The following is a 288358-nucleotide window of genomic DNA, read 5'->3' on the forward strand; positions in this document are numbered from 1 at the left end:
TACACATCCCCCAAATGTTGGCTCAGGGACTGAATTGCAGTGGAAGGTAAATTAGAAGGCTTGGCACTTCCATACTGAACACAATACACCAATTCTGGATAAGATCCCATTAACTACTTTTTGCAACCTGTTTACATCGTGTTCATGCTCCAGGTAACATAACCCTGTTATGTTCAATTCCTACTCCATTGATTGATACTGACAACAAAATTACCGTATACTTTATTCTGTCTACAAAGACGTAGCATGCCAAACCAAACACTTGCAAGAAGGCCGAAAGAAGTAACTAGTCGTTCTCATCAATTGAATCTTTTTATTAAAAATATTCATTTGAATCGCAAACTGATGATTTGACTTCCAAAATTATAAATCAGAGCTTAATGCATATGAAATGTCCATTTAAACATGAAACGCGAGCGCATTTAGTTAATTTTGTAGGTACCACAGCTGCTTCTAGGCCCCCCACTAAGTGCTAGATACAAAGCGCACGGGATATAACATCAGATATCCATCCTCCCATGCATATAATTGCTGATCTTTAGGGTTGTAGGATAGCATGGAAAGAACGGATGTTGATGACCTAAGATCAAAGCTTGCATCCACCTGCTTCTGTTTCAAGAGATCAAATGCAAAGGTCACCCTCAAATCTTTGGTGTCTGTAACATAAAGAATTCCACATGCAATAAATGCATTGCCTGCTTTTGACTTTGGGTATGTTGTGTTGATGTGCTGGGTGGCCGAGAAGGTTTTGTCATCCAGATGAGCAACCATAATAGTTTTATCTATGTCGGAGGAGTAGATTATCCATAGATCTTTCTCATCAGCTGCCAGTTTGAAGTAAGATTTGGAATTTGAGAAGAGGTAGCTGCGATTGTGATAAGCCGCGTTGTCAATGCTGAGAGTATGGAAGCTTTCAGTGTTAAGTTCATACCTGAAAGATCATGAACAAACATCAGTCATATTATTTCCAAAGCCGGTATAATAATATGTATCATTGCTCAAACCAAGAACATCATCTGCATGGAATTTGTCTGTTCTCTATGTGTTTGTGTATGTTTATTCCCATACTACAAAACATACTGATAGGCTAGTTGACTTCCTACCAAAGTGGCCCTAGTGCAGGAACACAGCTATATGAGTTGTATGGTAAGAGCAGTCCCACCTGTGTCCTGTCATTGGAGAGCGCTCAAAGGCCTCTCTGCACTATAAGGAGACACCACCATTATAAATGGCAAATATTAGGATGGAAGCTCTGCTGTACATTTTCAATTGGGGTCCAGGAGCTTCTTATTACACCTCTTCTTTGGTATGGGGGGGCTGAGGAGAGGGAAACTGGATTCCCAATAGAGTGCTTATAAATTTTGTCTACAACTATGAATGGGCATAGCTATAGGCGGTGCAGAGGTCTTAGTCGCTACCGGGCCCTGAAACCTTAGGGAGCCAAAAGGCTCCTCTATCACATAAGACACCAGTATTATTAATGGCACATGGATGGTTGGGGGGGCATGTTACAGATTTTGCATTGGGGCCCCCTACATTTACCCTCTACCTAATCTTTTAAGATTCTAGTAATGCCCCCGTCTGCTAGTGTTGCACCGATGGGCTTCTTAGGAGACCGAACAATGCAGAGGTAAGTGGTAGGGCGGCCCCCATGCTGAACTTTTGCATCCAGGCCCACACCCTTTAGCTACACCTCTGCATCAATGACATGTTTGATAACAACCACAAGCAAAAGCTGCTATTCTATACACTCTATATCTTCTCCAAAATAGTCTGCTGCAATTTTCTATCAATGCCCGGCTATCTAGTATAATACTAATAAACTTGAATATCACTACTTGTTTTTGACCTCCTAATTGATTAGGGAAAATAAGTACAAGGCTAGTAGAGCAATGCTTGAGACACATCATTGCAATTGTGTGTGAAAGAATCCTTACCTTACAATTTTATTAGATCCTCCCTTGTGGTAATAGAGAGAATTATCATATACTAGGTGACCACATCCATGGTAGAACCAGCGCAGCTTTGTAGTCTTGTAATTATCGCTCAGCAAGGCAGTTATATTTTCATATTCCTTTACTATTAATCCTGCAGGAGGAACACCCAAATAAAAAGTTATAATACGCAGGTAAAAATGCATTATTGACATAACCCTCCCACTGTTGTCCCATACTGAACATGCATGTGTTTTATGGTTTACTTTTCTTTCACTTTGTATTTCCTCCTAGGAGGAGTTTCATTGTGACAGACCTACAGTACAGTTAGGCCCTCTTTCCATACTTAATTTCCACTATGTAAATATTTGTACCTTTGGTGGAAGACTGTGGTATATGCCACTGTTTAAGCGAGGGGCGTAACTAATTGCTCAGGTGCCCTGATGCAAAACGTGAGCTGGGCCCCCCCCCCCCTCTATCTGTATCTGTACCCGTACCCATACCTAAACCATGCTGCACAGAGACATAACTTGAAGCTTCTGGGCCCCAATACAAAACCTGTAACAGGGCCCCCAACTATAATGCTTTATTCATAGTACTGTGCTCCCTATATGGAGAAGAGAGGCCTTATGGGCCCCCTAAACCTCCTGGGCCCGGGTGCAACCGCATCCCCTGCACCCTCTATAATTACGCCCCTGGTTTAGGCATATACCTGCATACATCTTCAATATTCACTTTTTGTAAAAACAAACTGTATACTGATGGGTATTCCTTTTTTTATGCATCCCTCAGCATTGTATAGTAAAGTTTCCAAACTCCATTCTATACAACAAAAAAAGTAAGTTCTGCCAACACATTTCACCGCTGTGTATGCAAAAAGTAAAGCTGTTTGCTATGTGATGGGTGAATGGGAGCTTATGGGTATGTGCACCAAGCAGCAGCTTTGCTGGCAGACATTGGGGAAATGGGGAGGTAGGAGAGCATGAAAATCACAGCCCTGGATCAGACAGGTTCCTTAAATTCAGAGAATTTGCGTTTAATTTATTATTATACCTGAAAAATGTGCCGCAATCCACATTCTTTCATCCTTTGTTCGGTTTGAGAAATCCATCATCCAAGCTCCAAATGTCTCTTTTACTTTTGCAACATGAATTGGATTCTCTATGGACTTTATGGTGCAGTCTAGTGAGGAAACACTTGGTATTAGATATGAGCTGGAGAATAATGCCATTAAAGAAACACTCCCAACGAAATGTCTTATCCTTTTCTCCATTGCTAGTATACAGAGAAATAATAGTGCTGTTAATATAGTTACCAGTGGATTTACTCTTGATTTGGTAGCCCCCTCTTCAGTCCTCTGTTGCTTCTATGACCCACGCTCTGACACAGTGTCTTCTATGTGAACTGGAAGTCAGTTTCTCTCTGCATCCCTATGGGACTCAGACTGAGTATCACACAGAAATACATAGAGAAAATGGCCTTTGGTCCACACAGCAGACAGTGTGTGAATTGGAGAGCCAAATTGCAGGTCTTGTGGGTCAAAAGAGGACTGGCGGACAGCTTATAAGTCAAGACTCATGCCACTGGTAACTATATTACGGCACTACTATTTCTCTGACGTATGTTAGCAACATGGCAAAGAACAATAAACTTAATGGGAGTCCTTCTTTAAATATCAAAAGATGATTATTTACCATCTTTCTTTGGAGGAATGCCGTTTGTCTTCTCAGTAGATTTACCCGCCATGGTATCATCGTTAGGGACGGCACAGGTTTCGCCTACAACAATTCAACATTAAAAGAAGTTAGCACATATCATAAAATGAAGCTTGCTCATATAGCTTATCTTCGGGGGGTGGAGGGGGCGGACATCTTATCATAATTAGGACAGTAGGTACGTCAAAGTAGTAACTTGTTTGTGAGGTGGATAAGATATTACCCTACTATACAAAAAAGTATAGTATCTTACATAGAATAGATTTTCCTGGCATGAGAACATTAATTTTTATTGATAGCAGTTGTCTAATATAGGTATAATATACTATACTATAGTTGCCCTATAGCTCCATGTCCTATACTATAGGGCAATGAGGAGTCCCCTTAGTTTTTACCATTCCCATTTATATTAAACATTGCTTTCACTATGGGTATAAATATGCAATGATAGATTTAGGTCTATGGTACACAATGACACCGGATCACTTGTGGCGATGGCCTGCAGTGCTGCGGTTACTCTGTAATTGTGGCGGACACTTCTGCATAGTTAAATTACACACATGTTGGTTCGGAGTGTCCTGCTAGGACATTACAGTCAAGTTGCAGCTGAATGGAACTTGACCATAGCAGCGGATATAGTCACAGTAAGATACAGACATTCTAAAGTTCTAAAGATTTTTGTATATGTAAAGGTTTCTACTGGTAACTAATAAATGATAACATTTATGAATGTAGTTCTTTGATTGCATGTATAGAGACCATGGGTATCTCTATTACAAATAATGTCCTTTGTCCCCTCAAGAGTAATCAAACTTGGGCCTGTGTGCTTTCAATGCCAGGGCTGAACGTCAGTCCCAGTCCGGCCCTGACTAACGCACACATTAACATTGGAAATAATCAAATATCACTCTCTCAAGATGTTATCTGTCCCAGCAAAAGTGTCAAGGACGATGGCAGCGACATCTAAGGTCATCCGTACGTATTTGGGTTTTGGTGAATACTGTAAATCACAAGTTTTTCAAAATAAACAGTATGTAGTAGTGATGTTAACTCTATGTGTCTGCGGGGAATATTGGAGCAAACAGCCAAATAAATAAGATGGATTTCAAGTATCTCAGTAAATATTTGTGAGAAAACCACATCTGCAGAGATACGTAATATACATGCCCGAGTAAGGAGTTATCTGGGACTAACACACAAAATAGGAAATGAGTGCAGTAAGAAATGGTTTCAATATAGCTGGTTCTCCAAATGCTCCTGTGTTTATCTATAATGCATATGCAGAAGGTTTTGCGCATACTTATCCTCCACGGACTGGTGCCACGTAAGCAAAGAAATGCTTATGGTCCCAGAGATCTACTCTTATTTATGTTCCAAATGAAAACTAGCTATCTAGAAATGTTTTTCTCAATTGCTTGTCAGTTTAAAATGTACAACTGTTCACATAACTATTTAGACATTTCTAGACTGTGCAGGACATTTGATGGGGTCCCAGTTTCCTGCCCCCCCCCCCCCCCCTCCTTTGACCTTCTGATGTGCTTGATGGGGAGAATCCTTGTAATATTTTCTGAAGTTTAATTTATATATTCTTGAATTATTACAAAATAAGCTCATATTAAAAAAGTGAGACATGCTGGTGCAAAGGCATTTATAACAGTTTGCCCTCATCAAGGAACTACAACCAATAGTGTTCTTAAAGGGGTTGTCCAATGTCTGCCAATCAGAGGCCGAAGTGTCACTGTTCCGAACTCCAGGCATCATGGCGCTCAGGATGTGAGTGCTAATGCCAGGAGAACAGGTGGTGAAGCTGTGGCCTCTGATTGGCAGGCGTCAGTCACCTGACTTGCACTATCAACAGAGACCGGCAGATACTTAAAGGGGTTGTCTCGTGCCGAAACGTTTTTTTTTTATTTCCATAGGCCCCCCGTTCGGCGCAGGACAACCACAAGGGATGTGTTAAAAAAAAAAAAAAAACATATTACTTACCCGAATCCCCGCTCTGCGACGTCTTCCTTCTTCTTCCTTCACCAAAATGGCCACCGGGATCCTCACCCACGATGCACCGCGGATCCTTTCCCATGGTGCACCGTGGGCTCTGTGCGGTCCATTGCCGATTCCAGCCTCCTGATTGGCTGGAATCGGCACACGTGATGGGGCGGAGCTACGCGATGATGCGTAGAAGGGGGCGGGGCCAGAACGTCGCTCGTGCCTGGACCGAGCAGAAGGGGAGAAGACCGCACAGCGCAAGCGCATCTAAAAAAGCAAGAAGACATCAGAATTAGATGGATCCATGGAGACGGGGACGCCAGCAACGGAGCAGGTAAGTGAATAACTTCTGTATGGCTCATATTTAATGCACGATGTACATTACAAAGTGCATTAATATGGCCATACAGAAGTGTATAACCCCACTTGCTGCTGCGAGACAACCCCTTTAAGTAGTTCAGGCGTTTTTAGCCCTCTTATGCCGAATGCATACGGCCGGGACAGATTCCATATGCAGGATTCCGTAGCAGAATCCAACCTGCTGCCCCTTGTGTACCTATCCAGATTCTTCTTATCTGTGCTGCGGATGTGCCAGCAGGCATGCCGGAGCACATGCGCAGTATAGATAATGGCGCGTTCTCGCTAGGCAATGACATGGATCCTGCAGCCTCACCACAATGCCATCGCAGAAGGCCTGTGGATCTGACGGGTTCCATTGACTTCAATGGAAGCCGTCTGTGCGGAATTCACTCTGGAATAGAACATGCTGCGATTTTCCCTCTGCAAGTGGAAAATCGCAGTTGATTTCCGCTCATGGACAAGGAAAAGCGATTTTCAATAGGATGTCTATGGGCAGTATTTGCTGCAGAATCCAGAGGCGGATGCCCGCTCTGGATTCCACAATGCAAATACGCCCGTGTGCTTTCAGCCTTAGGTGACTTGAACTGGTGATTGCTTGATTTGTTCTATAATATGGTGCAATACTTCAGTATATTGTAGTTTTATATTTATAGTATCGTAGTATAATGTAGTTTTAACATTATGCTTAGGAAGCCCAGCTACATTAGTAGACTACCATGCATTTAAGCCTGAGGAGCATTCACTAGGCCCAGGGTTGCCACAGCAACTTATGGCACCCCAAGATTCTATCATAGGGGAAGGATAATGGGGGAGAGAGGGACCTCTCCAGTTGATGCTTACATACTGCGATCAGCATTGACTTCGTATGTAAGCTGTCAACTGGTCGATGAATGGAGCTCACCATGATTATGGCCTTTTGCAACGGATGTAATTTGCTTCAAATAGCTGGCACCTGCTGGGTATGCAGCAGATTCGACTCTCAAGCCGCTTTATAACCACTCTATACCTCTGTGACTTATGTGTACATCACAGAAAATGAACAGCTTAATCATAAAGAATGTATCCAAAATGCATGATTAATGAAATCAAGCAGGAAGAGAGGCAAATTACATAAAAACATTTAGCACTAAGCTTGATGACAGTTGATGAGCTGGAGGATCTGAGCAGATTGATATATAAGCCGGAGGAAAACTATTCAGTATATAACTTGTAATTTATTGATCTAAATTTCTGCTCATTCTGGCTTTGTCGGTCCACTGAGTCAGTCCTATTCAGCTATCTCCGCATGCATGCTCATACAGGAAAGGCTGCGACAGGGTATTTAACTACCGTATTTTTCGCTCTATAAGACGCACTTTTTCCGCCTCCAAAGCGAGGGGGAAAAGTTCCTGCGTCTTATAAAGCGAATGTGCCTAATATTCGTTCCGATCGCCATTTTTAGCGCGATCGCGAATTTAACGTGCGGACGCGATTTATTTACCGCGATTGCGCGTTAAATTCGCGATCGCACGAACAAATGTGCGATCAGTTAGATTCTCCTGTCAAAAAAAAACAAAAACGTTACTCACCTCCCCCGGCATTCTGCGGCGCTGCTGCAGGCTGTCGCTCCCTCCTGGTCCGCGGCAGAGCATTGCTTTCTGGACGCGGGGCTTGAAATCCCCGCCTCCAGAAAGCTAATACTGTGTTAGCTAACACACACCGTCAGCCAATCACAGCCATTCAATGACATCATTGAATGGCTGTGATTGGCTAACACACGTGCGCCTTCAGCCAATCGATTGGCTGACGGCGTGTGTTAGCTAACACAGTATTAGGGGAGCGACAGCCTGCAGCAGCGCCGCCGCCACCACCACCACCACCGAACACCGCCGCTGCCGCTGCCGAACGCCGGGAGGGTGAGTAATTATTTTTTTCCCCTATTTTCCTGCTCTAATTGGGGGTGCGTCTTATAGACCAGTGCGTCTTATAAGGCGAAAAATACGGTATATAGAAGGCATAATAGATACCAAAATACCTAGAGAAGCTTCGTTAGTACTACTTCTGGTGGGCACGGAAGAGATACCAAAACCAATCAGACCTCTACTAGTACATGCAATAATGACAGCAAAAACTATTATAGCGAAATACTGGAGGAAAACAGACCCCCCCTGAGATAGAAGAGTTCAAGAACCGCTTGGCAGAACAATATGTGAACGAAAAATGGCTAGCCCTTCGCAGCAATACGTTCAAACAATTTGATGCTCAATGGGAGATGTGGAGATCCAAAAATAAATATTGACAAATGTTATAAACTCATAGATGCCAGGTTAAATTGTTATAAGTTATAGTTAAGTATTTTCAGTACAGCATGAATAGTCAAAAACATTTTACCATGGAGACATTCCGTAAACATAACATTAAGAAATTCGTGTATTATTTTCATGAGTATGTTAAAGCTATTAAATAAAGTTGATAAATGTCGGATATGCAAGAGGTACTCATGTCAAACTACGTTCAACATTTTCATGATGTATTGTAATGTACATTTTGCTTTCCTTTTTCTGTTTATTTTCCATTTTGTAAAACTTTGAAAATTTCAATAAAAACCGATTATTCAAAAAAAAATGCAGGAAAGGCTGCCAATCAGTGATTAGGACCATCCATAGGTCCCTTAAGACCACAATGAGCAGCAGTTAAAATTAATAAATTACAAGTTTGCTATAGATTTGACAGCATTTTTAATGTGACAAGTTCACCTTAAGAGTATCTAAGAGGCTGTTCACATCAGCATTAGAGGTTCTGTTCAGACCTTCCATAGCTAAATTCCATTAACATACAGGATAAAATGGCACTATACACGGCGCTACTTCATTCTGTAAAATTCCGAATGGCCAGACAAAAACCAAACGGACCCCATTATAGTCAATAGGGTCCATTTGGTGCCATTTGGCTAGTTGGTGCCATTTTCCTGCTCTGTGAAAGAGCAGGAAACTACAGAACCCATAAGCACACCTCTCTTATTTGATTTAAATCAAAAATTAAATCAAATTAAATGTGTCAAAATTTTAAGTACAGTAAAACTTCTACTAGCATTGACATCTACTAAGGCCGATTTGGAGTAAAACCAATTTTTTTTAGCCCACATTTTGTCTCTAGTAACATTGGTTGCCTCTTATAACACCGGCGTGTGCCGGCCCACGTGACCTTCCTGCTAAACCCACATGATCTCCTGATCGGCGTCTCCTCCTCCTCCAGCTGCTAATGCAACCCACCCTTCTCCATCATTGGTGATGGGTAATACACTAGTACAGTACTGTATAATTGCACTCCAATGTAACAGCACAGAGAACACAGTGATAACACTAAGGACAGATAATGATTAGAGATGAGCGAACGTACTCGTCCGAGCTTGATATTCGTGCGAATATTACGGTGTTCGGGATGCTCGTTACTCGTAACGAGTACCACGCAGTGTTCCGGTTACTTTCAGTTTCCTCTCTGAGACGTTAGCGCGCTTTTCTGGCCAATTGAAAGACAGGGAAGGCATTACAACTTCCCCCTGTGACGTTCAAGCCCTATACCACCCCCCTGCTGTGAGTGGCTGGGGCGATCAGATGTCACCCGAGTATAAAAGTCGGCCCCTCCCGCGGCTCGGCTCAGATGCCGTGTGAGTTAGTGAGGGAAAGTGCTGTTCTATTGGAGTTGCTGTAGGGAGAGTGTTTGTAGTGAGTGTAGGCTTCAAGAACCCCAACGGTCCTTCTTAGGGCCACATCTACGTGTGTGCAGGCTGCTGTTAGCAGTGGAAAAAATTTTTTTTTTCTTCTCAAAATCGACAGTGCAGAGCATTGCACCCGGTATTAGGGACAGAAGTGGTGCTTAGGCAGGGAGAGTGTTAGGAGTGAGTGTAGCCTTCAAGAACCTCAACGGTCCTTTCTAGGGCCAAATTTAACCGTGTGCAGTACTGTGCTGGCTGCTGTTAGCAGTGTTGCATATTTTTTTTTTTCAAAAAATCGTCTGTGCAGAGCATTGCACCCTCCATTGATACTACAGGGACAGAATTGTGTAGGCAGGGCCACAACACAGTTATTGTTCATTGAATATCCGCAGTGGGGCCCTCCCTTTGCAAAAAAGCGAATTAATTATATTTGGCCTGCCTGTGTCAGTCCTAAGGTCTCCGTGTACGTGTGTGCTGCGTGGAGAACGTACAAAAATCAAACGCAACCAGCTACGGTTTACTGCAGGCTTGCGCCATTGTCTTTCCTGACTGGCAAATACCTGCTCTGCCAGAGTTAATAACTCTGCTACACTAAAGTTGTGTGACACTTTTTCAGGGCCACACCACAGTTATTAAACGTATTGTTCATTGAATATCCGCAGTGGGGCCCTCCCTTTGCAAAAAAGCGAATTAATTATATTTGGCCTGCCTGTGTCAGTCCTAAGGTCTCCGTGTACGTGTGTGCTGCGTGGAGAACGTACAAAAATCAAACGCAACCAGCTACGGTTTACTGCAGGCTTGCGCCATTGTCTTTCCTGACTGGCAAATACCTGCTCTGCCAGAGTTAATAACTCTGCTACACTAAAGTTGTGTGACACTTTTTCAGGGCCACACCACAGTTATTAAACGTATTGTTCATTGAATATCCGCAGTGGGGCCCTCCCTTTGCAAAAAAGCGAATTAATTATATTTGGCCTGCCTGTGTCAGTCCTAAGGGCTCTGGGTACGTGTGTGCTGCGTGGAGAACGTAAAAAAATCAGACGAAACCAGCTACGGTTGAGTGCAGCCTTGCGCCAATTTCTTTCCTGCCTGGGAAATCAAATCACTGGTAATACACCATGCTGAGGGGTAGGGGTAGGCCTAGAGGATGTGGACGCGGCCGAGGACGCGGAGGGCCAAGTGAGGGTGTGGGCACAGGCCGAGCCAGTGCGGTGGCCAGGGGTAGAGGCAGGGCCAGACCGAATAATCCACCAACTGTTTCCCAAAGCGCCCCCTCGCGCCATGCCACCCTGTACAGGTCAAGGTGCTCTACGGTGTGGCAGTTTTTCACAGAGACGCCTGACGACCGACGAACAGTGGTGTGCAACCTTTGTCGCGCCAAGATCAGCTGGGGAGGCACCACCAACAGCATGCGCAGGCATATGATGGCCAAGCACCCCACAAGGTGGGACGATGCCCGTTCACCGCCTCCGGTTTGCACCACTGCCTCTCCCCCTGTGCCCCAACCTGCCACTGAGATCCAACCCCCCTCTGAGGACACAGGCACTACCGTCTCCTGGCCTGCACCCACACCATCACCTCCGCTGTCCTCGGCCCCATCCAGCAATGGCTCTCAGCGCAGCGTCCAGACGTCGCTAGTGCCACAGTTTGAGCGCAAGCGCAAGTACGACGCCACGCACCCGCACGCTCAAGCGTTAAACGTGCACATTGCAAAATTGATCAGCCTACAGATGCTGCCGTATAGGCTTGTGGAAACGGAGGCTTTCAAAAGCATGATGGCGGCGGCTGCCCCGTGCTACTCGGTTCCCAGTCGCCACTACTTTTCCCGATGTGCCGTCCCAGCCCTGCACGACCACGTCTCCCGCAACATTGTACGCGCCCTCACCAACGTGGTTACTGCCAAGGTCCACTTAACAACGGACACGTGGACAAGCACAGGCGGGCAGTGCCACTATATCTCCCTGACGGCACATTGGGTGAATTTAGTGGAGGCTGGGACAGAGTCAGAGCCTGGGACCGCTCACGTCCTACCCACCCCCAGAATTGCGGGCCACAGCTCGGTGGTGGTATCTGCGGCGGTGTATGCTTCCTCCACTAAAGCACCTTCCTCCTCCTCCTCCTCCAACGCAACCTCTGTCTCGCAATCAAGATGTGTCAGCAGCACGTCGCCAGCAGTCGGTGTCACGCGGCGTGGCAGCACAGCGGTGGGCAAGCGTCAGCAGGCCGTGCTGAAACTACTCAGCTTAGGAGAGAAGAGGCACACGGCCCACGAACTGCTGCAGGGTCTGACAGAGCAGACCGACCGCTGGCTTGCGCCGCTGAGCCTCCAACCGGGCATGGTCGTGTGTGACAACGGCCGTAAGCTGGTGGCGGCTCTGCAGCTCGGCAGCCTCACGCACGTGCCATGCCTGGCCCATGTCTTTAATTTGGTGGTTCAGCGCTTTCTGAAAAGCTACCCCCACTTGTCATACCTGCTCGGAAAGGTGCGCCAGCTCTGCGCACATTTCCGCAAATCCCACACGCACGCTGCCACCCTGCGGACACTGCAACATAGGTTTAATCTGCCAGTGCACTGACTGCTGTGCGACGTGCCCACACAGTGGAACTCTACGCTCCACATGTTGGCCAGACTCTATGAGCAGCGTAGAGCTATAGTGGAATACCAACTCCAACTTGCGCGGCGCAGTGGGAGTCAGCCTCCTCAATTATTTACAGAAGAGTGGCCCTGGTTGGCAGCCATCTGCCAGGTCCTTGGAACATTTGAGGAGTCTACCCAGGTGGTGAGCGGCGATGCTGCAATCATTAGTGTCACCATTCCTCTGCTATGCATCTTGAGAAGTTCCCTGCAAAGCATAAAGGCAGACGCTTTGCGCTCGGAAACAGAGCCGGGGGAAGACAGTATGTCGCTGGATAGTCAGAGCACCCGCCTGTCTATATCTCAGCGCGTTGAGGAGGAGGAGGAGGAGCATGAGGAGGATGAGGAGGAGGGGGAAGAGACAGCTTGGCCCACTGCTGAGGGTACAGATGCTGCTGGGCTGTCATCCTTTCAGCGTGTATGGCCTGAGGAGGAAGAAGAGGAGGAGGAGGAGGATCCTGAAAGTGATCTTCCTAGTGAAGACAGCCATGTGTTGCGTACAGGTACCCTGGCACACATGGCTGACTTCATGTTAGGATGCCTTTCGCGTGACCCTCGCGTTGCACGCATTCTGGCCACTACGGATTACTGGGTGTACACACTGCTCGATCCACGATATAAGGAGAGCCTTTGCACTCTCATTCCCGAAGAGGAAAGGGGTTCGAGAATGATGCTATACCACAGGGCGCTGGTGGACAAACTGATGGTAAACTTCCCATCCGACAGCGCTAGTGGCAGAAGGCGCAGTTCCGAGGGCCAGGTAGCAGGGGAGGCGCAGAGATCAGGCAGCATGTACAGCGCAGGCAGGGGAACATTATCCAAGGCCTTTGCCAGCATTATGGCTCCCCAGCAAGACTGTGTCACCGCTCCCCAGTCAAGGCTGAGTCGGCGGGAGCACTGTAAAAGGATGGTGAGGGAGTACGTAGCCGATCGCACGACCGTCCTCCGTGACGCCTCTGCCCCCTACAACTACTGGGTGTCGAAGCTGGACACGTGGCCTGAACTCGCGCTGTATGCCCTGGAGGTGCTTGCTTGTCCTGCGGCTAGCGTCTTGTCAGAGAGTGTGTTTAGTGTGGCTGGGGGAATCATCACGGATAAGCGTACCCACCTGTCAACCGACAGTGCCGACAGGCTTACACTCATCAAGATGAACAAAGCCTGGATTTCCCCAGACTTCTCTTCTCCACCAGCGGACAGCAGCGATACGTAAGCAATACGTAGGCTGCACCTGCGGATGGAAGCTACGTTCTCTCTCACCATCCAAAACGGGGACATTTCTGCTTCATCAATCTGTGTCTAATATTCCTCCTCCTCCTCCTGCTCCTCCTCCTGAAACCTCACGTAATCACGCTGAACGGGCAATTTTTCTTAGGGCCACAAGGCTCACTCATATAATTTTTCTAAACAATTTTTATATGTTTCAATGCTCTTAAAAGCGTTGAAACTTTAACTTGAACCAATTTTTCGTTAAACTGGGCTGCCTCCAGGCCTAGTTACCACTTAAGCCACATTAATCAAAGCGATTAATGGGTTTCACCTGCCCTCTTGGTTGGCCATGGCCAATTTTTTGGATGTACATTAGTACTGTTGATACAGCAATTTTTGTGGGCCCTCGCCTACAGTGTAATCAAATGAATTTTTAGCCCACCTGCATTACAGCTGATGTTACATCCGCTGTGTTGGGCAATGCAATGGGATATTTTTGTGTATCGCCGGTGGGTTCCAGGGAGCCACCCATGCTGTAGGTGCACACGGAGTTTAACCTACATCTGTCCACTTGTAAAGAACCCCAGTCTGACTGGGGCATGCAGTGTGGGCCGAAGCCCACCTGTATTAAGCACGACATTACTACCTCAGCTGTGTTGGGCAATGCAATGGGATATTTCTATGTACCGCCGGTGGCTTCCTGGCACCCACCCATGCTGTGGGTCCACAGGGAATTATAAATGCATCTGTTTCCACTTGTAAAGAACCCCAGTCTGACTGGGGCATGCAGTGTGGGCCGAAGCCCACCTGCATTAAACATGACATTACTACCTCAGCTGTGATGGGCACTGCAATGGGATATTTTTATGTACCGCCGGTGGGTTCCAGGGAGCCACCCATGCTGTCGGTCCACAGGGACTTCACAATAGGGAGTTGTACCTGCCTGTGTCTATGAATTAAAAACCGCGGTCTGACTGGGGCATGCAGACACCTTGACAGAATGAATAGTGTGTGGCACATAGGTTCCCCATTGCTATGCCCACGTGTGCAGCTCCTGATGGCGGTGGCACAGGATTATATTTCTCATTGCTTCTGTACAGCATTGTGGGCTATCGCCCCGCCCCTTTTAAAGAGGGTCGCTGCCTAGCCGTGCCAACCCTCTGCAGTGTGTGCCTGCGGTTCCTCCTCATGGCAGACGCACTTCTAAATAGACATGAGTGTGGCGTGGCATGAGGGCAGCTGAAGGCTGCGCAGGGACACTTTGGTGTGCGCTGTGGGGGGGAGGGGGGGCGGTTGGGCAGCATGTAAGCCAGGAGAAGTGGCAGTGGAGTGTCATGCAGGCAGTGATTGTGCTTTGTTGGAGGTAGTGTGGTGCTTAGCTAAGGTATGCATTGCTAATGAGGGCTTTTCAGAAGTAAAAGTTTTTGGGAGGGGGGGGGCCCACTCTTGCCGCTATTGTGGCTTAATAGTGGGACCTGTGAACTTGAGATGCAGCCCAACATGTAGCCCCTCGCCTGCCCTGTCCATTGCTGTGTCGTTCCCATCACTTTCTTGAATTGCCCAGATTTTCACACATGAAAACCTTAGCGAGCATCGGCGAAATACAAAAATGCTCGGGTCGCCCATTGACTTCAATGGGGTTCGTTACTCGAAACGAACCCTCGAGCATCGCGGTAATTTCGTCCCGAGTAACGAGCACCCGAGCATTTTGGTGCTCGCTCATCTCTAATAATGATGTCACCTGCAGTTCTATGTAACACCACAAAGAACATAGTGATAATGCTGACAGATGATATACTGTAGTACAGCAGATTTCACCTGCAGTCCTATGTAACAGCACAGAGAACACAGTGATAACACTGAGGACAGATGCTGTAGTAGATGTGACCTGCAGTCCTATGTAACACTACAGATAACACACAGTAACATGTTAAATGTTAATTTATTCTTTACAGTAGTCTTTTATATTCATTTATTATTGTTATTGTTTTTGGTATTAAAAAACATATTTATTCTTCATTAAATGTGGTTTGGTGTGTTTTTTTAAATGTCTAGAGCAAATTAATTGGATTTACATTGATTCCTATGAAAATAATATGGTACACTGTGGAAACGCTAAAAACTTTTACTGTTGCCCTCATTCACTCCCGCCTCGATTATTGCAACTCGTTGCTGATTGGCCTCCACTCCTCCAGACTCTACCCTCTCCAATCCATCTTGAATGCGGCAGCCAGGCTCATCTTCCTGCCCAGCCGCTACTCAGACACCTCTGCCCTGTGCCAGTCACTGCACTGGCTGCCCATCAAATACAGAATTCAATTTAAACTCACTACCTTCATCCACAAAGCCCTCCACAGCGCAGCGCCACCCTACATTGCCTCCCTCATCTTAATCCATCACCAGCCCGGGCTCTCCGCTCTGCTAACAAAACTAGACTGCGGCCCCTCTGATTCGAACTTCTCATTCCCGCCTCCAAGACTTCTCCAGAGCAGCACTAGTCCTCTGGAACGCACTACCAAAGGCTATCTGGGCAATCCAAGATTCACAAAATTTCAGGCGTGCTCTAAAAACACACCTCTTCAGGGAGGCATACCGCATTCCCTAAACAAATCCCTCTGTACGCCGCCTGATAACATGCTCCCTGACCTACTGACTGCAATCCCTGCTAGCCATCATAAACCGCCCCTGCAGTCATATTAATTTTGCGGTCACATGGCTAAATGTCTGACCAATGTTCATGTGTATAGCATCCCTTACTGTCCACCCCACCATACCGCGCACATCTCCAGCCTCTTTACCTTCTGTATCACCCCATTACTTGTAGTATGTAAGCTCGTTGGAGAAAGACCCTCACCCCTATTGTTTCCATCAACTGATTACTACATGTAACTTTTGTACTTTTGTCTTTCTGTATCCCCCTGTCTTTGTAAGTGCTGCGAAATATGTTGGCGCTATACAAATAAAGATAATAATTATTAAATAATTACCTCAAGTAGCAACGGTTTCAGGTAAAGCCGATTGCTTTCGGATGGATTACTAACGTTAGTAGAGGTTTTACTGGATATCTATTATTACGGAAAACACCAAAATCTGTAATGTAGTAGCTGTAAAGTATTTACTTACCTGTGCATTTAGTGCTGAACTCTTGTACGGCTTCCTGGGCTTTGACCTTTTTTCTGCCTGGAGGACCCATGGGGCCAGGGGGACCAGGTGGGCCCGGTGGTCCTGGAGGTCCCATTTCTCCTTTTATACCTGCAGTATTGTGTACATATGTTTAGAATAGGGGGATTTATGACTTGGCTTTCCTTGTATTTACCTGTGTTTGTTTGGATTTTACAGATTGAATACTGGAAAACAAATCCTTGTATGTATACATAAGAGTTAACATATTAACTATGATGACAGCTATTATATGGGATGCACAATATTCAGTAGAATGCAGCTCTGCAGCAGGCTCTGATATTAATAAAGCTACAGAGATTGACATTTACCTTCACTAAGGACGTCATTAGATGTGTCACCTTTGTCCCCCTTCTCTCCCTTTTCGCCCCTTTTTCCAGGCATGCCTTCCATTCCTGGGGGACCGATTTCACCAGGATCTCCTTTCTCCCCCTTTTCACTTTGTTCACCTTTCATTCCTTGTTCACCTAAATGTATCAAGAAACATAAAACACTCCATGAAATGTCCCATTGTTATAAGCAACCTCTCATGCACTGTCTCTAATCTGCAGAAGACCTGTAGCTGCCTGTTGCATGATATGAAAGTAGTTTGTTTATTCCGTAGTATTTGAAGCACTCAATGTTCTTGGCATCTTCAGTGCATGTCATATAGAATGTGTCTGTGGCTGAATGTGAAAGCAAACGACGTAGTATGTGTCAGTTCATGGACTGTATGGGTTGATAAGACCTGTTGTAATCATGAGCTTCAATGTATACTGAGACTAAGTAAATTTATTTGGCCTCAACCTACTGGTAGAAAAGTACACGTATCTATCAGGGACCAAGTGAGGTCCTCCTGACCACAACTGATCACTTCTTAGCTACTCTACAGGGGAGGTGACTGCTCGCCTTAGTGACAGAAATATGTTTGGGCTAATATTACTCTTTCCTCAAACATTGCTTTGCATTATGTCTTGAATACAAAGCAAACAAGTAACACATATGAGCTTTACATGGGTCCCATTCAGGGGCGTAGCTAAAAGCTCATGGGCCCGGGTGCAAAGGTTTATCTTGGGGCCCCCCAACTCCTCTTAACCCCTTAACCCCATTTAATAAGAAGAGAATCTTTTTGTAGCCTTATTCACTTCACTACTGTATCAATACCATTAATTTGGTTCATTCTGATTTGTGATATCAATATATTGAAAGGATTATGAAATCTAGCAGTTTTCACTCTGGTCACTGAGCCTCGTGATAGACTGACACTTCCTTTTCTATATGCATCACTTCTTAGGAGTTATCTCATTACCATCACAGGCATAATTCAATGATAGTAGCACTTTTATTATAAAAGTTGGAGATTATACAGGACCACCCCACTGACAATAGGTGATGGTCACATCTCATCTCTTGCCCTCCCTGCACAGGTCATAGAGCATGCCCATAACACTTCCTCATGAAAGTAAATGAGTCATCTTCTGTTCCTAGAACAGAGAAGCAGCTCAGGCAAGACGGCTGCCGCCATAATCATGTACAAAAATATAAACTATACAATCAGAAAATAAACACAGATTAGAAGAAAGGAATATGTTTTAGTATGTGGTTTTAATTAGTATACCATACCAATCTAGATGATAAATTTCCTTTAAATATTGCATTACATACCATTATATATTGTGTTACTTATATTGAAAAAGAAGCATTGCTAGAACTATCTGCTTTATTGGTACACAGCAGTGAAGAGAAGACATTTTACCAATCTTTCCTCTTCTTCCAGGAGCACCTTGTTCCCCTTTTTGTCCTGGAAGACCAGGAACCCCATCAGAACCATTATATCCTGGCATCCCATCCATTCCATCAAGTCCCGGGATTCCTACAGTAAACATGTACAATCAGTTATAAAACCGCCTCACATTAAATATTTGTTACATACTGTATAGTTTAATATGTTTATATCATAACCTACCCTACGGGATTCTGAAGGTCGACCTACTTTAACACAGTACCTTGTGTCATAATACGTGGCACAGGGATTCAAAAAGTAGGCCATTCGGCCTAAACGCCATATTTTTCAATGTATACATTTTAGAAATTTTGGTTTTGGAATTATATGTTCAACGTGCAAAAATTGATGTGATGTTATAAAATAGTTCATGTATGTGCTTTCTACATATTATGTGTGTGTTTTGTGCTCTCAGTATACTCAATTGGCAAATGAAGGCTTTTCCTGCTTCTGTCAATGGCTAACATTCCACAATTCTTTGAAGTTCATATGCAAAAAGAATAAAGCTGCAGGCAACAAACTTTATAATTACTCAAAAGGCGTAATAACAATTACATTACCTACATAAGGGGTGGTTCCAGGCAGAAATGCCAAGATTATACCTTCTTTGAGTCACGTAATTAGCATTATAAAATAAGAATAATTAAGAAGATAGGATATTACTTACCTGGAGGCCCAGGTGGACCTGCAAATAAAACAATTTTCAAATTGTGAACGGTTTAGATCACTTTATGTGCTATACTTAACATGCTCTACACATGCCCTAGATTGTAACAGACACCGACAGAAAATGTATTCAATATTATTGATTGTACATTTTTTAATGAGCTAGTGTAAGACCTCTCCATACAATCTAAAAAAAATTGTATTTGTATAGTGTGCACTTGTAAATGCTACCTTTGCATATAAAAAAATAAAATACAGATAAGGCGTAAATACAACGAGTACAGTAATGTATTTAACACTCATCAATGCTTGATAAAGACATAAGGACTTTCAACCTGTTCTACAGATTAGAAAATTTAAATTTGCTCAATTGCCTTCTGCATAAATTAACTCCAGTAGTTTTAAGAAATAATAGGGTTAAATAGTGCAGATGTGTTAGCGATATGGAAAGACAATAATATTTCCATCTGTGCAAAACCACAGAGTTTCTGGCTGCTACTATTGTGGCTTTTTTTTTGGACCTTTTAAGTCTTTGTCACGTCATTGGTAACTACACACAATTGTCTTAATATTGTAGCACTACAGACTTTGCCTTAAGTTACTGCATTCTGAGAAGTTCATCGCACCTCTGGGAGAGTTTGCATTCAACAAAGTACAAAGGTCTCAGGAAATTATCTTAGGGACCACACGGGATGGGTGACACTTTTTAATTACATAATGCATGCCTGTACAGCCAACTCAGTGGATTCAATACATCCATAGCTCTCTAAAGGCAGCATGTAGCAATACTTCCTCAAGATCAGAACATTTGAGCCCCATAAACTACATTATAAGGCTCAAAGGCAAGGGAACTGGAAGTTCAGGGAGCTGCTTTTCATATCCCTGGGTCCCCCGTTCCAGCACTGTACCTCAAGAAGTCAGGATGTGCATACAGATGCACGCTGAGAGACATTAGGGAAAGTGCCGTCCTGCTGTAGCTGCTATAGGGAGAGTGTTAGGCTGTTATCTTCGTCTTCAAGAACCCCAACGGTCCTTCTTAGGGCCACATCTGACCGTGTGCAGTACTGTTGAGGCTGCTTTTTTTTTTTTTTTTTTATAAATCAAATTTTATTAGTTTTGTAGGAATACACATAGAAATACGTGCCAGTACAAATCATGGTGAGAAATACAGGTATCAACTGTGAGGGACCTACGTCGCCTCTCCAATAACGGTTAGAGCCAAAATACCACATATGTCTTAATGCGCAGTCCAGGAGGGCGAGGGCTTCCTCAAGTAGTTAGGAATTAAATGTATCTCTTCTAATTAGGAGGCTCTGGTTAGGATGGGGTGTCAATGTTTCCACTTAGCCACCTCTTAATTTTCGTACAGGGCATGACAGACAATATGGGGGGGAACAGTTAAGTGGGTACATGAGACGGGGATGAACAGGGGGGAGGAAGGGGAGTGTGGTAGGGGAGATGGGGAGGGGGACACTCTGCACTTCTTCAGACCAACCTCACTCTAAAGAGTCATGTCGTCGTAGATTCACTCAGAAGAATACCATTTATCTTATCACGTAAGACTTTGAGCATCTGAGGGCAATCTAAGGCAGTCTACTGTCACGAAGATCTGGGGGGGCAATCGCTTACAGAAGGCTGGAGCGTGCACCCGTGTCTTAGTGCAGATGATCTAGGTCAGCTTTCCTGTACGCATGCCAGGGTTCCCAAATCTCAAGGAATCTGTCATGTGTTCCGTTTGACCAGCTGGATAGCTCCTCTAAATTTGCTAGCATTTCAACTTTGGACTTCCATAAGGCCGCCGTGGGAGGCTCTTTCTGTTTCCACAGCAGTGGAATAAGAGATTTTGCAGAATCGATCAGCATAGCGACCAATTTGTGTTTGTATGGGTGGAAATCAGGGGTAGGTCTCCACAGGAACACCACATCAGGGGAGAGCACCAAGTCAGGTAGGAATTTTTTTAGCACGACAGCCAGATCTCTCCAGAAAGGGATTATGATTGGGCATTCCCACCAAATATGGAGGTAAGAGCCCGCGGCCTCCTCACATCTCCAACACACGTCCTCCGCCATCAATCTATGATCAAATAACCACTGCGGTGTTCTGTACCACCGCGCCAGGAGTTTGTAGTGTGACTCCTGGGCGGTGACGCAGGGTGAAAGTCCAAATGCTGTCCTCAAGATCGACCTGGTCTCGCTTTCTGAAAGGGTGATGTGAAGATCCATTTCCCAGGAGATGAGGAAGGCAGGTTTTGTATATGAGGGGCGGGATACAAACTTTTTGCGAAGGAGAGATATTCTTCTCAGGGAGGGGTTAAGGCTGCTTTTAGCAGTTTTGCACATTTTTTTTTTGTATATCGGGCGTGCAGACCATAGCGTCCTCAGTCTGCAGTCATTTTACTGAGTATAGGGGCAGTACTGGTGAGGCAAGGACAGTGGTACAGAGAAAGAGGTATACTGGCTATATAGGCAGTGGGCTTTTTCAAAAAAATTTGAAAAAAAATCTTTGGGCTGCCTGTGACCGTCTTCAGTTTACTGCGTGTCTGCTGGGGGTAGTAGTCGCTCATTAATACCCTAGACGGCTACTACTACTGAAATGGAACTAATACTGTGCTCCCCCTATACTGCTGCTTTGGTATTGTTACTGGGGCCTGTCTTGACTGCTACTATTACTGAAATGGGCGGTTGGACAGCATGTTACCCAGGAGAAGTGGCAGCGGAGTGTCATGCAGGCAGTGATTGTGCTTTGTTGGAGGTAGTGTGGTGCTTAGCTAAGGTATGCCTTGCTAATGAGGGTTTTTCAGAAGTAAAAATTGTTGGGAGGGGGGGGCACTCTTGCTGCTTTTGTGGCTTAAAGGGGTTGTCCCGCGAAAGCAAGTGGGGTTATACACTTCTGTATGGCCATATTAATGCACTTTGTAATGTACATTGTGCATTAATTATGAGCCATACAGAAGTTATTCACTTACCTGTTCCGTTGCTAGCGTCCTCGTCTCCATGGTGCCGTCTAATTTCAGCGTCTAATCGCCCGATTAGACGCGCTTGCACAGTCCGGTCTTCTCCCTGGTGAATTGGGCCGCTCTAGCCGGAGAGCTGCTCCTTGTAGCTCCGCCCCGTCACGTGTGCCGATTCCAGCCAATCAGGAGGCTGGAATCGGCAATGGACCGCACAGAGCCCACGGTGCACCATGGGAGAAGACCCGCGGTGCATTGTGGGTGAAGATCCCGGCGGCCATCTTGCTAAGGTAAGGAAGAAGTCGCCGCAGCGCGGGGATTCGGGTAAGTACTAAACATTTTTTTTTTTAAACACATGCATTGGGTTTGTCTCGCGCCGAACGGGGGGCCTATTGAAAAAAAAAAAAACGTTTTGGAGCGGGACAACCCCTTTAATAGTGGGACCTGGGAACTTGGGATGCAGCCCAACATGTAGCCCCTCGCCTGCCCTATCCGTTTCTGTGTCGTTCCCATCACTTTCTTGAATTTCCCAGATTTTCACAAATGAAAACCTTAGCGGAGCATAGGTCCCATACAAAAATGCTCGGGTGGCCCATTGACTTCAATGGGGTTCGTTACTCGAAACAAACCCTCGAGCATCGCGGGAAGTTCGACTCGACTAACGAGCACCCGAGCATCTTGGTGCTCGCTCATCTCTAATTATTATGTACATTTTTCTTCAGATTGCTGCTATACTCCTATATAAGTGCTAATCCCAAAGCTCTTGCAATTTCAAACATGCACAAGTTCATGAAATCCTTGGATTTCAGAAACTCTGGTGTTAATGCTACTAGGGAAGAGCAAGGAAACTAATTAGTATAATATCAGAATGCGGCTTGTAACACTTATCAGACTCACTAGTGTTCAGTTTGGCACAATTTGAAGTAAAATTAGGTAAGCTTATTGTACTTTATAGCCTGTACTATATTTATATATGGCCTATACAGTGCCATTTTCTATTCTGGAATAGGCTTTCTGATGACAGATAAAGTTTGACAGGTCAGCTCCACAAAACTTTTGTGAATTTATCTGTAAATTAACCCTTTCCAATCCACTGTCTGACCTCTAAAGACATTCTGATTGAAGGCTGAACAGCTCCAATGTCAGAAGATGTCCGGCAGGGTATTCTTACTGTATATTACTGGCCGCTCTCTTGTTGGGGGGCCTCTCCAGCATGTCCCATACCACAGTACTGGCTCTAGCCAGCAGATGGTGCTGTTGTATAATGGCAGAAAGAGTAACCCTGAATCCAAAATTGGATTGCAAAGGGTTAAAGTAACAGACAAGTAGGAAAAAGGCAATAAATTGTAATGGAAATGGAACCTGTACTATGCACATGAACGTACAAACATCTACACTGATATAGATTAGCTCAGAGCTTACACTCTATTCCTATCTTGTACTCTAATATTTTTAAAAAGGAAAACATGGACATACCTGTTAGACAGATTCCCTTAGTACTGTTGCATAAACCAAGCATGACACGAACCTATATAACAATGAAAGGGCATCAATGTAGCGTCGTCAATGGTTTCTAACTACACAGAACTTTTAGAGAACAGTGGACAGCAGAAGGCACAGCAGGAGCAAGATTGTAGAAATGATAGAAAAACAAACTCCCAACTTAAATCATCTCCTACAATAAGTACAGCATATTTGGTCCTCGTTATCAAAACTAAGTGGGGCCCCATGAGTGTTGTAACTACAATTCATTGGGCCGTCATTCACATTGTCAGTGTTATGATGCCCATAGACTACAGCTATAGCGTACCTCCAGTTTTATGTTCATGCACACAAAGGGTTTGTAGATATTTTGAACTATTTAGAAAAGCAGCACAATATATACAGTAAGGGTTTGATGAATCTCATACCATAGGGTAGTAACATGTGTCTCTAGGCTGTAAGCTGATATACTGTGACAAATGTTAATGCGCCTTTGTTGCAACATGTTAACTTTAATATGTTAATGAAAGATGAGCAATTTGCACATATTTATTTGATTACTATCAAAAATGAGAAAGGCAGGGGAACAACTGCCCTTGAATAACAAAAAGATGTAGATTCATGTATTGGAATATCAACCAAGTTTCCATGTTTCAAATAGGTCTGGTTACAGAATTACAGTACTCCCCTAATAGGCATTACCTGAATGCCTGTGGCCAGATGCACACAGTGCAGAATACGTACTGTGTCCTTTTTCAGCCCAAACCACAAGTGGATACAAATAAAGCAGACTACAATTTCCTTCTTTTAGATTCCATTTGTGACTTTAGCATAAGGCCTTATGTCCACGGGCAGGCGGATTCCGCATGCGCAAGCCTGCAGCAGAATCCGACCCTGCCCGTGGCCGGTGACCCTGTGCCTTTCTTCTTTTTTAAGGATTGAGGAAGTGTGCGGAAGTGCCAGCTGGGTCACCGGCGCACATTCACAGTACAGTTTTTTTTTTTTTTTTTTTTAACTTTTGCTTTCCTGCGGGTCAGACAGCTTCCTTTGACTTCAATGGAAGCCATCCGCACGGAATCCGCACTAAAATAGAGCATGCTGCGATTTGTTTTCTGCATGCGGAATCCCCAAAACAAATCAGCATGTGTAAACTGGAATGCGTACGCCCATGCTTCCCTATGGGTGGCTTGAACTGCGGATCTTCCGCATAGGTGCCCCTGTGGAATCTGCACATCAAATCTGCCTGTGGACATTGGGCCTTAAAAACAAAGTCAAAATCTGTACCAAACTGCCCCGTGGCAAGAAGGTAATAAAATATAACCCATGTAAATAAATTTAAAGGACCATTCCGGGGTTTCTTTTTATTCATCCATTATGTAGCTACCCCCACAGTATGTATAAGTGAGCTAGTGTTACATTGGCTAGCTATTCCTTTCTTTTTGAAACTCCTGGCCTCAGATAGTCATGTGATCTCAATTCTGACCAACGGAGATCTACTTTGGGTTATGGATTCATTTTCTAGTCAAATTCTTAGTTTGCGTGATGCTATTACATGATCCCTACCACGAAAACTGTGTAGACGGGGGACACAGAATCCCCTATCATAATTTTGGATGATGATCATACAGCTTCTGTCACACTGTTACAGTAGAGGAAATCACAGCTCATCCTCCTAACTCTATACTTATGGTCTGTAGCTTATTTAGAAGAATCTAGAAGGTAATGATAATTAAACTGATACCACAACAGCCTCAGCTAATATGCTATACCTCGAATTGGATTGCATTGCTACAAATGTCATCCAGAAATATAAAGCTTTTTCTGCAAATCCTTGTATTACTTAAATAATGGACAGAATCTTATGCTAATTTGTACAGGTAGAAACTAGAGATGAGTGAGCACGCTCGGATAAGTCAGTTACTCGAGCGAGCCTCGCTCTTCTCAAGTAACTGCATTCTTGTCCAAGCGTGCTCGGGGGTGGGGGGGGGTAGCGGGGGAGAGAGTGAGAGAGATCTCTCTCTCTCTCCCCCCGCTACCCCCCGCCGACCCCCAAGCACGCTTGGGCAAGAATGCAGTTACTTGAGAAGAGCGAGGCTCGCTCGAGTAACTGACTTATCTGAGCGTACTCGCTCATCTCTAGTAGAAACCTAACACCATGACGAGTTAAATTCATTATTATAGGCGTTTTTGTTTTAGGTTATGTTGCACCACAAAAATCACATTACAACATTGCACTCAATAGAATGAATGGAGCTACCTTACAGTACAACTCAATGTAGTGATGGAGTCACAGAAAATCCATGTCACAATCAAAATCATAATCAAGTTTTTGTCAAGTCACATGGCAGAAAAGTGTGAAACCAAAGACAGCACATCTGAAATGAACTAAATATATGTAGGTGCAAGATAATGTGGCTGTAATACATACAGCAAATAGACAAACTGTAACAGCATACTTCAAGTGCTAATATAGATGCCAACATTATTTGGCCATTATTTTCTAACACTGTTGGAGAGAATGTAGAAACAGAACATTGAGCACATGGTCCATCTGATCTGCCCTTCTTTCTTTATTTTTGTCTTAGGATAGATCTATGCTTTTCCCAGGCAGCTTGAATTCACTTACTGTTCATTTTCCAACCTGGTCTGCTAGAAGTTTGTTTCAAGCATCTACTACGCTTTTAGTAAAATAAATATTTCCTAACATTCCTTCTGATCTTCCCCCAAGTAATTTCAGATATCGTCCCCTTATTTTTGTGTTTAGTAGTATATTTTTGCTATTATTTAGTGATGAGCGAACTTTTCAAAAGTTCAGTTCAAGAAGTTCACAGAGTTTTGGGAAAAAAGTTGAGTTTGGTCTGAATTAGCTTGAATGGAACCAGAACTTCATCCATACGCTTATAACGGTTGTACAACACTGTCTAAGAGGCATCAAAGCCCTGTATAGCACTCTTAGGTCACCTAGGAGTGTATCTAAGTATTTTTGAGCTGTTTTAATGCAAACTCAATGAAGAAGAATAAAATGTTTCTCAAAGTTCAACCCAAATCAGGGTTCTGTTGTTTCAGATGAAAAGGCAGAGAGAAATATAATAGGAAGAAAAGGGAATAAAAGGAAAAGGAAGAAGTTAAATGAATAGGGAGAGGAAGAAAGAAAAGCAATTGGAAGAAGGAATAGGAACAGGAAAAATGAAAAAGAAGAGGAAAAAGAAGAAGCCATTTTAGTGGCTTTAGCCGAGACAATAGACCGAGGTTTTGCAAAGTTCAACCCATAACAATTTCAGTTCGCTCAACACTATAGTTAATGGATCGTTCTCTTCTCTCTACTTGCTCGGAGTAGTATACTTTTTACATTAACAGAAACAAGATTATAATATAAAGACAATTAATTTGCAGTTTACTGACCCGTATAAGGCTTGGGACACACAAAGACAATCTTCAGCCAAGTAAACAGAGTGGAATAGAACACTACAAGCGCCAAGAAATATGCCAACACTGAATTGATGAATTTGAACTACATTACTGCTGCATTTACTATGTATATAAAATTGTGACAGCCCATTTGCCAGCAACAGTTTGATCAAAATATGGGCTAAGAGCCTTATATTTATATGAATAGTGATTACAACTGTAATACGGATCAAAATTCATACATTCAATGTTGGCATATTTTTTGAACTTCAAGCATGCTGTTACCCATTGTTTACTTAGCTGAAAATTGTCAGCCGACGCCTTATACTGGTCAACAAACTGCTAAACAATTCTAATGGCCTTTATAATAATCGGTCCCATTAACCCCTTCCAGAGCTCTTCTGTACATGTACGGCAGATGTCAGGTGTCATTGCATAGATTAGGCTGTGGGACAATTGCAAGGATCAGAAGTAATGCCGATTCCAGTAGGGTAACACAATAGATGCCGCTGTCAGTTCTCACAGTGGCATTTAACTGCTCCGACAGAGGGAGGGGGCTCTCTCTGTCACCCAAATGGCCTTATCATGTCAGCCTGTGGCCTTATAAAGTAAACCTGCAGCAGGCTTAATGCCTAAAAAAAGTATGATTTACTGCAATACTGAAGTGTCTATGAGTCCAGCTGAGTCCTATGGCGACAAAAAATAGGATTAAGGCCGCCTGTACATGGGCGGATTTGCATTGCGGAATTTGGAGCGGGTGTCCACCTCCGGATTCCACAGCAATTGCTACCCATAACATGCTATTAAAAAACTCTCTTTCTCCTACAAGACTGGAAATCAATTGTGATTTTCTGCTTGTGGAGGAAAAATCGCAGCATGTTCTATTTTTGCGTGGATGGCTTTCATTAAAGTCAATGAAACCGCCCGACCTGAAGCCCTTCCGCAATGACATCGCTAGGCGATGACGCGGGAAAATCATAGGTTTTAAAAAACAAATCCATGCTGCGCATGTCCGACGGCTTGCCGTGCGGACCATCCGCAGTACAGAGAAGAAAAAGGAAAAGCAGGTATGCGCGGATGCTGGCTGGGCACAGGGTAGGATCCCGCTGCGGGATTCCGCATGCAGAATCCAACCCACCTGTGTGCAGCTGGCCTAATAAAATTTCTCTTAATTATTAGTAGGTGTAAAAAACTAAATATATTAAACATATACTGTATACAACTTATGTTTTATAGCCTGTCTAAAGGTATAAGGCTGGTTTCACATCTGTGTTGGAACCCGCTGTCGGAGGTTCCACTGGAGATCCGGCTCAAAACACCAGGAGCAAAAGCACTTTTTATTCTGTCCAAAACCCAGACACCTGAGCGGAAACCGAACAAACCCCATTATAGTGAATTGGGTCAATCCTGCATGGTTTGGTTTTCATCCTGAGACGGAGCCGTTCGGCCATGGGAATTCTCCTCCTTTCTAGGAAAGTGGAACCAGAGGTGTACCTAAAGGCTTGTGGGCCTGAATGCAAAAGTTTAGCATGGAGGCCCCAAATAACTTTTCTCTGCATCGCTGGGTCTCTTAAGAAGTCCATCGATGCAACACTACCAGGCAGGGACATTGCTAGAATCTTAAAAGATTAGGCAAAGGCTAAATGTAGGGAAACCCAATGCAAAATTTGTAACATGGCCTCCCAACCATCCATGTGCAATTTATAATACTGGTGCTTTCTTATATGATAGCAGGGTCTTTGGGCCCCCTAAAGCTCCAGGGCCCGGTAGCGACTGCTACCTCTGCATCCCCTATAGCTATGCCCCTGAGCGCAACCCGAGGTGCAGGTGTGAAACCACCATCACTTAAACTTTAAAAGACTATCTAAAATGAATATCCTAATAGGGACACAAAACTAAAATAAACACTTTAATGGTTCCCTTTTGTGAACGTATCCTTACATATTGGGGGTTCAGCTTCTGACCACTCTTTCTGATAGCTTGTTCTGTGGCTAGCAGAAATGTGTCCTGAGCAGGGGACTCTACCCTTTGATATAATATGCCCTAGGGCAAATGGAAGTAAGATAGAAGAAAGGCAGGTACGCGCGGATGCCAGCTGGGCACAGGACGGGATTCCGCATGCAGAATCCGACCCGCCCTTGTGCAGTGGGCCTAATAAAATTTCTCTTAATTATTAGTAAATGTAAAAAACATTGCCACTGACAGAAAAAAAGAGTTATTGGGGTGGGGGTCAAAAATGGTGACAAAGTAATTAAAACAAACAAAAAAAAGTATTTAAGTAGTCAATCATAGAAAAAAATAACATTGCTGTAATTATACCAATCCACTAAATAAGTACATCTTGAAGGTCATAAAAATAACCCCACCCTCTCCCCCAATTTTTTTTCCATTTCACCCCAATTCAATATTTTTAACATTTTTCCTATACATTATATGGTACGTTAAATGGTATCATTAAAAGCTACAACTCGTCCTGCAAAGTACAAGCCCTCACGCGGCCGTGTTGCTAGAAAAGAAAGAAAAAAGTTATGATTTTTTGAAAGTGAACATGGAAGAATGAAAACGGAAAAAACAAAAAGGGCTGCAGCAGGAAGGGGTTAATGTAAAAAATATGCTACAGTATTAGAAAATAATGTCAGTAACATAACAGGAAATATTGCATTCACAGTCAATGCCATTAGTTCTGATAGAACAACAAATGAAAAAATACGGCAGTGTAACACGCCGCTCATTCTAAAGCTTTTTGTGTAGAATGTGTTTTGTAAAATTACATATATAATGACAACAACAATGTATCCATACAGTGATGCCGATGGGCTGCATTCACCCTTCGGTTAGGCTGTCAGTTGTAATTCCATCTCTCTGTTCCATTTTCGGAATAGTCTGAGGCGCTATTTTTTCAGTTAAAAAAACTGAAACTAACGGAACGGGCTCAAGCTAAAAGCTTGGCATTAGCCTTCTGTTATTTATAAACCTATTGATATCTAGAAGGATAAAAACGGATCAGTTTAATTTCAATTTTAATTCCATTTATTTGCTCCAAAAACAGAACAGAGAGATGGAATTCTAACTGACAGCCTTACTGAAGTGTGAATGCAGCCTAGTTCCTATCACACTGAAGTGTGTGCCAGAATGTATCAGTTCAGTCATAATCAGTCAGGTTTTTTTTTTATTATTATTGAGGTCGGTAAGTGAATGCATGAAAGAAACTGATGAAAACTGGTGCAAAGTGATAACTGATTTTCTCATCAGTTTGTATCATTTTGGCCCTGTTCACACCATAAACCGAAGTAGCATTTGCACACAAAGTCACAGAGACAACATAATCCCAGACTGCAATGGCAAAGTGTCATTACCCTGAGTCTCCAGGTTGGAATAGGGCTCTTAATTCTATTAATGAACGAGGACCGCTGTGTGTCAGATATAATCAGTGCTGTGATGTCATGCACTCTAACGATTTACTTGACTATTAATGGCTGTTATAGCATCTTACATTATCTACTATAGGATGGTATATGTGACAAAGGTGTAACTGAATAACCTAAGTTAAAGATGCAATTGTAATGAAAGATTAGTAATGGGGTAATAAAAATTAAAAAAGTGAAATTTGGACACACTTTTAATAGTCCACATTATTGCTTAAGCATATGAATAATATGACTAGGAGTAAAAGAAAAATGATTAGAGTCAAATATTTTAAAAAAACCTAATTTTTACCAATAATCGATCAATATAATTATACGCATGGTGATATATATAGGAATAAATGTTTCCAGATTACCGGGACCATTGAATATGTCATCATCATAAGCATGTCTTCATTCTCCGCTCGGATGTAGGATTGTTGTTGCCTGTTATGATGGCTCCTTTTGTTTCTGGAGACCTGTGTCCTTTCTTCCAAATCTTTCTCCTTTATCTCTGATACTAGCTGGTTCAAGTGAGAGGTCAATAAATCCTCCTGGGATGGTCTTTGATAGGATTCCAGTTCCTTGACTCTAGAAGCAAGGTCTTTCCATTGCAGAAGGATGAATAAGGTTCCACCTATATTAAGCACTGTGATAATAGCCAACACAGCTATCACACCTCTGAGGAATACACTATATCTTTTTCTTTCAGAACAAGCCACCAAACTCACAACCCTTTCTGTCCCCATTCCAGTGGCTGTGGATAAGCAAGCACACTCTACTTAGCCTCCTTTCCTTACGAATCTCCACAAGAAGAACAGTGTCTTCTTCTGGATAACAAAAGCACTTTTTATAGGCTGGAGTCTTTATAAATGCCTTGACTTGCCGTGGGCCGTTTAACAAAGATTATACTTTCAGATCCAAATTAATGATGTGGAAGTGATGGCAGAGGCGTGTGTCCGGGAAAGGCAAGGAGGGGCCCTATAAAGGAATGGAGGGTGTCTTGGAAACAGCAGTCACAGTCTCAGCGTTTCTTACACAGAGACAAGTCAATAAGAAGAAAATGCCAGAAAACTTGATAAAGACATTGATGTAATGCAGAGAGAGCATAGACAAACTATTAGACGCAAATATCAGCCCTAGGATAAAGACCTGAGGTTGGTAAAAAAAAAACAAAAAAACATTCACAATTATCATGCTTATTTTTAAAATAACACTTGTCGTTACATTCAAGTAATAAGAAATCCATCATGGTTCAGTACTTAAACTAAATATGCTAAACATATACTGTATACTACTTATGTTATATAACCTGTCTGAAGGTACAGTATAAGGCTGGTTTCACATCTGTGTTGGAACTTGCTATCAGAGGTTCCACTGGAGATCTGGCTCAAAACACCGGAAGAAAAAGCACTTTTTGTTCTGTCCAAAACCCAGACACCTGAGCGGAAACCGAATGGACCCCATTTCTTATATGATAGAGGGGCCTTTGGGACCCCTAAAGCTCCAGGGCCCGGTAGTGACACTACCTCTGCATTCCCATATTGCTACTCCCCTGAGCGGAACCCGAGGCGCAGGTGTGAAACCACCGCCACTTAAATTTTAAAAGACTGTCTAAAATGAATAGCCCAATAAAGACACAAAACTAAAATAAACACTTTAATGGTCCCCTTTTGTGAACGTATCCTTACATATTGGGGGTTCAGCTTCTGACCACTCTTTCTGATAGCTTTTTCTGTGGCTAGCAGAGGACGCTACCCTATGATATTAATATGCCCCAACATAGTAAGGCCGCCTGCACACGAGCGGGTCGGATCCGGCAGCGAGAATTCTCGCCGCGGGACCCGACCCGAGAGCCTGTAGGGACGAGTGCGTACTCTCCCGCGCCTGGCGGCCCCAGCTCTTTCATGTGCCGGCTGCGGCGCAGCCGGCGAATGCGCAGACCGGAGCCGGCGGCCGGGTGAGTGCGTGCCCCGCACAAAAATAGGACATGTTGCGGTTTGTTTGCCACGCGAGATTTCGCGCGGCCAAACCGCGGCCGTCTGCATAGGAGTGCGTATTGTAATACACTCCTATGCAAACTTTCAGTGGCGGAAATCCCGCGGCGGGATTTCCGCCCGTGTGCAGGCGGCCTAACATAGTATATTAGGCTGAATGAAGACAATGTCCACCTAGTTCAGCCTATTTCCACCCCCTAGTTGCTCTAGAGGAAGGTAAAACCCCAAGAGGCAGAAGCCAATTAGCCCATTTGGGGTAAAATTCCTTCCCAGCTCCTTAATGGCAGTCAGAATAATCCCTGAATCAACCTTTGATAGTTTCTACCTAAAGATAAGACCCGAAACTACAAACCCGCTGGTCACCTAATGTCTATATCCTGTAATATCCTTCTGCTCGAGAAAGGCGTCTAGTCCCCTCTTAAACTCCTCTATGGATTTTGCCATCACCACTTCCTCAGGCAGACAGTTCCACAGTCTCACTGCTCTTACAGTAAAGAACCCCCTTCTGTGTTGGTTATGAAACCTACTTTCTTCCCTAGGGCAAATAGAAGGGCTTGTGCTGATAGGAAAAGTTCCTTAAGCATTTGCATTATAAATTCCTCTGTGTTTAGTACTTTTATTACCAGAATTTTCTCTTTGCAAGTAGGAATGCTTTATGCAAGGAAGTACATACCATAGAGGCAATACAAGTGCCTGCTATGGTGTGCACGGAGAAAGAGACCCAATCCCAGTTGGCCATAAGTCTTTTTGTTGTTAGGTGGTGAGAACCTGTGCAGGTGTGGCGCACTTATCTATGGATGACATCTTTGGTATTGGTTCACATGTGCAGACTATTTTGCCTGCAGTCACCCCTCCCCAAATTTGGTTTGAGGTGAGTGGCTGCAATTTTAGTCTGCACTGAACAAATTGCTGACTCTTATTGCAATCTGGCACTCTGGTGATTAATCTAAAAATATGAACTTAAAAATGCTGAGCATGCACTTATTAAGGCTTTCCAGGTTTTCTTTCAATTGGCTGGAAAATATAAGTTGAGAGAACCTAAACGTTTGTAACACATTTCACTTTTCAGGATTCATGTTTCCTGATGTCTGACTGCTGGACATCTTCCATGATAATTAAGTCTTACATAATCTCATTGAACACTCAGCTGGAGATAGGATCATGATGTGACACTGCTATGAGCACGTGAATGGAACTGTAGTGGATGTGCGGATCTCCCCATTCAGTGACGCTGAGCTGTATGTAGCCGTAGATACATGTGAATGTGTTCTGTTTGATAAAGGAGAAAGCTTTCCCCCAAATACTTTGCACAGACACCTGTTTCTGTATCTACAAATAAAGAGGCTCTGCATGTAAAATCTGTTTTTCAAATCCACAGCTAGTGTTGCAGATTTGTTGCAGATTTTGCAGCTGATTATGGCCGAATGCAGACGACCGGGTTGGATCCCGACTGCCCGATCCTCGCAGCGGAATGCGACCCTATACCCCTGCAGTGACCCCCAGCTTACCTGTCCAGCATCTTCTCTCTGCTCTGTGGATGTTCTGGCTGGCGCACATACGCAGTGCAGAGCCGTCGGACCGGCGATGGCGTGAATAGTGCGAGCCTCACAGAGCTCGCACTATAATAACATATGCTGCGATTTCTACCCCACGAGCGGAATATTGCAGTTGATTTCCGCTCGTGGGCATGGAAATGCATTTTTCAATGCATGTCCTATGGGCTGTATTTACTGTGTGATCCGGAGCTCCGGGTCCCGCAGTGCAAATACGCCCGTGTGCATTAGGCCTATTTTTGTATTTTCTGTATAGAAAATCTGCTGTTGCAAATCTGCACCAAATTGACAGCTGATGTTGCAGATTTGGTGTGGATTTACTGCAGATTTCAGCCTCTCCATTGAAGTCTATTGGTAGAAATCCTCAGTGCATCTGGTGCTAAAATTGACATGCTGTGGATTCCAAATCTGCTCCGCAGATCAATTTCTACATGGATTTTATGTAGAGCATGTGGACAAGTTTGTGAAGAGTGCATTCACTTTGCTGCTACTGTAAATGCCATGGATTTTCTGTGCGAAGGGTCCATGAGGAAAATCCACGGCAAATCTGCCCTTTGTCAACACGACCTTCTGCAATTTTTGGCAATATGCATCACAAGTCACAGCTTATTCTGCCACTGTGGATTTCCACTCCATAACCCGGCAAGTCTCCATGTAGATTTTGTTGCACAATTTTCCACGTCTTGAGATGCATAGTGCGGAAACTGCACACATGCAACGGCACACATTTAATTACTGAGTGCTCAGGACCGACTCCGGGTTCATGTGAGATTTTGGGCGATAGGCTTCCAGTGGTCTCTTTGCAATGTGTCACGACAAACGCAGCAGTAAAACTGCAGCTAGATACAGAACTGCACATACAGAACTACATACAAAATATTGTCAAAGATTTCATCCATTTTTTTAATGTCATTTATAGATGTAACAAACACTAACTTGTCATTTAATGCATTATGATAACAACTACAATGCTGTAGATTGATAAGGTGTTAATGTGGTCAATGGGTTATGATCATGGTAATAGCAGGTATGTGGGTATCACTAAAATAATGTTTTGGTATATGTAGTCCGCTGCTGTAGGGCGCTGTCATTACTACCCCTCTTCCTCCAGGAGGTGGCAGTGTGGTGTGGTGACTCGCTATCCTTGTTGCATGCAAGTCACATGACTGATAAGCCAGCGGGATGGGGGGTGCCTGACATATAAGCACTACCCCAAAAATAAGCCCTAGCTACACTACATGAAAAAAAAGCAATACTTACCTAGCAGGCGCCGTCCGTGTCCCTCCCGCTGGTCTCCGCAGTTTCGACAGGCTTCCTTACAGTTTTCAGCGCTGACAGAAGATCGCTTACTGGTAATGGGGTTTATAAACCCCGCCTCCAGCAAGCGATTGCTCTGATTGGTTCTCGAGCACCATTCCTCAGGCAATCATACACATACACTATATTCATACAGACATTACACAGAAAACACCTGCCTTTGTGCAAATAGATCTCTGCTATCAGCATTAAAATCACCATGAAAACAGCAGTAGTGGGTGGGGGAGGTGGAGCAGAACTTCCTCAGGGGTGGGTATATGACAGAAAAAAGCGCTTCCTCTGTTGCTCCACCCTGCTCTAAGCCCAGCAGTGGGATCAGACATCCCTCCTGTCCCGACTACTCAGTTGCTTCTATGTACAGTTAGAGCAACTATACATAAAAGTGATGCTAAACTCTGCTGCAGTGAAGGCAGAAGAGAAGGGGATGCAAGAGAGTGGGGTTCAATCTAAAGTACCCCTTTTTGTGTACCCCCAGACTACACTGAAAAACTACATCAAGCCAATTTGCCCCCCCCCCCTCCCCCAATGCCAAGTCCTAATAAGCTTACTGCTAATGTCCGACCTGCACGGACAGGACCTCCGGCATTGCTCCTGCCTGCTGTGATAATGCCCACAGCAGTAAGTTCTCAGTCAGGAGAGGCTGAGCAGTGGAGGGGTAAGGCATGTGACGTTAAGGAGAGGTGGCCCGGGGAGGGAAGAGATGGGCCTCCCTCGCTGATAGCAGACTGCTATAGGCATGTCACATGCTGCTTTGAGAGGAGAGTTGGGGCAGCCTTTACTGTAGCAAGGTCTACTTCTTGGCTCAGGGCCCACCGAGTAATCCACCGCCTCCCCGGTAGGCCAGTCCAAGCCTGTACATGGAACTCGACGGGGAAGTGTCACTTAAAAATTTACTGTGTCGCCCAGCCTCTTTGTTATATCCCTGCACCGGAAAGCTCCAGAGATCTTGTAGAGCCCATACCTTGTTGGGTCAGAGGCGGTTTGGCTGCATGGGGTGACCTACACAATTTGAGGCATGTGGTTTTAAGGTTATGGTTCATCAGTCTATGTGCAGTATTGTTAGTCCTCAGTAAAGTTGATCACAACCAGAAAGCTAACTTATCCAGTACTACTATAACAAGTTTCTGTCCATCAGCTACTGTATGTGTCTATAGTGACAAAATTCAAGCAACTAGCCTAAAACTGTACTATATGTTTCATATTCCTATCATGTGTGTTCTTCTGCGCATCTCTGTGGGAGATGCTATAGTTAAAGAAATCAATAAAGGTAATAATCAACATGTATTTCAGGAGCAGTTTAATTTGTCACTACATGTCCCTATGTGCAGCATAGCTTTATATGACACTGCCAATGACTGTTTAAAAATAAACACCTTAAAAGATTGCACTTGACAGATGTCTACGAGGAGTGAGCAATTATTGGATTACTGCTAAAGCCCACTCTGCCTTAGGGATCTCACTATCCATACAAGTGACCCAGTTTTTGCATTGTACTGTAAATTAACAATAACAGGCCATGTGTTTCGCCAACCTCTAAATGAATCTGCAACATCGAGCCGTCCTATGTTAAATAACACTCGTACATTTGGTAATTTAATAGTAACATGTAATATACAAAGACATCGTTTGGAATAGCAATGGCAACAGTATTTAGATTTCTTATATAATTTTGTGAGAAATATAGTACAAAATGTCATGTTCAGATGGACCAAGTCATGAAAATGAGATAAAATATAATCTGTGCATGAATGGCACGTGACCACTAATGGCCAGTGAATATAAATAACATATTTCAATTGTCTCCCTCTTCCCTGCTGACCAACTTGTAATATACGAGGAGTTAAAAATTATCCGCACTCCAGTGATTTTTTTATTTTTGGCCTGAGGGTTTATGATGCCGACATTTATCGAAGACTTTGTTCACAGTATGGAGCAAGTGTTTTTTTGCAAAGAAGTGTGAATGAATGCAGATTGAAGGGAGAAGTTCAAGGAAGGTTGCATAAGTTCCAGCTATGTAGAAGGAGTCAGACGCTGGGATTCTTAAGGGCCATTGGAACATTATCAGGAAAAAGGTTCAACAATCAACAGTGCTGTTTTTTTTTTTTCAGGAACGTTTATTGGACATTTTAAACATCACAATTAGAGATGAGCGAACGTACTCGTCCGAGCTTGATATTCGTGCGAATATCAGGGTGTTCGGGATGCTCGTTACTCGTAACGAGTACCACGCGGTGTTCCGGTTACTTTCAGTTTCCTCTCTGAGACGTTAGCGCGCTTTTCTGGCCAATTGAAAGACAGTGAAGGCATTACAACTTCCCCCTGTGACGTTCAAGCCCTATACCACCCCCCTGCTGTGAGTGGCTGGGGCGATCAGATGTCACCCGAGTATAAAAGTCGGCCCCTCCCGCGGCTCGGCTCAGATGCCTTGTGAGTTAGCTGAGGGACAGTGGTATCGTGCTGGAGCTGCTTTAGGGAGAGCGTTAGGAGTTACTGTAGGCTTCAAGAACCCCAACGGTCCTTCTCAGGGCCACATCTAATAGTGTGCAGTACTGTGTTAGCACTGTAATTTTTTTTTTTTTTCAAAATTGGATCTGCAGAGCATTGCGCCCTGCAATAGGGACAGAAGTGGTGGTTAGGCAGGGAGAGTGTTAGCAGTGAGTGTAGGCTTCAAGAACCCCAACGGTCCTTTCTAGGGCCACATCTATCCGTGTGCAGTACTGTCCAGGCTGCTGTTAGCAGTGTTGCATTTTTTTTTTTTTTCTCAAAACCGGCTGTGCAGACCATTGCACCCGGCATTAATACTACAGGGATAGAATTGTGTAGGCAGGGCCAGAAGACATACATTATTCATTGAATAGACGCAGTGTGGCTTGTCCTTTGAAAAACAAGGGAAAAAATTCTATTTCGCCTGCCTCTGACAGTCCTCAGGGCTCTGGGTACATGTGTGCTGCGTGCAGAACGTTAAAAATAATCAGACGCAGCCAGCTACGTTTTACTGCAGGCTTGCGCCAATTTTTTTCCTGCATGGGAAATCCCTGATCTACTGTAGCGAATAACTTTGCATCACTGCAGTTCTCTGACACATTTGCAGGGCCACAACACAGTTATTAAACTTAGTAGTATTCATTGAATACACGTAGTGTGGCTTGTCCTTTTGAAAAACAAGGGAAAAAATTCTATTTTGGCTGCAGGCTTGCGCCAATTTTTTTCCTGCATGGGAAATCCCTGATCTACTGTAGCGAATAACTTTGCATCACTGCAGTTCTCTGACACATTTGCAGGGCCACAACACAGTTATTAAACTTAGTAGTATTCATTGAATACACGCAGTGTGGCTTGTCCTTTTGAAAAACAAGGGAAAAAATTCTATTTTGGCTGCAGGCTTGCGCCAATTTTTTTCCTGCATGGGAAATCCCTGATCTACTGCAGCGAATAACTTTGCATCACTGCAGTTCTCTGACACATTTGCAGGGCCACAACACAGTTATTAAACTTAGTAGTATTCATTGAATACACGCAGTGTGGCTTGTCCTTTTGAAAAACAAGGGAAAAAATTCTATTTTGGCTGCAGGCTTGCGCCAATTTTTTTCCTGCATGGGAAATCCCTGATCTACTGCAGCGAATAACTTTGCATCACTGCAGTTCTCTGACACATTTGCAGGGCCACAACACAGTTATTAAACTTAGTAGTATTCATTGAATACACGCAGTGTGGCTTGTCCTTTTGAAAAACAAGGGAAAAAATTCTATTTTGGCTGCAGGCTTGCGCCAATTTTTTTCCTGCATGGGAAATCCCTGATCTACTGCAGCGAATAACTTTGCATCACTGCAGTTCTCTGACACATTTGCAGGGCCACAACACAGTTATTAAACTTAGTAGTATTCATTGAATACACGCAGTGTGGCTTGTCCTTTTGAAAAACAAGGGAAAAAATTCTATTTTGGCTGCAGGCTTGCGCCAATTTTTTTCCTGCATGGGAAATCCCTGATCTACTGTAGCGAATAACTTTGCATCACTGCAGTTCTCTGACACATTTGCAGGGCCACAACACAGTTATTAAACTTAGTAGTATTCATTGAATACACGCAGTGTGGCTTGTCCTTTTGAAAAACAAGGGAAAAAATTCTATTTTGGCTGCAGGCTTGCGCCAATTTTTTTCCTGCATGGGAAATCCCTGATCTACTGTAGCGAATAACTTTGCATCACTGCAGTTCTCTGACACATTTGCAGGGCCACAACACAGTTATTAAACTTAGTAGTATTCATTGAATACACGCAGTGTGGCTTGTCCTTTTGAAAAACAAGGGAAAAAATTCTATTTTGGCTGCAGGCTTGCGCCAATTTTTTTCCTGCATGGGAAATCCCTGATCTACTGTAGCGAATAACTTTGCATCACTGCAGTTCTCTGACACATTTGCAGGGCCACAACACAGTTATTAAACTTAGTAGTATTCATTGAATACACGCAGTGTGGCTTGTCCTTTTGAAAAACAAGGGAAAAAATTATATTTCGCCTGCCTCTGACAGTCCTCAGGGCTCTGGGTACGTGTGTGCTGCGTGCAGAACGTTAAAAAAAATCAGACGCAGCCAGCTACGTTTTACTGCAGGCTTGCGCCACTTTCTTTCCTGCCTGGGAAATCAAATCACTGGTAATACACCATGCTGAGGGGTAGGGGTAGGCCTATAGGACGTGGACGCGGGCGAGGACGCGGAGGCCCAAGTCAGGCTGTGGGCACAGGCCGAGCCAGTGCGGTGTCCAGGGGTAGAGGCAGGGCCAGACCGAATAATCCACCAACTGTTTCCCAAAGCGCCCCCTCGCGCCATGCCACCCTGCACAGGTCAAGGTGCTCTACGGTGTGGCAGTTTTTCACAGAGACACCTGACGACCGCCGAACAGTGGTGTGCAACCTTTGTCGCGCCAAGATCAGCTGGGGAGGCACCACCAACAGCATGCGCAGGCATATGATGGCCAAGCACCCCACAAGGTGGGACGATGCCCGTTCACCGCCTCCGGTTTGCACCACTGCCTCTCCCCCTGTGCCCCAACCTGCCACTGAGACCCAACCCCCCTCTGAGGACACAGGCACTACCGTCTCCTGGCCTGCACCCACACCCTCACCTCCGCTGTCCTCGGCCCTATCCAGCAATGTCTCTCAGCGTAGCGTCCAGACGTCGCTAGAGCCACAGTTTGAGCGCAAGCGCAAGTACGACGCCACGCACCTGCACGCTCAAGCGTTAAACGTGCACATTGCAAAGTTGATCAGCCTAGAGATGCTGCCGTATAGGCTTGTGGAAACGGAGGCTTTCAAAAGCATGATGGCGGCGGCTGCCCCGCGCTACTCAGTTCCCAGTCGCCACTACTTTTCCCGATGTGCCGTCCCAGGCCTGCACGACTACGTCTCCCGCAACATTGTACGCGCCCTCACCAACGCGGTTACTGTCAAGGTCCACTTAACAACAGACACGTGGACAAGCACAGGCGGGAAGGGCCACTATATCTCCCTGACGGCACATTGGGTGAATTTAGTGGAGGCTGGGACAGAGTCAGAGCCTGGGACCGCTCACGTCCTACCCACCCCCAGAATTGCGGGCCACAGCTCGGTGGTGGTATCTGCGGCGGTGTATGCTTCCTCCACTAAAGCACCTTCCTCCTCCTCCTCCTCCAACGCAACCTCTGTCTCGCAATCAAGATGTGTCAGCAGCACGTCGCCAGCAGTCGGTGTCACGCGGCGTGGCAGCACAGCGGTGGGCAAGCGTCAGCAGGCCGTGCTGAAACTACTCAGCTTAGGAGAGAAGAGGCACACGGCCCACGAACTGCTGCAGGGTCTGACAGAGCAGACCGACCACTGGCTTGCGCCGCTGAGCCTCCAACCGGGCATGGTCGTGTGTGACAACGGCCGTAAGCTGGTGGCGGCTCTGCAGCTCGGCAGCCTCACGCACGTGCCATGCCTGGCCCATGTCTTTAATTTGGTGGTTCAGCGCTTTCTGAAAAGCTACCCCCACTTGTCATACCTGCTCGGAAAGGTGCGCCAGCTCTGCGCACATTTCCGCAAATCCCACACGCACGCTGCCACCCTGCGGACACTGCAACATCGGTTTAATCTGCCAGTGCACCGACTGCTGTGCGACGTGCCCACACAGTGGAACTCTACGCTCCACATGTTGGCCAGACTCTATGAGCAGCGTAGAGCTATAGTGGAATACCAACTCCAACTTGCGCGGTGAGTGGGAGTCAGCCTCCTCAATTATTTACAGAAGAGTGGCCCTGGTTGGCAGCCATCTTCCAGGTCCTTGGAAAATTTGAGGAGTCTACCCAGGTGGTGAGCGGCGATGCTGCAATCATTAGCGTCACCATTCCTCTGCTATGCATCTTGAGAAGTTCCCTGCAAAGCATAAAGGCAGACGCTTTGCGCTCGGAAACAGAGCCGGGGGAAGACAGTATGTCGCTGCATAGTCAGAGCACCCTCCTGTCTATATCTCAGTGCGGTGAGGAGGAGGAGGAGGAAGAAGATGAGGAGGAGGGGGAAGAGACATCTTGGCCCACTGCTGACGGTACCCATGCTGCTTGCCTGTCATCCTTTCAGCGTGTATGGCCTGAGGAGGAGGAAGAGGAGGAGGAGGAGGATCCTGAAAGTGATCTTCCTAGTGAAGACAGCCATGTGTTGCGTACAGGTACCCTGGCACACATGGCTGACTTCATGTTAGGATGCCTTTCTCGTGACCCTCGCGTTACACGCATTCTGGCCACTACGGATTACTGGGTGTACACACTGCTCGACCCACGGTATAAGGAGAGCCTTTGCACTCTCATTCCCGAAGAGGAAAGGGGTTCGAGAATGATGCTATACCACAGGGCGCTGGTGGACAAACTGATGGTAAACTTCCCATCCGACAGCGCTAGTGGCAGAAGGCGCACTTCCGAGGGCCAGGTAGCAGGGGAGGCGCAGAGATCAGGCAGCATGTACAGCGCAGGCAGGGGAACATTCTCCAAGGCCTTTGCCAGCTTTATGGCTCCCCAGCAAGACTGTGTCACCGCTCCCCAGTCAAGGCTGAGTCGGCGGGAGCACTGTAAAAGGATGGTGAGGGAGTACGTAGCCGATCGCACGACCGTCCTCCGTGACGCCTCTGCCACCTACAACTACTGGGTGTCGAAGCTGGACACGTGGCCTGAACTTGCGCTGTATGCCCTGGAGGTGCTTGCTTGTCCTGCGGCTAGCGTCTTGTCAGAGAGTGTGTTTAGTGTGGCTGGGGGAATCATCACGGATAAGCGTACCCACCTGTCAACCGACAGTGCCGACAGGCTTACACTCATCAAGATGAACAAAGCCTGGATTTCCCCAGACTTCTCTTCTCCACCAGCGGACAGCAGCGATACCTAAGCAATACGTAGGCTGCACCCGCGGATGGAAGCATCGTTCTCTCTCACCATCCAAAGCGGGGACATTTCTGCTTCATCAATCTGTGTATAATATTCCTCCTCCTCCTCCTGCTCCTCGTCCTGAAACCTCACGTAATCACGCCGAACGGGCAATTTTTCTTAGGGCCACAAGGCTCACTCATATAATTTTTCTAAACAATTTTTATACGTTTCAATGCTCTTAAAAGCGTTGAAACTTTAACTTGAACCAATTTTTCGTTAAACTGGGCTGCCTCCAGGCCTAGTTACCACTTAAGCCACATTAACCAAAGCGATTAATGGGTTTCACCTGCCCTCTTGGTTGGCCATGGCCAATTTTTCTGATGTACATTAGTACTGTTGATACAGCAATTTTTGTGGGCCCTCGCCTACAGTGTAATCAAATGAATTTTTATCCCACCTGCATTACAGCTGACGTTACATCCGCTGTGTTGGGCAATGCAATGGGATATATTTATGTACCGCCGGTGGCTTCCTGGCACCCACCCATGCTGTGGGTCCGCAGGGAATTATAAATGCATCTGTTTCCACTTCTAAAGAACCCCAGTCTGACTGGGGAATGCAGTGTGGGCCGAAGCCCACCTGCATTAACCCCTTGAGTGGCACGCCCGGAAAATCTCCGTGGCTTGCTGCACGGACCATGCAGTTAAACCCCGGAAGGCTTCCGTGGACAGCTCCAGTGCTGAAATGTACTGAGCACTGAGATGTCCGCTGAATTTCTGGGGTTTTTACTGCATGGGGAGTAAAAGGGACTCCCTGCAGGAAGTAAATAATCCCCTCGCACAGCTGTCACAGTTGTGACAGCTGTGGGATGGGACCGCATAGCACTCCTATTGATTTCAATGGAGCCGCCGCTGCCGACAGCCCCGTTGAAGGCAATAGGAAGCTGGCTGACCCACAGTGATTTTCTGGGAAGGACTTAAAATATAAGCCCTTCCCATAAAATCATTTCTATCAAGTGTAAAGAATAAAATAAAATATATACTTACCGCTCTGTGCTGCCAGGGCTCAGGCGCGTGTCTCCGCTCAGATCCCGGTACTGTCATCATGATCTTTCAGCTGGAGAACATAATCAAACTGCCGGGAGGGGACCGCATAGCACTCCTATTGACTTCAATGCAGCCGCTCTGTGCTGCCGGGGCTCAGGCGCGTGTCTCCGCTCACGTCCCTGTACTGTCATCATGCTCCTTCTTGAATTCTATGAATAGACCGAGCGCTGCGTGTGATTGGCTGAGCGCTACGCGGTCCCATCCCGGCAGTTTGATTATGTTCTTTCAGCAGGCGGGGATTTTAAATCTCCGCCAGCTGAAAGATCATGATGACAGTACCGGGATCTGAGCGGAGACACGCGCCTGAGCCCCGGCAGCACAGAGCGGCTGCATTGAAGTCAATAGGAGACCGCCTGCGGAAAGAACATAATTACAGTGCCTGGACCCAAGCAGAGACACGCGCCTGAGCCCCGGCAGCACAGAGCGGCTGCATTGAGGTCAATAGGAGACCGCCTGCGGAAAGAACATAATTACAGTGCCTGGACCCAAGCAGAGACACGCGCCTGAGCCCCGGCAGCACAGAGCGGTAAGTCTGTATTTTATTTTATTTTCCAAAATTGTTATAATCTATTCTTTTGTTGCAAAAAAATATTGCAAAGCGATTGTTCTGTTCCTAAATAAATACTTGCGTGAGAAAATTGCATTGTTGACTTATTTAAAAAACCTGCCCTCTGAGGCACGACATGGTAACAGTAAACCTGCCACTCAAGGGGTTAAGCACGACATTACTACCTCAGCTGTGTTGGGCAATGCAATGGGATATATTTATGTACCGCTGGTGGGTTCCTGGCACCCACCCATGCTGTGGGTCCACAGGGAATTATAAATGCATCTGTTTCCACTTGTAAAGAACCACAGTCAGACTGGGGCATGCAGTGTGGGCCGAAGCCCACCTGCATTAAGCACGACATTACTACCTCAGCTGTGTTGGGCAATGCAATGGGATATTTTTGTGTATCGCCGGTGGGTTCCAGGGAGCCACCCATGCTGTCGGTCGACAGGGACTTCACAATAGGGAGTTGTACCTGCCTGTGTCTATGAATTAAAAAGCCCGGTCTGACTGGGGCATGCAGAGACACCTTGACAGAATGAATAGTGTGTGGCACATAGGTTCCCCATTGCTATGCCCACATGTGCAGCTCCTGATGGCGGTGGCACAGGATTCTATTTCTCATTGCTTCTGTACAGCATTGTGGGCTATCGCCCCGCCCCTTTTAAAGAGGATCGCTGCCTAGCCGTGCCAACCCTCTGCAGTGTGTGCCTGCGGTTCCTCGTCATGGCAGACGCACTTCTAAATAGACATGAGGGTGGTGTGGCATGAGGGCAGCTGAAGGCTGCGCAGGGACACTTTGGTGTGCGCTGTGGGGGGGAGGGGGGGCGGTTGGGCAGCATGTAACCCAGGAGAAGTGGCAGTGGAGTGTCATGCAGGCAGTGATTGTGCTTTGTTGGAGGTAGTGTGGTGCTTAGCAAAGGTATGCCATGCTAATGAGGCCTTTTCAGAAGTAAAAGTTTTTGAGAGGGGGGGGGGCCCACTCTTGCCGCTATTGTGGCTTAATAGTGGGACCTGTGAACTTGAGATGCAGCCCAACATGTAGCCCCTCGCCTGCCCTATCCGTTGCTGTGTCGTTCCCATCACTTTCTTGAATTGCCCAGATTTTCACACAAGGAAACCTTAGCGAGCATCGGCGAAATACAAAAATGCTCGGGTCGCCCATTGACTTCAATGGGGTTCGTTACTTGAAACGAACCCTCGAGCATTGCGAAAATTTCGTCCCGAGTAACGAGCACCCGAGCATTTTGGTGCTCGTTCATCTCTAATCACAATACAAAAAGAACGTAAAGGAAGGTTCATCTGTAATATTTCACAGTATTAGACCATCATACTTTAATCAATCCCTTAAAATTTATAATACCCTCTTTTTTATTTTTAATTAAAATATAGTACAAAAAAGCATAAAGTACAAACATATTAAACCTCTAACTTTATCCACAGCGCGATCATCAGTACAGCGGACCTTCAGTCTTTATGCAAGCATCAAAAATGAAGGAAAAAAAGGAAGAAATTTAAATTTCCCTAGAGGAATTAATCAGACATGTCTGATGCAGTGGTAGGGCATTCAATCCACCGGCCCCATATCTTATTAAATTTGGCATGGCAACCTCGAGCCATGTATGTCAGCTGATGTAAGGGGGTAACACTAGTTATTTTACACAGCCAGACAGTCTTACTATGTTTTTTGGGGTGCTTCCAGTTGAGTAATATAACTTTTTTAGCGTAGAAAAGCAGTAGTTTGTATAGAATGCGTGTTGTTGCATCAACCAGGAGGTCCTCCACAAGGCCAAAGAGGTTTGCAAATTTGTTTCCATAAACTCAAAGATATCATGCCAGTAAGTCTGTAAGACATGACACTCCAAGAACATATGCATGATTGTGCCTACATCTGTCAGACATCTTGGACAGACCACCCCAGAGAATAAGCCCATAGCATGCAGCCGCAAAGGGGTGTAATATATTCTATGAAGGAACTTAGCTTGTAATAGTCTGTCCCTAGTAGAGATGAGCGAACGCGTTCGTCCGAGCTTGATATTCGTGCGAATATTAGGGTGTTCGGGATGTTCGTTATTCGTAACGAACACCATGCGGTGTTCTGGTAAATTAAACTTTCTTCCCTGAGACGTTAGCGCTTTTTTTTGGCCAATATAAAGACAGGGAAGGCATTACAACTTCCCCCTGCAACGTTTAAGCCCTATACCACCCCCCTGCTGTGAGTGGCTGGGGAGATAAGGTGTCACCCGAACATAAAAGTCGGCCCCTCCCGCGGTTCGCTATGGATGCATTCTATATGCGCTCAATGGGGCCAGCGGCAGCAGCGCTGACCCCATTGAGAACATATAGAAGACAAATCCTTCTTCTCTGGCACAGCTGTAGCAGAGAAGAACGATGTTTGCCCATTGAATTCAATGGAACCGGCAATACAGCCGACTCCACTGAATGCAATGGGCTGCCGGCGATCGCAGGATGAATGGTCGGAAAGGGGTTAAATATATAACCCCTTTCCTGCAATTCATCCAGAAATGTGATACACTAAAAATATATACCGGCGTATAAGGCGACGGGGCGTATAAGACGACCCCCCAACTGTCACCTTATACGCCGGTAATACAGTGGAGCAAAGAATAAAAAGCATTACTTACGTTTTTAGATGATCTGCGGCGCTCCTGCAGGCTGTCACTCCCTCCTGGTCCACGGCAGACAAGCTTTCTCCACGAAAGACTTTAAATCCCTGCCTCCAGAAACACAGCCAATCACAGCCATTCAATGACATCATTGTCATTGGCTGTGATTGGCTGAAGGCACGTGTCTTTCTGGAGGCAGGGATTTAAAGTCTTTCGTGGAGAAAGCTTGTCTGCCGTGGATTAGGAGGGAGTGACAGCCTGCAGGAGCGCCGCAGATCATCTAAAAACGTAAGTAATGCTTTTTATTCTTTGCTCCACTGTATTACCGGCGTATAAGGTGACAGTTGGGGGGTCGTCTTATACGCCCCGTCGCCTTATACGCCGGTATATATTTTTAGTGTATCACATTTCTGGATGAATTGCAGGAAAGGGGTTATATATTTAACCCCTTTCCGACCATTCATCCTGCGATTGCGGGCAGCCCATTGCATTCAGTGGAACATGCTGTATTGCCGCTCCATTGAATTCAATGGGCAAACATCGTTCTTCTCTGCTACAGCTGTTACAGCTGTGCCAGAGGAGGACGATCTTTATGCTGACAGTGGGGGGGGGCACTCTTGCCGCTATTGTGGCTTAATAGTGGGACCTGTGAACTTGAGATGCAGCCCACCATGTAGCCCCTCGCCTGCCCTATCCGTCACTGTGTCATTCCCATCACTTTCTTGAATTGCCCAGATTTTCACACATGAAAACCTTAGCGAGCATCGGCGAAATACAAAAATGTTCTGGTCGCCCATTGACTTCAATGGGGTTCGTTGTTCGAAACGAACCCTCGAGCATCGCGGGAAGTTCGTTCCGAATAACGAACACCCGAACATTTTGGTGTTCGCTCATCTCTAGTCCCTAGCACTAATCAGGAGGTATTCGGAGGTGGCCAAGAGGCCAGTCCGGTCATCTGAGTCCAGGTCCGGTATATCCGAGCCCCTTTTCTCAAGAGTCTTATCCTTCAGCGGAGTAAGGCTACATGTCAGCTGCCTATGAAAACTAAAGAGAGGTTTAAGGAGGTAGGCCATCTGTGCCAGGTCTTCCAGCCTGGTCAAGGCAAGTGGGGTGTTCAGGCCCCTAAATTGGACTCTAAGGGTGTTTGGAGTTGAAAGGGGGAACTATTGGAGAGGCCAAAACATATCTGCAGTTACAAGAATGAGCAGAGATCGCCCCTTTGCACTATATCCGAGAGAGTAGTGATTCCATGGCATCTCCAAAAGATGGTGTCTGGTATGCACAGTAAGTGTGGAAAATTGGGATTGATCCATAGGGGAGTGTGGGGTAACCATTTAGCTGCTTCATGAGGTATCAGATGGGGGGAAATATTCCAGACCTTGAGTCACCCACAGAGGTGTAGGTATAGTAGGTCGGTCCTCTTAGTAGGAAGCCTCCCAGGCTTTTCTCAGAACCTATTAGTCAGCATTTAAGTCCTACCACTGTGTTATAGTCAGTGGATGACAGCCACCACTCCGCGCACACTAACTGGCTAGCTAAGTAATAACAGCAAAAGTGGGGGAGAGTCAGCCCCCCACTCTTCCACAGATAAGTAGAGGATTTCTAGTTTAAAGGGGTTGTCCTGCGAAAGCAAGTGGGGTTCAGTACTTCTGTATGGCCATATTAATGCACTTTGTAATGTACATCGTGCATTAATTATGAGCCATACAGAAGTTATTCACTTACCTGTTCCGTTGCTAGCGTCCTCGTCTCCATGGAGCCGTCTAATTTCAGCGTCTAATCGCCCGATTAGACGCGCTTGCGCAGTCTGGTCTTCTCCCTTCTGAATGGGGCCGCTCGTGCCGGAGAGCTGCTCCTCGTAGCTCCGCCCCGTCACGTGTGCCGATTCCAGCCAATCAGGAGGCTGGAATCGGCAATGGAACGCACAGAGCCCACGGTGCACCATGGGAGAAGACCTGCGGTCCACCATGGGTGAAGATCCCGGCGGCCATCTTTGCAAGGTAAGTAAGAAGTCACCGGAGCGCGGGGATTCGGGTAAGTACTATCTGTTTTTTTTTTTAAACCCCTGCATCGGGTTTGTCTCGCGCCGAACGGGGGGGCTATTGAAAAAAAACAAAAAACGTTTCGGCGCGGGACAACCCCTTTAATTCTCAGAGTGGAGCCTCTCCACAATATACGAAGGAGTATCTTGCGCAGTGTTGTGAAGAATTTTTTAGGTATTAAGACAGGGGTATTCTGGAATATGTATTAGAATTTGGGCAGTAGCTTCATTTTAAAACAGTGCTTGTTATAGTGAGATGCTCACTGAAGAGCTGAAACCTAAAAGACTGAGAGGACTGCTATTCGAGGGTGTTGCATGACAATGCATGTCTGCACACCGCTGCCCACACTGTTAACACTCTCCAAAAACTTTGTTTTAACGTGTTAAAATATCCTCCATATAGTACTGATCTTGCCCCATTGGACTATTACTAGAAATGAGCAAGCGCCAAAATGCTCGGGTGCTCGTTACTCGAGCCGAGCTTTTTGTAATGCTCGAGAGCTCGTTTCGAATAACGAACCCCATTGAAGTCAATGGGAGCCTCAAGCATTCTTTAATGGAGCCGCAGCTGCTGCCGGGGGCTCCATTGAAAGCAATGGTCTGTCGGCAACCCTGAATTGTTTTTCATGGAAGGGCTTTACATATAAGCCCTTCCTAAAAAAACAATAATTTTAGTGTAAAAAAAAAACAAAAAAAAACTTACCTGTCCGTCACTGCCGTGTCCCCCGCAGGGATGCAGAACCCATCTGCCGCATGTGGCAGATGTTTCCTTCATCCCCGCTAGTAAAAAGAATTCCCTGCTGCTGCACCTGCCACATCTTTGACAGATGCGGTAGAGGTATCCTGCTGCCGACGCCCATCATTGAATTTCAGGGAAGGGCTTTAAATATAAGGCCTTCCCTTAAAAACCAGTAAAAAGTAGTGTAAAAAGCTAAAAAAAATACATACTCACCTCCCTTCAGCTACCGGGGCTCAGCTGCGTCTTCTCTCCATTGTCCCCAGCTCTGTAGTGCTGATCTATCAGCAGGCGAGGATTTAAAATACCCACCTGCTGAAAGAGCTGATTGTGATTGGCTGAGGCGCTGCAGTAGGGATAGCTGCGGTAGGGAATTGAAGAATTCCTCTGCTGCATCTGTAACAGATGTGGCAATGCAGCAGCAGGGAATTCTTTTTACTAGTGCAGATGAAGGAAACACAGCAGCGACAAGTCTTTTTTTTTCCCACTAAAATTATTGTTTTTCAGGGAAGGGCTTATAGGGGTGCCAGCAGACCATTGTCTTCAATGGAGCCGCCGGCAGCAGCCGCGGTTCCATTGAAAACAATTTAGTGTGTATCCTGTCCATCTGCACTATATAACAAGACTGTACTAATTTTACACTATTTTGCATACACTTTAGCAAAAAAAAAAGCATGTGGGGAGGAGAGTGTGAAATTTTCTCGAGCACCCGAGCATCGCGTGGTGCTTGCTCGAGTAACGGGTAGTTTTGAGTATGCTAATGCTCGAACGAGCATGCTCGCTCATCTCTAACTATTACCTGTTTGGTCCCCTGAAAGAAGCCCTAAGAATACGAAGATTCACATCTGATGAAGAGGCAAAGATAGCAGTGCATTCGTGGCTCGCAGCTCAGCCTAAAACATATTTAATGAGCAAACACGAAGGCTTGTAGATGGACAAAGTGCATTGAAAAGCAGGGAGATTATGTCGAAAAGTAATATATCTGTCTTGTTTGGAAAGTTGATTCCAAAGTTGAAAGTTGATAATTTGGAAAATTATCTGCACTCTGGCTGTAAACTTTACAGCCAGAGTGCAGATAATTTTTGACTCACTCTTTTATTTACCATTCTGAAATTGTAGAGATCCTCCACCGGAAAGCAATTTTCTTACTTACATTAATTCCAGAGTACTCAGCTTCCAGGCCAAGCCAGAAGTGGTGTGTCATCGGGAAAGGAGGGACAGATGTTTGCTTGATCTTCCATGCATGTGCACTCACTTGCCTCTACTGAGCCTGTATGTGGATTAGATGAAGCACTCAGCGAAGATATCATGCGCTCTGTATGGCCCAATGTCCATGGGCGGGTTTGATTTGCGGAATCAAGCCGCCAATAGGGAAACACAAGACGTCCACAAATGAAATAAAGCATGCGGATTTGATTTGTGGACCTTTTGGTCCAGAAAAAAAAATCGCAGCATGCTTCATTTCAGTGCGGATCTCGCACAGATGTCTTTTTTGAAGTCAATGGAAGCTGTCAAATCAGCGGCCCGTCTGCAATTAAAATGCAGATGGGCCGTGGATTCCATGGGAAAAAAAATAAAAAAACTCCACTGTGCATGTGCGGCAGCGTGCCAGCCAGCACTTCTGCATACATCCGCAGCGAAGGAAATGAAGACCTGGACAGGTAAGTAGAAGACCTGCTGTGTGCTCAGTCGCGGGCAGGATCGGATTCCACTGTGGGGTCCTGCACGCAGAATCCAATTCACCTGTGGAAATGAGGCCTATGGAATGTACACAAACTAGTGGTACTGTGACAGGTGCCAGAGGCCAGAAGTTAACAGGAAAGAGGTTTAAAAGATATTTAGGCATGCCAAATCAGATAAATCCTTTAGCTATGTTAGAAAAATCAGTACTAGAAGTGAAAGAGAATGCCAAAATATCAGTAGAGGATGTATTCTCTTTTTTGATCATAATTTAAATCCGTAGAGCAAGCATTTTTGCTTGAACTTATTCTACCTTGAGGATAAGGTCATCAATAATTGATCGCTGGGGATCTGACACCAGAATCCCCAGCAATCAGCTGCTCGCCCAACCTGCTGTCAGTGCAGCGGGGGACTGACATCATCATTGGGGTCAGTGCAGGAATTCTAATAAGCAACTTCACTCCCATTGAAATGATTTGGGGCAAAACTGCCTATTGGCCCATTTACACCAGCCGATGATCGCTCAAAGATCGCTGAAACAACAGTTTTGAGCAATCATTTGAGCGATCATTTTGCATAAACTATTAAGTAGCTACTTAGCTACTTAATAGCAATTTAGTGTGCAAATGAAGCCTTAGCTGAAGGCAGTTAGTAGCCCGAGGGCTCTTATCTGGAGAACTGCTGATAAGACTGAATTACGTTTTTAGGTTGGACTGAATTTAACCATCAGCTAGCAGTCCCCGATAAGCGCACGATGGGCGCACATTTAGATGCGCTAAAATGATCACCGATTAGCGATTTTAGCGACCATCGGCTGGTGTAAATAGGCCTTATTACACTTCTGGCTCCACACTTTTCAACAAAGTGAGTAAACTATAATCTTCGTATATTTTAAATAGTGCTTATAATCCAAATAATAATTGTAGGTTAGTTTGACACATATAGTGAAAATAGCACTTAATATTCCATCAAAAGAATAAAAAGCATTTTCTCCTTAATGTATAAGTTCCAGGAAATATTTAGAGAGCAAATACTATAGAAAACTACAAGTACAGGCAAAAATGTTTTTATAGTGTCTTGCTTTTTTCAAAAATTGCTGTTTATTTCTATTAAAGTCAATGAGAAAAATCGCTAGAAAAACACCATCATGATGCAAATTTCTCTAAAATTGTACATAAAAATGGAAATTTCAAACACTCTTCTTATCTGCAGATAAAATAGTCCTGTGTATTTTATTTCCATATTTCTCCCTGTTAGATACCTAATCATCAATATGATTAAATATGTGATCATTTGCTGTAAGAATACATTGAAAAACATTAGAGAAAAAATCCTCTAACAAATAATTAAAAATAATTTCAATGCTTTTCTACTGGTAATCAATTTGGTGTTATTTTGTGTTACTTATTTATCTTCACTATGAATATATATTATTGTAAATAGATATTTTTGTTAACTTTTTACTACTTGTTCCAATTTAACACATTTTACAAAAAGTAAAATAGACCAGCTTATTTGAGCTTTATGTCTGTAAGTCAACAAGCCTGAGCGCTTCCTTTTTTTGCCCTAGGGCACCATAAAAACACATTTCTTTCAAAAGCATTGGCTTTATACAGAGCCATTATAGTGTCTGCTCTTTATAATATTACCATTGATGGACGTTTGTGATGTTTTTGTGACAGGGGCAGCTCAGCCTGATCTATGCCAATAAAATATTGTCCAATGACAGCGATGCTTCATTATACAGTTATGAACTTGCCGTCTCCCTTTGTCTGTGACACATGTGATTCCGTCAGCCAAGAGAACAAACTGTGCTCTACTGAAAAACAGAGCCGCACAAACAAACCAGAAAATAGATGCATGACAGACACTTCAACCAGAAAATGATAGGGCAACAGACGATTTTCTCTTTTTAGGGCTTCTAGAAAAGATCTTTTGCACAAACAAACTAATTATTCTAATAACCTTTGCATTGGTACAAGTGTATTAATGAAATTGGGAGGGCTATTTTTAAATATTACCTACTATAACAGTGAGGCTGGGCTCATACAATCGCAGCAATTCAAATACATTGATTTTCACCGTCTCACTCGCACTAGCTTTTGTCATTGCATATAATACGCGAGTAAAAAGTTCTGCAGCATGTTCTATGTTACTGAATATTACATGTGATAGAACTCTATCATTCTCTATGGCTGCATACTAAATGCTGTAGATATGCAATTACATTGCGTATGTGCGACGTTTATACACAACGTTGCTAAGCGACTGATTGGGAAATTTTAAAAAAATGAAACCAGGAAGACTGCGCATGACAGCTTGCATGAGATTCGCTGACTTGTCAAAAATCGCTGCCATGCATGGGAATACGCAGCGTTATATAAACATCATTTTGCCCCATGCCTGTGTGAGCCCTGCCCTAGGCTGGTTTCATATACTGATTTTTTTTTTTTTCTTAAATGTAACAGTTTTTGTGGCAGTTTTTTCTGCACGGTTTTGAGTCAAAGCCGGAAGTGGATTCAAAAGTAAAAGGGAAATCTAAAAGGACGGACAGGCCCCGTTCACAAGGGATTTTTATGTGCATGAAATCCGTGTCCTTTTTGCTTTGGATTAAGTTCAATGGAAATCTATGCCATAATTTATATAGTGCCGATTTTTCTGAATGTGAATTTGACATCCACATCGTAGAAAAAAAAAAAATTTGCTGCGTAAAATTTTATGTGCAATCCGTGTCAGAAAATCAGCATGCATATAGGGCTAATTCACAGGCAGATCCGCAGCATTTTCAAATGCAAATCTATATTTCTATGTGTGTTGCGGATTTAGGGCTTATTCACATGAGCGTATATCAGCTGGTGTCTTCACGGCTGGCCGATATAGGCTTTCATCTGAGCAGTGCCCCCTTCCCTCCCCCTCACGGCTTTATGCCTCTCTCCTCCCCTCCGGCTGCTTGCAATGGGAGTGCAGAGCTAAGCTCCCACCCCTTCTCCATAGCCAGCAACAGGACTGAACTGGACAGTCCCACCCTCTCCCATTGCAAATGCCAGAGTGGAGGAGAGAGGCAGAAAACCGGTGAGGGGGAGGGAAGGGGGGGGAACTGCTCAGATGGAAGTGTATATGCTCGTGTAAATAAGCCCTCAGGGTGTGATATTTTATCATAGACTTCAATGTTTTGTGAAACTTTGCACCGTAATTAGCAACACAATTCAACAATTTTGCTTTTCTTTATACTACAAAAATTTGTGTTGTGGATTTTAAGGGCGTATTTTTACAGGACGTCTGAATCCACCTCTCATACTTCTCCTTCTTGCTAGATCCTCTCCTGACTTGGGCTTAAAAAACAGTATCAAGAACTATAGTCCACAAAACACTCTGTGTGAAAGCACCTTAAAACTCCAAATATTTTGTTCAATATATTTATCAATAACCTGATAGAGGGGCTGCACAGTAAAATATCAATATTTGCAGATGATACAAAATTATACAAGATAATTAATACAAAGGAGGACAATGTACGGCTGCAAATGGACCTGGATAAACTGGGGGCTTGGGCAGAAAAATGGCAAATGAAGTTCAACATCGATGTAAGTTTATGCACATGGGCAGGAGAAACAGATGTCACCAATATACACTTTAGTTCAGGCTGAAATAAATGAACATTTGTTTTTTTTCAGCCTAGCATACTAGGTGACTATCTCAATATATACACCCTTGGACTATATATTGTCAGGTCAGGTGAATTCTTAAGGCCCATTTACACAGAGCAATTATCGCTCAAAAATCGCTAAAAAGCAATCGTTTGAGCAATCATCATTGTGTCTAAATGCGCGGCCATCGTGCACTTTTCGCGTACTGCTAGCTGATCATTAAATTCAGTCCAACCTAAAAATCATCGTTCAGCCTTATCAGCAGTTCTCTACGGGTAGTGCTGATAGCATTGAATGACAGCTGAGAGCTGCCCCTGATTGGTCCCTGTGCTGAGCCAATCAGAGGCAGCACTCACTCACCCATTCATGAATTCATGAATGGATGAGTGAGAGCTGCCTCTGATTGGTGAGAGCTGTGACCAATCAGAGGCGGCCCATTCAGCAGGCGGGGATTTTAAATCCCCGCCTGCTGAATACTACTCAGAGCAGTTCAGGAGAACTGCCAGCCGGCCGCGGCTGAACTCTGGCTGCACGGACAAGGTGAGTATATATTTTTTTATTATTTTTACACATTTTTGGATGATTTTCGGGGAAGGGCTTATATTTTTAAGCCCTTCCCGAAAATTCATCCTGTGCTCGCCGGCAGCCCATTGCTTTCAATAGAGCCGGCTGTATTGCCATTGAATTCAATGGGCAAACATCATTCTACTCTGCCACAGCTGTTACAGCTGTGGCAGAGGAGAATGATTTGTGTAGTATATGTTCTCAATGGGGTCGGCGCTGCTGCCGCCGGCCCCATTGAGCGCATATAGGGAACACAAGGAATCGCAGATAGGCGCGATCTGTGATTTCTTGTCCTATAATTTATCGGACAAGCGCATAACAAGCGCCCATGTGCCCGATACCATTGCAAAGCAATGGTTCTATAAAATCGCCGATCGCATGCGCATGCGCAAATTGCGCGAAAAATCGCCCGTGTGGCCGAGGCCTTATTCACAGTATTTGTACATCAGACAACTTTTGACAAAGTTAACAAACTATGGATGATAAATGAGCAATAAGTATATTTTTAGCCCCATCTGGTTGACCCATCTCTTAAGTTCTGTTTTAATCATGTACTTGGCTATCAATTCAAGAAATCAAACAGCTTCAGTGGCAAACAGCCTTTATTAAAGAGAAACAGCAGCAGACACGTTCAACAGATTTGATGTCCATGTTCTGTCTATATTTCCCGAATCCCGGGCCAACCAAAATCCAGGTCATCTTTCACCTAGCAACAAGATCTATTGCATTCTGCTTCTCTAGTGTCAGAACAAACATTGAAAGTTAACACAAAGTCAAGTAGATGGCCCTATATAAACCTGAAATAGTAGAAAGCTAACAGAGGAGATGGGATGTTGATTGTTCAGAAGTATCGTTAAACTCCTTTTTGTCCACCATATGTATATAAACGTCCTAACTGTTCATGCACCATGAGCTAGGACAATATATATTTATACGTCCTTCGCTTTAGTGGCAAATCTCACTGCATAGTCCTCTGTCAGTAAAGATATTGGGTTTGCACTTTAATAGGGAGCTGAAATGATCAGATCTCGCCATGAAAAGTGATAAATATAACAGCCAAAGTGAGCCAAATTACCAGGAGATACCAAAAAATAAAAATGGGGACCTTTGTTCCTAGGTATTCCAGCGATTACATAGGTTAAAGTTCATATATTTGGTATCATTATACACAGGCATCCAAGATTACTTTTTGTATAAGTTTAATTTTTCAAATTTATCACATCGAAGTCAAAATTAAACAAATGCAGAAAATTTTAATTTTATTCTATTTCTGCCCATTTTTCTGTATTAAGAAAACATAAAAATAAAAGATACTGGCTCTAACCTGGTACCACATGAAAGCCAAAATCTATGCCAAGAAAATCCAAGAAAATTAAGCATCATTTTGAAAAATATTAACCCTTAGAATGTATTGTTTTGTAAATATGGACATTTAGGCATCAAAGACCTTGGTGGCGAAGGCATAAGGAAATCTCAAACTAATCATTATAGGTTTTCCAAATAGTATTTTTGGACAATAGAGATATTTTGGAAGGTTATATTAGTAGGGGTCTTGGCCAATCAGTTATGACTCCTATGTTTCAGTATTTTCAAATTGCTTTGCAATAAAACGCAACATACCGATTTTGTTAAAGTGATAGTTGACCAATAATGCCATTTTGGCACCTTAGTGTTAAAGAAGACTCAAAACCTGAGAAACATCTTTAATGGTAAAGGAACCTTAGATAGAGATGAGAGAGCACCAAAAAAGCTCGGGTCCTCGTTATTCGAGTCTAGCTTTTCATAAATTTATGAGCTCTATTCGAGTAACAAACCCTATTGACGTCAATGGGAGACTCAAGCATTTTTGTATGGGACCCGCCAGTTGCCGAGCTTTTTTTTTCCCCCCTGGGTTCTCTCTCTCTCTCTCTCTCTCTCTCTCTCTCCCTCGCCCTTCTGCCAAGCCAGCCACAAACTACCATTGGCGTGCGCAGCGGGGAGGGGTCAAATCTGGCATGTCAGCAACGGGGAGGGGCGGGGTCGAACACAGCGTGATGCTCGCTCGAGTAGCGAGCACCATCGAGCATGCTAATACTAGAACGAGCATCAAGCTCGAAAGAGTACGTTCGCTCAACTCTAAACTTAGAGCATATTCACATTCAGCAATTTGTTGCAGAAATTTCTGCAACTAAAATTCAGTTCCCTTCATCTGGTTGTTTTACCAGCAAGCAGATACATTTTTGTAGCCACTAATGAGAAGAAATGACCAGTCACAGAAATTTCTGCAACAAATCTGCCAGGTATGACTTCACCCTTCTAATTCAGACCACATTTGTACTTACAAAATTACCAAATTTAGTTTTATGTTTATAACCCCTTACCGATGCCAAGGATATCAGATAATTCTTTGCATTATTGTTTTTCTTTCTTCGATTTTTATGTTCCTTTAAGAACTATTGGATAAGTGATACTTTGCTACTGCATCCCAATTCATGTGGCAAAATGTAAATGAGATTCTTACAGATGGTAGAATATGGGGCGGTAGTTGGAGAAGACCAGACAGATGGTTCCACAGATGTGTGACTTTAATGTAGTATTCCACCAGCTGCTGGGATGAAGCTTTGCTATTCTCTACGAGAAATAAGATAATGGAAGATTGTTCTCTGAAACACTCTTTAAGGCGTCTTTCTGCTGTAGAGGATGGTGTAGGGGCAGACAGTAAAAATGTCAAAATACTTGAATTGTGAAACAATAACCGACACTGTGGTTCTATGAAAGAGGTATATTTTTCTCTTTCACTGTGACGACAATTGGAAATATATCAGTGATTCAGGGAGGACATGACTGAGCGTTTACAGTAACATGTGAGGACTAAGCAGTTTTGATGTGGGTATGATTTTGAGGGATGTTATGCTACCAAGACTTGTAGGTGCCATGACTCAATGGAAGACAACGGTGACTTCTGAAGAAGTTATTTTCTTAAATATGCTTATATTAACTATGAATGCAAAATGTAATTCGGAAGACAATGACTGGGACAGTAGTTTACTAGGTGATGGTATTTGGAAATGTATCAATGAATGTAATGTTTGTTATGTTGTTTGGACTTATTAAAACCAGATACTGACATTCTTTTTTTTTTATCTCTATTTTTTTCTAATTTTAGATTTCATTTTCAGCCTCCTTGTGGCCAATAGGCGTCCATCTTCCTTGAGCTACTAACAGGATTCAAAGATATGCTTTACAGAATAGCAAATTTATCGGGATAAAAGAAGACTGAAGATGTGCATTGATTTTTATGCGAGTGTTTTCGAAATATGCTATGTGGCCTGTGCAAAAGTCACTGTGCAGACAGGGGGAAGAGGTGAGCTGTGACCATCACCTAGTGGCGGATCACTTGTTATTTTTATATGGGTGTTACATTTCATTGTAATCCTGCCTGGTAAGAAGTGATCTCTGCAGAATAGGAATTATCAGCCTATTATGAGTCTCAATGGCCAGAATGAAAATTGTAAGATTTCTGATTTTTTTTGTATAGATAGTGATATGGAAAATGAAGGAAACATTACCAAAGAATCTTACAAATATGTAAGTCGGTTATCACAGGTGGACTCATTGAAGTGAATAGAGGAGAGGTATGCATTTACGTTCTCTGCTGTCCTGCACTTCAGATCACGCCGTCAGGGCAATATTCTAGATATCAGCTGTCGTGAAACAACCCCATTAAAGTATAAAATGAGGGGCAATACTAATACTATGGAAGGACAGTGTGTGTGTGTGTGGGGGGGGGGGGGGGAGAATGTGATAGCATTACACTCATGGGGCATAGCATATGACACCATTGTATTCTGAGGGCAGGGTATGTGGCATTATATTCAGAGAGCATTTTATTCAGGGTGCACAGCATGGCATGCTCCAATGTTTTAAGAAGCATAGTGGTTGTAACAGTATTATAGTCAGAGGTACCATGTATAGCAGTATTTAATTCAGGGGCACAGATGGTGAAACAGTTTGATACTAAGGTGGCACAGTACGCAACACTGTTTTAGTAAGGATTGCAGGGTTTGTCATGATTATATTTATGGGAAACAATGTGTATCAGTTTCAGGGTCCAATGTTTGGGCCAGTTCGGAAAAAAAAGGAAGACAAATGACTACAATCAGAGAAGACATCAAATGTGAGTCTCTCAATGTCATTGTGTATTCTCCCTCTGATCATGTTGTATTAATACTTGATTCACTGCATGGCCTGCAGAGATGATGGTGGTGATCATTTAATTTGTGAAAAATCTGCTATTATACCTTATTATTGTTCAGGCTATACTGGAAGCTGTAGTTTGATTTGTTAGAAACTTGTATAGAAGGATTAACCTAACTTTTCAATTAAGGTTTCTATTGTGCAGGTTTCAAATGCCATATTTATGTATAATGCTTAGTTTTGGTACTGTATTTGTGTAATGATCTTATTTCAGATACTGTATACATGAACTGAATTTACTTTTGATACTGTATTTATGTACTATGTTTTTGGTACCAAACATATGCACTGTGCTTCGTTTCGTGTAATGAGCTTGGTTCTGGCACTATCTATGTGTTAAATTTGGATCTCATACTACATCTGCACATTTAATAGTAAATAAATAAATCTTGGTATTTGTATAGCGCCAACCTATTCCGCAGCGCTTTCAGGTAATTATTACTTATTACCCCCCACCAAGCTGGGCTCTCATTTTACCGACCTCGGAAGGATGGAAGGCTGGGTCAACCTTGAGCCGGCTACCTGAGTCATGCAGAGATTAAACTTGCAACCTTCAGGTCGTAGGCAAGAGCTTACACTCTGCGCCATACAAGGCTCAAGTACACTTTTATATTCAGAGACTGTAAAAAAGCTGAGAGATTTGCTGTAAGGGTTAAAATTTACATACCTGAAATTTTCATTTCCTGTAATCTGTAGGCAGCAAAGTATGACTTAAGGCCCATTTACACTGAACGAATGTTGGGCAAACAATGCCCAACTCTCGTCCCGACACATAATCACTCCCGTGCTGTCATACAGGAGCGAGTATCGCTGGCTTGCTCACAAAGCAGCCAGCTTTGGGCCAGGGAAAGCTGGAGGAGATTTTACTCCTCGCTCTCCCCTGCCCCTCTTCATTCACTTTAACAGCGGCTGTTCAGTACTGAACGGCTGCTATTTACACTAAACGATCATCATTCAGGATTTTATGCAGCTCAAACGATGAATGATGATCTGAACGATGATCGCTCGTCATACTGGAGCGAGTATCGCTGGCTCTCTCACAAAGCAGCCAGCTTTGGGCCAGGGAAAGCTGGAGGGGATTTCACTCCTCACTCTCCCATGCCCCTTTTTATTCACTTTAACAGCGGCCATTCAGTACTGAACGGCTGCTGTTTACACTAAACGATCATCATTCAGGATTTTATGCAGCCTAAGGCCTCCTTCCCACGAACGGATTTCCGCCGCGTAATTCGCGGCGAAAATCCGCTGCGTTGCCCGCAGCTATTAGGTTCTATTGAACCTAATAGCTCCATGCTCACGATGCGTAATTCCACCGCGGAATTACGCACCGCGATTTCTCCCGTCCTCACCCGCAGCATGCTCTATTTTCTGCGGGCGAGGACGGGCTGTACGCACTGACGGCTTCCATTGAAGTCAATGGAAGCCGTCCATTCACGCTATCTCCCGCTGTAACCAGCGGGAGATAGCGTGAAAAAACGCTTTCCCGCCCACCGCCGCGCGTCATATGACGTCATATGACGCGCCCGGCCGCGTCACGTGACACGGCCGGCCGCGGCACGTGACACGGCTGGTGACGTGCGGCGGTGGGCGGTGACGGGCGGTGACGCGCGGTGACGCGGCGGCGGTGGGCGGGGAAGCGATTTCACGCCATCTCCCGCAGGTAAGTATAGGGGCTCTGGGGGGCGCCGTGACGGGCTTCACAGCGTAATATTACGCTGCGGAGCCCGTCACGCTCGTGGGAAGGAGGCCTAAACGATGAATGATGATCTGAACGATGATCGCTCTAGTGTAAACAGCAGCCGTTCACTATTGACCAGCCACTGTGTTAAGTGAATGGAGAGGGGCGGGGAAGAGCCAGGAGTGAAATCTCCTCCAGCCACCCCAGCCTCCCTGCTGAGTAAGCCAGCGATACTCGCTCCTCTGCAGCAGCACGGGAGCAGGTATGTGCGGAGACGAGTGTCGGGCATCGTTTGCCCGACATTTGTCCCGTCTAAATGGGCTTTTAAAGTTCCCTGGTTAGAAACAGAAGGGAAAATGAATTAGCAAGATTTATGATATAATTAGCTTTAATCAATGCACTATATAAACACACTCAATACACCAATGGGATTTTTTGCATCAAAATAATATATACAGTGTATATATATGGTAGGAAATATGTGCTGCCCCCAGACTCCAGGAAATGAAAAATTCAGGTATTATTCTTTTCTGGACGTCCTACAGCATAGGAATTAAAAAGCAATACTATGGAGGGATTTATGGAGGAGTTTACTGAAACACTCTTTTGCCACTCTGTCTTGTGAAGGTAGGAGGATTAAACACAGCAGCTCGGTATTATTCTACCTTGACGCCACCGGAAGCTAGGGGTTTGACAGGAGGAACGCCCCTCTCACACCCCTAGCTCCCGATAGGGTCAAGGCTCACAGGTCCTACTAGGACACTGTGGATAGATGTGTGCATGATGTGCAAAATTGTTCTTAGGCTTACATTATTAGCTGTAAATGATGCCATGCTACCGGTCTAACGTGGCAGTGTTAGCATGTAATAAAGTAAGCCCAAGAAGAAAAATTACCCTCACCCTAAGGTTCCCCGCTTTCAGCAGCCAGACTGCAGCTCCGTGTTGCCCATTCACCCGCTCATAGCTGCTGTGCACCGCTGCCAGGACTGTCATCGCCGTGGATGCCACTCACCTGGTGACACATGGCGCCCTCAATGCTTTCTCTTCGCCGCCACTGGGACTGTTACATCCATGCCCCCGCTCTCCCACTGATTGCTGGCACTCTGCAATTCAGCTTTGCCAACGGGAAATCCGCATCAGCTTGGTGGGGTGGGAGATGTGGAGAGGAGTCCCGCGTTGTGTGCTCCTGCTGTTGCCAGCTGCCAGATAGTGGAAGTTGTGGTTGGGGGCGGCTGTTGGGGAGCGCCACCGGCGGAGCAGGAACATGCGGCCCAGGATGGTTTTTCCTCAAGGCAGGTTGCGCCTTGTGCCTCGATGGCCAGGAACACCGTGGGAGTTCTGGCTCTGCATTTCAAGGAGGCCCCACTGTCTCTATTTTACGCCAACTTGTAGTGCCCTTCCAGGACCTATGTGGCAGGCTGCTGTGCAGCCAATCAGGTACAGGAGGCGTCAATCCCTGTCAATCTTGACTCCACCAGGAATTCCTGCTGGCGTCAAGATACACTAATACCCAGCAGCTCTACCAGTCTCTTGCAGAGCGATGCAACTTGATTCTGCCAAAGAAGCTGAAGTAGAGTTGGGTCAAATACACTATTTGACATTAAAAAGTGGTTAGAGACTTTCTTGATAAAAATAAAAGACAAATCAAAAGACAATCATATTCTTCAGTCAACTGGAGACCGAGCTTTTACTCGCCCTCAGACCCTTAAGGTGGGCTCACACGACTGGATTTGAATTGCGGATTCTGCGATCAATGTCCGCACGGATGATCTGCGGTAAAACATGGGCATTGAAAGGCATGCATTTTTTAAATTTCTCTTTACACCCGTGGATACGAATTGCGTATTCCATTAGAGGAAGAAAAATCGCAGCATGGTCTATTTTTACCATGGAATCCGCGTGGACAGCCCCCATGGATATCAATGCAGGCAATTAAGATTGCGTATGGGCTGCAGATACTTGCATCATTGCTAAGTGATGGCGCGGGAACTACAAACAAACAAAAAAACCTGTACTGCGCATGACTGCCTATAGCAAAGTGCCAAATGTAGGGTTGGCCTTATTCTTCCATTAGAACTGTATAAAAAACTGTTCTGACTTCCTAAAGTCAGCATAATGCCATATGCAGGTAAAAATGCATATTCTGACCTCAATAGCTAAACCCGAAACCTACTTCACACTATTGAGGAGCAATCACCCCAAAACAGCTGTTTGTGTATGGTTATTCTGGCTTTGGCTTTCAATTCCCAGTCAATGTTATTAGGCTCATTTAAAAAGTCAGACATGTACTAGCATGAATGCTGTATTTTAATAGGTGGCACTGCAGAGATATTGTTCCATCTTTCCATTTGCATATTTCCCAGAGGAGCATGGGTGGCCTTATAAGTCTTCTCACACACCTTATAGGTCTCACACAAACAGATTCTAATAGCGGAATCAGCGATTGCCTGTGGCATGGACTTTCTGCGGCAAAGCACAGGCATTAAATGGTATGTAGAGTCGATTCTTTCTTCACACTTGTGGATACAAATTGCGTATTCCGTGAGTGGAAGACAAATCGCAGCATGCACTATTTTGCAGTCAATGGAGTCATACGACCTGCAGCCCATATGCAATTAACATTGGGTATAGGCTGCAGGTACCTGTGTCATCGCTAAGTGACTACACAGGAAATACAGTAAAAAAAAAACCTGTACAGCGCATGACCGCCTGTAAGCTGCCGCAGTCATTCGCAAAAATGTTTATTCAGGTACGCAGGGTCACCGGACAGGCTCACAGCTAGAATCCACTGCGGCCTCCTGCATGCGGAATCTGACCTGTTCGTGTGAGTTCAACCTTAGGAGAAACATTGCCCTTCGAGATCCTCCTTTTAAGTGCAATGTATATGATGTTAAGTGGATGCTGATGTGTAACAGCGCAATGAGGCACATGATATAGAGTATAATGGTAACAAGATTTGAGTAATGTGACATGAGAATTTAATTTTTTGTCTTCAAGGCCGTATCAGCTACTTGCACAGTTACAATCAAGTCATTCAGTGGGTTGTGTGCTTTCTAATCTGCACAGTCTTGTACAATGTATTAGTGGAGTGAGAGAGTATAGCTTTTCCACCAATTTTTTTTTCTCCAAAGCTGTATGAGCTACTTGCACAGTTGCAATTAGATCATGCAGTGTATTGTATGCCTTCTAATCTGTCCGCAGTCTATTCATGCACACTTTATTAGTAGAGTGAAAGAGTGTAGCTTTTTACTATTTTTTTTCTCTTCAAAACTTTGTAAGGTACTTGAGCAGTAACAAGTAGTGCACGGAAAGTGGTGTGTGCCTTCTGATCTGCACATAATCTATTCCAATGCAATTTGTGGAGTGGGCGAGTGTAATTTGTTCAGACATTTTTTCCCAAGTAGCCCACACAGCTGTGGACAGTTACAAGCAGTGCTCGAAGTGGCGGGTCTGTTTTATAAATTAGAAACTAAAATGTCTGGTAAAAAAAAGGGTAGAGGAGAAAACACCCATTACGTCCTCTACCAGAAGGGATGTTGGTGCCACCACCATCGGCACCAGCCATGTGCCCACGCCCAGTACTAGCAGCATCAGCCATGTGCCTAGTAGTAGTAGCAGCGGTAAGCCAGGGTTGTCCATTTCCTCCAATGGCGTATTAGTTTGGTTGGCTCGCTCTCTCAAGAGGAAGACTCTAACATTACTTTTAAACCACAAGTCAGTAGATTCCTACTGCTTTACAGTTTCCTGGCAATCTGATAAAGACATTAGCCTTTCCGTTTCATCATCTCTGTCTTCACTGCTCTCTCCTAGTGGTGTGTGACCTTTTCTTCTAAGAAACATCACCTCGGGTGCTAAGGATAAGAAATATACTCAACAACATATTAGTGATGATGAGCAGCTGTGTGAAGATTATGGAGTGTGTTGTGGAAGTGGAAACCGTGGCCAAGATGCATAGCTGTAGTAGTGGTGGGGGTGACACCGGCAGTTATGACAGATTAAAACAGACTGCCAGATGTGGGGTGGATGATGAGGACTATGATGATGATGTGGCTTTGGATAGGATGTGGGATCCAGGTGATGAGGAGCTGAAGACGTCATTAAAGAAGAAGGGTAGTGGCGGCGTTGGCAGTGATAAAGAGCCGAGTCAAGGAAGGCCCACAACATATGCAAAATATTCCAGGGGTAAGCCTGCTGGTATAATCAGTTCAGGAGCAGGTGTCGGCAACACTGCTGCTTTTGTTGTAGGCTCTAGAAGAAAGCCTGCCAGAGGAGGGGCAAGTTGTGGTGGTGGTAATACAAGTAATACAATACTCTTTCCAGTACTCTGCCATGCGGCAATTCTTCTGTACCTCCCTGGACGACTAAGACATGGCACTCTGCCGGATCTGCAAGCAGAAAGGCTTGGCAAGGGCACACATGTAGGAACTACTGCTCTACGTAACCACAATGTGAAGACCTTGCTGCTCAGAATTTCTGTCATCTCTCTAGTAGCCAAAACCCATCCACAGGCTGAACAATCTTGTTGCCGTCATCAACACAGTCATCTAAGTGCTCTTCCTCCTCTGTTTCATCAGGTTTTTGATAATGGAATCTATAACCAACACCACTATGTGCCCAGTCATCCAGTTGTTGTGTGGCTAAAGGTACACCTGGGCCAAGTTGTTGGTGATGCACGTCAGTGCTGTTCCACATAGTTGAGTGCACAGCAGCAAAAAACAATGTTATGCCGCTAATATTCATTCTGGAGCAAACACTCACAGTGATGACCCAGCAAGGGAATGAGGAAGGATCACATGTGGCTTGCAGCAGCACTATTTTTAAGAAGGTGGATTTGAAGATAGAGTTATCACAAGAAGGAATAGAGGAAAAGACAAACAACTAACACGATGACAACCATGATGATGATGACCAACCATGGCAGTAGGTGGCAGGAACCGGGCCCTCAGAATCGTTAGTGAGGACAGCAAACTGTATGCTTCTTTGCTTGTGCACCGACAGCTGTATTATTAGTATGAAGCAAGGAGATGACTACTCGATAGCCATACTTTTAGACTCTCAGTATAAAACCAAAATATGGGAATTCTTTCTGCCTTCTGAGAGGCAAACTCACTTATTTTTTTAAGACAAGCTATACAGTCAGCTTGCCACAGCTTTCAAACGCCAGACACCTGCTGCAGGCATGTCTAAATGAATAGCCACTCTTCACTCCCTGATGGGTCAACACACCATTGCCTCTGCCAGCGTTAACGCCCCAACACGTAGCAACAGCAGCCCATTCAGTTTGGAGAACATGATCAATTTTTTACTCCTAGTATACCAACCCGACACATATCATCATTACCAAAAGAATATTCACCATCAATATCTGAGCAACTCAGTTCAGTCATATCTGGACTGTGCCCTTTCTCTGGCAGATAACCAGAACCTAGACCCTATGAATTTCTGGGTCAGCCGCTTGGAACACTGGCCAGAACTGTCCCAGTTTTCCATGGGTATACCATCTGGTTCACCTTCCCGTGTAGCATCAGCACAGCAAGTGGCATCATCAGCCTTAAAGGGGTTGTCCCGAGGCAGCAAGTGGGGTTATACACTTCTGTATGGCCATAATAATGCACTTTGTAATGTACATTGTGCATTAATTATGAGCCATACAGAAGTTATAAAAAGTTTTATACTTACCTGCTCCATTGCTGGCGTCCTCGTCTCCATGGTGCCGACTAATTTTTGGCCTCCGATGGCCAAATTAGCCGCGCTTGCGCAGTCCGGGTCTTCAGCAGTCTTCTATGGAGCCGCTCGTGCCAGAGAGCGGCTCCGTGTAGCTCCGCCCCGTCACGTGCCGATTCCAGCCAATCAGGAGGCTGGAATCGGCAGTGGACCGCACAGAAGAGCTGCGGTCCACGAAGACAGAGGATCCCGGCGGCCATCTTCAGCGGTAAGTATTGAAGTCACCGGAGCGCGGGGATTAAGGTAAGCGCTCCGGTAAGCTTCCTTTACTTCCCTGCATCGGGGTTGTCTCGCGCCGAACGGGGGGGGGGGTTGAAAAAAAAAAAAACCAGTTTCGGCGCGGGACAACCCCTTTAAGTGAGCAAGATTGTCAAAAGATTGGAAAAGTTTACGATTGTGAAAATAAATCAGGCATGGATTGCTGAAGATTTTAAAGGGAATCTGTCGTCTACTCTTAGTCCTATAAGCTAAGCTTATGGGCTGAATGTAGGTAACCCACTGCGACTAGGGAATTGTTATACCTACCTCCCCATCAGTCCTAAGAGACAGCGTCTCTTTAAAACTCCTGTGCCTGATGCCAACGATTCGATCGCCCTTTGCTGCTGTCGACTTGCTACTAGTCTACCAGACCTTCTATCACCCCTGCTGCTAGCCTTTCAGGCCTACACAAGCATATATCAACCAGGTTATGCTAAATCTGTGTCCTGTTGTCCATTAAATATTGTGCGACTATTTCTACCACGACACCTGATGCTAGTCTACCAGGCCTACACAAGGACATAGTTAACCAGGTGATGTCAAATTTCTGTCCTGTTGTCCATTGAATACTGTGCTGCTGCCGATGGAGCTACTTCTACCACCAGCCCCCTGCTACAACTACCATCCCTACACAACCACAAATCAACTAGCTGATGTCAAAAAGGGATAATATTTTTCCAGCTCACAAAAATGCACACCAAACAGTGGTAAATAGTACAGACTACGGCAGCAAGGAACACACTGTCCCTAAATAACCTAACCCAGGGAAGGGACCTATACGCAGGTAACCCATCCTGAGAAGGGTGAACCTGGCCACATACCTCGGCCAATACCTAACCCTACGTGAGATAGGAGCAAATCACAGCAAACTAGATGAAAAGATAATAGCCACTGTACTTAGCTTTGAGAAGACTCAGACAAACTGGACATCCAGCTCCAAACTCTGACTTCTTCCAAGGGGAAGACTGAGATAAAACAGCTCTGAGCTAAGCACCAGGCCAGGCTAAAAAGATCTGACCAATTACCCACAGGTGAGGCCAAGCATGTCTCACCTAATACCACTCCCACCTGACCCAGAGGATGAAGAAACATATATAAAACCTCTCCCAAAAAGGGATAATTGTTGAACAGACAAAGAAGCCATTGCTTCATCCGTTAACACTGTGTATGTATAAACACTGGTAGGTATCTGCCAAATAAAATGGATTAATTTTTGATCTTTTTATATTTTTAAAAAGCATAAAAAATGCAACTGAAGTGTGTTTTTAAACAACCTGTTACTTACCACAAGATATTATCCATTTACCCATAGCCATACATATTGCCGTAACTTTTCCTTAAAAACAGCTCAGAAATACTTAGATGCACTCCTAGGTGACCTACGATCGTTATACAGGGCTTTTATGGATCCTAAACAGTGTTATACGTACGTTTTAGGGGGTTTTAGGGACTTCTAATTTGGATTGGACTAATTTGGACTGAATTTAACTTTTTGACAAAATTTGGCAAAACACCCGAACCAAACTTTTGAAAAGTTTGCTGCTCAAGGACAGATATTGTGCCTTTCAAAAGTAGGACCTGAAATTTAAATGTATTTTTGAGGGGTTTATACTATTTTATTTTGACAATATGCCAATCAGTATGAAAGTGAAAGATATTTTACACTGCAACCCAAAAAAATTGTTAAGACACAGAAACTGAAAACGTAAATGTAGATGATTGCACTACCATTGTATACAGAGATTATGGGTAATATCCCATCTGACTGGAGTCATTTATTTTTCCTCTTTCTCCATCTGGCCCAGACAGTTATGATGACTTTTCCCAGTTACAATCTTTCTCTGCAGAATTTGACAGACATCTTTGACTTCTCAAGTTTCCAAGGACCTGGTTTTGTTTTCCAAACTTCTACATAATCTCCTCATCCATAGTGCTCCAGGTAGTAGCAATACCATCTGTGGTGACCCACACAGTAATAATATCCCCTCTTTTGTGCTCCCTGTAGAATCTACATAGCAAGTGCCACTTTTTGTGCCCCATGCACAGTAAAAGTGCCCCCACTGAGTAATAATTTCCCACCCAGTAATAATTTTCCATATAGGCTTTCACTTGGTAGTAATACCCCTAACAGGCCCCCACCCAGTAATAGTATCCCATATAGGATCCCCCTCAGCAATAATGCCCCTGACATGCCCCCATTAAATAATAATGCTCCATATAGGCTCTCAGTCTGTGATAATGCCTCTCACAAGTCCACACATTCAGTAGTAATGCTCCATAGGGCTTTTCACCAGAAACTTGAAAAATGTCCTCCCCTCTACCAGCCCCAGGACTCAACCAACTCACAACAAATTTTCCTGGTGGGTTGAATGGTCAGTCCACCCCTGGATAGGCTACATTGATGCACAGCAATCTTCAAGTCAAGCCATACATTTTTATTTGAACTGAGGTTTGGGCTTTGATTGAACTATTCCAAAACATTTCCATGTTTCTCATTAGATCCCTCCACTGTAGAATAGTGTTCTTGGGGTGATGAGCAGTGCTGGGCTTGCACCACTCATTATGTTTCCAATGATGGCCAAAAAGTTTACTTTAGTGTTATCTGACCAGAAAACCTATGCTGGCTGTTTGGGAGTCTCCCACATGTTTGTGTTTTCTTATGTTTTGCTTTAAAAACGTTGGATTTTTTTTTCTGGCAACTTAAATTAAACCCTAATCTATGAAATGTACAACATATAGTGGTCCTACAGACAGATATTTCCATCTCTGCTGTGGATGTTTGGCGCTCCTTCAGAGTTAGTGTTGGTGTCTTTGTTGAATCTCCAATTAAAGGGGTTGTCTCGCGAAAGCAAGTGGGGTTAAGTACTTCTGTATGGCCATATTAATGCACTTTGTAATATACATCGTGCATTAAATATGAGCCATACAGAAGTTATTCACTTACCTGCTCCGTTGCTGGCGTCCCCGTCTCCATGGCTCCGTCTAATTTCGGTGTCTTCTTGCTTTTTTAGACGCGCTTGCGCAGATGGGTCTTCTCCCTTCGGCTTGGCACGGCAGCAGCGGCGTTTTGGCCCCGCCCCTTGAACGCGTCATCGCATAGCTCCGTCCCGTCACATGTGCCGATTCCAGCCAATCAGGAGGCTGGAATCGGCACATGTGACGGGGGCGGAGCTACGCGATGACACGTACAAGGGGGCGGAGCCAAAACGCCGCTGCTTCCGAGCCGAAGGGAGAAGACCCATCTGCGCAAGCGCGTCTAAAAAAGCGAGAAGACACCGAAATTAGACGGAGCCATGGAGATGGGGACGCCAGCAACGGAGCAGGTAAGTGAATAACTTCTGTATGGCTCATATTTAATGCACGATGTATATTACAAAGTGCATTAATATGGCCATACAGAAGTACTTAACCCCACTTGCTTTCACGAGACAACCCCTTTAAGGCTCTCGTTGTTTTGGTGGGTGCCTTCTCCTGTCAGATTTGTAGTTGTGCCACATTCTTTCCTTTATGCTATAATGGATTTAATGGGACGTTCAAAGTTTGGCAGTCTATATACAGCACTGTGCAAAAGTTTTAGGCTGCAAAGAAAGAACGCTTTCAAAATTAATATTTTCTTTTTGTCAATTAAAATACAAAGTTAATGAACAAAAGATGAATCCAAATTAAATCAATTTGCCAAGAGGCATTTTCCAGAAGGATAATGCTCAACCACACACACAACACAGTGTCACAGGAATTCCTCCACAACATTGCCAGACCATCTGGGACTCCAACTTTGACAGCCTACTAGTTTGCACGATCGAGAGACTCAGTTACAGCAAATGTGGACTGATATGCCGCAGGATACCAAACGGAATCTGAATGCCTCCATGCCTGCCCATATCGCATCTTTCATCCAAGTTATGGTAAAAGCAGTCCAACACGGTACTAGAACCTCCATACCCACCTATATCGCATCTTGCATCCAAGCTAGATGCAGTACAACAGGGTACTAGAGCCTTCATGCCCACCTATATCACATCTTGCATCCAAGCTAGATGCGGTACAACAGGGTACTAGAGCCTCCTTGCCCACCCATATCACATCTTGTATCTAAGATAGATGCGGTACAACAGGGTATTAGAGCCTCTCTTCAAGTGTTCAGTTTTCTGAAATAAATTATCCTTTTGCTGATATTGTAATCACTTATATCAATGTTACAACAACACATCGTTATATTTCATTCAATTCCAACAACTCCTTCTAGGTGCTTGATTGTTTTTTTTTTGATAGAGTGTATTTTGGATCAGTATTTGTAAACCAAACCCAGAAGTGGAAAATATAGAGAAATATTTAAAGGGTCATTAGAAAAAAGTCTATACTTACCTATTTCTCCCCAGGCAGTCTTCTTACCACATCATCTCCTCACCAATCTTCTCCTGGTTCCTCCAGTTGCCCAGGTCACCTCACCACAAGCCGACCGAATCCTCTTCTTCCTGTGATATAGTGTCCATTCACTACATTCTCCTTCCTGCAGGTCAGTGTACGCTACACTAGTGACGTAATGTTCACTGCCTAGCAGGGAATGCCGAATCCTCGGCAGCCTGTTTTAGCGTGCAGTCATGGTATATCGCTGCGAGTGTTCATAAGTGATTGGATGCTACATCACAGCAAAAGGAAAATTCGGCTGGCTGGCAGGGAGATGATCCATGGGACCGGAGGAGGCAGGAGAAGAGCGGTGAGGAAAAGATTTGGGAAGAAGACTGCCTGGATAGGAATAGGTAATTATAGATTTTGTTTTAATGATAAAACCCTTTTAATGTAAAGATTTCTACATCCACAAATTCTGATGCAAAAAAAAAAATAGACCAAAGTACTGCCATGTGAAAGTGGTCATACAGTTTGAACAATTCTAATACAATATGTGTATGATCTTTTGTAAATAAATGCACTGTAAAACATAATACAATGATATTCTACCCTGCAGCTGTTTGGTTTGCAAAGGGCCCACATAATTCTTGGGTGCCATATGAATGTAACTATTTTAGAGTTTTTGATAGGGGAGAATGTTTCATACACTGAAGTAGATGAAATTCCACCTCCATCTTATCAGAAATGAAAGCATTCAATTTGTGAAGAAAGAAAACTGTTTTCTCGGCTGCTCCCTCTAAATATTCAAAGTGCAAAATGTCACTCTTTTCCCAGGCTAGCATTGCCCTCAACACAAACATAAAAATGTCTGTGGCGAAGCAGAATAATGTTGGTGTTATTGTCTGCTGACTCTACTTGCCTATCTGAAATACATTATTCTAATTATGAGGGAGCTGGACAAGACCTCCATTCACTTGTGGCTTTTGTGCCAGCAAGAAATGAGTTAATTATTGACAACACTTCGGTTTTAATAACATTAGGTTTGAGTCAGAAGCTTTGTGTGTGGGAAACCTCTGCTAATCAAATACTGTCAGAAGATGCCAGAGCCGCTGTACTCCAGCCTCCTTATGCAAAGAATTTTTTGGAACTTTATATAAGACAATAACAACAATTGTCATTGTTGGTTACTTGAAAAATGTAATCTGAAAAATGTTTAACGCCCAAGTGGCAGCTTAGTAGTTCAACAAAGTTCTTCTTTATCCCCGAAAATCAAATAATTCATGGTTGACGTACATGAATACTTGTTCTACGATTGACAGCTATCCCATTGCAGACCAAAAATGTCTGTAAATTGAGTTGAACACATCACAGCTATATAATACTCTGATAAGTCATTACTTGTGATAATATATATGCCAAACATTATTTTTCAACAAACATACACATATGGCCATGCTATCATTTCATAATGGCTAAAAAAAGTGTAAGGGCGCTTCCCATCTGAATGAAGTTTACTCCTCTTTGGATATGGTCAAATTGAATCCCAATGTTCCCTTCATTTTGGGGTTGCTGCCCTATTCTTCCGTTAGGGGAAGGTTCCTTTTAAATAGAACTATGAAACATATTGAAGATTTCAGGAACCACCTAAATACAAGGCTGGTGGTGTAAGGCCTCCCTCACACAGATGTTTTTGTACAGCATTTAGCGTTTTGCCTTTTCAGCGCTGTGATAAACACTGTACAACGCTACCATTCCTTTTCAATGGCGCTGTTCACAAAAGCGCCAAAACAGTGATGCATGTTTTATCTTTGGCTATTTTCAGCCATATTTCACCTATTGAAATGAACCACTGGCTCTATGCACCAATCACAGCCATTCATTGACTGGCTCAGCCAATCAAAGCTTGCTGGCTCCGATTGGCTGAAGCCAGTGCCAAGAACCAATCACAGCAATGTCTTGTGGAGGCAAGGTTCTCAAACCTCGCTACCAGCAATAGATGATCAGTCAGTGCATGGGAAGCCTGGAGCAGCGCCAGAGACCAGCAGCAGGAACCTGGTCACTCCCACCTCAATACATGTGCATTCTGTTAGTTGACATTTTGATCAAAATATGGAAGCTAGCGAACAATGTCATGGCTCCTGACTATACCACTAGTCTCTACACTAACCAGGAGTCCAGCGACATAACAAAACAAAACACAAATCCTTCTTGCAGCCACCACACATAGAACCTACTCACACCATAGAGAGAGAATGAGACAGATGACCACACCCACACCTGGGAAGACAGCTTTTAAGTGTACTGACCTATAGTGATTGGCTGACTGGAAACACATACACTCAGCCAGCCCAACCCTAACATAACCTCTACTATAACTTGGTAACCTTATTTTTTTTGTGACATAAATGGCAGAAGACTTCACTTTGTTCTCTTTCAATTTTTGTTGCTCTTAAAACAGATTCTTTACAATTGTACTAAAAAAACAAACCTGTCTGTCTGTAATGTTCATCGCCATACCAGGGTAGGCAACATTTACTTCAGCAGAACAAACAATGTGTCATATACTGCAGCAAATCATCTGGCTGTTCGCTGCTAACCTTTTTGGCACAGTCCATCTGCATCTCTGTGGAGGTTGCGCCATGTCACTAGGCTCCCCAAAATAGCTGTCTGTGTATCATATTCTGGCTTGGTTTTCAATTCCCGGTCATTGTTATAAGGCTTGTCTAAAGTGCCTGATATTAACTTGCAGGAATGCTGTCTTCCAATTGGTGGCGATGCAGAGGCATTGTTCCAACGTCCCCATTTGCATATTTCCCAGAGGAGCATGAATGGTCTTATAAAGCCCCATTTAGACGGGACGACTGTCGGGCAAAAGATGCCCAACACTTGTCCCCGCATGTACTAGCTCACGTGCTTTTTCACAGGAGCGAGTGTGTTGATTCCCAGCAGGGCGGCTGGAGATTCTCTCCTCACTCTCCCCCGCCCCTCTCCATTTACTTAACATAGCTATTTACACTGAACGATCATCATTCAGAATTTTAAGCTGTATAAAATCCTGAATGATGATCGTTCAATGTAAATAGCAGCTGTTCAGTACTGAACAGCCGCTGTGTTAAGTGAATAGAGAGGTGTGTGGGAGAGAGAGGAGAGAAATCTCCTCCAGCCGCCCTGCTGTAAAGCAACGATCCTTTCTCCTGTGCAAAAGCTCGTGAGCTAGTACATGCAAGGACAAGTGGCGGGGATCATTTGCCCGACAGTTGTCCAGTCTAAATGGGGCTTAAGTCTCCTCACACACCTTCTAGGTGCTCTCCTTAAGGAGAAACGATACCAATAGAGATGAGCGAGCACACTCGTCCGAGCTTGATGCTCGTTCGAGTATTGGGGTACTCGAGATGCTCGTTACTCGAGACGAACACCACGCGGTACTCGAGTCAATTCCATTTCCTTCCCCGCATGTTTAGCGCCATTTCTAGCCAATAGACATGCGGGGAAGGCATTACCACTTCCGGCTGTGATGTGCCAGCCCTCTCCCCCCCCACAGTAGTGAGTGGCTGGGCCGATCAAGTGACCGCAGAGTACTTAAACTGGTCCCACCCGCGGCTCGCCTCAGACACATGCTGGCAGAGGTTAGGGATAGTGCTGATACAGGGACAGTGTTAGAGTAGGATCCCGTCGTCAAGAACCCCAATGGTCCTTCTTAGGGCTACTCTTCATAGTGTGCATTACTGTTGTGGCTGGCTGGGAGCAGTAGTGCCCCAATTTTTTTTAAAGCATCTTGGGCTGTGCAGGCCATTTTAACTATAGCGTTCTCAGTCTGCAGTGCATAACGCAGAGTTTAGGGACAGAGATGCTTCTATAGGGAAAGTTATACAGTCCTGATGCTCTGTGCAAGAACCCCAACGATCCTTCTTAGGGCTACATCTGACCGTGTGCTTTACAGCTGTGGCTGGCTGGGAGCAGTAGTGCATCAATTTTTGTATTCTGCATCTAGACCTGTTCCCAGCCTTTCAGTAATGGCGTTCTCAGCCAGCTGTGCTGTACAACCATCTTTCACAGGGAAACTGCACTTTAACATTTCCTAGCCTACTGCGAACGACTTCATATATACCGTTCTGTGTCTGCAGTGAATTAGACACAGAGTTTATGGACACAGCCAGTTCTATAGGGAAAGTTCTACAGTCCTGCTGCTCCATGCAAGAACCCCAACGGTCCTTCTTAGGGCTACATCTGACCGTGTGCTTTACAATTGTGGCTAGCTGGGAGCAGTAGTGCATCCATTTTTGTATTACGCATCTAGGCCTGTTCCCATCCTTTCAGTAATAGCGTTCTCAGCCTGCAGTGCCAAACAACCAGCTCTCACCGTGAAACTGCACTCTAACATTTCCTAGCCTACTGCAAACTAATTTAGTTATACCGTTCTGTGTGTGCAGTGCATAATGCAGAGTTTAGGGACACAGCCACTTCTATAGGGAAAGTTATGCAGTCCTGATCCTCTGTGCAAGAACTACCATGGTCCTTCTTAGGGCTACATCTCACTGTGTGCTTTACAGTTTGTGGCTGGCTGGGAGCAGTAGTGCACCAATGTTTGTATTACGCATCTAGGCCTGTTCCCAGCCTTTCAGTAATAGCGTTCTCAGCCTGCAGTGCCGTACAACGAACTCTCACCGTGAAACTGCACTCTAACATTTCCTAGCCCACTGCAAACTAGTTCAGTTATACCGTTCTGTGTCTGCAGTGCATTAGACAGAGGTCTCACCGCTAAACAGTACTGTAATATTTCCTGGGCCACTGCAAACTATTTCAGTTATATCGTTCTATGTCTGCAGTGCATTAGAAAGAGGTCTCACCGCTAAACAGTACTGTAATATTTCCTGGGCCACTGCAAAGTATTTCAGCTCTGCCACTGTGCAGAGGGTCTCACAATACCCTTTCCTTGGTTGGGTTGAGATAGCCGCAGTTACCAGCACTATCCACTGGCCTTAGAGTCTTCTCCCACTCCATACAGTGTCTCTTATCTACAAGTCTCTGCGAGCGGTAAATTACCCCTAGATATCAGCACAAGACAGTGGGTTAATTTTTTCAAGTCACAGCATAGAGTCTCCGCTATCTACAAGTCTCTGTGTGCGGTGAATTAAGCCACAGTTGTCAGTGCTGTACAGTGGGGTAATTTATTTGGGCCCTGCTCTATTCTTAATCCGCCATGATGAGGAGTAGGGGTAAGGGTCGAGGACGCGGACGTCCAAGTGAGGGTGTGAGCACAGGCCGAGTTCCTGGGCGTAGTGAATCACAGCCGGCTGCTGCGGGATTAGGAGAGAGGCAAGTTTCTCGGCTCCCCAGCTTCATATCACAATTTACGGGTCCACGTAGTAGACCTTTATTACAAACAGAGCAGTGTGACAGGTCCTGTCGTGGATGGCAGAAAATGCATCCAGCAATCTATTGACCACCGAGTCTTCTACGCAGTCCATTACTCCCGGCCTAGGAACTGCAACTCTAAATCCTCTGGCTACTGCTCTTTCCTCCCAGCCTCCGTACTCTATGAAAATGACATATTCTGAGCAGGCAGACTCCCAGGAACTGTTCTCGGGTCCCTGCCATGAGTGGGAAAAAACGGTTCCTCTCTCACCTGAGGAGTTTGTCGTGACTGATGCCCAACTTTTGGAAAGTTCCCGGAGTCCGGGTGATGAGGCTGGGGACTTCCGGCAACTGTCTCAAGAGCTTTTTGTGGATGGGGATGATGAGACACAGTTGTCTTTCAGTGAGGTAGTAGTAAGGGCAGTAAGTCCGAGGGAGGGCCAGAGTGAAGAATCCCCCAACTGCTTCCCAAAGCACCCCCTCGCGGCAAGCCTCTGTGCAAAGGGCTAGGTGTTGAAAGGTGTGGATGTTTTTTAGTGAGAGCGTGGACGACCGACGAACAGTGGTGTACAACCTGTGTCGCACCAAGATCAGCCGGGGAGCCACCACTACCAGCCTCACCAGCACATGCAGGCATATGATGGCCAAGCACCCCACAAGGTGGGACGAAGGCCATTCACCGCCTCCGTGTCATATCACTGCCTCTTCCCCTGTGCCCCAACCTGCCACACAGATCCAATCCTCCTCCCAGGACACAGGCATGAGCACCTCCCTGCCTGCACCCACACCCTCACCTCCACCATCCTCCACTCCATCAAGCAATGTCTCTCAGTGCAGCGTTCAGCTGTCGCTAACACAAGCGTTGGAGCGAAAGCAGAAATACGCCGCAACCCACCCGCATGCACAAGCTTTAAACGTGCACATTGCCAAATTAATCAGCCTGGAGATGCTGCCGTACAGGCTTGCGGAAATGGAGGCTTTCAAAAACATGATGGCGGGGGCAGTCCTGCGCTACTCGTTCCCCAGTCGCCACTATTTTTCCCGGTGTGCCGTCCTTGCCCTACACCAGCACGTCTCCCGCAACATAAATCGTGCCCTCACCAACGCGGTTACTGGGAAGGTCCACTTAACCACGGACATGTGGAAAAGTACTGGCGGGCAGAGCCACTATATCTCCCTGACGGCACATTGGGTGAACTTGGTGGAGGCTGGGGCCAAGTCAGAGCCTGGGACCGCTCACGTCCTACCCACACCCAGAATAGCGGGTCCTACCTCGGTGTTAGTATCTGCGGCGTTTTATGCCACCTCCTCCAAACCCTCCCCCCCCTCCTCTGCCACCTCTACCTCTCAATTAAGATGTGTGAGCACGTCGCCAGAAGTCGGTAGCGCACGGCGCGGCAGCACAGCGGTAGGCAAGCGTCAGCAAGCCGTGCTGAAACTAATCAGCTTAGGTGACAAGAGGCACATGGCCCCTGAGCTGTTGCAGGGTCTGACAGAGCAGAACGACCTCTGGCTTTCGCCGCTGAGCCTCCAACCGGGAATTGTCATGTGTGACAACGGCCATAACCTGGTGGCGGCTCTGCAGCTCGGCAGCCTCACACACGTGCCACGCCTGGCCCACGTCTTCAATCTGGTGGTTCAGCAGTTTCTGAAAAACTACCCCCACTTGTCTCACCTGTTCGGCAAGGTGCACCGCGTTTGCGCACATTTCTGCAAGTCCACCACGGACGCTGCCACCCTGAGGACCCTGTAATGTTTCAGCTGCCAGAGCACCGACTGCTGTGCATCGTGCCCACATGCTGGAATTCTATGCTGTACACGTTGGCCACGCTGTACGAGCAGCGTAAAGCAATAGTGGAATACCAGCTGCAACATGGGCGGTGGAGTGGTAGTCAGCCTCCACAATTCTTTACTGAGGAGTGGGCATGGATGGCAGATATCTGCCAGGTCCTCAGAAACTTTGATGAGTCTACCCAGATGGCGAGCGGCGATGCGGCCATCCTGCTGCTTTGCCAGCTGAGAAGTTCGCTGCTAAGCATAAAGGCCGACGCCTTGCGGTTGGAACAGGAGATGGGGGATGACAGTATGTCGCTTGATAGCCAGACCACCCTAATGTCTATATCTCAGCGCGTTTTGGAGGAGGAGGGGGGGGGGAGGGAGAGGAGGAGGAGGAGGAGGAGGAGGAGGAGGAGGAGGAGGAGGAGGAGGAGGAGGAAGAGACAGTTGGCCACACTGCAGAGGGTACCCATGCTGTTTGCCTGTCATCTGTTCAGCATGGGCTGTAGAGGAGGAGGAAGAGGATCCTGAAAGTCATCTTTCTAGTGAGGACAGCGATGTGTTGCATACTGGGACCCTGGCACACATGGCTGACTTCATGTTAGGCTGCCTTTCCCGTGAACCTCGCATTAGACGCATTCTGGCCAACACAGATTACTGGGTGTACACCCTTCTCGACCCATGGTATAAGGAGAACATTTTCACTCTCATTCCTGAAGAGGAAAGTGGTACGAGAGTATGCAATACCACAGGGCCCTGGTGGAAAAAGTGATGCTAAAGTTCCCATCTGACAGCGCTAGTGGCAGAAGACGCAGTTAAGAGGGCCAACTAGCAGTGGAGGCGCGGGGATCAGGCAGCATGTCCAGCGCAGGCAGGGGAACACTCTCCAAGGCCTTTGCCAGCTTTATGGCTCCCCAGCAAGGCTGTGTCACCACTTCCCAGTCAAGGCTGAGTCGGAGGAAGCACTGTAAAAAGATGGTGAGGGAGTACGTAGCCAATCGTACCACCGTCCTCTGTGATGCCTCTGCTCTATACCACTATTGGGTGTCAAAGCTGGACACGTGGCACGAACTTGCACTGTATGCCCTGGAGGTGCTGGCCTGCCCTGCCGCTAGCGTCTTGTCAGAGAGGGTGTTTAGTGCAGCTGGGGGAATCATCACGTATAAGTGTACCTGCCTGTCAACTGACAGCGCCGATATGCTTACCCTCATAAAGATGAAAAAAGGCTGGATTTCCCCAGACTACTCTTCTCCACCGGTGGAAAGCAGTGGAGCCTAAAGAATCTTTTCGCTGCAACAGGAGAAAAATGCATATCACCCTAAAAAAGGGGAGAATTAGCTTTGTGTATCCCTCTCGGATATTATTCCTCCTCTTCCTAAAACAGCATGTCATCACGCTGAACTGCCAATTTCTATGCGGCCCAAAATGCTCTGTTTAAAACTTTTAAAAGTTTTATAAATTTTTAAAGTTTTAAAAGTTAAACTTAAACCAATTTTTGTGGAGGGCTGCCTCCAGGCTCTGTCACAAATTAACCAATAACAAGCTGTATCTTTAAAAAATGTTTGTGGATTTCACCTGCCCTCGCGGTTGAGCAATTTTTCAGGGGTACACTTGTACTCTTGGTACACCAATTTTTCAGGCCATTGCCAAACCAATTTTTCCAGGCTTCGCCTATACTCTTGGTAAACAAAATTTTACAGGTGTTCGCCTATACTCCTGGTACACCAATGTTCCTGGGGTTCGCCTATACTTTGGCTACAGAAATGTTACTGAGGTCCGCCTATACTTTGGCTACAGAAATGTTACTGGGGTCTGCCTATACGTTTTCTACTGAATGGTTTGAGGGATTCGCCTATACTCTTGCTACAGAAATGTTACAGGGGTCTGCCTATACTTTTGCTACAGAAATGTTACTGGGGTCCGCCTATACTCTAGCTACAGAAATTTTACAGGGGTTCACCTATACTTTTGCTACAGAAATGTTACTGAGGTCCGCCTATACTCTAGCTACAGAAATTTTACAGGGGTTCACCTATACTTTTGCTACAGAAATGTTACTGAGGTCCGCCTATACTTTGGCTACAGAAATGTTACTGGGGTCTGCCTATACCTTTTCTACTGAATGGTTTGAGGGGTTCGCCTATACTCTTGCTACAGAAATGTTACAGGGGTCTGCCTATAATTTTGCTACAGAAAGGTTACTGAGGTCCGCCTATACTCTTGCTACAGAAATGTTACTGGGGTTCGCCTATACTCTTGCTACAGAAATGTCACTGGGGTCTGCCTATACTTTTGCTACAGAAATGTTACTTGGTTCCGCCTATACTTTTGCTACAGAAATGTTACTGGGCCCCGCCTATACTCTTGCTACAGAAATGTTACAGGGGTCTGGCTATGCTGTGGGTGCACAAAGACTTCCCATCGTGGTGTTTTACCTATCTGGCACAAATACACTGACTGACTAGGGCAGAAATGTGGGCCAAGGTCCTTGGTGGGGTGAAACTGCCATGAATGGGCACTCTGATTTCTTCCTGTGTAATACCATCTTTGTGCACTGACAGCATAGGCGAGCCCAAGGAACTCAAAGACTTCCCATTGTGGTGTTGAGCTATCTGACACCTACACAGAATGAATTGTGCGGGGACACATGGATTTTCCATTGCTGTGTAACTCGCGGCACCTTGGGTCACACAAGGTGGAGGCTGGGACCGAGCCTGACCCTGGGCCCGCTCATGTACTTCCCACACAGAGTATTGCAGGTCCTACCTCAGTCATGGTTTCCCGGCCCTATGCCACTTTCTCCTCCTGTTTGGGGTCTGGGGATCAGCGCTGGGCAACATGTATTTACTCTCGTGTTACCACAGTCATCTGACACTGGTTTGGGCCAAACAAAAAGAGCGTTACTGCATTAATGAACCGTTCACAGCTGCACTAGCATCCGAGTCCACTTTATGCCCACGATTACTGAGGGTGTGAGCCGAGGTTGAGATCCTTGGCAGGGTGAAACTGTCTTGTTTGGGCGCTCTGATTTCTTTATGTGTAGTACTTTCCTTGCGTCCAGAGGCTCGCCTATGCTGTGGCTGCACAAAGACTTCCCATTGCATTGTTTTACTTGTCTGGCACAAATACACTGACCGCCTAGGGCAGAAATGTGGGCCGAGGCCGAGGTCCTTGGCGGGGTGAAACTCTGCCATGTTTGGGCACTCCGATTTCTTCCTGTGTAATACCATCTTTGTGCACTGACAGCATAGGCGAGCCCAAGGAACTCAAAGACTTCCCATTGCGGTGTTGAGCTGACACCTACACAGAATGAATTGTGTGGGGACACATGGATTTCCCATTGCTATGTAACTCACAGCACCTTGTGTCACACAAGGTGGAGGCTGGGACTGAGCCTGACCCTGGGCCCGCTCACGTGCTTCCCACATAGAGTATTGCTGCATTGTTGAGATGTGTAGAAGTGCTGGCACCCGAGTCCCCTTTATACTCACATTTGCGGCTCCTGATAATTTTTTGACGGAGGTGGCACGGGATTGGAATGATGATCATACGTCAATTTATCATCAATTTTCAACAGCATTGTGGGCTAACGCACACACTTTTAACCCCTTCACGACCAAGGACGTACAGGTACGTCCTGTGGCCGCAGGGTATGTATGAAAAGAGGTTGCGATGCAACCTCTCTTCATACAGTGCGGGCGTCAGCTGTTTATAACAGCTGACACCCGCGGGCAATAGCCGCGAGCGGCCGATCGTGGCTATTAACCATTTAAATGCTGCTGTCAATTCTGAACATCGTTCGGGGTCCCGCACGGCCCCCCCGCGGTGAGATCGGGGGAGCCGTGCAGGTGTCATGGCAGCCGGGGGCCTAATGAAAGGCCCCAGGGCTGCCTTAACAGACTGCCTATCAAGCCATCCACACAGGGTGGCTTGATAGACTGCCTGTCAAAAAGCAGTACGTCATACTGCAGGAGCGATCAAAGCATCGCATCTTAAAGTCCCCCAGGGGGACTTCAAAGTAATGTAAAAAAAAAACAAATCAATAAAGTTTTTTTTAATTAAAAAAAAAAAAGTTGTAAAAGTTTAAATCACCCCCTTTTGTCATATCTATTATTAAAAAATCTAAATAATAAATTAAAAATATGTATTTGGTATCGCCGCGTCCGTAAAAGTCCGAACTATCAAAGTAGCGCATTATTTTTCCCGTACGGTGAACGTCGTCCAAGAAAAAAATAAAGAACGCCAGAAATGCACTTTTTTAGTTACCCTGTCTCCCAGAAAAAACGCAATAAAAAGCAATCAAAAAGTCATATGTATTCCAAAATTCAGAAACTACAGAACATCCTGCAAAAAATGAGCCCTTGCTCAACTACGTCGACGAAAAAAATAAAAAAGTTATCGCGCGCACAAAATGACGGCAGAAAATAAATGAAAAAAATGTAATGTCTTTGGAAAAAAAAGAGCAGTATAGTAAAAAAAAAAAAAAAACTATACAAGTTTGGTATTGTAGTAATCGTACCGACCCATAGAATAAAGTTATCATGTCGTTTTTGTTGCCGTTTGTGCGCCGTAGAAGCAAGCCGCACTAAAAGATGGCGAAATGTCGTTTTTTTTCATTTTACTCCACCTAGAATTTTTTAAAAGTTTTTCAGTACATTATATGGTACTTTAAATAGCACCATTGAAAAATACAACTCGTCCCGCAAAAAGCAAGCCCTCATACAGCGATGTCGATGGATAAATAAAGGAGTTACGATTTTTTTAAAGGGGGGGAGGAAAAAACGAAAATGGAAAAAGAAAAATGGCCGCGTCATTAAGGGGTTAAAGAGGGTCTCTGCCTAGCCCTGCCAACCCTCTGCATTGTGTGCCTCCGGTTCCTCATCAATTACGCACCTATAAATAGACATGAGGGTGGTGTGGCTATGAAGTGAGCGTGTGGCATGAGGCCAGCTGAGCGCTGCGCAGGGAAAATTTTGGGTACGCTGTGGACGAAAGATCGTGCGGGGCGGTTGGACAGCAATGCCAGCATGTAACCCAGGAGAATAGGCAGCGGTGTCACCCGCAGGCAGTGACTGTCCTTGGTTGCAGGTAGTGTGGTGCTTAGCTAAGATGTGCCAGCGCGTGTGCCTTGCTAATGAGGGTTTGTCCAAAGTAAATTGTTAGGGGGGTGACGCCAGACTTTCCCCCCATTTTGGCTTAATAGTGGGACCTGGGAGCCTCAGATGCAGCCATGCATGCTGCCCCTGCCCTGCCCTTCCCTATCCGTTTCTGTGGTGTTTCCATGACATTCTGATGTTTTCTGGTGTTTGACAAGTCATCACCTATGCGGAGCATCTGTCCCATACAAAAATGCTCGAGTCGCCCATTGACTTCAATGGGGTTCGTTACTCGAAACGAGCTCTCGAGCATTACGAAAGGTTCGACTCAAGCAACGGGCACCTAAGCATTTTGGTGCTCGCTCATCTCTATATACCAACCCAAGGCTAGGCCCTCCACATACACACTGCTGGGCTCTTGAACAGAACAAGCATGTTTTGCGAGTATGGTCCACTGCGGATTTGCAGTGGTTAACTTTCCCTGGGCTTTGATCTCTGTTGCTACATTGTTTCCTAATGAACTCATTAACTACTTTATTTGTATCTTGGAACTCCAGTTATGCCTTGCCTGAGTATTAATGCACTTGTTCTTCAGATTGGTCCTGTAAATTGCTAAACCAAGTCGCTGTTACCTGCACAACTCAGCTACTTCCTCATGCTTCTACCTGCACCGCTCACCTACAGCCGCTTGTTAACCGCATGGCTCAGCTGCATCGTCTACTACTTGTCCCGCTCTGCAACATAACAATCAAGTCTTGTCTCAAAGTCTATGTTGCTAACCACACATTGATCGCCCATCTGATCACCGTTACAAAGATCCACAAAACAACTGCACCTGAGCTAGAAGTCGTTACAGTATACTCAAACAGGCCATAGATCCAGGCTCTGCAGTATAGGCAAAGCCCATGGTCATTTAGGAACGCATTAATGTGGTCTTACAATGTCAGTGAAAACTTTCCCAATTACTATTCTCGTATGGAAGCACTTCACAATCGGAAGCTGACAAACATTCATTAAAAATATTCTGGATTCAGGCTACCCCTTCCTACCGCTCAGCAATATAAAGGTAACCTTAAGACCTGTCTGAGAATTTTGAATGCGTGCCATATCCAGTTTTGAATTCTGTATTCCTTTGTTTCCATCTGACAGGGTATAGATTGCTTATTTCATTTCACTGCCCACTGGTGAGGCCCTGGCCTAAGCATCGTCCCTAAAGGAACGCAGTGATCTTAGTTGCGACTTGTCAGCAACATTTTTTAGCTATTTTCCAGAAGATTTTTGATGTACCAGGCCATATTCCCTCCACTGCTGCCCAACTGCGCATGAGACAGGGTGCTTCCACAGTAGGACAAAAGGTTATTAAATTCCATACCTAGCATCAGATTTATAGTACCTTGGAATAACAAAACCTTACACAGTCAATCTTTCGGTCTAGTTTGGCCCCTCATAATAAAGATATGAGCGAACCTACTCGTTTCGAGTAATTACTCGATCGAGCACCGCGATTTTCGAGTACTTCCATACTCGGGTGAAAAGATCCGGGGGGCAGGGGGAGGCGTGGCGGAGCGGGGGGTAGCAGCGGGGAACAGGGGGGAGCCCTCTCTGTCCCCCCCCCCACTCCCCGCTGCAACCCCCTACTCACCCACGCGCCCCCTGAATCTTTTCGCCCGAGTATGGTAGTACTCGAAAATCGCGGCGCTCGGGCGAAAAAGGGGCGTGGCCGAGTAGGTTCGCTCATCTCTAAAGATTAACTGTCTGGGAAAGATATTCCTTTCTCTCTAGATTACTTAATTTTGCTTGCTACCCAAGTGGATCTGCACTTCAGAGAGAGATCAAAATAAGAGGCAAGACACCAGTTCCTGCCAATATTGGTTGTATTTCCTCAGTCCCTAAATCATCCAATTAAACTTCTGAGCCTGGTTTACTGGAGCCAGAGCACAGTAGTGGTGATCCCTAACTCTGTCAGGTCCCAGTCTGTCTAGAGAAGACTTGCAAAGTGAAGCGAATACTTTTTCTTCAGAGAAGAGTGGCAGCAGTTCTCACCAAATCTGCACCAACAAGTTTCAAAGTGTCTCCTGCTGTGCCCAGTCCATTGCCAGTGTCTATGGAGTCAAAAAAGAAGAAATATGGGCTCACCTCACCAGCAGTTTCTTTCAGCGCGAACCTGTGAGCTGTATGCTTTTTTTTATTCAATAAAGAATGGAATTTTTTTAACGGTAGCAGCTCCCCTCCATCTCTACTTTTTTTTCTATGGAGTCCCCTGCTGTTCCTAGTCCACTGCCAGTGTCATGCAAAGTCTCTTGCTGTGCCCAGTCCGCTGCCAATGCCCGCTGAGGCAACTCTGCAGTAACGCATCGAGAGGGCCCTAAGAAGGGGGTACTGGCACATACTGTGCCAATCATATGCCTGTTCACTGCTCAACTTTTTGGGGTCATCCATCTGCATCTCTGTGGTGGTTGCACCATGTTGCTAAACCCTCCGTCTTGGCCAGGACAAGCATGTTTTGACAGTATGGTTCACTGTGGCAATGCAGTGGTTGACTCTCCTCGGCTTTGGTCTCTGCTGCCAGTGTTTGCTAATGAACTAATTTAACTACTTTATTTGTATCTTGGGACTCCAGTCATGCCACGCCTGAGAATCAATTCAGTTGTTTCCAGGTCTGGTCCTATAAATGGCTAAATTGGTTCGCCGTCTGTTACCAGAATAATGTTAATAGATATTATGGGGAATTTACTTATACTGGTGGTTTATATTGCTATGTTAAAGAACAAAAAAATGATTAAATTGAAAATATAGAATTTTGAAATTTCACCTCCACTTTGCTTCAAATTCTTGTGAACTAGATAAAAGGTTGCAGAAACTAAATGTTGTTTTAAATACTTTTAGAGGTGTGTTTTTTTTTAAACCTAGGACACGTGTGTGTGTTGGGGGAGGAGGTTTTAATATACAGATCTAAATAAAGACCCTTTAGAACTGAATTGGTCCCTAAAGAAACAAGTTTTGAATTTTTGAAATTTTAAAAATTGTTACTCAACATATAAGCCTTCTGACATACTTAAAAAATGTCAACATAAAATAGACAAAAAGGGTAAATTTATTAAATTTTGTGTGGTATGCCTATCTTACAAGCAGAAAAATTACTGTGTTTTCCAACTTTTAAGTAAATTTCCCATTTTTAAATGACAAATAAATACAAATCATATCAACTAAAACTTACCACTAACACAGTACAATGTGTCATGAAAAAACAATTTCAGAATCACTTAGACAAATAGGAGCATTCCAAAGTTATCATCATTCTATGAGGTGAGATGCCAGATTTGAAAAATAGGACTAAGTCAATAAGGCTGAAACTGGCTACGACCAAAGTGGGGGGAATGGGGGAAAGGGAGGGGGGGGGGGGGGGGGGGAGTCACAGGTAAATATTAATCGTTTGTTCCCTGCAAATGAAGGACACTTCACATTTTATAATGGGAGACTTTACCAGAGCAGCTGGATGTAGACGAGATTACAACAACTGATTTGTATTATGGCTTGTTCAATACTGCTAATATTTTATCCCCAAATCACAGGCATTGTTTCTGTAAGGCTAATTTCACACGGGTGAGTGCGATATCAGGCAGTGAAACTCAGCCTCATATTGTGCTTGTCATCATGTGATTTCCTTGTGAATGTGAGGCCTTTTTGTATCAAAAACACCTTGCATCACTTCGAGGAAGTAGCGATCTTCCGGCACGGCTGATCGAAGAGCGTTTCCCATTGTTTTCAATGGGAAACCTCGTATCGCACTCATGTGCACTTACCACGCGGTGCGATGGTTTGCTGGCCCCATTGAAAACAATGGGCGATACAAGGGCATGTCCAAATATAGGTCACGCAGCGGGGGTTCATATTTGTGTGCCTCAACGCACAAATCTTGCGCAAGATTCTTGGCTGTGTGAAACCGGCCTAAATGTGTACAATTATTTCCATTACTTTTAACGAAAGCAATAAATCACTGACCACATTTCCATGAAATAAAAGAGGTTTAATTGAACTTACAAAGGTAGACTAACAATGACTCCTTTTCTATACATACTTTATACCTTTAAGTATTCTTCAAGGAATGCAAAGTAAGAGAAAGGTGCATGAAATGCCATTATATTTTACAGTACAACACACACAAAACTCTGCATTAAAAATAATAAGACAACTTGGAGGATGACAAGTAAATACATAGACAGTAAGTAGTCCTGGGAAGCCTATTAACAATGTGTTTACAACAGAGAAAGTACATCAAAATAAGACAACACTGCTTTGTATTTTACAAGCTAACAATATTCAACTCTGCATAGTTATACATATGCTGTGTAATAATTTAGTTTATATCGCTTTCCACTATTCACTATCTGGCCACAGGAAGCCTGACATTCATTTTAAAATATGTTGCTGTGAAATCTATTAGAGCAGCGATCACAACATCCAGTTGGGTCCTGCTCATTGCCAGACAGATGGGCATCCAGCAGAGTGTAATCATTGAGGTGCATAAAACCCCCAAAATGCATAAAAAATAAAAAACTAAGCATGAATGCAAAGAACTCTGGGCACATTCACTACAACAAACACATAGGTTTCAATGAATAAAAAAACAAAACTTAAAGCCAAAGTTTCAGACGGACAAGTGGTAATGTGCAAAGTAACGTATATGGTAAACACAGCAGTTAAATTATGTGCAAATTTCAGTGTTTAAAAACGAAACATAAATAAAAGCAATACAAAATAATAAAAAGATACCCAACCAAAGATAATAATGACCACCCACTCAATGAAGATTGAGACGAGGGTCTTCTGGCCCTAAAAAGCTATGAATGAGCTTTAGGGAAATTTCATTCTTGGTTTGTCTTGGTTGTTGTATCTCAAAGAGTCGGTAAACACATACTCGTACAATACCTTCATTTAAAACGGAAATCGGAGGAAAACATAGACATGCTTTTTGAAAAGTATAACTGTCTGGAAGCAAATGTCTGGAATATGTGTAAACAGTTTAAAAAGTTAAAAAACGGAAAGAATTAAAAACTTTTACTTCTTAAAGTGACCACAGGGACATAGTGAATGACTTCCTTTGTGGTGACCTTTGTTCCATATACGGTTTGTGTATATGTACGTGGCTCTGGTAATTCTCCTGCGGTGTAGAGTAGCTACATGCTTGCAGGCGTTTATGACTAAAACCATGTCAACGCTAACGACCATGACATCCCTTTTGGTCCTCTGTCCATCCCTCTTATAATCAACCTAAAACCCAGAAAGATTACAGCAATTTATTGTGTTCTGATCTACCTCAAAATTAAATAATAGCATCTCAACAAGAAGTGTGAACGATGCTGAGAAGTTCGGCAATGCTTGCACGCGTGCTCTAGGCTCACCAGGAAAACCTTCATGTACTCAGTTTTACAGATCTATATGGCAGACATGCATATCCATTGTTCAGCAGCAAAAACCTGGCTCTAATATAAATAACTCTTTAGGTCTCATCCTTAAGCAGCTTCTAACCTCTTGGTTTCTATACCTTCCTACATGTTGTGCATCAGTGGATCAACATCTGAAGGTGGAGACAGGCCTAAAAGTTAAAGTGTTTAGAGAATATCGAAAATGCCGGACTGGGTCCTCAAGGCAGTAGGCAACATCCTCATTTTCAGAGTGCCATCTGCTCCACAGGAGAAGATTCGCTTTTTCTCTCCTACTTCAATTTGCATGACACCTGCACCAATATTCCGAAATATGGACTGCTTTGCATGCTCGTTCTTAAAAGAATGAAGTAGACCATGGCCTGTTAACTTCCATACCTACAAGACAAATATAGCCATTTAGCTTAGCAGCATTTCACTTATGAAACAGATTTTAGTGAAGCTGTAAATAACTTGAAATAATCGGATGTATATGGGTCCAATTCTATGATTTACCTTCATATTTCCCTCCGCTGAGCCAGTGACAAAACATTCTTCAGACGTATCCAAGGCAAGTGCTTTTACAGCCGAGTCATGGGCCTGGAAAGTATGAAGCATTTGCCTTTGTCGAATGTCGAAGATGCAGATGTATCCTTTCCTGCCACCAGTAATCAGGAGCTGTTGTTTTGGTGCATACTGCAGAACGGTGGCACCATTTTCATGACAGTTGAAAGCTAAAAGGAAGAAAAAAAAAGGGGGGTATTGACATACTGTAAAATGTAATCTAATTACCCAAATTAAACTTTTTTTCCCAGCTTCCTCTTTCAACCAATAAGTGTGTAAAAGCGGTTAAACTGATTAATTATGTAGGTGACAAGTATACTATTTGCAAGCATGTCTAAATGTTGAAATATTGCCTATATTTTATTTACTAATTAACCCTTTCCAATCCATTTATTTTTTTCTCACCCATTCTCCCCAGCTCCAAATAAATTGGAACTGGGGAAAATGGGTGAGAAAAAATACATTTTCCCTGCACCCTCCTGAACTGACAGAGTTTAGGAGGGGGCAGGTGCTCACTGCACCGTGGAGGGACCTGCTTACCTGTCAGGCGTCTTCCACATTCTCCTCCTGCCTCCCGGCTCGGCAATCATGTGACCGCTGGGGTCAGGTGGCACATGGCGGTCACATGATCGCCAGGCCGGGAGACAGAAGGAGAACGCACAAGACGCCGGTCAGGTAAGCAGGTCCCACAGTGCAGGCTCCCGGCTCGGAGTTCATGTGACCGTCGGGGGTCAGGTAACACCGGCGGTCACATGATCGCCGGCCGGCCGGAATCTCTATGCATTACATAGCGCTAATTGAGCGCTATGTAATGTGTAAAGGAGAAGGCAGAAAGGGTTAAAAACCCTTTCTGCCTTCTCCTAGGGGGTCCTCGATGGGGACCAGTGCACAAGTGTATCTGCACCCGATGTGTCTGCCGATCGGGTGCAGATGCACTCCTGCACTGCAGTGTCGGGCCTGCCCCGACATTGGAGCTGTGGAGGAAAATGATGATGTCGGGGCAGGCCCGACATTGGATTGGAAAGGGTTAAAACCAGATCTGTGTGAAATATTTTGTTTCCGACTGTAAAATTTTAAATTCTGCTTTTGTACATGATTCTGGGGGTGGCCAGCTTGCCTGAGCTACCGTTAACATTTGTAGATATGCTTTACAGCAACCTTATGGATCATAGAGCCTCTAGTCTGGATATAACTCACACAAGCATATCATATTTCGGTCGAGTAGTACAAATTCTCTGTGCATTTTGTTTTTTTGCTTGTATATTTACACTATATATTTACATGCTTAAAAAAGCCAGAAAGAAACCACACACAGAGTTACGGGAGATTTCACCTTTCTTCTAGATAAATATGTATCATGCATATCCAAAGCGTATTTTTACAGCTCCCATTAAACGTTTAGGAGTATTTTGGTCCGTAATACAGACAAAGAAAAGACCTGCTTAGTTTCAGCACTGCGTGTTAAATGCTTAAAAAATGTGTATGTAATGCATAGACAAAATAAGCTCATGCGACTGAGACATTATATAGATGGAAGAGTGTTCCCCACATGCTGTACTATCAGTGCAGAGGTAGCTTATTTTGATGCAGGTCAGCTGAGTCACTTATCCAGCAGGCTCGGTCCAGGTCTTTTCCACTGCTCCCAAGAGCCCTGGCACGGCTCCTGCAGTCCTCGGCCGCCCACACAGGATCACTTGCTGGTTACAGGATTCATAAATCCTGCTTCCATGAAGCAATGGCTGTGATTGGCTGAGCAGTGATTGAAGAACCAATCACAGCCATTACTTTGTGGAGGAGGGATTTATGAATTGGCTGAGCAGTAGCTGTAATTGGTTCTTCTAGTGCTGCTCAGCCAATCAATGCAGCACTTGGAAGTACCAAATCACAACCATCACTTCATTGAGGCGGGAACCCCACCTGGACTCTGGAGAGCAGCGGGAAGGACCTGGACAGAACCTGCTGGGTAAGTAACTTGGTTGACTTGTGCGAAAAGCGCTGTAAAAATGCAGCCATTGCATTTTTACGGTCCTTTTCCACGCACCCAATGCATTTCTATTGACTTAGAAATGGCATCTAAGGCTTATTTTTGGAGTAGGGCTTATATTTCAAGTCTCCCTAAAAATCCTTAAAAAAACATGCTAGGGCTTATTTTCAGGGGAAACATGGTAGCGGTTACTTTTCATTGTAACTTTGCCTGTGATGATAATGAGATGACTGCTGAGAAGTGATATCTAGAGAACATGAAGTGTCACTGACTAGATGGCCAGACACCTGTATAAACACAGGTATAAATACAGCGATGAAAACTTATGGCAAGACAGAGACTCTTGCTGGTAAACAGACTGTCCATAATTTTACTGCCATAATCACAGAGTAGTCTAACTCCAGGCTGCAATGCCTATACACAGTTGCTCCATAAAACAGAGGGCCAATATGGTAGAGCCAGCCACATGAGTGTCCTTATAGAAACCGTAATTACTTATGAGCCGCCACTTTAGAGAGTGTAATGACATGAAAGTACCTCTAATCTATGTAAGCATAATTAAACCTACTTTGCATTGCCAACTACATAATAGCATCTTAAATGATAGCTAAACATAGTAAACCTAAATTAGCAGCGCTGTACCCATACAGTGCAGCCGGTAAGTTCCCATACAGTAGTTATAGCCATAGTGTTGCACTCATGTGGAATTGCTATCCACATAGCAGTACCCAGAACAAAAAAAAAATGGATTGGCCATGTCTCCCATCCTCCTCCTTATGGCTCTAATGAAACTGCGTGCAGAGGGAGCCCTACTCCACAGCAATATGAGAAAACAAACACCAAGTCCCTCCCATGAGCTGATTGCCAGCCAAAACCAGAAAGAATGAAGACGACGTTAACTACTTTCTCTGCAAGGTTTCCACATGATTGTCGGTTTCAGGAACATGTAGCAAATCAGACTAAATAGTGAAACAGTTTTCTTATTTCTAGGTTTAGTGTTCATTTAACTCATCCCTCTCGACCCTCTCAAGCTGGCAGTAGACTTACAGGTAACAAGTCTGTAATATACGCATTCCAATACCCTTTCTTGAAGCATTGGTATAAACCCTGTAGTGCCCTTATTTTCTTACCATGAACAAGACTGTTACTTGAGGATATTAGTGTATCCCACAGACAAACATTTCTAAAATTAAAAAGACAAAAAACAAGAGTTAACTAAGTAAGCAGGATTTCAATAGTAAAAATCAATCTTAACAAGACACATAGTACAGGAATAACAGGGATTTGTTTCAGGTTGATGCCTTTGCCTTTTTTATGGGAGTAATGTTGCTATTTCCCAAGGAAGAAATTTGCAAGTTCATTCCTTCAGCATTTTGGCTGATTTATTTTACAGGTATTTAATGCCAGGAACTCACACATGTAGTAGGGTGATTAGTTATCATTCTACTCATTCACTTTAATGCAGATTTAAAAACTACATTTTTTTAAACTATTCTAAACTGAATGCATGCATTTATAGCAACCGCCATTTACTGCAGGACACAGGCTGGAGGGTTAGAGGTAGGGAGCTTTCACATCTGCACTGGGAATTCTGCTTTCCTGCTCCATTTGGGGAGCAGGAAAGGGGAATCCCTGTGTCCAAAAAGTTCAGTCTCTGGATGGAACTGAACAGTACTGGGCGGACCCCATGGTCTATAATGGGTTCTGCTTGCTTTCCACCCAGCTTCTGTACGAAAGAAAAAGCGCTGCATGCAGCATTTTTTCGTTCAACATTTTCAGCTGGATCTGCAATGGGGGATTCTCAAATATGAAGCTTATTCCAACAAGGCAAAAGACTTAAAGATTGACATCACAATCTTTTATTATTTAAATCAGCATTATGATGCTGGTGGGAACGACTAGCTGTAGGTATATGAAAGCTCCCATCGACTTTTTTTTCTACTGTGTTTTACAAAACAAAACCATAAAACAAACAGCCTAAAGAATCTGATGTGGATTTTTGCATGCCGATTTCGCTTCTCGAGTATTTGCACTGCAGCTTATGCGCATGTATACCGGCAGAGATCTACACACAGATTTAGCCTTTTGCAATGGGTAAACCTGCACGTGCAATTACTGACTCGGAATTCATGTCAAGAAGTGACATGTCACCTCTTGTTTGAAACTTGCACTATATAGACTACGGCGTGGATTCCCATTGAAAGTAATGGAATACGGATCTTCTGTAGAATAGGCGCAAGTTCCATACCAAATCTGCTGCAACATTCCGCCACGTGAGCATACCCTTAGGCGTCATTTTATTACAAAAATTAAAACTCATGTATGACCTTACATTCTCATAAGTTAAACAAAAGGACGAATATATTTATCATCCTTATTTTTTTGTGTGAATGTTACGACAATGTAAGGTCATATATGTTTTTTTTTTTATAATTTAGGCAATAAAATGATGTTGTAAAAGGATTTTTATCTTGAGGTAAGCTACATTAACATTCTCACCAAATGTGCTACTCTGTCCTCCTGTTATTTATCCACAGAAACACTTGCAAACACTGAGCTAGCTGGAACTAAGACAGCAGCCAGGACCCCATACAAGAATGCTTAGCTACCAAGAAGAGAATTCTAAAGGTTGGCGCCCTTCAAATTTACCCATGAACTCAATCTGAAGATGGTCACAAAATGTTACTTTTAAAGAGTGTTTAGAAGTTGGAGTGAATAGATTATCTCCTTGGGAACATAAGAATAGTGTGTAAATGCAGCTACTACATGAACAATACAGATAACATGTACTGAAGAACGTAGAAATCCTCTATGGATTAAAAGTCATATAATGGAAACTGGGCAGTTTATACTCAGTTTCTGTAACCCATTTAACTACTAGGCAGAAGGGAAAATATTCACATATCTTTATCTCGAATGTGTTAGAATCTGCCATTAAATACAAACATACTTGGTCTATTCCATACAACATACCTATTATCATTGGATTGTCCTGTAGTAGCAACCAAGCTTGATGAGGTAATAAATGCAAAGTCACTTGTGGTTTTAGTATGACATTGCCAACTCTGGGGAAAAAAAAAAGAAATTATATATAGTTAAGCTGTTTTTGTGATTGACTGGTAATCTATGATAAAAACTTTAAACAATTACACATTCTAGTCCACACAGATAATATAAGGATCAAATGGTCTAAAAATCAATTTTTCTCTGTGCAGCAATTTACAAATGCTAATGTAGGGATAGTGAAGTCTTCTACGAATTGTTGAATATGAATCGTTTTACATGGAATGATCATCGTTCAAATAATTGTTGAATCGCGTGAAAATGCATGGTAATTGTCCAGTGTAAACATTGCCGATGATTGAAGAATGATAATTAGCTCGCTTATCCTAAGGCCTCATGTCCACGGGCACGCGCGGATTTCAAGTGCAGAAATCTACACTGTGGATGCACTCAGTGCGCCGAGCGCATATGCAGAGCATTTTTGTTCCCTTTAAATGTCCTGCTTTCCCGCGGCACATCCGCAGGGTCAGCAATCATTTTGCATAACTCTAAGTAGCTAATTAGCTACTTAAGAGGTTATGCAGGCAGAACGGGAGACAGCTGTGATAGCTCCGAGAACAAAGCAGCTGTTTTGTATATGCAAACAGCTGCTTTGTTCTCGGTGCCTTCAGCTGGTGTCCTGCTAAGAACTGCTGCGGGATACCAGCTGAAAGAATGTTATCAGCACAACCCGCTGAGAAAATCAGCGTGTGGCACTGATAAGGCTTATTGCTAATTTCTAGCTTGCTAGAAATCACTGATGAAAAGTACACAATGGCAGGCGGCTTTTGAGCGATAATCGTTGTGTCTAAATGGGCCTTTAGTCATTCATTTTAGATGGGCAACAAAAGACACATGGGACACTTAATTCCATAACGGATACATGCTGCCTTGTTTTATTTGTATATGTACTTTTAGTTTAACAGAGTATAATTTACATAGTTATTCAATCTCAGGAGATTAAAGGGGTGTCTGGTTAGATTTAGTTTCTTAAAATCAAAGCCAAAAGGGGTTAAAACAATAAAACAAATGGTACTTACCGGTCCTTAACCTCAGCGATCCAGAGGCTGCAGCATCACTGTTGTGAACGCCTGGCATCATGGTGCCCAAGATGTGAGCACTGGTGCCAGGAGAATGGGTGGGGACCCTGCGGCCTCTGCTTCCACTATCAACAAAGACCGGAGAAATCATGTGGCCGAGGACAGGCAAGTAGCCTTTGTTTTAGTGTTCTAACCCTTTTGCTCCGATTTTAGAATGTTTATTCTAACCATAAAACCGCTTTAATTCCGATATGTTCTAATTAGAGATGAGCGAACGTACTCGTCCGAGCTTGATGCTCGGGCGAATATTAGGGTGTTCGGGATGTTCGTTATTCGTAACGAACACCACACGATGTTCGGATGTTCGGGTTACTTTAACTTTCTTCCCTGAGAAATCTTTTCTATATGCGCTCAATGGGGCCGGCGGCAGCAGCGCCAACCCCATTGAGAACATATAGAAGACAAATCCTTCTTCTCTGCCACAGCTGTAACAGCTGTGACAGAGAAGAACGATGTTTGCCCATTGAATTCAATGGAACCGGCAATACAGCCGACTCCACTGAATGCAATGGGCTGCCGGCGATCGCGGGATGAATTGTCGGAAAGGGGTTAAATATATAAGCCCTTCCCTGCAATTCATCCAGAAATGTGTAAAAATAAAAAATATATATATACTCACGTGGTGCCGGCAGACGGAGTTCAGCGCGGCAGGCTGCAGTTCTCCTGAACTGCTCTGAACAGCTGTGAGTAGTATTCAGCAGCCGGGGATTTAAAATCCCGCCTGCTGAATAAGATGCCTCTGAATGGTCACAGCCTGACCAATCAGAGGCCAGCCCTCACTCACACCCATTCATGAATTCATGAATGGGTGAGTGAGGGCTGCCTCTGATTGGCTCAATGGGGTTCGTTATTCGAAACGAACACCCGAACATCGCGGGAAGTTCGTTTCGAATAACGCGAACCCGAACATTTTGGTGTTCGCTCATCTTTAGTTCTAATCCATGATTCTCGTATATGATTTAATGATTTTATGTTGTCGCCCTTATTTTGTGGGACACGGTAAGATGTGAGAAACATTTCCTTTTTTCTGTTCTGTCACATAAAATACAAACCCAATGTGCTGAATCCATCAAATGACTGAGACCAGCGGCACATGACAGAACCCATTGGCTGTAATGCGCTCTGTTCTATTCTTGTGATGGCGTCTGTTATTTCACAGTGAAAAATAAATAGCGTGACATGCTGCGCTAATTTTTCAGGTATTTCTTATGAACACCATAATGGAAACCTTGTAATGGAGATGTGAACAGAGCCGTACATAGTTAATAGTAAAAAGGGAATTACACGTTCATTATAAGTTGTTACGTGATGCAAAGTTTCCAATATACTTTCTATCCAATTCATCACAGTTTTCAATACACTCGATTGCTGTCATTTAAATGATAGTTCATTGTTTGTGCCCATTGCATGGGCAGGACTGATTTCTTCTTGCCACTGGAAGTACAGATAAATGGCTTATTACACAGTTCTGGTGAGTGTACTGTAACTAACAAGACCTGCACCTCTGTCCATTATATGACAAGGAGAGATCTTGAAAAACCATTATACAGAACTTGGATTTGATCCTCATGCAAAACAGCTGTATTGTTCGCCGAGCGATAGTGGTGGTGTCCCGCTCCGCCAGCATAGCTCTTAAGTAGCTACTTGGCTACTATAAACTATGCAAAGATGATAGCTCAATACTGTCACTCAAACTGTCGTATGGGCGGCTTATGAGCGATCATCTGTCAGTGTAAATGGGGTGTAAGAGATTTATGCTCTAGCCTCTGAATAGGTCACCAATACAGATTAATGGGGGGGGGGGACGCAGCTTGGGATCAGTTGCCTGAAGTGGTTGCAGCGCTCAGGTAAGCTGTGCTGTCACTTCACCGCATACCAGACACAGCGCTGTACATAGCAGCTGTGCCTGTTACTGCCAACAGTCCTATTCACTTGAATGGGACTAAGCTGTTCTCAGGCCATGTGACCAATGAATGGGATGTCACATGTTTGAGAAGAGGTTGTGGCACTCACTGGAGGTGCAACCTCTTCAATCAGCTGATTGGCAGGAGTCTCCAGCAACAGACCCCATCAGAGTGATACTGATGACCTATACTCAGGATAGGCATCAATACCTTAGGCCCAGAAAACCCCTTTAACTTTTGCATCAGTTACCTAAAGCACCTAATTTAAAAAGTACAATTTCTTCCTGAAGCTAAATACAAACTGTTTCACAGCATGATAGAAAGCCAACACATCCCTTTATAATCTACGGGGTCACTTTGGCGCTGTTCATTTCTGTCATAAGCCAGATCCGTTCGGCTAGGGAATTCCATCTTCCTGCTCCCATAACAGGGTGGGAAATAGAAACCCTAATGCTGATATGAACATAGCTTAGGAAGGATATTGGGAATGAACCTCCTTCGGCGCCTCCATCACGGTTTACCAACTGAGGGGATGTGCATAATCTGGGTGGGTTGGGCAGAGTGCCTAAACAGAGCAGTAAGTGAAACCAGCCTACCCAACAAAGCACCTCAAATCTTGAGACTTTTCCAATGTTGTCTCACATGCGCTAGCACGTTCTCCAAGGGAGGAAAAAGTGTATGGCCCAATGATAGTGTGGAGAGTATCTTCACCCCTTGCATTGCAAAACAGGATCAACTATATATTTAACATTCTGAATAAAGCCAGCACTGCACTGAAAACAGTGCAATCACCATGAAGAGCAGCTCAGGAATGCTAACAACATAGTATGTATAGCGATTTTTTATATTTTTTTAAGTGACCCTCCCAGTTTGGGCTGAAGTACTGTCCATGACTATAGGGGGCGGGTGATATATTGCACTTGTTCATCTTTGCCATCTATCCAATCCACTGATTCACAGTCCCACGCACTCTTCAAACTACTTCATCCGCATAGTTTACTCATAGTGGTAGACTGACGATGCACTATACCTTCTCTTAGATTGATCTGTGCTACACATGTGATCAGCACTGGCCAATCAAAAAAGCAGTGCACTAAGTCCATTAGCTAGATAGAAAATTGTGTCGACCATGGACAGGGTTCTTCCCCACCACCCTTTCATAAAGTGTTTTCATGATACTGTAAAATGATGCAACTATATTAGATTACTAAAAATTAATCCTATTCTCTAGCCTAAGGATGTATTTGTACTGTGGCTTCGGTTTTACTGGATGCAAGATTGCTATGATTTTTGTTCTGCTGAATAGATTAGAGCTTCATGCTGTATTATTGTGGATGTGGAAGAGTGATGGAAACCAGATAGGTGAAATAAAAAAATAAATTATGGAAGTGCGAACACTGTCTACAGTATCTTCTATATATGCAGCCTAAACCACAACGAGAAAAAGGTACGGTCTGCGATTCATTTTCTTCTAGACGTTTCTATGCAAACTATGGTTAAAATAGCCTACTAACAAGATTTAACACTCTGCAATCAGGATGCTTTAGAAGAAGAAGAAAAATAATCTGAAATAGTTGATTACTTTGAGTTGTATGGAAAAAGGCAACTTAATTCCATAGAATATACAAATGTAGTCACAAAAATAGAAACACAGTAATTTTAAGGTTTACTGAAAGCACATGATTATAATTGAATTCAACATCTTCAATGTGAATACATATTCGAACTGAGTATAATGAAAAAGTTTAATCCGGTTATCAATCCACCTGCAGCTGTAAACATAAAAATTACCTTCAAGGAAGAAATCTTCCGTTTCTCACTATACTTTAGCAATTTATAGATACAAAGTCATGGACAGAAAAAGCATTTGCTTCTGGATGCAGTTAACGGAGTTCACAGAGGCGTGGAAGGCCACAAATAGAATACAAGACACACGTGTCTACTACTATTACAAACCTCTGCTCAACAAAGTAAAAAAGCCAGCAGTTTTGGCAAAGTGCATTTTCATGGTTAAGTGTAACCTTGACACTGTCCTAATGACAGACTGATGAAAAGATTGAAATTAACATTGTAGAAATACAAGAATGTCCCATTTGTCATACATTTGTACACCACACAGAGTCACTGCCATGAACTATATGACCAGGCGGTACTCTTAAAGGATATACCTAAACTCAAAGAACACTTGCTTTGTATACAGTTACTTGAAACATGCTTTTGATTCCAAACCCATAAGTAAAAAGGGATGTAGGCATTAAAATAGTAAATAGTTTGTGATTATAAAGAATTGTGCCAATTGCTTGTAAACCGTCGTATAAGTCAATTACAAATTAAAATTTTAGTTTTGGCTAACCAGTTAAAATGCAGAATTTAATATAGATTAACAAAATGAGCAAGTACAGTAAACAAACTACAATGATACCAATGACACTATTATCTGCTTTCCACTAGCATGCAAAGTCATCAAGCAGGGAATAACCCCTTAATAACCGCCCATACGCCTTTTTACGCCAGATGTTATGGGGCTTTATTCTGGTGCAATTGTGTTTTTATGGTGCCGCATCAGAAGCCTAGCATGGTTCTTCCTTGCCACGGGGAGTAGATGCTTGGCTCTTGAACAACAGCCTGGCACTTGCTCAAACAGCAGGGACTAGAGAAACTGGCGATCCCCGCTGTTTAACACCTTATATTTGCATTGAAGCTTCTGTTGCAGATTACCTCTGACTTGATGAAAAGAATAGTACTGTATGCAGTGCTATTTTTGGCATCAAAATGATGGACACCACAGCACAACCTAAAAGGACCCCATCATAAGTTAAAGGTGTCCGTCAGGCACTGTTGGTAGCAGTCGTATGATGTATCAGGAATTGTGCTGTGGTTTCCATTAGAAACAGAACCCACAACACATAAGGCAAGAGAGCCTTTTAGCATATGTATACATTTTTGAGGTATGAGTTTAGAAGGTGCAGTATGTGACCTTGGATAAGTGAAGTCATTTGTATGACCATGGAAAGGTTTCATATTAGTGAAATCGCCAATACCGTACCTTTATGTAAAATAGGGAGCAACTAAATCATAGATGGTCTGAAATATTATTTGCATAATCTTTGCACTAGGATCCAAGGGGCATAAACCCAAGCCTCTGAATACATCACAAAAGGGGAAATATAGAAACATAAAAACAATCACAGAAAACGACCATATACTTACTAAGGAATGCATATAGATGCATCCTTCTCACCATGCAGGTAGCAGACCACCAAAACAGGGAGCTAATTGCACCTGTGTGGGACACCGATGAGACAGCCACTCACACTGCCTCTTGATATAGAGGGGGGTAGCTGCTTGGTGTAACCGTGACATGGTTAGTGGGCTGATGTATCTTGGCCAAAACCCAACTAATGCCTTGCATTTATTATCTATCATTCACATGCAGTGTGGCTTTAAGACTCCAGTGGAAGCCCAGGGTAGCAGTCACAATGTGGTTTACTGTTTGAAGTGCAGGGCAACCCGCCGAATTATTATGGCATCATTAATAGGTTGCTGGTCTGCATGGTGAACTACATGTATCAGAAGGTCTGCCACTTAATTTCCACTGTGTGGGAGTATACACCAAGCAGCTACCCCCCTCTATATCAAGAGGCAGTGTGAGTGGCTGTCTCATCGGTGTCCCACACAGGTGCAATTAGCTCCCTCATTTGGTGGTCTGCTACCTGCATGGTGAGAGGATGCATCTATATGCACTCCTTAGTGAGTAAGTATATGGCCATTTTCTGTGATTGTTTTCAAGCCTCTGAATAAATTCAAAAACCTTAATATTGTACTAGAGAGATTTAGTATTTATTAGAAAAAAAAACTGTCCATTCACAAGACAACTATTTGTTTTCTTAGGAACTTACCAAGTAAGGTTTTGGATTGGAGACTGTCTGATTAACTTGCCAAATGCTCAAGAATCCTTCTCCGTCAGCAACACCACACTGCAAACGACAAAGTAGGATGCTGAATAACACAAGACTGGGGTCTTCATATACATGGTACTTGGCTGATCTAGTCATATGTAGCCCCACCATGCACCAGCATCAATGGCCGACTGAAAAGAAACACAAACCTTATTGCCTTGGGAATTAAAGTACAATCTTGTAACCCGGGCATTTCCAGCCTGACGGAAACAAATAAGTTGTTGGGGCCGACTCCACTCAAACATGCGGACGCTGCCATCTTGAGCGCCAGTAAGATCTAGAGTAAATTAATTATATAAAGATTAGAATGGCATACAATGTTTGTTTCGACAAACTAAGATTTTCAAGCTGGGTACTTACAGTACTGATGTACTGGGTGTGAGGTCATTCTTTTAACATTATTTAGATTCCTTTTTATTAGCTTTCAGAAGAGTGAGAAAAGAGAAATTACATGTAAGAAGTCAATGGATTTCAAAAGCCCCTTAAAATACATTCTAAATTACATCATAAAGATTACTACATAATTACTTCATGCATCCATCATATTATGGGTAACTGACATCTGCTTTGTCTGACACTTCTAATGAATTGTGATATGTATAATAGTAAAAAGTACGTGTACACACACACACACACACACACACACTCCTAAAGACCTATAAAGCAGCAGGTTCCAACAGACGCTCTCAGGTGACACAACCCCTTATTCCCCAAATAATCATTTGATTGCTGGCATAATACTTTGCATAAAACACTGGGGCAGACCTGAAGGACTTTGTCCCCGGCTGTGATGGCGTTGATGAGCATAGATGGGTCCCCACCCTTTGTTAAGCTCCTCAGATGTTGCGCTGACCACAGTATTTAAGGGATCAGACAGCCAGGATCAGTGGTTTCTCTGAACCCCTATTGATATTACAGGAGCTCAACTGTCAATAACTGCTGACCTAGGTAAAGGTTCTGCGCCCAAGCCTTGACTTAAATGTATGGCATTGAGTCTTTAGACAGGGACATTTCATGACGTACATGAACAAAAAAATTAAGTAATTCCTCTTATTTTTCTGCAAACAGTCAATAAATCTAACAATTCTAAGCATACATCAGTGAGTGACAGCACCATTATAAAATACTTCAGAATATAAACTGCAATATGTGCATACAATGCCGGCTCCAGTGCTTGTCTGGCCACTCCCCAACCAAGGCATAGATGAAGACGACTGCATCTGTCCCAGGTGAAAGGGAGCCACACCTGTCTGATGAATGGCTGTAGTAGACCCTCTGAAATCAAGGTCATCAGAACTAAGAGGGGAAATAAACAGTGCAATAATTAGCTTTCTACTTGACTCAAAATGAGAGTTTGAGTGAGATACCGAGCGACAGTGAGAGAAAGAGACCTTTTAGATTCTCGGTCATATTCCTCTCCAATCCATATGTAAGGCTGAGCAGCCAAGAGATTCGACACATCCAGTTCTTGCACATCATGTGTAGAAGCTAGGACAATTTCATTGCTGTTAGCCTGCAAAATAAAAAAAAACAAAAAAACTTAATTCTTCCCTAACATACTAATAAATTGATAGTAAATGTACTGATTTGTTATCTACCGGTCTTTTTTCAGATTTAACATGCCTAAACTGTTTAGGTAACAAGTGATAAAGTATAAATAAATAAGATAGTAACATACTATATAGTATGTCCATCCAGTAGAGTCTATTACCTTCCAACATTAATCCAGAGGAAGGCAAAAATAATCCAATGTGGTAGAAGCCAATTTTCCCCATTTGTTAGCCGTTTAGTCGTTCACAACCTCAGCTACCCTAAAGGCTCCCTCCCTCCATGTTTTTTAGTTTTGCACTGCTTCTTTCAGTTGTGTGATATCCGTGACAGTATCAGCCATCGTGTCCTTTGGCAGTCAGATCTTCTTTTGCTACTGATCTGTCCAAGCATTATAGATTTTTCTAGCGACTCTGCTCGCATTGCATGGCCAAAATACACTATTTAAGGCAAAAAAAATAATTCTTCCAACTCCAATCTGGCAATCAGAATATGAAAATTGTGTGGTCAAAAAATGGTGTTCATAACCCTTAAATTTACTGCACAGGCACTCAAAACATTAACTGCAGTCAAGTACTTTCTGCAATACTGAAGGAGTTTTCTTCGCTATATTGCCCATTCTTTGTGAGCCAAATACTTCCAAATGCAAGTTTGAGTTCTTTTCACAAATATTGGTCAGGAGACATACTGTTTATCACCAAGTATGAAAAAGCAGATTTACAGACCATGTAAATTTGGGATGCAAATTGGAAATAGTGTAATGTACCATAACTTTCGGAAGGTAGTCTCACTATACGTCAATGTGCAACCTTCTAACAGGCCCTGCAACATGACTAAGGATATAAGCCAAACCAGAACTTTTTCCATGGGTATATTTTCCCCATATATTTCCCCAAGAGAAAAGCGTGGTTTATCCTATATCGTCATGTTGCAAGGCCTGTTAGAAGGTCAGACATTGACTTGTAGGGAAACTATCTTGTAAAAAGTGGCACTGTAGAAGCATTGTGAGATCTCCCATTTCCACAGATGATGAAAGAGATTTTGATGAGGCCACTTAAAACAATCCAAGGTTTTTTTCTCCTCCATTCTCAGGTACATTTTGCATTCAGTTCTGGCTGAATAACCTTCTGAAGACTCATGATGTGCAATGGCTTCGTAATATCGAGCCGTACACTTCTGACCAGAATGCATTGATTGTCCATTGCATAAATTGCTGGCATTCAGTGTCACAGACAGCAAAACAACCCCAAGACATGAGTGAGTCACCTCCTTGTGTCACAGTTGGGATAGTGCTGTTGTGTTGTCTGTAGAAATCGAATTGTGATGAATCATTTGTCTGTAGGAGGATCTCCTGAAGCAGAGAAATTGTCTGTGTTTCTCAGAATTGGAGTCCCTTGATCTGCTACCCATAGAGCCTGTATTTATTTGGTCAGCAATGAACGAACTTGAAAATGCAGCATATTGAGCTTGAAGGTCAGCTTTGAAGTACCCTTGACGTAATCTTTTGTTCTTTTTCATCAGTCCTCAGTCAGTTTTCTTCTTGAGGAGACACTCAGGGATGTTGGCTTCAGTCCAGAATGCATTAAACATACTGATATTCATGGCAACAGTGATCTTAGGGACACAGGGATGCCTGCATAGCCTCTGTAGTTAACATTTTTGACTATTCCAGGGTTTCTAAGCGCCTCAGAAAACACACTGGTTTTTATTACAACTTATGAACACACTAACAACACCAATTAAAAGATTTCAGTGGATTTCATTTAAAGGATTTTTTTCTTAGATTAAGATATTTATGACCTAGCCTCCGGTCTGCCACTCAGGAACCGCACTGATCAGCTGTCTGAAGCCACGGACTGCTCTCAGGCATGTGATGTTCATCGATTACATGGCCTGAGAACAGCTTATTTCCATTCAAATGAATGGGATTGAGCTGCTATACAATGTATGGCACTGTGCAGGAGCAGACTGGCCACTAAGTACACCAGAAGAAATCCTGGTGGACCATTCGGGTCTTCCTGGTGGTTGCAGGTTGGCCCAGGCTGCTTGTTTTAGTGTATTTAATAAAAAAAAAAAAACAACAAAAACCAGGCTACACTTAACCTGCCTCTGTCGCTCTGTGCCCACTGTAGTCGAGGCAGTTTTGTTCAGCCCCCCACTGACTGGGTTATGTGATCATGTGACAAATTCATATGATTGCAGAAGACATTCCCCAGCCTCACTAAGCCTGAGACGGGATTGTCTGCAGCAATCACATTTGCCACATGTTCGCACAACCCGAAAGACAGTGGAGGAACTGAACAAAAGTATGCCGGCTACTGCAGCTGAGAAGCGAAAGAAGCATCCAAGTTTAGCCTATTTTACATAAGGAAACATGATTTCTAAAGTGAGGGGAAAAAGGGGGCATTATTTCTAAAAGGGGATAAAATGGAGTATTATTACTAAATGGATGCCAAAGGGGATATTATTGCCGAATAAGGGCATAAGGGTAATTGTTACTAACTGGGAGCATAAGGAGCATTATTACTAACTAAAAACAAAAGGGGGTATTAGTGAATTGGGATAAAAGTGGCATTATTACTGAGTGGTGGCAAAAAATGGATATTATTACCTGAGTGGGAGCATAAAGAAGGCATTATTGAAGTTGTGGTGGAAAGAAATCATAATGGTAGATTGTTAAATGCAGAGTGTTAAGGCAGCAGAAATGCTGTCCTAAGCCCTCGCTCACGACCTGAAGGTTGCAAGTTCAATACCCGCATGTTTCAGGTGGCCAGCTCAAGATTGACTCAGCCTTCCATCTTTCCAAGGTTGGTAAAATCAGTACCCAGCTTGGTAAGGGGTAATAAATAAAATTACCTGAAAGTGCTGTGGAATAAGTTGGCGCTATACAAATAACATAATTTAATTTTATTTCTTAAAAATTTTTTATAGCTTTTCTTGCAACAGTATATTCGTATTATATAGTTACAGTCTGGGGGCATTATTTGTCCCTCATAGTTTTCATTGGTAATTTTGTTCTTTGTACTGGTGTTCATTAAGTAAAAGTTTGGTGGCTTAACGGGTTAAAAATAGGTGGCACCTTAATGTATACCTCCAGTTCGAAAAGGTTTTCTGCTTCGTAGAAAATCTGCAGCGTTTAGCTATGCACACCACATAGGCTTCTCCCCTGCTACCACCTACACGGCTGCGGTTGGCGATTTGCTGTCCCCTGCCTACTTGTGTTTGCTCCTCCTAAAACAAAAGGCCACTTTATAATATTTTTTGCAGGGCCACTTTGGGGTCCCAATATGCCACTAGCGCTTTGACTGGTATGCACTAAAGTGGGTGCAGTGCTCACTTGAGCGCCATGGCCACTTCAAATAGCTGATGAGTGAGAGTCCTAATTAGCGGACACCTACTGATCTGATTTTGATGACCTATCCTGAAGAAAGGTCATCAATATCAAGTCTCAGAAAAACTCTCCTTAATGTCTTAAGAATTTCAATATTATTGACTAGACCATTATAAACAAAACTTGAAACAAAATACATGCACATAGTTTTGACACTTAGGGATCAATGGTATACTACTTTGGAAAAAAAAGAGGATCTGTCTTGTCCTCACGTCAGCAGGTCTTTTTCTTTGAAGAGGCTCTTCCAATAATTTTCTTGAACAATCAGAAAGGTTGAAGTAATGCTCCATTAACTTCAATAAAATAGTTTATATACAAAGTGATTTAGCATTTCAAGTTTAAAATGTCTTTACCTTATTAATCGCAAAAGCCATAATTATATCAGACTCCTTGTGAATTATTTTTGCTTTTCCACCTGGATAACCAAGATCAGCTTCAACCTGCGAAGAAACAAAAAATCTCTGCATCACCACAGCAAGTCTTGGAAAAAAACATTTTCTTACAGGCACAAACGAGATTACTTAGTGTGACTGAAGTTCACTTGTTCCAGCATTTTAAAGATATTATATAGTTTTAGCAATTCTTTTTTTACTCGTAAGATGAACATAGAAATGTTCCTAAAAGAATTTTGAAAGAAAGCATCAAAATAGTTATTAGTATGAGAAAATCATTGGTCAGTGAGGGGTTAGCAGAATTTGCTGAGGGTAGGCACACTGCTGCTGTCCGCCATGAGCAGACATCGAACGCTCCTCTTATACGGAATGAGAACTCTACCATTCTCTTTGCACGAGCCAATGGGCTGGTGACGTTGTGCAGTCGCTTTAAACAGGCAGATACATTGTTAGGGATGTGAAGCACAAAACGAGAAGTGAACGATTCTCATGTGAAACACTGAATGATCGCTGTTTAGGCGGAGTGATAAGTGATCGAGCCAACGATGAGTTTTAGTCCTGCAGAAACTGGACGATGAACGAGAATCACGCGATTTTCCTTCATTGTTCAGTCGTTGGCTCGTGTTTTGATAGAATGATTATTCACTTTTGTTTGAATGATTTTTTTGAATGATATCTAAATGCACCTTAACACAAAAGACTATTTGTATACAAAGATAATGCTAAATCTTGCTAATCTCAGAGTACTTGTAAATTACAGCAATGCATACCATCAGCAAGTAATGTGAACATTTAATAAAGTCAAAAAAAGGAAGAAACTAAGAGAAAACCAAACACACAGTAGAATGCTGGTACCAGTGAACAAGTAGGTAAGTGCGAGAGGAGTAGGAGCCTTTGAAGGACATACTACCTGGTTCTTCTGAAGATCTGCTATGGAGTCTACTCTGAAACGCTCCGCACTGTCTTCTACAGACTACATGACACCACACAGTCACAAATACGAAAACACATGCACAAAGAAACACACACAAAAAAAGAAAATGTATGAGACATTCCAGATCACTAATCAGAAACAATCATTTTAGCATGACAAATACTTGCGTGATGCTTTGTCATGCACAGTAAATGCAACCTATGGCGACCTCACAATGATCAGACAACACATGAAACATCAAATACTAAGAATACTAAATTAATACAAAATTAAAAGAAACAGCAAACAAAAAGAAGCTTAAATGGTAAATAATCCAGGGAACACCACGGTGGAAATATCATACTTACACAGACATTTCTCAACCTCTATGCCCCACTAGCAATATTTACCATTTACCTCATTTTGCATTTCTGAAGTGAACATAGTTAGGAACATCAAGTATTTTTTTTCTTAGATGCTTTCTAGTGATATAGGTATTTTTTTCCCCCATGTAATAGCTATATAATATAAACTGTTCAATTTAGCAAGGCGATATAAAAGCAGAAGAATGGGAGGGCAATACAATACCAAGCCATACTGCTCAAAATGCCTCACAATGGGTGTAAGAATACCTCACTCTGTTTTCTTTTCTTGGTAAAGATGTATCTAATAAAAGTTTCCTGGAGAAGTTCTTGCTTGACAAGGTAATGCCAGAGGCGCTTAACAGGAAGTGCGGTGTAATCTCTGGACCTGCATAAAGATAAGCCAAGTAAGATACTCTAGACAAAAAAAATTGTGAACAGATAGGCCGGGTTCTCACAGGGCGGACTCCTGAAGTCTCATGGTTTTGCCGCAGCAAAAAGCTGCAAGATTTCCGCCGGGAAAGCTCAGATTTAAAACTCGCGGCACTTAGCTGCAGGTTTTGGAGCGGCTTGGCTGCATGCTTTTCCGTTGCAGCCGGCACTCCCATAGAGAGCACAGAATTTCTGTGGCAAATCCGCCCTGTGTGAACCCAGCCAGACAGTTAACTTCAGTACATATTGGGTATTAAAACTTTGAACATCCTTTTTTTTAAAGTCCTAAATTCGGTGTCAATTCAATCTAAAGAACGTTATCTAATTACATTTAAAGTAACTTGATGGATTTTTTTTTTTAAATCAAGTTAAGTTTCATACTTAAATGGTGTATTTTCAGGATCCAGCATAGCCTTGTGACGTAGAATAGCAGGCCCAGTCCCTACAGTTAGTTCACTAGGAATGGGATTAATATAATTTGGTGGGGGTCCTTCAAACTGGTCCATTGTTTCATGTAGAATTTGTTCCCAGTTTTCCAGGTTTTTGACAACTCCAATGCCAAGAGGAGATGTTACAGGAAGATCTAGTATTAAGAAAAAAAAAAGTAAGTGATGATATATTGCATCAGAAGTATTAAGGTAGAGTTTTTTTTAATTTAAAGAGGATTGGTTGGTTCCCCTGATATGCCCAGTTTACTAAATAATTTATTCTCCATGAAACATTTCTGGAGAATCTTTTTTTCATGACTAAGTTGTGCTGTTCCTCTGTTACTCCTCCTAGAAATGTACGAATAAGTTGACAACTGCCTGTTACCATTCGCCTGGTCAAAGAGGTGTATCCATGCGCAGTCTAACACTATCAGCCGTGATTGGACAATGACCCCCAACTAGTAACACCCAGTATTTTCAACTTTTTTTAAGTTTCTTTCAGAATCTCTCAATAACCCTTACAAAAAACAATTTACTTACACACACCCATTTCTTGCACCAAATCTGAACCACCTCCCAAATGGTGTTCTGATAAACACTCCCCAGACCTGTCTCCTGTTATACAATTAACATCTGATTGAGTAGCGGCTCTGGGGTGTCAGCAACACAAATGGACCCACCGCCTCCCACATCCTTTTTCTGTTTTAATCACATAAAGAAGTCTGGCTGTTCGTAAGGATGTGTCAGACCCTCATACAGACATTCTGGATGGGGTGCATACCTTTACAGCCATCTCTCTCCTGACTCCATTGCTGCTTTTATTTTACTTCTTAGACCCCCCCTGTTCACCCACAATGGGCTCCATTTCTACTGCTCAGTGTCAATGGCTGACGTCCCGTTTCATTGACACTAGGCAGAGTAGACCACCCCCTTGATATATATCTATATACCTGTTATTTCTTTATTAGTACTAAGCACTGCCCCTTTGTATAGTAAAAAGAAAATTTTAATAGGTTTGCCTTATTGCCTTAAAGAACCCTTAAGAGTATCTTTTAAGGCCGCCTTCACATAGGCCATAAATGCTGTGGAATTTGCTGCGGATATTCTGCAGTATTTACAGGACAAGCCATGACATGAAGAGGAGAGGTCAAACATCGCCTTCATATGGAGTGGAAAATTTCCTCCACGAATCCACAGTATGCCGATTTAGGGCTCATTCACAAGACTGTATCTGTAAAACGCTGCAGGACTCCCACACCTTTTTACCAGCAGAAACTGCGTATGGCAAGGAGTGCGCTGTGCGGGATCGCCTATCTCAAACATACGGTTTTGCGCACTGCGATTTTAATTTTTTTTTTGTAAACTCCCCGCTCTGTATCATTGCGGCATATGAATTGCCGCCCATACACAATGTATTGCGTATGGACAGTGTTGCATACGCTGTCCATAGAAAAGAATAGGGTTCACGCTGTGTGGTACTCGGTGTAGTAGAGCATGCTGCAATCTTTTTTTCACACAGACCCAAAACAGGTAAAACAATGTCCTTGTCCGTGGGCAGGGTGGGATTCCGCTGCGGGCTCCTGCCCACGGAATCCGACCCGCCCGTGGACATGAGGCCATACTCTAAGCTGAGTGCTCTGGAAAAGAGTTTAATACCGCATACCCTACACACAACTAGAGCTGTTATTGGGCTTATTGAACCTCATTAGTACATTGCTTTATCACTTTCCTTTCCAATGTACAATGCTTAGAACTCTGCTAGCGAGTATGTTGCATGTGTGGCGTTGGAACTAAACACCCACACTGGATACGTGGTGACAGCACTAGTGTTCATGAGTGTCTGGACTGTTGGAGGTACGCGTTGTGCTGAATTTGTAGCCTGGGCAAGTGTAAGACTGAGCTGTGGAGTAGCGTTTACCACTTAAAGTCACAGCCATGTCACATCTGCAGAGATGGTCTTCAGTGACACCCCCAATAGAACATGTTATATTATAGTCTTCATAAGTCTAGACTGCAACAAACCTGTTAACTCTAGTCCAGCAATTGGGAAGAAATTCTTAAGATTATGGACTGCAAGTTTCACCATTGCCAAACGGATAAGTGTCCAGCTGAAAGTAAACCAACACAAACATTCATTTATTGATCAGTTATGAAAACATATATAATAAAACAAAACATAAAAGAACGTCATTAAGAGGATGTCTGGTGAACCGGTTTATGAGCAGACCAAGTGATTGATTTTCCATCCAAAAGTAAAGTACGGCCTAGCACTTAATATAAGACGGTTTCTTATTTTTGGGGAAACACAGTAATATGCAAAAGTGTGGCGCAGCCCATCCTTATTCAGGGAGAGTGAACTGTACACCTATCAGTAACCACACACTTCTCTCAGTGATCTGGGAGAGCGCTTGGTGAGTGCTCTGGCACATCATTAGGGAAACAGGTCAGGGGGGTCCTGTGCTGCTGGGCCCCCTTGACCCCAGGCTGTAAGAATTGTTAGTATGATTTTTTTTCTGGCTAAAAAGTGCATCTAATGTTCCAAAAAATATGGTTTACATGCATGTTATATGGAGAAATTTAACTTGTGAACGGTTGTACATACAAAAGATTGGTTTTACACCAAGCATGGCGAACGAGCAAAAAATTAGTGTTATCTGCATTCAATTGTAAATGCAAGAGGACAAGAAATGCAAATAAAAATGCCAAAACTACATTTTTGTGTTAAAAATGAGAATTCTTGTTTCTAGGTCACTGTGCTTGTACTGCTTATTACACTATAGGATTAGCAAAAATGTAAATATCATCACATATGAACACTTTACACATTGATGCATATCTGTCCATTTATGCATGTCAGCTAACAATCTGTTCAGAGGATGCACGGGTTTGTATTACCTGTAAGAGCTAGATTTTATATGTTCCTGTATTTGGGTATCAGAAAGGAAAGCATCATCATCATCCTCCTCCTCATCACTGGGGATACTTTCATCTGAGTCGTAAATGACACCACTGTCAGACAGAGGAAGGAATGGCTGCAAACATAAAGAGAAACAATTCAGAAAATGACTCCGCTATGAATTTAATATCAAGTCATAAAGCGGTTTATTATCCGAGGAAATAAGTATTTCAATTTTACTTATTTTGTGAATATTTTAATCTCCTAAAAGCAATTTCACAGATATTGGTAGAACATTAAACAAATGTGACAAAACAGTCACAAATCTTATAAATTGCAGGCACAATTAGCTTAGCATGTGTCTCTGTATGAAAATCCGTAAACTTTGCCTAAATTCTCTGAGTCTCTATGAAACCCAAGATAAGCAGAAGAGAGGCGAAATCAGAGAGATAGGATCCGGAACAAAACATGATATACAATGTCAAGTTCAAGTGGTTCTAGCAGAGGTAAGAGGTCTGAGAATAGCTGAAGTTGAGTTACACAGTGAGGTATAAGCAGACAGCGGAGCTTAAGTATGATCTTGTAAAAGGGAGCATTCTCGGGGCAGTTATTCATATGAAACATATCAAGATACTAAAGGATGCTCCTTATATAATCAATGTCCTTGTTGCTGATTTACCGTCAGGCTGTCATTCGGCAAAAATAAAGGATGCTGCGCCATTCTGGCCAGTAAAATAGCTAAAAATAGCCTGATGAATCTCATTATAAATCAATGGGATCCATTTTTTAACCCTGTGTTGCCAGTGCCTGAGATCGCTGCCCTGCCATGCCTTATTACAGCGATCATCAGGGCTGTGGTGAAAGTCCCTCATGGGGACACAAATGTGGTAAAAAAAAAAAAAAAAAAACCTTTTAAAATGTTTTTCTCAGATTAGCATAAAAAAAATCAAAACCCCACATATTTGGTATTGCCGCGTCCGCGACGACGCGTACAATAAGTTGCACATGCTTTTGACTGTGCATGGAAAAAAAACGTTAAACAAAAGCTAAAAAAACTGCCTCACTAAAAACGCAATAAAAGTGATCAAAAAAGCCATATGTACCCCAAACAGGTACCAATAAAAACTACAGCTCGTCTCGCAAAAAATAAGCCCTCATAGAGCTCCATACATACAAAAATAAAAAAGTTACAGGACTTTGAATGCAGCGATTTAGAAAGAAAAAAAAAAAAAAAGAATAAAAAAAAGGGGGTTTTTATTGCAGAAAAGTGGAAAAACCTAAAAAAAATTAAGAATTTTGGTATCATTGTAATCATACCGGCTCGCAGAAAAAACGCATTGTCTTATTTATGCTGCATGATTAACGCTGTAAAAAAAAAAATCTATGGCAGAATTTATGCGCTCTCTCCCCCTGCTATCATAAAAAAAAAAATTTTAGTTTTACAATATGTACCCAAAAATGGCGCCAATAAAAACTACAGTTCGCCACGCAAAAAACACGCCCTTATACGGCCGCATCGACAGAAAAATAAAAAAGTTAGGACTTTTGATAAATGGAGAAGAAAATCCACCAAAAATTGTTGCGTCCTTAAGCCAAAAATAGGCCATGTCATGAAGGGGTTAATAGAGTATCCTGGGTAGATTTTGTTGATACCTGTTATTTATATTCATCAGTCCTTCACACAGGGTACACAGGTAATCTATATATATATAAAATTGAATGTATGTGTGTCTGTCTGTCTGCGTGTCTGTCTGTTTGTCCTTTATGCGCTACTACACCACTCATCCGATCGCCATGAAACTTTGGGGAGTTGTTGAGTACACTCCTGGGAAGATTATAGGCATAGTACAACTATCGTATGATAAATGGCGCGCGCGCGAGCGTCGACAGTTATGCCCCCCCCCACGTAGATCGTTTGATTTCCATAATTCCCACCAATTCTCTCACTTCCCAATGTCGTAGAAACATGAAATTTGGCACAAGCATTGATTATGTCATAAATGGGAAAAGTTAATGGGTCCCAACTCGATTTAATTCTAAGCGCCAAAAAATTAGCGTCCAAATTTTACGTACGGAATCTAATTTTCTCACTTCGCGATGTCATAGAAACATGAAATTTGGCATGAGCATTGATTATGTCATAAATAGGAAAAGTTAATGGGTCCCAACTCGATTATTCAATTCTAAGCGCCAAAGAATTAGCGTCCAAATTTTACGTGCGGAATCTAATTCCATCACTTCCCAATGTCATAGAAACTTGAAATTTGGCACGAACATTGATTATGTCATAAATGCGAAAAGTTAATGGGTCCCAACTCGATTATTCAATTCTATGCGCAAAAGAATTAGTGTCCAAATTTTACGTACGGAATCTAATTCCATCACTTTCCAATGTCATAGAAACTTGAAATTTGGCATGAGCATTGATTATGTCATAAATAGGAAAAGCTAATGGGTCCCAACTCGATTATTTAATTCTAAGCGCAAAAGAATTAGCGTCCAAATTTTACGTACGGAATCTAATTCCATCACTTCCCAATGTCATAGAAACTTGAAATTTGGCACGAGCATTGATTATGTCATAATTAGGAAAAGTTCAAGGGTCCCAACTCCATTATTCAATTCTAAGCGCCAAAAAATTTGCGTCCAAATTTTATGTACGGAATTTAATTTTCTCACTTCGCGATGTCATAGAAACATGAAATTTGGCATGAGCATTGATTATGTCATAAATAGGAAAAGTTAATGGGTACCAACTCGATTATTCAATTCTAAGCGCCAAAGAATTAGCGTCCAAATTTTACGTACGGAATCTAATTCCATCACTTCCCAATGTCATAGAAACTTGAAATTTGGCATGAGCATTGATTATGTCATAAATAGGAAAAGTTAATGGGTACCAACTCGATTATTCAATTCTAAGCGCCAAAGAATTAGCGTCCAAATTTTACGTACGGAATCTAATTCCATCACTTCCCAATGTCATAGAAACTTGAAATTTGCCAGGAGCATTGATTATGTCTAGAGATGAGCGAGCGTACTCGGAAATGCACTACTCGCTCGAGTAATTTGCTTTATCCGAGTATCGCTGTGCTCGTCCCTGAACATTCGGGTGCCGCTGCGGCTGACAGGTGAGTCGCAGCGGGGAGCAGGGGAGAGCGGGCGGGAGAGAGGGAGAGAAAGATCTCCCCTCCGTTCCTCCCCGCTCTCCCCTGCAGCTCCCCGCACCCGAATCTTCAGGGACGAGCACAGCGATACTCGGATAAAGCAAATTACTCGAGCGAGTAGTGCTTTTCCGAGTACGCTCGCTCATCTTTAATTATGTCATAAATAGGAAAAGTTAATGGGTCCCAACTCGATTATTCAATTCTAAGCGCAAAAAAATTAGCGTCCAAATTTTACGTACGGAATCTAATTCCATCACTTCCCAATGTCACAGATACTTGAAATATGGCATGAGCATTGAATATGTCATAAATAGGAAAAGTTAATGGGTCCCAACTCGATTATTTAATTCTAAGTGCAAAAGAATTAGCGTCCAAATTTTACGTACGGAATCTAATTCTCTCACTTCCTGATGTCATCTATATATGTCTGTCTGTCTGTCCTTTATGCATTACTATACTATTTATCCAATCGCCATGAAACTTTGGGAAGTTGCTGAGTACACTCCTGGGAAGATTACTGGCATAGTACATCTATCCTACGATAGGTGGCGTGCGTGTGAGCATTATCGACAGTTATGCCCCCCCAGACAAAGATCATTTGATTTCCATCTCAAGCACGAAAGCAAAAGGCATTATGAGCAACGGGATGCGTGTTCAACTACAAAATGATGCATCCACCGAACGTTTCGCTTGACAATTGCTGGATATTGAGAATGCTGAGCTAAAATGACAGCTGTGCTGTGATTGGTTGCTATTTCTTATACTGCTGAGGTAACATGAAAGCTGTGCTGTGATTGGTTGCTATTTCTTATACTGCTGAGGTAACATGAAAGCTGTGCTGTGATTGGTTGCTATATATTATACTGCTGAGGGAACATGAAAGCTGTGCTGTGATTGGTTGCTACTTCTTATACTACTGAGGCTACATGAAAGCTGCGCTGCGATTGGTTGTTATATATTATACCACTGAGGTAACATGAAAGCTGCGCTGTGATTGGTTGTTATATATTATACCGCAGAGGTAACATGAAAGCTGCGCTGTGATTGGTTATCTAGATATATAAAAACGAATGTATGTATGTCTGTCTTCGCAGCAACGCGCGACAGGTAAGCTAGTGCTTAATAAAAGCAAGTATAATTATGGGGATTTTTGGAAAACATAATATACTTTGATTTAAGAGAAATACATTTAATGCATGTATACATAATTGATGTGTGTGGGATGTATTGAACTTGGGTATTACTTCTCGGCTCATGATGTGATTTTAATCCCATTGGCATGAGCGATCGCCTTTTGGCTATGTTTGGTTGAATATGGACTATATCTTATGGCACATGTGTACTCATATACATCAGGCAATCATTAGAGACGATTCATGGTAATATGTTCTATTTGAGTCATGTTAACCTTAATCATTGATGTAGGAATCAATGTTTCGCTTCTGATGCATTTCTAACCCTGTCTACATGGGCGAGCGCCTCTGGTATATGAATCTGAGTATGAAGGAATGCTTTGAGCCAAGCGCAAGTTTACAATATATTGTTGCGAGGTGTCTTCAGTGACTATCTGGCGAATGCACATGGTTATGTCCTAAGTGACTTGAGGTATGACATGTATGATAAAGAGGCGGTCACACCCCTGCAATGACTGGATGTTACTACGGATTTGTTGCTGTGGATAAGCTGGTCTGTGCACACTCAGCGTTATGATGGGGAGGGTGTATGGATGCATCTCCCTCTGATTGGTTGTTATTAAGAACTTGTCAGTAGGGGATTCTTATTGGTTTGAAGTTTTGCCCTTTAGCCTGCAATGTAACTTTGATGGTGTGCTTCTGATACTAAAGCGTACGTTTCTGAGCGTTTTCTTACTGACCACATCATCAGTCTGTTGTTGCCTACACATGCCTGATGAGATCAGTTTAATATGGGGATGACTATTTCATAAGATGAGTACTAATTAATAGGAATATTGCTTCTTTTGTTGCTCTATTCTGTGGCTCCCTGATGAACCTAACGGCTGTTTGTAAGGGGGAAGCGCATAGGGACCTGCAGTTATTAGGAGGCTTTGATAGAGGTTTGTATATTGGTATCACACATTAAGGTGTTCATTTGTGGATTTAGCCCATATTATATGTATTAATGGAGTTACTCTATTAACCCTTTTTTGACCATAAGTTCTATGCATCTGTAAAGGTATTCGTAGGACAATTTGTTTGTAGGGTGATAAAGGGTTTATAGGGTGAGATTCCGGAATTGACCTACTTCTTTCAGGGCGTCAACTTCGTCTAGGCATAGGTGGTAATTAGGGTACTAGTAATTATAGAACCAGTGTTTCTGGTAGTGCAATGGGCCACACGAGCTGTGCTCATCCCATCTACATTGCTCATCCCATACGACAGGGATCAGAAGCAGCAACGCACTGGAGATGAAGGGCTTACATGCTTCACCCTTTATCACCTGAAGGAGACGTCATCTAAGGTCCTTCATTGCATTTAAACAATTGATTTTGGATTTTTCACTCTGGTCATATGTGAAATCTTATATTCAAATTTATATATAGTCTTTTTTTCTTACCCATCTTATCAAGATTGTGAGGCGATTCTATAATTGCAGATCTATGCCAATCATTGATTGAATATGGTAACATTAAGTCATGTTTTGACCCATTTTCTGTATGGCTGTGATAGAAGGAGTAAAATGGTCTCCCAATTACTCTAGGTGGGAACCCTATAAAGCCTTTAAGCCTGACTGGTTTTATGGGGAAAAAAAAAGCAAAATAGCTTCCTCCATAGGGAAACAGCTTCTCTTGTACTGCATATAGACGGCTAACCTGACAGGCGGTAGCTACATTAAAGTGGCAGCAGAGACAGCTTTCTTCTTTTTGAGGAAGAGCTATTTTGATTATATTATTTCTGACTGGAAAGTCTGTTCTGTCAAATATTATATAGCAGAATCACATATAAATGTCTACGTTTTACCTTCTGCATCAAAGTAAACCTAAGAGGAACATTTCCTAAACCTGCTTCATGCACTCAGTAAGAAAAAAACTCTGATGTAGGAACACTTTAATATTGTGTCTGGTGGATAAAAAACAAACGAGGCAAAGGGAACAAAGTAGATCCATAACCTTCAAATATTGTGTCTGCTGAATAGAGGAGAGGATGATGTACAATCCATCTCCGTCATCAGATAGAATTAGTTGCCATGTCTATTCTATTACTTAATAGCTGAAAACTGTGACAATAACAGCTATGCAAACGTAACAAAACAACTCAAGCCCTTATAACATGCTGACATCAAAGACTTGCTTCCAAATACAGCTGTCAAACTAGACTTATTTTAGCCACACACTTGGGGTTTTTTTTTTCCACACCTCTTCTGGTGTGTATTAACCCCTTATGGACTAGGCTGTTTTGTACCTAAAAGAGCAGACACTTTTTAGGGATTTTACCCATGTGGTGGTTTTACTGTCCTATTTTTTTTCCTTCACATACCAAGATTATTTCTGCTGCGTTCACCCCCCCCCCCCCCCATGACACATAGGGATATTATTTCTCTTTTTTCCCCACTTACCCTTTTTTTTTAAAAACTTTTATTGGCGGTATTGTTATTTTATTTTTTTTAACATTTATAGATTAAAAAAAAAAAAAAATTTGTAAATATACACCAAAATAAAGTAAAGGAATGGTTTCCCCATTTTGTTTAACGTTTTGATATATAATTTATATAGTTTTGGATTACAGGGCACATATGGCGCCGGTTTTAGTTGGCGTTGGCAGAAAGTCATTTTCATGCATATATTTTTATTTTATTCTGTTTTTTTTTTTTACTTCTTTTTGTAACTATTTTTGTTACCATCTAGGACTCCCATGACATCATATAAGATCTCTGGGCGTCATTTACATGCTTTTTTAAAAAATTACTATTTGACACTTTTTTACTGTAGCTGGGTCATCCGTAGAAGCAAAACACCCCCTGTAGTGACAACAGTTACTGGCAGAGCTGATGAGGGTCAAGTGATCGCCAGTTCCCATAGTGGAAGAAACCCTCTTCTTCTAAATACATAGTGCTCATTGTTAAAAAAAAAATGTTTCTCCCTTCTCCTCCGGGTTCTCAGCTGTGACTAACAACTGAGAATTCGACCTGCACCTGCTTCATTGCAGCAGCACAGGCTTTAATCCTGCGCTATCAGCCGACATTAAAGCCCAGGACCAAGTGCCTTATAGTTACCGCGCTTGGTCCTTAAGGGGTTAAAGAAGAGTGCAAAATGAACAGAATGAAGTGCCCAACAACTTGCTGACTGATCTGAACATCTACTTTGTTGGTCATTCTTAAGACGCTGCGATCAGCTGTAGATATACATTAGATGAAGAGCAGGTAAAAATTACGTCTAACCTGCATCTTTAGGTTACTTTTCCATCCCTCTAATTACAGTAAATGACTATTTTGGTTGTTTGCTTGCTTTCTGCTGTGGTGTTTGCCCAAAGAGTATGTTCACAAGCTGTGAAACTGCTTTAAATGTGACACAATTAAACTGGCTGTAGAAAAGCTGCAGTACAGGCACCGTGGATGATATTTCAAGAAATCTCTTCCACACGCTGCAGAAAACAAATCTATACTGTAAGTAGACTAATAGAACTATGTTGCGGACTTTAAAGGGGTTGTCCCGCGGCAGCAAGTGGGGTTATACACTTCTGTATGGCCATATTAACGCACTTTGTAATATACATCGTGCATTAAATATGAGCCATACAGAAGTTATTCACTTACCCACTCCGTTGCTGGTGTCCACGTCTCCATGGATCCGTCTAATTTCGGTGTCTTCTTGCTTCTTTAGACGCGCTTGCGCAGTCCGGTCTTCTGCTGTGTGCTCGCGCCGGAGAGCTGGTCTGCGCGTCGTCATCGTAGCTCTGCCCCGTCACGTGGTGCCGATCAGCCAATTAGGTGGCTGTATCGGCAGTGGAACGCAAGGAAGGAGAAGACAATCCATGGTGCACAATGGGAGAAGACCCGCGATGCACCATGGGAGAAAACCGCAGTGCATCATTGGGAAAGGACCGGCGGCCATCTTTAAAAGAAGAAAAGAAGATGCTGCGCGAACGGGGATGCAGGTAAGTGATTTTTTTTTTTAAATAACTAACGGAATTGATTTTAACGGGGCAGAATGCGGGGGTAAGTTAAAAAAAATATTGGGATTTCGCCGCGGGACAACCCCTTTAAATCTGCAGCATGTCAATTCATACTGTGGATTTCCACCACTGATTTCACCTCTTCAAATGAGGCGTGAAATCCATGCCAAAATGTACATGTAAAAACATGTGGATTTTAATGCATATCTGCACTAATTCCGCAATGTGTGGACATACTCTACTTTGGTTTTGCAAATCAGAAACCAGCTCCTCTGTAGTCGCTCCCACACAAGGACTGGCTAAAACCCACAACAGATGCACAGGAAAAGGGAGTAGGTCCAGCATAGGATAAAAGCTCTTTTTCCCTTAATCATAGACTTAAGAGCAATATGCTTGCCTGAAACACGCAAGACGCAAATGCTTCTTGTTGCTCTCAGTCTGTCTGGATTTTTTCATTAAAGGGTTTTTATTCTATGCTGGACCTACTCCATTTTCCTGGGCTACTTTGGTCTTAGTATAGTGCACAGAACCATGTCTTCTATTTACATATTTAACCCTTTCCAATCCAATTTGTATCCTTGTTTTCCCAGGGGGCTTACTCTTTTTCTGCCGTTATACAACGCCACTATATGCTGGCTAAAGCCAGTACTGCATGAGGTGACATGTTGGATAGGCTGGCAATATACAGTAAGAGAACCCTGACGGACGTCTTCCTACATCAGAGCTGTACAACTTTAAATCATAAATGTCTTTAGATGTCAGACAGTGGATTGGAAAGGGTTAATACAGATGGATTTTTTGGGCACGGAGATGGTTTCCGGAGACGTACAAAGAGTCCAGTAAAATGGTGGATGTAAGAAGCTGGAAGGTAAGAAAGATGTCAAAGTTTGCTTTTTTACATACATTACTGAACGTAAATATTAGAACTATACGGAAAACATTACATTAACTAATCAACATACTTTGGCCACAAAATAGTCCCACATGCTTAATTCTGGAGGAATAAACTTCTCTTTGTAGGTTGGTCTCTCCGCAGGGACTGGAGGTGGTGTAGCAACGTCCTTCACGGGTCTTCCAGGCACCAGCATTCTCATATTGAAGCGGCGACGATGTTTGTCTATTTCTTCAGACAAGGCAGGAATCGCTGAAAGAACAGAATATATCAAACCTCTCCAAAATGCAGCATACAGTATTCCTTACTGTGGAGCATGCAGAAATTAGCAGCCAATGGAAGACTTGAAATACGGATATAAAATAAAGATTTTAGCAGTGAGATTTTAACGCCAATGTGTCGTTTGGCCTCATCTTGTTGCATGCAATAACTACAAAGTGCTTTTATGTGGCAGTGGTTGAAGGATAGGAATTCCAAGCACAGCAACAATCACACTGGTTTCTCACCATACACTTGAGACTCCTGCCCTTTATCAAGAACAGAAGCATTGTTTTTAGTATTAAATAAAGCACTTTCTGTTGTAGGCTGCTCGTCATTTGGCAATACAGGAACACATTGTGGTTTATGCACATCAAAGCTCGTGGTTCTACCTGAATGAGATACACCATTTAAGGAAATATCAATAAATCTTCCAGTTATGAACATCCCATGTTTGGCAAGAGACATAGCTTTTTTGTTTGCAAGTAAAATTCAGCTACATGTAGAAAAGTCAGTTAGGATAAATGGTTTGAAGGGGCTTGCCCCACTTCTAGCTGTTTTGCCGCAGGAAGCAGAAAGCTCCATACAATTGCAGTGACCCGGGTTGGTACTGCAGGCTGAGTTCCATTCACTTCAATAGAACTTGACCCGCAGTACCAACCCGAGCCATTGTGCAATGTACGGAGCTGTCCGATTCCTGAAGCAAAACAGCTAGAAGTAGGACAACCCCTTTAAAGATAGGAAAAACTAATTGAACTAAAGCACACCAGTAGTTTAAAAGGGAAAAACATATTTACAAAAATTTCTAAAGCAGAATTTGTACCTGGAATACTCTCTGGCGGCTTTCTTGGTTTTACTACAAGCTTAACTCCACCCCCAAAAACCGCTGCCCACATCCGGTTGTTCAGAGGATGAGCAGAGAGGCGAAACAGTTCAGTGCTAGAGTCAGTAGCAAGGGCATGAATCAGCAGGCTCACGTAGACAGCAACAACTGCTTCACAAAGCAATACATTGAGTTTAGGCTGGTCCTCATCTTGGGCTGTACTTAGCAGATTTATTAGAGAGCTGACGCCTGGAAACAAAAAAGAAAAAGACAGTGAAGAGATTAAAAACTAAATTTCAAATAAAAAAAACTGCAATAAAATCTGTATACACACAAATATCCCAACACATAATGGTCTAGAAGGACAAATCTGGGCACAATTAATAGAAACAACTAGAACACATCTGTGTTTAAAGAGGTTAATCTAAATGTGCCTTATATTTGATATGGGTCCATAAAGGGTTCTATATAAGTGAAGAATGGGAACACACACAGCTCACCAGAATGAATAAGATTTAAAGGTTTTTTTTTGAGATTTAACTGAAAAATAAAAACTTGTAATTATAAACGCCCTCTTTCTTGCCCTACAGCACTCAAGTCTATACCACTGTCTGTGCAAAGTACAAGTCACATGTGTGACCTGACTGCAGTATTGGGAGACCCTCTGTGCAATGAGTGGGACACTTCTACATTGCACAGTCAGTGAGGGAGGTGGGCATCCATGTACAGACTTGTTCAGTGGAGAGCTTAGAGAGCAAAAGCGGGTCATTCTTTGAAAAGCAATCCTATTGCAAAGTCCCCTGACTTTGCTAGTATAAGGCAGCTATATAACAAAAAGAAGCTAAATCCTGGACAACCCCTTAAATTCTTTAAGTACTGGACTATTTTGTACAGTCACCAAAAGAAAACTAAAGCCCTATTTACACGCAACAATTATCGCTCAAAATTCGTTAATGAGCAATAATCGTTTTGTGTAAATGCTGCCATTACTAACTCTTTGGCTGTAGGATGATTTTGAGGTGACCTTAAAATCCATTGTTCTGCCAGAGAGGATAACAGGAACCGCACGCTGTGTTCTGCCACGGGAGCGGCTGATTATATTGTATTCAGCTGATATCCCCTGTGAAAACAAAGGAGCTGATTGCAGAGCTCAGACCACCTGCTGTAAGCTGCAAACAGCTCCTGGAGGCTAATTTACATGCAAATGAAGACTATAAAGTGCTAATAGATATTAGTGTTCATTAGCACTTTATGCAAAATGATCGTTAGAACTGTCAATCTTTTGAAAGATTGTCTTTGCATGTAAATGAGGTGCGGCTTAGCCAAGGGGAGAAAGCCAACATTCTATGTCTTTTATTGAAGGCCAAGCGGAGTGGAAAGTTGTCCTGCTGCAGCTTAAGAGCATATAAAAGATCCACATTTTGCAATCCACTTGGGTAGTCTTCTGCTGAAAGTGTGTTCCCAACCAATAGTCTTACCCGGCCATGAGGCTGGTGGTGAATTTGGAGTAGCATGTTCTTCAATGCTTTCTGTCCGCAGTCGTCTACGGTCACTTAGGAGGAGGCCTTGGTAAACCATTCCTGTGAACTGATTTGCTTCTGTTTGACTGCTGAATAAATTAAATGAGAAAAAAACAAGACCAATAACTCAACAGAAGCCGTTACCCCTTTTTTTCACATGTTTAGAGCTGTCAGGGCTATTCAGTCCATTTTCAGGTCTGACAGAGAATTCAGTGACTAAATATTTAGGCTTGTCAATTAAAGTCAATTTTGTTTATCTACATGTCAACAATATAACTGTAGGCGGCTCTGACATTGAAATAGTGCAGGTAAAGCAAATACATACTGTGGGAAGGAAGTACACAGAATGGCCTGCAGGGCCCTTCAAACAGGCCTTCTGTGTACTGGAAGGTGTGCTAATCAGCAGGGACAGCTGCGTGGGTGTGCCTAGAAGGGCTAAAACCACCAGACACATTCAGTCCAAAGCTGGAAGCTGGGGAAGTTGCCTGCCATCCAGAGTAAGAGGCTTTAGCAGCAGCCATCTGGAACTGGCGGTCTGAGGTCCAGCATGGACCACTCTGGGCCTGTCATAAGGTCTGACAGAGTAGCACGCCCTCTAGACACCCTAGGTGCGGGATAGTGATGGAGACCCTGTGGGTTGTGAACCCTGGAATTGCCGTATGTTCCACAAGTGTTTGCTGTGAATTAAAACAAAAGCTGACAGCCGCCAGAGTTTTGAAGTCATTCAGTGGTCTGTGTGTGGTGCCAAAACCTATTTCTAACTTTTTGCTAAGATATATTTTATACTCTTGTATGGTACCCAGCAGAGTGAGGACAGTTAGTCATACGTTCTAACATGAGAAATTATGGTAATCACAAATTTTAAATGCAGAAGGAACAGCAGCTCTGGAGCACAAACAGCTGACCTAACAGATAAAGTACTAGCTACACTAATGAAACATTCACATGCTTGTATTTATAGTCCATAGTTATTTCTCCATTAATTACATATTGAACCCTTTCATGGCCAAGGTTTTTATGAGCCTTCATGCTCAGAACAAAATTTCACCTTTTTGAATGCTGCAGTTTTTTTCCCACTGCTTTTTGTTTCTTAGTCTACCTCCTTTTTTATACAGGACACATGGGCTTACTTGTTATTTAAAATTGGGTGGACATCAAATAATTTTGCAGTTTTTTTTTTTTAAGGAAAAAATAGTCAGAAAAAAAACTAACTTTATTTTCCCATGCTTTAACGTGGTTAGTTCAATTAAAAATAATTACACCAAAAATTAATAGTTTAATTCTCCCGTGCATAATGATACCAAATGCGCATTGTAATATACATATGATGTCACTATAGCACTGAAAACAAAAATACTATTTTAGCCGCAGCCTCTGTTCATGGATCATAATCATTCAAGTGCAGATTTTTTTTAGCAAAGGTGCAAAAATAAGTCGGGTCAGAGTAGAACAATGCAAAATTGGTGTTCGGTGTAATTATTGTATGTATTAACGCAACATATATTGTGCATGACAGGAACATATTAATGCATGAACACCTGATGCACATGCACAGGATGTCTACAATTTGTGCACAAAGTTTGGTGAGGAGCACTTTTTTCAGATTATTTTTTTCTTCTCTTTTTATTTTTCAACGTTTTACCATATTTATTACTTTTTTTTTTTACCAAGGGGGCACAGATTAGCAGGGAACACATTATCGATGTGTTCCCTGCTGCCCCCACATAAAGAGCATTGATCTACAGTGATCTAATGTGAAGAGCACTTTAGATCATTGTTAGCAGTGATCTGCAGGCAAAGACATGGAGAAGATGCACATCATGTCTTCTCTTCATGCCTTTAAGTCCCCGTCTACAGAGAATATTTGTGATGTCATTACTGACACCATGGAACTCCCTAACAACCCCCCAAATGTAGAAGCAGCACTTCTACATTTAGGAACACAGTGCTCAATAGGAGCTCTATGATCAGGGCTCTTTGTGATGGGGAATGGATTATTTCAGTTCCCTGACACACTACAGGATTGGGCGGTCAGCTTGACAGCCTGATCTTACTGATGGTGCTGTGTCAAGAAGTGCACACTGCCATCAAACTCAGCATGTAAATTAAAATGGATGAGCCCGGCCGTCCATTAATTGACCTGGTGTGGTTCAGAATGGGTTAAAGGGGTTGTTTAACAGAATTTTTTTAACTGTAAAAATGAGTTTCCCGTGCTGGAAAATAACAAACGACCTAATATTCAATCCCCTGGCTCCCCACGTGTCTCCTATCAAGAGCTCCAGGTCTCCGCTTTGCTGTATTTTACAGGCTGCTGCAGCCACTCACATGGCTCAGTGATTGAGGTGGGGTCTGTGATTGGCTGCAGCAGCCTCTTACATCCCAAAACACAGGCTACTGCAGCCTTTAATAATAATAATAATAATAATAATCTTTATTTGTATAGCACCAACTTATTCCGCAGCCTTTAAACAATGTCACAGCGGAGACCCACAGCCGTTGATTAGGGACACGCGGGGAGCCAGTATGAACTCCTTTGTTATTTTCCAGAATGCAGAACCTGTTTTTGGTTCAGAGTGTTAAAGGGGTTGTCCCGCGGAAGCAAGTGGGGTTATACACTTCTGTATGGCCATATTAATGCACTTTGTAATATACATCGTGCATTAAATATGAGCCATACAGAAGTTATACACTTACCTGCTCCGATGCTGGCGTCCTCGTCGACATGGCGCCGTCTAACGCGGTCTTCTCCTTCCTTTAGACACGCTTGCGCTGTGCGGTCTTCTGCTTTGTTCAATGGAGCCGCTCCGGCGTGCTCGCGCCGCCGAGGTCTTCTGCGCATGCGCAGACCATCTCTCCGGCGCGAGCACGCCGGAGCAGCTCCATTGAACAAAGCAGAAGACCGCACAGCGCAAGCGCGTCTAAAGGAAGGAGAAGACCGCGTTAGACGGCGCCATGGCGACGAGGACGCCAGCACCGGAGCAGGTAAGTGTATAACTTCTGTATAGCTCATATTTAATGCACGATGTATATTACAAAGTGCATTAATATGGCCATACAGAAGTGTATAACCACACTTGCTTCTGCGGGACAACCCCTTTAAGGCAACAGAAATACAAACCTAGGCTCTCACTTATGACCTGAAGGTTGCAAGTTTAATCCCCGCACGGTTCAGGTATCTGGCTCAAGCCTGACTCAGCCTTCCATCCTTCCGAGGTTGGTAAAATGAGTACCCAGGTTTGTGGGAAGGGGAGGTAATAAATTAATTACCTGAAAACGCTGCGGAATAAGTTCGCGCTATACAAATAAACAAGATTTATTTTATTTTATTTAAATTGGTAAGAAGGTCAATGTTGGTTAAAAAAGTGAGATGTGTCAAGTATGCAGTCTACACCGATAGTATCAGAAAGCAAAAATGTATTAGTACTGTACGTGTATCACAAATGTATGTTTTAATTTGCAAAATATACAAGTTAATTAAAGCTCCAATCAACCCTGCTGAAATGCAGTGCATATGGAAAAGATGAAAGCTGACCATTCCAGTTTGGAAATCCTTTGATGAAGGTCAACCCTTCAGAGGCCTGAAAGAACCTTCCTTTTAAATGGGAATTCTTTACTTTGTATTGCAATCTGATGGTTTTGTTATGTTCAGGAAAACAAATAACGTGCGAGTTGCTTTGATGTATAGTTGCTGTCCTACAATCATATTAGAGGATCGCAGATAAAAGGTGCTGGCATTTAATTTAGGTAATAAAACACAAAGACTGGTGAGAAACGCCCTATATTTACATTACAGTAACAAATCACTAATGCCCAGATGTGCGTCCAGCTTATAGCAATGAGATAACAAGAACATGGAGACGTATAATAAGTGACACCACAGCTGCTTAGCATCAGGATCCCACACAGCGCAGGTTGACAAGATGTTCACATGTAGATATGGCTGCACCTGACAAAGGCAGGTTTTCATATGCAGTCCCTTTCAGAAGTTGCTGAAATGAATATTAGTCTTGCACATCTAAAGTTCTGTTTACATCTTGCTTCCATTCCATTCAGCACCTATGCTGGGAAAATCTCCAGTTCCCACACAGGTAGGTGTTCTCTACCTCACCGTACACTTCCACTCTACACTGCATGGGATAGGGTTCTTTGTAGGACACATCAGCATAGAAAGCCATAGTCAACTAGACATTTCAACAAAATTAAAACAAAAGTTATACTGACGATCATCACAGCACACAGACATACGCTTTGTCACAAGCGTAATCCCTGGCAAACACAGCTCGCCCAGGACATTTAAACTGACAGGTGAAGTGAATAAGATTGATTATATCTCCTTACGATGGCGTCTCTCAAGAAGCATGATATTTAGCCCGTAGCTCATGAATATCCAGCACTACATGATGTCATCCTCTAACCTTGTGCTGCTAATGATAAAAAGCAAGTTTCTCCAAAACTACTGCACAGATCCACACAGCACTATCACTGCCTCGTGCTGCCTTCAGAGAGGAGTGCAAAACTATGGCGAAAGAGTTTGTTTAAAGGGGTTGTGCCAAGTTTCTACTTGGCAGTAACGTTTCCAAAATCCTCATAACATTGTACATATACTGTAACTATACATTCACTAACTTCCTCTGCCTGTTCCCTTCCATTCTTGGTACCCCCACTGCTCGGGCAGCCGTGGCCTTTTAAAACACTTCTGTGGGCGGTGCTGCAGCCTGGAGCTACACTGTGACCTGTGTGCTGGCTCCTCCCACCAGACTCCTCTTCCTTCATTACTATACAGGTTGCCTACTGCATAGTGTCCAGAGGGATGGAGAAAATTGTACAGAAACTGTTTTTATGTGTTTATGCCACTGCATCTCTCTTCGTATACTAGTGCCCACATATATATGAGCAGGAAGTAGATCTATATGTATAGATGGATGTACAGTACACATACTATTTCTCTATGTATATCTACTTACAGTGGGGAAAAAAGTATTTAGTCAGATACCAATTGTAGAAGTTCTCCCACTTAAAAAGATGAGAGGCCGGTAATTGACATCATAGGTAGACCTCAACTATGAGAGACAACATGAGAAAACATATCCAGAAAATCACATTGTCTGATTTTTAATGAATTTATTTGGGAATTATGGTGGAAAATAAGTATTTGGTCACCTACAAACAAACAAGATTTCTGGGTCTCACAGGGGGGAAGGGGTATTACTGGGGCAAATAAAACACTTTTGAACAGGACATTTAATAGGCAAGTGTCATATTTTTGGCTGCTTTATAATATAAGATGCATTCCAAATCTTGGCCCAACCCTTTTAATTTCTAGTGACTACAGAGACATGTTGGGGTGCTTTCACAAGTATCGGAATATTCTGCAATACTCAGTCAAATTCTGCTGCATGAAGATATTCGCACCGCAGTCCGCATGTCTAATATGCAGGTTTTGTTACAGATTTGCAAATGGATAAATTCTACTACAAATCTGTGTCAAAATCTGCATGTAAGATATGTGGATTTTGGTAAGGGATTTTTTGGCAGAATATTCCACTGCTTTTTGCAGAAAATTTTGGCATGAGTGAAAGTGCCCTTACCAGGACTCTGCCATGTGGCAATAATACAATAATAATGTGCCAGGGACGTCTATTTTCAAATGCAAATAAACGTATTGAAATAACAAATAAATTAAATAATGTGGGTTTTAAATTAAAAAAAAAAAAAAAGTCACAAACTATTAAAAACCACAGGAGACTTGGCGTTACCTGTAGCTATGGCTGTCACACAGTGCTTGGTATATGGATGCAGAAAGTGAAGCTGCCAACAAATGAAGCGTGTATACCTAGGGCAGAGAGAAAAAAAAGAAAATACAAAGAAAGTTAATGCATCACTTAGACGGGAGGATCTACACAACTGCACGAGCGCAGATGTCATCACTAAGTTGTTGGCGCTCGTGCATAGCGTTTAGACAGGCAGATCATCGCTGACTTCTCGCTGAGCGCTTCACAGTTACACGCAGCGAGAAGTTAGCGTTGATTTTTATGCTGGTTGAAAGTGAGAGATAACAAAAAGTGAAGGATTTTTTTGCATTTAGACGCAACCATTATCACGCATTTTCGTTCATTAGAATACATTTTGCGTGACAATCCCATATAAATGGCCCTCAGGGCACATTCAGACAACCGTATATCGGCTGGGTTTTCACGCTCAGACGATATACAGCGTCTCTCTCTGCAGGGGGAGGAGGCTGGAAGAGCCGGGAGCAGTGCTCTGAGCTCCCGCCCCCTCTCTGCCTCCTCTCCGCCCCTCTGCACTATTTTCAATGAGGAGAGGTGGGGCGGGGGCAGAGCGAATTCTCGGAACTTAGCCCCGCCTCCTTTCATTGCAAATAGTGCAGAGGGGCGGAGAGGGGGTGGAGAGGAGGCAGAGAGGGTGCGGGAGCTCAGAGCACTGCTCCCAGCTCTTCCAGCCTCCTCCCCCTGCCGAGAGAGATGCCATATATCGGCCGGCGTAAATACCCGGCTGATATACGGTCATCTGAATGCACCCGTAAGGCAAGCACTGTACACCTTGTGTGGTCACGTATTTTGCTAGTTGCACTATATAATCAACCGATCTGCCTGCTCTCTTGACATGTATATTTAAGCAAATATCTGTATATTCCATAAAGTAATGCTGCAGCACTTCTTTCATAGAACTCTGCATTGTGTCATTCCTCTGCTATTCCTCCTGGAAATGTTTAAGCATAACAATCCAGTGTTTAGTAATGCTGTCTTGCAGCACTGGGGTCCTATACTTGAATCCAACTAAGGGCTCATTCAGACGACTGAGTGTGTATCTCACGGGCGCTGTCATGCACAGTGTGACCTTTGTCTTTTTGTTTTTTATTCTTCGCTCTGTTTCCTAGCGGGGTTGTGCATGTATCATCTTCCATACTCAATGCATTGTGTATGGACAGTGTTGCATACACTACCCATAGAAAAGTATAGGGCTCATGCTGTGTGATATGTGGTGAAATAGAGCATGCTGTGATCTTTTTCATGTGTGTATCTACACGCTAATGTAAACTGATGGGTGACTCCATTCACTGCGTGTCACCCGACCATAAATTACACGTGTAATACATGCCAAAATCACGGTCCTGTGAATTAGGCGTATAGACAACATTTGCACCGTCTGTATCTTCTCTGGGTTTGTGGAAGTTTTCTTTGCGTAATCCAGTTTTTTCTCGAACAGAGAAAAGAAAGAACACTAATGGAGTAACTTAGAGACTAGATTGTGAGTCGGGTGGAGGAACAGGGACCAATGTTGTATTTTTTCTTTGTTCAGTGCTGCAAATATGCTGGGGTTATATACATAAATAATAAATTGACAAGTGGGCGTCACCATTCACCTGCTAGTCCGAGTATATCACCCTGCACAGTCTGACAAGATTAGCACTGATTTCCCTATGTCAGTAAGGCACACTGCACTGCTAAAAAGAGGAGTAACATCCAGTTATCAATTTATTCATCTACTTCCAGGAGGAATAACAGAGGTACAGCACACTGTCTAAGAAAAGATGCTTCAGAATTGCTACATTATGGCAAATTCAAGTGTGACAGGAGAGAAGACCGGTCCTCTGGAAAATAAACTATATTAGAATGATTGTAGAGTCTGAACACTATCAATTCTGCATGTACAGAAGCTCCGACATCCTCAACAGACCTGTATACACAGCGCACCATGCAACCCAACTCCATGCCGCTGCAAAGAGTCCTGCTGCATCAGCCCTACTTAGCTTTCTTTTTGTTAATTTGTGCAAAAAAAAAAAAAAAAGATCCAGAATTCAGCAATAATCAAGTCAGGACAAGAATAAAGTAGCATCTCTTGTGGAGATAATGGAGTGCTTTCCTGTGCAGGTTTGCCAGCTGGCTCTTGACAAGTTGGCAGTCATGGATCTCCTGATAGCAGGAAACACGTTGGTAAGACTTTGGGAGGAGAAAAGCAGCTCCGATCTGGATTATTCTTATTTTTGTGGTTAATAACGGCTTTAACACCATTTTTGCAGTGAACATTGTAACCAAATACCTCCTATAATTTCTGTGTTTCCCCTTCATGGGGAGGAACACACAGCCTTCCATTAACGTGACCCTCCCAGCCATGAGCTCAGAATGATCTGAAAGTCAGAAGCTACAGGTAGTGCCTTCCTGCTAGTCATTTTCCTCAATGCCTGCTGTTTTTTAGCTCAGCTTTTATTAAAGGGGTTTTCCGTGGAAAATACTACTAACGTCCTATTCTCAGGATAGGTCATCAATAGTTGATCGGCTGGGGTCCGTCGCTCATTGAAATCAACGCGAGCCATTCCTGCAGTTACAAGCACCGGCCACTACACGAAGGTTGGCGCTGCTTCAGCTCCGACCTCTGTGTATTTGCAGCAGTGACAGCATGCCCCCGCTCAGCTGATCGGTTGGGGTCCAGAGTGACGACCCCAGCCGATCAACTATTGATGACCTATCCTAAGAATACATCATCGATAGTATTCTCCCTGAAGAACGCCTTTAATACAGAGTTGTGATTTATCTAGAGTGTCTACAAGGAGTCTGAGGTACAAGTAGTCATTATGTTCATTATTTTACCAGCTATCTTACCTTTGGGTCCTGGTTGTCCGGGTGTGGAGGATTCTTCATCTGAACAATGGTGTAGAGAATGTCATGGATGTGGTTATTAAGGTACAGGACAGGATTAGCGATCACGGTCTTGGTCACAGCGATGCTTGCGGACAGTAGCGGGAGGGTTGTAGGTAGAGGAAGTGGAGATTGAAGCTGCTTCACTGTTGTCTCCTGTGGGAAAAAATATATCAAAAAGTGTTAAAGTGAGCTAAGTGCAAATATATATTTATATTCCACGTGCTCATTTACATGAAACAATCCCTGGTTTGAAATATTGCTCTGAATATCTGGTGGACGTTTCGATCTCCGGCAAGCAGCAGGCTGCACCACTTTGTAAAATGTTGAGCAGCATGTCTGGTACTTGGAAGACCCCATCATAGTTAAGGGGGTCCTTAAGGTGATAATTGTGTCCATGATGTGCCGCATCTGGCACAAATGTGCTTTTCGTTGTTCTGCTCCTATAACAGAGCACACCAACAGAAGTCAATAGCGCAGCTATCTGGGACACCGGTGGATCAGGAGGATTGATGAAGGTTTCACTGCAACTTATTTGTTTGAATTGAAGTTGATTTTGGCGAAAATAGTAGGAATTCTTACAGTCTGATTTTGGGAAATGGGAAACAGTCTATCTAATGGGGATCCTGAAGACCTATAAGCTGTTCTGCAGTTAGTTAAACTGTGCAACCCATATGAACTTTAACCCCTTAAGGATGCAGCATTTTCCCCCCATTATTTTCTCCCAACCAACGTAGCTATCTCAGAGCTGTTTGTATTGCAGGACAAGTTGTATTTGCAATGTACCAAATAATGTACTGAAAATTTTAAAAAAAAATCTAAGTAAAATGGAAAAAAATGCAATTGCACCATCTTTGGGGGGAATCTGACAGGTAGATCTTTGGCGAATACCACGATCTGACAGATAGTCTATCAAGCATGATACAGGCATGGCTCGATAGGCAATCCGCAATGGCAACCTTGGGGGTTTACCAAAGCACCCAGCTGCCATGGCAACTGAACGGCACCCTGCGATCTCATCATGGGGGGGTCTGTTCAGGAATCCCGAACTCTTGATTGGGGCATTTAAATGTCTCTGCCAGAATTGACAATGACATTTAAAAGCTTAACAGCCATGATCAGTGTGAGCGCTGACTGCAGCTATTGCCGGCGGGTATCAACTATGAGAGACAGCTGGCATCTGCATTGTATAGATCAGGATTGACCCACAACCCGCTCCCTACAAACCCAGAAACTCCATAACGTAACTGTACGTCCTGGAGCATTAAAGGGTTAATAATAATTCTAATTCTTCTTTTAATGAACTTGATGGACACGTCTTTTTTCAACCATACTAAATTATGTAAGTATTTTTAAAGTGTAACTGTGTGTTTGAAAAACTTTTAACTTGTCGCAGTGACATGCCAAAAATTTTGATCACTGGGGGCCCTGGTGCCGAGACCTCAACCGATCGCTAGAACGAAACAGCGTAATTGCCCAGGAAAAAAAAAAAACACATCTGGAATAATTAGTGCGTCTGTTTGCAAATGAACATGCCTTGTGGGCGCAAAAAAGTGCAGTAAAATACGCTGATGAGTGCGGAAAAAAAAGCATTATTCATTCCGCAAATACGCAGCGCATAGGTGTGCGCAAATATGCATATGTTCGTGTGAAGGGGGTCTTGCTGTTACATGGAACTGTGTGACGGGTCTCCAAATGCTGACACCCCAGCTTGTGGATTTGGGTCTATGGAAGGGCAAGGGACTTCATCGAGGAGGTCACAGGGACCAAGACTGCTCTGCACGTCTCACTATATGGATCACAGGCAACATTCATCTAAGAGGTTAGCGTTACTTGGACAATTTACTTTAAAACCAGAATGTGGGAAAATGCGAAGGAAATAATGGTTCCTTGATTCTGAAGGTTTTGCCTAATGGAGACCCATTAACTAAAAGGAAATCATCCAGAATGTTACATAACCACCGCCCTTATGTCTCCTGCTGAACTCTCTTCTATTAAACATACCGGACGTGGGAAGGAAAAAATATATATATCATGTATTTGTCCGACTTTCCATCCATTGAAAAGGAATTCTAAAGGACAGAAGAGACCTGCAATGTCATTTTGTAGGTCAGCGGTGGATTAGATGTATTTGAACATAGACGGGCAGGCTTGGTAATTGAATGTTATAGGACAGCGCAAATTTTTTTGGATATATGATCTTTTAATCAAATTCTAGAGCAATGGGAGGTCATTATATGGACAGGTATAATATCCAACACACACAGGTCCTTTGTGACCCTCTGCCACTAAGAGAGCATCCGCACCTGTGACACCACATAGGAGATTTAAAAAGCTACACGACACGAGGAAATCCAGCAAATAGAAGGAACGCTGTGGAATTTTTTCAGGTACTGAAATTGACCTATATAGACAATTTTAACTTTTTTTTTAGATGCGACTATAGCCTTTATTACAATTATTTTGTACGATTATTTTTGCTGACATTTGTCACTGCAGATTCTGTACCATTGACGATTTCATGTGCTAAACGCTGTTTAACAAATCAGAAAAAAACTGGAAAAAAAGATCCAAGTAAAAAGTAACACTCTTTGCAAAAATGTAATGTACGACTAGATTCACAGTGTGCATGACCACTATGGGAGATATTCATATACTCCTATACTTCATTAGGGGCATTCACACCTGTCTTATGGCTTGCTGTCTCTTTAATTCATTTTTTTGGCTACAGAAATGGAACAAAGCAGAATTAAATGCTTCCCCTATTTCAAGCCCCTCAACAATGGATCAGTCAAAATATTTTGCGAGTGATATTGATTTTTTTTCACATTGCACAGATCTTTTCCTCAATATCAATAATATTCTAAACTGCAGAAAAAGAGGCAAGTTCTATCACTTAGGGCTCATGTCCACGGGGAAAAGAAGAATTAAAATCCGCAGCGGATTTTAACTCTTCTCCCGCGCGCGGATCCGCACCCCATAGGGATGCATTGACCACCCGCGGGTAGATAAATACCCGCGGATCGTCAATAAAAGTGATTTAAAAAAAAAAGGAGCATGAAAAAATCTGGACCATGCTCCATTTTCATGCGGGTCTCCCGCGGGGACGGCTCCCGCGGGCTTCTATTGAAGCCTATGGAAGCCGTCCGGATCCGCGGGACACAAAAATCACATTTTACTTACCCGCTCCGGTTCTTCTCTTCGGCGCCGCGTCATCTTCTCTCAGCCGCGGCCGGATCATTTTGCTTCGGCCCGGCGCATGCGCGGGGCACGTCACCGACGTCATCGTGCACATCCGCCGAGCCGAAGAATGAAGATCCGGCCGCGACGAGAGAAGAAACGGAGCGGATCGGAGGTAAGTTTATTCTCATTTATTTGCATTTTCAGCGCTCATGTCCGCGGGGCAGGAGGGACCCGCTGCAGATTCTACATGTAGAATCCGTAGCGGGCCCGATTTTCCCCGTGGACATGAGGCCTTAGTCTATTTCACTGAGCAATTCCATCGTGACTATTTTGTGAGGGTCTTGCTGCGAAGATGCTTTGCAGCCAACTGCAATAACTTTAAAAACACGCAGCAAGGTATAATTTACTTTGTAGGAAACTAAAGCATTACATCGTCTTTGTGCGGGCTGTCTGCTCTGGGAACCCTGTCCATACACTGTACTAGTTTATATGGAAAAGCATTAGAAAATACAGAAAATTTAAGTACATGCACAAAAATATTTTGGTAAAACATCAAGTTTAAAAAAAATCTGGTAATGTGCCGGAAACACCATTTCTGATTGGATCTGACTAAATGAAAGTGATATGATCTTGCAATTGTGCAGTTAATGAGTCTTAAAATACTGAAAAGCATAAAAACAGACAAAAAGTGTCACGTTATTACCTGCTGAGACTCTTGTAACAAAAACTTCAGCTCCATTCTTACAGAGGCCAAGCCACCGCCTTGTGCTCCATGTAAACTACAGTAGCTCAAGAAGACTCGAAGAAGAGCTTGGTTCTTCTGCAACCACCACTTCCGTTTTTCAGCATGTTCCCGCTTGGCTTGCAACCTGCGACGTTCAATTTGATGTCGCTCATAGGATCCTATATCTGATTTATCTGCAAATTCCTGACTGTCCAACATATCCATGGGGGGAGGAGTTTCAATGGTGAAGTCTTTGCTATCCTCTTCATGGTTGAATATTTTGTGCATTGCAGCTATCTCTTTTTCCAGCCAGTTATACAGCTGGAACCTCAATTTTCCACCATCTACTTCATGTCCTGTAGCCAACGTCCTCAGTTCCGTCATAAGGATCTTCAAGCATGCTCTAAATTTAAGCTGTTCTGCAATCACATCAACTTCATTCCCAGTTGGTATGGAGTTGTCTATTGTTGGCGTTTCAGAACTGACATCTTTTGGGCTTTGATCCTTTTGCTCTAAATTTAAACTTTTTAACACCAGACCCTCCTCTTCCTCTTTGTCACTCTCTTTATCCTCACCCCAATCCAGCTGAAGTGGCTCGTCCTCAATTTTAATAAGTGGAGAGCCCCAGTCAAAATTATTTACAGACTCTTCAAAGGGTGCCTGCTTTGCTGATGCAGCTGCTGGGGAGCTCCATTCTGACTCGCTCCCCTCTTCCACGTGACTTTTTCCAATAAACAGCAAATTGTCTAGCCCAATAGATCCAACACTTAGGAGATCTTCATTATTAGCCATTGATTTGCTAAGTTTTGGAATCTTAGACAAAACTTCCAAAGCAAGAACTGGACATCCCACTTTGAAGTGAGCATTTGCAGTGGTAAAAAATAATTTCCTTTCTATGAGATTTATTTCATCCACATAGTTCTTGTCTGTTTTCAGACCAACAGTAGCTTCTGGCGCCGTGAAACGACGGCGAATTAAAAGTAGGTGAGTCCGAAGAAAGTTGTAAAAGCTAAACACCACGGGATTGCAAGACTTGACCAAAACTTGAGAAAAAAAAAGAAACAAAAGAGAACAGTTAAAGCCTGTTATAAAAGAGACGTACACTACTTATGAAGAAATAAAAAGTTACATACAGTACATGCAGTTACATACTATCTTATGCTGCCCTACAGAACATGATGGGATCGATTTGTGGATTAGGACAACAGTAAAATTAATCTGTAGGAGAATGTCAAAACGAAAAAAAAGGGAACCACTGTATCCTTACCAGGGAGTTCATCATCTTCCTTTGGGGTTTGCTCTAATAAAGTATCCAATGCCTTAGTGTAGTCCTTCATTATCCAGTAAGCAATACTCCGAAGGAAAGGGTCAGGATGCAGCTTCGAACAGAGGAACCCGGTGCCATCTTTCTGGCATCCTAGCACTCTTTCATAGAGGAGAGACTCGTATGTAGAAGAGGTGTCAAAATCTGACTCATACAGCCGAGCAATGACCAATGCCAGCTGAATATCTTCCATTTTTTCTAGACAGACCTAAAAGGCAAATAAATAAATAGCACTGGATACTACTTCACACTGCTGTATTAAAAGGTCATTGTCGTTAGTAGTTGTAGTTTACATTATTGATTAAAATTGATGTTTTCCATTTGGAAAATGGCTCCAAAGTGCTGGCCAGTAGGGGTCTCTCTTCATTTTAATATGCTGCTCATTGCCGGTTGTCAAGTGATGTCTATCTCTAGTAATAGATGGATTACTGGAAGTAAGGGTGGGACTCAGCTAGCATAAGGGAGATACAAGGGGTGGACAAAAATATAGAAACACTGTACGAAATGCATGCCTGAAATTACATGGGATTATAAATCATATTTCAATAAGACATGTAGAGACCCATTGGAGGTTATATGACACAGATGCTGGAGGGCAGAAGTGAACATCTGCCCGAGCAACAAGGTTTCTCCCATTGGTCAGGGGTTTGAGCCACTTAACTGCTGTTACCAGCTGGCTCCCAAAACCCCCTAGAGCAGGGCACGAGGTGAAGTAAACACAAATTTGTCAGGAAAGCTCTCAGGCAAGCAGGTGTCAAAGGGGCAGCTTAGTGCTAATGATTAAAATCCGATGCATTTCGTATGGTGTTTCTATAATTCTGTTCACCCCCTGTATATGTAAGGCCGGCTGCAGCAGAATCCCACCCTGTACTCAGCGGGCATTCACACGTACCCGTTATTTGGCCACCTCTTCTATACTGCGGACGATCCACACAGCGAGCCATTGGACATGCGTAGTACAGTTTTTTGTTTTTTTTAATTTTAAGTCCCTGCTTTTCCTGTGTTGTAATAGCGGAAGGGCCGCGGGTCGAATGGTTTCCATTTACTTAAATGGAAGCCATCTGTGTTGAATCTGCACTGAGATACAGCATGCTGCGATTTTCCCTCCGTGACTATACAGGAAAAGCACTTTTCCATGGCACGTTATGGGTGGCATTTGCAGCAGAATCCGGAGGTGGATGCCTGCTGCAGATTCCGCAATGCAAATCCGGCTGTGTGCAGCCGGCCTAATGCAGTACACACAGCCAACCCAGTTGCTGTTCTTTGAGCCTTGTGACCTAGTATACCTGTCCTCACGTCTGTCTCAGATTTGTACGGTAAGTAGTCATCAGTCCTGTCCTTCTACAAGCCTGCTACACCGTCTCTCTCATATCGACAGCTCAGGAGATATTCCTGTGAACACTGTGCTCTTGTAGAGAACACAGCTTAGCAGTGCGTAGACCGAGTGGTGAAACCAAAAAGTATTACTACTTTACTGTGCAATTACACTTTGGGGTAAAATTGTGTATTTTGCCACGATTACTGCAGCATAAAAAAAAAAAAAGCAGTTGTGCTGCAATGTTGAATTGCCCTGTAAAGCAGCAATACTTGTTAGTGACTGTCAGCAAGTACCACACAATGATCTGAGCAGTGCAGAGCTTGGTCATCAGCAATGAAATCTGTCACTATGTAGAAGTAGGAGGTCATCAATGTTCACAGGAAGATCTGGTAAACTGGTGCATTTAGCCTTTACTGGGACAATTTTTCTATTCCACGTCTCCCTGCTTGTTCTCTCCATTTAGGGAAGAGAGGTGGCAGCAACTAAGGGAAAGGAAGTGCCATCACATAAGTACTGGCAGACCTCTCGGGCAGGGTTACTGCCCACTGAAAGGGAGGGGATGGATTATACAATTGCCGCAGGAAAATAACAAAAAAGGTATGAGCCGTAAATCTCGTTATTATACTACCTGAGAAGTAAGCACTACTATTTATTTCAATATTTGCTGAAACAACAGGTACTTGAGGGAAAAAAAAAAAAAGACACACACTCTGATAACAATGATAAAATAGTAGTACATCTGTATACCTCAATAGCATCTTTTAGGGAACCAGCTAATAAAAAGAAAGCTGCAGACTGCTCAAAGCGTTGCTTGCCGAGTAAGGAAAACGCATTCTTCAGGGCGGCTTTTCGCCATCGATCCTCCTTAAAATTATGGCTAAAGAACTGTGTCATTTTCTCATCATGCTGTGACCTGAAAGAAAAGTTTCATAACAGAATACTTTGTCTGCAATGCTAAAGATGAATAAAACCAAATGGGGGAATTTATGAAAGGTCGTGTGCCCCCACGAAGCAGAAAGTCACATTTTGAGAATGGTGTACTTGTGTAAAAATAAGCAGCTTTTTCTGTAACTCTTGCCACATTTCCAAAGAAATGTAAGTTGTAGCAGAAATCTGTGCAAGCTGATAGCTGGCATATATTTTAGGATGTGGTGCATGGATGCACCAAGTGTTTTAAGAGGTTGGCACCTCTTAGGGTGCTTTCACATCTGTGATAGGGGATTCTGCTCTCCTGCTCCATTCAGGAAGCAGGAAAGGGGAATGCCCATGGCTGAACGGTTCCATTTCTGGACAAAGCCGAACAGGACTGGATGGACTATCCACCTATATTGGGGCTCGCTGGCTTTCCTTTCAGCTGCCCAACTTTTGGACAGAAGAAAAAGCACTACATACAGAGCTTTTTCTTCCTGTATTTTCAGGTGGATCTGCACCGAAACCTCCCTTAGTACAAAAGCTGCATGCCACACCAGCTGGCTTTAAATTAAGACCAGAGTATGAAACTCTAGTGTTAAGGCTTAATCACTAGAGATGAGCGAGCACCAAAATGCTCGAGTGCTCGTCACTCGAGTCGAACTTCCCGCGATGCTCGAGGGTTTGTTTCGAGTAACGAACCCCATTGAAGTCAATGGGCGACCCGAGCATTTTTGTATATCGCCGATGCTCGCTAAGGTTTTCATTTGTGAAAATCTGGGAAATTCACGAAAGTGATGGGAACGACACAGTAACGGATAGGGCAGGCGAGGGGCTACATGTTGGGCTGCATCTCAAGTTCCCAGGTCCCACTATTAAGCCACAATAGCGGCAAGAGTGCCCCCCCCCCCCCCCCGCACTATCAGCATAAAGATCGTTCTCCTCTGCCACAGCTGTAACAGCTGTGGCAGAGAAGAACGATGTTAGCCCATTAAATTCAATGGAGCCGGCAATACAGCCGGCTCCATTGAAAGCAATGGGCTGCCGGCGAGCGCGGGATGAATTTTCGGGAAGGGCTTAAATATATAAGCCCTTACCTGAAAATCATCCTAAAATGAGTAAAAATAAAAATTTATGTCAGCATTTATACAATAGCATTGGTATGCACCAGACCATTAACTAATCAACAAACTATGTAACTGCTCATCGCTGCATACTTTACAGAAGGTTGACTTCTCATATTACTTTCACTGACTACAGGGATTGTGCAGGCGTACTCTCCTGCCCAATCTGACTTTAGACATGGAGAGATACAACGTTATGCTGGGCAGTACATTTCCAGAAGCTACTGTCCAACATTCATGCAGTATTGTGCATGGCTTCTGTTCAAATTAATAGGAGCCATGCACAATACTCGCTGGGCGTTTGATGGTCGTGTCACCAACTGTCCCGCCCATGGTGCAGTTGCATCTCTCCATACCCGATGCAAGAGAGAATGGACAGTAGCAGGATGATTATATTCCATGCATGGCGATAAAATGTGCGCAAGTAAAATAAATTTTATTTATTTTTTTAAAATCTGATGGTAAATGCACAATCATATGCAGACAGCCGTGATTTGACCGTGTGAAAACTCGCGCGGTAAACAAATCGCGGCATGTCCTATTTCTGTGTGAGCTGACGCACCGGCTCTGCACTGCGCACGTGTGGCTGTGCGCCAGCCGCCACATCGGAGTGCAGAGAGAGGACACTGGACAGGTGAGTATAAGGTGAATGTCGGGGCACAGATCACATCTCGCAGCGGGATCCGACTCGGCCGTCTGGATGAGACCTTACTAGGTAATTATTGTGAGCCAAATAACAAACAAACATAACATTGTGCAATAATTCTGTTTTTCAAAATATCACAATTTCCTTAGAGACTACTTACCTGAATAAACCCCAGAGAACGGCCTTCTTCTTCATAGCTAGGTAGAAAATTGCAGCATCTAATGGATCATTATTTCTCTGAAACGATGCTTTACCAACCTAATAAAAACAGGTGCAATAAAATCAAATACATGCGGACATCAAAATCATAAAGTATGCCATAATCCCCATATAATTTAATAGTTTTGTATTACCGGGCTGCCTCCCTATGTAGAAGTTTACAATTATGATCAGGAGAGAATGAGACTGACTCCCCATACAAGAGAGAAAAAAAAATTAAAGCATCTCATTTTGTAGACGACACATTTCCTAAGTAGAAGGCTCTAGTACCCTGTTGTACCGCCTCTAGCTTGGATTCAAGATGTGATACAGGTAGTCATGGAGGCTCTAATACCCTGTTGTACCACCTCTAGCTTGGATACAAGATGTGATACAGGCGGGCATGGAGGCTCTAGTACCCTGTTGTACCACCTCTAGCTTGGATACAAGATGTGATACAGGTAGGCACAGAGGCTCTAGTACCCTGTTATACCACCTCCAGCTTGGATACAAGGTTTGATACAGGTGGGCATTGAGGCTCTAGTACCCAGTTGTACCGCATTTAGCTTGGATACAAGATGTGATATGGGTGAGCATTGAGGCTCTAGCATCCTGTTGTACCGCTTCTAGCTTGGATGCAAGATGTGATATGGGTGGGCATGGAGGCTCTAGTACCCTGTTGTACCGCCTCTAGCTTGGATACAAAATGTGATACGGGTGAGCATGGAGGCATACAGGTTTCTTACAGACAACACCGAGCAGCAACAGCTGCGCTGAGCTGCGTGGCTCATCGGGGCTGTTAATCATTTAAATGCTTCTGTCAATTCTGCGGAATAAGTTGGCGCTATACAATAAAGATTATTATTATTATTATTAAATTCCCCGAACGATGTTCAGGGGTCCTGTACGCCCCCACCCACTCGTGATGAAATCGCAGGGAGCTGTAAAGGTGCCATGGCAGCCGGGGGGCCTTCTGAAAGGCCCCAGGGCTGTCATGGCAGAGTGCCTATCAAGCTGTCCCCGTGGGGTGGCTTGATAGACTGCCTGCCAGATTGCAGTATGATGTAATGCTATGGCATTATATCATACTGCAGGAGTGATCAAAGCATTGCAAAATGTAGTTCCCTAGAGGTTTTTAAAAAAAAAAAAAAAAAAGAAAGGTAAAAAAAAGATCAATAAAGTTTAACTAACTGGCAAAAAAAAAAGTAATAAAAGTTTAAAATCACCCCTGCTTTGCCATATCTATAATAAAAAAAATCTGAATCATAAAAGAAAAATACATATTTGGTATGGCCGCGTCTGTAAAAGTCTGATCTATCAAAGTAACATTTTATTTACCCCACACAGTGAATGTAGTCCAAAAAAAAAGATCGGCAGAAAAGACATTTTTTGGTAACAGTCTCCAAGAAAAAAATGCAATAAAGAGCATACAAAGTTGTAGGTTTTCCAAAATGGTACCAAGCGCAAACTACAGGACGTACTGTACAAAATGAGCCCTCACACAACTATGTCGACGAAAAAAATAAAAAAGCCACTGCGCACAGAAGATAGCGGCAGAAAATAATTAAAAAAATATATATATATCTTTGAAAAAAATACAAGTAGTACAGCAAAAATAAATAAATAAATACATTTATAAGTTTGGTATCGTAGTAATGCAATTCTTTTTCGCACTGACTCATACAGTAAAGTAATCGTGTCACTTTTGTTGCAGTTTGTGCGCCGCAGAAACAAGACGCACCGAAAGATGGCGGAATTTTATTTTTTTCCAGTTCTCTCTACTTATGATTTTATTAAACTTTTTCAGTACATTATATGGTACATTAAATAGTACCATTGAAAAACACAATTCGTCCGGAAAAAAACGAGCCCTCATACAGCGACGTCGATGGATAAATAAGGGACTTACGATTTTTTAAAAGGGGGAAGGAAAAAATGAAAATAAAAAAATAAAGCAAAAAAGCTCGTCACTAAGGGGTTAAATGCATAACATAAAAGTTATACAGAATCTTTTCCCTGAAAGCTATACATTAATCTACCCATCTCCTTGTGCTCTATAACATGCTGCCGGCAGTTTGGACAACATGCTCGAGTTGACAGGCTCCCTTTAAAAAATGTTTCTGTCTCATGATATTCCAGGACTGTTAGAATAGCGCCACCTGCTGTTTCTATTGCATCTAAGTCTAACTAAAAGACCTCAATCCCAAAACAAGGTCAGTCCAAATGTGATGAAAACGAGACCACGTTATCTTCCCTTTTCATGAAAACTAGGTCAGTCCACATTCTGATGAAATAAAAAGTAGTATATTTCTTGGTTCTGAATGAGGATTACATATTAGTGTGGACAGCACTGACAACTGACTGATCAGCTGTGACACTAGCCAGAGTAGATGAAAATATATTACTTGGTTGTGAATACACATAGAATTACATATTTTATCCCCAGAAAAAGTGGACAACCTGCTCGAAAACAACTTCAGTCAATGGACTTTTAGTGCTCAGTAGTATACAACCGGCAAAGTCGAGCTTTTGTATTTGTAGTCTACAAAAACTTATATAACATGTATACCACCTACAACAAGTGCACAGCACAGAACACAAGCAGATATGGTGTTACAATTACTTTGCCATCTTAGAAACGTTGCAAAAGAGAATTAACTGGTCTTAGGAACAAGCTCTTCAATTGTTCCAAGGCGTTCACACATGCTCAGTTAGCTTCTCTCTCTACACCACTGGTTATACAAAGGATGGTAAGTGGCCGCTTCTGAAGTTGCTGTGTCTTCCCTGTTTGTCAGAGGAGACACTGAGCAAGTCATAAGACTTAGAAAGCGTTACTACAATTACTCAGAAGCTCTTTCCACAAGCTGAGAAGATGTTGGAGCTTCAGAAGCAGACACCTCACTACACCAGGCATCCCTCCACACACTCAGTAGCATACTGAGCTTATCTGACCACCTCTGCATAATTTGTGAGGTGGACAAATAATAGAATCAGCAGGTGGCGCTATTTTAACAAGTTCTGGAATACCTGGAAATAGAAACTAAAAAACAAAAAAAAAAGTAAAATACTAATTTTTTTTTGTACAATGGCCTGGATTTAAATTTGTTGTGGGATGACTCCTTCAAAACAGTACATTTAGATAAACTAGCAAATTGCGGCTACTGGTAAAAGTATTTTGGCCTTCAAACAAAAGAGCAGAAATTCTTTGTACAGAACCACATAAGGGCAGCGATATCTTAGAGATCACTATCTTCCTTTTTCTAATAGAAAGGGGATTATGAAAGTAGTAGAATTCTTCACATTACCTTCAAACTGCTGTGATTGCAACCTTACCTTTATTATGTGCACCCATACATACACAAGTGCACTTAGGCTTTATTAGGGAAACAAAGCAGTTTAAGACAAATAAGACTTTACATACATTTTTAAAATCAAATGACATTGAAGTAATACGGTAGGTACCTTTTCTATGCATCTACGGAGAGTGTTTATGTTCCTCACCCACCAACCAATTCCCATTGCTCTCAGTTCAGACCACTGTGGATCACCCCTCTGAATTGCTGGGATCATGGTGATCAACTCTTCCTCGGCCTCTGAGTGAAAGGCCCATGCAAAATGACACGTGGATAACCCTACAAAACAAGAAAACGTCAGTCAGGACATCCACTAAATGAATTAGCAACAAAAAGCATGCCGCCCTAAAACTAAGAAAACCGTTAAGATATACTTCTGAAAGGGAGAAATAATCACAGGCCAACATAAAAAGGTTAGTGCAAGTAGGAATTGGGGTGGCTTCACACGGGTGTATTTGTACACGCAAGACGCAAAGAATAGAACTCATTGTTTTCAATGGGTTCACTCTCATTTCTTGTTTTAAGCGTGCACATTTCACGTGCATGAAAAAACAACAAAAAAAAACAAAAAAAAAAACACAACATGCTCTATTTTGCTGAGCCAAAGGAACCATAGGAGTCTATGAGGGGGTGCACAAGTACGCATCCGATACATGTGTCAATTTCATGAGCAAAAGAACACACCAGCAATTAATTAGGCTTAATAGCCTTTTAACTTGGGGCGCGTCTGTGTCAGCTTGCGGTCAGCGCAAAAAGTACAGTGTAAGGCGCAGATACGCGCATCATAGCGTGACATGCACTTTGCAAAAATACTGTGTTTGTTTTTGCACTTTTGGTCGTGTGAAGCCACCCTTAAAGTGACAATTTGACTAAAACTCAAGGCCAGCTTTTACCCAAAGTTCTAGTGCTTCACACTACCCCCCTGCCCTGAAGTCTGAATGATCTTGACACTGACAATTCTAATATCCCCTTGCAACTCTGTCGATGCTAGCCAAAAGGGAGAGTTATTTCCAATACAGGCTACAGGATAATTAAAGGGGTATTCCAGGCTTTTAAAACTGAGGACGGTCATAAGTAGTTGATTGACAGGAGCCCACCACTCGGGCCGGGCACAGTTCTCAGTGGTCACGGCAGGAAGTGGGAGCGCCTCTCTTACTCTTCCTGTCCTGACCATAAGAAAAGCAGGAAGTGTAAGAAAAGCACGGCACTTCCATTGATTTCATGAGCAGCTGATGGACAAGGTCCAGAGTGGCAGATCCCTGTCGATCATACACTGATGACCTATCCAGATGATATACACCAGCGGTCTTAGATATCTAGTATGCTAGTGGAGCATAAAGCAATAATTCTGTCCACAAATGAGGATCTGCATTGTGAATTACCTCTATCTGTTCCATCACAGAAGCAGAAAAATTGAACTGAAGCCGTTAGATTTATCGTATGATGGACAGCAATGATGCCTGATAGACCCCATTGACTTGTAATGGGGTCTGTTTCCTGTATGCGGTCTTTGTTTTTTAAAATTTGGTAAAAAAGAGCGCAGATATAAATAGTGCCTTAGGCCTCATGTCCACGGGCTTAAAATCCGCAGCGTTTTTCCCGCACGCGGATCCGCGACCCATAGGGATGCATTGGACACCTGCAGGTAGTTAAATACCAAACCTGCGGATGTCATTTTTCCCGTCAGGCGCAGATCCGCGTGCGGGGAACAAAATGGACATGCTCCATTTTAGTGCAGGTCTCCCGCGGGGACGGCTCCTGCAGGCTTCTATTGAAGCCTGTGGAAGCTGTCCGGATCCGTAGGAGACCCGTACCAGAATTAAACTCACCTGCTCCAGACGATGCGGTTCTTCCCTTCTTCGCGGCCGGATCTTCTTACTTCGGCCGCACATCCGCCGGGCTGAAGAAAGAAGATCCGGCCGCGAAGGAAGATCCGCATCGTCTGGAGCAGGTGAGTTTATTCTGATTTTTAGGCCTCATGTCTGCGGGGCAGGAGGGACCTGCTATGGATTCTACATGAAGAATCTGCGGTGGGCCTGATTTTTCCCGTGGACATGAGGCCTTAACCAGCTTGTCATTCAGATTGGAAGTACTTTCTGTTTTGAAGGGGAAATAAAAATAAACAGTACCTTGGTGGAGTAGCTGAAGACGATACAATGGAGGAAGGGAAGTTAAAAGACAAGTATGCAACCTCATAGCCAACAAGTACCTCAGGCCACATTCATCAAGGTTGTCTCCTCCTAGAAACATAATATTTATTAGGTGGACGTACAATCATCATGCTATGACATTAATAGAATGAAGACAGAACTGGGATTTGCATAGGAACGCTCTAGTAGGATGTTTAAGCAAACTTTTAAATTGACATTTGCCTTTGAAAAGTCAAGGTAAAGTTTTCTGCAATTGTGTATTTAACGCTCCTTGCTATATCTGTATAACATACATACACACATAGATATTACCGTTTATACTATATATGTTTTGAGATGACATATTACCTCTGTAGCGGTGATCTCTGCTTTCCCCGAGCTCGGTGCTGGTTGTTGCTACAGTGTCTGCTAGAGCCACTAGAAACATCTGTTCTAACCGGGTCAGACCGGGTAGACTGGAATGCATGAGATGGCTTGAAAGTACACTGGCGTGCTCACGGCCAAAGTAAGTAGGCCCATACTGAGACAGGTTGATAACTTTTGATTTGCTTTCTCTCTTTTCAGTCTCAAAGCCTATAAAATCATCAGTGGTTACATTTTGTACTTGAAATAAATCCGAATACTGGTCATCCGTTTTCTTATCAAAAGTGAGTTTAGAGGTTTGTGATTTTTTGGTTGGTTCTTCAGAAGCAGTGTAAGCTACATCTTGATCAGCAGATAGCAGTGCATAAAGTGGCAGTGGAGGAATAGAGTCAATCTCTGTGTATTCTCGAGTCCCATCCTTTCCAGTGATAATCATGTCCTTGGCCGTGCTGCCACTTACACTAATAGTCCGTGAGAGGTGACGTTTCGGAGCAGCATCATCCCCGGCATCTAAATCCTTTACAATTGCAACTTCCCCTGCAATGCACTTAACTAAATGTGAAAGGATGGCTTTTGCTCGTCTAACTTTTCCCAAGTCCATGAGTTCAAGCAGCTGAGTTGGATGATACTGAGGAAGAGTTGGAGAAAGCACGTGAGCAGCCTCAAAAAGACCGCCATCTTGAATAACAGTTGGGCTGCCAAAGACATCATCGACGATAGCAGCTCCATCAATTACGCTGGTTTTCTTTGAAATCATATTAGTTTGTTCTGACCGTTCAGTGTTCCCTTCGGTGGCTGAGATGTCGGCATCACCCAGTTTTAGATTATGTTTCCATTGAGCATAAACATGCATTTCACAATCCATCCCAACTACTAATATGCCATCTCTAACCCAAGACAAAGACACTGGTAATGAAGGTGTACCATCCACGGAAGACACCAAATCAATGGATCTGAGCAGGAACCATTTAGATTTTATGCCCTGTTTTATGCTACCACCTAGTGGCAAAGTGATGACGGCAATACCATCCTTACTATTAGTCTGATCTGTGACAATGCCTGACAATCGTCCATACATGAAAATATTGGATCCAACTCCAACAGTAAGTATGTGTGAGCCATCTTCTTTGGATACCCAGTCCAAGTGTACCAAATGTTTAATGTTCGGCATGAGATGCTTGTCTCTGTTAAGAAACACGTCTGATTTAGAGTATACAAATAAATTACTATCTACGCTCACGTGGGCATCAAGCATGGTGCCAACTTTTATTAAGTCATCAAGATGTATAGTTTGTTCTAAAACCCATTCTGATCCGCCAGTGGATTCACATTCAAAGAGACATACGTGCATAGAAAATTCTTTGGAGACAAAGCCATTATGCTGGATGGGCTGCTTATATGCCACAGCAAGTCTTCCAGTATAAGAACAACTTACTGCAACTGGTTTTCCTGCTACACACACTGAACTGCTGTTCTCATCACGTCCTTCATTCATTAAAGACCATTCCTTCCAGGAATAGCTACACTGCTCCTCATTTCCGTCAAACTCTTGAATTGTTTGTACGTTGCATTTCCAGAATCGCACTTTGTTGTCTGAACAAGTAGTAACCACTAGGTATGGTGCAAGGCACACTGGGTAAATTGATGAAGAACTAAGATGGCCTGGTAGAAGAAAACGTGAGACCTTTAAAATCAAAGAATGATTTATACATGTTTATAAAAGTACATCTTAAGGATTAGTTGTCTGGTGTTCATATAGAAGAACATCTAACACACTACAATAGGGATTCCGGCACCAAAAAGGGCCAATTTAATCCATCATAAAAGTTATTAAGAGATGCTAGCTTTCTTTTCCTGCAAACTTTACAAAGAAAGAAATTAAAAACTAGCTCACGTAGACTCACCTGCCGATGGCGTTGCTCGGATTACTTCTACACCATCTGGGATATCCAGAGGATGGCTATATACTAGCTTGGAGCTCAGAATCAATTTACTGGCTGTCTGAAGATTAGCAATTGATGCAGAGCGGGTCATGGGGCTTGCGCCAGGAGAGGTTTCTGGAGAAGACTCAACAACGGCTTGCCCAGGAATTGTAAGAAAGTTTTCTGACGGAGCAGTTGTGTCTGCAGGTTTTGCTGTAAAACAAGATTAAAACGGCATCATACTAAACCATTTCTACTGATATGGATAACTCCAGCAGTTGTTAAAGGCCTTTTCTAGGACAAAACATTGATAGCTTATTTATCTAATCAACACGGCGCCTCAGTATGTGCGGCTGTGCTTCGTACTACAGCTCAGCCCAAGTGTATCTCACTTCGCTTCTTCTGGATGCAAACATGAAGGTATTTTACATACAATAAGATGTATTTTGTATCAGATATAAAATCATGCAGACACTTACCAACACATGCTTGTACAGACTTCAGATGAAGATGCCACATATTTAAAACAGAACGGTTTTTGCCATCTTTTTCTATTACAACTAGGAAAAATTTTTCTGAAAAGGGAGGTGGTCGGTAACCTGGAAGATATAAATGAATAAATGAAATAAAAAGGAGACAATGGCACAAAGGCGGGTCGGATTCTGCATGCGGGATTCCACAGCGGAATCTGATCCCCACGTACCTCTCCGGATATTTTCTTCACTGTGCTGCAAATGTGTCAGCTGGCGCGCACACGCAGTGCAGCACAGTCGATGACACGGATCCATTGTCTGCAATGGAAGCCGTTCGTGTGAGCCCCGCACAAAAATAGAGCATGCTGCGATTCTTCCTCTACGAGCGGAAGTGATTTCCGCTTGTGTGCGTGTAAGAATCATTTTACATTACATGCTGTGGACAGTCATTGCCGCGGATTCCGCAGCAAAAATCCGCCCGTGTGCACTGGGCCTTAGTTGTAGCTCACAGAAATTGCAGACACTAAATTAACTCAAATAACAAGATTTTTGTATTTACTGTAAAATCTCTCCCTCATCATGTTCATTGGAGAATACAACTTAGACCACAGGGGTACAGCTACTGCCCATAGGAGTCAGACACTTAGCAAAAAATTAACACAGAAAAACAACTTTTAGCTCCTCCTACCAGCTATACCTCTCCTGCAGGCACCAAGCCAATCAGTTTGTATGCAAGCAATAGGAACAGTCAAGTAGGGAATGAGAGAGAAAACAAGCCAAGTATTAAATGTTAAGACGGCAACACGTTGAGAACCATGTGAACTCCAGAGAGAAAATTCTAACAAGGTGAAAAATGTGAACACTTCAATGGACGTGTTAAGAAATAAATTTTATGGCAAGTACAAAAATCTTGTTTTTTCCTTTGTTGCATTGCGGGTGGTGGTGGTGGTGGTGGGGGGGGGGGGACAGCTTAGATTATGGGACATTCCAGAGCAGTCCCCTGGAGGCAGGGAAAAGGTATACCGTGATCATGTGGTCAGTTAATGGTCATCTGTAAACTTTACAGCAGAGAGAAGCATCGGCAGATGCAAAAGCACTCAATAGAGTTTTGAGAAGTTGTATAAAAGAGGCCCAAGTGGTGGCCTTCCAAACTTGAAGGGTGGAAGCAGCATTGCAAGCCGCTAAGAAGCACTCACTGCCCGAGTCGAATGAGCAGTAATCCGGAAGTAAGGCTCCCTGCCCTTGGCATGGTAGCCCTCTGCTACTGCTGATCTGATCCGGTGAGAAGTGACAGCTTTATAAGCTGCCAGGCCGCGTAGTGAAACATCAGGGATCACAGAGTCAAATCGTGTGAAGGAAGACGTCTGGGAGAGGTATATTAACCAGGATCAAACCAAATCCAAATTCGTGGAGAGCACATTCCCACAGATGAGTGGCTGACCTGCAGAATAATGATATCTTTGTTAATGTGGAATTTTGACACCACCTTAGCGAGGAAGGATGGCAAATGACACAAAACCACCTTGTCCTGATCGAAAATGGTGAATGGAGGTTTGGCTTACAAGGCTGAACAAGACGGAACACTGCATAAGGGTTCAAAGGGATGAGACTGCATGGCGTACAGTACCAAATTGAGGTCCCAAGGTGGGTTGGGGGAACGAAATGGAGTAGCAGCACGGGCAACTTCATGTAAAAAGGCACAGACAGGCAACTTAGAAGTCAGAGGGCGTTGAAACAGAATGGACAGCGCCAACACCTGACCCTTCTGAGAGCTGAAGCTCAATCCCATGTCCAGGCTTTCCTGCAGAAGTCAGGCCACCTGACTCGTCTACTTCCTGCGCTGAAGTAGGCGAGTCAGGGGGATCTGACAATAGAGTCCGCAGATTTGTATAACTGAGAGAATGACCCATAGGAGAGCTTAAATGTGAAACTGGCCGAATGGAATAGTCTCAAAGGAGGAGACCATCAGCACTCTCATGTAGTGGTGGGTGGTCACAGGAGTCTGAGATTGTAGGGAGTGAACGAACCTGCCCCTGAAGGAGATGTATTTCTGCTACAGTAGTAGGACCTCGACCCGGGCCATACCAAAGGAGAGACCCAGAAAGTACAGATGTTGAGATGGCAAGAGTTAAGATTTAAGATGGTTGATGATCCATCCAAACTAGGACGGAGTGTCCAGAATGATGTGGAGACTTTTAAAATTGTCCAACTGAGTCGGGGTATTCACCGAGATGGCCTTTGAGATAGGGGATTGCTGCTATACTCTTGGAGTGGAGGAAGGCCATCACTGATGCCAGAAACTTTGTGAAGACTTGGGGGCTGTGACAAACCCAAACAGTGAATGGTAAAGCGTAGGAATTGCTGATGTACAGGACAGATGGGGCTATGAAAAGAAGCATCCTTGATGTTGATGGATGACAGGAACTTCCCCACTTCCACAGAAGCAAGGAAGGATCTCCAAGAAACCAATGCGGAAAGGTCGAACCTCGACATAGTGGTTCAACTGCTTAAGATCCAGAATGGGTCAGACAGTGTCATCCTTCTTGGGTATCATGAAGACCTTTGAATAGAATCAATTGCTACATTACAAGGGGGAAGGGGAAAAGGGACTATTAAACCCTGGGAGGATAAGAGTGTGAATCACATGACCCAAAGCATTGGCCTTTGAAGAAGATACCAGAATTCTGGAACTGAAGAAGTGATCTGGAGGGCGGGTGGAAAAGTATGGTGTAGCTCGAAGAGATGACCTCACGAACCCAGACGTGGGCGAGCCAAGTTTTCCTGACTAGGAAAAGACATCCCTTCACTCTGCATGGCTTGGGTGGGGACCGCCATTCATGTGGAGGATTTAGTAGAGGCGGACTTGGAGGATTGTGGACAGGGATGCCAGGAAGGACTCAGCTTGTAGGAGGGCCTTCAGATTTGGTGCTGCATGAATTTTTTTGTTATCAGAGGACCAGGAGCTGGAGCAAAAGGAATAAAACTGGGACTCTTTTTCTGCACAGATCTCATACAGCTGGCTTTGTTTTATGGTAGATGAGAACTCTTACCACCAGTGGCTTCAGAAATAATTTCAGCCAGTCTGGCACCAAGAGCCAAGGAAGGAAGGGCGTGTTAAAGACAGCTTAGAGGTGGCACCTGCAGCCCAGGTTTTGAGTCGCAAAGTCTGGTGAGAGGAAACCGAAGCAGCTAATGCATGGGCCAATTGCCTAGCCACATCTAAAGGGGGCTTCACAGAGAAATTTTCCCGCATGACCCATCTGCTGTGCTACGTCTGCTAACTCTTCCGGAGAAGAGCAAAACAGAATTCCACATCAGAGTTGTTTAGCTCATTCAGTAGTAGGCCTACTGACCCAATAGAAGCAAAGAATATATAAAGTGCTAAACACAGTGCTTCAAAGGAAGTTTTGGCTAGGGATTCCAGTTTTTTGTCACGTATGTCCCTAAAGGACAAGGTGTCCGCCACAGGCAGGGTGATGTGTTTCGATAAACGGGACATTGGAGGGTTCCACCAATGAAGACGACGACTACTTCTTAAGAAGGTTCCATTCTAACATCTCCATGAACTCTGAGAGGGAAAGATCTTTGGGAAACGCATCAGGAGTCTTAAAGAAAAATCTTCCACAGATAAAGTGGGTGCCTAATCCTTTTTCTGAAGGGTCTCTTTTACAGACACTATTAGGCTATCAACCAGAGAGGAGAGCCTAAGCGACTGCAGCATGTAAAGGGCTGTCACCATCGGACCCCTGCAATGTGATCAAGGGGTCCTGATGGGTCTCTGTAAAAGTCCCCTAAAGGGACAAAATTAAAAAAAAAGGTAAAAAATATTATTAAAACAATAAAAATAAAAACACTTTTCTCCCTTTAACTTTGTTTTTAATTTTTTACACGTGGTATCATAAAGATCCAGAGAAAGAAGTACATTTAACCCCTTAATGACGAGCCCCTTTTTTTCCTTCCCCGTTTAAAAAAATCGTAACTCCTTTATTTATTCATCGACGTCGCTGCATGAAGGCTTGTTTTTTGCGCAACGAGTTGTATTTTTTAATGGTGCTAATTAAAGTACCATATAATGTACTGAAAAACTTTTACCAAATTCAAAGTTGAGTAAAATGAAAAAAAATATGACATTCCACCATCTTTCAGTGCGTATTGTTTCTACGGCACACTAACTGCAACAGAAATGACATAACTTTATTCTATGGGTCAGTGCAATTACTACAATACCAAATTTGTATAGTTTTTCTTTTTGCTGTAGTGCTTGTATTTTTTTTTAAATACATTTAATTTTTTTAAATTATTTTGTGCGCGCAATAACTTTATTTTGCCGTCGACTAAGTTGTGCAAGGGCTCATTTTTTGCGGGATGTCCTGTAGTTTACGTTTGTGCTAATTTGGAATACATACAACTTTTTGATCGCTTTTAATTGCATTTTTCCTGGGAGACAGGGTGACTGAAAAAGTGCATTTCTGGCGGTTTTTTTCTTTTTTTCAGACTACGTTCACCGTGCAGGGTTAATAATAATGTACTACTTTCATGGATCGGACTTTTGTGGACACGGCGATACCAAATATGTATTTTTCTTTTATGATTTAGATTTTTTTTATTATTGATATGGCAAAAGGAGGGTGATTTAAACTTATTACTTTTTTTTTTTTTTTTTAAACTGTAAAAGTTGTGAAAAAGAAAAAAACTATTTCAATTTGGTATTGGCATAATCGTACTGGCCTGTAGAATTACTTTAATTATTTATACTGCTCAGAGAATGCAGTGAAAAATAAAAATAAAAAACATGCCAGAATTACCCCTAGAAAACATGGAATAAAAAGTGATCAAAATTTTACATGTTCCTAAAAAATAGATATATAAGGCCTAGCGTTCATCCTGCAAAAAACAAGGCCTTCTAGGGCTCTGGCAATGGAAAAAAAAATTAATACGACTCTTGGAATGTGGCAACACAAAAGCAAACCTTTAAAAAAAATGTTTTAAATGTACAAAAATAGCAAAACATAAATAAAAACTGTATAAACTTGGTATCGCCGGAATCGTGATGACTCAGGGAATAATGTTATCATGTCATTTATTCTGCACGATGAGCGTGGTAAAAATGAAAAAAAAAAAAAAAACACACAATTGGCCGAATTTTTATTTTTTCCCCAATCTCCCTACAAATTTTTTTTACAAAAGTTACGCAATACATTATATATACCCAAAAATGATGCCATCAAAAAGTACAACTTGTCCCGCAAAAAACAAGCCCTCATATGGCTGCGTCAATGGAAAATTGAAAAAGTTATGGCTCTTGGAATGCGACTGCAAAATTAGTTGAAATTAAAGGATTGGCCCATTTAAAAAACCTGCCCTAGTGGGCACGACAGGGTGGTGAGAAACCTGCCACTCAAGGGGTTAAAAGGTAACCTTGTCATTGTTTTCCTGTTGTACGAACCACAGGCAGCACGAACCTGGGACAGGTGTGCCCATTGCCCCGTGTATGGTTTGTTTTTTTAAACGCTGTAGCGTTTCCAAGTAAAAACACACTTTATTCGGAGCGGAGCTGAAAAACAGGGAGGTGGGTCACGCCGGCTTCTCCCCGCCCACAGCACGTTGACTGACAGCTATAAAGCTCTCCCTATAGACAAGCATGGAGAAGAGCCGTCAGTCAACCTGCTGTGGACAGGGATAAGCTGGCAGGCCTATCTCTTTGACTCAGAGTCAAACTTTAACCCTTTCCAATCCAATTTTGGATTCAGGGTTTCCTAAAAGGCTCTCTCTTTTTGCTGTTATACAACAGTGCCATCTGCTCGCTAAAGCCAATGTGTGTGCGTCAGAGGCAACAGCAGCTGAGTGGCTTGCAGTAGACGGTAAGAATACCTTGTCGGACGTCTTCTGACATTGGAGCTGCACAAGCTTCAATCAGAATGTAGAAAGATGTCAGACAGTGGATTGGAAAGGGTTTTTAAAGTGTTCATTCAGAAATGTCACAGTTTCAGACCACCACATACATGTGGGCAATGGGCATACTCGTTCCGGGTTCATGCTGCCTGTGGTTTGGGCAGCATGAAGCCAGTGACAGGTAGTCTTTAAAGTTTAAAGGGGTATTCCAGGCACATTTTAACATCTAATGTACATCATCACGATAGGTAATTTTGTAATAAATTCACTGTACTTGGCCAGCTACGTCCTTCATTTTCTATTTATATATCTAGGTCACGTGACCTTCTGCCTGAAAAATATATCCACTTCCTCTGACATCGGGTCCACATTTGTTACTTTCTTCCATTTCTATAGCCTCAAACATCCTGTGAGCAGTGCAGTATGGGAGGAAGCATTACATTGTATTGCTCAGGTACAGTACAGAGTGCGGGAAGTTCCTGTCTGTCTGCTTCAGTAGGCTTTCTCTGGCTCTCTGAGTAAGGCCTCGCACACGAGTGGGGGCGGCCGCCTTCGGGTACTGAAGCAAATACCCTTCATAGCATGCTATGGAAAAGTGATTTTTCATGCACATGAGTTGAGACCAATTGGGGTTTCCGCTCGCGGAGAAAAAAAAAAGAAAAGAAAAAACGCAGCATGCGCTACTTTCCTGCGGTGTCCACACAGACGGCTTCCATTGAAGTTAACGGAAGCTGTCTGACCTGGATTCTGTGGGAATAGTAAGAGTTTAAAAAAGATATATTAAAAAATCTGTCCTGTGCATGTCCCACGGAGAGCCATGCAGATGAAAATTCAAGAAAGTATGTACACATGAATGCTGCTGCCAGCGTATGCGGCCTAGGAGGGAGGTTGGTGCTAGTAAGTTGCAGGACCAGTGGGCAGAGCTACAGCGCTGCCCGGAGGACAAGTTCTATACATACTGGAAGTTGTACATAACAAACTACTGCTGTGTTTACTGCGGAAGTGATGCATGTATACAGCGGCAGAATGGTTGGCTACATGGCACGAAGAGGAGGATTCAGCGTGGCAGATAAAAGGTACAGATTGCCGCTACTGTACCTCCTAGATTTTAGCATTTACAGAATTTCCATTTTTTGTCCCCGGAAAACCCTTTTAAGTGCTACTTAAAGGTTGATTAAAAGGCAAACAAAAAGTAGAGAAAAGAATTAAAAAAAAAAAAAAAAGAATTTCAAGCTCCTACCTTGCGATGGCTGAAAGAAAACCTCAGGTTCCTTTGCTTTGACTTCATCTTTGTGTGGCTTGTATCCCAAAATGAAGTCCTCTTGGAAAACATGAAGTAGCTGGGTCCGTGATCCACACTGCAAATTGTATTAGATGGACATGGTGCTCATTCACTATTAGAGGATTGAACATTTACATCCTTTCTAGACCATGCTTCATCACAATATGTTCATCCAACACTGTGAAAGGTCTACTAGCTACACTCTACAACACTGCTTCTCAGGCTGAAGTTATTATATGCTGCACACACCTCCCTCTGCTTGTCCTAATATAGGAACTTTTTCTTTATAAGTAGACTAAACAAAAGTTAAATAGAGATACATTTTCATTATGGTATGAACGACCACCAATGGTTGGTCATGCACCGTTATTTATGAAAAGCATTTAAAGTTCCTACTTTAGAACACAATCTTTAAACGTTAAAACTTTGTATGGTTCAAATGGCCTTAAGGGCACGTTCCCAGCATGTGTAAATGCGGCGGAATTTTCCGCTGTGGAAATTCTACAGCATTTCTGACCCACAGGAACGTACTGCAAAGGGTTTTTCAGGCAAATATTATTGGTGACCTATCCTCAGGATAGATCTTTAGCAGTTGATCGGCTGGAGCCCACCGCTCGAGAACCCTGCCCAATCAACTGATCAGCGCCACAAAACAGGGCATTCAGAGCGAAAGCAGATGGTATCAACCCCTGTGTAGAGGAGGGCACTGGTAATTGCAAGTGCTACTGTCATCGAGTTTTTGAGGGGCAGACATTATAGGAGAGCTCCATCCAAAACCAAACATTCAGGGATGGTTCTGTGGGAGAAAACTATGGAGGCTCTCCTTGTAACTTGCTTTTGATAATTACAAGAAGTTTAACCCTTTCTAATCCAATTTGTACCCTGGTTTTCCTAGGGGGCTTACTCTTTTTCTGCTGTTATACAACAGCGCTATATGCTGGCTAAAGCCAGTACTGCATGAGGTGATACGTTGGATAGGCTCCGACAGCAGAGAGGCTGGCAATATACAGTAAGAGAACCTCGACAGGCGTCTTCCAACATTGGAGCTGTACAGCCTTAAATCACAATGTCTTAAGACGCCAGACAGTGGATTGGAAAGGGTTAACCCTTTCAGGACCAAGGGTCATTAAAGTATTTTGGACCAATGCATTGTAAAGTTGAATTCTTTTTTTTTATTTCGTAGTCTACCAATATTTGAGTTGTATATGGAAAACAGATACAAATTAAAAAAAGATGCAACTTTTCTTGATTTTGTCCCCTTGTACTTCAATGTAGGGAGTATAAACAAATGTAACAAATAAAGTAATTCTTTAATTCTCTCAAGCGCACCATATGTGTACATGTTGTATGATGACGGATGCTGCCATTACTGTTCATTGAGGTTTTAAGCCTGCCCCCCTCTCTTGACATCTGTACATGGTGGTAAAGCAGTTGGGTGCAGCTTCTTTGTTGAGATTAAGAACAGGTTGGAAGAAGACGGCAAGTGTATAAAGACCCCTGTCCACGGCTGAAGCAGAATATGGCTAGCAATATTCCGCTGCGAGGGAGAAGGGGGGAGCGCTGTCAGGTCTCCAAGGTGAGACTATCTGATAGATAGGCTCACTGTGGAGAATCACGGCAATCGCAGCATGCCGTGATTTAAATTCCGCGAGCAGAGAAATCGCTACGATTCTCTGCTCATGGACGCCGGCGCTGCGCTTTCCATAGCAACGCTACGGAAAGCTTCAGAGAGCGTGATTTATCGCCCGCGGATCATCGCCCGTGGACAGGCAGCCTAAATGGAGAACATGATTTTCTTTTTGAGTGGTCACAAAGCTTCCATTCTGCATATTGTGGGTTTGTGGTGGCACAGGACATTCTGACACTGCATTTATTTCATCCAGAATGCATGATAAATGTGTTTTCACACAGACAGGCTAGAAACTTTGGTAACACTCCCCCCCCCCTCCCCTTTTCTTTAATTTCAAGATGTTCCCTTTTATGGGGAGAAGATAAGGATCACTTTATTTTAGAAACCGGTAACATATGGCACCATATTGCCATTTTAGTAATAAACACGTAATTATTTCACTTCTTTGTCACCTTAGTAAGGTCAAATTATTGCCATGACGGCCAGTTCCAGAGAATGGTTTTATTAAAATAGGAGTGTTAAACTCATGGCCCACGGGCCGAATATCATTTCTTTTCTACCACCTGTGGACAATATGACTGTTCTTAGAGTCATGGGCAGAGGTTATTGCTATAGTATACACTCTATGCTATAGCAATAACCTCTGTCTACATCGTAAGGAACAGTCGTATCGTCTACAGGTGTAAGAAAGACTGTTCCTTGAGTAATGGACAGGGGTTATTGCTATAGCATAGAGTCTATACTACAGGAATAACCTCTGTCCATGACTCAAGGAGTAGTCGTATCATGCATAGGTGGAAGAAAAGAAATTATATTTGGTTGAGTTTGACACATGTAATGAAAGTAATCAGCCATCAAACTGCCAACTTAAATAGGCAGATTGTAAAAAAATACAAAACATAAAAACTGCCATGTAACACATCAAAATAGTTAACAGTAAACGCATGAATGTACAGAACTACTTACCTTGCTAGTTATTGCATCAAGCTCAATGATGCAGCCAGGGCGGGCTGTAGACTGCTGGCTGACGATGTTAAACACTTCACCAATCAGTTTCTAAAATAATCAAATATAAAATTACGGATCTGGAATAGTACATATATAACTAGAAGATAACATAAAACAGCATGTCCATGAATGTTGCTGAGGGACGCTTAAATTGGGATCCGCTAGAACACAGCAGTTTTATCACTCAGTCCATAATTTCTTGCTTACAAATGGATTACACAGAAAGCAGTCAACTATTGGAGGCTTGTCTGTAAACTACTATTATAAAGCCCCTCCATTAGGCCGGCTTCACACGACCAGATTCCTATTGTGAAATCCATGGTCCGCACAGAGGATCCGCAGCAAAATCGCACACATGGAAAGGTATGTACTTTCACTTTTTCCTTCACACTCGTGGATATGAATTGCGTATTCCGTCAGCGGAAAAAAATAAATAATCAATCGCAGCATGCTCCATTTTGCTGCGTACTCTGCGCAGATGGTCTCCATTGAAGTCAATGAAGGCCGTCCAACCTGCAGCCCATACAGAATTAACATTGTGTATAGGCTGCGGGTACCCGCGTCACCGCCTAGCGATGACATAAGAAATACAAATATTTTTTAAAAAATCTGTACTACGCATGACATCCTGCGAGCCTCCGCAGTCATCCACATAACAGGTAATGCAGGTATGTGGGGTCACAGCTGCATTCCGCTGCGGGAACCCAAATGTAGAATGCGGCTCGCCTGTGTGCAGCCGGCCTTATTCTAGAGGGGAAAGATTTAGGAGCTAACTTCATAAATATACATGTGTGCCAATTCATTTCACAAGGGTCAGAAGCGGTGTTGTGTCTCCTTAAAGGGGTTGTCCCGCGCCGAAACGGGTTTTTTTTTTTTTTTTCAACAGCCCCCCGTTCGGCGCGAGACAACCCCGATGCAGGGGTTAAAAAAAAACAAAAAAACGGATAGTGCTTACCTGAATCCCCGCGCTCCGGTGACTTCTTACTTACCTTGCGAAGATGGCCGCCGGGATCTTCACCCTCGGTGGACCGCAGGTCTTCTGTGCGGTCCATTGCCGATTCCAGTCTCCTGATTGGCTGGAATCGGCACGTGACGGGGCGGAGCTACGAGGAGCCGCTCTCCGACACGAGCGGCCCCATTCAGAAAAGAAGAAGACCAGACTGCGCAAGCGCGTCTAATCCGGCGATTAGACGCTGAAAATTAGACGGCACCATGGAGACGAGGACGCCAGCAACGGAACAGGTAACTGAATAACTTCTGTATGGCTCATAATTAATGCACAATGTACATTACAAAGTGCATTAATATGGCCATACAGAAGTGTATACCCCCACTTTGTTTCGCGGGACAACCCCTTTAAGGAGAGCACCCAAAAAGTGTGTGGAGAAACCTAGGGGGTGAGTGGGTCAGGGGATGGTATAGTCTCAAAAAGGGGTGGGGGTGAGACACAGCTAAAAGATGAGTAAGGAGACTTATAAGGCCATGCTAGCTGCTCTGGGAAAATTATGCAAGCCATGGTTTTCTGGCTTGGTTTCCTATTCCCAGTCATTGATAAGACTTGTTATAAAGTCACTGGGATTTGAAGGAATGCTGCCATCCAATAGGTGGCGCTGTAGAGGTATTTTTTCATCTTTCTTATTTGCATACATTTCCCAGAGAAGCTAGCATGGCCTTACAAGTCTCTTTACTCCTTTTTTTTAGGTGTCCCCACACCCCTTTTGGGTGCTCTCCTTGGTGAGAGACTATACCATTCCCTGATCCACTCACCCCCTAGATGTCTCTATACACTTTTTGGGTGCTCTCCTTAAAGAGACATGACCCCGCTTCTGACCCACATCACAGGCCTCTCAGAGACTAAGCCAGAAGCCTTCTGCACACTGATGAGGGGCAATCCCCCTGAAACAGTCAGTCTATGCATGGTTTTCTGGCTTGGTTTCCTGTTCTTGTTATAAAGTCACTTTGACTTGAAGGAATGCTGCCATCCAATAGATGGCGCTGTAGAGGTATTTTTCCATCTTTCCTATTTGAATTCATTTCACAGTAACGGTTGACAAAAGGTATGGCTGTAAATAATGCTAAGAAAACCGCTTTCCAATACAGAAAACACAATATAGAACTTACAGACGATTCAGGATCTGAGAGTTCATCAAGTAACTTTCGTGCGTCGACTACTGCCTGATACAGCCGCAAGTTAGTCCCATCAGAGGCTACAAAGCAGGCACTGGCCGAATTACAATATGTGCCTGAAAAATAAAGAAGAACGACACATCATTTATACAATGTGTCATAGCCCTGGGGTCCAGACAGACTATTGATCTGCTCTTCTAAAACCACTTAGGAATACTTCTCGTAAAACCAATTGACAACAAAGATGCTTTACGACCACAGATTGCATCAGGATATTAAAGCATTACAGTTGGTCTCTGTAATGACTAGAAATTATTTAACAATATTTGGCACGTCTAGTATACATTTTCCTCTAAATAGTGGTTGCATCTTTCTTCTATTCCCATCTAGGGGGTTACCACTATTTCAGATTACCACTCGGGGCTACGGCTATCTATAGTAGGCTCTACTGGTATCCGCATCCCTGCTGTTCAGACATTCATACTAAGATCAATCGGCTGTCAACGGTTATACAATGCGCATCGCTGAGCCGAGGATGTGGAGCAGGACCACGGCATTGATTTAACAAGGGCAAAGGGGAAATTCATACAGTGGATACATTACAGTCATTTGTAGGGATAACTTTGGTAGATGGGAAAGTATAACGGTATATTTGCTGCGCAGCTACATTCACGCTCAGTGGAATTTCCACTGGAGAAATTGGAGCAGATCTGTGTCAAAATCCCCCCATCATTTGAAGCGCTGAAAATCCTAAGCATAAATTGACATGCTGCGGATACAATTTACACTGCTGGTTTTTTTCCCCTGCACCATGTGGATATTTATCTCATTTTCATGGCTTATACTGTAAGGCTGGCTGCACACGAACAGATTTGCACCGCAGATCTGCAGCAAATACCATTCCTGCACACTCACGGAACCCAATTGAGGGGGGAAAAAATAAAAAATAAAATCGCAGCATATTCTACTTTTGTGCAGTGTCTGTGATGAACCAATCACAGCCATTCATTGAATGGCTCTGATTGATTGGCCGAGGCGCGGCACTCGAGAACCAGAGCCAGCGCTCAATGAACCAATCAGAGCAATCTCTTGCTGGAGTCAGGGTTTTCAAACCCTGCTACCAGCAAGAGAGGTTCTGTCAGCACTGACAACTGCACAGAAGCCTGCAGGAATACCCGAGAGCAGCGTGAGGGACCCAGACAGTGCCTTCTAGGCGAGTATTATTATTATTATTTTTCTTTCACGTAGTGTAGCTAGGGCTAATTTTCAGGGTAGGGCTTATATCTCAAGTCCCATCCAAAAAAATCTGGGTAGGTCTTACTTTCAGGGAAACACAGTAGTTCTATTTAATGTACCATATAATGCATTAAAACAGTTTTACAAATTTTTTAAAGGGGTGAAATAAAAGAAAAAAAACAAAAACAAACAATTGTGCCATTGTTTTGTCTTACCTTGTTCACAGTGTAAGACAAAACAAATTATACATTTTATATTATAAATTATAAAACAGCTTGAACATTTATGGACACAGTGATTGCAATTACAGTTGCTTACTTTTAAAAGGAGAAATAGGAAAAAGAGGGGTCTTTGATAGGTTTTTAAAAATTTTTTATAATTTTTCAAACATTTTAATAAAATCTTTATTTTTATGGCTGCTTAAGTTCCCACAGAGGACTTGAACTTCCAGTAACTTGATCATTTCTACGATATACTGCAGTATGTTGTATTTTTAATGACAGTTTATTAAGCTCTGCCTGTGGCACAGCTTAATAGACTGCAAAGCCCAAGGCACTGCCAAGGAGGCCGGCCCCCCAACCCCACTACTGGGTACTTAGATGCACTGTTAACTTTGCCAGTGGCATCTAAACAGTTAACTGCAGCGATCAAATCTAGCTTTGATCACTGCAGTTGCAGGGGGTTTCTGCCATAAGCACACAGCACGCTCTCGCCAGGGTATGGAGCGGACTCTGTTCCCTAGCCCACTCCATATAGCATCATCGACCACCTGCCATATATTTACTGCGGCTGGTCTTCAACGGGTTAAATTCCATCCCTACAGTGGGAAACACAGTATTTTCAAGAGTTAAGGAGAGTCCAGAGCAGAGCCACCTATTAGAATCTCTGGATCCACAAACCTGATCAACTGCTATTCGAGCTCCACAATATTTAGCATTCAGCCGAGTACATGTATTTAACAGAATGAAGCACTTGAACATTTGAAAACACTCACCTAAACAATAACTTGGTATAAGTGTTGGAAGCCATGCCACATTACAAAAAGCAGCAGTACGAAGAGAGTTAATACGGGCTAGTTCAGAAACTCCCCCACTGTATGATAAGGGTCCAATTGGATCAACTCGCCATAATATAAGTTCACTGTAAATTGCATTTGGGTCGTGAAAAGTTTGAGTAGCTGCATTCCTAAAATGTTGCTTGGGGAAACCTTTCAAATTCTTTCCAGGATCCACCACTTTGCCATCACGTTCTATCTCCCATGGATTGCCATCAGAGTCTGGAGTCACTAGCACATTATGGTGAGATGAAGTCAACAGCAAAGGAAGTACAGAATGACAGGCCAGATCATTCAAGTGGAATCTGTGGCCGCAATACCGAAACTTGTGTGACACTGTAAGCACGGATGAAAAGGCAGACTTGTTTGCAAAGGTCACAGCCCACTGATTCAACGACCCATCAATATGCTTTGAAACCATCATGACAGTTGACGCCATACTGGTTCCATTTGGAAGCGCACTCAAAGTATTTACAGTTATGTCACTTGCCATCGTTTTCTGCAGAAGAGCAGAAGCAGCTTCTTTGGCAGAGGTAGTACAAGCATACATCATTATGTTTTTGCTAAGCGAGCTAGCGTCTCCTGATGGAAAAGCAACTGGGATCCGAGAAGAGAAGGAGACCTTTAAAAAAAAAAAAGCATGAATAATCAATTAGACATATTGTATGCTGTTTGAATAAACATTACATTATGTTATTTTAAAGAGACACTCTGGTAATTTTTTATTCCCATTCGTTATGTAACTAGCCCCTTCCAACCCCCCACCCCTCAGTATACATAAGTATTACCTTGTTTAGTTATTCCTTTCTATCTCCTGCAATCCTTCTCCTCAGACGGCCATCTAATCTCATTGTGACCGCCTGAGATTTACATGGATATATTTGTTCTCATAATTCCTATGTGGTGGACCTTACCACACAAGCTCTTAAGAGGGGACACAGAAACTCCTATCAGTTGCTGCTAATGATTGGAGGCTTCTGTCATACAGTTATAATGAAGGAGATCAGAACTCTTCCTAGCTACTGTATACCTATGGTCTGTAGCTTATTGAGATGATACAGGCTCTAGCTACTCATGTGATATTGTGCGCATCCTGGGATTTATAGTACATAATAGTGAAAGAGAAAGCAGGGAGAATTTTCAGCATAAGGATGGTGCCTGATGAGCATCAGACAGGAGGCTGCACTAAATGGAATTGACTGCAATATACAGAGGAGATATCCAGAGTGTGGGGGTGCAGGGATGGAAAAAGGTGTTTACTCCACAATAGCCCTTTAACCTCTTAAGCATGCTGCTCTTTTTTTGGATTGGCTCCTGATCCCACTCCATGCAAAGCCTGCATGCCCAGGATGTAAATGTACGTCCTATGTCGTTAAGGAGTTGAGGAGGACCTATCCAATCTCCCATTGTATTCTCTATGAAAAAACAACCGTGTAACATTTTCTTAGAACTCGTGTTGTGCCATTCCTCTGTTATTCCTCCTAGAAATGTATTAATTAGCTGGGAGTTACCATTCCTCTTGTCACAGGGGTGTGTTCGTACACAGTCTGGCACTGTCAATACTGATTGGACGGTGTTAGACTTCAGCTACCTCCCCCCCCTCCCCCAAATACTAAACACTCGTAGCGATAACAGAGGAATGTTAACTCACATTGTTATAAGGAAAAAATGCTTCAGGCCTATTTCCCGCGGTGTTGCCCCGCAGCTATTAGGTTCCATTAAACTTAATAGCGCAATGCTCACGGTGAAATCACCCGCAGCATGTTCTATCAATGGAAGTTGTCCGTCATGCTATCTTTTGCTGTAGCACAGTGGTAGATAGCGTGAAAACGCTATCTACCGCTGTGCTACAGCAAAAGATACTCACGTCATATGACGCGGCCGGCGCGTCATGTGCTATACTGCGCACCGGCAGGGGATGCGGGACATGGGGCAGCGGATCCAGAGTTGAGTATGGTGTTACTGGGGGGGGGGGGGGGGCGGGCACCGTGACGGACTCCACTGCGGAATTCCGCTTGCGGAGTCCTTCACGGCCGTGGACACTAGGCCTCAGAGTTGTTGTATTATGTGGAATACAAGTATTCCTCGTGTGACGCACAGTTTTAAGGCAGCAGTATGCAGTCCTAAGCGCTTGCTCATGACCTGAAGGTCGTCCCCGCCTGGTTCAGGTAGCCGGCCCAAGGTTGTCTCAGCCTTCCATCCTTCTAAGGTTGGTAAAATGAGTAGCCAGCTTGCTGGGGGTAATAAACAAAAATTACCTGAAAGCGCTGCAGAATAAGTTGGTGCTATGCAAACAACAAGTCCCTTTCCCCTTATTTATTAAAAACGGACATGTCAGGAAAACACTTCAATGAACTAATGTAATGAATGGTCAATAGCAAAATAAGTAAATTCTGCAAAAATAAAGTCATTAAGCTTTTAGCAAAAAACCCTTGAAGTATTTGAGCGCCAGAGGGCCTGAAATAAATCAGGTTTTGCTTTCTTCTACTCAAGGTATAGAATACCTCAGAAGCCATAATTCCACCCTTGTGAGAGATAGCATTAGTAGAGCCTCCCCGCATTGAGAAATTAACGCTTGGTCCTGGGGGCTGTACAAATTTTCTTTTGAAGGGTTGAAGATACAAAAAGAAAACAGAAAGAGGCATATTATATACTGGCAGAGAAGCCTGGGGATACAAGAACAAAAGAACTGCAGGCAAACAATGTGTTCAGTTACTAGAGAGTCACATTGATGGGAACATCCACTGATGGATGATGAAACGACCATGAAGTGAAAAGAAGTCAAGTAAGTGAATTTATGTTTGGCAAACTAGTAACCGTTTACAGCTAAGATTTCAATGATTAAAATGTCAGCTCTTGTGGTTCTTTCTTTCTATGTATGTTCCAGTATTAAAATTTAGAAGGGCTGTTCACATAAAAATAAGGGTCCCCCACAAATATAAATAACATTTTTTTTTGTCCGTGTGGGCCATAAAAATCATATTTTCAAATCTCGCAATTTGTGTAAATGAAAGCTGGCAAAATATAGCGGCCTATATCGCAGCCTGAAGGGTTTTCAAGGCGACATGATGTGATATTTGTAATTTGCAGCATTATTACTTGACTCTTACGACCAGAAATAATTAGGATAATGAAATTGCAATTCATGCATATTTTATGTAGCACTACTCCAATGTGAAGTTGAAATTTAGAGGGGTTGTCTGGTTACTAAACAACTCCTTTTCAATATGAAACCCTGGGGTAAAATAATAAACAGAGAGATACTTACCTTCCCTCGCAGATGCCAGGTTCCAGCGCTGCAGAACACCACAGTTCTGGGGCTTGTTGTGACAAATGATGTCACAGGAAATCATGTAACTACTGCAGCGTCATGTTTGTGAATTCTTGGCATAATGGTGCCCAGTAGGTTAGCGCTGATGTCATGAGAACAGGCGATGACGCTGCACCTCTCATTGGCTGCAGCGATCATCTGGTTTCCTGTGACATTGCCTGTCACAGGAATCTATCAGACCGCAGCGAGTTGCAGCGCTGGATTCACCACAGAGGGGTAAGTCCATCTCTGTTTACCTTTTTCCCCCAGGGCATCCTATTGAAAAGGGGTTGTGTAGTAACCGGACAACCCCTCTAAATCTGCTTGAAAATGTAGACAATTAGCTTATTTAAAACAGTATTTCACAATTAAAAAGGGAACTAAAGCTGAAAAAAAATAAATTATTCACTTTACATCTTGAATTTTGTATAAATCCAACTACTTGCCATGGTAAATTTCAAATATTACGTACGCATGTTGTTAAAAAACTTGAAGAAACCTGAATAAGTTTTAATAAACAGGCAGGCGTGTCCTCTAGTGGTTGCATGTAAAACTACAAAATCCAACGGCCATACCAAATAATTTGGAAACACAATTTTTCTCTTTAACCTCAGATAGACCATAAATATGGGATTTTATGAAATACCCTCTTTGGCAAGTTGGGGTCTGCTTGCCACGGGATCGCCCACTTTGATACCGAAATGGCCACCTGGGCATTTGGGTTCACAACCCACAGAGTCCTGTCACCAACCCCTCCTAGGGGCGACTGGAGGGAGTCTTCCTCCGTCAGACCGGGTGACAGACGAAACTGGTTCAACGCAAAGGCCATAAACACCCCACCTGGGTGGGAGGTTAGGGTTGACGTCCCTGTCAACCTCAGGGCACTAGCTGGTTCTCACTGGACCCCAGCATGCGTCCTGCACTGCCAAGCTGTAAATTCCCCCTGAGTTTGTTAGAAACGGAGCTTTTATCTAGTCCCTGCTCCACCCCTTGGTGTTAACCCTAGCACCAGAAGTCCTCTCTGCAGCCCTCTACAGGCCCTTCTGTGTACTGCACTATTACACCTCATAAAAAAAGCCCCTAGAAGGAGTTGTCAGAATTGAATGAAATTTTGTTTGTGTGATTGTAAGGTTGATATAAGCAAGTGATTTATAATATCAAAGCAAAGGGACAATTTATTGCCGAACACTTGAAGGAAGGTTCTTGTACCCTGTTGGGCCGCCTCTAGCTTGGATGTAAGAGGTGATACGGGTGGGCATGGAGGCATACAGGTTCTGTGTGGCATAAAGGTCCACAATGGCTGTAACAGAGTTTAGATCATACAAACTCGAAGGCTAGTGAAATTGGTGTCCCAGATGCTCCCATACATGTTCTATTGACGATAAATCTTGTGACTAGGCAGACCAATGAAGTGTGACAATGTTGTGGAGACATTCCTGTGACCCCCTTGCTGTGTACGGCCAAGCATTATCCTGCTGGAAAATGCCTCTTGGAGGCCACCATGAGAGGAACACATGTGACTGCAGGATGTCCTGAACATATGGCTGAGCTGTCATTGTCCCTCGTATCACTACTAGAGGTGACTGACTGTCATATGTGATAGCCCCCCAGACCATCACACCAGCAGTGGGGGCAGTGTGCCGCTCTACAGCAAAGGTAAGATTGAGGCGCTTATCACTAGATCTCCAGACACGAACACGGCCGTCCTCAGTGCCCAAACTAAAACTGAATTCGTCACTAAAGACAGCCTTGTTCCACTCCATAGCAATCAAGTTTCTTTGTTCATGACACCACTGTAAACAGAGGCCATGGTTGGTGGGTTTCAAAAGACAGCACATGTAATGGGCACAGCGAGACCAAATGTCCTTCAGCCATGTGAGTGAAAATGGTTCAGACAAATACAAGGTCTTGTACTGATGGTGCCACCTGTCTTTAAATGGTGGACAATGGAACAGTTGGAGTTGCTCATGCTTGACAGATGATCAGCTGATCCTCTATACTGGTGGTCTGTCAAGGACGCCTAGTATGCAAGCCCTCACACATCCAATAGTTTACCAACACCTACTAACAGTCCGATCAGAACGGCCCAGGTGGTGGGCAAATTGTTGATACAACCATCCAGCTTCTCCCATTCCAATAATGCGCCCCCTTTCAAATGCTGTTAACTAGGCAAAATCTCTTTGATTGTGTCATAGAGCCATGTCTAGTGATCAACAAGTTTTACACAAGAGGAAAAAGAGTTCCACTACATGCAAGTAGCCTCTGAGAGCCTTTTATAGGCCAGGGGTGAAATCACTTTTAGTGTCTCAGGAGGTAAGACCTAATCTAAATCACACCACAACTCCAAACTCGGTAGTTTTTGTTTTTTTAATACAAAGAGTGTGGGAAAAATAACTACATTAGTGTGAATGCAGACGGCTAGGTCAGATTCGGACTGAGAGATTCTCGCAGTGGGATGTGACCTGTGCCTCTGCATTGAGCTCTCACTTACCCATCCGGCGTCTTCTCTCTTTGCTCTGCGCCGGCTGGCGCACAGCCGCACTGGCGCAGTGCAGAGCCGGTGCATCAGCGATGACGCGACAGTGCAAGCCTCGCACTGAAATAGAGCATGCCGCAATTTTGTTACCATGCGAGTTTCACACAGTAAATTTGCAGCTGTTTGCATAAACTTATCCAACCCTATGGCAGCGTACAACGGCGGAAATTCTGCGCGAATTTCCGCCCGTGTGCATTCAGCCTTGTTGTCTTCTACACATTGCCCATGCATTTATGCACTGTGTGAACAAATACAGCAATGTCTCTAGCTACAGTCCATTAGAGCGGGTCTCTGAATTAAAGTGAACACGGACTTTATTACGATGCTTGTGCCCTGTTGAAAAACCTTTGCAGAGTTATATTATCTTAAGCCATTAAAAAACTATTATTCTCCTAACACAACAAAAGCCATTGGAAGTCAATTGAAGGGGCAAATAAAGTTAAGAATCAGTTTAAACTTTGCTACATCTATACCACTACTGCATGTCAACAAATATAGGAACTACAAAATTCAATATCCTTAAAAACGTATTGGCAAGAAACATAACCTGTTATTAGAAAGGGGCGAAATATACATAACTGCGAGTGAAGAGCTTTAGGCCTGTTTCACACGATTTTGTAGCAATGCGAAATCGCTACAAAACGCATGTATTTGAAGCCCATGGTTTCCAACTGGTTCCTTCACATGAGATGTTTTGTAGCCTGAAAGAACCCATTGGAAACCACAAGCTTCACATACATGGGTTTCGTTGCGATGCCGCATTGCTAAAAAACAAAGTCATACGATTTTGTAGCCCGTATGAAACAGACCTAAAGGGGATATTCCAGTCTCTGCTTTTTATGGTTGAAATAGGAAAACCCGGAGCTCTGTGCTGAACAACTGTTGGAAATAGCTAAGCGCCATTTCGGTAGCACTCGATGTGAATTGGAGCCACGGAAACAGCATAACTAGCGCTGCGCTATGCCATTTCCATAGCTCCCATTCACTTCAATGAGAGCTACAGAATTAGCACTGGGCTAAGTTCTTGTCTCTTTCTATTGCCTCTGGCCAGGTGACGGATAACCATGTATGCAGTTTCCCATCTCAGCTATGAAAAGTAAGGGTGGGAACACCCTTTCAAGAGGGTTATTGAACTTTATGAATTTTTTTTTTTTTTAAATGGCTACAAATCTTGTAAAGTAATAAAACTCATCTGTTCTTTCTCCTGGCGATCCAGCGTTACAGCTCCTGCGGTCCTCCCAATCTTTGTTTGCAAATGGCTATCTCCTAACAAATCAGTGACTGCAATGGTAACACGCTCAGATGTTGGGAGCCATGGTGCCAGGAGTACAGCATGCGATCACTGCGGCCACTGATTAGCTGCAGTCGTCAGGTAATTTGTATATAAAATCCAGGAAAATTGTGGGAGCTGCAGCACTGGGGAAAAAATAGGTAAATAATGCTTCCTTTATTGTTTTAAGGCATTTGCACCCATTTTTAAAACATTTTTCAAGAGTTAATAGTGTTAAAAAGGGTTTACCTATCTTAGACATTAATAGGATATCCACAAGATAGGTCTTATAGGTGAGAGGTCTCATCTCTAACTGCTCCCATAACCCTGGATGGGTGCACATCCACCTTCCTATCATTTAGTCTTCAGGTAAGATGGGAACTCCTCTATTACACATTTATTTCATGCAAATATACCATAGGTGCCTAAAGATAGGAAAGCCCCTTTAACAAGTAATACACCAGAGAATAATACCTGAACTTGTCTGAAGATGCCAAGATTGTATTCATCCAAATAGTTAACGTGCCACAGTAAAAAAGTACCATCCACAGGGTGAATAGTGAAGAGCATGTCTGCGTTCTTGTTCCACTCTGTGAGGAGAGATTCAATTTTCCGGTCTAATAACACTGTGGGTAGAGGAAGGCTAGCACCAGGTGAAGATGCTTTCGTACTCTCGTCTTTCTCTGACTCTTCATGCTCAGGAGATCCAGTCAAAGACCTTTCACCCTCCAGCTCACCTAGAACAAGCAGAAAATCCAAAGATGTGAAGTGATGGGCAAAACATCATTGTTACAATTAAAAGGGGGTCCATTAAACTGAATCCATCTCTGTATTATGATTGAAACTATTTCAAGGCGGCGTAGCCAAGAAAACAAATATGTAACATCTAAGGCTTCAAACGGAGGCAAAATTATACTAACCGTTGTCTAAATTCATTAATAAACCATCTTCATCCTCTTCCTCTTCAGCGTTCTCGGACTGCTGTTCCACAATGGTTTTCAGATATTGTATAAATATTTCAATGGAAGATGTAAAGTGCAATTCCTTGTTATTTAGCCAATGCACTACGAAACCTCCAGAACCTTCATCCAGATTAAAAGCTGCTCCGGCCAAAACAGAAGGAATATCTGAAAGAATGATTATTCACGTTAAACTGGTGCAAAAAAGAGATTTTTACCAGTTCTAAGTTTTATTTCCAAATGAAGTTCAAAATATTTTCATAGCTACAGTATCTTACATAAATAACACAGTTTTATTCAGCAGCCTTATCAGTAGAGTATGCAGAAAACAATATAATATAAATAGGTAGTAAGGCTTCATGCACATTGTATTCGGCACCCCAGCATCATAAAGGTCATTTTACAGCAATAATAAACAGTGTAACTATAAATTCAACACTGGCAAAAGATAATACAGTTGTAGTCAACACTATTGGCACGGGTTCTCAAGACCGCGGCTCTAATGGCCATACTGTTAAATGAAGGGTGGACAAACTTAGGTGGAAGAGGGGTTCTTGTAAGAGAAGATCTTCTTGAAGAGGAAGGCACCATGCATGGAGAGTTGACGAGCAGGTTGAGGAGATCCGCGTACTACATGCTGCGGACAATATGGGGCAATGAGAATAAATAGGAGCGCCTCCCATTTTGATCTTCTCGAGAAGTTGTGGGATTAGAGGGAAAAAAGGTGTGTGTGTGGGGGGGGGGGGGGGGGGGAGGGGGGGGGGGTGTACAGGACCTGGAAGTCCGCCTAGCAAATTACCAGGGCATATTAACATTATTCTGCTAATCAGTACTATTACAGTGACACCAGATAGGTTTCAGCACATGGCAGACATGGGGACCATTGTAAGTTCTGCGACAACCATGGCCGCCCAATGGCACAGCGCATTCGAGGAAGGGGGTTGATGAGTGACAGAAAGCTCTCTTAACCCACCTAGATGATGTGGTTGCTATTGACCACAGCATCTAAGGGGTTAAAAGGCTGGGACAGGAGATTTCTCTGATCTAAGACTGTTCGAGTAGGAACTCAGCTGTAATTTGTAGAAGTGGTACTCGGCTGTCCAACACAAGACACTGTGCTGGAGTTTAGGTTAGGTAACTGCCTTCTTAAGGTGAACTAATCTAATGCCCCTTGGTGACTGACATAAACCGCATTGGTGGTCACTATGGGCTTAAATTTCCAGAAAACCTCTAAGCCAAATTTATATAAAACTCATTTAATGGGTATGAATCATTTGATCTTGATCAGTTGCTAGAATGTCCAATAAAATACTACAGAAACAGAGGCATATAGAAAATATTAACAAGAAATGAATTCAAGCATGTCTATGATAAGTATATATCCATCCTAAGAGGAAAAAAGAATATAAAAAGGCAGACTAGAAGGAGCATGTGGTCTTTTTCTGTGTTTCTAAAAGTACAGAGAGGTAAATAAAATCTATAAGCTTCTACTTTACCAGTGTTTGGATTTATGCTTGCTGCTATGTGAAAATGACACAAAGAATTAGCGTGATGCGAGATGTGCCTGTGGGCTTCCTGCTGGCTTGGCTGACTTGGTAGCAATTCCATGTGAGCAGCCAGAACAGAAGATCGTCTTCTGCCCCTCCTCAAGTGTTTCAAGTGATGAATTGTCTGAATAAGAGCAAAAACAATAAACACTTTAACATTTCATAAGTGGCAAAGAAATATACAGAAGAACAATACATGACCATTCATCATATAACATGGGTTCAAAAGAACGCAGCTATATTTTTTTCCACTAATTAAAATCAAAAACTGAAAGATATTTTTCTCATCTTTTTATTTTCTACTACAGATTTTTTTAAGTTATACTGTATGCTTCAGAGGCTTTTCACATCATTCCGAGATATGCTTTACAGCAGGCTTATGTATGTGGGCAGATGTGCCACCGACTAAAGCATTTTGCATTGGGACAAACAATTGTAACACTCATGCCCACTGTCGACCAATGCTCATTACCACAGGTAGATCAGCCGATGTAAAACATCTCTTAGGCTAACTTCAGAAGGAGCAAGTGCAATATGGAGTCGCGAACTGCGTCCCCATATTGCGCTCCCCAGGAATTCCCCAGGGTTGCTAGGTGTTTTCATGTGAAAACAGCCTCGCATCACTTTGGGGATGTAGGGATCCTCTGGCGCAGCCATCAGCCCCAGCGGGGTTTCTCCCATTATTTTCAATGGGAGACCTCGCATTGCATGCACCTAGTATGTGGTGCGAAGCTGCCGCTGGCTCCATTGAAAGAATGGGCGCTGCAATGTGATCACTCACAAGATAGAACATGCTGCGGTTTCCTGCATAACTGCGTATCGTGGTGCCATGCGGGAAAACATTGCTCATTTGTATGACCCCATTTAAAAGAATGTCCTTCACAGTGTAGATTAATTATTAAAACTCGATTTTATTATAATTTGTTAAAATATAACCCATGGGGCACACCAAACAAAAATAAAGACTAACAATTACAGCCCTTAAGGACTATGTGGTGGCATTATCTCCCCCCCCTATTTATTAATGGGAGAGGAAAGGAACTCAGCACAGTAAGCCACCCCGATGATTGTTATTGGAAAAGCCTATATTCTTCCTGGCTTCTCCACTTCAGGTAAGATTGTACTAATTTCTGGTTGTTGAGTTACTGGGTACATATAATATATGATTGTTTGTATTATTTTTTGTGGAGGACAGGGAGAGAAAACGCATCAATTCTGCTATAGTTTTTTTTTTTTTTACAGCGTTAATCATGGGTAGTACCCCATCATTGGGTAATCCAGCACATTCTGTGTAGATTACAGTGTTAAGACCAGGTCCAGTGTAATGTATGGCATATGTGAGGTGTTATGATATGGGTCATATTTCTCCACTAAATTATGTTCTGGCAATGTTCTCCAGCCCCTGGGGAGTACAGATTGCCTACCAACTGTCAGGGGAGGAGTCAGGCCTGTGATTGGTGGACATCCTTAACAGGCAAAGTTAAGAAGAGCAGAAGAGTGGGTGCAGTTAAGTGTAGTTATATGTCCCGCAAAAAACAAGCCCTCGCATTGCCACTTAGACGGAAAAATAAAAAAAAAAGTTATGGTTTTTAAAAAGGTGGAGATTAAAATCCCCCCCCCAAAAAAAATTGTCGCTTTCTCATGGCCAAAATAGACTATTTTCCTATAAGGGTTAGGAGAGATCTACATGTCCATATTTTAAATAACTTACCTCAAGAGCATGTTCAATCTTATCCTTCTGCTTCCCTGCGTTTGACAAACTGCTGCTGGAACTGCCATAATCAACTATCTGACCTCCGAGAAGGCTATCTTCTGGCAAAAGTGTCTCAGCCCAGAGGCGACAAATGCCGTCTTGACAGGATGTAAGTAGCACATTGCACACAGATCCCCTGGAATAGAATTAAATGCTCAATTAAAGTAGTGTAGCAAAAGTGATGGAGGTTGGAGGGTAGTTCATTGAAGTATAAGCAGATCCCAGGAAGAGCAGATTATTTTATTTGCCTTACAATTTCACTGTAGAAAACAAACTGACAATAACTAAAGGCCAATTTACACGGGGCGATTATCCTTCAGGAGTTGTTCAAACTCCAGCACTCCCATGGGAACATGAACAATAGTCATACCATGTAAATGCATGCAGAGACTGCACGAGAGTTGTTCAGTTGTTAGGTCTCTGCATGCAGAAAACTGAACGACGAACCATTCTGTATAAACGGGAGTCATTCAGTTGTGAACAGCTGTCTGCTTACAGTGAATGGAGGCGGGCGGCGGGAGAGCGCTCCTTGGCCCGATGCGCCTCCATGCTGGCCGCTCTGCCACTGATACTCACTTCTGTTTGCCTGACAGTTTGTCCCATGTAAATGGGGTTGAAATTAGCAAATTACAGAAAACCTAAATTTTAAGACCTGAGCATATAATGGGGATATTTATATTACACACGGAGCTAGCAGACCTACTACCGTATATCCACCTCTCTTCATGCACTCTGAATGAATCCCCGCAGTAAAGTTCAAATTTCTGTGCTGATTAATTTCTTATAGGGGCTGTACCAAGATTTCAAGTTATCCCTTAACCATAGGGGCATAACTTGATGATCTGTAGGGGTCTCACAGCTGAGACTCCCACCGATCTCAAGAACAGGGGCTCCGTGTCCCCCTCTGCGGAGGTCGCAGTGACGTCAGAATGAATGCCATTATTTTTATGGGATAACCCTTTTAAATGCTGCATACAATGTTATCATTGAATTCAAGATCCTAAGTTCACATTAGTGGTGGCTGCATTTAGCCAGAAATTCACAATTTACCCCCGTATGAATACAAGGCATTTAAATCACAAAAAAAGCTCCAATCTCCAAAAAGAGACAACTGTGCAATATTCAAACTTAAAGTACATTCCTAAGCTTTATTAATTTGCATTTTGACAGCAAATAACTTTCAATATCCAGGACAACCCGTTAACATACAGAAAGTACATGTTGAATGTCATGTTATGTCATTCGACAGACACAATCAACACACCTGCATATTTAGTTTGTCTGTGAAATATACAGCATTTTCATGTACCAAACGCTGCGTATTCAGGGCATTGTGTGGGGTTTTCTTGCACACATGTTCATTGCGTTTTTATAATATGAAAAAAAGGTTTGGTACAGTGTTGGCCAGTAGAGCAATGTGTGATTGTTCTCAGTGAGAGAAACCAAGTAATCTTGTAGATATGATGCCTTTTAATGGCTAACAAAAATACATGATGTTACAGCAAGCTTTCAGGTTCTTATTGATGAAGGGTCGATAATAAGAACCCAAAAGCTTGCTGTAACATCATGTATTTTTCTAGCCATTAAAAAGGTATCATATCTACAAGATTACTTGGTTTCTCCTACTGAGAACAATTACACATTGTATTTTTTCAAACGCGCAAAAAAAAAAAAAAACCTACAAGAAGGGCGCTGTGATTTTATACGTACTTACGAATTTATCGTGCATATTTACGCGCTCCCGCAGACTGTAATGGGGTGTTTTGTTTCGTAATATGGACCAAAAATAGGAAAAGCTGTGATTTTTTTTTTCACATCCGTAAAAGGTCTGAATACCCCAATGCAAGCCAATGGAGTTTCAGCACACTCAATACACAACGCAAATATGCCCGAGTGAAGTCCTAAGGGGCAATATATCATTTTCTGTAGAATACACGTGTGTGCAGCAACAGGAAACAGAAAATCTAATGAATATAGCAGTCAACCACATTTTACCAACATCTTCAACCACAAGATGGTACACATCTGTTTTACCTTGGCATAAACCTGCTTGTGTTCCTCCATGAAAAACCAACCACAGCTCGAGGGTGGGCTAGGTACACAAATGAGAAGTTGACATCAACTGGGCTCCCCTTTTTCTCTTGAACTTCATGAGGTAAAAAAGAGGATTTCCATCCAGTCAAAGGGTACCAGACCTTCAGAAGACAGTCGTCCTGCGGAGAGAGTGGCATGTATCATGCAGTCTTGGATCCCCTCACAACAGTCCAGCCTCAACACCAAATATTGAGATCAGTTGGGCTCTCTTTACACCCATTACCCCTACCCCCTCCTCCATCTGTCCTTTGAGAACAAGAAATATTCTGAAACAGACATTATAATATAACCTCTCAATTTTATATGCAGAAGCATTTCCTTTTGCAGTAAAGGATCTCTCCCCTGCTTTCATTTTTGGGCACATACATTGATCTGATTGTTTGCTATGGGCAAGCCATTTTATCTTTTAGGCAGTTTCATAAATCACCCCCACAGAATAAATGGGAAAAAAAAAACATTCAAGACAATGTTCTAACTCAGTTGGTGACATAAAATTCTCTTATTTTGAATAGTACACCTTCCCCATTGTCTATATTATGCTTTATATACCAATAAGTAATACCTGGCTCCGAAAAAGGGGGGAAAATTTTTCAATGATAAATGTCACAAGAAAAACAACAGTTTTAAGAAAAATGCTGTGCGAGACCTGCCTAAACAGTTCTAAAATGAATGCTGCTCCATACAACTCTGAGAACCTTATGGAAAAAGCCAAGCGAGAGCACATAGCCATCTCTTACATAGTTGTAAGGAGTGGCAGCACGACTACTTCCAATGAACTCCATTTCCCTACGGAGTTATTTTGCAGGATCCTTTATTTTCCCAAATCACCCCAGAATAAAAAGTAGCATTATTAACAATACTTCTGTTTTGTGCTATCAGATTCTGATTATTGTCCTTCTCATATAGCAGCCATTGATCTTCAATAACTATAACGCCGCTTTTACATTTGTGCCAAAACCTTCACATTTGCAGATCCAGCACAAAATACAGGAAGAAAAAGGTCCGGTAAAATGCTGAAAACCAAAACGGACCTTATTATAGTCAATGGGGTCCATTCAGCACTGTTCGGTTCCGTCATAAGACGGATCTGTTCGGTCTGGGGATTCCCTTTTCCTGCTCCCTGAATAGAGCAGTAAAAAACAAACAAAAAGAACCCTGACACAGCTGAGAAAGCAGCGTCCTCTCCAGATAATAAAGCTCTATTTATTGTGGGGCTTTTCACTTACCTGAGCTGGTCGCCAAGTCGCTGACAAACTATTAGCAAGAGAACATGGATGCATGGAACGACTGCTACTATTCTATATCCGCCTCTTGTAAACCTACGCTAGCATGGGACCGAATTGAAAAAAGTTTCCTAACATAGTTATCAGTCACACCCTTTACAACTGCAAAGTTGACCGATAAATAGGGAAACTTTAATTCCCTACAGTTTCCTTGTCAGTCTGACATTTTTATCTCCTCTTGAATTCTACTGAGCAATTCAACTTCAACTGCTGGGAATCAGTCCTACAAGCATATCAATCAACTGCTGGAGCTATCCACGAGAAAACATCGGGCCCCGCAATGTGATGTCCAGACGAGTTAGATATGTGGTTTCCAGGCAGACACACCTATGCATCATTTACTATAGCAGGAATGTGAGAGCACAAGCATCCGAGTTGAAGTGCAGCCTTTCCAGCAGGCTCTGCACAGTATACTCCATATGAGGTACTGCAGCAGGGAAGCACAACGTTCCCTTTGCATTATACAAGAGCTCTGCTGTGCTGTCAGGGCCTGTCGATTGTTTCCAATAGTGGACACAGCCCTGGGCTATGAAACAGACTGCAGCCCAGGATCAGCACAATATAAACATATATTTACAAACTTACTAAGAACTTGATACAAATTCCTTTTATGTAAATCGGTGCGTAAAGGTTAATGTTTGCATGGATATTGTAAGGATTACATAATCTTGAGCAGAAAAAAAATCTTGCTTCTTGCCAAAAACCAATGGGAAGTTCTAAAATCTTTTTCTCAAAATATTTATCTGGAGAGCACAAAGGTAATCCCCTAGGTCAGGAGGTTTAAGGGAGCTAGACCAGCATAGATGAGTCACACCCATGATGGAAATAGAAACAAACTGCCATCTGAAGCGGAGGCAGCAAACGCCTTCTAGCTGGAAGTCTAACGATGCCATCTGTCACAGAATCATATGCCTGGATAATCATGGATGCTGCAGCATGACTTTAGAGGATAGAGGAAAACAACCAAATCTGGCATTACCAAGCTGCTAAGATACATAGGATATAAAATTTAACTCGTTACCATTATGTTGTTTTCTTTATTTTTATTTTTTCACGCTCTATATAGAAAAGGCAGTTATAAGAGGATAATATTCAAATAAGGTCAATTTCAGTGTCACTTAAATGACAGGATATTAGCTTAACTCTCCAGGGAACAGGGTGCAAAGAATATCATACCAGATCTAGAAAGCATTGATGATAACAGATGAGATCAATTAAGTACTCCTGCTACAAAATGTTAGGTTTTTCTTTTGTTTTTAACTATAACTATTATGTAAGAGTTACAATGGCACGTTGCATGTTTTGTCGCCTACTTACTGAACAGTGACCTTTAATGAACAACATAGCAAGAAATATCTTACCTTCCCTGCAGTTGCAAAGTATTCCCCATCTGGGGACCATTTCATCAAAAGCACAGGCACTGCAGTTCTGTGAGCAAAGAGACATTAAATATTCATTGCCATGGTCTGCCGTTTTGCAACATATGTAAATTAGATCAATAAATAAAGAGAACTCGCTGGTTATAGTCGGTTATTAATCATTTATGCTACAACCTAAATGATAGATGGCAAATTATATTAGAGCGGTGCAGTATAAGGTCAAATATACAGTGGATCATAAACAAAAATGGCTTGTAGTTACTTTCCATAGTAAGAAAGGCTCTCTGATAAATTGGCCCCAGTTCTTACCCATATACAATATTTATCCTAAAATTTGAAGTTTTGGTAGGTTTTACTCAATTCCACTATTGCAATGCATACCTGTAGGAAAGCGCAACAGGAGATGGCATCAAGCATGCAGTTCCTACGCTACTCGTTCTAGGCTTACTCCATCTAGCCTCATGACCTATGCATGTTCTGGGGAAGTGAAGCGTCAAGCTTAGAGGAAGGAAACTCTTCTGACTCAGTAAATTATGAAACCCACCATGTAAACACAAGGACAGCTCAATATAGATTCACTGTAGCAATGTACAAGCCTTTTAGTGTAGCAGTAAAAAGATACATTTGTTCTGAGATTGTATCAAGAGTACACAAAGTAGCACCTTGTACAGAAATCATAGAGGAATGCTTTATATTTCTATAAACACTCACTCTTCCAATCCTGTGATAATTAGTTTTCAGTTTAAAGTGCAATTGTCATTTACATTTTCTTAATGGACAGAGCAGATGATTCCAAGCATTTTTTCAATGTTTAATTTTTCTATGTATTTTTAGTAGAAAAAGCCCCTTGAAATGCTGCACCTACCCCTATTGAACCATGCGGCCGATGAGCAAAATTAGTCTTTAGCTAGTTGAATAGGGAAGAGTGACTACATGAACCTCTGCTCATCAATGTCCTGTACTCTGTCAGTGTCTTAGTGCATCGGTGAGAATTGTGTATCAGGACTCGGCATGGAGCGAGCACAATGTGAGGAGGAGAAGCCATATGCAGCGCAGGACAGCTTCTCCTCACACAGTGCCCAAGGCGATGCAGTAGGATTAGATGAACTACTGTGGGGATAAGTAGATTAATTATAGAATGATCAGCAGCAATTATTACAAGACTATAATATGTGCAAAGCTGCAGTTGAGAATGCAGGCAAAGTGAAGCACAAAGGTCCCCTGTATTCACTATGCCTACGCAGCTAGCTGAAGGTGGATTTCGCTTAGTAATGCGCCTCAGCTGCATAGGTCAATAGGAATAGCCGAAGTAGTTCAAAGGGCTTTTTTTCTGCTAAAATGCACAGACTAGGCTAATTAAACATTAATCACTGTTCTGTACAGTAACATAAGTGACAGTTACACTTTAAAGTATGTAACTTAAATATAGCAATGCACTAAATGTGCCACCTTATGTAGGATATGACAAGTGTTCAGTTCAACCATGAAGTCAACAGTGACATTTACACTTTACATTAATAAGACTTACAAGAGGACTGGGGAGGTTCTAGAAGGACAAAAAGTTGGAAAGGAGGTTCAACTGAGATCTAGAATTGTGGCAGGCTGATTCTCTACTTTTGGCCAGGAACTGAATAATAAATATATGATATTTAAAGCATCATTACTACCAGATTCTAGTAATATGGCTGAACAAATGCAACCATTACTCTAAAAGGCATTACTTTACTACTTGCTATTTAAGGCCAAATGCACATGGCCCGGTCGGATTCTGCATGCGGGATCCTGCAGCGGAATCCGACCTGATGCCCGGCCGGTGATCCCTGCATATCTGTCCAGATCAGTCTTGCGGATGTGGCGGTACAGATGACGCCGCGCCATTGCTAGGCGATGATGCGGATTCCGCGGCCTGTCCGCAATTACAGCTGCGGATCGGACGGTTTCCATTGACTTCAATGGAATCCATCCGCACGGAATCTGCACCGGAGGCTTCCGTTGACTTCAATGGAAGCTTTCTGCACAGAATCTGCGCATAAATAGAACATGCTGCCACTTTACCTCCATGAGCGGAAAAAAAATAAAATAAAATCACAATTGATTTCTGCTCATGAATAGGAAAAGCAATTGTGCATAGTGCACCTATGGGCAGCATTTGCTGCGAAATCCAGGAGCGGACGTCCGCTCCGGATTCCGCAATGCAAATACGCTGATGTACATTGGGCCTAAGCAGGATACTTTTCATATAGCTGTGTAAACAGAGTACAATTGGTAATACATACCCATTATACTATCTTAGGCCTTAGTCAGACGGGCGTTTTTAGCCGCGATTTGCGCATGCGTCCGGCGATTTTATAAAACCATTGCTTTGCAATGGTATCGGACACATGAGCGCTTTTTATGCGCTCGTCCGATAAATTATAGAACAAAAAAAAAAAACGCAGATCGCACCTATCTGCGATCTGCGATTCCTGTTCTCTTCTCTATATGCGCTCAATGGGGCCGGCGGCAGCAGCGCCGACCCCATTGAGAACATATAAAAGACAAATCATTCTTCTCTGCCACAGCTGTAACAGCTGTAACAGCTGTGGCAGAGAAGAACGATGTTTGCCCATTGAATTCAATGGAGCGGCAATACAGCCGCTCCATTGAAAGCAATGGGCTGCCGGCGTGCGCGGGGTGAATTGTCGGGAAGGGCTTAAATATATAAGCCCTTCCCTGCAATTCATCCTAAAATGTGTTAAAATAAAAAAAAAATTGTATACTCACCTTTCCGCTGCAGCCGGAGTCCAGCCGCGGCCGCTGTCAGTTCTCCTGAACTGCTTCTTGGCACTATTCAGCCGGCGGGGCTTTAAAATCCCCGCCTGCTGAATGATCTGCCTCTGATTGGTCACAGCCCTGACCAATCAGAGGCTGAAAACACTCACACACCCATTCATGAATTCATGAATGGGTGAGTGACTGCTGCCTCTCAGCTCTGAGCCAATCAGGGGCAGGTCTGACTCACATCCATTCATGAATTCATGAATGGGTGTGAGTGAGGCATGCCTCTGATTGGCTCAGCGCTGAGCCAATCAGGGGGCAGGTCTGACTCACACCCCCTTCACACCCACTGCAGGACGGCCGCGCGGAGCTCCGGCTGCCGGGAGAGAGTATACAATTTTTTTTTATTTTAACACATTTTAGGATGAATTGCAGGGAAGGGCTTATATATTTAAGCCCTTACCGACAATTCATCCAGGGCTCGCCCGCAGCGCATTGCTTTAAATGGAGCCGGCTCTATTGCCGTCTCCATTGAATGCAATGCGCTGGACAGCTCCGGCCCGTTTCTAATGAAACGCGGCTAGGAGCAGATTTTCGGGCGATTTGCGGGCGACTTGCGCGCACTGGTCACGCGATTTGCGGATGCGCATCCGTCATGCGATCCGCAAATCGCGCGAAAAAACGCCCGTCTGACTAAGTAAGGCCTTACACTGCACTATTTTTTTTATCCTTCTTCCATACACACAGACTCGCTTATTTCATTTACTGACTACTTTAAAGGTGCACACATATACCCCATATTATTTATCTCCTGTGATAGATTCCACCAGAATCTGGGCATGTAATGCATGATAGCTTAGTAGCTTATGAATTCAATGCACATTATGCACACTTCATTCTCCACCTCTAGGTTAGCGGAACAATTAAAAACACACCTAAACAGTTAAAATACCTGGTGGATTTCATACCAGACCAAGAACTGGTGAGAGTTTTATCCTCCATATTTTTCACTGAACTTGACCAACCACAAGATCAACCATTGAATAATGCAAAATCTCCAGGATGACAGATAGATCTGCCTTACTTAGAAATTTACATAACCAAGAACCTCAAGAATATCAGGGTCACTATCTTCAACTTCTCCCTGACCTTTCATATTGGACTCTCTCAATACAAGCTCTTTAGCTCACTTACAGCCAAATTCCAATTATATATGGATTTCCATTTTTCCTGCAGGCCATGATAGATGGTCATCTGATTACTTTGCATTCCTCTTCTGGTCTACAAGTCTTCCTCCAAAACAATGAAGTGGCTGAAGTCCTTCCATCTGATGGACTATGGCATTCTATCTGACGGATCTAGAGAGAGTCATAGATCTTCACAAATGGCATCTTTCATCTCCCCACTGAAGAGTTGCCCTCGGCTCTCTGGAAACACTAGCTGAATTACATCTATTTTTTATACTACTGTTCTCATTTTTGCCTCCAGTCACATCATGCATATTATATCTATTAACATATTTTATTCATAGCTGGCTTTCCGTCCTCCATGAGATAACATCTTCCCCCCAAATAGAGTTGGAAGCCCACTGCCTCTTCTTGCAATGACATTACTATAGGACCCTAGACTACACAGTGCAGTCTGCAATTTATGCTCCTTACTGTTCCAACACACAAATCCCTATTGGGATCCAGTTGTACACTCCTAACCTATTTGGTTTCACAAGTTGTTTAGAATTGCCCCACATATCTTGTTGGACTAATACTGACTAGTAAATTACATAATTGTACAGAATATTATTTAGTATATTGTTTTAGTTGCATACAGATATCTTGTCTTCCGCCTTAAGACTACTTTTTTATTACGTAACTCGGTACAGTAAGTTTTAAAATCGCCCAATAGAAACGGATTAAGCGAAGTCCAAAAAAATAATTTCAACATGTTATGCCACATAAGAAATTATGTTTGTAATTTTAGAACGTGTTCAGAACTGCTGCAGCATGACCAAAGTCTCTTCTCAACTTACTTGCATTGCCAGATACAGTTCCAGTCATTCAGGGCAGGTTGAACTTTATCCTCTATGACGTCTCTGTCAAGATCATCCTCATCCTCTTCTAGAATATCACTGGAAGGTGGTGCCCATAATTGTAAGTATTCAGTGGCTGTCAGCAGTCTGTTACCTGCAGATTATTCAAGAATATAGAGAAGATAACTTCTTTATAACTCCTGGATTTGGAAAATGACAAATGGTTCATACAATGGTTAAACAATTTCATTTAATATAATAGCATTGTGGGTACATATATATTATACACACATACATAGACACTCACATTGAGCTGATCATTAAATGCCTTCATTTCTGCTTTGCAATCCCATCCACATTTGCAATACACCAAACCATAAGAAACCTATATTAAAGTAGGCTTTATAATTTAAATGAGAAGTCCCACTACAGCAAGTTATCCTCTGATCGGTGGGGTTCCGACCACTAGGACCCCACCAATCCAAACAACGTAGCTCCGTCAGGTAATAAAGCGTGGGTAGCAGTGGAAATGCATGCACACCTGTGCTTCATTCACTTCAATGGGACTGCCGAAGATAGCAAGGTTTAGGAACTTGGCCATCTCCTGTGGTCCATTCTCAGGTGAATGAAGTGGAGACACACATGCTCATACTCCGCTGCCCACTTTGATAAGCACAGGGGTTGCTTTCTCTAGATCGGTAGGGGTCACAGCCAGAGGTGTAACTTAAAGCTCCTCGGCCCTCATGCTAAATCTGTAACAGGGCCCCCAACTATAATGCTTTATTCATAGTACTGGGCTCCCTATATGGAGAAGAGAGGCCTAAGGCTCTTGGACCAGAGTGCAACCGCATCCCCAAAAGCTATGCCAGTGCTCACTGCAGTTGGATCCCGACCGATCAGCAAGTTATTCCCATCCATTGGAAGGAAGATAACAGACTTTAGTGGCAAGCCCCTTTAATTTTTCTTAACCAGCTGTAGAAAAATAATAAAATAGCCTATACTAACCTGTTTCAGCCACATATCCAACACCTCATCTGCTGTTCTCCCATCCAATGCTTGGTTTACAAGCTGCAGTCACCTGCATAGACTGACTGCAGCTTGTAAACAAGAGCGTTGATGCAAAGAACAGTAGATGTGACGCTGGAGCTGCAGGACTCCAGGACAGGTGAATATTAGCGGTTTTATTATTTTTCTGTGTGGCCTGCTGATTGAAAAAAAATATATATATAATTTACCTTTGAAAACCCCTTAAAAATAACATCTGTCAAATTACCCACACCCATTCCTGTACAGCACATATATAGCAAGCTATACGCACTCCAGCAGTATCAATAATATAGTGCCATACGAGAAGGAAACTAAGTCACTTCTTGGCTTCCTAGATCATGGACCTAAATGAATGACTTTAAAATGAAATTAAAGAATAAGAACTTTATGGTTCAAAATATATTTATTTATTTTGTTTAACGTATACAGCATATATCAACATAGGCCTACAATCCAGGCCAACTTACAACTTTCGCTATGTTTAGTTTATTTGTGCAAGATTGAATAAAACTTCTTTATGCTGGGTTCTTGGTTTCGGACATCTGTTGTAGGCTAACATATCTTAAAGAACCAACTCCAATTTTCAACTTTAACTAATAAATTGTTTGAGTGGTCCCATGCTCCTCCAGGAGAGACCCGGGGTGCATTAGGACGAGAAGAGAAAGAGCAAAAAGGTCAGATAATAATAGAGTTGAGTTAGGAATGAAAAGAAAGGGGGGGGGGGTGTAGGGTCATCCTGCCTAACCCTGTCCACGCGGCTAGTACCGTCCAGGTCCCTCTACACAAGGGTGGAATGGCTCCTCGGGGGTGGAATAGACCCCGTTCGGATCCAGTTGGATATCTCCATTGTCCCTCTCTTTGAGGTCCAGGCACTCCAAATTGCTATGTATTTATTGTATCTGATTTCATCTCTGGCACATAGTTCTTCCATATAACCTAACCGATCTATTGTTTCAAGCCACATTAGTCTAGAGGGGGCTGACTGGGCCTTCCATTTCCTCGGGATCACATGTCGGGTGGCTAAGATGAAGAACCTTAGTAGTGATTTTTTGGCGTTGGATATGGACCCGGGAAACATTGATAATAAGGCTATCTCCGATGTCAGCCGAAGGGTTGTCCCATTGACCCAGGAATATAGGGCTCCCACCTCAGAATAAGAACTTTACGGATGATCTTTTTGTTTATGTTTACAATGGCCAGCCAGCAGAAACATGGCAGGGCCATTACATCAGCCCGTACTAAAAATACAGGGCTGCCGAGATGACGACTAGATCAAAGTGCAGTACAACCCGACATACCATAAAACTAAACTCTGGTAACTATAGAGCAGCATTTAGATTTGTTCAGCGTAAACAATAGGGGAAGGGGCGGGAGGTAAAAACTGAAAGAAGAACTAGTAATACTAGTTCAAGAAAAAGCAACACATCCAAATGCTAAAGTTCAGCCACTAATCTCAATAAGCATAGTGACTTACTTACCTTGTGGATCCCAAGCCAAATTGTAGGTCACTGAACTGAGGAAAAACTGGCCCATCCTAATCCACTGATATTTAAGTTGCTAGAAAATAAATAAAATTATATATATTAAAATTTATATGTAAAGTTTAGATGACTGAGGTAGGTTTTATTTTTCAGTGAAAACAGGCTAATGGACATAATAGCAATAAGAAACTCATGCATTCAGCTTAGTTACCAGGTTTGTAAGTTAAAGGGGTTGCCCGAGCTAAGGAAACCCGTCACCAGTTCCCGCATGTGTTAAAATAACAATCCAGCGGTTGCTCACGTCTTTCTGCTACTATCTCTGTTTACAGGCTGCTGTGATGTCCCATAAACCCGCTACAGCAAGCAGCCAATGACAGCGCTCAGCTATAATCGCTGAGCGCTGTCATTGGCTGCTGCAGCTTATATGTAGATGACAGTCTGCAAAGTGACATTACCAGAAGATCGAAGCCGGTGGCATAGGGGGAGAGGGAAGAGGCGAGCAACTGCTGATATTTTAAGGCCTGAGGAACTGGTGATAGGGGATTCCTTAACTCAAGATAACCCCTTTTAACTACAATAAAAAAAAAGGTTATGTTCCCTTTAGTTTTAAGACAATGTTCAAAACCTGCTGAAAATATGAAGACCTGTAATAATGATGGAGCTCTGCTGCTGAGTCCAGCAGAGGACACAAAGGTCAACCTCCTGGTAATCGTTTCCATTTTTGGCTGGGGAATGACTAAGGGTGTGGCTTAAAGCTGCAGGCACTACAGTATAGTGACACCGATTTCAGCGGTCTGTCACTTATATAGATTGGTTAGCCTGATTTGGAAAACTTGAGTTCGAAAGCGTGCAACAAATAAAAGTTAAAAAAAAACAAAAACCTCCTTTTGCCATATTTATAATTTTAAAAATCTACATAAACAATGAGCCCTCACACAACTATGGCAATGGAAAAATAAAGTTATGGCTGTCAGATGATGGCAGCAGAACATTATTTTATTTTGTTCCAAAGATGTTTTATATTTTAAAAAGTAGAAGAAAAAAAAACCTATATAAAATTTGGTATCGTACTAATCGTACTGACCCACAGAATAAAGTTATGTCATTATTGCGGTAGTGAGTACACTGTAGAAACAAGACCCTCCTCAAAAGATGGCGAAATTTCGTTGTTTTTTTTTCCATTTTACTCAACTTAGAACCATCCCAACAAAACTCACAAAAAAAACACATCTCCCCAACAAAAAACAAGCCCTCAGACAGCTAGTGGGTAGGAGAAAAAAAAACAAAAATGGAAACAAAAAGGGCCGCATCCATCACTGGTTAACAGTATGAATGAGAGTTGGATGGTAACGCTATTCCATCTTCTACCAGGATATCTTGGTGCCAAGTACTATAACTCTTTCACCTAGTCATTTACTATAGTCTTTTCTATCAAAAGTTTTAAAAATGTACAATAAAGGCCGAATGCAGACGGCTGGATTGGATTCCGACTGCGAAATTTTCGCAGCGGGATGCTACCATGTGCCCCTGCAGCAACCTCCGGCTTACCTGTCTGGCGTCTTGACTTTGTGCTGTGGTTGTGCCAGCTGGCACACAACCGCACATGCACAGTGCAGGGCTGGTGTGTCAGCGATGACGCGGCAGTGCGAGGCTTACACTGAAATAGGACGTGCTGCGCTTTCCATCCCGCTAGCGGAATATCGCAGTTGATTTCCGCTCGTGGGCAAGGAAATGAATTTTTCAATGCATGTCCTATGGGCTGTATTTGCTGCGGGATCCGGAGCTCTGGATCCCGCAGTGCAAATCCGCCCGTCTGCATTAGGCCAAATGCTACCCGTGTTGCAAGAATGACACAGACACAAGATATTACTACTTACACTGTTTCTTTTGTAGGAGTTAGTTGTAGCTAGTGGTTCAAAAATGCAAACAGTGTTTCCATAAGAAGCAGCAATCTGGAAGATAGAAAACAATTTACTAAAAAGTTCAGTTCTGTTTATTGCATGCATGTACATATTTGTGGATATCATGTTTTGCCGTCATTGATATTAGATTATAATTGTTTTGAATCCACTGACAATATGATGTCAAGCCAAAAAAGGGAATATGGATGGATTTTTCTTGTCTTTCTGCTTCTGTTTCTGTTTCTATCATGGACACGCAGCTATTGAGTATCTTTAGTTTTCAATAAAAGTGCATGAATAAATCCCACAGAGCCGGTGATTAACAGAACGGAGTCAAATACTCAGCAACACATGGCAGAATCTCTCACTGCTCTGACGAGGGATATAAAGAGGAAGCAGGCAATCCAAGGATTCCTCCTAATTCACACGGTGCAGAATGGGGTCCATGTGGATGCTGGCATATAATCCAGCGGATGGTTCCAGTCTCCACAGGACGCAGATTTCCAACCGGCATGAAATGCTAAATGAAAGGATTTCACATAGTGCAATATATTCCAAAGCTGCATCCACATAACTTTATGAATCATACTCACAGACATGTGAATTAAAAGACACTGCAGGCTTCTTCCGGGGCATAATGCTCAGCTACATCCATGATTGTTAAATACCCCACACTTAAAATGCATGAACGTATAATAAAATCAACAACCATTTCTAAACTTATAAAGAAAACTCTTTCTAATCCACATCAATTCAAATATCAAAAATCAGCACATTAAAAATTTAATTTAAATGCCCAAACCCAATAATTATCCTCAAATAAAACTACACATGAATCCCCATTCATAAAAATATTAATGGGTTACATGGTACAAACCCCACAAACTCCCTACACATAGATCCCCATTCATAAAAATCTGTGGGTCACATGTAACAAATCCTTCAATAAAAACAGTCCCATCTGTCCATTACCAGAGAGCTCACAGTCCCATTAATCCAATGTAATACTAAGACATACAGCTTTTATTTTCGGAAGCACTTTAATTCAAACTCCGCATTTAACCCTGTAGTATTCAGAGTAAAAATACAACACCCTTCACGTTTACTGAAGTTTATCGTCTCCCTGCCAATGTTCTCTCCTCAGTTCCATACCACAGAATTTTACACCAGATTTTTATTATGCCTCTTCAAAAAATGTGCGAAAACACTATGGCCTCCTTGCCTTCTCTTAGGTTTTTGCAGTGCTCCGCGATATGAGTCTTCGATTTCCTTCTAGTATACCTCAACCCGTAAAGGGCACTCCAATATATATAACACCCACACTATCGCACTGTCCTTGATATCAAAGGGTTTATTGTCAATTACTCCATAAAAACATCAGTATCACAAATGCTGACATATAGGGAAGTACCTTACTGAGAAACCATTTATGGGACATCGTAGAAGTACTATTAAAGATCCGTTAGTTTACGGTTCCATTACACCAAGAGATACTCAAAAAACAAATAGAAAAGAGTTTTTCACATGTTTTAAGTGTAAGACTAGTTTCACACAGGCAAGGATAATATCGGGCCGTGAATCTTGGTCTGATATCGGCCCTCGCCATCCAAGTGAAAGCCCCAGTGATGCAGCCTCACATCATTGCGGGGATTCCCTTCATCCCAGCAGCGGCTGTCACAGCCGCAGCAGAGGATCGTGGAGTTCTCCCATTGCTTCCAATGGGGCCGGCAAATGGGCGATATCGCAGGAAGATAGAACATGCTGCGATTTGTTTCCTGCATAGCATCGCGATGCCATGTAGAAAAACATTGCTCTCGCGCGATTTTCTCGGCCATGTGCAACCGGCCTAAATATGACTGGGCGGAAAGATTTCTGATACTGATGTTTTTTTTTGGTTCAAAATGTTTTATTGAGCATTTTTAATAAACAAATATACATTAACAAAATGAAGAAGGGTTAACAGGGAGGGGGTGAGGAGGAGTTGGGTAGGGATGGTGATGGGGGGGGGGGGAAGGGTAGTCGTGAACTATATTCTGTACATTGAGTTCAATGGCAATATATTGGTAGGACAGTACGAGTATCTTCTGGGTCGGCTTCCAAAGTCTGGTAGTTCAACCTTTTAGCTGTTTCCCACATATCACCAACCCTTAAACTTTATACTTTGTTACCTAGAGGACAGCCTTGTTCAGTGCACTCCCACTGAACCTGGTTAAAAAATCTCTCTGTACTGGGTTAAGTTATATCTATTTGATTTTCCAACTGTTGGACCTAATTATCTAGTTCTTTCTCATTTAGCTTAATTCCTTCGCTTGCTTCCTACTCACTTTCCTTCTTACTTGACCAAGGCGAGATTCAAGATTGGAGTCAAAGCAAACAAACATGTAAACATCAAACATATAACAAACTCCCGGACAATTTGTACACCAAAAATGTGTGTGTGTGTGTGTGGGGGGGGTCACCCCCAGGGTTGGACACACAAGGGATGTAGGAGTGGGAGGAACCAGTGGTCCTTGGAAGTGTCGACGCTCCCCTGGTCTATTCTCCAGGGCTCGCTTTTCCTTTTTAGAGGGTACCTGTTTCTAGCCACCTTCCCAGCGCGTCTGAAGACCTAAAAGTTATCCAGGTCTGCCATGTATGATAATACTCCTCCCAAGCTTCCGGCCCATCTGCTCCCAGCTCCTCGAAGTGCATTAGGGTGTGAATCTCCTCAACCCCCATTACGCAGGTTGGGGCAACGCTGGAGCGCCACAGCCTCGGGATAATCCTCCTAACTGCAATGATGAAGAATCTTCTGAGGAGGCCCTTCTTGATTTTGCTTAGCGATCCTGGTAGCATGGAGAGAAGGGCTAGTTCTGGGGTAGGAGACACCTCTCCATGCAAGACATGATTGTATAGCTCTATCACCTCCCTCCATAAGTTCGACACCTGAGGACACCCCCACCAGATATGTAACATTGTGCCTCTACTGTCATTACATCTCCAGCAGGTGGGGGAGATCTGGAGGAACATCCTCTGGAGCCGATCCAGTGTTCTGTACCACCTGGACAATATTCTAAAGTTTAGGTCCTGGACTCTACCCGCCGAGGAGAGTTTGTGTGTCAGGAGCCAGGCTCTGCTCCAGCTTTCAGACGAGAAGCTTCTAATCCAGTTCTTTTTCCCAGGTCCCCACGTACTCAGGGTCTTCGCCCTCCGTCTCCCGGGACAGCAGCATCCCGTACAGTCTGGAAATCATATGTTTAAGGGGCGTGGTTGAAAGATATAGGCCAGAGGTGGTAAACCTATGGCACGCGTGCCAGAGGCGGCACGCAGAGCCCTCCCTGCTGGCACGCTCCATCAGCTGCTCACCACGTTAGTGAATACCGGTAAGGACCACGGCTACCCTGCCAGTATTCACAGCAGTGGCGCTGCTAGTGGCGCTGATCCTGGCGCAGACCGTGACGTCAGTGTGCAGCCGGGGTCCTCTTCCTCCCTCCCCTGACATCTTCAACTTGGTTCTGCAAGAGCAGGGGGGAGGAGGCGGTCGAGCAGCACACTGACGTCACAGCATGCACCTGGGATCAGTGCTGCTAGCAGCGCCAAGCAGAGGAGCAGCGGCACTTCCATGAGGAGGAGGGGGTAAGTATATGGGTCTCAGGTGGGCACCATTACTACAGGGGCCGCTGTGGGGTGTCACTATTACTACAGGGGTCGCTGTGGGGTGTCACTATTACTACTAGGGCCGCTGTGGTGTGTCACTATTACTACTAGGGCCGCTGTGGGGTGTCACTATTACTACTGGGGCCGCTGTGGGGTGTCACTATTACTACTGGGGCAGTTGTCGGATGTCACTATTACCTCTGGGCAGGGCTGTTTCAAAATGGGCAGCGTGCAGATTTTGACTGCTTTTTGCATGCGGCAATGCTGCAGAATTTTCCACAGAAATTTCCACTGAGGACATTCTGCACTATTTCCGCATCCAAAAGGCAGTCAGAATCTGCACACTGTGTATTTTGAAACAATCCTGTCCTTTTTAGAATGACGGAGGTAAAATCATACGTGGTGATAAGCCCCGTCCCCTGGCGTGTTGGCACTTTGCGATAAATAAGTAAGTTTTTGGTTGCAGTTTGGCCACTCGGTCTCTAAAAGGTTCGCCATCACTGATATAGGCATTCAAACTCTGTTAGGGGTTTTAGCTCACTGCCTCGTGGTGTCACTATGTTCACAAAACTCCTCAACTGAAAGTATTGCAGCCACATCCCTGGTTTGATCTCGCTGTCTCTCAGAATCTCCTGCGTCCACTTTAGGCCTGTTTCCGACATCACATTTGGTAACGTCAGAATAGGAACGCCCCGAAAGGTGGTCTCGAATTGAGGGTTGAAGGTTAGGGGTGTGAGTGGGCCCGGTGTTCCTACTAGGCCCTTTGAAGCTGCAAAGCTTGTCCAGTTCTCCAGAAGTTGGACACAGAATGGGGACTGGATAGGTAGAGCCTTAATCAGTTTAGAGGGGATCCAGGCAGCCGCCTGTAGTAGCCCTCCACCCACAACTTCGAGGCTTTGTGTTTTAGTATATCTAGTATACTGTTGGAGATGCTAGCCCTATAGTAGAGGGTGAAATCATACTGATGTTTTTTATGGTATAAACAACAATAAACTCTTTGATATCCAGGATTTTATTACCTGGGGTAATATATATGCTACCCTTACAGCTTGAGGCATTTTGGAAGGACATGTAGAAAATTAGAGGTATTGCGTGGCACTGCAACAACATAAGAGAAGACACAGGTAGACAATACTGTTTCAGTGCAGTTTTTGGAGAAGCATAATAAAAATTCAAGAGGTCTAAAATTTCACGGTGTAGAATTGGGGAGAAAGCCTTGACGGAGAGGATTATTTCAATAAAATAAGTAAACGTGAAGATTTCTAATCTGCATACCCCGAGCCCCGCAAGGTTATATGCAGAGTCTGAATTAAAGTGCCTTCTAAAATAAAACCAGTATGTCACAGTATTATATTGGATTAATGAGACTGTGATCTGTGAGCTTTCTGTTAATGGACAGATGGCTGTAGTTTATTTATTGGAGAATTTGTACCATGTGACCCATTGATTGTTTATGAATGGGGATTCATGTGTAGTTTTCATTGAGGATCATTATTGGGCTTGCATTTTAAAAATTGAACTTTAAATGTGCTGTTTTTTAAATATTTTAATTGGTGTATTAGAGAGAGTTGTTTTTTTAAATCAAAATACTAATGACCACCTGTCTGTGAGTGACTGCGTTACATGTGATGATGTCACCATCATGTGATCTGGGGCAGAGCTCAGAGCCCTGGTGACTGATTACATGACGGTGACATCATTACAGGTCCTGTAAGCAACGCGGCTGCTGTCCGACTCTGCTGGTTTAGGACCTGTGACCAACTCCAATCCCTTTCACTATAATATATTAGTAAGTCAGCAGAAACACTGATGCTAGTACGTTTAGAAATGGTTGTTGATTTTATTATGTGTTTATACATTTTAAGTGTGGGGTATTTAATGATCATGGATGTTGCTGGCCACCATGCCCCCGGTGGAAGCCTGTTGGCGAAACCCTGGGTACTGGTGGTGTGAAGCCTGTTTTACTGAAGTGCCTTTTAATTCACATGTCTGAGTAGGATTCATAAATTTATGCAAAAGACAGTTTGGAATATACTGCACTATGTGAGATCATTTCATTTAGCATTTCATGCCGGTTGGAAATGTGTGTCCTGTGGAGACTGGAACCATCCGCTGGATTATATGCCAGGAACCGCATGAAAGCAAATCTACAGTGTTTTCTGCACAGTGTGAATTAGGCAACCTCCACATGGGTGAGCGTGATATCGGGCTGTGAAATTAAGTCCGATATCGCGCTAATGAACAAGGTATTTACCAACATGCAACATATATTACGTGGTGTAATGATATTCAGAATAGAAAAAATGAAAATATTACCCGGCCTTGCTGTTGTGAACACTCCACACAGCTGACTTGGATATTTCCATGTTTAGCACCAGGAATGATCTGAACGCACTCAAAGTCATGTGCTAGTACAACAATATCACAGCCGGATCCATAGGCCTGCAGAGAAATTGTAAAAGTCATTGAGAACAATTATAATTGGACAATTTGACTGCAGAAAGGCAGAATAAATGCAACAATAACAATGAATGAAAATTATGAAATGTCTGATATTAAATCGCTTGATTTTAGTCATTATAGCCAGAAAAATCATATTCAGATCCAATTATAATTGGGCAATAGTAATGTCCGGTGTTAAAAAAATAATAATAATAATAATACAAGAGAAAAGAAAGTTTACCACTTGGTGGCCATTAGTTGACTGAAGAAACACCAGGCCTAGTAATGAATACTCCATGCGGAGTATTCTGACTTTTATGGACACAGAGATAGAGATTTTTCTTTAAATCATAAATATGGCAAAAGATTTTTTTTCTTACTTTTATTTTTGTTTAATAATACAAAAAATTGTTTTAAACTGATTTTTACATATTTTTTTTTGCAGTCCTCATAGGGAATCTGAACTTGCTATGCTTACATTATACTGCGATTTGACAGGCAATCTATCATAGGCATTCTGTAATGGCAGCCCTGGTGGCTTTCAGAAGGCCCCTGGCTGCTATGGCACCCCGTTATCTCACCCTCAAGCAATTCCCTGAACGTGGCGATGTTGGGGTGCAGTGCAGATACTGGCAGCTCAAGCGGGGCCTGGGAGGGATAGCGAGATTTACTAATGCCCTGCTTCCTTGGCCAATAAGTGCTTTCCTTTTCCTAACATCAGAAGCACTCATTGGCTGAGTGACTGCACTAATGAGAGCTTCGATTTAAAGAGAAATGCTCATTGGCTTATGTGATATGCTCCATTGTATGGCCTGCGAGGCATTGAGTCCTCCTGGTCCGCTGCCACAACCTTCTCAACTAAAACAAAGTTTAAGCAGACGGATTGGCTGAGGTGAATAAAAGAAGGCATAAGGGTGGGTGGTGACCACAAGTGGTGGCACATTATTATATTAATGTTAATTTATTCCTTTTTTGGATTAAATAATCTTAAAAATATGTGTATATGTCTTTCATTAAGGTCATTTTAATTTTTTTTTATTTTTAAGGGGTGGGGGGGGGGGGGGTTGCGTTATTAAGGCCTCCTTCCCACGAACGGATTTACTCCGCGTAAATCCGCGGCAAAAATCCCCTGCGTTGCACCCTGCTATTAGGTTCTATTGAACCTAATAGCACAATGCTCACGATGCGTAATTCCACCGCGGAATTACGCACCGTGAAATCTCCCGCTCACCCGCAGCATGTTCTATTTGCTGCGGGTGTACGCGCTGACGGCTTCCATTGCAGTCAATGGAAGCCGTCCGTTCACGCTATCTCCCGCTGCAACCAGCGGAAGATAACGTGAAAAAACGCTTCCCCGCCTACCGCCGCGCGTCATATGACGCGGCCGGCGCGTCACGTGACACAGCCGGCCGCGTCATGTGACGCGGTGGGCGTGTCACATGACGCGACGGCGGTGGGCGGGGAAGCGTCTTCACGCGATCTTCCGCTGGTAAGTATGGGGTCTCTGGGGGGCGCCGTGACGGGCTTCACTGCGGAATATTACGCGGCGGAGCCCGTCACGCTCGTGGGAAGGAGGCCTTAGGCACCAAAACCGCTGTTAAGAGAGTGGGGGAGCAGCTCTGGGCAGAATGATGTCCCCATAATCACATACCGAAGAAAAAAAAATTTAAATTCAGAAAATAAGAACAGATCGAGGATAAAAAAAATGAGTATTTTTCAGTATCTTGGTTAATTTGTATCACCCATTTTGTTTGGGGTTTTTTGCGCTTTAAAAGAGTTTAATGTCTATGTGATTAGTTAGTAACTAGTGCAAATGACCATACAATTTGAAAAAAAAATAATTCAAACTCAGAATCAAACAATGTGGAATCTGCTGCTGCATGCTGAGTTTCTATTGGATGTGTCAAACTCAATCTATATAAAAAAAAAAAAATTATATTTCTAATATATATAATCTAGTGCGGTACATACAAGTAGCACTGGACACCGTGAGATAGAGTGCTCAATATATTCAATTCTAAAGGCCAAACGAACATCTGTATGGTATAATTCCCAATCACTACCCCTTGTACACAGGGCAGCCATCAGCCAACAGATGGCCAAACACTTACTTCTTGGCTGAACCGATTTTCTGTACTACCACAAAAATCATTGTTGTTGGCAGCACATCTTACAGGTGATGAAGGTGTATGGGGGATGAACTGATCTATCACATATAAGGTGGCTATGATATACAAGTCATTAGCTATAAAAGCATTGTACAGATTGTCTCTAGAGAAGGCTTTCTCAAACTGTGATCTGCAGAGCCCTTGAGCCCCCGTGAGAGATTGTCAGGGGCTCCGACGGAGGGTCTAGGTCCCCGCTATACTCGCCACTGTTGTGGTGTCCCGACAGGTTGTGCTGAGGAAAGCAACATCTAGGACGTGAGGTCAGCACAGCAACGCGGATCACATGAGCTGGCTCCGGTCATGTGATCCATATGGTGCTATGCCGACCGCAGTTCCTGGACGTTCATTTGCTCAGAATATCCTGTCCGGACACCACTACAGCGGTTGGTAGATCAGCAGCTTCACACTGGCGAGGGCAATATCGGGCTGTGATTCACAGTCCGATACCACTCTCGGAATCCATGTGAAACCACTGCCGCAGCTGAAGGGATTCCCCATGGGCTGAAGGAATCCCTCAGCATGGCTGTCAAGCACGGCAGGGAATCCTGGTGTTCTATTGTTTTTAACAGGGCTGGTGCTGCTACATTGAAAACAATGGGCGATATTGCAAAAAGATAGGACATGCTGCGTTTTGTTTTGTTTTTTCATGCAACATCGCGAAAATATCGCAAAAGAGAATGAAAGCATTAAAAATCATTGGCATCATAATCATGTGTTTTCAATCACTCTGGCATGCCGAGAAAAATCACATGATTTTCTTGCCAGTGTGAAGGCCCCCTACTATTAGGCCGCTTTCACACGTGTGATTTTTCTCATCCAAGACGCTCAAATCTGAACCACATTCATTTGAATGGGGTCGTACACATGAGCGATGTTCACCTGCATGGCGCTCCAATGCGGAAAACACCGCAGCCTGTTCTATCCTACTGCAACATCTCCCATTGCTTTCAATATCTGCTGGTTTTACTTGTATCTGAACTGCAGATGGTCCGCACGGCTCACAGTCAGACATGTGCAGTACAGATTTTTTTTCTTAAACTCATGTTTTTCCTGTGGAATCTGCGACCTTTCTGCAATTACACTGCGAAAGGGCCGCAAATCGGACGGCTTAGGCTGCCTATCCACAAACGGGTTTTCATTGCGTTCCCCGCGGCGATAATCCGGCTGCGGGGAACGCAGTGAAAGATCTCCATAGCGTTGCTATGGAGAGCGCTTCCCCAGTCCATGAGCGGAGAATCATTGTGATTCTCCGCTCCTGGCTGGCAAATCGCAGCATGCTGCGATTTGCCGTGATTTTTCATGGTCAGCCTGTCAGATGGATCTCCGACAGTCAGCCTATCCTGCTCCTGGGCGGCTCCCGCGGCGGAGATCCGCTGCAGGATACCGCAACGCCTGTGGACAGGCAGCCTTACACTGACTTCAATGAAAGCTGTCCGCAGGAAAATGAAGCATGCTGCGATTTTTCCTCTGCTTACAGAAACCCCAATTGGTTTCCACAAGCGTGCAGGAAAAATCTATTTCCTATAACATGCTATGGGCGGTATTTGTGTGGATCCGCAGCAAATATCGGTCCGTGGGCAGGAGCCCTTTGAGAGAGAAAAATTATTTGCTGACTTTACTTTGCGATCAGTAGGGTTCAGATTGATAATACTAAATGTAAACAGGTTTTGTTACGTTTAAAAGTGTATTTAAAAAATAGCTTTGCGTCACTCCGTTCCAATAGGGTTTGGTTGAGGCGGTATGAGGACTTGTCCTTTGCAGGGTGAGCTGTAGCTTTTATTGGTACCGTTTTATATAACAATTTTTGATTGCCCTTTATTCCATATTTTTGGGGAAGCAGGGCAACAAAGAATCAGCCATCCTGGCATTTTGTTAAGGTGTTCTCTGTAAAGGGTAAACAGCATGATATTTCAATAGCTTGCCTTTTATGTAAACAGCGATATCTATAAAACCTGATTTTTATTGGTGTATACATAGTAAGACGCTTTACAAAGCTATGCCTGCAATCCGCTCCCCTGACCCCACATAGAGCTGTCAGCGGTTTTTTGCATTGGCATAACTGCCGGAAGACTCCCTTGTATATTAGTTATTTTACCCTGCTTGGTGGAAAGAGTTTGCAAAAACTTTACGGTTTTACTTTGGAATAGGCACATAAACCAGCGGGATCACATAATATTACCGATTCTAAAGATTACATTATGAGCTGATATTAACCCCTTCCCGCTGCTTTTTATGGCAACACATGAGGTATCCATGGCAAGACTGCGTGCGTATACAGGGCACCCAGGCTACCATGGTAACCCAATGGCAGCTCGCAATTTCATTGCAGACCGGATCTTTTGGGTGACCGAGGGAGTCCCCTCGCTCTGTCGAGCCATTTAAATGATGCGGTTAGAATATATAGAATAGTGAAGCTACATGTACCATCCTCACACAATCAGGATTTTAGTGTGCGCCAACTTATTTCCAAAGCAGATATTTCTCACTCCAGCTGTAATTAAGGATATGAGCAGGGTGGCAAATCCATGTAACACTCGTCAGCGCTAAGAGGTTTGCAGGCTAAAAATAGCTTTCTGGCGACAAACCCAAAGTGTCTGTACAAATCCTAGAGAGGGATAGAAGAAGTGCACTAATGTGGAGAAGAGTCTGGCAGCGACTTATCCCTCTCTCCACACTGAGAGCCAACAGCTACTGAAGGTGTACCAGCACCCGGACGGTCATGCGCACTAGTTTGGGTTTTTCCTTCCAATGTTTGTTTTTCCTGCACTGTTGCTGAGCAATGACGCAGGTACCTGCGGCCAATACGCAATGTTAATTGCACATGGACTGCGGGTCCTACAGCCTTCATTGACTTCAATGGAGACCGTCCGCGCAAAGTCTGCAGCAAAATAGAGCATGCTGCGATGTTTCTTCCACTCGCGGAATATGCAATTCGTATCCGTGAGTGTGAAGGAAAAAAATAAATAAATAAAATCGAAAGTTCATGCTTTCAATGTCCACAATTGAAATCCGTTCGTGTGAGACCCTACCTTAAGCTGGTCTATACTCAGGATCAGTGTGGGACCCTGCTGTTGGACACAAGGAAAAACTAGAAGCAATGGGATGAAACTGAAAGGGAGGAGACACAGATTAGAGATTAGACAGTGAGGGTGATCAATGAGTGGAACAGGCTGCCACGGGAGGTGGCGAGTTCTCCTTCAATGGAAGTGTTCAAACAAAGGCTGGACAAATATCTGTCTGGGATGATTTAGTGAATCCTGCACTGAACAGGGGGTTGGACCTGATGACCCTGGTGGCCCCTTCCAACTCTACCAGTCTGATTCTATGACATGGAACATTATAGTAAAAAAAAAAAAAAATCAATCTGCTATTACACCATAATAAAATTTTGAAAATGGAAAGTGTTTATCTGGTTTCAATTAGTAAAACATTTAGTGATACAGTCCATTCAACAATACATTATTAGTTATATTAATAGTATTAGATTTCATTGACAGTCTGGCATCATCCATTGACAGCGAGTGGTGGGACCGCCCACTTGACACATTGATAGCAGAACTATGAAGAGCTCTTCCAGGCAAACAAAGGGTAGAATATTTTTTTTAAAAAGTGAAAGTCAGCGGGGCCAGGACTGCACAGCTCAGTAGCCAGCCCCGCCGATTCTATGCCATGACAAGTGCTCTTTGAAGTTTAAGGCTCCATCCCCTGCATCATTATGTTGTATGGCTTTTAAAGGGTGCTTTCACATGGGCGGAATTACTCTGCCAAGAAGTAGCAGAATTTGTGGTCCTGCAAATTTTGATGCAGAATTGAACATAGCTGAAATCTGCCTCCTATTCTGCATCAAAATCCACATTTATAAAGACGTTCAGTTTCTCTTCTCTTCAGTGCCAATAAGAATACTTCATGCAGAATGAATAAGCCCGAGGGGCAACGAGGCTTTCTACTGGCTGTGCAGGGCAGCAGATGAGTCTCCTCCAGTCCTTAAAGGGGTTTTCCCAAAACTTCACTATGCTTTTCCTGGTTGTTGCAACAAGTCAGCAGCAACCAGGAAAGACAGAGCGGATGTGAAGCAATTTTAAGTCATGGAAAAACCCCTTTAAAGGTTATGTTATCCCATAATTGACTTATCACCAATCCACAGGCTTGTGCGCAGCTATTCACAGCAGTCCTGTTGAAATGAATGGCACAACAGCAGCTGCTCCATTCAAGCTCCTCTTCAGGGCAAACCAGCGAAGAGAGGAGAACATTGCCCCCCAACCAACCCCCCTTCCCTGTTTTCACAAGTCGTGGCACTTCAATCAGACTTTTATTCCCTATCCTGTAACCAGGTGATAAAGAGGTTATTCTACAATCCACTTTTAACAAGCTGGGCTGCAGCATGGCCCAGTGGACTACTGGACGAGTACCACGGAGCCTCCAGCTGTCAGAGATAATTGTACAGTATGCACCCCTAACGCTGCCAGGGTCAGTGGTGTACGGTGGTCCGTGGACGTCTCCTTGTAGTCTAGCATGACTCTTGCTACAGTAAAGTCAAAACTAAACAGAACCAAGAAATCCAAGCAGCACTCACCGATCAGTAAAATAGAAGCCTTTATTTCACATAGCAGGTGAACACAAGTGCAAAAGACTGGCAACAGCCATTTCACGTGGCGCCACGCTTCCTCTAGGCTTGCATAGTGAAAGAAACACTTATTTACTGTTTAGCGAGTGCGGTTTGGTTTTACTTCTAGTTCTATCCTGTGGACCTTTTTCCTTCATGAGTTGAGCACCAATGTGATCCATGGCGCAGGAATCTGGATAGCTCCACCATTCACAATACCAAGTAAGCAGAGTTTATCCGGGCACCCCTCCCGTAGGGTCCAAAGCTAAACTGATTTTGCTATTATTCGGAAAAAGAGTCATCAGGACCCCCAAATGGCAAATTAACCTAATTCAATTTAATTAAATTGCCCAACCCTACAGTGGAGATTGGGTCTGGACAATGTAAACATAAGAGGCAGTAAATAGTTCCAGGGATCTGACGACCAATGCACACAGCCCCATTATGGTATGATCTATACATTATGAACGCTGACACATTCCACTGAAAGACGCTTTAGGCTGCTGTCACACCTGCGTTACGTCTCAGTTCTGGGGGTTCCATCTCTCTGCTCAGTTTTTAGAGGAAAGAAACTGAAATAATATTGAAAAAAAAAAGGATTCATTCTTTTACCGCATTGATCTCAATAGGGTTTCTAAAAAGTCAGGTCTCAGTTCTTTTTTGTTTTTTTTCTCCCCAGAAAATAACACTGCAGACTGCGCTATTTTCACATCCCAAAAAAAAGGAAACCTAATGGAACAGCAGCAACTGTGGACTTTCCGTTTGCTTTCAGGTTTGTTTTTTTTTTTTTTTGAAACCCCATTGAAAATAAGGGCTTTTACCCACTAGCGTTTCTTAACGCGATATCACTGTGTTTTTTTTTCTGCAAATGTCAATGGCACTTTTGTAATGTTAAAATCGCAGAAGCGCAAACTTGCGATTTTTGTGCGATGTGATCAATTTTTCTCTGTTTCTCTCCTCCGAAGACTAAGCTTACAGACGGAGACCCTGAACTGAGCAAGATCATAAAACAAAGCAGAAGGGGTGAAACAATGTTGTAGCTTGTCTAGCCAGCTATAAGATAACATGAGGAGAACGTATAGGGTTACCCAGATGCTGCACACATCAAGGACACACAGTGTGATTCAGCAATGATTCACTCCCACTGACGCAGCACACAATATATGTGCATTCAGCAGGTTGTTCCCTCTCTTACAACACTACTTTCTAGCACCATTTCCCTGTAGTCCATATACATACATACAATTTATATGTACATGTATGGTCTCACTGCATCATACATAGCGTCATTCATCCATCCATCCATCTATAGGGGAGTTATTTATCATTATTGATACAGGTTACAGTTTTCCCAAGATTACTATGTGATTTCTAGAACGGTTTCCCCCTATAACTCACATACGTTGTGCAGGCTGCAGTACTGCAGTGCATCAGTCTGAGCTCTGTGCACAAACACATTAGGCTTCGTTCACATACGCATCCGAGGCTCCGTTCACAGTAGAACAGTGGGAAGTGATAATGGCAGCAAGTACCGACATGGACAAGGCCTTAAGGGCCATTTACACGGGACCATTCAAACAAACGAAAATGTGCGATAATTGTTACGTCTAAATGCAAAAACATTGTTTACTTATCGTTATCGCTTACTTTCAACCAGCATAAAGACCATCGGTGGATCGCTGCCTTCTCGCTGAGCGTAAACGCTCCCCACTTTACATAGAAGGTGCAATGCTGAGTGAGAAGCCCGCGATCCAGTGGTGATCTAAGTGTCTAAACGCTCTACATCAGCGCAAACTAGCGGTCAGCACTCGTGCAGTCGTTGACCCAACAGTTGTCCCGTGTAAACCCCATATTAGGGTGGCTTCACAAGGACAGCTGAATAGTCACTCAAATGAGCAATATTTGTCCCATACAAACACGAGACCTGACGGGGTCCTGGCCGACAACTCACTCAGTAGTCGTTCAGCTCACTTAAACAAAGCGGCTAGTAAGCGTGAACAGGTGGTTGTTCATCTCTGCACGACTGCCTGTTCACTGGGAATGGAGGTGGCCTACTGGAAGAGATCTCCAGCCCGCTGTGCCTCCATTCACTGAACGAATATCACTTCTAGGAGAAATAGTCGTCCGGTGCAAAGCTAATGTGTATTGGTGCCATTTGGCTCTCCTGACAGCTACTATTTCGGCAAGCGAGGATTGGGCACGTTATATTTCCAGCATGCCAGATGATCTGTTCCCACAGGAGATAAGTGTCTAGCAGCAGTTTATTTCCCTCTCTCCACTGACAGATATTATTAAAAAGTTAGACTCGTATCAAATAATGATGCGGATTTTCCACAGTGTCGAAAAGTGCATCAAGATCCGCACCATCAGTGTGAATTTCGACTCATATTTTGGTGCTGATCCGCAGCAGACTCCACCCCTTCTATTCAGCTACATATCTGCACCAATATTGGTGTCAAAATCTGCACCAACTCAGAAATCCACCACATTGTCCACTACATGTGAACGTACCCCTAGAGGACAACTGTCAGGTGCTTAAGTGCCCAGCAGCCCTCCTGTACTGTCACACATATGCCAGAGATCCCTTCCAGCAGCCGCCTCCATTCAGAGTAAATAGGCAGTCCCTCGTAGATGAACAACTGCCTGCTTAGACGGGCTGATAGTTGTGAACGTCTGCATAAAATGAACAGCGGAAAAGCAAATTTTTGGCCCATCGTTTGCGGCGCTTACACTGAAGGATTATTGTGCGGATTTGCATGATCCAGCAATTAAATGAACGATAATTATTCCATGTAAAAGGGCCCTGAAGGCCCATTCACACGCAATGATTATCACTTAAATTTTGTTCAAACAAACAAATTTGTGTGATAATAGTTCCGTGTAAATGAGAAGCCATCATGCAGTATTCATTCATTTGTCGTTTATCGCCGAATTTCAGCTTGCATAAAATGATTGTTAGATCGTTTGCTTTTCGCTTCATTGAAATGGCATTTGTTCAGTCTTTGAAAGCCTGAACAACTTGAGGGGAGGGGCGATTGTTTGCCTTGCATAAACACAATGACTACTTGTTCACTCATGGTGGCAGAAGACAAGGTCTGATTTTCACACTAACTAAAACCCTGCTGGCTATTCCTCTTATAAACGCATGACCACCTGGGCAAACAACATATATAGTGTTTACTTTATCTAAGGAGGGAAATAGAGAGGATTTCAGACGATTATCAGTACATTTAAATGCTCAGCATTTCTATGCAAAAAAGTCGTTAATTCATTCAGTCTTTTGTTAGAACGATAATCGTTGTGCCCATTGAAATGAATGGGGTACCTTTTCAGCGCTGCTTACCACGTTTTCAGTAGCGTTTTTGACTGCGTTTTTTCATTTCTGGCATTATCAGCTTGCTTGGCTGCATTTATAACTGCGCTGAAAAGGCAGTCAAACGCTGTCAAAAACGCATGTCAGCGCAGCTGAAAACGCAGTAAATGTTTTTTCAAGCGCATGTGTGAGAGCGGCCTTATGTCAGTCCAGTCACCAGGGCATCATAACCTTAAGGAGGTAAATGTGAAAGCTGTGACCCACCAAATTAACAGATTTAAGGCACCAAGGTGTTAAATGTTGGTTTTGTGAATAGATATAATGGGTTAAAAAAAAAAAAAAAAACACTTAGCTCAACTTCTACTAGTAGCTGTTACCATGGGGTTTCTAGCAGCGAGACCCCTGGTGATATCATTGTTGGGGCAAATACCACTGAACATGGTTTGGTGAACATCAAGCCCTGTAACCAGTTATTGTCTTTGTAATGCTGGGTTCCCACGAGACTGTTTCACCGCGGTAATCTCGCGGTTTTGCTGCAGTGAAAAACCACAGAATAAGCGCAGCGAAAAACCCGCGGCACTGGCCTGCGGGTTTTGGAGCGGCTTCACCGCATGCTTTTCCGTTGCGGCCGGCTCTCCCATAGAGAGGACTGAAACCGCAACGGGAAAAAAAACAAAAAACAAAACGACATGCTGCGTCCCGGGAATCCACGCCACAGCATCAGCTTTGCTGTGACGGATTGTCCGCCCCATGTGCACGAGATTTTTGACAAATTTCGTCCACATGGCTGGCTAATCCCGGGATTAGCAGATGCAGGCGGATTTGCCGCAGCGAAATTCCATGGCAAATCTGCCCTGTGTGAACCCAGCCTATAACTGCCAACATCTTATGTTTGTGTAAAACCATTAAAGGAAGTCTGTCACCTATTTATGGGCTATAACCCAAATACACTGTACAATGTGCGATGCTAAGGGAAATCCATAGTTACCTTTTTTTTTTTTCAGCATAACGCAATTGTCCAGATATCAGTGTTTATGTTTATCTCCCTCCATATGCAATGTAGCGGTTGATCGTCCGATGGGTGGTCCAGGCTCTCCCCTACCCCCTGTGTTTGGAAAAACACCCCTTTCCATCATCCCCGTGCTTGCACCGCACTAAGCGAGCAGGTGCAGCGCTGAGAGTCCTTCTTAGCCAGGACCGCCATCAGGTGCTGCGCTGTCATCACTGAGGCGTAAGAGCTGTGATGATGGAACACATGAAGCCTCAGCGGGCATAACTGAAGATGTCACTGAGGATGGAAAGGGGTGGTTATTTTAAACACTGGGGCAGAAGAGAGCCAGGACTGCTGTCAGCAATGGACGGCCCATCGGACGGTCAACTGCTAATTTGCTTATGACTTGTGATAAATAAACACCGATATGTGGACAGTGGAGCCACAGTGCAAAGAAAAAAAAGGTATGTATGGACTCCACTTACCATCGCATTGTATAGTACATTCAATATATAGCCCAAAAAAGAGGTGACAGACTTCAGCTGATTGAGACACACTGATATCTCAATTAAGTAAGGTAAAAGAGGCTTGCAAGTTGTCACATAGGTCTCCATGCCTGCAATCCAGCCGAAGCAGCAATAGACAGATGATGCGGCATGGCTCCATGTTCTATGCTAGTATTAACCAGGGAAAACTCGTTTTTGGAAATTTGCTCAACAGGCTGGAAAAACATAAATGAGGTCACTCGGCTCACCCAATCCCCTGCCGCTCTGTTCTAACAATGCCGGCTGCTCATGACATCAGCAACACCAGAGTCATGTGATTTCTGCAGCCATTTAGCAGCTCACTTTGCCCAGTGATTGGCTGCAGCAGTCACATGTCCCTGGTGTCTGTCAGATTATGTTCACACGGGAAGATTTGATGCAGAAATTTCTGTGGCTGTAAATCTCTTTCATACATATGAATAGGGTTGTTTTAGCAGCAGGTCTATGGATTTCTGCAATCCCACTTGTAGTCTCTGGATAGACTGTAGAGCCCTCGCCTGTGGCGTTAGTCCAGTATGTACCTAGTCACTGGAGTGGTCCAACCCGCTTCTAAGGACAACAGTATTTTGGCCTTCTCACCATTTTGTCCAGTACAACACCAGACGGCATGACGAAAGTCCGACAAACCCCATCATAGTCAGTAGGGTCTGTTGGGTGCTGTCCGTCTCAGTCAAGTGTCGGATTCGACACTTTTGTCATTTTTGTTCTTTGGCTCCTATGACAGAACTGAACAATGTGAACCCCTAGCACTACCAGTGTGAAAGGAGTAACACTTGGGTGACTGGAGTAGGAGGGTTAGACTATTGGAAGGCTCACAGAGGAGTCACTAAATTAACCACAATTTATCAATGTTGGGAAACTTTCTTCACTGGTGGTTGCATTGAGGAAACCACTGGGACGAGAGCAGTAGGACGACTTCTGTTCCTAAACTTGTTCTGGAAGAATAAAACTTTAGAGGCACAAAGTTTACAACTACTTGTTTTTGGAAGGATCCCCAAAATTATGTCACTACTTTGGGCCCTTTTTACACACAGAACAAGACCTTGCAGGTCAGGCTCAATCACCATGATAGCATGCAGAGAGTCAGATACTTTATTTGCTTATCGTTCATCGCTCATTTTATGCAGGCATAGAAACCTGCCGATAGTTGGCCCATGTAAACAGGCAGCCCTCCATCTATGAACAACTGCCTGTTCACTGTCAATGGCGGTGAGCGGCCTAGAGATTTCCGGTCCGCTCTGCCTCCATTAAGTGCGTGATTAGCGCTCCTGTGTGAAAGCATAGGAGTGATAATCTTTGGGATGACTGGTGGGCACTTAAGCGCCCGATAGTCATTCCAAGTAGTGGACCCTTAGGCTAGCTAAAATTAGTAGCTCAGATGATTGAGCTATGTCACTGTTGTTAGGATGACTGTTGGGCGCTTAAAGGCCTATTTACACGCAACGATTGTCATTTGAACGAACGACTCAACAACTTTTTTGCACTTTAAATGACGAGCGTTTACACGTAAAGATAATCTTGAGAAACACTCACCATTTCCCTCGTTTGCTAGGTCGTTGTGTGTGAAGAACTTCTCATTGGAAAGTGTTTAATTAGGGCAAAGAAAAAGCCATTGTCTACTGTGGCAGTATGTGGATTGGATTTTGAATGAGTCATTGTGTTTAGCTGGGCAAACACTCCCCCCTCTCCTCCAGTTGTTTGAAAGACTGAACGACTGCCATTTAAACCTAATGACAAGCCAACGAACTAGTGACTATTTTTATGAAGGCTGAAATTCAGCGACCAGCGACAAGTGAACGGATAGTATCTGATGGCTTCACGTTTAACGCATTACTATTATGGCTCACTTTCTCTAGTTTGAATTTTGAGTGATAATCGCAGGGCATCCGCGTGGACGATCCGCAGTTCAAGACGCTTTTAGGAAGACATGAGCGTCCGCAGTTGAATTAAAGCAGGGGTCCCCAACTCCAGTCCTCAGGGACCACCAACAGGTCATGTTTTCAGGATATCCAATGGTAAGAACACCTGTGGCAATGTCTGAGGCACTGATGATAATTACATTACCTGTGCAACACTGAGGAAATCCTGAAAACATGACCTGTTGGGGTCCCTGAGGACTGGAGTTGGGGAACACTGAATTAAAGCATGGGGATTTGTTTTGCAGACATGTTGGTCTGGAAAACAAATCGCAGCTTGCTCCAGTTCCTAAACGGACAGCTTCCATTGAAGTCCGGGAAGTGGGGAAGGAGATTTTTTTTTTGTTTGTTTGTTTAAATCCCTACAGCACATGCGCGCTGGCTGGTGCTTCCGCACACGTCCGCAGTGAAGATCCGGATGGGTAAGCACTGTCCTCGGCCGCGGGCACAGTCAGATTCCACTCTGGGTTCCCGCATGCGGAATCCAACCCACCCGTGCACATGAGGCCTTTGTGTTGGGCTTCTTATCAAGGCCTCCCTAACACAGGCCCTTTCTACCAGGATTAGCGTAGCATTTTCATTGCCGCCATAATCGCGGTATAACGCTCCAGTGTTTCAATGGAGCCTCTCTGACAACCGCTCGATCGCGGTGCTTTCCAGCGTCGTGATTTCCAAGCGGAGTCGGTTCTATTTTTGATGTTTGGCGCACCTCATCCATGATGAGTTATGCTTAACTCCTCTGACGGCTGCAGGGAGCTGCGGCCGAAAGTAAAATTGCTGCGCTTTGCCGAATGCCTGTGTGAGGGAGGCCTTAAAGGGGCTGGCTTTTAAGTCCGGGACCAAGCGCCGTAAATTTACAGTGCTTGTTCCTGCATGGGTTGAAGTGGTTGTTCTCTTTAAGACAGCAGCTCTTTAAACAGGTCTGACTCCTGTAATCCGCGGAGGGCAGTTATCACTTAGGGGGAGTCTCGGACAGCCACACATTTGGCCTCTTATGTAGATGATCCAATCACCCAAATTGCTACAACGAGAGGAACAATTATGCTGGTCTTACACGAACGGGTCGGATCCTGCATACAGATTTCCGCAGTGGAAGACCTGCGATCATTCGCGGAAAGAAATTACAAATGATCACGGAAGAATCTTTCTTCCCTCCAGCTGACTTTTCCTTTGAAGCTGCGAGCGTTTCCGCCGCTCTTACACAATTTTAATTGTTTATGGGTGACAGAACACTCGCGTCCACTGGCTTCAATAGGAGGCCATCCACATAGAATCCGCGCAAAAATTGAGCATGCTGCGATTTTTATTCCGCGCACGGAAACCGCAATACCTATCCGCACGTCTGAGCGAACCTGCAAAACTTCATTCCTCTTAATGCCCGTGCGATCATGGAATCTGCAATCCAAATCAGTCCGTGTGACCCCCGCCTTACAGCTAAGGATTCGGGGAATGACACCCAGATAATGGCACAATACATTTTTGGGGGGCACCAAAGAGTAATTTCTATAAAGCGTCACATAGTTGGGGATGATACAAGCAGCTATGTGCTACTTATCCAACTAACGGCTACAATGTATCTTCATGTCTTGGAGGGTGTGGCCTCACTTGTTACTTGTATCTTCCAGATGCCAGGTGGGCACACACTACAGAGATGCCCTCTATGGCACACTCCTACAAGTGATGCAGCAGGTTGGGTGCAGTCCCCCGGCTACTAGTCGTATATATGGTGGCCGCTCGTCACTACTAGCCGTATACATATATACATGGTGGCTGTCCCCGTCACTGCTGCAGCTCTGATCATGCCGCCTCCCCTCCCCAGCAATCCCCCACTCATGACGGAGCACATCCAGCGCCCGGGCCGCGGGGAATCCCAGGCGGCTCCATCCGCACCTACAAGCCGCCGTCGTGCCCCGGGAATCCCTTACCGTGAAGGGGACGTCACAGACGCTGCCCACGGAGTAGCAGTTGTCCCCGGGGTTGACGGCTCCGGTGAGCACCTGGTGCAGATGCATGGTCGGTGCACGGACGGCTCAGTGATGGACGGGGGCTCCTTCTCCTCCTCCGCTCCGCCGCTCTCCCTCCATGTAACGCACAGGCCCCGGCCTCAGCTGCGTCTTCTTCTGGCAGCTGGAGACGAGCGCTCCTTCTCAGGTGTTTGGCCAGCGGCTCTGCTCCTCCATGACCCGGGCGGCGGAGTAACGTCCTCTGTGTGCACGGCTTTCCGGCTGCGGCTCCCGTGCTGGCCTGGCTGTGAGAGGAGGAGAGTGGGGGATCCCGGCTGATGGGCAGGGAGAAGGCGCGTGCACTGCAGGCGCGCTCACCACAGAGGACGCGGGCCCGCGCGCACGTGCCCGCCGCTCTCCTGTGTCCCCGTCACCTCCTGCGGCTCTCCCCGTGTCCCCTCCCGCTGCGTCCCTGTCCTCCTCATTCCCTCACAGACTCCTGTCCTGATGTCTCCTCCCCTGACCGCCTGTGTCCACCATACATCTCCTCCCCCTCACTGTCTATTCCCCTTGGATCCTTTCCATGTATCTCCTCAGTGTATCATCTCCATATCTACCGATATCCTCTCGGCATCTCTGTTCTCGGTGTATTCTGTTCCCTCGCTATACTAATCTATGCATCTCCTGCTTATCAATATATCTTCCCCATATCTACCTATATGCTATGAGTCTCTGAACTCTCTATAGCTCCTCCATAAATTTTCCCATATCTACCTTTGCATCTTCACTTTCTCTGACCTCTCTATAGTTCCTCAGTATATCTTCCCCTTATATACCTATGTATTTTTACTGTCTCTGAGCTCCCTATTGCTCCTCAGTATATCTTTCCCATATCTACCTATATGCCCTGACTGTCTTTAATCTTCCTATAGCTCCTCCATTTATGTTCCCCATATTTACCGATAGCCCCTCACTGTCTCTGACCTTCCTATAGCTCCGTATATCTTTCCCATATCTACCTATTTGCTCTCAATGTCTTTGACCTCTGTATAGCTCCTCCGTATATTTTCCCCATATCTACCTATGTATCCTCACTGTCTCTGACCTCCCTGTAGCTCCTCGGTATCTTTCCCATATCTACCTGTATGCTCTCAATGTCTTTGACCTCTGTATAGCTCCTCAGTATATTTTCCCCATATCTACCTACGTATCCTCACTGTCTCTGACCTCCCTGTAGCTCCTCAGTATCTTTCCCATATCTACCTGTATGCTCTCAATGTCTTTGACCTCTCTATAGTTCCTCCGTATATTTTCCCCATATCTACCTATGTATCCTCACTGTCTCTGACCTATCTATAGCTCCACCATGTATTTTCCCCATATCTACCAAAATGCCCTCACCGTCTCTAACCTCCCTATAGTTCCTCCATTTATGTTCTCCATATCTACCTACCTCACTGTCTCTGACCTTCCTATAGCTCCTCAGTATATTTTTCCCATATCTACCTATATGCCCCCAATGTCTTTGAACTCTCTATAACTCCTCAGTATATCTTCCCAATATCTATCTATGTATCCTCACTGTCTCTGACCTCTCTACAGCTCCTCTGAATATTTTCTTCATATCTACCAATGTATCCTCACTGTCACTGATCTCTCTATTGCTCCCTAGTATATCTTCCCCATATCTACCTATGTCCCCTCATTGTGTGTTCTCCATATATCATCTTACTCTCTGTTCTTTGTGTATTCCTTTACCTCGCTGTATTTCCTCTGTATCCTATCACTCCCCTGTTTTCCCCATATCTTCTCTCCCTCACTGTCCTTCCATCCTCTCCATATGTGCTCTTCATCACCATTGGTGAGTTCAGCTGACTTTCTTCTAATGTGTGTGGGCTCCTTTTAGGCTGCCTGTCCACAGGCGTTTTTACATTGCGTTCCCTGCGGTGATAATCCGACCGCAGGGAATGCAATGCACACTTTCCATAGCATTGCTATGGAAAGCGCAGCCCCCCTGTCCACGAGTGGAGAATCATAGCGATTCTCCTCTCGTGGCAGGCAATTCGCAGAATGCTGCGAATTGCCGCGATTCTCAGCAGTTAGCTTACCTGTCAGATAGGCTGACTGCGGAGATCCGTCTGCAGGCTCCTGCTCCCAGGCGGCGGCTCCCGTGGCGGAGATCCGCCAAGGGATACCGCAACGCCCGTGGACAGGCAGCCTAAAGCGAATCTCCATTCCAGGGACAAAATTTGTCCAAGAGCCGTCCGGAAGAAAAGTGGGGATGTTATATTACCGGATGCCCTGCTCTCTCATAGGTTCTGTTACTGATCTGACTGTTCTGCAGAACAGAGACAAAGTAGGGCACCATGTATTATGATCATTCCGTGGATAAATTTTGTCTCTGGCATCGGAGGGCATTGGTGAATTAATATAGGGACTAAGTTAAAAAAAGATATCTGCACAAAAACATAGGTAGCCCTGGCATTTCCTTAACGAATATGTGTAATGTACCCTTCTGCTGTGTACTGAGTGATACCTCTTGATCTCTGCACAAACACAAGAGTCTGTCCAGATTTTCGGCAGGACCATTACTGAATGGATATACCACGGTTTCCCACATAGGAATGTTGCAGTCAGCAATTATATTTCTGAAAAGCAAAGCAGATTTTCTTAAAAGGGATCTTTATTGTAGATGTACAAGAATACATTTGAAATTTTAAGACTTTATGCATCACCACGTCCTTAAAGGGATTTTCTAGGCAGCGCCAGTTGTCAGTGCTGGGCTTGGAAGCCGCTGTTCTGAGCCCTGTGTAGTGGCAGGCTCTTGTAATTGCCGATGTAACTGCCATTAGATTTCAATGAGAGCTACACCTGCAATGATGAGAGCCAGTGACTACACAGGGGTTAGAGCAGTGGCTTTCGCTCTGATTGTGGTGTAGTCTAGCACCGACAGCCAGTGCTGCTTGGAAAACCCCCTTTAAAGATAGCCGGGAAAGATAGCACATAACGGTGTGCATTCCCGTCGGCCGCTTTTATGTGCGACTGGAAAAGATAGGACTTCTCCTATCTTATGCAGGAATACGCCGGCTGTTCCCATAGACTCCTTTGGGAGCCTATGAGACCAATTAGGGAAGGGGGAGGAACGTTAGCAGCGGCTCGTGTTGCTAAAGTCCCTCCCCTTGCCAGCAGTTTCCATAGGCTGGGGAGGGAGTTTAGCACGACTAGCTCTGCTAAGCTCCCACCCCTTGCTGACTGCCAGTGAGATGCTGTTGTGGTGCCAGACCAGACCTGGTTTACAAGGAGAAGACTACCAGGCTCTTATTGAATCCATAGACACTGAAGAGCACCCTTTTCTAATAGCGGCCAGAAGTTTGGCAACTGTTTCCGCAGGACGAGTGCCAGTTAGGGTTCTCAATACAGGTGACCCTGCCATCACTCCAAAGAAATATTGCTCAAGTGTCCTTACTCCAGCCAGAGGATGTCCTAGACTCTGATCGTCTTACCCTTCTACACGCCTCTCAGCAGACGGAGAAGGCATCTTTTTCCACTGAAGCACCCTGGTGGTCTAACCTTCATATGGGCACTTCTGAAACCCCAAGAAACAACAAGAAGGAGTACTTGATGTAGTTTGTCAAAACCACACAGCCTTCAGCAAGCATGCCACAGACTTCAGACAAGTGAAAAACATCACTCACACTATCCCCACGAATGGTCATCCTCCCATTAAAAAGAGATATTGTCCTCTGAACCCTTCTTCATATCAGACTGTGAAAGGCATGATTCAAGACATGAAAGACACTACTGTGATCAAGGATAGCTATAGTCCGTGGCGGCTCCATTGAAAACAATGGTCTGCCGTCACCTATGCATTCTTTTTCAGGAAGGGCTTTACTTATAAGCTCTTCCCTGAAAAAGAAAAATTTTAGTGTAAAAAAAAAATGCAGGCATTCTTTTCAATAGAGCCGCTGCTGCCGGTGGCTCCATTGAAGACAGTGGTCTGCTGGCACACCTGGAATGTTTTTCAGGGAAGAGCTTTACATATAAGCTCTTCCCTGAAAAAGAAAAATTTTAGTGTAAAAAAAAAATTACTTAACTGTCCGCCGCTGCTGTGTCCCATGCGGGGATGAAGAACACATCTGCTGTACGCAGCTCTCCCTGAATGAATGATGGGCGAGAGCTGCCTGTGATTGGCTGAGCACCTCAGCCAATCGCATTCAGCTCTTTCAGCAGGCAGGGATTTTAAATCCCCTCCTGCTGATAAATCAGCACCACAGTGCAGGGGACAGCAGGAGAAGACAGGGCTGTGCCCTGACAGCTGAAGGGAGGTGAGTATGTTTTTTTTGTTTTTTAAACCACTTTTAGTTGATTTTCAGGGAAGGGCTTATATTCAAAGCCCTTCACTGAAATCAATTGCCGGCAGCAGAATCCTCTACCGCAGCCGACGTGTGACAGCTGCACTAGAGAATTGAAGAATTCCTCTGCTGCATCTGGCACAGATGTGGCAGATGTAGCAGCAGGGAATTCTTTTAACTAGCGGGGATGAAGGAAACATCTGCCGCATGCAGATGTGTTCTTCATCCCCACGGGGGACACAGCAGCCGACAGGTAAGTACTTTTTTTTTTAACTACTTTTAATTGGCTTTTCAGGGAAGGGCTTATGAAGCCCTTCCCTGAAAAGCCATTCGCGGCTGCTGGAGCTCAGCGGCAACTTCTGCCACTGTCCCTGGCTCTGCACTGCTGTCTTAAGCTATCAGCAGCCTGGGATTTAAAATCCCCGCCTGCTGGTAGCTCTGATTGTGATTGGCTGAAGTGCTTCAGCCAATCACAATTACAGCTACCAGCAAGCGGGGATTTTAAATCCCCGGCTGCTGATAGCTCAGAAATACAGAGCCGGGGACAGCGGCAGAAGCCGCGGCTGAGCCCCGGCAGGTGAGTATGCAATGTTATTTTAAACTACGTTTAATTGGCTTTTCAGGGAAGGGCTTATGAAGCCCTTCCCTGAAAAGCCATTCACGGCTGCCAGGGCTCAGCAGCGACTTCTGCCGCTGTCCCTGACTCTGCACTGCTGTTTTGAGCTATCAACAGTTGGGTTATTAAAAACCCCGCCTGCTGGTAGCTTTGATTGTGATTGGCTGAAGTGCTCAGCCAATCACAATTAGAGCTACCAGCAGGCGGGGATTTTAAATCCCCGGCTGCTGATAGCTGAGAGCTACAGAGCTGGGGACAGCCGCAGAAGCTGTGGCTGAGCCCCGACAGGTGAGTATTATTATTTTTTGTTTTTCACACTATTTTGAAAGGCTTTTTAAGAAAGGTCTTATGAAGCCCTTCCCTGAAAAGCCATTGACAGCTGCCGGGGCTCAGCGTCGACTTCTGCCGCTGTCCCAGCCTCGGTAGCGCTGCTGAGCTATCAGCAGCCAGGGATTTAAAATCCCCGCCTGCTGGTAGCTTTGATTGTGATTGGATGAACTGCTCAGCCAATCACAATCAGAGCTACCAGCAGGTGGGGATTTTAAATCCCCGGCTACTGATAGCTCAGTACTACAGAGCCGGGGACAGCGGCAGAAGTCGCGGCTGAGCCCTGGCAGCTGAAGGCAGGTAAGCATACCTTTTTTTTTTACTGTATATTAAATGCCCTTACCTGAAAAGCCATTGGCGGAGATGCCGGCAGCAGGATTCTCTACCGCAGCTGTCGTGTGTGACAGCTGCGGTTGAGAATTAAAGAATTCCTCTGCTGCATCTGCCACAGATGTGGCAGATGTAGCAGCAGGGAATTCTTTTAACTAGCGGGGGTGGAGGAAACATCTGCCGCATGCGGCAGATGTGTTCTTCATGCCCGCGGGGATCACGGCAGCGGCGGAGAGGTAAGTCTTTTTTTTTTTTTTTGCACTAAAATGTTTCTTTTTCAGGGAAGGGCTTATATATAAAGCCCTTCCCTGAAAAAGAATGCAGGGGGCCGGCAGAGCATTGTTTTTTTTTAATGGAGCCACCGGCAGCAGCCGCGGCTCCATTGACAACAAGCGTGCAGCTGTGTTCACGCGTGTTTTTGCTCATACCTAAGTGCGGACGTATGTACGCACCTAAGTACGCACAAAGACTTGCTCATGTGAACTCACCATTAGAAAGGAGAAAAAATAGTATTATGGAGAGACATATTAATAAATTATAAACAATGACCTTTGGTGAATAGTGTATTTATACTAATAGTTGACTCTTTTTAGTTTTCCCATTTTAGAAAGCAATACTACGCTTAGGCCGCTTGCACACGAACAGGTTGAATTCTGCATACGGGATCCCACAGCGGAATCTGACCCTGTGCCCGGTTGGTGACACCGTGTACCTGCCCAGAATCTTCTTAATCTGTACTGCAGATGGTCTTGCCGGCAAGCCATTGGGCATCTGCAATACAGATTTTGCTGCGCCATCACTAGGCGATGATGCGGGTCCCGGTAAATTCCACAATCATGATTGCGGAAAGGCCACGGGTCAGACGGCTTCCATTGACTTCAGTGGAAGCTGTCGGCACGGAACCCATCTAAAAATAGAGCATGCAGCAATTTTTAATGTGCGAGCAGAAAATTGCAATTGATTTCCACTTTGCTGTTTAACCCCTAACGACATGGCCTATTTTGGCGTTGAGGACCAAGCGATTTTTGGTATTTTCCCATCTCCAGTTTTCAAAAGCCATAACGTTTTTATTTTTCCGTCGACGCGGCCTTACAAGGGCTGTTTTTTGCGTGGCGAGCTGTAGTTTTTATCGGTGCCACTTTTGGGTACATAGGCTATATCGTAAAACTTTTATTATTTTTTTTTATGATAACAGGGAGAGAAAACACATCAATTCTGCCATAGATTTTTTTTTTTACAGCGTTAATCATGCAGCATACATAAGACACTAAATTTTTTCTGCGGGTGGGTACGGTTACAACAATACCAAAATTCTTATTTTTTTTTTTAGGTTTTTACACTTTTTTGCAATAAAAACCCATTTTTTTTGGAAATCTTTTTTTTTTCTCTATAGCTGCATTCAAAGTCCTGCAACTTTTTTATTTTTCTATGTACGGAGCTCTATAAGGGCGCCCACCCACTGGCGATTTTTTTTTCTTTGTGTTTTGCGTTTTTTTTCAAGAGCAATTAGAGTTGAATGTACTCCTGTCCATTGGCGTTTTTTTTGCGTTGCGTTGCGTTTTTTAACATAGGAACTGTCAGTTGCGTATGTGTCCTTATTTTTCTCCTAATGCACCCATGAAAGTCAATGGAAATTAATGGAAAAGCCGCGAAAACGCGGCAAAAAACGCCACGAAAACGCTGCGTTTTTCACGCACGAAAATCGCAAACGCCAGTGGGTGGGCGCCCTAAGGGCTTATTTTTTGCGAGACAAGCTGTAGTTTTTGTTGGTTCCACAGCTTTTTTGATCACTTTTATTGCATTTTTTGGGAGGCAAAATGCTAAAAATTAGCATTTTGCCTCTGTTTTTTAGCGGTTTTTGTTACGCTTTTTGCCGTACAAAATAAAAAGCATGTTCAAATTTTTGTACACGTCGTTACGGACGCGTCAATACCCAATATGTGGGGTTTGAATTTTTTTAACCTTTTTTTATGCTAATATTAGAAAAAGCATAAAAAAAGGTATTTTTTAACATTTTTTTTTACATTTTTCTTTTTTTTACATTTTTCTTTTCTTTTTTTTACACTATTTGAGTCCCTCTGAGGGACTTGCATCACAATGCCTATGATCGCTGTCATAAGGCATGGCAGAGCTACTGCTCTGCGATGCCTTATCGCTTATACAGCGATCATAGGCATTGGCAATACAGGACGCCAGTGTCTGGCATCCTGTTGCGTTGGTGACAGGCCGGGCTCTCACGATGACATCGCGAGAGCCGGCCGGAGACACAGAGGGATGCTCCCTCTGTGAACTCTTTCCCTGCCGCGATCTACCTAGATCGCGGCAGGGAAGGGGTTAACAGCGGGGGGCGCATCTCCGATGTCCCCCCACTGTTGCAGCGTGACGCCGGCTGTGACTGACAGCCGGCTCCCGCTGCAGGATAGCGCAGGATCATATGTGATCTCGCGCTATCCCCAGGACGTACCGATACGTCCTGTTGCGGGAAGTACTAGGCTCCCAGGACGTACCGGTACGTCCTGGGGAGGGATGGGGTTAATCAGGAGGTGGACGCAATGCAATGCAAATCTGCCTGTCAGCAAGTGGCCTTATAAGCAGTATATATACTCTATTAGGGCTCAGTCAGACGGGTGTTTTTATGTGCGAATTTATGTGCGTAAAAAAAAATTGCGTGACCGAAGTGGGCATCACGCTAAAAAAAAAACGCACCTGGTAGCATTTATGGGCACGTAAAGTGCGCTGCCCACTATTCCCTACTGCGGCTGTGACAACCACAGTAGGGGATTCCTTGAGTTTGAAACCCCTGGATGCTGTAACATCCCGGGGTTTCACCTTTGGCCATTGGGGCCAGCGGCGGCCCCATTGACATACAGAGAAGATCACGATCCTCTGCCACAGCTGTGACAGTTGTGGCAGAGGATTTCTTCATCTCTACAAGGAGTCCCCTTGTCACTGAGCACTGTGACAGCATTGTCACAGTGTCCAGAGACAAGAGGACTCCCTGCAGAAATTAAGAAATCCTCTGCCACAGCTGTCACAGCTGTGGCAAAGGACCGCAATGCTGTCCCACTAAATTCAATGAAGGCGGTGCTACAGCTGGCTACATTGAAAGCAATGGGCTGCCGGCAAGTCCTGCAGTGATTTTCGGGGAGGGGCTTTAAATATAAACCCTTACTTGAAAATCATCCCTAAAATGTGTAAAAAATAAAAAAAATATATATACTCACCTCTCCGCAGCTGCCGGGGCTCAGGCGCATCCAGCCAAGTCTTCTCCCTGCTCTGAAGTGCTTTCAGCAGGCGGGGATTTGAAATCCCCGCCTGCTGAAAGGGCTTCCTCTGATTGGCTGAGCACTGTGACCAATCACAAGCAGCTCTCACCTGTTATTCAATAGTAAATATTGGGCATATCACCACTGCCATAAAAAGCTTTGGTTCTTAATAGATGCGGATCGCAAACAAAAGTAACATGCGCACATAAAAACTCCAGTCTGACTGAGTCCTTAATAAGTAATGTAAAATTTATGCAGGTCAGTTTAACCTTAAGTACACTTTTAGATGAGATAGTTCCTTCTTTTACCAGAAATTATAATCTGTAAACTGACTATATTTTTGTCTCAATTGTATTATTAAATAAGACAGTCTTCTAATTGCCTACAAGTAACATGACTTCTTATTAGGTAGATCTACCTCCTGTTACCTCTGTAATTTATAATGAATAAACAGGAAATATAGTCCTTTATTTAGAGGGGTAGTATGACGTTGAGTAGCTTCTCTTAAGATATGATGTAAAACTAGTTAGATTAACTTCTTTTTAGAGATATAATGTCCCATATGTTATAATTTGTGAATGGAAAGTCTAAACTCCAGCACAAAATTTAGTATCAGGCAGTTCAACTTTCACTCAAAAATTACACTAAGAGCCCCTGCACACTAGCGATTTTTAACACTGCAATATCGCAGCGTTTTTTTAATGTGAATGTCAATGGGACTTTTCTAATGTTAAAAACACATAACACAAAAATCGCAACTGTCACGAGTGTCATTTTATCGTGTGATATGCAGTGAATGGAGTCAATGAAAGTACATTGATTTACACTGATCCATTCACACTTGAGAATATTCATTGAGTGTAATGGGCATGTAAAAAAATGCAGCATGTTCTATTTTACTGGGTATTACACCTGATAGAGCCCATTGTTCTCTATGGGCGCATAATCAATGCTGTACATGCACAAAAACTGCTGCGTTTATATGTGCCGTGGGGAAACGGCAAAGTGGGATATTTAAAGAAAGGTAGAAAAAAATATTTAAAATTAAAAAACAGGCCAACTTACTGACGGCTCCACAGCAGTAGAACACGGAGTGACACATGCAGCATTTTACTCTTGCGGTCGAGTGAGCCCGGCCTCATTGTCAAAAAGATCAATCCCCTAGAAAGAGTTGTCAGAATCGAATGAAACATTATATGTGTGATTGTAACGTTGCTTTAAGTAAGAGATTACAATATAAGAGCAAAAGGATCATTAATTGCAGAAATAAATTGACCCCTTGAAGGGAGGCTCTAGTGCCTTATTGTACCGTCTCTAGTAAGATCAGATATGGGCAGGCATAGAGACATACAGGTTCTGTATGGTATCCTGCGGCATATTGGTTTAGATTTGCTGAAACTGAACCTCTAGATTGTGTAAACTCATAGACTGTCCAAGCTGGCATCCCAGATGGTCCCATACATGTTCTATTGGCGATAATCTGGTGACTGGGCATCTGTGACAATGTGGTGGAGGCATTCCTGTGACACCTTTGCTTTGTGTGGTCAAGCATTATCCTGCTTAGAGACTGGACATGTGGCTGCAGGATGTCCTGAACATATCGCTGAGCTGTCATTGTCCCTCGTACCAATACTAGGGATGACTGTCATATGCGATGGCCCACAGACCATTACACCAGCAGTGTGATCAGTGTGCTGCTCCACAGCAGGATTGAGGCGCTTACCCCTAGGTCTCCAGACACTAACACTGCGTTGCCAGTGCCCACCCTAAACCTGGATTTGTTGCCGAAGACAACCCGGTTCAACTCTGTTGCAGTCCAGTTTCGTCAGTCACCACTGCAAATGGAGGCGACGGTGTGTGTTTGAACAGTACCTATAATACGCGCCGTGAGACCAAATGACCTTCAGCCAAGTGCCTGGAAATGGTTCTGACTGACACAGGGGCCTGTAATGATGGTGCCACCTGTCTCTCGACAGTGGACAACAAAACATTTAGAGAATCCCAGTATATAAGAAATCAGGAACCCATAGAGATTATGCATGTGTAAGAGGCGTGCGGGATTTTTGAATTCAGTTTATGAAATAATTCTGGTGTATGGTACAAAAGCAAAAGCATCTTCTTTTGATTTTTTCTTAAGTGTTGTACATAGAGAAGTTTTGGAAGCCCTCTTCTAATTGAGTCTTCACTCTGAATCCAACATATTCCCTCCCTGGAATTCCTCCCATTTACGTCTTATTCACACGGGTAGTGAGTGTTACAGCTAAGAAACTCGGATCCAACAGGCACTGGACAGCATATGGACACCTTTTTCAAAGAGTGACTAGGACCAAGCATTTGGCAGTGTGGCCACACTTAGCCCATCTCATTTACTACAATGTATGGCACACATTATAGCATAAGCCTATGCCAGCTTGGAGCTGGCGCAGGCATCCATTTGGCGTACTTAGTTGTGCACGCCTCTTAATACATTTGTGGCAGGAATGCTGGTGTATAGTTTAGGGCCCATTTACACGCAACAATTATCGCTCAAAATTCATTTAAAAGGCCAAAAATGAGTGATAATCGTTACGTGTAAACGCGGGCATCGTGCCCTTTTCATTTAAATGATGGATTTTAGGGTTTACTTAAAATCCATTGTTCAGCCACTGAGAGATAAAGCATTTATCTTTCAATAGACGCATGTTTACACTAGCCAGGAGAGAACAATGGAATGTGTCAGCAGCTACTTGCGCAGCTGGGCGTGTGTTTAAACACACACTGGGCTCAGCAAACAACTCCTGGAGGTCCTTTTACATGCAAATGAAGATTATAAAGTGTTAATGGCCATTAATTTCCATTAGCACTTTATACAAATAGATCACTTAATCTTTCAATTGTTTAAAAGATTATCTTTGTGTGTAAAAGAGCCGTAAGGTCCTTTTAAATGGGAGGAATGTCGGGCAAACAATGTTTGCACGGGAGCTAGCAGAGCAGGCTGGTTCACGGAGCGGCCAGTAGGGTGGTGGGGCAGTGCAGGAGATTTCTCTACTCTCGCTCCCCTGCCCCCTCCATTGAGATAACACAGCGGCCGTTCACTACTGAACGGTGGCTGTTTAAACTGCACAATGAGCTTTATCAGTTTATGCAGCATGCAACCAAAATTTGGCTTAGTCATTAAGGTGCAAACAAGCTTCATCACTAAAGGGTTAAAGCAGGTGCGGCTTGTCATGATAGAGTGGGGGTTCTCCAAACCAACAAATTTATGTATAATTTAGGGAAGAAAGTAGAGTAAATTATACCAGAAATGTATGCTAGGTCAGGCCTGGCGTGCATTTCTGAGAAGGCGCATGAAGGTGCTGAGCCTCTTTATGTATTCAGCATACCATGCACCAAGGAAAATCATGCTAAGTCCAGCATCGCAAATGCTGAGCTTAGTTAATTTCCCCTTATGTGTGAATCCACCTTTATGAGGTGTAAATACAGGTGACTATTCATTTTTGAGCTTATTCGCCTGAACCTGCCAATAACGGCAGCGCCGGACGACTCTGTAATATGTATGGGGGCCGCTCAATTTTCCCCTGCCATATGGTGTCGAGGGAAAGAAGAATTGAGGATACTGAATTTCAACTCGCAATCCTGGGAGATAAGCTGACATCAGAGGTCTCAGGATGCAATTTAGCTCCCTAAACACATGAACAGGCAGTGAAGCTGAACCTTGATGTGTATGGGGGAACCAGTCAAAATAGCTCTGTTGGATGAATAATTGTGTATGGAGGCGTTTAGTGCTGTATTTACTCACTGTCTACATACACAACAGGGCTCTGCTGTTCTATTTTGCACAATCTGCTCCCTTTAATCTAAGGGCCCTTTTATATGGAAAGATTATCATTAAAAAATCGTTAGATTGTGGGAATTTGAATGATTTTCCGTGTAAATACAGTCCATGATTGAACGACAAACTAGAATTCATTCGCTTCTTGTTCATTGCTCATTGTATGCAGGCAAAAAATAATAATCATGTACCAGTTCATACATTGTTGCATGTGGACAGCGATCATTTAGTCATTCCCATTCACTGGTACAGTGAATGTGAACGAATGATTGATTTGCGAACGCAATTTTGAATGAAATTGTGAGCGATTTATCTGCCTGTATAAACAGGCAGCATGAGCGAACAAGTGAACCCTATCATCATTTGCTTGGGCAAACGATTTATCACTCCACGTAAAAAAGAGCCCAATACACAATAGATATAAAAAGTCTACACACCCCTGTTAAAATGTCAGGTTTTTGTCATGATAAAAGATCCGACAAAGATGAATCATTTCAGATTTATTTCCACCCTCAATGTGACCCGTTATCTGTACAATTCCATTGAAAAACAAACAAATCTTTTAGGATGGTAGAATTAAATAAAAAAAAACACTAAAATAACGTGGTTGCATAAATATGCACACCCTAAAACTAATACATGTTTGATGTACCCTTTAACTTTATGACAACATTCAGTGTTTTTGAGTAGCAACATGGCACATCTTGACTTGGCAACCTTTGCCCACTCTTCCTTGCAAAAGCGCTCCAAATCTGTCAAATTGTGAGGGCATCTCGTGTAGCGCCCTCTTCAGGTTTGCCCACAGATCTTCAATGGGATTCAGGTCTGGGCCATGCCAAAGCCCTGATCTCCCTCTGGTGAAGCCATTCTTTTGTTGATTTGGAGGTATGCTTTGGGTTGTTGTAGTTCTGAAAGGAAAATTCCTCTTCATCTTCAGCTTTTCAGCGGAGGACTGAAGGTTTTGTGCAAAATGAACTGATATTTGGAACTGTTCATAATTCCCTCCATGTTGACTAAAGCCCCAGTTCCAGTAGCAGAAAACCAGTCCCAAAGCATAATGCTGCCTCTACCATGCTTCACTGTGGGAATGGTCTTCTTTTGGTGATGCGCAGTGTTGGCTTTTGGTCTTCTTTTAGTGATGTACCTTTTGGAATTATGGTCAAAAAGTTCAACCTTGGTCTCATCAGACCATAATACGTTCTCACGCATAATTTGGTAGACTTTTGTAGGTTTTAGTTAAACATATCTGGCTTTGGATGTTTTTCTTTGTTAGTAAAGGCTTCCGTCTTGCCCCCCTACTCCTCAGCCTAAACATATGAAGAATACGGGAGATGGTTGTCACATGCACTGCACAACATGTACTTGCCAGAAACGCCTGCAGCTCATTTAATAGGCAGTAGGCCACTTGGCAGCTTCCTGAACCAATTTTGATCAATTTTTGAGGGACGTCCAGTTTTTGGTAACATCACTGTTGTGCCAAATTTAATCCACTTGATGACCATGGTTTTTGCTGAAAAATGTAACTAAGAAAATGTCAGGGAAATCTTACTAGAAAGCTGAACTTTACATGGGGGGAATCAGAATCACTGTAAATAATGGCAGCGGAGTACTGACTACTATTTAACAAGCTTAAATGTGATTGGCTAATTCTGAACACAACCACATCCCCAAATATAAGAGGGTGTTCATACTTATGCAACCACATTATTGTAGTTTTATTATTTTTATTTTGAGACCCTAAATTATTTTAGTTTGTTTTTCAATAGTACAGATAATGGTTCGCCTTGAAGGTGGAAATAAATCTGAAATGATTCATGTTTGTAGCGTTTTTTAACATGACAAAACCATGGCATTTTCACAGGGGTGTGTAGACTTTTTATATCCACTGTATATCCCCTGTAGAGAGGGAATGGGGAGAGCCAGGGAAAAGTGGAGAGGAAGCAATAAACACCAGGAGTTTGGTCATGTGACTGCAGGTGAGACTGGATTATAGAGGTATTTCAGTCATACTGCATGCAAAACATTTGCACAGAATTTGTAACCCTTTCTGGATCCAGGGCCTTTGAAGCCTTAAAGACCAGGCTGAAATTTGAAGTTTTGGTGTGCATTCCTTTACTTAGCCATAACTCTTGAACTGCTTTGCATAGCATAATCATTTTTTTCAATTCCAGGAGATATCAAACAATCAAATCGGATTACTAAATATGTAACATATATTACAAGTAGACAAATCATCAACAAATATGAGAAAGCAGGGTTTTTTGTGCATATAACAGATCTTTACTTATATGCACTAATGTGCACTTTTTGATCTCCGCTTGTTTTTACATCAATGAGAGTTGTAGCATTTGAAAGCTCAATGTTTGCAATACTTAGTGAGCAAATTATGGCATGATCTCATGTGCCACTCTCATGTTAAACAGGTTTGAAGACAACATGGTGGCAACTGCAGCAGGTTTTACTGCAAGGGAGAGTAGTGATAAAGTTAATGTTTCTGAAAGGTATGTCAGTCAAAGATATTCATGGGGACATGGTGCAAACATAAGGTGATAAGAGCTCTTTGTACTGCACAATGAAAAATTGGGTTGCCAAATTTAAAACTTACCACTTCAACATTGATGATGAAAACCATTCAGGAAGACCTCCAGTGTTGACCATTACAGAAACTGTAGACTCCGTCCATGACATGATTCTGGAAGACCAGTGAATTTCTGCCAAGACCATAGCTGAGGCCCTGAACAGTTCCAGAGAAATATTTTGGTCCATTGTTCATGATTTTCTGGACATAAGGAAGGTATTAGCCAAGTGAGTCCTTAACACCTTAATGGCGCGGCCCTATTTATTTTTTACATTTTTGTTTTTTCCTCCCCCCTTTTAAAAAAATGTTGACTCCTTTTTTATCCATTGACGTAGCTGTATGAGGGCTTGTTTTTTGCGGGATGAGTTGTATTTTTCTATAGTACTATTTAATGTACCATATAATGTACTGAAAAACTTTTTAAAAATTGTAAGTGGAGACAAGAGGCCATTTTGTGTCCTTGATTCTCATGACTACCAGTCTGTTATTAGTGTACAGCCTCATTTTCTAACAAAGTTTGAGGCAGATCTACCCAGTGGGGGTATAATTCATAAGTGGTGCTCCAAATTTAAGGAAAAAGGGTTGTATCTGTAAGCGAAAATCATCTAACCGTCCACCACTAAGTGTGGAGGCAGTAGAGCGAGTACAGTCGGGTTTCACTGGCCACTTTGTCTCAGGACATCCGAACATACAGTAGTCCATCTGTAAACAACCCCAACATGGCTCCTACTGGTAGTCTCTCTTGATCTTTATCAACTTCGGACTTTGTGCACCATTCCCTGCTAACGCATTTTCCAAGGATTACAGGCATCAGCATACACAAATTTCAGGGTTCACAACCCACAGTGTTTTGTCACTGTACACTAGTTGGGCATCTAGGGAATATCCTCCCCTGTTAGACTTGCAACCGACATAGTCTGGTCAGTGCCTGACCTCAGGCTTGTAACTCCTGTAGCTGTGGAGGCAGCTTGTTTCCTTGGCTTTCAGCAGGGAACTCAGTGTTTTAACTCCTCCAGACATACCCATACAGCTGTCCCTGCTGATTAGCAAAAAAATGCCCGCTTTCACTCCCTCTGCGGGCCATCCTGTAAATTATCTTGCCACAATGTTATAACTTTCCATTTAAATTTGGATAAAATTTTCAAGCCCTTTTTGAAAGCTGTTCACCTCTGCTACTCCATACACATGAAGGTTGAGCTAGGCTGAACATTCATGTGTTTAGAGAGGTAAGCTGGCTTCTCTCCCTGGAAACAACAGAATCAGGCAATGAAATGCAATGGACTTGATCCTTCTTTCCCCAACATCATCTGTCAGGGAAACATTGAACTGCCCCCATACACATCAGTAAGTTGGCCAAACCTACCATTATCAGTGTGTTCAGACAACTGAAGTCTAATGTGTATGTGTACTCTAAAACATAGTATGCTTCTTCTCCTATGTAACCACAGTGTAACCACAAATATGCATATAACTCTATCACCATGATATTGTGTCCAAAGGCAAAAATGACTTTATTTGCTTTCAACTTGCATTTTCTGATCAAATAAGGTTGTATTCAGAAGAACAAAACACATTAGCATCTATCAATTGTTAAGGCCCATTTAAATGCAAAAATAATCTTTCAAGCGATTGAAAGATTTGCGATAGTTTTGCATAAAGTATTAATGGGCACTGATGCCCATTAGTACTTTAGCAGCTTCATTTGCATGCAAATGAGCCCCCTGAGCTGCTTGCAGAATGTAGCATTAGGTCTGAGCTCTGCAATTAGTTCCATTGCTCTGGCAGGGGCTGCTAAGAGAATGTAATGTAATCTCTAGCTCCCATGGAGATAACAGCTCTATTTTCTCTCACAGGCTGCAGAGAGAATACAATGTTATCTCCTACTTCAGTGTGCAGTCTGAACAATGGATTTTAAGCTCACCTAAAAATCATTGTTAAGATGAAAAGTGCATGATGGTAGCATTTACACACAACGATTATTACTCAAAAGCCATCATTTTAACGAATTTTGAGCAATAATTGTTGCATGTAAAGGATAGTTATCTAAAGACAACAAAGAATGGGAATGAAGATCAGAGATAAGAAAACTATCCAGGCACAATGTCTTCCTTTTTGAGGTCGTAAGGCCAGTAAAACAGAAAGAAATGGAGAAAAGCAGAATCAAAAGAAATGAAGAAGTAAGGGAAGGGAAGAGAGCTCTCTGTAGCCAACAGTATGTTGTAAGAATACTTTTACACGGAACAACTTCCAGGCTCTTAAGTGCGCAAAGCCATTCCAACGATTTTTGCTCCTCTGCTTTCACAGCCATTCGGGTGGAGGTGGAGCACGCTAGTGATCTCTTCCGGCTTCCTGCCTTCATTCATAGTAAAGAGGAACATGACTGCCTGTTTACACGGGCCGACGGTCACTTGGTTTTTAGGTGATCTGAAAACTAAGTGACTCCAACAAGTGAATGATTGTCGCTGACTTGCCCTGTCGGGTCCCGTGTTCACCCAGGATGACAGTCACCTGTAATATCTCTTTTGAGCAATTACTCGGACGACTACCAGCCAGTGTAAAAGTGCCCTAAGTTATCCTAGATCATGAAAGTGTGCCTGTGTTCAACAAAGTGGCGAAAGCAAGAGAGCTTCTAAATTGGGCCCACAAGAACCAAGTTATGAGAAAATCAGTAAAGGTGTTGTCATCTGCCAGCTCCACACTCTCCATACGCATGATTTGGTGGAGTGAGTACAACCATTGGTGGGGGGTGAGGGGAACTTCATAGCCTAGAAATTGCCAGTCTCATGGCCATAGGGAAATGGCTTAATAAATAGAGATGAGCAAACGTACTCGGTAAGGCCGATTTCACAATCAAGCACTGCGATTTTACTTCAGTATGTGGATGAAAAGATTCGGGGGGCGCTGTGGGTGAGCGGGGGGTTGCAGAGGGAAGTGGGGGGGGAGAGGGAGAGAGAGAGAGCTCCCACCTGTTCCGCACTGCTACCCCCCGCTCCACCACGCCACGCCACGCCCCCCGGCGACCCCCGAATCTTTTCACCCGAGTAGTGAAGTACTCGAAAATCGCGGTGCTCGATTGCGAAATCGGCCTTACCGAGTACATTCACTCATCTCTATTAATAAACCTTTGTTAAAAGAAAGGATTGAACTCTGAATTATAGATAGTAAAGCAAGTTCTGGTGAGTTTTCCAAAGAGGAAGAGCATAGTTTGTTTCAAGACAAAAAAATTCATTCCGAAATTCATTCAGCAGCAAGAGCACACAAATGGTGCAGATTTTGACAGTTTTTTTGGACGTGCAAATGCTGCAAAATAAGCTGCGGAAATTCCCACTATGGACATTGTGCAGCATTTCCACCATGTGTATATATACTCTAAGTCAGCTTGAGGTATGCTTCCACATGCAGAGTGGCCTCAGTAGTAATAGTGTCCCCTATACCAGCAGCAGTTGTAATAGTGACCCCCAACAGTGGCCTAAGTAGTAATAGTGTCCTCTATATTATCCCCAGTAGTAATAGGTACCCCTGTGATATAGAGACTCGTGGGATGTCAGTCATTTTGGCAGTGTGTTTCAGACCTAGCTATACTGTCATTCATTTTATAAAGTTTCTCAGTCACCCTGCCTTTCGAATATTCACATTTACAAAGGCAATTGTCTGGCCTTGCCCTGGACCAAAGTGAATAAGCCCCTTCCATTCCTCCTGGCTCCACTTGTCTGATTAGTTTAGAATTAGCATGGGGAAACCAAATTGTGTGACCATTTACTTGTTAGTGAAATCTAAGGAAATTATCCTACAAGAAGCTGGATTCCCACAGACAACCCGGCTCTGAGATTTGAATTAGGGAAAAATCTCTTTATAAGGATTATTGTCGTGTGAAGGTCCTATATTTTCGGAATCGGGTGGGCCAGCTGGATAAAAAACATCTAAACTCCTTGAGGTGCGAGCCTCAGAACACCCCCAAATGGTGTATCTGCGTACCTGGTTATAATTTTCATGTCTCATTTGATATTGCTGAATAGATAAAATCATGGCCGGAAATATGCCAGGCATATATTCCCAATTGGAGGATCTCCTGCGGAGATATGGCTGTAATGGGGAATTATGGTTTTTCACAGGTACATACCCATTTACCCCGTTCCTCTCTGAATAACCTCAGAGGGGGTGGGTGGGGTGCGTTTTTGGGGAAACTTTAAAAACTGGTGGGTCAGAGAGACCAAGGTTAGACCTTTGGAGGTGCGCTATGGCATGTGCACTTTCCTGTTTGTTCCCAGTAAGGCTGTCTGTCCACGGGCATTGTGGTATCCCGCGGCAGATCTCCGCCGTGGGAGCCGCCGCCCTGGAAGCTGGAGCCAGCAGACGGATGTCCGCTGTCAGCCTATCTGACAGATAGGCTGATCGCGGAGAATCACGGCAATTTGCCAGCCGCGAGCAGAGAATCGTGGATTGCATGGAAAGCTTCAGATGGCGTAATTCGCTGGCGATTTGCCACCGGAGAAATCATGCCCATAGACAGGAGCCCTAACTCCATGCAATCAGAACCTTGGGTGGAACATTTCAAATCTGGTATCTTTCTTTTATTTCTTCCTTGTTTTCTTTGAAGTACTGTAGTTTTTTTTTGCTAGAATAAATTTGCAATTTAATAGTCAAACTTTGTTCATTTTGAAACGAAACATAACTCCAAAGATTGTGTTAATAATTTATAAGTCTGGGTTCCAGTTTACCTGGGAAACAAAAGCTGGTAGCGGCAGCAAGTGTGTGTAAGTATTGTAGAGTGCTGTAGGCGTTAGACCAGATCATGGGGTGATTTGAGCTATTGTTCTGCATGCGTGCCGGAGCTTTGGAAAGCTGGGTAGAAATCTCACCATACTTTGACTTGGTTTCATTTTATTGTGCGGGGAGGTAAGATTGCAGTGAAGCTTAACCTGAAAAGCTTTGTCAAATGCCCCATTTACACCGCACGAGTATTGTTCAAAATTCGTTCAAATGAATGAATTCAAGGTCAAGGTATAATCGTGCAGTGTTAATGCACAAATATTGCTCATTTTTTGTTCACAGGTTTTGAGGCGGACTTTTCAGTCAGCTTAAAAACCAACACTGAATCGCGGGCTTCTCGTCCCACATAAATGCTCCCCGCTCAGCGCTTCACAAGGAAGGTGAGAAGCCTGCGATCCAGCGATAAGTCTTTTTGTGTAAATGCTCTGCACGAGCGCCGATGACCTTAGCGGTGACATCAGCGCTCGTGCCGTAGTTTACCCGACTGTGTAAAAAGGCCATAACAGATTTTAGGGTAGAGAGCTGAGTACAATATGTGCACATTTTAAACTAAACTTTATTGAACTGTATTTAATTTGAATTGAATTAAATTTAGCCATAAATAAGCAGAAACTGATACAAATTATGTTCTTGGAAGTCTTATTTTCTATAGTTATGGGTGTGTTATGCAGGTTGCATCTTTTTTTTTTTTTGACACAGTAGAACTTTGCTCATTCAAAGAACTTGAGCGCCACCCAGTGGCTAACATTGTAATTTTTCTCCTGATAACGTTTATGTTAATGTACATGTAGCTTTTCCTTACAATACACATCTAACAGATATTTTACCTTGAAGACTGTAGGATTTGTCTATATCTATTGAATTATCTGCAAGCTGTGTATATTAGCTTTTAGGGCTTTTAGCTTTAAGTAACAACTGATTAGTAATAGTGTAAATACTTGGTGGACAATGAATTCTGTATAATTGATTAACAGTTTTTGTTTAGGTAAAGGTCTGTTTATGGCTGTTTTGTTTGCAGAAGAATCAAGCCTGGGTATCAGTGGGGAAGAATCTCTTTCTCTAAATCCTTCACATTCCTCTTTCTCCTCTTGGTGTTAAAATGTTTTCTAGCAGACTTCTAATTAGGCTGCATGGAATAATACTGGATTAAGTTTTAAAGGCTGAAGAGTTTTCCCATAGTTCTTCTTTGGCAAAGAAACACTCTTTTATTGTGATTGTCTTTAAAAGTTTCAATAGTTATTTTTTCTTTTCATGCACTTGTGCTCCATCAATCATTCTATATCTAAAGACATCTCCCCTTCTATATTTCGGAATATGCAAACTTAAAATAGAAAACCCTGACACAAATCTGATCTGTATTCTGCCAGTCTATAAAGCTATCAACTAAGGACAAAAAAACTCACTTTACAATCTATAATCAAGCATTGGTGCCTCCTCCCTTTTATCGTGAAACTAAAGGGTAGAAGTCTTACATGCATCAGCCCTTCTACTCTGTAGTCAGAGGCTAATCTCTAGAGGACGATGGAAAACCAGCCATGTCATCTTCGTAAAAATATGTTAATTTGGTTGAAATAGTTTTTATATCTGTAAATCATTAGTGATGAAAACTGCTATTGTAGTCAGGCATTGCGGGCCAACATGAGCCCCCGCAGCACTTACATTCAAATTCCACCTGGAATTAAGCAACCAGCTCACGAATTAACTGGCATGTAGAGAAGTTCCAGAGTCCTTGGAGAATTTAATCCAAGTTACAGATGTCTTTGTGAAAGATGTCATCCTCCCAAAGGGATTTTGAGAATACTGTAACTTCAGGGTCTGCGTTGATGTAGATTTGCTTAACCCAACCTTCCTTCTCCATTAAAAAACATTGCAGGGGACAGCAAGCCAATCTTTGCTTGTATTGTGGACAATCTGGTCACTTCCTGAGCATGTGCCAAATATGTGTCTGTAAGATATCTTTTGATTGCTGCCTCTATTCTCCCTGTACCAGTCTATTTTCAGTTGCGACAGAACTAAATCCTTGATTTCAGTGCAATTGGTTGCTTTATTAATTCACAATTTGCTGAATTAGGGCGCCCACCCACTGGCGATTGCGATTTTCGTGCGTGAAAAACGCAGCGTTTTCCGTGCGTTTTTGGTGCATTTTCCGCATGTTTTTCGCATCTTTTTCGCGCCTTTTCCGTTAATTTCCATTGACATTCATGGGTGCATTAAGAGAAAAATAAGGACACATATGCAACTGACAGTTCCTATGTTAAAAATTGCAACGGACTGAAAAAAAAACCGCAAGTGGACAAGAACACATTCAACTCTAATTGCTCTTCAGAAAAAACGCAAAGGAAAAAAAATCGCCAGTGGGTGGGAGCCCTTATATAAGATTCCTCTTCAACCTAAGCATGATCCTATTGTGGTCAAGCTAGTTGATGGTTCTGTCCTTTGCCTTGGCCTTATCAGTTGGTAGACAATTCATTGTTTGTTCCTCCTCTGATAATTCGACATGGTGAAATCACCCGAAGGCCCTTTTACACAGAACAATTATCATTCAAAAAATCTTTTAAACAAGCAAAAATGACTGATAATTGTTCAGTGTAAACATGGCCAATGATTGAACGATGAACGGCAATTCGTCCGCTTATTGTTTAATTCATGCAGGTATAAAAATCATTGGTGCCTCGTCCACTAATCGTTTGGTTTAAACATCAATTGTTCAGTTGCTCTCATTCACTTATACAGCTAACTGAATTATTGAACAGTCCTGTTTAAAAAAATAAAAATAAACTATTTATCTTTGTGTCTAAACTGACTGCCCGAGTGAACGAGCAAGCTGTGACATCGTTTGCTTGTTTGCTCAGGTGAATGATTGTCGTTCTATGTAAATGCACCCTCATTCCCCGTCATCCTGGCCATTCCATAGTTGATGATTCATGATTGTTGTTTCTCCAAGATTTTCTCCAAACTTGATCTTGGGAGCATAGATTCTCCTCCATCTCTGGGAAGGTGATTAAAGGGGTTCTGACATGAATAATGTTTTTATGCTTTACCAGCCATTGTTCCCTGGTCTGCCTAATGGACACAGGGAACCCCCGATTTAATGGCTGTTAAAGCATAAAAACATGATACTTACCTTGTCTCCTGTTGTTGTTGACATCAGGGGGGGGGGGGAGGGGGTCATCTCCCGTCAGGCGCTGTTCTTCTGCTTCTTCCTCCAAGAGCCGCACATGCGCAGTGGAGAGGTGCCCTCTGACAGGAGTCAGGACGGGCCGCGTCTCCACTGCGCACGCGCAGAATCTCGGAGTTCAGCCAGGACGGACGGGCCGCCCACAGCAAGCACTGCTTGTGACGTGCTTGCTGTGGGCGGCCCGTCCGTTCACCTTGGAAGTGGCTGACGGACGGAGCAGAGCAGGAAGCGGTCATTTTGACCGCTCCTGCTCTGCTTCTACAAGCCACAGAAGAAGATGCCAGCTGGAAGGGACATGCCTGGCAATCGGACCTGGCCAGGCAATGTGAGTACAATTTTTTTTTTTAGTGTCAGAACCCCTTTAATAGAACTCTATTTTTCATACTGATATAGAAGTTTTGAATACTTCACGATTACTTTCGGGCTTTGTAAGCATTCAGCCACATTTACTTTTTTTTTGTTATTATTTATATTTACAATATTCTCATATTTTCTCACCACCTCTAGCTTGGATACAAGATGTGATACAGGTGGACATGGAGACTTTAGTACCCTGTTGTACTGCCTCTAGCTTGGATACAAGATGTGATACAGGCAGACATGGAGACTTTAGTACCCTGTTGTACCGCCACTAGCTTGGGTACAATATGTGATATGGGCAGGCATGGAGGCTCTAGTACCCTTTTGTACCACCTCTACCTTGGATACAAGATGTGATACAGGCGGACATGGAGACTTTAGTACCCTGTTGTATCGCCTCTAGCTTGGATACAAGATGTGATACGAGCAGGCATGGAAGCTCTAGTACCCTTTTATGCCACCTCTACCTTGGATACAAGATGTGATACAGGCAGGCATGGAGGCCCTAGTACCCTGTTGTTCTGCCTCTAGCTTGGATACAAGATGTGATACAGGTAGGCATGGAGGCTCTAGTACCTGTTGTTACCACCTCTAGCTTGGATGTAAGATGTGATACAGGTGGGCATGGAGGCTGTAGTACCTGTTGTACCACCTCTAGTTTGGATACAGGATGTGATATGGATGGGCATGGTGGCATACAGGTTCCATATGGTATTCTGGGGTGTATAGGTCCACATTTGCTGTAACTGGCCAGCTAAATCATGAAATTTTGTAGGCTGTCAATGTTGGCATTCGAGATGGTCCCATACATGTTACATTTGTGATAAATCTGGTGACCTGGCAAGCCACAGAAGTTGGGTAATATTGTGGAGACATTCCTGTGACCCCCTTGCTGTGTGCAGCCAAGCATTATCCTGCTGGAAAATGCCTCTTGGAAACCACCATGAGAGGAACACATGTGGCTGCAGGATGTCCTGAACATATCACTGAGCTGTCATTGTCCCTCATGCCCCTACTAGGCGTGACCGGCTGTTGTATGTGATGGCCCCCTAGACCATCACACCAGCAGGAGGCGCTCAACCCTAGGTCTGCAGACATGAACACATCTGTCATCAGTGCCCAAACTAAACCTGGATTGGTTGCTGAAGGCAACCCCTTTCCACTCCGTATCAGTCCCGTTTTGTCATTCACAACATCACTGCAAATGGAGACGATGGTGGGTGACAAAAGCAGAACACGTAATGGGTGCTGTGAGACCAAATATCCTTCAATCAAGTGCCTTGAAATGGTTCTGACAGACACAGGGGCCTGTGGTGATGGCGCCACCCGTCTCTAAATAGCAGACAGCGAAACAGTTACAGCTGCTCGTGCTTGTCTGATGATTAGATGATCCTCTTCACTTGTGGTCTGTTAAGGGCTTCTTGAGCCTGGTGGCATTGCGTCCATGCCTTCATGCATCCACTGGTCATAGATGGAACCACTTTTAGCACCACAGGTGACAAGACCTTTCATCTAATTACACCACAGCTCTAATCATTTGCATATTTGCCTGAGATGTAACTGCATGCTGAGTTTTGTAGCAAAAAGAAAACCCCCTCTGGGGCTTGATTTTTTTTTAACAAAGAGTGTAGTATAATTTCAGGATATTTTAAATTCGTAAACTTGTCATTTATGGTAGAATTATAGCGTGTGCGAGGCTCTTTATATCATAACATACCTGCGTTTTCATGCTTTGTCTTTATTTTACAAGTCCCTTGCGAATTGCAACATTCAACATTTTACCAAGTCTTTAACTATCTTGTAACTGGCATTATTTTCTCACTGCATATTATTTGTCAAGTTTTTTTTACTCCTAAATAGTCACAGCATTTCTGCTATGTGTGAACATACCCTTAACCCCTTAGTGACCAAGCCTGTTTGCGCCTTAATGACCAGGCCGAATTTTGAAAATCTGACGTGTCAATTTAACATATAATAGCTCCGTAAAGGTTTCACATATCTAAGGAGTTCTGCCATTATTTTTTTGGCAGATATGGTACTTAATTTAGGTGTTAAAAATAGACCGATAGAATTTGTGTATATTTTTGATAAGCGGCAAAATTGGGAACATTTTGAAAAAATTGTCATTTTTTCACATTTTCAACTGCAATATCTCAAATAGGTGCAAACATACTGTACACATTTTTGATGAGATATATATTTCCATCTGTTTACTTTATTCTAGAAGCCCATTGGAAAAACTTTAGTTTTTTAAAAACCATTTAGGAGACGTACAAATGTAACAATAATTATCAACATTTTGAGGAGCATTTTGTTTTCCTGCACCAAGCCAAGAATGCAAAGGCTCATAGCTATCAGAATGATAAATACTCTCACAAATGACCCCATGTTAAAAAAAAACACACATCTTAATGTATTCACTAAGGGGTGTCATAAGTATTTTCACCCCACAGTTTCTTTTTAGGAGTTAATGCAATTTAGAGGAAAAATAAATAAAATTTCATATTTTTGCAAATATGTCATTTTAAAGACAGTTTTTTTTCTATAGTGCACATAAAAATGAGGATTTGCACCCCAAAATAGATACCCCTGTTTCTCATGTGTTAAGAATAGAGATGAGCGAGTGTACTCGTCCGAGCTTGATACTCGTTCTAGTATTAGGGTGTTCGAGATGCTCGTTACTCGAGACGAGAACCACGCGGTGTTCAAGTTGCTTTCACTTTCATCTCTGAGACATTAGCGTGCTTTTCTGGCCAATAGAAAGACAGGGAAGGCATTACAACTTCCTCCTGTGATGTTCCAGCCCTATACCACCCCTCTGCAGTGAGTGGCTGGGGAGATCAGGTGACACCCGAGTATTAAAATCTGCCCCGCCCGCTGCTTGCCACAGATGCATTCTGACAGAGATCAGGGACAGTGCTGCTGCTGATGCTGCTGCTGCTGCTATAGGGAGAGCGTTAGGAGTTATATTAGGCTTCAAGAACCCCAACGGTCCTTCTTAGGGCCACATCTGACCACGTGCAGTACTGTTGAGGCTGCTGTGAGCAGTGTTGCACATTTTTTTTTTTTTTGTATATAGGGCGTGCAGAGCATTGCGATCTCAGTCTGCAGTCATTGTACAGAGTATAGGGCCAGTACTGGTGAGGCAGGGACAGTGGTACAGGGAAAGAGATATACAGGCTATATAGGCAGTGGGCTTTTTCAAAAAAACTGGGGAAAAATAGTATATTTGGGCTGCCTGTGACCGTCTTCAGTGTACTGCGTGTCTGCTGGGGGTAGTAGTCCTAATTAATACGCAGCTAAGCGTTACAGCAGGCTTGACTGCTTCTGCGCTGTGAATTCCACTAGCTGAGTCATACGCACCTACGTCACAGTGCAGGCGTGCGCAAAATTGTTTCCTGGCTCTGCTGTCTCTGTTACATCACCGCCGTCATCCCGACAGAGGGAAACAGTATACATAATATACGCTGCCTACAGTATCTGTCTGCTGTACCAGCTCTGCATTAAAAAAAATAGAAGCAAAATACTTAAGGCCTACTAGTGGCCTTTGGCTACTTGACTGCTTCTGCGCGGTGAATTCCATTAGCTGAGTCATACGCACCTACGTCACAGTGCAGGCGTGCGCAAAATTGTTTCCTGGCTCTGCTGTCTCCGTTACATCACCGTCGTCATCCCGCCAGAGGGAAACAGTATACATAATATACGCTGCCTACAGTATCTGTCTGCTGTATCAGCTCAGCATTTAAAAAAATTGAAGCAAAATACTTAAGGCCTACTAGTGGCCTTTGGCTACTTGACTGCTTCTGCGCTGTGAATGCCACTAGCTCAGTCATACGCATCTATGTCTCAGTGCAGGCGCGCGCAAAATTGTTTCCTGGCTCTGCTGTGCGTTCCGTAAGGGAAGTCAGCCTCCAACCACAGGCCAATAAGCGGCACATGTAATTACAGCGTTCTGTTTCTGCTCTACTCGTAATACACCATGCTGAGGGGTAGGGGTAGGCCTAGAGGACGTGGACGCAGGCGAGGACGCGGAGGCCCAAGTCAGGGTGTGGGCACAGGCCGAGCTCCGGATCCAGGTGTATCGCAGCCGACTGCTGCGGGATTAGGAGAGAGGCAAATTTCAGGGGTCCCCAGATTCATCTCACAATTAATGGGTCCACGCGGTAGACCTTTATTAGAAAATGAGCAGTGTGAGCAGGTCCTGTCGTGGATGGCAGAAAGTGCATCCAGCAATCTATCGACCACACAGACTTCTACGCCGTCCACTGCTGCAACTCTGAATCCTGTAGCTGCTGCTCCTTCCTCCCAGCCTCCTCACTCCATTACAATGACACATTCTGAGGAGCAGGCAGACTCTCAGGAACTGTTCTCGGGCCCCTGCCCAGAATGGGCAGCAATGGTTCCTCTCCCACCGGAGGAGTTTGTCGTGACCGATGCCCAACCTTTGGAAAGTTCCCGGGGTCCGGGGGATGAGGCTGGGGACTTCCGGCAACTGTCTCAAGAGCTTTCAGTGGGTGAGGAGGACGAAGACGATGAGACACAGTTGTCTATCAGTGAGGTAGTAGTAAGGGCAGTAAGTCCAAGGGAGGAGCGCACAGAGGATTCGGAGGAAGAGCAGCTGGACGATGAGGTGACTGACCCCACCTGGTTTGCTAAGCCTACTGAGGACAGGTCTTCAGAGGGCGAGGCAAGTGCAGCAGCAGGGCAGGTTGGAAGAGGCAGTGTGGTGGCCAGGGGTAGAGGCAGGGCCAGACCGAATAATCCACCAACTGTTTCCCAAAGCGCCCCCTCGCGCCATGCCACCCTGCAGAGGCCGAGGTGCTCAAAGGTCTGGCAGTTTTTTCACTGAGAGTGCAGACGGCCGACGAACTGTGGTGTGCGAGGTTTGTCGCGCCAAGATCAGCCGGGGAGCCACCAACACCAGCCTCACCACCACCAGCTTTCAAAAACATGATGGCGGCGGCGGCCCCGCGCTACTCGGTTCCCAGTCGCCACTACTTTTCCCGATGTGCCGTCCCAACCCTACACGACCACGTCTCCCGCAACATTGTACGCACCCTCACCAACGCGGTTACTGCCAAGGTCCACTTAACAATGGACACGTGGACAAGCACAGGCGGGCAGGGCCACTATATCTCCCTGACGGCACATTGGGTGAATTTAGTGGAGGCTGGGATCGAGTCAGAGCCTGGGAACGCTCACGTCCTACCCACCCCCAGAACTGCGGGCTCCAGCTCGGTGCTGGTATCTGCGGCGGTGTATGCTTCCTCCACTAAACCACCCTCCTCCTCCTCCTTTGCAACCTCTGTCTCGCAATCAAGATGTGTCAGCAGCAGCACGTCGCCACCAGTCGGTGTCGCGCGGCGTGGCAGCACAGCGGTGGGCAAGTGCCAGCAGGCCGTGCTGAAACTACTCAGCTTAGGAGAGAAGAGGCACACGGCCCACGAACTGCTGCAGGGTCTGACAGAGCAGACCGACCGCTGGCTTTCGCCGCTGAGCCTCCAACCGGGCATGGTCGTGTGTGACAACGGCCGTAACCTGGTGGCGGCTCTGCAGCTCGGCAGCCTCACGCACGTGCCATGCCTGGCCCACGTCATTAATTTGGTGGTTCAGCGCTTTCTGAAAAGCTACCCATGCTTGTCAGACCTGCTCGGAAAGGTGCGCCGGCTCAGCGCACATTTCCGCAAGTCCAAGACGGACGCTGCCATGCTGCGGACCCTGCAACATCGGTTTAATCTGCCAGTGCACCGACTGCTGTGCGACGTGCCGACACGGTGGAACACTACGCTCCACATGTTGGCCAGACTCTATGAGCAGCGTAGAGCTATAGTGGAATACCAACTCCAACATGGGCAGCGTAGTGGAAGTCGGCCTACTCAATTCTTTACAGAAGAGTGGCATTGGTTGGCAGACATCTGCCAGGTCCTTGGAAACTTTGAGGAGTCTACCCAGATGGTGAGCGGTGATGCTGCAATCATTAGCGTCACCATTCCTCTGCTATGCCTCTTGAGAAGTTCCCTGCAAAGCATAAAGGCAGACGCTTTGCGCTCGGAAACAGAGGCGGGGGAAGACAGTATGTCGCTGGATAGTCAGAGAACCTTCATGTCTATATCTCAGCGCATTGAGGAGGAGGAGCATGAGGAGCACGAGGAGGAGGGGGAAGAGACAGCTTGGCCCACTGCTGAGGGTACCCATGCTGCTTGCCTGTCATCCTTTCAGCGTGTATGGCCTGAGGAGGAGGAGGAGGATCCTGAAAGTGATCTTCCTAGTGAGGACAGCCATGTGTTGCATACAGGTACCCTGGCACACATGGCGGACTTCATGTTAGGATGCCTTTCTCGTGACCCTCGCATTCAACGCATTCTGGCCACTACGGATTACTGGGTGTACACACTGCTCGACCCACGGTATAAGGAGAACCTTTCCACTCTCATACCCGAAGAGGAAAGGGGTTCGAGAGTGATGCTATACCACAGGACCCTGGCGGACAAACTGATGGTAAAATTCCCATCCGACAGCGCTAGTGGCAGAAGGCGCAGTTCCGAGGGCCAGGTAGCAAGGGAGGTGCGGAGATCAGACAGCATGTACAGCGCAGGCAGGGGAACACTCTCCAAGGCCTTTGCCAGCTTTATGGCTCCCCAGCAAGACTGTGTCACCGCTCCCCAGTCAAGGCTGAGTCGGCGGGAGCACTGTAAAAGGATGGTGAGGGCGTACGTAGCCGATCGCACGACCGTCCTCCTTGACGCCTCTGCCCCCTACAACTACTGCGTGTCAAAGCTGCACACGTGGCCTGAACTCGCGCTGTATGCCCTGGAGGTGCTTGCTTGTCCTGCGGCTAGCGTCTTGTCAGAGAGGGTGTTTAGTGCGGCTGGGGGAATCATCACGGATAAGCGTAGACGCCTGTCAACGGACAGTGCCAACAGGCTTACACTCATAAAGATGAACAAAGCCTGGATTTCCCCAGACTTCTTTTCTCCACCAGCGGACAGCAGCGGTACCTAAACAATACGTAGGCTGCACCCGCGGATGGAAGCATCGTTCTCTATCACCATCAAAAACGGGGACCTTTTAGCTTCATCAATCTGTGTATTATATTCATCCTCCTCCTCCTGCTCCTCCTCCTGAAACCTCACGTAATCACGCTGAACGGGCAATTTTTCTTAGGCCCACAAGGCTCAGTCATATGACTTTAGTAAACAATGCTTATACGTTTCAATTCTCATTAAAGCGTTGAAACTTGCACCTGAACCAATTTTTATTTTAACTGGGCTGCCTACAGGCCTAGGTACAAATTAAGCCACATTAACCAAAGCGATTAATGGGTTTCACCTGCCCTCTTGGTTGGGCATGGGCAATTTTTCTGAGGTACATTAGTACTGTTGGTACACCAATTTTTGGGGGCCCTTGCCTACAGTGTAATCGTAGTAATTTTTATGGGCTTCGCCTGCACTCATGGTACAGCAAGGTGTGTGGGGTTGGCCTACACTTTTGCTACATAAATGTAACTGGGGCCTGGTCTATACTGCAACTACTGAAATGTGCAAGAGACTGTTATCTCCCTAAACTGCTGCAACGGCAATGTTACTGTGGCCTGTCTTGACTGCTACTACTACTGAAATGGAACTGATACTGTGCTCCCTCTATACTGCTGCTAGTGATATGTTACTGGGGCCTGTCTAGACTGCTACTACTACTGAAATGGAACTAATACTGTGCTCCCCCTATACTGCTGCTTCGGAATTGTTACTGGGGCCTGTCTTGACTGCTACTACTACTGAAATGGAACTATTACTGTGCTCCCCCTATACTGCTGCTAGTGGTATGTTACTGGGGCCTGTCCCTAATGCTACCGCTGAAATGTTACTAATTCTGGGCTCTACCTATACCGCTGCTAATGCTATGTCACTGGGGTGTGGAAACGGAGGCTTCCCAAAGACATGATGGTGGCGAGGCCATTTCCCACCAAGGCGGTTACTGTTAAGGTGCATATAACCACGGACACGTGGAGAGGACACGTACTGCCTCAAAAACAGCCCCCTCCTCCTCCAGCAATGAAAACATTCTTGGCAAATACCTTTGCATAGGTCCGTCTGGTGGCAGTCCAAGAATTTCACCTTTACCGACACAACAAGAGAGCCCCCCCACCATCCCCCCGCCACGGCCCACTTAATCCTGGCCACATTCCGAAAACCAACTAAATGAAACCGCGCTACTAGGTCCGCAGTCGCCACCACATTCCCACCAACGCGGTTACTGTTAAGGTACATATTACCACTCTGACTGTGGCATGCACTGTGGGCTGAAGCACACCTGTATTGTATGTGACGTTAGCTCTGCTGAGCAGGGCACTGCAATGGGATACATTAATGTACCGCCGAAGCCCACCTGCATTTAATCTGACGTTAGCTTTGCTGTCCAGGGCACTGCAATGGGATAGATTTATGTACCGCCGGTGGGTTCCAGGGAGCCACCCATGCTGTGGGTCCACAGGGACTTCACATTAGGGATTTTTACCTGCCAGTGTCTATGTATTAAAAACCCCTGTCAGACTGGGGCATGCAGTGTGGGCCGAAGACCACCTGCATTTAATCGGACGTTACCTCAGCTGTGATGGGCACTGCAATGGGATATATTTGTGTACCGCCAGTGGCTTCCTGGGACCCACCCATGCTGTCGGTCCACACGGAGTTGTAACTGCATGTGTCCACTTCTAAAGAACCCCAGTCAGACTGGGGCATGCAGTGTGGGCCGAAGCCCACCTGCATTAAACCTGACGTTACCTCAGCTGTGATGGGCAATGCAATGGGATATATTTATGTACAGCCGGTGAGTTCCAGGGAGCCACCCATACCGTGGGTCCACAGGAACTTCACATTAAGGAGTTGTACCTGCCAGTGTCTATGTATTAAAAACCCCGGTCAGACTGGGGCATGCAGTGTGGGCCGAAGACCACCTGCATTTAATCGGACGTTACCTCAGCTGTGATGGGCACTGCAATGGGATATATTTGTGTACCGCCAGTGGCTTCCTGGGACCCACCCATGCTGTGGGTGCACACGGAATTCCCATTGCGGAGTTGTACCTGCCTGTGACTATTTATAAAAAACCCCGGTCTGACTGGGGCATGCAGACACCTTGACAGAATGAATAGTGTGTGGCACATGGGTTCCCCATTGCTATGCCCACGTGTGCAGCTCCTGATGGAGGTGGCACAGGATTGGATTTCTCATTGCTTCTGTACAGCATTGTGGGCTATCGCCCCGCCCCTTTTAAAGAGGGTCGCTGCCTGGTCGTGCCAACCCTCTGCAGTGTGTGCCTGCGGTTCCTCCTCATGGCAGACGCACTTATAAATAGACATGGGGGTGGTGTGGCTATGAGGCCAGCGTGTGGCATGAGTGCAGCTGAAGGCTGCGCAGGGACACTTTGGTGTGCGCTGTGGACACTGGGTCGTGCGGGGGGAGGGGGCTGGGCAGCATGTTACCCAGGAGAAGTGGCAGCGGAGTGTCATGCAGGCAGTGATTGTGCTTTGTTGGAGGTAGTGTGGTGCTTAGCTAAGGTATGCCTTGCTAATGAGAGTTTTTCAGAAGTAAAAGTTGTTGGGAGGGGGGGGCACTCTTGCCGCTATTGTGGCTCAATAGTGGGACCTGAGAACTTGAGATGCAGCCCAACATGTAGCCCCTCGCCTGCCCTATCCGTTTCTGTGTCGTTCCCATCACTTTCTTGAATTGCCCAGATTTTCACAAATGAAAACCTTAGCGAGCATCGGCGATATACAAAAATGCTCGGGTCGCCCATTGACTTCAATGGGGTTCGTTACTCGAAACGAACCCTCGAGCATCGCAAGAAGTTCGTCTCGAGTAACGAGCACCCGAGCATTTTGGTGCTCGCTCATCTCTAGTTAAGAAATATACCCATTGTGACTCTAATCTTAGGTCTGTATGCACAACAGGGCCCAAACTGAAAGTTGATGCCTGTGGCTTTCAGAACAGACATTTTTCTTGAAGGTATTTCAGGCCCCATAGCCCACTTGTAGAGCCCTTAAGCTGCCAAAACTACAGATAACCCTCACAAATGAACTAGAAAATGACCTCTTAACAAATTCATTTAGGGTTGTACTGCGTATTTTGACCCCACAGTTTTTGAATGCATCTAAACAAAGCAGAAGGAAAAAATTACAATTTTCATTTTTTTGGCAATTATGTCATTTTATAAACATTTTGTTTTGTACAGCACACACATGAGAAGCATTAAACTTTAACTGTTTTTTTAACTTTATGGATAATGGCGATCATGTGACTGGAGACCGCTCACCACGGCCTTCGGTCATCATATCATAAAAATTGTGTATTCTCTAAGGGGTGTAAAAAAGCAACACAGAAAAAAAGTTATACCAAAATAGTTATTAGTAAAAAAAGAATTATCACTAGCAACCATCAATTTTTAAAGTGCCATGTGCATAATTTAATTGTTATCACCTGACTTAACCCTTTGCAATCCAATTTTGGATTCAGGGTTTCCTAGGGGGCTTTCTCTTTCTGCCATTATACAATGGCGCCATCTGCTGGCTAGAGCCAGTACTGCAGTATGGGACATGCTGGAGAGGCCCCCGACAACAGAGCGGCAAGTAATATACAGTAAGAATACCCTTCCGACATCGGAGTTGTACAGTCTCAATCAGAATGTCTTCAGACGTGAGACAGTGGATTGGAAAGGATTAAAGAAAGAGAGCAATAGAGGGGGGTATTAAAACTCCACTACTACATAAAATACCATAAAGTGCAAGCGCACAAAATACATAGAGTGCCATATATCACCTTCAAACACATCATAACAGTATCAACGTAATTGTCTAATTGACATAACCACAGGATACATAAATGACACTCCAAACAGACTTATACAATGCAGTTCCTAATCTCTCACCTTAACCACAAATCCAACAGTCCATACGCACAGGAATAGAATTGCCGACATGACATATATCACTATCAAGCAAAGTCTGGAGCATCCACAGTCCCCGAAGCATGTCTCGTCTCTTCCTCAGAGGGGGTGATGAGTATGAATATAGGTGTATTGGAGTTATTACTATCTTGTATATACTTGTGGGGGTACAATGAGGTATTCATCTGGGATGTACCTAGCCTTTAGATGGTTTTGTATGCTTTTGAATCATATTGGATGTATAAATTCAAGTGAGTAGCCTTTTAGGCAAATGGGAGTAGAATGGTGTCACAACTTGCCAGCCGTGCAGATTCGGATTGAGGCAGGGGCGTAACTATAGAGGATGCAGGGGATGCGGTTGCACCCAGGCCCAGGAGCCTTAGGGGGCCCATAAGGCCTCTCTTCTCCATATAGGGAGCCCAGTACTATGAATAAAGCATTATAGTTGGGGGCCCTGTTACAGGTTTTGCATTGGGGCCCAGGAGCTTCAAGTTACGCCTCTGCATTGAGGTGATGTCATAGTGTTAGCCTTGGCTCACATGATCTAAAGGCCAGCACATGCTCAATGTCGTTTTGGCATTGGAAAATTGCATCCATTTCAGACGAGGTGTTTTTGTATCCAGCTCAGATGTAAAAATTAGTATTTGTAAAGAATTTAGTAACTTTCAAAATAACCATGTCACGTGATGCCACACGTGACTCCAACAATTTACAGAATTAAATCATCAAGTAAGTTGTAATTAAAGAAACTTCAGTTGCAGCACTCAGTATTACTTTTCAAGCCACCTCTTTAGGCAATACCAGCACATAAACTGTTCATTGGGTTTTCATGCTTTTAACAGACTCACATCAGAATGGTAGAATGTCAAGTGTCAAGTAGAGTGATTATTCTGAGCTTGTCCTCCTGTCCATACTGTATATGTAGTGCCAACTGCAATATTGGTTGGATGAGAAATTCAGGTCTGGAGCAATCTTCAGGGGAGCTCCTTAGCTCAGTGAAAGGAAATGCTGTATTTTTTTGGTGTTTATATATTGCTAAGGTTATGTTTACACAGCGTGTTTCACCACACATTTCACATGGAATCTGTATGAAATCTGCGTCGATTCCTTGTGGATTTTGCATTAAACCTATGACAAAATCTGCATCTGAAGTGTGCAACTGATTTTTAATTTCATTGATTTTCATTGAGACAACAAAGGCATTTCACAAAATAATTATCACTTATACATCTTTTTCATGTATGATGCAAATCAAAACTTCCTATTTACATAGACATAAATTAGCCCTGCTTGGCCCCTTATCTCTGAAACTTTGAAAGTGAATATAAACTGAGAAATAAGAGGGTGGGATGAAAAGAAATAGGGGGGTGGGGTGGGTAAAGATAGTGAAGGGAAGGAAGGAAAACAAATTGGATGGGGGAGGGGGGAGAAGATCCAATTTCCAAAGATATTACAGTGAAACCTCTACTAACGTTGGTAATCCGTATGAAAGCAATTGGCTTTACCTGAAACAGTTGCTACTAGAGGTAATTATGTCCATTGGAATTAATGTAAATCCAATTAATTTGTTCTAGAAATTCCAAAAAACACACCAAACCACATTTAATGGAGAATGAATATGGTCTTTAATACCAAAAACAATAATAATAAATTCATATAAAAACTACTGTAAAGAATAAATGAACATTTAACATGTTATTGAACACAAAACAAAATACAGGTACAGTACTGTGTGTTACCTGTGGTGTTACATAGGACTGCAGGTGACATCTGCTACATCATCTGTTCTCAGCGTTATCACTGTGTTCTCTGTGGTATTAGGAGTGCAGTTGTACTGTACTATACTGTACTAGTGTAATACCAGTTGATGGTGGAGAAGGGTGGGTTGCATTAGCAGCAGGAGGAGGAGACGCCAAGCAGGAGATCACATGGGTTCAGTAGCAAGGTCACATGGGCCGGCACACACCGACACTATTAGAGGCAGCCAACATTGCTAGAGGCAAATTCTTTGCTAAAAAAAATCAGTGTTAGGAGAAATCGAAACTACTCGTGGGCAATGTTAGTAGAGGTTTTACTGTATCTAATTTAACGCCAAAAGATTTTTATCTTTTTAGTCAATTAATTAATATCTCACCCACTTGTCTTCTCCAGTCTTCTCCTTATTATAGCACAAGGTGGTTGTATTTTATCATGGTTCCCATATCTCAAGAAAACCATTCTAATTATCATTCCTATAGGCATGAATCTTTTCAAACAGACAGTGATTTGAGATCATCTGGGTAACATTAGTGATAGTCGGGGTATGTTGCCCCCTCCAGCTTATGGTTATGATTAATTTAACAAAAGGAACAAAAGGAGAGTCCCACAGCACACCTCCGTATGCACAAAAAAGTGCAGAAGCCACGGTAGATACGTGATGCAACAGCCACTTAAGGGACTACGGATCCTTAGCCACCAGTGTAATACGTCCAGAAGAGAAGACTGGCTTGATAAAGACTGCTAAAGTCGAAACGTTGCCTGCTGTATGGAGCAATAAAACTTTATATTTTTTTGCTACACCTTTGATGCTGCCATTTGCTTCTCTTCTGGATGATTAATTTAACCATCAGGAGTACATGTGTCGTTCATTTTCTGATTTTGGATGGTATGCCTTCTATTCCTAGCAGTAAAATTGCCATCTCCGGGGAAGGGGGGCCCTTGTATCTATGAACCTCTCTATCAGAGAGAACGTAGCATGCCAAAGAGGTTGTATTTCTGGGCTTCCCCAAAAAATGTGAAGGAGGGAACCTCTTAAGTTGCAGCCTCTCCAACATCGGTCAGAGGTATCATGATAGAAATCTGCTAGCCTAGCCAAAGAGAGATACTAAAGGGTTACCAATTTGCAATTAACTTCAACTACATATTGATGCTTTGTGGGCCCACGTATGAGCTGTTTTCCACTGTAAGTGAGTGAAAGGTTTTCTCAGCTCTTTTACCCAGTTCAAAATATGCATTTTTGGGGGGATGAATTATCTAATCCTTCCCTTTCTCCACAGAAAGTTTCATATATAAATTTTAGACTAAGGTTAAAGGGGGAGGGGCTAAAAAGGAATTTGTACAAATATACTGGTAGGGAAAATTTTTTAGATAAAGAGAACGACCATATGTTTCTGATTTCATTACTTGGAAGGCCAAAATTGGATTGTAAAGTCTCAAATGATTTCATCTTTGAGCTGCATGATAGGTCTTCCAAAAGCTGCTACCCTCTGTTCTTCCAGTTTCTCATAGACACGTTATCTGTCCAGAATTCTAGTATCTTTGCAGGGGGGGCACCATTTTTCTGAGGGAGTGGTCTTTCGAGATCTGTAATATCTGGAGCCATGCGTAGACGGAGGCCTTAACAGTGGGGCATTCTGAGACTACCAACCAAGGGATCACTCTTAATGCCAATAGAAGGTTTGTAGTGATTTCCCCCCTATGAAATATTATTCCATTCTAGACCACCCTATCCCCTCTTTTTTCACATAGCATTTCCTATGTTGCTTTAATAAATTCGATTTGTAGTAGGCAATTTTTGGGACTCTCATTCCCCCTTTTCTTTCTGGAGCTATACATAATAGAAGTGGCAACTCTCGGTTACTTGTTCCCCCAAATAAAGGATAAACATTGATCCTGTAAACTTTTAATCAATCTTGTAGGGGACTGGATAAGAATTGAACATAGTTTGTATAGGACATGAGGCAGGATCAGCATGTTATATAGAACAATTTTGCCTAACCAGGAGAATTCGAACTTGGCAAGCTTTTGCATACTTATATGTATTTCATTAATTAGAGAGGAGATGTTAGTGTTTGCTGTATTGCAAACCGGGAAGGACAGCGTTTTACCCAAGTTTTGGACTTCTGAGGTCTCCAATGCGAGTTTGAACTCTTGTTTGATCTGGTTCGGCAGTCTGGGGGGAACATTGATAGCTAGTATTTGGGACTTTGTCAGGTTAATTTTATAGTATGAAATTTCTCCAAATGTGGTAAAAAGGCAAAATGCTGCTCTCAAAGATTCCAGGAGAAAGAATATCATCAGTACTACATCGTTAGCAAAAAGCCAAATCTTGTGTTGCCTAAAAGTTAGTGGAATACTCCTGATGTTCCATCCATTCTGACAGCCTCTGTCAAGGGTTCCATTGTCAAGATGAACAGGGTCAGAGGGCAGCCCTGTTGAGTACCATTCGATATGTTGAAGGATTTAGATAGGACTCCAATAATCAATACCCTTGCCGATGGGGTACCATATAATGCTTAGATGGCCCTCATAATCGTACCCTCAAACCCTAGCTTCTTGAGGGCTGCAAAAGCATATCCCTAATGTATTCTGTTGAATGCCTTCTCTGAATCCAATGTGAGGAGCAGACCACTCACCAAATTAAGTCAAGCACACTCCTTGTTGCATCCGATGTCTGTCTCTCCCTCACAAATCCCGCTTGGTTGCTATGAATTAGAGATAGAATGATTCCCAGAAGACACAACGCTATTAATTTTGCATAGAGCTTTGTATCACTATTCAAAAGTCAAATAGGTCTAAAATTGGAAGGGGAAGAGGATATCTTTCCCAGTTTTGGCATTGCCACTATTAGTCACTTGAAGCATTTCATTGGGAAGGGTGCCTGTTTACATTGCTAAATTGAACATATGCCTCAAATGGTTAACCAATTGTAGTTTAAATATTTTGTAATATTCGTATGAGTAACCATCCGGTCCTGGGACTTTATCTTTCTTAGAGTCGTTAATTACCTTTAGAATTTCTTGAGCTGAGATTGGGGAGTTTAGTTTATCTAAATGGTTTTTTTTTGAGCATTGGAAGACTTAATGAAGAGAGAAAACATTTGATTTCTTCTGTAGAAGGCTGTTTAATAGTTGCGTCTTTCTTTAAGTTATATACGGATTTATAGTATTTCCTAAATATGTCTGCAATTTCTATAACGTTAGATACCTTATGTCCGGACTCTGGATCTATCATAAAGGGGATTTTTGGTTTAGACCTTTTTGTTTCACCCTGCCATTAGTTGAGTATATCTGTTATTACCCACGTAATAGTTGGCTCCCAGTGACCTTAGATTTTTCTCATGCTCGTCTAAGAGGATATTTATGGCCTTTAGTCTAGTATTTAGGAGTTCTTTATGTAGGGTTTCTATGCATTCTTTTTTTCAATATTTGCTAGTTCTAACATGGTATCTTGTAGTCTCTTACTTTTGTTCCTTTTATATCTAGAGCTTTGTTGACTCATGAGTCCTCTGATGACTGGTTTGTGGGCGTTCCATAGTAGAAAGCGACATGTCTCAGGGGAATCATTTAATTGGAAATATTCCTCTAGCGCCTCTCATATTTTCTCCTGATAATTTGGAAGCTTCACCAGGAAAGTTTTATTCATCCAGCTTCCAAGGATAGAAGATTGGGGCCCTATTTGTAAAGTCAAACTTATTGGGACACGATCTGACCAAGACGCCACACCAATTGTTGCACCTTGTATTCTAGTGAGTAAGTGGAAATCTATTAAAAACAATTCTATTCTTGAGAATCATTAGTGGCATGTCAAAGAGAAAGAGTACTCCCTGAAACCCACATTTACAAACCCAAAGGAGTCAAACAACCCATCTTTGAGCAACTACGGGGCCAGGGATGGTACATTCCTTCTGCTTACATTACGTAAATCTAGTTCCCCGTCGGCTACCGTATTAAAATCCCCACATTAAATTAACTTCCCCTGTTGAATCTTTTTCACTTTTCTCGTGACCTTGCCCAAAAACCTGAGCTATAACGAGTTGGGTGCATATATATTAACCAAGGTCATGAGAAAATCCGTTCACCCTACAAATTAAAATCAGACATCTTTCCCCTTCATCTGTTTCCATATTCAATAAATGGGAGTCCATAGTGTCTCCTATTGCCACCAACACCCTGACTTTCTTGTTTTCTGCATTAGCCATGAACCCTTTAGGAAATTTGGAGTGGGATATAACTAGGCATCCATTCCTTGCCAGGTGCATTTCCTGTAAAGGACTCCTTCCATAATGCAAGTCCAAAAAGAAAAAAGTCTCTGCGCTCTTTATGTCAGGGAATGGAGATCACCACTGGTATTCCATAATATACATTTATTAGATCCAAATCAAACAATGCAACGCATTTCAGCCCATAAACAGGAATTTTCAAGCATAAAAATATAGGTACATAGAGAGTATATATATATATATATATATATTTATATATATACACATAAACATTAGAGATGAGCGAGCGTACTCGTCCGAGCTTGATGCTCGTTCGAGTATTAGGGTGTTCGAGATGCTCGTTACTCAAGACGAGCACCACGCGATGTTCGAGTTACTTTCACTTTCATCTCTGAGACATTAGCGCGCTATTCTGGCCAATAGAAAGACATGGAAGGCATTACAACTTCCTCCTGTGACGTTCCAGCCCTATACCACCCCTCTACAGTGAGTGGCTGGGGAGATCAGGTGACACCCGAGTATTAAAATCTGCCCCGCCCGCGGCTCGCCACAGATGCATTCTGACAGAGATCAGGGACAGTGCTGCTGATGTTGCTGCTGCTATAGGGAGAGCGTTAGGAGTTATATTAGGCTTCAAGAACCCCAACAGTCCTTCTTAGGGCCACATCTGACCGTGTGCAGTACTGTTGAGGCTGCTTTTAGCAGTGTTGCACAATTTTTTTGTATATCGGCCGTGCAGACCATTGCGTCCTCAGTCTGCAGTCATTGTACAGAGTATAGGGGCAGTACTGGTGAGGCAGGGAAAGGTGAAAGAGATATACTGTCTATATAGGCAGTGGGCTTTTTCAAAAAAATTGGGGAAAAATACTATCCTTGGGCTGCCTGTGACAGTCTTCAGTGTACTGCGTGTCTGCTGGGGGTAGTAGACCTAATTAATACGCAGCTAAGCGTTACAGCAGGCGTGCGCAAAATTGTTTCCTGACTCTGCTGTGCCCGTTACATCACCGCCGTCATAGCGCCAGAGGCAAAGAGTATACAATATATATGCTGCATACAGTATCTGTCTGGTGTTTCAGCTCACCATTTAAAAAAAGGGAAGCCAAATACTTAAGGCGTAGCACTGCCCTTTGGCGACTTGACTGCTTCTGCGTTGTGAATTTCACTAGCTCAGTCCTACGCACCTATGTCTCACTACAGGCGTGCGCAAAATTGTTTCCTGGCTCTGCTGTGCCCGTTACATCACCGCCGTCATAGCGCCAGAGGGAAAGAGTATACAATATATACGCTGCATACAGTATCTCTCTGGTGTTTCAGCTCACCATTTAAAAAAAGGGAAGCCAAATACTTAAGGCGTACCACTGCCCTTTGGCGACTTGACTGCTTCTGCGCTGTGAATTCCACTAACTCAGTCCTACGCACCTACATCTCACTACAGGCGTGTGCAAAATTTTTTCCTGGCTCTGCTGTGCCTGTTACATCACCTCCGTCATCCCGCCAGAGGGAAAGAGTATACAATATATACGCTGCATACAGTATCTGTCTGGTGTTTCAGCTCACCATTTAAAAAAAGGGAAGCCAAATACTTAAGGCATACCACTGCCCTTTGGCGACTTGACTGCTTCTGCGCTGTGAATTCCACTAGCTCAGTCCTACGCACCTACGTCTCACTACAGGCGTGCGCAAAATTGTTTCCTGGCTCTGCTGTACATTCCGTAAGCGAAGTCAGCCTCCAACCACAGGCCAATAAGCGGCACATTTAGTTACAGCGTTCTGTTTCTGCTCTACTCGTAATACACCATGCTGAGGGGTAGGGGTAGGCCTAGAGGACGTGGACGCGGGCGAGAACGTGGAGGCCCAAGTCAGGGTGTGGGCACAGGCCGAGCTCGTGATCCAGGTGTATCGCAGCCGACTGCTGCGGGATTAGGAGAGAGGCAAGTTTCAGGGGTCCCCAGATTCTTCTCACAATTAATGGGTCCACGCGGTAGACCTTTATTAGAAAATGAGCAGTGTGAGCAGGTTCTGTCGTGGATGGCAGAAAGTGCATTCAGCAATCTATCGACCACCCAGACTTCTACGCCGTCCACTGCTGCAACTCTGAATCCTCTGGCTGCTGCTCCTCCTTCCTCCCAGCCTCCTCACTTCATTACAATGACACATTCTGAGGAGCAGGCAGACTCCCAGGAACTGTTCTCGGGCCCCTGCCCAGATTGGGCAGCAATGGTTCCTCTCCCACCAGAGGAGTTTATCGTGACCGATGCCCAATCTTTGGAAAGTTCCCGGGGTCCAAGGGATGAGGCTGGGGACTTCCGGCAACTGTCTCAAGAGCTTTCAGTGGGTGAGGAGGACAATGACGATGAGACAGAGTTGTCTATCAGTGAGGTAGTAGTAAGGGCAGTAAGTCCGAGGGAGGAGCGCACAGAGGATTCGGAGGAAGAGCAGCTGGACGATGAGGTGACTGACCCCACCTGGTTTGCTAAGCCTACTGAGGACAGGTCTTCAGAGGGGGAGGCAAGTGCAGCAGCAGGGCAGGTTGGAAGAGGCAGTGTGGTGGCCAGGGGTAGAGGCAGGGCCAGACCGCATAATCCACCAACTGTTTCCCAAAGCGCCCCCTCGCGCCATGCCACCCTGCAGAGGCCGAGGTGCTCAAAGGTGTAGCAGTTTTTCACTGAGAGTGCAGACGACCGACGAACTGTGGTGTGCAAGGTTTGTCGCGCCAAGATCAGCCGGGGAGCCACCAACACCAGCCTCACCACCACCAGCATGGGCAGGCATATGATGGCCAAGCACCCCACAAGGTGGGACGAAGGCCGTTCACCGCCTCCGGTTTGCACCACTGCCTCTCCCCCTGTGCCCCAACCTGCCACTGAGATCCAACCCCCCTCTCAGGACACAGGCACGACCGTCTCCTGGCCTGCACCCACACCCTCACCTCCGCTGTCCTCGGCCCCATCCCGCAATGTCTCTCAGCGCAGCGTCCAGCCATCGCTAGCGCAACTGTTTGAGCGCAAGCGCAAGTACACCGCCACGCACCCGCACGCTCAAGCGTTAGACGTGCACATAGCCAAATTGATCAGCCTGGAGATGCTGCCGTATAGGCTTGTGGAAACGGAGGCTTTCAAAAACATGATGGCGGCGGCGGCCCCGCGCTACTCGGTTCCCAGTCGCCACTACTTTTCCCGTTGTGCCGTCCCAGCCCTGCACAACCACGTCTCCCGCAACATTGTACGCGCCCTCACCAACGCGGTTACTGCCAAGGTCCACTTAAGAACGGACACGTGGACAAGCACAGGCGGGCAGGGCCACTATATCTCCCTGACGGCACATTGGGTGAATTTAGTGGAGGCTGAGACCGAGTCAGAGGCTGGGACCGCTCACGTCCTACCCACCCCCAGAATTGCGGGCCCCAGCTCGGTGCTGGTATCTGCGGCAGTGTATGCTTCCTCCACTAAACCACCCTCCTCCTCATCCTCCTACGCAACCTCTGTCTCGCAATCAAGATGTGTGAGCAGCAGCACGTCGCCACCAGTCGGTGTCACGCGGGGTGGCAGCACAGCAGTGGGCAAGCGCCAGCAGGTCGTGCTGAAACTACTCAGCTTAGGAGAGAAGAGGCACACGGCCCACGAACTGCTGCAGGGTCTGACAGAGCAGACCGACCGCTGGCTTTCGCCGCTGAGCCTCCAACCGGGCATGGTCGTGTGTGACAATGGCCGTAACCTGGTGGCGGCTCTGCAGCTCGGCAGCCTCACACACGTGCCATGCCTGGCCCACGTCTTTAATTTGGTGGTTCAGCACTTTCTGAAAAGCTACCCACGCTTGTCAGACCTGCTCAGAAAGGTGCGCCGGCTCAGCGCACATTTCCGCAAGTCCAAGACGAACGCTGCCACCCTGCGGACCCTCTAACATTGGTTTAATCTGCCAGTGCACCGACTGCTGTGCGACGTGGCCACTCGGTGGAACTCTACGCTCCACATGTTGGCCAGGCTCTATGAGCAGCGTAGAGCTTTAGTAGAATACCAACTCCAACATGGGCGGCGTAGTGGGAGTCAGCCTCCTCAATTCTTTACAGAAGAGTGGGCCTGGTTGGAAGACATCTGCCAGGTCCTTGGAAACTTTGAGGAGTCTACCCAGATGGTGAGCGGCGATGCTGCAATCATTAGCGTCACCATTCCCCTGCTATGCCTCTTGAGAAGTTCCCTGCAAAGCATAAAGGCAGACGCTTTGCGCTCGGAAACGGAGGCGGGGGAAGACAGTATGTCGCTGGATAGTCAGAGCACCCTCATGTCTATATCTCAGCGCGTTGAGGAGCAGGAGGAGGAGGAGGGGGAAGAGACAGCTTGGCCCACTGCTGAGGGTACCCATGCTGCTTGCCTGTCATCCTTTCAGCGTGTATGGCCTGAGGAGGAGGAGGAGGAGGATCCTGAAAGTGATCTTCCTAGTGAGGACAGCCATGTGTTGCGTACAGGTACCCTGGCACACATGGCGGACTTCATGTTAGGATGCCTTTCTCGTGACCCTCGCGATACACGCATTCTGGCCACTACGGATTACTGGGTGTACACACTGCTCAACCCACGGTATAAGGAGAACCTTTCCACTCTCATACCCGAAGAGGAAAGGGGTTTGAGAGTGATGCTATACCACAGGACCCTGGCGGGCAAACTGATGGTAAAATTCCCATCCGACAGCGCTAGTGGCAGAAGGCGCAGTTCCGAGGGCCAGGTAGCAGGGGAGGCGCGGAGATCAGGTAGCATGCACAGCGCAGGCAGGGGAACACTCTCCAAGGCCTTTGCCAGCTTTATGGCTCCCCAGCAAGACTGTGTCACCGCTCCCCAGTCAAGTCTGAGTCGGCGGGAGCACTGTAAAAGGATGGTGAGGGAGTATGTAGCCGATCGCACGACCGTCCTCGGTGACGCCTCTGCCTCCTAGAACTACTGGGTGTCGAAGCTGGACACGTGGCCTGAACTCGCGCGGTATGCCCTGGAGGTGCTTGCTTGTCCTGCGGCTAGTGTCTTGTCAGAGAGGGTGTTTAGTGCGGCTGGGGGAATCATCACGGATAAGCGTAGCCGCCTGTCAACTGACAGTGCCGACAGGCTTACACTCATAAAGATGAACAAAGCCTGGATTTCCCCAGACTTCTCTTCTCCACCAGCGGACAGCAGCGGTACCTAAACAATACGTAGGCTGCACCCGCGGATGGAAGCATCGTTCTCTATCACCATCAAAAACGGGGACCTTTTAGCTTCATCAATCTGTGTATTATATTCATCCTCCTCCTCCTGCTCCTCCTCCTGAAAGCTCACGTAATCACGCCGAACGGGCAATTTTTCTTAAGCCCACAAGGCTCAGTCATATGACTTTTGTAAACAATGTTTATACGTTTCAATTCTCATTAAAGCGTTGAAACTTGCACCTGAACCAATTTTTATTTTAACTGGGCTGCCTACAGGCCTAGTTACAAATTAAGCCACATTAAGCAAAGCAATTAATGGGTTTCACCTGCCCTCTTGGTTGGGCATGGGCAATTTTTCTGAGGTACATTAGTACTGTTGGTACACCAATTTCTTTGGTCCCTTGCCTACAGTGTAATCCTAGTAATTTTTATGGGCTTCGCCTGCACTCATGGTACAGCAAGGTGTGTGGGGTTGGCCTACACTTTTGCTACATAAATGTAACTGGGGCCTTGTCTATACTGCAACTACTGAAATGTGCAAGAGACTGTTATGTCCCTAAACTGCTGCAAAGGGAATGTTACTGTGGCCTGTCTTGACTTCTACTACTACTGAAATGGAACTAATACTGTGCTCCCCCTATACTGCTGCTTCGGAATTGTTACTGGGGCCTGTCTTGACTGCTACTATTACTGAAATGGAACTAAGACTGTGCTCCCCCTATAATGCTGCTAGTGGTATGTTACTGTGGCCTGTCTTGACTGCTACTACTACTGAAATGGAACTAATACTGTGCTCCCCCTATACTGCTGCTTCGGAATTGTTACTGGGGCCTGTCTTGACTGCTACTATTACTGAAATGGAACTAAGACTGTGCTCCCCCTATAATGCTGCTAGTGATATGTTACTGGGGCCTGTCTAGACTGCTACTACTACTGAAATGGAACTAATACTGTGCTCCCCCTATACTGCTGCTTCGGAATTGTTACTGGGGCCTGTCTTGACTGCTACTATTACTGAAATGGAACTAAGACTGTGCTCCCCCTATAATGCTGCTAGTGATATGTTACTGTGGCCTGTCTTGACTGCTACTACTACTGAAATGGAACTAATACTGTGCTCCCCCTATACTGCTGCTTCGGAATTGTTACTGGGGCCTGTCTTGACTGCTACTATTACTGAAATGGAACTAAGACTGTGCTCCCCCTATAATGCTGCTAGTGATATGTTACTGGGGCCTGTCTAGACTGCTACTACTACTGAAATGGAACTAATACTGTGCTCCCCCTATACTGCTGCTTCGGAATTGTTACTGGGGCCTGTCTGGACTGCTACTACTACTGAAATGGAACTAATACTGTGCTCCCCCTATAATGCTGCTAGTGATATGTTACTGGGGCCGGTCCCTAATGCTACCGCTGAAATGTTACTAATTCTGGGCTCTACCTATACCGCTGCTAATGCTATGTCACTGGGGTGTGGAAACGGAGGCTTCCCAAAGACATGATGGTGGCGAGGCCATTTCCCACCAACGTGGTTACTGTTAAGGTGCATATAACCACGAACACGTGGAGAGGACACGTAGTGCCTCAAAAACATCCCCCTCCTCCTCCAACAATGAAAACATTCTTGGCAAATACCTTTGCATAGGTCCGTCTGGTGGCAGTCCCAGAATTTCAGCTTTACCGACACAGCAAGAGAGCCCCCCCACCATCCCCCTGCCACGGCCCACTTAATCCTGGCCACATTCCGAAAACCAACTAAATAAAACCGCGCTACTAGGTCCGCAGTCGCCACATTCCCACCAACGCGGTTACGGTTAAGGTACATATTACCACTCTGACTGGGGCATGCACTGTGGGCCGAAGCACACCTGTATTGTATGTGACGTTAGCTCTGCTGAGCAGGGCACTGCAATGGGATACATTTATGTACCGCCGAAGCCCACCTGCATTTAATCTGACGTTAGCTTTGCTGTCCAAGGCACTGCAATGGGATATATTTATGTAGCGCCGGTGGCTTCCTGGGACCCACCCATGCTGTCGGTCCACACGGACTTCACAATAGGGAGTTGTAACTGCATGTGTCTACTTCTAAAGAACCCCAGTCTGACTGGGGCATGCAGTGTGGGCCGAAGCCCACCTGCATTAAACCTGACGTTACCTCAGCTGTGCTGGGCACTGCAATGGGATATATTTATGTACCGCCAGTGGCTTCCTGGGACCCACCTATGCTGTCGGTCCACACGGAGTTGTAACTGCATGTGTCTACTTCTAAAGAACCCCGGTCAGACTGGGGCATGCAGTGTGGGCCGAAGACCACCTGCATTTAATCGGACGTTACCTCAGCTGTGATGGGCAATGCAATGGGATATATTTATGTTCCGCCGGTGGGTTCCAGGGAGCCACCCATGCTGTGGGTGCACACGGAATTCCCATTGCGGAGTTGTACCTGCCTGTGACTATTTATAAAAAACCCCGGTCTGACTGGGGAATGCAGACACCTTGACAGAATGAATAGTGTGTGGCACATGGGTTCCCCATTGCTATGCCCACGTGTGCAGCTCCTGATGGAGGTGGCACAGGATTGGATTTCTCATTGCTTCTGTACAGCATTGTGGGCTATCACCCCGCCCGTTTTAAAGAGGGTCGCTGCCTGGCTGTGCCAACCCTCTGCAGTGTGTGCCTGCGGTTCCTCCTCATGGCAGACGCACTTATAAATAGACATGAGGGTGGTGTGGCTATGAGGCCAGCGTGTGGTATGAGTGCAGCTGAAGGCTGCGCAGGGACACTTTGGTGTGCGCTGTGGACACTGGGTCGTGCGGGGGGGTTGGGCAGCATGTTACCCAGGAGAAGTGGCTGCGGAGTGTCATGCAGGCAGTGATTGTGCTTTGTTGGAGGTAGTGTGGTGCTTAGCTTAGGTATGCCTTGCTAATGAGGGTTTTTCAGAAGTAAAAATTGTTGGGAGAGGCACTCTTGCCGCTATTGTGGCTTAATAGTGGGACCTGGGAACTTGAGATGCAGCCCAACATGTAGCCCCTCGCCTGCCCTATCCGTTTCTGTGTCGTTCCCATCACTTTCTTGAATTGCCCAGATTTTCACAAATGAAAACCTTAGCGAGCATCGGCGATATACAAAAATGCTCGGGTCGCCCATTGACTTCAATGGGGTTCGTTATTCGAAACGAACCCTCGAGCATCACGAAAAGTTCGTCTCGAGTAACGAGCACCCGAGCATTTTGGTGCTCGCTCATCTCTAATAAACATACATTACCAGAGGCGTGTCAACCATCAGGTACAGCAGCATTCCAGCCTTTATTGGTGATGCAATGTGCCCATCGAATGTCACATGACTGCGGTGCTGTATGTGGAACACAAAACGTGCGTTCCATTGTAGAACGGGATGACATCATTATGTGTCTTGTTAATGGGACGCTTCTAACCAACTTTATCAATATAATCAAAAACAGAACATATAGCAATTGAATGTATTACAGCTGTTTAGAATGACAACCTATTAATTCATATTGTTATTTCTGTGGTGGAACAACAAGATAGATGAATACATTATTAATATTAAAAGGATCAAAATTGAAACCATAAATACTAATATGAATATAGAGATAAAAAGATCATTCATGTATGCAAAAAATGTACGGAAAGAGAGGTGTAAATGTGACCAATTAAATAATATCTGATATATACTAACATCAATTATCATTAATAAAATATGTATATAGCATTCTGATTTTGTAAATTACATGTTATAGATAAACAGATGTGTCCATGGCATAATTTTAGGCCCCAAAAAATACAAGAAATAAGAACATTCATATTCAACTTCATGTTGAATAAATTTAAAAAATTGAACTATTTTTATACATAATAGAAAATATCTGAAATTGTACCCAAAAATATATATGCCCTACCATAGAAAGATACAGGTGGGAATTCATATGTTATTAAATAAAAGGGACTGCCGCCTCCAACATAAACACTATGGAAGAAATATAGAGTAAAAAGAATACTCCAAACCTGATGTTAGTGGGATGTATAGTTCATATTAATTAGTATGCGGACCCTGCAGATTGCAACATATGCAGATACATCATATCTATTACAGCAATTATATAACCAGTATTAGATAATATATTTGTAATAGAGATGAGCGAACGTACTCGTTTCGAGTACTTACGCACCCGAGTACCGCCATTTTCGAGTACTTCAGTACTCGGGTGAAAAGATTCGGGGGGCACCGGGGGGCGGGGAGAGGCGTGGCGGTGCGGGGGGTAGCAGCGGGGAACAGGGGGGAGCCCTCTCTCTCTCCCTCTCCCCCCTACTCCCCACTGCTACCCCCCGAATGTTTTCGCCCGAGTATGGAAGTACTCGGAAATCGCGGTATTCGGGCGAAAAAGGGGCGGGGCCGAGCACGTTCGCTCATCTCTAATTTGTAATCAAGATATTTTTTATCATTACCGAATATATAACCAGCATGACATACTTTTCTATATGCCTAAAACTACGTGATTCAAAACGGTTAGTCGGCGTGTACGCACGATAACGTGCTTTGAAGCACAATAAAATCCATTGATTAAAATTTATGTATAAACCATAATCATTTTCTCTGCTCATAAAAAGATGACTATATATAATTATCCATTAAGCATAAAATCAGTTTAATATTAATAGAATTATTTTGATTAAAATGTGCAAATAATGAAGCATAATTCACTGAAGCATATGTTTCCCATTCACTCATTAAATTTTTTCCAGTACTTCATTTGATCCATTGGGGACGAGCGTGTTTAACTTAAAAATCCAAAACATCTCTTTAACATGTAAGTCTGAAAAAGATCTGTGAGTAATGTGTTCAAATGGAGTAACATGTAGTATGGAAGTGTCATTACTATGGACAGTAGAGAAATGCTGTGAGACACTATGTTTTATATAATTATTTTTGATATTACACCTACGCTTCGTTATCTGAATCCTTAATTGGTTGATGGTTCTCTCCACATACCGTAAGCCACAGGGGGATTCTATAAGATATATTACAAAGTCTGCACTGCAGCCCAATTTCTGCTGTAATTTCGCTGTTTCTTTTTCTTGTTCAATTTTAATTTCTTTTCTTCCCTCTTCTATATGAACACAGCATTTGCAGCGTTTTTTTCTACACTTATATGTCCCTACATTCATGGGTTTAAATCCTATAGCTTTTTGATTTTTTTCGATTTTTTTTTTTCTTTCCCTCCTGGAGACAGGAAGGCACTAAAATATTTTTTAATGTTTTATTTTCATGGAAAATTAAAACTGGGTTATCACTAGTCTCTATTTAAATAGAGGTCACATTTTAACGTTTTGCAGTACTTTTTCAAAATTGCATTGATTTGACCTTGTTGGGAGCTATATTTAATAATGAAGGACATTTTTCTTCCTTTATTCTTTTCTTGTTCTTCTTCTTTTTTCCCATTTGCTCTTATTGATCCCTCTCCATTTCTCTTTGTACATCTTTTTTTGATTTGTCGTTCCTCCTTTAACCCCTTAGTGACGAAGCCTGTTTGCGCCTTAGTGACGGAGCCAAATTTTGGAAATCTGACATGCGTCGTTCAACGTAGCATAACTCCGTAAAGGCTTTACATATCCAAGTGATTCTGACATTGTTTTTTCACCACATGTTGTACTTCATATTGGTTGTAAAAAGAGACTGATATAATTTGTGTATATTTATTAAAAGTACCAATATTGGAAAAAGTTTGAAAAAATTGTCATTTTTTCGCATTTTTAACTGTAATATCTCAAATATGTCCAAACATACTGTACAAATTTTTGATAAGATATATATTTCCATCTGTTTACTTTATTCTGAATGCCCACTTGAAAAACTTTTGTGTTTTTTTTAACCATTTATAGGACGTACAAATTTAACATTACTTTTCAGCATTTTGAGGAGCACTTTGCTTTCCTGCACCAAGCCTAGTTTGCAAAGGCTCATGAGTGTCAGAATAATAGATACCCCCCAAATGACCCCATTTTAAAAACTACACCCCTTAATGTATTCACTGAGGGTGTGATGAGTATTTTGACCCCACCAGTTTTTTTCAGGAATTAATTCAATTTAGAGGAGAAAAAATAAAATTTCATACTTTTGCAAATATGTCATTTTGAAGACATATTGTTTTTCCTATAGTGCCCAGGAAAATGAGGATTTACACCCCAAAATGGATACCCCTGTTTCTCCCGTGTTCAGAAACATACCCATTGTGGCCCTAATCTTTTGTCTGGATGCACAATGGGACCCAAAATGAAAGGAGTATTAGGTGTCTTTCAGAACATAAATTTTGCTTGAAGGCGTTTTAGGCCCCATAGCACTTTTGTAGAGCTCTTGAGCAGCCAAAACCAAAGAGAACCCCCACAAGTGACCCCATTTTGAAAACTAGACCCCTTAATGAATTTATCTAGGGGTGTAGTGTCCATTTTGACCCCACAGTTTTTGAATGAATTCAAGCAAAGCAAAAGGAAAAAAATGTGATTTTCGTTTTTTTGGCAATTCTGTCATTTTAAAAACTGCTTTTTTTGTACAGCACACACATGAATGAAGACGTGCACCACAAAATGGATACCCCTGTTTGTCCCGTGTTCAGAGACATACCCAATGTAGCCCTAATCTTATGTGTGGATGCACAACGGGGCCCAAAATGAAAGGAGTAGTCGGTGGTTTTCAGAACAGAAATTTTCCTTGAAGGCGTTTTAGGCCCCATAGCACATTTGTAGAGCTCTTGAGTGGCCAAAACCAAAGAGAACCCCCACAAGTGACCCCATTTTGAAAACTAGACCCCTTAACGAATTTATCTAGGGGTGTACTGCCGATTTTGACTCCACAATTTTTGAATGAATTCAAGCAAAGCAAAAGGAAAAAAATGTGATTTTCGCTTTTTTGGCAATTCTGTCGTTTTAAAAACTGTTTTTTTGTACAGGACACACATGAATGAAGATTTGCACCCCAAAATGGATACCTCTGTTTGTCCTGTGTTCAGAGACATACCCATTATGGCCCTAATCTTATGTGTGGATGCACAACGGGGCCCAAAATGAATGGAGTAGTCGGTGGCTTTCAGAACAGAAATTTAGCATGAAGGTGATTTACGCCACATTGCCCACTTGTAGAGCCTTTGAGCTGCCAAAACGACAGAGAACCCCCACAAGTGACCCCATTTTGAAAACTAGACCCCTTAACGCATTCATCTAGGGGTGTACTGTGTATTTTTCCCCTACAATTTTTGAATAAATCTAAGCAAAGCAGTAGGAAAAAAATTACAATTTTCATTTTTTTGGCAGTTGCGTCAATTTAAAAACAGTTTTTTTTGTACAGCACACATAGGAATATAGACTTTCACCCCAAAATGGATACCCCTGTTTGTCCCGTGTTCAGAACCATACCCCTTGTGGCCCTACTCTACTTAAAGGACACATGGCTAGGCCTATAATGGAAGGAGCACCCGTTGGATTTCAGGGTACAAAGGAATAAATTCCAGGCCCCATTGCCCACTTGTAGAGCCATTGAGCATCCAAAATGATAAAGAACCCCATCAAATGACCCCATTTTAAAAACTAGACCCCTTAATGAATTCATCTAGGGGTGTATTGCATATTTTTACCCCACAGTATTTGAATAAATCTAAGAAAAGCAGAAGGAAAAAAATTACGATTTTCATTTTTTGGCCATTTTGTCAATTTAAAAACTGTTTTTTTTTGTACAGTGTACATAGGAATGAAGACCTTCACCCCAAAATGGATACCCCTGTTTGTGCCGTGTTCAAAAACATACCCATTGGGGCCCTAATCTACTTAAAGGAGACATGGCAAGGCCTATAATGGAGGGAACACCCGTTGGATTGCAGGGCACAACTGAATAAATCCCAGGCCCCATTGTTCATTTGTACGGAATAAAAATTGACTCCCTAAAAATATCCCCCCCGCCCCCACACACTCCGCACCCTTTTCGGCGTTCCCCAAATCTTTGATAAAAGTAATAATGTGTACTGTGTGGTGTTTCCGAAGACCGGGGTAATTACGGAGGCTGGTTGGAATGGGTACATGGGGCAATAAAACCGGGTATCCCCCCTCCTCTCATGCTTTTTGGGGGTGTTTCGTGACCTCAGTAGCGGGTATGGAGTGTAAAAAGGGGCGCTCTGTGAGTCTCCGTAAGCTTGATGATGTGCGGCGGTCTCACACAGAAGACGCTCAACAAGCTGCTCCTGGAACTGCAGGAAGGCGAACGTTCCCGGGGCTTCTTGTAAATTGCGTATTACAGGTAGCGGTCTGAATAACGCCGGACTCGTGCAGCCGTAGGTTGAATCCGCTTGTGGAGGCCCGCAGCGGATCCCAGCTGTGAGCCTGGCTGTGACCCTGCGTACGGCCACGTAATGTACTGCGCATAACTGCCTACTCACACAGGCGGTCATTCGCAGTACAATTGTTTTTTTTTCATTTGTATTTGCCACACCGTCGCTTAGCGATGACACGGGTACCCGCAGCTCGTATACAAGGTAGTTGCGTATGGGCTGCGGGTATATCCGCGACCATGGAGCACAATGGGCTCTATGTTGCGAATATCCACAGTAAAATAGAACCTGCTGCGTTCTCTTTTCTGCGAGTGGATTACACAATTCCGACCCGCTAATGTGAGCGGAATTGTGTAATCCAATGCGATTGATCTGCGTATTACCGCGGATCAGACGCATGCAGAATCCGTAATTCCTATCCGGTCATGTGAGACCGGCCAAAGGTAGATCGCTACCTTTTTTTCATGTGACCGGCGATCGCTCAACAAGGTCACTGCTCCAGGCTCTCGGCGACCGTTGGTCGCTGGGAGCAAGGAGATTTTAAATTTCCTGGGCTCCCTGACTCCTGCGCATGTGTCTGGTGTTTTGCCGGCGGTCGCATCCGCAGAATCCGGGAACGTTCACGGAGGAAGATCGCGTCGGGGTGCAAATACAGAGGCCTCCGATAAAAAGTTTCATCTCCTCTCACCGATCGCATCGGTGAGGGGAGATGAACCTTGACCTTTTTTTACTATTACGTGATTGCCATTATCCATTGGATAACGGCGAACACGTGATCAGGAATCACTCACCGCGGCCCCCCGTGAAATCTCCAGGCTCTCGGCTAAGTTTTGTAGCCAGGAGCAGGGAGATTTTATATTATCCTGGCAACCCACGGCTTTTGCGCATGCGCCTGCCATTGTGGCGATGGGCGTGTGCGCAGAAGCTGGGGTAAGGTCCGTGGATAAATCCGTGGGCCTTAGGTACGTCATTTCATCCTCCCTCATGGATATGATCCGTGGGGGGAGATGAAACACAAGCTTTTTTAACATTTTTAAAAAACTTTTGTAAACATTGGATGACAGTGATCATGTCCTCGGTATAATCTCTCTGCTCCTGGCTACACATGGCAGCCAGGAGCAGAGGGATTTTGAATTTCCCGGGGCTCGAGCCCCTCTGTGCACGCGCCCGATGTTAATCATCTGGCGTGCATGCGCAGAGGGCGACTTCGGGTCCCGGAACACCGGGGACATCGGCGGACCTAAGGTGAGTATTTTTTTTTACTTTTGTAACTTTTTCGTGATTGCCGCTATCCAATGGATAGCGGCGATCGTGTGCCTCCTGGTTCCTGGCTACCTTCAGGAGATGGGAGCCAGGAGATTTGAAATTTCCCGCGGGCTCCCGGGCTTCTGTGCATGTGTCTGATGTCATTGTCTGGCGCGCATGCGCAGAAGGCCGGTGGCGGGTTTGGGAGGACCCGATCTTCGGGGGACACCGTGGACAAGCCGGGTGAGTATTTTCAGCTGCCCTAAATAACTAACTTTTTTCACAGCTTTGTTTACTTTTTTGCGATCGGTGCTATCCATTGGATAGCGCCGATCGCAATACCGGGGGGGGGGGGGGGGGGGGGGGACTGCCCGCATCCTGGGATGACAGCTCCATGCTGTCGGCTACCTGCGGGCACCGACAGCAGGGAGCTGTCATGTCCTCAGGCAAGTGAGCATTAATCCAAAGAGGATGAATAAAACTACGTCCTCTAGGATTAAAGCCCACTTTCTGAGGACGTAGTTTCCCGATTGGGCAGTCGTTAAGGGGTTAATACTTTCTTATACGAGTATTCAATCAGGCTTTTCGGATAACCTTTTCCCCTGAAAACGTTTCTTTAAGATTTTAGCTTTGTGCTTGACGGTTGTTTTGGAGGAGCAGTTCCTTCTGACTCTCTTTAGTTGTCTGTATGGGATATTCAATTTTCAGCTTTTATCGTGACAACTCTGGAATTCTAAATAGCTGTTTGTATCAAGCTGTTTAAAATGAGTTTTTGTTTCTACAGTTTCTCTCTCCAACAATATTTCTAAGTCCAAAAAAAACTATTTTATGAGAATAGATTGTGTCCCTAAAAAATGTAAATTATATTAATTCCTATTTAAATCATGTAAAAACGCTTTTAAATCAGTTTCATCCCCTTTCCAAATAATTAACACTTTAAAAGAGCAACCAGGTATACCTGAAACTATACCCCAGAAGAATATTAATTATATTCTTTCCGTATATTTTTTACATACATGAATGATCTTTTTATCTCTATATTCATATTAGTATTTATGGTTTCAATTTTGATCCTTTTAGTATTAATATTAATAATTTATTCATCTATCTTGTTGTTCCACCACAGAAATAACTATATGAATTAACAGGTAATATATTACATTTTTATATGTTCTGTTTTTGATTGTATTGATAAAGTTGGTTAGAAGCGTCCCATTAACAAGACGCATAATGACGTCATCCCGTTCTACAATGGAACGCACGTTTTGCATTCCACATGCAGCGCCGCAGTCATGTGACATTCGATGGGCACATTGCATCACCAAACAACGCCGAAATGCTGCGGGACCTGACTGTGGACATGCCTCTGGTAATGTATGTTGTGAGGTACTGAGGGGCGTGATAGTGGATGGTCGCTACGTCGCCCCTAGGTTCTGTTATTATGCCTAGTGGGGTTGGAAGAAGTCCATGTCCCTCTGTTAGAGACATGAAAGTCCAGGAGTGCAATGTAATCTCCAGCAAGTAGTTGCTGGAGATGGGTTCTTTAAAAATCTTTGGGCCTGGATTTTTGGAATGGATGGCAGGTTGGTAGTGGAGCCATCTATTCCACTTCGTCTACTGTGCATGGTTATGTGCATGGTTAATCAGCACAGGTGCTGAGGGTGGGCCAGGAAGAGGGGTATATAAATAGCATTGTGCACTGACACAGGGAGAGTCTGGATGGCTGCTTGACCCAGGCAGGAGGTAAAGGCCCTGCTGTGTGGTGCACCTGCTGAACGTGACCTGTACAGGCAGGGACTGCCTATTATCCTAATGCTGGACTATTGTTGTCATGCCCGAAGCCAAGACTGGATTTGCTTTTGATTTGTTGGACTGAAATAAACACAGTTCACGCCTGTACTCGGACTTTAAATACGTTTCTCCGTCTCTGACTGCCGCAAACCCGCACTCTACCAAGCTGTCTTCCCACAATGTTTATGTGTATACTCGCTATGTACCTATATGTTTATGCTTGAAAAAAGTCGGTTTATGGGCTGAAACATGTTGCATTGTTTGATTTGGATCTAATAGATGTATATTATGGAATACCAGTGGTGACCTCCATTCCCTGACATAAAGAGTGTGGAGACTTTTTTTTCTTTTTAGACTTGGATTGTTGTTTATGCCCACTATTATAGTGGAGATATATCTCTTAGCAACTCTCCTCGAACTCTGGAATATGGACAGGCTTGGAGGAGCATCATTTATCATTAAGATGAACCAGGACTTCAGGGTGCTAGTGGCGGACTATATATAGTACCCCACTGGGCATCAGATAAATCCTTTCATACTATTTGTGGATATTCAAAAGCGAATAATATTGAATTGCGAGGCGCTGTCCTACCTACTTTTTCTATTCCTTCCAAAATGCCGTTCTTTTGAAAGGTGAGTTAAGTCCTCTAGCATTAATAGAGATTAGGTTTATATCCATAGTGGACTGTAGGGTAACGATAAACTTGCTGCCACCATCTTTATAACATTTGGTTGGTCAGCTATCTTCTGGTTATCATCTCTTTTTGATAACCGATGCTTTGGTTTTGGATCTTTCTTTGGGAATTGAAATTGAACAATGGAAAACAATCTGGAATGAACATCCCTTTAACTTTAAAGCTTGAGAACTTTAACTGGGATATATGAAACAAATAAGGACCTTCCAAGTCTGGCGGGTAATTGTCAACCTGACTTATGAAGGTCAAGAATTGACGTAGGTACAGTTCAGCTGTTGTAGGAAAAGGTGTTACCTCCTTTGTTTTGAGGACCTCTGAATCTTGTATAAATGCCTCACTGGCGCAGCATATTAACGTTGGGCCACTCTTTTCTATGTGACTTAGGAGCAGGTTTCTGTGACCATTCTCTGGTGACACGGGTCAGAGTGGTATCTTTTTGTTGTTGGATGCCCCATTTTTTCAGGAGCGTGAAGCCGTCTTCAAGGTTTGTGAGGATATTGATCCTTTTTTATTAAGGTATAATTTGGTCAGAAATCCCCACCCATATAGCATTTTGTTTTCTCTGAGCAAGGAAGTGATTGGGGAGAGCCTTTTCCACGCTAGCATTTCGGTTTGTGAGAAATATGAGAATAGTTGGATCTTCTCAAAGGGAGGGCGAAACACTCATAGTTTTCTGGCGGCAATCATCATGGCATTTTTAATGTGATAGAAATATACCTGCATGATTACATCTCTGGGTAAGTTTTCTGCTATTTGTTTGCGTTTCGGTAATCTGTGCATTGTATCTATTATGTGTTCTGCCAGATTGGAATCTGGGAGCAGATCTTTTATAAGTCATTGCACATAATTACGAAGATATGTCCAATTGATTTTAATGGGAATCTGTGCAGTACACATTGAGAAAAAAGTGACACAGAATCCACATCGGAAAACACGCAAGCAAAGTTTGCCCATTGATCTGCAGTTTAAACAAATGAAAATATCCATCAGAAATTACTGGCAACCACGTGGAATTTCATTGAAACCCGCATCAGAAAAAGTGAGCATAGCCTAATATATTCTGATGAAATTGCTAGAGATGACCTTAACTCATGTCACTTCCTGTCATCCTAGTATGATTCCCCCTACCTCAGTCAACTTCATAGGACACCAATTAATCTATCAATATGTTTTTGGGAGTGTGATAGCAAAACAGAACATACAAGTTCAATGCAGTCTTAGGGATAAGTCATAAGGGCGTATGTGTCCCACATTTTACGTGCACATTTTTCACACATGTAGAATACGCAGTACCCAGCAAATACGCATGTAAATGCATATCTGTTGCGTATCTATGTTGAATCTCCATAGCCTATACTGGTGCATTTTTTTTTCATGTGCGTGAAAACAAATGCCAGTGTGAGTGGCCCAATAGAATACAGTGGCCTTTTTGCAACCACGTATCATGCGCATGAAAAATACACACATACTACGTGGGCAAAATACAACAATGTGAGTGAGTCCTTACCTTGCTAATATGATTCTAAAAAACTGTATACTTCCAATTTTGTGGCAATAATTAGCTGTAAGACTCTTCTCAGGATCAGTGGTTTTGGATCCGCTGTGCTATATAATAGTTTGACTTTGGGCCAACTCCAGTAGCGACACTTGAGGAACCCCGATCCTTACCCTTTCACCCCACCAGATTGGATTTGAGCTTCATTGCGGGGTTTTCTGAATGTTACACTGGAAGTGATCCTAGTACTGTGGCAGCTGATGCTACAATAGATCAAGGTGCGGTATCCAAGTGTGGGAACAGCAGAATAGTTAGACAACCTGGGTTGAGGTAGGCAACGTTACTTCAAAACGAGGGGCAGGCCAGAGGTCAGGTTACACAGAGTAGGTTCAGCACAGTGCAAACACTCCAGGAGTCAGGACAAGCAGCAGAGAGGTGAATGGTCAATACAACAAGCTGGGATCAGGAGTTGAGGATGCAGAGAAGTCAAACATGTGAAGACTTAGAACCAGGAAGTCAGAGCAAAGAAATAGCACCTTTAGCTGAACCAAAATGACCAAAAGCTTAGGTACCTTACTTAGGGAAAAGGTGAGGATTCTCCTCTGTGTCTGTGCAGCTGTGCTACAGTGTGGGGAGCTGGGGATACTCCCCTGAGTCTGTGCAGCCATACTGTGGAAGGAGAGGCAGAGATACTCCCTGGTGTGATAGAAACTGCAGGATTAACCCTATGGGCATGAGCTCCTCAGTGGGACAGATGTCTCTTTTGGATAAAGGTTGAGCTGACCACAAACATTGGAAAAACTGTTGCCTCCTTGTTACCCTCCTTCCTTCTGCCCAAGAACATTGATGTCAGAGCTGCCACAAACTATATTACTGTTCACTGTGTAAGTACTTTTGAGAAACCTGTTAAATGAGGAATAGAGGATGTATATGCAATCCCTGGTTACCGGTAAGGATTTTGAGAAGCCCGATATGTGTAGTGGACTTTTAAGGCAACACCGCTAACGTGGTAAGAGCCGATTGGCATATGGTTGTGAGTGACCCTGGAACCTGGACTTGAGCTGTTTAGTTGCATTTACCATTCATTAAAGTTCATTGCTGAAAGCAGATATGTTGGCTCCCGGACCCTATGTAGACCTCCGTGCTATCAACACTATCCCATATCACCAGGAAAACCCTGAGCCAGATATCAAAGCAGCAGCATAGGACCATGGCCTTTGTCTCATTCGGATGCCCCATTATTATGTTTGGTGTCCGCAAATTTCCCTTAGATGAGTTTTCACACCCACTGATGGTCTGTGTACAAAAAAAGAGCTGCATAACCTGTTTTGGTCAGCATCACAGACAAAAATAGGACATGCAGATCAGACAGCACATTTGTCTGTGCGCTGTCTGATGTGTGTTTGAGATTCCTAGGCACAACTCACAATACTGCAATCTGAAGAAGGCCTTAATGCTACTTTTTATAACACAGAAGGTTCCGAGACTTCTTTGTGACTTTTAGGGTAAGGCCTCATATACCATACCAATGTAACTAATATACTGGTGGCTGTCAGAAGCTTCTACACATAATAAAATATTTGAAAAAAATAAATATGTATACAAACACTTATGCTTTAATGTATAATATTAATTTATTATATCATCTTCGGAGCACCAAAGGAAAATGTGTAATATGTCCCCTCACCTAACACATACCATTTGTAAAACTGATATCTTCTCGCGTAGCAGAGGAGCTGTTCAGCATTTATGCACCCCTCCAATAGTACGCCGCTGAGTTTAGAACATTAAATACTCAAAAACACAAGGAGGAAAGAGCTGCAGCTGCTGATTCTCACTACAGAAGTCTGAAGTCATAATTGGTTTGGGTGTGGCTAACGTGAGGTGTGCAGTCTAGGGAATCTCCCAGTTCTGTACATTTAATCCTCACAAAGAGGTAGGGACTTTATAATTGGATTCCTAGAGTAATCTTTAGATGTCCATGGGTTCACTGCTAGGAACAAAGCCAGGAGATGTCACTGGAAGAGAATGGCCAGGATATAACAAACTAGAGGGTAAAATAAAGACATAATTAGAAGCTAGAAGCTAAGATAGGGCTCAAATTTACCAATACCAGGTCACAAATCTGAAGAAGTGAGACCATGCAGAATCTAGATGCAAGATCAAAAGTCAAGAGAATCAGGATCAAAATCCCAATTCAAGCAATGCAGAGTGCCTTAATATGCAGGTAAGTCTGATTACACATTAACTAGGCTACTTGGGCCAACATCATAAAAGAAAGCTGGAGGAGACACAACAACCTAATGTGGCCAACAGCAGGAGATTGTTGTTGGCTTGGGGAGAGGTGAGTTAGACTCTTTTCACAATACCTTCTGGACAGAGGCGTAACTTGAAGATTCTGGGCCCCAATGCAAAATCTGTAACAGGGTCCCCCAACTATAATGCTTTATTTATACTACTGGGCTCCCTATATGGAGAAGATAGGCCTTATGGGCCCCCTAATGGTCCTGGGCCTGGGTGCAACCAGCATCCCCTTCATCCCCTATAGTTATGGACCTGCTTCAGGGGGTCCGTTTGGAGCTACCATCAGCAATCTCAGCAAATTGGAAATAAAGGAAGTGCTGCACCATGACAAAATTTGCACCAGAAACCACAACAAAAGTTGACTGACACCATTATATATAAGTCAATGGGATTTATTGGGCACCGGTGGTATCTGTCATGCACCAGATCCAGCGCAACATTGTGGCTTCTGTTATAAAAGGAAGCCACAAGGCTAGTGTGAATTGAGCCTAACATTCAAACAGTTCTCCCTGTTTGTGTGACATTGTATGTTGTGAGATGCTGTAGGCCAATCAAATGGGAGAAGAAACCTTATGGCTCAGAGTACAAAAAACAAACAAAATCCTGGTAGGGGTTTTCTATAGGCCATTGAAAGCAGCAGGAGAAATCTTATTATTAAGGCTAATAGAAGAGGTGTCAAACCACAATGAAATAATTATTATGGGGGACTTTAATTATCCGGATATAATATGGGAAGACGAGACCTGCAAATCTCACAAGGGTGATAAGTTCTTGAGAACAATTAAAGACAACTACCTTACCCAACTTGTACGGAGCCAACTAGAGGGAGGGCCACTCTGGACTTAGTATTAACTAACAAACCAGACCGAATAATGGGGGTGTAGGTTGAGGGACACTTGGGAAATAATGACCACAATATAATTAATTTTCAGCTGTCATTCAATAAGAAGCCTTATCAGGGAGCGACAAAAAACTAAACTTTAGTAAAGCAAAATTTGATCAGCTCAGAACTACTATCGGTTACATTAATTGGGACAGCGTCCTCAAAAATAAAAGCCCAGACAACAAATGCGAGAAGTTTAAAAACATCCTAATTACCTCATATGAGCAGTTCATACCTTTTAAAAATAAAAGAACTTCAAGTAGAAGGAAACCAATGTGGGTTGACAAGACTGTAAGGGAAGCAATAAACGAAAAAAAGGAAGCATTTAAACTACTAAAACAAGAAGGCAGCAAAGAAGCACTAAAATCATACAGGGAAAAAACAAAATATGTAAAGAAAATATCAAAATTGCTAAGGAGGAGGCAGAGAGACTGATTGCCAAAGAAAGCAAAAATAACCCTAAACTATTCTTCAATTATATAAACAGTAAAAGGATTTCCACTGAAAGCGGTGGCCCTATAACAAATAATGCAGGAGAAACCATAGAAGACTAGTGGGGTGGGGGGGGAAATCTATTAAAATAGTTTCTTTTCAAGTGTATTCATGAATGAAAAAGAAATGGCACATGAGATACAGGCCTGGTAACTACAGGCCAGTAAGTCTCACTTCAATAATTGGAAAAATATTTGAGGGGTTTATGAGAGACGCCATCCCAGAATACGTCAAGGAAAACAACAGTATAACTCCTCATCAGCATGGGTTCATGAGGGGTCGATCATGTCCGACCAATTTGATAGGCTTCTATGATGAGGTGAGTTCTAGGCTGGACCTGGGAGATTCTATTGATCTTGTATATCTGGATTTCTCTAAAGCATCTGACACCGTGCCACATAATAGGCTGATATATAAAATGAGACAGCTCAGACTGGGCGAAAATGTGTGTATCTCGGTAAAGAACTGGCTTAGAGATAGAAAGCAGAAGGTGGTAATAAATGGCTTGTATTCTGAATGGGCAACTGTTGCTAGTGGGGTGCCACAGTTGCCCATTCAGTGGGGTGCCACAGGATTCAGTATTAGGCCCCATTCTGTTCAATATATTTACCAATGACCTGATAGAGGGACTACACAATAAAATATTAATATTAGCAGATGATACAAAATTATACAAGTTAAATAATACAAAGGAGGGCAATCTACGGCTACAAAAGGACCTAGATAAGCTGGGGGCTTGGGTAGAAAATGGCAAATGAAGTTCAATATTGATAAATGTAAGGTTATGCACACGGGCAGGAGAAACAGATGTCACCAATATACACTAAATGTGATACTGCTAGAGAAAAGTGATCTGGAAAAAGACCTGTGGGTACTAGTGGACTATCGATTTAACTGGAGCAATCAATACCAGTCAGCTGCTGCAAAAGCAAATCAAGTCTTGGGGTGCATTAAAAGAGGTATAGGAGCGAGGGACGAGAACATTATTCTTCCACTATATAAGGCACTTGTCAGGCACCACATGGAATACTGTGTACGGTTCTGGACACCGGTGCTCAGGAAAGATGTTGCAGTGCTTGAGGGGTTCAAAGAAGGGCGACTAAATTAATAAACGGAATGAGAGGACTGGAATACGCAGAGAGGCTACCAAAATTGGGATTATTCACCCTGGAAAAAAGACGGCTAAGGGGCGATCAAATAACTATGTATAAATACATTAGGGGAACAATACAAGGATCTCTCCCATGATCTGTTTATACCCATGACTGCGACGGTAACAAGAGGGCATCCGCTACGTCTAGAAGAAAGCAGGTTTCATCACCAACACAGAAGGGGGTTCTTTACTGTAAGAGCAGTGAGACTGTGGAACTCTCTGCCTGCGGACATTGTAATGGCAAAATCGATAGAGACATTTAACAGTGGAATAGATGTCTTTCTAGAACGCTATGATATTACAGAATATAGACATTATGTGACCAGCGGGGTTGATGATCTCAAATGTTGATCCAGGGATTACTCTGGCTGCCATTATGGAGTCAGGAAGGATTTTTTTTCCTCCAAATCAGCTAAATGGCTGCTTTTTTTTGCCTTCCTCTGGACCAACATGTGGGTGTTGAAACAGACTGAACTAGATTGGCATTGTCTTCATTCAGCCTAACATACTATGTTACTGTGTTACATAGCACAGCTCTTACATCATACTGGGAAGAACCGAGCAATCATGAGAAGAAAAAAATGTACATTTATAGAAACCAGCAGGGAAAGGAAAAAAAGGGGAAAAAAGGATGTACAGTACAGATAAGACAGAATATTTCTGGCTAAACTACATTTAATACAAATCTACAGCTGAATTGAAGTCAATTGAATCTACAGAAAGACATTGTCTATGTTTCTACGATAGTTTAGAAATATAGACTTTAAATATTATAACAGAACACTTTGATCAGTTCCTACTAAGAACCAGGAAGGGAATTTCTAGATCATGATATTTCATTTTAGCAAAGCAAGCTAATTTACTGTTTATGAGGACTAGCAAAGACTCTCCTGAGAAACCTCAAGCATCATGATATAAAACACTTACTATAATCTGAGGGAAAAATCAACAAAATCAATATTTAGCAGGGAGCATTACTTTATAGATGACTAAATAATACTCCCATTTGTTTTCATATTTCAACAGATTTCTACCCATTGTCATGAAAATAAAATAAAGGCAAATTGCTACAAAAGTGTAGTATTATTTAAAGATTTTCATGCAATGTATTTGGTTTTCTGCATAGAACATGGGTAAATATTTTGCACAAAACTCTTTTTGAAGATATTTAGATAATCTAGAAATGTATTTCTTGTACAATTTGTTTTAAAACATTTCTCACAGTGGCGTAACTCCAAGAGGTGTAGAGGTAGCACTCGCATTTGGTGTCCAAAGGGATGAAAATGCCCTACTACCATATCATCGTAACACAGTATGTAAAACTGAATAAAAAGCATGTCCATCCAGTTCAGCCTATTACCCCCTAATGTTGATTCAGAGGAAGGCAAAAAAACTCAATGAGGTAAAAGCCAATTTTTCTCATTTAAGGGAAAAAAATTCCTTCCCAATTCTAAGTCTGGCAATTAGAATAATCCCTGGATCAACAACAACAACAACAAGTAGTATTGTTACACTCAAGGAAGGCATCCAATCCCCTCTTGAATTCTTTTATTGAGTTCGTCAGCACCACACCCTCAAGCAGAGCATTCAATAGTCTCATTGCTCTTACAGTAAAGAACCACCTTGTGTGTCAGTATAGAAACCTGTCTTTCCTCCAGATGCAGAGGATGCCCCCTTGTTACAGTCACACTGGCCAATAGCTGATGGGAGAGGTCTCTGTATTTACCCCTGATATATTTATACATAATTATTAAGTCGCCCCTCAGCCTTGTTTTTTCTAAACTTAATAACCCTAATTTTGATAACCTCTCTGGGTATTGTAGTCCACCCATTCCATTTATTAATTTAGTTGGCCCCCTTTAAATCCACTCAAGCTTTGATATGTCCTTTTGGAATACTGGTGACCAAAACTGTCCACCGAAACTGTCCATGTGTGGTCTGACCACTGACTTGTAAAGAGGAAGAACAATGCTCTCATCATGTGCCCCCTAGACCTCTTTTGATGCCCCCCATGATCCTATTTGCCTTGGCAGCAGCTGCCTGACACAAGTTGCTCCAGTTAAGTTTACAGTTAACTAAAATCCCCAAGTCCTTTTCCATGTCAGTGTTACCCAGTGGTTTCCCATTTAGTGTGTAATGGTCACATGTATTTTACCTGCTCATATGCATAGCCTTACATTTATCAGTATTAAACCTCATTTGCCACTTTTCTGCCCAAGGTGCCAGCTTATCCTGATCAACTTGCAACCGTACATCACCTTCTCTTGTGTTAATGACTTTACATAGTTTTGTATCATCTGCACAAATTGTTATTTTACTGCACAATCCTTCTACTTAGTTAATAAGTATATTAAAAAGAATTGGGCACAATACTGCCCTCTGTGGTACCCCACTAGTAACGGTGATCCAATTAGAATATGCACCATTAATAGCCAGTCTCTGCTTTCTATTACTGAGCCAGTTACTTACCCGCTTACACACATTCTCACCCAGACCGAGCATCTCATTTTATATACCAACCTTTTATGCGGCACAGTATCAAACACTTTGGAAAAACCAAGATATACAAGATCCAGTGACTCTCCCCGGTCCAGCCTAGAACTTACCTCCTCATTGAAGCTGATCAGGTTGGTTTGACAGGAGCGACCCCTCATAAACCCATGCTGATATGGAGTTATACAGCTATTTTCATTGAGGTACTCCAGGATATAATCTTTTAAAAACCCTCCAAATGTTTTAGCAACAATTTAAGTAAGACTTGCTGGCGTGTAATTTTTAGATTCACTTTTTGATCCCTTTTTAAATATTGGCACATTTGCTATATGCCAATCCAGTGGAACAGACCCCATCACTATAGAATCCTTAAATATAAGAAACAGTGGTCTATCTATCTCATAACTTTTTTCCCTTAGAACCTGGGAGTAAATGCCATCGAGACCCTGCAATTTGTCTATTTTAATTTTTTTTATGGTGGCTCTGCACTTCTTCATGGGTTAGACTGGTGAGATTTAAAGGAGAGTTTACTTTATCACTCTTCATTTTACCTGACATTTCATTTTCCTGAGTGAATACACTGGAGAAAAAAACTAATAGATTTGCTTTCTCCTCATCACCGTATACAATTCTTCCTTCATTACTTTTTAAAAGGTCAGCACTTTCTGTTTTAATCTTTTTACTTCCGGTATATATTTGAAAAAAGTTTAGGACTGGTTCTACAGCTTTGGCAATGCAAGTGCGCGTGAAAATGCAGATTTATGAAACCTATGCTTTACATTTCTGATGTTTTCACTTATGCGATTTTGTCAGATTTAAAAATCGGCTAAGCGGAAGGCTCCCACACCAAAGAGGCACCTGAAAAACCTCCGGTGAACCTCCCGACCAGACCTGCGGAGACCGCAAACCGGGACGTGGCCACGGGAGGGAAGAGGACAGAAAACTTACAAGCTACTGGGACCTTAACTTCCCCAAAGACCTCTGGTAAGACCTGCCAGTCTGCCGGTGCCCACCAGAGACACACCAGAGACTCCCGAGACGCCGCGGCCCAGGCCTCACCGAAGACCGCGGCCTAGACTTTCGGTCGTGAGGACCGCGACTGCCCCCCGGCAGAACCGCGGGGAGGGAGAAGACCCCGGGGAACCACAGAAAGGCACGGGGGACCCCCCGAGAAGAGTGAACTCACCGGGAGACCACCGGAAGGTCGGGCCGCGCAGTCCGCAGCCGCAACAGCCCCCGTTCGGTACCACGCGGGGAGAGAGACTTGGGGAGGCACCCGGACGGCCCCGGAGACCACTCCAGGGCAGCGACCCCTCTGAGGGCCAGCCGAGACACCGCGGCCTAGCGGCGTGAGAAGCCGCGGCCTAAATTTTCGGCCGGGATACCCGCGGCAAACCCCGCCCACCACAACAGGCAGAGGGAGGAGTCGGGAGACGCCTACAGAGTGGGGGAACCCCACATTCCCCCACAGGCGCGGAAGAACAAGCCCCAGGACATAAGGGGGAGAAGGAAAGGGGGAGGGAGGAAATAATAAAAGAAAAAAAAAACATTAATAAATAGATAAATAGGGGAAGAAAAGAAAGGAGAAAGAAACAAATAAGAAGCACAGAACAACAGAGACAACAAGGAGTGGAGAGAGAGGAGAGAGGAAGAAGGAAAGACTGGCTGCAAGACAAGCCAGCGAAACCAAGCAAATAGAAATGAAAAGATAATCCACAAAACGAAAAACCACATCCACAAAAGAAAAAATCCGCAGCAAAGCAGCTAAATTATTGGAGGCGGGGGTAGAGAAGGAGAGGGGGAGAAGGGAGAGAAAGAGGGGTGAAAGGGAGAAAGAACGAAAGAAAAGACAAAAATAATCATATCATCACACATATATCCGACGTAACCAAAAAGCCTGGGAAAGTACAAAATATGGACAAATATCTAAACGAACGCAGCGCAAGTATCTCAACAAGAGCAACACGCCAACCAGACATGGACAAAACAAACACAGGAGGAAAACTGAAAAACAGACCCACCAAAAATATCAAGGAAAAAGAGGGTAAGAACCCGCAACAACCCACATCCCCCCTAAAGAACACCCAACCCCGAACCTCAAACACACCAGACAACAGCATCGAAACAATGGACCCCTCCAGAAAACTCCGAAACACCAACAGACAATAACACGGAAATGACACAAGCGACAATGGTGGCACAAGAGGTCTCTAAACCACTTATTCCACTATTTGACAGCAGACTACAGACATTACACAAATCTATAAATTCAGCACTGTCACAAATCACAGACAATACTCAAAGATTGACAGATCTAGAGACAAAGACCCAGAGCACAGAACAAAACATAGCAACCCTAGAAGTCACGCTACAAAGAAATCGATCCGAAACCGAAATGCTACGAGAAAAAAATCGATGACCTGGAGGACAGACATCGACGCAATAACTTGCGCTTCGTGGGAATTCCAGAATCAATAACAAACAACCAGCTAATAACATATCTAACCACAGACCTCCCATGGGCCCTTCAATTGGACACACCTAATGACCCTTTAATAATAGAAAGAGCCCACCGTATTGGCCCACCAGGAGTTGGACGCAACAATAAAGCTCAACCTCGCCCAGTGATAGCTAAGTATATGCATTGGGCAACAAAAGAAGCAATTCTACAGGCTTACAGAAGACAAGGAAACCTAACAATCCAAGGAGCCAAGATTCTCCTGTTTCAGGACTTTTTGGTAGCAGTATCGCAAAAATGCAAGCTATTCACCCCAATTTGCCAAACCCTGCATGAACGGAACACTCGCTTCCAATTATTATACCCAGCAAAACTCCGGGTCCAAGATGGCAACAGGTCCCTGATATTCAACACACCGGAAGAAGCAAGACAACATCTACACATAGACGAGAACGGAGAACAGGCATAAGACCGACAAACAGAAAGAACCCTGTCCCCTTCCTTCGCAAGAACACTGCCCCAAAGGACGTGGATGTCGTGACGTCCATGCAAAAGAAAAAAGAAACTGATGTTAAATTTTATAATGTTTTACTTCATGTTTTTAACTCTGACCTGCTTAACTTCCAGAAAATGGTCCAAAAAGGAGATCGGAGGGTCCCGCCGACGCGGCACGACCACCACCCAGTTGCATCCGCGGCTTGCTGGGACCGAAGGTTGCAACAAAGACAAAGAGGCAAACAAAACGGTAAATAAGACCAAAAAACCTACACCACGATGCCTATAGACACAGAGATAATAGAATATGAAACACCCAAAACATTACAAATACTATCCTAGAACGTAGACGGACTAAACACCCACATAAAACGAAGTAATTACACACCTAAAACGACACAAGCCAGACATAGTATACCTATAGGAAACACACAGGAAAAAGGAAGGGAAAGGCGAACTAAGGGCACCATGGATAGAGGCATGCTACACAGCATCACACACATCGGCATCCCGAGGGGTAGCCACCTTAATCAGAAAAAATATACCATATACAATAAAACAAACCATAGCCGACCCACAGGGAAGATATCTAATACTGAGAATCAGCATAGACTCACAAACATACAGTCTGGTAAATATATATGTTCCCAACACAGAACAATCAGCTTTTTATGCTATGCTGATAGAGCAACTACAACCATATATGGATGACCGAATAATTCTGGGGGGAGACTTTAATAACGTACAGGATGACTCACTGGACAGAACAGGGCCAACCACTCAATTAACCTCAACTACGCATGCATTATTAACACTGATAGACCAACTCCACTTATGTGATCCATGGCGAATCTCGAACCCCACTAGCAGGGAATACACATGCTGTTCCAACGCCCATCATTCTTTCTCACGTATAGACTTTTTCCTGATTTCAAACAACATATTCGACCACCACCACAAATCCACAATACATCCAATATCTCTCAGTGACCATGCACCAATTACAACAAAACTACAAGTAGTCACCCCCCGAAAAATGTCATGGCTGTGGCGCTTCCCCTCATTCTTAAAAGAGTTGGAAGACTTCAGGGAATATCTAAAACTACATTGGAACAACTATGTAGACGATAATAGAGAACATATAGACAACATAGCGCTGTTTTGGCAAGCCTCAAAGGCAGTGATGAGGGGTCACATCATAGGCTACGTCTCCCATAGAAGGAAAAAATTCCAAACAGAATTTGAGACCCTACATGACTCTCTTTTGACAGCACAAAAGGCGCACATAGATCTCCAAGACGAAAACTCGTATCAAATATTCCTTACAGCAAAACACCTACTAAATACATTTGTACACACACACACGCACACTGGCAAACCCAATTAACAAAACATAAATTCTACAGATGGGGCAACAAGACAGGGAGGCTATTAGCCAACCTGACCAAACAAAGACAACCACATAAACCAATACTAACCTTAAAACACGCCAATGGAAAAGAGCTCACAAGAAAACAAGAAGAGATAACCCAGATACTGTATGAATACTTTGAAGATTTATATAGAGCAGAACCTGCCAACATACAAGACATAAATAACCTACTAGAAACCGTAATCCTGCCAAGCCTCTCCGAGGAACAGAGGGCGTTATTAGATGCTGACATAACGGAGGAGGAGGTCCGGGGAGTAATTACGATGGCGGCAGGAGGCAAAACATCAGGGCCAGACGGCTTTTCGACAGAATACTATAAGATGCTATCAGTAGATATAGTGCCAATACTGACACAACTTTACAATGCAATATACACAAACGACACGCTGGTGGAGGATTTCGGAACCTCCAGAACAATCCTACTCCCCAAACCAAATAAAGACCAGAAAGACCCACGATCCTATAGACCCATAGCACTCTTAAACTGCGATTACAAATTATTGTCCAAAATCCTAGCAGATAGGCTACAACAAATCTTACCGTCCATACTTGATCCATCACAAAAGGGCTTCACACAAGGGCGAAACGCCCTAAAAAACATTAGAGCCGCCATAGCGGCGACAATCGCAGCACAAAACCCTGAAAGTCCGACAATGATGCTTTTAAGTCTGGACGCTGAAAAAGCTTTCGATAAAATGGCATGGCCATTCTTGAACATACTGCTGGGAAAGCGAGGGTTTGGACAGATTTTCAGGAACTACATCAATACTACACAAACAAATGCTACTACGACCCTCACAGTTAACGGTCTCAACACGCCAAAGATTGACTTATTCAGAGGGGCCCGACAGGGATGCCCCCTCTCACCGTTACTGTTCGACCTGTCAATAGACCCACTACTCAGATTTCTAACACACACAACTCAGTTCGCAGGGACCTTCTACGGAGAGGTGAAAATAAAGGTAGAGGCGTTTGCAGATGATATCTTAATAATAGTCAACAACCCCAGGGACACATTAACACCCTTATTGCAGGAAATTGAAAAAATTGGAAAACTCACGGGTTACACCTTAAAGCCTTAGTCATACGGGCGTTTTTTCACGCGATTTGCGCATGCGCATGCGTCCGGCGATTTTTAAAAACCATTGCTTTGCAATGGTATCGGACACATGAGAGCTTTTTATGCGCTTGTCCGATAAATTATAGAACAGAAATCGCAGATCGCACCTATCTGCGATCTTCGATTCCTGTTCTCTTCTCTATATGCGCTCAATGGGGCCGGCGGCAGCAGCTGTAACAGCTGTGGCAGAGAAGAACGATGTTTGCCCATTGAATTCAATGGAGCCGGCAATACAGCCGACTCCATTGAAATCAATGGGCTGCCGGCGTGCGCGGGATGAATTGTCAGGAAGGGCTTAAATATATAAGCCCTTCCCTGCAATTCATCCAGAAAAGTGTTAAAATAAAAAATATATATATACTCACCTGCTCCCGGCAGCCAGAGTTCCGTGCGGCCGGCCTGCAGTGGGTGTGAAGGGGGTGTGAGTCAGACCTGCCCCCTGATTGGCTCAGCGCCAATCAGGGGGCAGGTCTGACTCACATCCCCTTCACACCCACTGCAGGCCGGCCGCGCGGAACTCCGGCTGCCGGGAGCAGGTAAGTATATATATATTTTTTATTTTAACACTTTTCTGGATGAATTGCAGGGAAGGGCTTATATATTTAAGCCCTTCCCGACAATTCATCCCACACTTGCCCGCAGCGCATTGCTTTCAATGGAGCGGGCTGTATTGCCGGCTCCATTGAATGCAATGCGCTGGACAGCTCCGGCCCGTTTCTAATGAAACGCGGCTAGGAGCAGATTTTCGGGCGATTTTCGGGCACCGGTCATGCAATTTGCGGATGCGCATCCGTCATGCGATCCGCAAATCGCGCGAAAAAACGCCCGTCTGACTAAGGCCTAAATCTTGACAAGACAGAAGCCCTACTACTCAGAGGACCAGCTAAACCCCAGTGGGCAACCCAGTACCCATTCAAGTGAGAAAAAAGTTCAATACAGTATCTGGGGATCCAAATGACAAGAAATCCCTCAGCACTATACAACACAAATATAGAACCATATATCAAAAAATTGGAAACAACACTGAACACATGGAAAAACTTTATGGTCTCCTTTTTGGGGAGAATCAGCCTTCTAAAAATGATAGAATTTCCCCGCCTGTTATACATCCTACATACACTACCTATATTCTTAAAACAAAAAGATGTAAAAAAAATAAACTACCTATACAGAAAGTTCATATGGGTGGGAAAAAGACCACGCATAGCTCTAAAAACCCTACACAAACACAAAGACAACGGCGGAGTCAACCTGCCCAACATACGAGATTATAACCTAGCAGCACAGGCACGAATCATACATGACTGGATCCATTCCAAATCATATTTCACAAATGAGCCACTTGAACAGACAATGGCAGGCAAAATACAACTGCAGAACATTCTTCATTGCCCATACAAAGAATTACCAGAGAAGATTAAACACAACCCCCTGATACTAGCAGCTTGGAAAACATGGAATAAACTGAGACGAGACAGTCAAACTTCACCCTGCATATCCACATATTTGACATTAATAAATAATCCTAATTTCCAAGACGATAACCCCCAAGGAATAGACTCAATAGACAAAATTATACATAAAGGAGAAAAGCGGATCCTAACATATGAAGAAATGAAAAAAAATACCCTGAACTTCCGATCCCACTATTCTCATACTTACAGGCTAGACATTACATCCAGGGACTCATACCGCAGATTCGAGAACCAGACTGGAAACAGATAGGTAACAATTGAATGACTAGAACCTCAGGACCGCGGGGAATGATTTCCAAATTATATAGGGCAATAAGAAATATGAGAGAACAAGACGACGTCGACCCAGGGGTCGGAAGGTGGTCAGTAGACAATCCAGACTTCACATCTACAGTGATTATGGAATCCCTATCATCGGCTCATAAATATCTGCCGTCTGCCAGATTCCTAGAGATGAGACTGCAGATTGTCCACAGATGTTATCTCACCCCAGTTAGGGGATATAACATGGGAACCTATACCACATCAAATTGTTTCAAATGTCAGACACCAAATGCCAACCTATATCACAGTCTGTGGACATGCCCTGCGATACAAACTTTCTGGACACGAATACATGAATACACAAAAACATACTTGACAAATTTCTGCCCACAGGAACCAATATGGGCAATACTAGGATACCTAGATCCCAAGACATCTTTTTCCAAAAATGGCAGCAGGAACGTTCAAGTGCAGTAAAACAGGTATCAAAATCTTTATTCCATCTTCAGTAATCACGCAACGTGCTTGACAAAGGCTGTTTGTAACGGCCGAAACGTTGCGTGATTACTGAAGATGGAATAAAGATTTTGATACCTGTTTTACTGCACTTGAACGTTCCTGCTGCCATTTTTGGATAAAGTGTTGTGATTTTGGAAAACTTGGATCCGCTTCCTGGTTAACGGCTGTGCAGGGAGAGCCTCCCCTTGGATAAGGGTTTGCTGTAGTGCTGCAGGCACTTATGTGTTGTTGGAGTAGATCCCAAGACATATTACTGCTCAAGGGGAGTCAGAAAGCTATTGCATTTTATACCGGCAGCAGGACTAAAAGCCATCCTGCAAACATGGACGCAACCAACAAGCCCCCCACTAAGACTATTCTTAGATAAACTAGCATTCCTATTTCAAATGGACTGGGCTGAGACCTCATTATTCAAAGAAAAAATGGTACAAGCATTTTTTGAAACTTGGGGAAGTTTCATTCAACTGCTGCCACATGGAGTGAAAGAAAAACTGAAAAGCTGCTTCCAATACACATATTGGTTTCAGGAACAGACAGCCTTAGGGGACACGCCGGTCTAGGGTGGTATACCAGTCGTGCCGTGGTCGTGCGGGGCCTCCCAAAAGTTAGAGTCTATTTGAAGATCTCCAATATCATGGTCAAAGAACCAACGCACCAGCTGTTAAGACAGGTCAAGAGTACGGTTTAAAGTATTTGCCACCCCTCCCCCCCCCTTTTTTTTTCTCTCTCTCTTCCCACCATAGCTTATAATTAAAGGGATTGTCCCGAGGCAAAACATCAAAATTTTAAATTAGCCCATTCCCCCTGTCACCCCCCGGCATAAAATAGCACTTTAAAGCGGTTTTTAAACCGCTTACTACTCACCGATGTGATGAAATATGAACTTATAAAAATCTTCTCCCTAAGATGGCCGCCGGTCCTTTCCCAGGGATGCACCGCGGTTTTCTCCCATGGTGCACCGTGGGTCTTCTTCCATGGTGCACCATGGGCTCTGTGCGGTCCATTGCCGATTCCAGCCTCCTGATTGGCTGGAATCGGCACACGTGACGGGGCGGAGCTACACGATGACGCGTAGAAGGGGGCGGAGCCAGAACGCCGCTCGTGCCCGGACCGACCAGAAGGGAGAAGACCCTTCTGCGCAAGCGCGTCTAATCGGGCGATTAGACGCTGAAATTAGACGGAGCCATGGAGACGGGGATGCCAGCAGCGGAGTGGGTAAGTGAATAACTTCTGTATGGCTCATATTTAATGCACGATGTATATTACAAAGTGCATTAATATGGCCATACAGAAGTGTATAACCCCACTTGCTTTCGCGGGACAACCCCTTTAATACTGCTCATTCCCACCATTACTCATATAGTATACATACTATAGTAAATGATATGTCCCCCCCCTTTTTTTTTCTTCTCTCAGTTTATTATACTCCCCTCTTTCCCTCCCACATTTTTGTTACCCTGATTCCACAAATGTTGTTTGTTTATTTTCTTTAATTCTGAGAAAATTGTTATGATAAAATGCAAGTCGGGAATATTCATGTAACTGTGATGGAAAAGCTACATAATCGCTGTTGTACCCATTGAATGTCCCGAGTTGATTAATAAAAGCATATTTAAAAAAAAAATCGCGGCATGTCCTATCTTTCTGCACTTTGCTCTTTTTTCATCATCCATGTTTTCCTTTGGAGCCTTCGTTTTATCGCATCGTAACGCACGAACTTGTGATTTCCATTCGATGCGACTGACGCGTTTTTAACATTAGAAGTTTTAACATTAGATGTTTATGCAAGAAAAAGCATCTCTGATGCTCAGACATCTCATGAAGAAAATTGTGACTTTGCCGCAATTTTCTTGCAGCATAATCATGATCGCCATATGATAGAGCCCTAAGGGATGTGAATCTGTGGAATAGCCTGCTGGTCACAGTAGTAACAGGTGATGATTTCAAAAAAGGCTTAAAGGGGTTGTCCCGCGCCGAAACGGGTTTTTTTTTATTCAATAGGCCCCCCGTTCGGCGCGAGACAAACCCAATGCATGGGTTAAAAAAAAAACCCGTTTAGTACTTACCCGAATGCCCGCGCTGCGGTGACTTCTTCCTTACCTTAGCAAGATGGCCGCCGGGATCTTCACCCACGATGCACCGTGGGTCTTCTCCCATGGTGCACCGTGGGCTCTGTGCGGTCCATTGCCGATTCCAGCCTCCTGATTGGCTGGAATCGGCACACGTGACGGGGCGGAGCTACGAGGACCAGCTCTCCGGCATGAGCGGCCCCATTCACCAGGGAGAAGACCGGACTGCGCAAGCGCGTCTAATCGGGCGATTAGACGCTGAAATTAGACGGCACCATGGCGACGGGGACGCTAGCAACAGAACAGGTAAGTGAATAACTTCCG

At 43.7% G+C, this 288358-nt stretch overlaps 2 protein-coding genes across 5 annotated transcripts; both read right to left on the minus strand.

Annotated features, from left to right (window-relative positions):
- Positions 1 to 308: 308 nt before the first annotated feature.
- GLDN (gliomedin) lies at positions 309 to 31310 on the minus strand. Its single transcript, XM_066592605.1, has 10 exons — positions 30760 to 31310; positions 23565 to 23616; positions 19140 to 19157; positions 18446 to 18562; positions 17022 to 17177; positions 16654 to 16782; positions 3629 to 3712; positions 2988 to 3116; positions 1938 to 2088; positions 309 to 931 (listed from the first exon to the last, which is right to left on the minus strand). Exons 1-10 carry the CDS (start codon positions 31129 to 31131, stop codon positions 466 to 468), a joined length of 1674 nt encoding a protein of 557 aa, XP_066448702.1. The 5' UTR covers positions 31132 to 31310; the 3' UTR covers positions 309 to 465.
- Positions 31311 to 88040: 56730 nt separating this feature from the next.
- Positions 88041 to 212002, minus strand: DMXL2 (Dmx like 2). Of its 4 annotated transcripts, XM_066592610.1 has the most exons (45): positions 211617 to 212002; positions 196030 to 196155; positions 190054 to 190128; positions 188174 to 188252; positions 185649 to 185802; positions 180848 to 180914; positions 178144 to 178322; positions 176068 to 176245; positions 174306 to 174480; positions 172771 to 172977; positions 172325 to 172587; positions 164675 to 165356; positions 162439 to 162560; positions 160276 to 160365; positions 157638 to 157755; positions 150512 to 150631; positions 150015 to 150245; positions 148096 to 149772; positions 147727 to 147837; positions 145707 to 145876; positions 142207 to 142304; positions 140115 to 140280; positions 137993 to 138257; positions 136705 to 137768; positions 132783 to 132974; positions 129918 to 129994; positions 124120 to 124250; positions 122642 to 122890; positions 122067 to 122210; positions 121631 to 121812; positions 112372 to 112508; positions 111499 to 111584; positions 109430 to 109631; positions 108887 to 109004; positions 108252 to 108314; positions 107303 to 107389; positions 103402 to 103523; positions 103168 to 103306; positions 102371 to 102431; positions 102160 to 102287; positions 101951 to 102028; positions 94979 to 95070; positions 93136 to 93188; positions 89974 to 90191; positions 88041 to 89856 (listed from the first exon to the last, which is right to left on the minus strand). In XM_066592610.1, exons 1-45 carry the CDS (start codon positions 211701 to 211703, stop codon positions 89647 to 89649), a joined length of 9273 nt encoding a protein of 3090 aa, XP_066448707.1. In that variant the 5' UTR covers positions 211704 to 212002; the 3' UTR covers positions 88041 to 89646. The 4 variants fall into 4 exon arrangements, with proteins under 4 accessions (XP_066448707.1, XP_066448703.1, XP_066448704.1 ...); XM_066592606.1 differs by lacking the exon at positions 122067 to 122210; XM_066592607.1 differs by lacking the exons at positions 108252 to 108314; positions 122067 to 122210.
- Between the last annotated feature and the right edge of the window lie 76356 nt (positions 212003 to 288358).

Source organism: Eleutherodactylus coqui, chromosome 2, assembly GCF_035609145.1.
Source record: "Eleutherodactylus coqui strain aEleCoq1 chromosome 2, aEleCoq1.hap1, whole genome shotgun sequence".
Classification (NCBI taxonomy): Eukaryota; Metazoa; Chordata; class Amphibia; order Anura; family Eleutherodactylidae; genus Eleutherodactylus; species Eleutherodactylus coqui.

Coding starts and splice junctions, on each gene's coding strand:
- GLDN (XM_066592605.1), bottom strand. CDS start 31,131: ATGGGGACAGAAAGGGTTGTGAGTTTGGTGGCTTGTTCTGAAAGAAAA. Junction 23,617..30,759: donor TGACATATTCAATGGTCCCG/GTAATCTGGAAA, acceptor ATTGTTATATAG/GTTCGTGTCATGCTTGGTTT. Junction 3,713..16,653: donor GTTCAGCACTAAATGCACAG/GTAAGTAAATAC, acceptor GAATTGTTGTAG/GCGAAACCTGTGCCGTCCCT.
- DMXL2 (XM_066592610.1), bottom strand. CDS start 211,703: ATGCATCTGCACCAGGTGCTCACCGGAGCCGTCAACCCCGGGGACAAC. Junction 165,357..172,324: donor GCATCTTCAGACAAGTTCAG/GTATTATTCTCT, acceptor TTTTTTTTAAAG/GTCTCCTTCTCTTCTCGGAT. Junction 102,432..103,167: donor CAAGCACTGGAGCCGGCATT/GTATGCACATAT, acceptor CTCTTCTGAAAG/CTAATAAAAAGGAATCTAAA.